General features: G+C 45.4%; 2 protein-coding genes across 5 annotated transcripts; one reads left to right on the forward strand and one right to left on the reverse strand.

The window, feature by feature from the left end:
* Positions 1 to 12,359: 12,359 nt before the first annotated feature.
* On the reverse strand, positions 12,360 to 225,388 carry LOC142765256 (4-pyridoxate dehydrogenase-like). 4 transcript variants are annotated; one of them, XM_075865959.1, is made up of 11 exons: positions 225,140 to 225,387; positions 191,967 to 192,169; positions 154,766 to 154,955; positions 124,847 to 124,978; positions 95,674 to 95,798; positions 68,655 to 68,828; positions 57,009 to 57,153; positions 41,441 to 41,598; positions 36,679 to 36,856; positions 19,020 to 19,236; positions 12,360 to 13,692 (listed from the first exon to the last, which is right to left on the reverse strand). In XM_075865959.1, exons 1-11 carry the CDS (start codon positions 225,288 to 225,290, stop codon positions 13,557 to 13,559), a joined length of 1,809 nt encoding a protein of 602 aa, XP_075722074.1. In that variant the 5' UTR covers positions 225,291 to 225,387; the 3' UTR covers positions 12,360 to 13,556. The 4 variants fall into 4 exon arrangements, with proteins under 4 accessions (XP_075722074.1, XP_075722077.1, XP_075722076.1 ...); XM_075865962.1 differs by lacking the exon at positions 191,967 to 192,169 and having other exon boundaries at positions 225,140 to 225,199; XM_075865961.1 differs by lacking the exons at positions 191,967 to 192,169; positions 225,140 to 225,387 and adding an exon at positions 157,581 to 157,646.
* An 8,245-nt stretch (positions 225,389 to 233,633) lies between these two features.
* On the forward strand, positions 233,634 to 235,431 carry LOC119177857 (uncharacterized). Its single transcript, XM_037429044.2, has 2 exons — positions 233,634 to 233,860; positions 234,558 to 235,431. The coding sequence occupies exons 1-2, from the start codon at positions 233,634 to 233,636 to the stop codon at positions 235,429 to 235,431; spliced, it is 1,101 nt and encodes a 366-aa protein (XP_037284941.2).
* Positions 235,432 to 288,358: the final 52,927 nt, after the last annotated feature.

Here is a 288,358-nt window from a genome sequence, read left to right on the forward strand (position 1 = left end):
ATCGGTGTAAACGTGTATGCGGTTGAAGTAGCTTTCGTCCAACAGACGCAAAGTCAATTGCTTTAGGGCTAGCAGTGACATGCGTGCCTTCTTAACGATTCCAGGAACTGATAAGCGCACGTAAGGTTGACGGAAACTTCATAACACAGCTGCTGGATTAATCGCAAGTTTGAAGCCAGGCGGTAATATGTCCCGATGTTTTGTCACAGTACCGCAGAACAAAGAATGGGGCTTCTACGCTGTAAAACACGCTAAATAATGTGAAGAAAGCCGTTTTAAATGCCGAATGTGTGCTCTCAGTGTCTCGACGGAAACTCCATAACGCAGCTGCTGGATGCATCCGAAGTTTGAAGCCAGGCGGTGATATGTCCTGATGTGTTGTCTCGGTACCGCAGAACGAAGAATGGGGCCTGCACGCTGTCAAACACGCTAAATGATGTGACGGAAGCCGTTATAAATGCCGAATGTGTGCTCTCAGTGTCTCAACAGTAATATGCGTTGTTACCGGCTGTTATTGTGTGATAACAATGGTTGCCACTGTCGATGAGCACCTTGGAAGGCCAAGACATGTCCGAAGTGCTTGGGCTTGTACGCTCTGTAGTGCACGGATGTTAGTCTTGCACGTGTTGGACAGGGCAAGAAGGCTGTACCGGAGAATTCCGAGAAAGAGGGCTGTATAAAGATGCAGCATGGAGTGCATGGATGGGCCCCATGATTTTCCGGCGACGAGCTTGAATACATTCTCAAAGCCAATGACCTTTATCTTCAGGAATTGGACATGCGGGCCACAGGTTAGGGTACGATATACAATGACACCTAATAATGTATGACTGCTTTTATATGCGATTGATCTGCCATCGATGCACAATGCGTACATAGACATCAGTTTACGTGTAAACGCCCCCACTGTGCATTTTTCTGTGGCGATAGTCAAACCTTGCTGGCGAAAGTATGCCGTTGTCGTCTTTGCCGCTTTCTGTATCTTTGGGCGCACTTGAGGCCGTGTCAGGCCGGACGCCCAAATGCAGATATTATCAGCATAGAGAGATACATAAGTCGTCTGTAGCAGCATGTCGGTGAGTCCCACCAAAACCAGGTCGAAAAGAGTTGGACCCAAAACACCACCTTGTGGCACCCCACGACTTGTGCAATGCTTATTCGTAGGCCCATCTTCAGTTAAAGCGAACATGAATCTATATGTGTGGTAGCTTCTTACCCATCGAAAGACACCACCTCCAAGTTCAGCTACTTCGAGAGCGTTGAGAATAGCCTCATGAGTCACGTTGTCATAGGCACCTTTCACGTCTAAGAAGAGAGCTACCGACAGCTGCTTCTTAGCTTTCTGTTGCTGAACAGAGGTCACTAAGTCAATGACGCTATCAATTGAAGACCGACCTCGTTGAAAGCCAGCCATAGCATCAGGATAGATGTTATAATGTTCCAGGTACCATTCCATGCGTGTACGCAGCATCCTCTCCATGACATTGCCTACGCAGCTTGCTAGTGCTATAGGCTGGCATGATGCCAATTCCAATGGAGACTTTTCGGGCTTCAAAAGGCACCAGGTGACTGCACTTCCACTCATCAGGCTCCATTACATCATGACAAGACCTATTGAAAATGTCCAGGAGACAGCGCTGTGCTTTCGGGCCTAGTTGACGTAGGGCAGTATAGGTCACTCCATCTGGACCTGGGGACGATGGGCGTCTGCATGTGTTCAATGCTGCACGAAGCTCTTCCACAATGAATGCAACCTGCATTTGCTGATCTCGTGCGACTGGAACGACCTGTAGTAATAGATCGATTGTTATAGAGATGTGGCCGGCAATCTTTGCACAAAATTCACCAGAAACATCAAGCTGTGAGCGACGTTGATGTATCGGCGGAGCATCGAAGTAATGACGCTGTTGCGGATGTAAGTGAATACCTCGAAGAGTCCTCAATACGGGAGACAAAGGCTTTCAAGGGCCTAGCGAGTCACAAAAACTCTTCCATCGTTGTTCCTGGAGTTTATGAATTCGACGCTGGATTTTATTCTGAATGCGTCTGGATTCTCTGAGGTCATAGATAGATTTCGTGCGTTTGTATCGTCTTTCGGCACGTCGGTGGACTGCTCGAAGTTGTTCCAACTCTTGGTCGAGTGCGGTACGTCTCCATTCTTTCGATCATATCTTTGTGGAAGTCTCCATCGCACAACAAGTCACTTCTTCAATGAATTCCAGCGGTTCGTTCATGCACTTTCTCCCCCCGCATATCTGATACTCTTCCCAGTCAATGAGGCTTGAGTGTCCAGGGGAAGGAGATTCGTCTAGATATCTGACTGTCACGTACGTGGGTATGGTCGCTGCCATGGGTTTCACTATCTGTGAACCACTGGACTTTCCTGACAATGCTATGCAACACTAATGTGAAGTCCAGGCAACTGCTATAGGTTACTCCTCGGAGATAAGCACGGCCATCGTCGTTCAGCGCCTGAAGCCCGTGCTCTGATGCCAGATCAACTAGGTTCGTGCCTTTTAGACTTGTCCTGATGCTTCCCCACAGTGGATGATGGGCGTTGAAGTCACCCATCAATATCCAAGATGCTGGGGTCGTTGAAATTATATCATTCAATATCTGTTGGTCTAGTCAACGTGACGGCGCTATACACGCGCCTAACAGCGTAAACGACGAATTCTTTTTTTTACATATAGACAAACGTAGTGATTCCCATTGTGAGAATGTACTCTTTGGCGAGCATAAGTGAGTTCTTTGCGGGTGTACACAGCAGCTTGACTTCGCTCAGTGCACGATAAAGAAACGAATGATTCATCGCCCGATAGTCGAGGTATTTTTGAAAAATGCGGTTCACAAATGACGATAATGGGAAACTGATTCTCGAAAATGAACTGACTAAACTCAGGAATTCTTGACTGTAGACATCTGGCGTTCCACTCAATTATGGAAGCACGCTTGACGTTTTCTTGAAAAGGCTGATGTGGTCTATGGTGCGCCATCTTGTTAGGTAAGTCCGGCAAGAATTGGTTCAAGTGTGTCCAAGACCTCAGCACGCATTTAGTGGCAGGGATCTTTAGACTAGACAAAAGAGTGCGAATAACACTCATGAACGACCTCAATGCAAAGAAAACTTGTACCTCTTGGGTGGATAGACTGCCTGTTGGGGGCACATGCATTGTTGACTGTCGATGTTGTGGTTCCTTAGACACGTGTACGCATGGTAAAGCGGGCCAGTCAGAGCCACATGTTCTCTGCTGCGCGGCAGTGTCTATCAGCATATCTGGACGTACCCCACCTGGTGCCGGGGGTGGGGGAGGTCGCTGTGGTCGTGATGGTGGTGGTGGTGGCGATGGTGGCGTAAGTGAAGGCACGTCCGGCACAGGACTGCTTTTTTTTCTTCGAGCCCCGCCGTCGATGGAAACGAAGTTGTTGAACAACCGTCACCGCTTCTTTTCGTGAGGATCCGTCTTTCACCATTTGGTTCAGAATGCTCCAGTTCTTCTTGAGTACTGGGCAGTCTTTCGATGAAGTCTCATGGTTTCCGTCAGTTGCTGCATTTTAGGAGAGTTGCTTGGCAAGCCTCTGCTTTGTGCGGTTCGGCGCAACGTGGGAATGCTTGCTTGTTGTTGCACACAGTTCTAACATGACCCAGTTTTAGATAGTTGTGGCAAAGTAGTGGCCTTGGGAAGTATGGTCGAGCAACGTGACGAAAGTGACCAACCTTTACATGCGGTGGCATGTAATCACCTCTGAAGGTCACCTCAATCGATGCAACGGGATTTGCAAAGCCGGCATACTTGTAATTTGTCCGTTGCATCAGTACCTGGCTTTATTAGCACAGGAAGGTCTGCGTTCAGTATGGAAACATCAACGTCAAAAATGACGCCCGTCGTCGTGTCACTATCCTGCGGAATATAAGCACTGAGATTGAAGTCTCCAAGCTCCGTGACAATTTGCAAGGTATGTAGCGCAGCCTGTTGCTGCGTCTAGGGCTGAGATATTCTTCCGTGGGTTGAGTTTGATATCCTTTATCTCATTAGGCGCGATAGCTTCGAGACGCGCTGACATCACTTTCTTGTTCATGTTCTTCAGGTTGATCAAAGAGTCGACAGGAACAACAAGTGTTATATGGCGTTTACTGTGCGCTGTAGAGAAGCTAGCTGGCGAAGACGCGCCGGCCATTCTCCTTTCAGCTTTACGCTTTATTGCAGGGATAAAATCGTCGTCACTGTCTTCACTACTCGCCATGTACAGTTCAGTGCTGTAACTGGTGCTGTAGTTCTTCCGGCTGTTGCGCTTCCTTGATGTTAACGTCGATAGCGACGCCAAGTCCGGATTGCGTACTGTGTTGTCTGGATCCATCGCTGCCCGCAGGATAGCGATGATCTTCAGAATACGTGAATTCACAAAAACAACACCAAACGAAATGAGCAGTGTTCGGCAGAAAAACACTTCGTCGTCGTCTCACAAGACAGAGACCAAGAAAAGACTGCATTCATAACACCAGACGACCTTTTCAAGTTCAAGATTATGCCCTTTGGTCTCTCCACAGCACCTGCAATTTTCCAGCGTGCTATGGATTGCGTGCTCACTGAATTGATGTAGCAGACCTAACTTGGGCACTTGGACGATGTGCTTTTCTCAAGCATTGAATTATCTCTAGTGCCTTGATGCTGTACTTCAAGCAATCAAAAATTCTTGACTAACTAAGAAGCCAGAAAAGTACCGCTTCGCATACGTGCAGCTCTTTTTCTTGAGGCGCGTGATAAGCAAGTCCTGGGTACGACCCAACCCCCAGAACACAACAGCCATCACTCCGTTCCCGTCGCCTACCGAAAAGAAGGGCGCGCATCGATTTTTCAGCCTCTGCACTATTATTGGAGTTTTGTCAAATATTTTGCCCACGTCACCGAGTTACTCACTCAATAACCTTACAAATACTGACGTCAAGTTCACATGGGAAATCCCACAGGAGAGATGATTTCACGAACTAAAATGATGCCTGCAGACGCTGCCGATACTTTCTCATTTGAACGGAAATGCGGACACAGAATACCACACCGACACAAGCAGTGTAGGGCTTGCAGCTATTATGGTGCAGAAGACTGACGAACTTGATAGGGTCATCAGTTATGCGAGTCGGCCGCTATCAATTTCGCAACAGAAAGAAGTGTCTTGCCATCATCTCGGTCACCTTCCAGTTTCGCCCCTACCTCTACGGCAGGCCTTTCAAAGTTGTCAGCGACAACCAAGCCCTCTCTTGGCTGGCTGACTTGAAGGACCCTTAAGGTTAGGGAGTGTTTTTATTGCCCTATTCATTCCTATCATGGAACCATTGACGTAGTGTCTCTGCATGTTAGGATAGTCGCCTTTCCAATTTCGCATTTCTGCGGACACTTGGTTTCCGAAATCGGCTAATATCTGACTAAAGCTCTTAGACAATCACACTATACTACTCTGTGTGTCGTGCACTTGGCTTTCTAATGGTTGCATTGGTAGGTCGCAAACTTGAGGTGACTTTGGGAGGGTGACTGCGCCATTCATGCCAGTACTTAAGGTGTTGTTGCCCACTGCTACAGGACATTAGGTCACTTGTGTTACGACTGCACTAGATATACTGGCTGATCCTGTTTCCGAAGCTTGCAGCATAGATTCGTGTTTCACTGCTATAGCTGACATAGCCTTTTTCAAATTCTGCGTTGCGCGAGAGTTTGACTTCTAAGTTCCTCGTTCTCCTGAGCTAACTACGTATTCTCTTCTGTGATTTTCCGGTAGTCGGGATTATCCTTTGTTGAAGCAGTAGTGGCTGTACGCTCTCAAGTAGTAATGTTTCGTAAATTTATTATATGTCGAGTGCGCATCCCTTCATAGATTATCGAATACAGCAGCATCAAAGCCATATGAAAAAGCGGCCTGGTCTATCAGTTCTAAGGCAATGCTATTCAGTTGGATTCATACAAATGTCATCGAGTGAGCCAAGGTGCTCTGGGAACCAATATATGTAATTTGCATCAATGATCTGTTCACTATTAATAATTCAAACTGCTTGTGGTGCGATCCTACCTCTGCGGAAAGCTCTGATGGCTGGTTTTGATTCACAGTATATCTTGGTGTAAGTTTATAGATGGGCAGAGAGTTTCCGCAATGTAGTATGAAACACAGCAAAAGGTTCATAGACTCTGCTATGGGCGTTGTTTACACGACTCTTTTTAGCTGTGGTAAAGTGTGCATAGCTCAGTCGGAAAGATGCATCAATGTTCGTCATCGAAAGCATGATTCTTTTTTGAGGTCCTGAGGGGCATCGCATCTCGCTGTTCATTGCAGAGAGTGCGGCTGCTATACTCTTTTGTAGGATACTGAACTGTTTTTTATATCTTACCATTAATTAACTCATTAGTTGACGGAAGCTTTTCCCATAAGAAACAGAAGAGAACAATGCGTCAGCCAGCCTTTGGTTTTGCTGCACATTAAAGAGTTTGCTATTCCAGATTAGGTTCTGGATAGTCTTTCTGCTTTTACTTTGTGTTATCTAGTGTCCACTTTGTACTTTGCCTGCACACGTATGCGTTGTTTTTGATTGCCTGCTTTTATATTCGTTTCGTTCCAATAAATCGTTTAGTTGCGAGAAAGCGCTCTTCCTCCCTTCCTTTGTGTTTATACGTGGCCTTTAACGATAGTTATACCGTGCATATCCAACTAGCCTAACATTAGATTCTGTTGCGATTCATTTCTAGTACCGGGGACACTAATTATGTTCCTCACCTTAATCTATCTCGCCCAGCCACGCAGGCTTCAATAATTGCCATATGTGTTTGCAAGGCAAGGGTGACTTCTTGGAACATTCGCTATGGAACCTGTCCACCTCATCTTCAAGCCTTGTCCGGATGGCTTCAACCCTTCGTTAGACATTCAAATAGAATGCACCGGATTCTGCAGCCCAAATCGCTCTGGCAAGTAAGAAACATCAAGGACTGGCTGAAGGTGTCGTGCAGCACGATGCGTGATACACGCTAGCAGCTGTTCTACAGGGACTGGTGCCACACTGGCAATGACATGGCCGAGTATCTCTGGCGACAAGTTCTTTCGCAACTTCCAAAGAGAAGAAATTGCATGCGCAAGCTCGAAAAGTGTTGAACCTCAGTGACACAACACTTTATCAGAAGCACCTTGATGTTCTCAACATGGGCCCCAAGCTTCGCTTTGAGCCATCACTCAAGGGGGTGGACACGTTGGTGTTAGCACTCTAGCATTTCCAGGCAAGTGGTGGAAAAGGATCGACCCAAGTGCATTTCGGAATATCTTGATACCATTGCGAAAACTGAGATGAATGTACAGGGTAGGGACACAATTTGCCCAATTTGTAAACTTTTAGCATCTAAGAAACTACAACTTCTTGTAGCTGCGAAAGAAGGTTTCTGTGTTGTTATGAATTAGGGCACCTATTCGGAGAGGGCCTTGGAAGCGCTCGACAAGAATTTTGTGCCTTCAAATCGCAAAAGTTGAAAAGTAGAGAAAAATGCTTGTTCTTTGCTTTCAGATATGAATGTTGAGCGGTTAGCTACTGCGGTCAAATCTGCTAAGCGATCTGAACTTGATATATTTTTTGGCCTAGGCACACAAGCCAGATATGCCATTCAGAGCGATTGTGTCTGAGCAATACACGTAACAAAGCGTTGTTTCGAGATACCTGCAAAACACTTTAGAAAGCCTTTTTATCATGAATCCATTTCGTGTCACTCATTCCGAAGCGGTGCTTTAGTTTCTGAGCACTGATAGCTCTAGCTAGTGTAGCGCTTTTAGCATAGACATTGAGGACTTGTACTATCCGATACATCAAGAAGAGCTGATGCTAAGCGCTCAAAGCGCGCATAGCGCAGGATAATGTGAACTGTCTTTGTGCCAGAAGTGAAAATCTCCTGTATCTAGTTTTCTAGAGTTACTTACCTTCTACTTGATGTCAACTTTTGTGGCTTGAGGAGGTAATCTATACGTCAAGAGATCAGCAATATGCTTAGGTTCTTCAGTAACTCCACTATTTAGGCGAACCTTTTCTAGAAAAGCTTGACGTGGCACTTCAAAACAGTTTTTCAGGACTCGCAGTTCACGTATTCAGATACGTTGATGATTTTCTCGTGTTCACAACGTCATTATATTTTATGCAAGATGTTGTTATTAAATTCAAGGTTCTTGAAGAAACAGACAAGAGACTGAACTTTTCTTTTGAGTTGCCACGTCTAAAGAAACTGCAATTTCTAGATTGTAAGTTGGTCTTCGAACCTCAGCATTATTGCTGATATTGTTGTCCTAGATCTGTTAAATAGGTAGAGCCAATCAAAGCTGGTGGAGAGAAGCATCGTTACCACGAGCTTGGGTTATTCTCTGAGAAAACCGTGCCAACACAGAATTAAAATGAGCTTTGACAATCAAGTAAGAAAACGAGAACAAGAAGGGTATCCTAATTATGCCATCACGTTACTGTGTAACAACAAGATTAAAAAACTAAAATTTGAATGGAACCACTCAGTGTGTCGTGATGAGAGTAGGAAAGGTAGGAAAATAGCAGTAACGTTTTATCTTCAGAAGACATCGCATGAACCTAAGCAACTCGGTAATAGATATAAAGTTGATGTGCTTTTCTCAGCCAAAAGCAAATCGCAGTCCATTTGTTCACGCATGCACAGAGAGTTTCCGCAATGTCGTAAGCAAAAAAGCAAAGGATTCGTGGACTGTGCGATGGGTGTTGTTTACATGACTCCTTTTAGCTGTGGTAAACTGTACATAGATCAGTCGGAAAGGTGCATGAATGTTCGTTTTAGAGAGCACAATTTTTCTTCGAAATCCTCAGGGGTATCGCATCTCGCTGTTGATTGCAAAGAGTGCGGCTGATATCCTCTCTTTTATGATACTGAACAAGTTTTTATATCTAACCATTATTAACTCATGAGTTGATGGAAGCTTTTCACGTAAGTAAAAGAGGACAACAATGTGTCAGCCAGCCTTAAATTTTGCTGCACGATAAAGAGCTTGACTTTCTAGATTATGTTTCTGGATAATTTTTCTGTTTTTACTGTGTTCTCGAGTTTCCACGGTTGTACTTTTCCCCTGTACACGCATGCGTTCTTTTTGTTTGCCTGCTTTTATATTTTTCTCTCTCTAATAAATGCTTTAGTTGCGAGAAAGCGCTTGTCCTTTCTTACTTTCTGTTTATTCGTGCACTTGGACGACAATTACACGATCGAACTCCGGTTGAGAGGCACCTCGGTATTCCGATCGTGGAAATTGTTCTTGCTCTTTAGCGACAGGTAGGTATTTGTCTATGAGTTGTTTAATAACAATTTTATTGTCTTGATTTTTAGGGTCTGTGCGTGTGGCCTGCGCAAGGCAGTGTCTCTGGTTGGACTTGATGTCTTGCTCGTCTACGGGGTACTTAATGAGTTTCAATGCCTTGCCGTTCCTGATCTGCCCATCGATTGTTTCAGAGAATTCATTCCACTGCTGATTACTTAGGTTGTTGCAGTGCTGTTCTCTTTGTTTATTCAGTTCTGCTATTTTCTTCCTTAGCTAACATTGAGTCTTTGAATCTATCATTTCATAGTAATTGTCTGCTTTGCTTCTTTTACGTGGGCTAGCTTAGAGTCCATGGCCTCTGCATTAGCCTCAGTTAGGAGCTGTCTGGTGGCCGCCTCTATATTATTCCTGATGAATTCGCACCACTCTTTGAGGCTTAATGAGGCAGTATTTGGTCTGTTTTGCGCTTGAATTCTGCGAAAGTCGCCCAGCTTCTCTTATTTGGTGCCTGCCGAGGGTTGGCGTCTCCCTCTAGCAACAGGGCAACGTCTGTACGCGACAATCCGCTCTTCTTCTTGCAGTCGCACGCCGCTCACACGTAGGAACCTGAAGGCAATGGCCCTCCGCCCTTTCGCAGGCCCTCTGGACAGCCCGAAGTTGAACTGAGAAGTCACCGCTGCTTAAGGCTTCCTCCCAGGCCTCTTATTTATTAAACTTAGCGTCACGTAACTACGTGCCGTCAAGCGTTTTTATGCACAAAGAACTTTTAGCAGGTTGATATTATGTAAGGTGATTTATCTGCTCGCACGACGGCTTCAAGCAGACGTAACAACTGATGTTTTGGGCACAGGCCTGAGCGCTGTCTTACAGCAGCAAGCTGGAGACGAGCTGAAAGCAATTTCGCTTGCATCGAGGTCACTTTCAGCCACAGAAAGAAAGTACTCCGCTGGAAAGAAAAAGGCACTGGCGTGTTTATTTGCCTGTGAACGCTGGCACGTGTACTTCTGGAGAATATGATTTCCTCGCAAGACTTATCATCAAGCACTAGTGACCCTGCTTTTGTGAAGAGTAAATGGCGAAAAGCCATTGCTGACTCCCAGATAATCAGCCAGCGCCAGGTTACTTTATAACACTTTCGGCATTGACTACAAAAGGGATCGCGACAATGTTGTGGCAGACATTTTGTCTAGGCTATCCATAGTATAAGACACGTCATCTGATGTTGAAAAGAAAGTTATTTTCTTTATTTTTTTCTGCACTACCAAGAAACAGGTGCAAACTGAGACAGCAGCAGATGAGACGCTACAATTGATCGCCAAATACACCAGAACAGGATGGCCAGCTAAAAAGATGTTGCCACAGAAGTTGATGCCATTTTACCTGTTGCGAGAACAACTTTCCGTTGTCGATGGCAAACTTCTAAGGGAGGGCAGAATAGTGGTGCCAGAGGTGTTTACGGCTCTGGTACTGGTAGCCGAGAATGGACAGGCAAGTTCCAACCTGCTATGTGTGTCATTCAGCAGACAAGTCGGAAAAGACTTTCATTGCTCTACTGAATTTGGTTACCTAAGCAAACCCTGAAAAAATGGCATTATTTACATTGTTGGACCCCTAAATATGTCTGGAGCAACGAGTCCAATGTTTATCATACCGTTTGTAGATTATTACATGAAATGACTTGAAGTTTGCCTCTCAAATGCTGTTACGTCACAGGCTGCCATGAAATTTAAAAGGGCAGTTTTTAACCAAGAGGGCTACCCAGGAGAGGTCGTAACTGACAACGAACCCCATATTAAGTCCGAGCTGCTCGAGAGCTTTTTGAAAGGAAGGGGCGTCAAGCACTAAGTTTCGTCGGTTTATTATCCTCAGGCTAATAGGTTACCCGAACTCTATTACATGAGCCTGAAGGACTTTATTAAACTGTCAGTTTTAAAGCAACGGCCTCTCAATCAAGACATCCTAGATTACGTGGCAGTTAATAGAGCTACGCCATACGTTACAACAGGCATTTCACCTGCAAACATTTAAGTGGGCGCCAGCCGAGAATTCGACTTGATGCCATTGGCGTGCCGTCAAAATATGTCACACAATAGCTTTCTATAGTGATGCCAGAGCTTCGCAAGTTCGTACAAGAGAATCAGCGCTGCATGAAGTAATACACAGATGACAAGAGAAGTGCAAACGTGCCAGAAATTTAGGAGGGAGATATGGTGTATGTAGGAAAGCCGGGAACTTATGCTAAGAGAGATTCGGCATAATCTCGTCCATTGACAGTCATCAAGACGCTTCTAGAGGGAGCTCTGAGGCTTCAAGATGGACGAGTTTGAAATGCCTCAAATTTACACGCGTACCGAAAGAACATCAAGTTACAGATAGTCAGATACATCAGCCACCAGCACCAACTGGTCAGGCAACCTCTCAAAGACCGATGGATCTGCCTCCAGTTCCAACGGAACCAATCGATGTTCCTACTGTCTCATTAGGACCTGGGTCTCCAGCCGGCAAGCTGTGCCTCAGAATTCGCATCCTTAGGCTTCAGTCATGAGAAATGTTCTGTGTCTGTGATGCCCTCATTCCCGAGGAGGACTACTTCGGTGCCGACTCCAGCCATGGAGAATGTGATGTGTCTGTAGTGCCGTCGGTTCCCGAGCTAGAGGACAACTTTCCTTAAAAGGAAACTGAGGATGCTATGGTTCAAAGAGAACCGTCAGCAAAAGTTTGGAGAAACCTAGAATGTTTCCGAGACTTGATGATCACCATTGTGTTCAAAGGGTTCATTCAGAGGGCCTCTGTGTTTCTTTTTCCGAAGGTGACGATGTTTTAATGTGCTAGCTGAAGTCATCAGCTAGCACACCACATTGGCGGTTGGCCATATCTAAAATGCTCCTTTATGTGAGAAATACTTTATATATTCTATTATTCGTTTGATAATTGAAGTTCCGTGGGGTTCTTTGACATGTGCAGCTCGGCGTCTGTCTCTTCCTGGCTCGCGCTCATTGCTATGCGGCACGATACAACAGTGGCCATGAAGGAGAACACTAAAAAAATAAAATAAATAATGCTTCGCCTAGCCATGCATGTCCATCATTGCAGTTTATTGTGAAAGTATTTATGGTCTCTAAACATGTAAAATACATAGTCAAGAACACCAAGATAACACAATTTATGTCGGCACTAAGTTTTAAGACAATATCATCGTGAGTGAATGAAGCATAAAGAGTCAGTGTTTCGGAACAGAGAGCCGTACCGATGCACCATATATGCTTTTTGCAACTTCATAAGTGATTGCAATATGAGTGTCGCATGACCGTGGCAGAATTGTTTCACACAATGTCTCTTTCTGTAGTAAAACCTACTAAAGGTGGTTTTAATGACGCTGGCAGTTGATGACCTGGCTTTTCACACAATGTCCTTTTCTGTAGGAAAACTACTAAACGTGGTTCTAATGACGCTGATAATTGATGACCTGGAATAATCGTGGCATAAATAACCTGAAAATATCGAATTTATTGCCGTGTAATTTCAGACTGGCTTTTTTTTATTTAGAACATATTTTGTCGAGAAACTGAATGAAGCCTCGTGCTGTAAAACTGGCGTTGGAAAATTCTGATATGACTTCACGCCAACGAAAATACCGGTCGTTGTACTTGGGGCCTAAGACTATTGTCTCCAATTTAGACTATCATCAATTTAGACTGTTGCAGCATAGGCCATTATTTTGCTGCGCTTCATTATATCACAGTACCCAGTAGAACATCGACACAATCGGAACAAGTAAACAATTCATTATTGTGTCTGAGCTGCTTCGATATATAACTACCTATGTATTATGTATTTGTTCTAAGGGTCATGGTACTACAAGCATGAATCAATGAAAGTGTGTGAGTAGCCAAACAACTTCTTATCAGTGCAAGTCTAACTGAACAACAATAGTGCTTGATTATAAAAAGTGTCTTAAATTTTTACTTGTGGCTTCATGGAAAATTTCTTGTTTTATAGGGCCCAGCATCTGACAAGTTTTCTCTTCATCACTTCTTGCATTTCTTAGTTTTTTTCGAAATTCGAGATCACCTTACTTCCCTGCACTTTTTTTTTAAGAGTATTTCTGTGTATTTGAAAGGCGAAAAACTACGTAAAATCAAACTACGGCATCTATTCAGCGTAGTGGTGGGTATAGTTAAAAACAAGCGTTTACCACATACTGCCACGCATAACACCATGGGTTTTCAGCGGCCATTTGGTGGTCTATTCAGCGTTTTGAGAAGCTGAATTTACCGGTTGTCTTCAATAATCATGTCTGCCGCTTTTTCTGCTATCATATACACTGCTGCGTTAAGGTTTGCTGACACTATGTAGGGCATAACTGACGCGTCGACCACTCTCAGTCCCTTCACGCCTCCACGCACCCTGCGAGAAACACGAGAACAGGCATGAGACACACATAAGCAACCATATAATTTATCAACACGGGCTAACTGGTTGAATCATTCAACCCAGTCAATAGCATTAGCACAATACGAGTACAAAAAGAGAGGACATTTATCAAATAATGGTTTTTGGCATTGCTTTATTTTCTCCCAAATTTCTGTTTATTTGTCGGATGGGCAAATATTACAACGTCATCATTATGCAGGATCGTGTAACGTTGCGAATCAGCTTTGCCATGTCGAAAGGCAGACAGAAGTAACAATAAACAACATAAAAAAAACTTTTGAAGTTTTTGTGAGTGGGAGTGTACAATGACTCAGTTCACAGCATATTTGTGCGTGTCCAATTTATGGGATGATCAGTTCCTATTAAAGATTGTGCTAATTTCTTAGCAGTCACGATGAACAGTAACCAAAGAGACAGATCAATCGCTTCTCGAATTTTGAAGGATGGTACACACTGCTTTCACAAAGAATACGGCAACATTTTTTATTTATTTATTTATTTATTTATTTATTTATAATTTAAATCATACCGCGGTCACGAAGGACATTGCACGTTGTTCACTACAAGGCTGAAAATTTGCACGCACAAATACAGCCGTAAGGTACAAAAGCTCACAAAAGAGGGAAACAAAGCAAACCTTTCGGATGTCTGGAAGTATTACATGAACTCAGCGCAACCTTTCTAACTACCAAAATATTACAGGGAACCGGCTAGCATATTGCGCAGTGTAAATAAAGCTGTGAAAAGAATGGTTGCAAGGCAAACTATATATTCGGTCTACTTCAATGTCTGTTCTTTTTTATCTATGTTTATTTGCTCTGCTGAAACGTGGTAGTCTGGGGCAGTGCCAAGTAGACAATGGCCGAATAATTTTAAACAACTCAGATGGCAGATAAGAAAGCCGCAGTGAATTGAGATTGCAGTCATTAAAACTACCTAAAATATTACGTACTTTTTGCCAGTAAACGCTTCTTGCCGATGTGACACAATCAGAAACCGAAAATATGCTATTGAGATATCACCGCATATTCGAAGCCTCGCCGCGGTAGTACAGTGGCCAAGGTACTCGGCTGCTGACCCGCAGGTCGTGCGATGGAATCCCGGCTGCGGGGGCCGCATTTTCGATGGAGGCGAAAAAGCTGCTGGCCGGTGTGCTCAGATTTAGGTGCACATTAAAGAGCCCCAGGTGGTCTATATTTCCGGAGCCCTCCACTATGGCGCCTCTCATAGTCATATGATGGTTTTGGGGCGTTGAACCCCACATCTCCAACAATCAAGTCAAGCGTATATTCAATAAAACACAATGAATCAATATTATCAGTGTTTTTATGAGCGCGATAAGAACACGGTTTTCTCATGAAGAAATTCATGGCTTTATTACTTTAGTATCACACGCCATAGTCCCTACAATGTGTACAAAAAGACGCCTCGCTAAATTTTGCCACTGTGCATATAAGACACACATAACGTTTTCGGTGCTATGCAGGTATACATGCACATTATGGTAAACAAATTATGCATTAAAGCCTTAAGTTCGCCGCTTACAAAACGAAGTAGAAATGCAGCAGAAGAATGACCATCCCTTTCGGTTTTTTTTTTCCACTCTGAAAATATACCAATGCCTTTAGTTGATTCGTAATGTTGGTATAGTTTCCTCGTAGCAAATGCAAAAAAAGTGCTTGGGGTTGATTGAAAAAGAGACCTACATAACAAATACTGAAAGGGTGGGAATTGACATTTCCGAGTTCTATATCTGTGTGATTTATTTATTTATTTATTTATTTATTTATTTATTTATTTATGTATGTATTACAGTGCTGCCGGTCCGACCTTCAGACCTTAGGCAGGAGTGGGTACAAGTGAGTACAAAAAAAAAAAGGTTACAGTAAACACATATGAAGCAATGCGGCGATAATAACAGCAAAAGAAGAAGAGTACAACGAGTGCATACAAGCACAGCAGCAAGATATTTAAAAAGTAGTGAAAACATGAAAACGTAAACATATGGAAGAAAAAAAAGCGTCAGGGTTCATGTCAAACTATGTCAGAGCTATGTCCCATGGACTGAAGGGCCTGTAGATAGGATGATAGTGACGGGCATTCCACCACAGCTGAAAGGAGGGAATTCTAATTGGTTGCAGTTCTTGGAAAAAAAATACTGAAAAATGTTGGTATGACTAGAGAACTCGCTTACTTTTTTATCATGAAGGGACCAAGTAGGCCGCCGGTGGGAGTCTTTTAGATATGTATCCTTTTTGATACCTAAGTGTCCATGATAAAGAAGGTAGAATAGTTTCGTTTGTTCGCGGTATTGGCGATTTGCTAATTTTTCTAGCTCAGCCGTTTCTAGAAGAGATGTTACTGATGCCTCCCAGCTGTAATGATTAAAGATAAACCTTACTGAATTCCTCTGTATTTTTTTCAATAAATAAAATGTTTCTTTTTGTGTATGGATCCCAAACATCGGCGCAATATTCCAGGAGTGGCCGAATAAAAGTATTATGGGCTAATATTTTAGCTTCTGGACAGGACTTACTCAAGCACCTGCGTAAGTATCCGAGTTTTTTTCATTGTCTTTCTATGTATGTAGTCAATGTGGTCATTCCATTGAAGATCGTGAGAAATGATAAGTCCCAGATACTTATAGTTAGTTACTACTTCCAGAGGTTCATTATCAGAACAGTAACAAAACGTTATAGGGTGATTTTTGTGACTAATTGTCATTGCGACACTTTTGTTTTTGTTGATGGTCATTTGCCAGTCTGTGCACCATGTTGGATTTTGGTCCAAAGATTTATTTAATGTTATTTTGTCGTGGGGTGTGGCAATTTTACGGTATATAATACAATCATCAGCAAAGAGCCCTACTTTAACGGGTATGTCCCGAACGATGTCATTGATGTACACAAGAAAAAATAAAGGACCAAGAACAGAGCCTTGCGTGATTCCCAAAAAAACTGGAATGGCACGCGAAGTTTTATTATCAATGGCCACGACTTGTCGTCTACATGAGAGGTAGGCTTCTATCCAAGCTAGTAATTTGGTGTTCTTGAGTATTGGTTCTAACTTCAATAATAATTTTCGATGTGAGACTCGGTCGAATGCCTTTTCAAAGTCGAGAAATATAATGTCGACCTGGTTATGTCGGTCTAGGGCTGCTGCTAAGTCGTGGATAGTTTTGATGAGCTGGGTGACTGTAGAGTAACCACGGCGAAAGCCATGCTGGAAGGAGCCAATTAAGCCTTTGTTTTCAAGGAAGCTGGCTACATGTTCAGAAGTTATGTGCTCTAGTACCTTCGCGCATGTGCATAATAAGTAAATTGGTCTATATGATGGTGCAGTTGATGACGCGTTTGTTTTAGGGATTGGCGTGATTTTCGGGTACTACCAGTCGCTAGAAGATCCGCATTAGACAGGGGTTTCTTGAACAACAGACATAGATATTTAGAGCACCTTTCAGTATATCGCTTTAAAAATGCATTTGGTATACTGTGTATGCCTGGCGATTTCTTGTCATCTAATTTTAACAGTAGTGCCAGTATGCCTTCTTCAGATATAGACACAATATTCATAGGTTGGCTATGATCAAATTCGCTGAATTCCGGTGCACGGCCGTCGTCAACGAGAAATACAGAACCGAAATAAGCATTAAGAGCTTCAGCAACTACTGCGTTATCTGTCACAGGGACTCCATCGATTGATAGAGTAGGAGGATCATTATTCTTTTGCGAAATTTGTCGCCAAAATTTTTCTGGCAAAGTTTTAAGAAAGTTTTTAAGACGAACGTGTTCGTAAATATGCTTGGCCTTTTAATACTGTTCTTCAGTTGTTCGCGGAACTCCGGTATCTTATCTGAACCCCTTGAGCATGCATACCGCCTGTACTGCCTTTTCGCTACGTTTAACTTACGTTCGTTTAACTTTGTTTACCTTCCTCTTTATTTCTTCTATGTGTTTCAGTTTTTTGAAGTTTTTTTTCTATTTGAATTTTATACAAGCTGATCAAATGTTGATAGTTTGAGTGAAACCTTCATTGCTGGGCGTTTTCTCACCAACGTGTTTGTCTTGGAGTGGTTGTGGTGAAACTCACAGAATACATCCTACTTATGGCCACGTTTGTGGGCTGATTTTGATAAAGGTTTCTACTTCGCATGCACGCCTGTTATGTAGGCGCTGCAGAAGCGACGGCAACATTAACCTAAATGTTCTATGAGTGAGTGAGTGAGTGAGTGAGTGCAACGTTATTGAGGTCTGCATTGGTAAGTAAAAAAACAAATTTTCATTCTTTTCTAAAAACTATAATGATTTTAATGGTTATTCTTAGCTAAATTTTATCACTCTTTTACAAGCATGTTACTATTGCGAACTGTTTTGGTTCCATGCTTTGGTTGTGTCGTTTTTACCCTCGCCCAATTTACTCTAAAAAACTGATGATATACTTTGAAACAAATAAATGAATAAAACACTTAGGCATGATCACTTGAATGTGTTAGCAGTGATTGATCTATAACAATGGATTGCTCTTTCTGGTTCCTATTATGAGAAAACTTGATATGTGTTTCTTTTATTCGTCGTGCTACTAAGCTTTAACTAGAAGGTGCCTACTACATCTATTACACTGCTTTTTTTATTATTTTGTACATCCTCATCCAATCATCTTGCTATAGGAGCAGTGCGTGAAAACAAACATGCAAGCAAGAAAGCCGCATAGACGTTATACGTCAATATAAAGCCCTTTCTAGACATTTTTCCTGGGGCATCTGGCCAACAATTGATCAAATTACCATGATTTGGTTCAAGTTTCGTATTTAATGGTAACGTACCAACGTAACAGAAGTCATATGCTGTGAGCAGTCTTCTTTTTTCGCATGCCATGGGGCGCGGCTCTTGAGTACATTTCTGAATGCACTGAAGCACATGTTCACGCTCACCGCCACATTATTTGGAAGCTTGGAATGTAAACTATTCATGTCAAACGATGAAAATCTATGTTTCATTGTTCTACATTTGTTATCCTCCTCGGAGACATGAAGAACCAGTAACATCGAAGTACTTGCCTTATTGTGTCGTTCTCGGACGCTCTCCAACGCACCCGGTTTTCAATTAGTGAGCAATTGAATGTAAAGCGCTCAGCGGAATTTTGTTAGGTTGCTTCCAGACATGGTAGAAAAAATAGGGCCCTAATTAGTTCGATACTGTGCATTAGAAAGGCCCCATAATTATTCGTTCGTCGTTGAAAAAGGTATGCTTTATGTCTGATAATTACTACGAACTTCGCTGCAAGTAAGTGTGCGCACTCACCTCAGCCGTGGATCGACGACAGCCCTGTGGTCTGAACCCATCGGATTGGTGCAACACTGGTGCCATCCGGTATGCGATAGGTGCCTGGCCATGCATTTCAGGTAATCCCTGCTCCATGTTGTGTAATGTTGGCACGGCGGGAAGGGAATTCCCCAAAGCTTTGTGCCGATCTCGGCAAAGGGCTTTGTACTTAAGATTCGAATGCACTGGAGCATCGCTGCAATTGGTAGAAAGACCAGATTTTAGGAACTCTTTGGACGCTTTGAATAGAAGCATAATATCGGTGTCACGTTACATATGCAGTTTTTATTGGTTGAATTCAGGCAGGTGCAGAAGTAGAAAGCGTGGTGAAATAGATTATCACGTAATGAAAATCTACTTTTCTTCTTTTTTATTTCAAAAGCTATGCTCATCATATCGGTGAATTATTTATTAAAATGCTTGGTCACAAAACTTCTATCTAAACAAAGATTAGTCAGACCGTCAGCTCGTATCAACTCTTTGCCAAAACAAGACGGCAGTGATCTTTCTTTGCCAGTTTTACCATTGTCCTTGTTTTTTAACATTTACTTGGCTGTATAACGAGCTATCTTTATGGCTGCTCTATGTTTTGTTGTTTCAAGGTGGTACACTTGATATAAATGGCGAGGGAAACGACAGCGGTGAAAGGCGCTCCTAGAGAAAGATGTTCTTATATAATGCATCGCATGAACATAGCACTGTATTTTATTTCTCTAGGGCTAATAACTATCAGCTTCTGTTTATTTCTACTCTAGTTACAAAGTAACCTTAATTAAAAATCAACTCTAGAAGAGTACTATGGGGGCGTAGTTGGTAAGACATTTAGGAAAATTATAACTGCGCAAAAAACGAGACACGAGAACGAGGTGCGCGGGGCGATTTCAGACTAAAAACTGGTTTATTGGAAAAGTGTCCCCCTTTTCTTGAATAGTAATCGGCTGCTTACCCGCAGGTCACGGGATCGAATCCCGGCTGCCGCGACTGTATTTTCGATAAATTTGACAATGATGTAGGCCCTTGTGCTCAGATTTTGGGGCACGTTAAAGAACTCTAGGTGGCCGAAATTTCCGGAGCCTTTCACTGCAGCGTCTCTCATAATCATATGGTGGTTTGGGGACGGTGAACCAGACATATCATATGTTTGAAGATATGTTACATGCATGCGAAAAATTAATATGATTTCCGATCCAGTTTTGTATGTTATTATCGATTCGCCGAAATTTTACGCTTTGCCTGTAAAGCAACCATCCCCACTCCTTTTCCTACAATTCGCCATCCTGATCCCGGTGTGTTGGCTTCGCCCTATGGCTCAAAGATCGCTGACTCATGGTTTAATGAATGAAGTCCACGAAAATATGCCGTCTTCTATTGTTCCCGCGTGTAGTGAAACGTTCTCTAATTTGCTCTCTTAACAAGTATCAATGAATAGTATTGCAGATGAGACATGGAGGATCTTTAAAAGGGCTTCCTGGCGTTTCCAGTTTTTTGCTTGTCGTGCCGGCCACTACGATCGGACTGCGTGCTGCTGGTGAGATCAGCCTTATTGGCTTCACTTCACAGCCGATGAAAGTAAATATATTGAAAAGCGAACGATTTTTCATTTAGGTTTCATTGCATTGAGATGGCCTTGTAATGCACGATGTATATTTATAACAGAATGAGCCAAATATGAATGTTGAATATGGTTTTTACAGAAAAAACGTGCCATTTTTTCTTGAATACCAGATACACTAATTTACCTACGTTTTAACATCGATGCATGTTCGACGTGTTTTGTTGACATGATACGGTGACAAAAATTATTAACGCTGGCTCGAACATATCGTGAGTAGCGAACAAGTGAAGTTTTCCTATTTTCTAAATACTATCAATTTTTCTCGATATATAAAGCGAATTCGGCGTTAGAAATAAGGTGCTCGAGTTATTTTAGGCCACAGCTTTGCGAAAATAGAATAAAATTTTTGGTTCCTCAGCCAAAAAGCAATCTTAGTTTGTATGCATCATGTACAGAGCAGACATATAGTACAGGACGCAAGTGTGCCTTGCGAGCGCAAACCACGCAAAAATGTAGCACTGTTTGATGCTCAACAAAAATCAGAAGCCAATACACTCGGCATTTACTTTTATGCACTTATATACGAGTGCTTTTTTGATGTGATATATTCCACATACTTCTATGACAAATATTTTGTAAACTTGCATATTTACGTTTTTACAGAGCTTTACAAGTTTAAAAGTCGCACCTCATTTAATCCTTATTTGTACTTGTTGATGTGGTGACATTGTGCATGAACTTTCATTTGTCTTCTGGCTCGAAGTCATCTGTACTCCCCATTCACTCAGCAGTACAGGTTTATAAAGCTCAACAGTGCCTCTAAATGAATGTATGAAAGTAAAGTGCAGGCAAAGTGCAACATAATGTGGTATTCGCTAAGAAACGAAGTTACGACAAACATGCTAATCAAGTTTCACGACACATGGCGAGTAGCTTTAGCTAGGTAGTAAATAAATGTGCATTAGGAGCGCCCAACATAGTGGGCAGAACAACCCGCCACGGTGGTCTAGTGGTTATGGAGCTCGACGGCTGACCGCACAGGTATCGAACCCTTGACCGCGGTGGTTGTAGTTTTGGTGAAGGCGAAAATGCTTGAAACATGTTTACGTTTAGGTGCGTTTTGATGAACCGCACGGGGTTGAAAGTTCTGAAGTATTTCTACTACGGAGTACCTCGTAATCATATCGTGGTTTCATGACGCTAAGCCCTATCAAATAATATTATCAGGCAGAACAAAAATGATCACTTTAAATTACGCAGTAAATGTTTATTAAAAGTTCGCACAATATAGAGCTTCAGTATCGAATATTTTACGTTGTTTTTGCGTCAATAATAATATTTTATGCACACTTTCTTTAGTAACAATTAGTCTCCTAAGATGCTTGCAACCCTCTCCATAAAAGTAGAAATTGAATTTTGTTGTCGCCTAGCAATAACTGCATAAAATGCCCTGCATAATGGCTCGGTTTCGAGAATGGTTAAATATTTCAGGTGCAGCTGAGGTCTCTGAGCCTGATTCAAAATTATAACAACATAAAAGCACACTAAAGTGGCTATAATTTAGTAAGCTACTCAAAGGACGACCCATACGACTCTCTTAAAGCTCAATCGAGAGCGTTCGTCTTCTGAAAAGAGTTTTCTTCGACTAATTGCTTCATAAGTTCTAAAGGCGGAATTCCAGCGCCAAGGAACACTCAGCCGGGCAGAAAACATGGAACTGGTGACAAATTTTTTGGCACGTTAGGGCCAGACCCGTGTTCTTTGTCTGTCCGTGTGTTGCCTTGCGTTGATTTTGTGCGATGTGTACTTCTTTTGGGTTACGGCCTATATACAGAAGCAAATACAAATAATATTATAACCCTTTCAGTCTGCTTTAGCGATCAATCATTGTTATATTAAGTCATGATTTCATATTATTATATAAACAACGTTCTGTTTTTTTTTCAAACACTTTGTAACGGACCCATGAGTGAAAACTAAGCACATCTGGCAAATTTCAGACAAGCTTAACAACACATAGGAGCAAAATTTTAAGTATTCCGTTGCCCCACAATTCGTAATTTTTTTAGTGTGCAATGCAGTATGCTTATTTTAGCACTAACATAATAATTGGTAGTGATTTCATTGTCCCTCAATTAAATGGGATATAGATTCTCCTGTACCGTCTTCAAATGCAGCAAAACCCTTAGTCAATGTTGTCCTTTTTCAATGATTTGCCTCAGTTAGTTAAGCAACCCACTCACACAGAGAATACTATTGCTACAACACTGGATCTTTTTTTTTTCGTTAGCAACAGCATACTTCATCATGTGGTGGCCACCATTGTGCTTATCTGATCACAAATTGTACATGCGCGTTATTCCTAAATAAGTTCCAAAAGGCAAGAGGGGAGAATGCGGGATGTTTGTCGTCTCACTTACAAATGGCGTAGAACTACTGGACACATCAGGCTTACAACTTTCTTGATTCACTTTACTTTCTGGATGTGATAATTGTGCTCTTAACAACTTTTAGTGTTGCATCAAAAACCTTCTATTGCAGCGCTTTAATGTTTGTGTCACGAAAGGTGAAAATAATTAGATACATAAGCCCATAGCCATTCATTCACTTGGTAAAAAAAGCTAAGGAAATAAGAAAGTGGCAACATCAGAACCTCACTCCGGTGAACATGCTTAAACTAAGCATCGTGCGCAAATAATTAAAAGACAGTATAAAAAAAGCAAAGATAGGTTGTATAACGTCACTTTATAAAACTTCTTTCCGGCGAAATCCTGGTAGCAATTAGCCCCGATAAAGAAGTGTTCTCTAATATTTGTGTAAATGACGCTATTGTTATTAACAAAGAAACTATCGCCGAATATTTTAACAAGTTTTTGTTCAGTGTTCACTCATGACTGTGGTTGGAAGCCATGCCCAAAAACAGTTATTAATATCCCACACATAATGGACATTTCAACATCTGAGGAAATATTGCTGTCTCTGCTTTTAACCAACGATCTCAGTAAGACATACGGTATTGATTGCATACCTAACGCGTTTCTTTTAAGGTAAGCCGAATAGTGCTCGGAGTTCTTGTGCATCATTTTTCAGAAATCACCGTCACAACGTGCGCTTCCAGACAACTAGATATCGGAAAAAATAACCTTATAACGAAATCACATAACGCTTCTCTCGTCCATGCCTATAGACGGACTTCTATTTTTTGCTCATGCGCGAAGACACTAGAACACATTATAATCAAGCACCTCTTGACTTTCTTCAAAGAAAACTATTTACTATTAACCACGCCTTTCGAATAGGTTCCTGAACCACCACACAACTGTTGGAAATGGTTCGAGAAATCGCATTTATTCTACATAGGCAAGGCCTTATTTACATAATTTCTCTAGACTTTTAAAAGACATTTTATGGCATGTCGCACCCAAAAGTTCCTGTGAATCTCAAACCTATGCGGGAAAACACTTCCTTTAAGTTATGAATTAAGGCCTATCTTTCTGGTCGAAATCAAATCGTTTCTATCGATAACGCCTGTAAAGGAAAACTACCGATCGGCGAAGAAATCAGACCGAACGCCGTTTCTCGTTTCCAACTTCTTCTTTTGCAGTTCTCTTCTTCTTTTGCTTGCACACGTTTATTCTTTTTCTTTTCCAACATACTCCCGCCCCCCAGTAGCGTCGCTCAATTCCAGTCTGTACAATTTCTGTACTGGTTTTCTGAAAAACTCCCCATCTTGAGCTTTCCCTCGACAAGCTCGTATTATTGCATCTTGTCCAGGGTAAATGTCTGTGATTCGCCCAAGGGGCCAAACTCCTCTGGAAATGCCAGGCTCTTCGATTGTCACCATGTCATTTACTCGGAGGCAGCTGCTGGGATGAGCTGGGTATAGGTGAAGTGCCCGTAGTTCTAACAAGTACTCTTTTTTTCCATTGCATCTACATATGATCCATCATCTTCTGTCAGTATCTCAACTTTTTGCTGATGTCTCTTTGACTAGCTTGAGCACTGATGGCATCATAGTCATTGTTGCTCTGATCCGGAGGCGCTAACAATAAACGTCCAACAAGAAAATGCGCTGGACATATTGGAGAGGGCTCTTTGCCGTTCGTATACGTGTAGGTCAGCGGTCTTGAATTAACAACCGCTACTACCTTTAGTAGCATCGTCTGAGTTTGTTCGCTGCTGAGCTTGCTCTTTCCAATCACCTTGCGCAACGATGACTTGACAGTCTGGACAAGCCTCTCCCACCAAACGCCCTACCAAGTGCACCTGGCACGATAAACTTCCACTCTAAGTGGTAGTTAGGCAGAAAAGATGCTAATGGAGAGCTCTTCATGACACTCCAGATGTTCCTGAAGTCCCGTGACACTCTCTTGAAGGCGAGAGCGTTATCCGAGTACATTGTTGTGGGTACTCCTCTGCGAGCAAGAAACCTCTGGAACGCTAGCAAGAAGGCGCTGGTCGAGATCGCATTCGTTAGTTGAAGGTGTACTGCTCTAGTCGTCACAAAGGTGAACAGCACGATATAAGCTTTTGATGTATCGCCATGTAGCTCATGTTGCTTTATATATAATGGACCTGCAAAGTCCAATCATACTACATCAAATGGCCGTGACGATAGAAGACGGTCTTCACACATTGGCGCATATTGCACGTTTCCAGGTTTCACATTGTACCTTCGGCAGAGAAAGCGTTTGTTGATGATTTGCTTGACTTCTTGTCGAGCAGGGATGATCCAATACCGCTGTCGTATTTGCATCATAGTGCTTGTCACACCACCATGCAAAGCTCTGCAGTCAGCCTCAATCACTACCAGATACGTGAAAGGATGTCTCTGTTGCAGTATGACCGGATGTTTTTCGTCATATGTGGCGTCCATTCTCTCGAGCCATCCACCAAGCCGCAGCTGTCTGTTTGTGTCTAAGAAAGGGTGAAGGTCGATCAGTTTAGACTGTTTGGGGAGTGAGTGTGCAAGCTGCAGTTCTTCGACGTCGTTCGCGACTACTTCCAGCTGAACATATCAGACCCAATACATTTCAGACTTGCTTAGCTCCTGTGCCGAAATTGCTTCGCTGAGTGAAGTTTGAAGTTCACGGCATATCCACAGAGGGAAAGACCCAGGCGGTGACGCGCAAGAGCTTCTGCAGGTTGCTATGCTTCCTTATATCGATCACCGGGTGTAAGTTCCTGAATGACGCTTGGAGAAATACATGTTGCGTCTCAATCTCTGCCTCTTTGTTTATTGGTTTGTACTGGTTAGGTTCTGAAGGACAGCTTGATTTTGGCTGGGACAACCAGCCAGGTCCACACCACCAATAGCGACATGCACCTAGAGTCCTTAGTGGTATGCCTCTAGTCAGTACGTCCGCCGGGTGGTCTTCGCCTGGGCAGTAACGCCATAACGCTGTTTTAGTAACTTGCGTTAGTTTAGTCACTCTGTGCTTTACAAATTGACTCCACTTGCTATAGTTTCCGCGGATCCAGTTCAGTATGATCATAGAGTCAGTCCATATGAAGCAATGGAAATGCTTGAAATCCCATGAGGAGCAAATGTATTTTAGCAATCTGGCTCCCACTACCGCGGCCATAAGCTCGAGCTTTGGAAGCGTTAGTGTCTAAATAGGTGCCACTCTTGACTTTGCAACTATCAGAGAGGTAGCGGAGTTTTTATATTCATCAAATACTCTCAAATAGGCACATGCTTCATAAGCCTTCAGGCTGGCGTCGACGAATATATGCAGTTCAGCCTCTTTAAGGGCTCGATGCAGTCCATCTCTCACGCAACGCGAAATCTTTATGTGGCCGAGCTGTATTACATCTGCACACCAGGCTGCCCACTGCGTCTTGATCTCCGCGGGCATTTCTTTACCCCAGGAATGACCTAAAACGCAAAGGCGTTGAAACAATTCCCTATCGGAAAAAAACGAATGGTGGGCATGGTGGAAACCACCACCCACCATTATAGTGGATTAATGTAGTGGGTGAATGGTGGGAAACACCCACCATGGCGCATGGTGGGTATGGTGGGTGCTGCAGTGCCGGCAACACTTGAGCGCAAAATGACGTCAGAATCACCGTGACGAGCTGCCACAAAAAATAAAAAAGAATTCTATAAAAACGGTATAAAAAAACACCCGTCCCGTAAAAAAAAAAACTAGGCGCCACGGAGGATCGAACGTTCAACCTGCGGATTCCCATTCGAAGACGCTAACCACTGCGCCACACCATCATGACGGTGGTTGCGTGTTAAATATTTAGTTGGCGTACAAACTTAAAGTTCAACTTAAGTTATGTTTGTCGTGTACACAACATAGACAAGATCTACACCTGCTACTAAAAATTGCACATTTATTAAACACAAGCAACTGCGCCCTGTAACGATTGCCACTATGTTATTGGCACTAGTGCTATTTTTTTTTACAATTCACAACTTAAAGGAAAAAAAAAACCAAGTGGACTGGGGAGCAGCAACAGTTTACCGGCGGGGTCTGCCAAGTTTAATATCCGTTTCGCGCTCGTTCTAAAGGGCGACATCTGCTCACGCTTTATGACGCTTCTAGGCTCATTTCATAGATACGCCCGCCTAATTTATTTGAGTGAGTATTGGGATGCTTTTCGCGCAATGTAGAGGGCGGTTGCGCCAGCGCAATGCTGTTGCTCTTTCGCTAAAGCAACAACTACATAACGGCTTGGCCAAAATGAATGCAGTGTACCGGAAACATTACGCTATCATAATGGTTCACCAAGCACACGAATTGCCACGTCTGAGTTCTCGTACAAAAGCTAGAGAAGTGCCGGCGAGTGCGACCGGCGGCTGTCGGTGAGAAGACACTAAATTACGTTCTCTGGGAGTGCTTTAATCGCGTCGCATCGATGTTTGTTGCTTCTTGAGCGAACAGCATACACAATGAAAAATGCTTCATTTAGGTTAATTGATGCCATATGGCTGCGCTGTATTGTCATACTTAATCGTCGTAATCGTGTATTCTGAAACCCGGAAGCACGGATAACACAATTGTACGGGCTCGGTCAGTAGGCCTAACCTTTGGTGGAAATCATGATGGTAGAACATGTAGCGTACAGATCCCAGCTTGGTACACTATATAATTTGCCCGCCATTATAAGCCCACCCATCATCTGCTTACTGCTTCCCAGCATTATCGCGATGGTGGGCAGAGCTTCTCAGCTTGGTACACCATGTGGTCCACCATAACAAGCAGCACCCATCATCTGCTTAGTGCTTCCCAGCATTATCGCAATGGTGGGAAGAGTTTCTCAGCTTGGTACACTATGTAGCCCACCATAATAAGCACCACCCACCATATGCTTAGGGCTTCCCAGCATTATCGCAATGGTGGGCAGAGTGTCCCATTATTGCCCACTATCTAGTCTCTGCTTTCCACCATCATTTCCACTTTACCCATCATCTGTACACCATACCACCCAGTATGTCCCGGCATAACCACCATATTTTCCACTACGTCCCACCATAGCCATCATAATTTCCACCATGCCCACTACTATTTCCACCATGCCCACTATTATTTCCACTACGCCCATCATGTTTTCCAGTATCCACCATGGCAATTTTTCCAATAGGGAAAAGCTTCGCAGTGATGGTGAATGGCGATAGAATGCCAAGCGGGTCAAAAACTCGAGAAGCCACGTTCGGTAGGGTACGTTTCGTGTCGACCTGGCCAGCCACTAAATACTGTGCAACCGACTTGGAAGAAAATTTTAAGTAATCATTTTCTCTATTCCATTGCATTTTCAAGACCGCAGCTGCTTCTCCGGATGCTCCTTCTACTTGCTCCTCCTGGTTGTCAAAAATGTTCTGCAGCTGATGGTCATTGGTCTTTCACTTTCTGAGCTTCATGCCAGCATCTTTCATAATTGCTTTCGATTGCTCATAGAGGCGCCGACCTTCATGGAATGTCTCCGCACCCACCAATAAATCGTCGACTTAAATTGCCTTCTTTAGTGTAGAAGCGAGCTCTTTGTCTTTACATGCGTTATCTAAGTGGTAGTGAATAGTTGCCATGAGCAAGAAAGGACATGACGTTGATCTAAACGGTACCCGCGTCATGCGCCATTCGACGAGCTTACGGTGTTCGCTTACGGAAACAGAGTCAATTCAGAAAAACCGGAATGCATCTCGGTCAGTTTCCTGTATCTCAATATGTAAAAATGCCTTTTCGAAGTCGGAATTGATGGCGACAGGGTACCACCGAAAGCGAAGAAGGACTTGCAGCATTCTGGATTGAGGTTCACTCCTTTATCCAAGCAGTCGTTGAGGGATGGTACACCTTTGGTGTGTGACGATGCGTCGAACACTACACGAAGTTTGGTAGTTAACGATTCTTCTCCTATTACTTCCCGATGTGACATATGTTATATGGTGCGATCTCGATCCCGAGGAGTATCCTTAGGCACCACTTCCGTGTGACCCCACTCCAGACATTGCCGGATTACTGTGTCATATCGCTGCAACATTCCTTCCACCGTCCATAGCCTCTGTGTTACTCTTTGTAGATGTGATAGCGCAATTTCCCGGTTGTTCCCTAGAAGAGGTTTCTTATCTTCTTTCAAAGGCAACGCCACAGTGTATTTGTCGCTTTTCTTGCTAATGGTTTTATGTAATCGTGCAACGGACTCATGGGAGGAAGGTTCCGTTGAATCTGCAATGCCTATTGGTTCTAGTTGCCAAAAAGACTGCAAGATCTGCGAGGTTGATTTGTCATCAACGATTGCTTGCACTTTCAGAATGCAGACCATTAGGCTTGAGCGGCGGTCAAGAAAGGCTTTTTGGTGACTGGGTCCTTGTAGCGTCCATCCAAAAGCTCTATCGATTGCTACCAGTCCTGGAACTTCTGCACTTTTGACGTAACGTCCCGACATGATTTGCCAGAGGTGGTCAGCACCGATCAACAAGCTGAGGCTTCTTTCTGTTTCCGCATCAAACTTCTTTTCGTCCGCAATGACATTGCCTTCAAGACGCAGGTTCTGAACGAAATGGCTGTCAGCTTTCGGGGAAGCAATATCGTGGCAGATAACTGGAACAACAATTGCGCGCAACGTGCAGGTGTCAGAACCGTGTTGGCTACGCAGAGGAACTTCTAGCGCTTGCCGTCTCTCCATGGTACTTGGTGATGAACAGCCAAACGTATTCAGTGCAATCTGAATTGCTCCCAGCACCTGTAGGTGTAATATCTTGGCAAAATCTTCCGTGACGAAGGATCGCAGGCCCCCTCCGTCGAGAATTCTTCGGACATACCTTGTTTTGCCGTTTTTGATGACAAAGGCGCGAAACGTTTGTAGATATACTTCACTGTGATTGGTCGTGACACCGCTCAGTGATTCCTTGTCAAACAGCATAACTGATTGTGACGACACCATTCCTACTGTGCTGCCGGAGGAGTCAACTGGACGAGATGGTGTCGCTGTTTGGTTCGATTGATAGTGCGGGTCGCACATACTTGATGCGTGCCTCCCGTGGCAACTCGAGCAGGTGAGTTTGACGCAGCACGAACGTGCCTGATGTCCTCGGGACGTGCATCGATAGCAGCGGTTCTCTTTTGCAAGCATTCCTTTCTTCGAATCGATGTTAAGGTTCGCGTCACAAGCGTGGGTGCCATGTTTCTTCGACATGCAGAAAAAACACTCACCCCAGCTGCTCGGTGTGTTTTGTAGTACAGAAGCCGTGCTGGTGCTGCCGCTTCGAGTCCTCTGTGTACGGTCATCCAGCACTCGGTCATTAAAGGGCTTGCACTGCTCCCGACTTTCTGGCTTTATACCTGTATAGGTGAGCAGCTCCTTTACTCCGCATAAGATGTAGCAGCTGCCTCGCTTGGCTCAGACATTGGCAGCATACCCGTTTTCTCTTAGTGCCTGGCTGCGCTTTGCACGTGTATGGGTCAAAATGATGTCGTACGGTAGCGCTTTCTGTAAAATGTCAAATCAGTATAGCGGAAAAGCTATGCGTAGGAACATTTAGTGCAGTTAGACAACGGATATTCAGCTGCACAGCATCGTAAATTCGCCGAAGGCCACGGACGTTGCTTCCAGACTTGATGTGAGCTAGATTGCGAAGCGCTGATAGGTGGTGTTGCTCGATCCGTTTTCGATCTCCGAAGCGTTCCTTCAATAACTTGATAGCATCTGCATAACAGGCTTCGGAAGTCGGAAATCCACATATTGCAGCTGCCGCTTCACCCGCAAGATAATGACGTAGATTAAACTTCGTCGTTGTTGACAAAGCGTTGATCAGGTTGACAGTTTGCTCAAACTGCTCCCAGAAAGCCAACCATTCATGTATATCACCTTTAATGTTGGCATGCCAAGGTTCGGCACCTTTGGGCCAATTGCGGTCGGCATGTCAGAAGGTGATTGGTTTTCGTTCTGAGGAACAGCCGCAGCTGTACTGTCTCCATGTCGCAAACCGTCTATCTTGCAGCGAATCTCAGCGAGCATGCTTATAGCTTTGTCGTTATACTCTGCTGCCGCAACATACTCAGCTTCGATCTCCTCGTCCGCTACGTGCTCCTCGAGCGCATGATTGATCTTCGAGAGCTCGTTGTTGCTCGCTGACAAACGGTCATAAATACCTGTGAGTTTGGGCTTGTCCTCGGTAGGGTCGCTTAGCAGTGACCTTGCTTCATGCAGGAGCTTGGTGTTCTGGGCTCATCGAGTGGAGCGCTTGGTCTTCAGGCAATCCATCGCATCCGGTGTTGGAGTCTAGTCTGGTCTACGCCGATCAGGAACGATCCGTTGCAGTCCTCGCCGCCCGCAAAACGAAGCGGTCGAGAAGAAGGTCCCCTCGAGTCGTGCGATGAAGGAGACGTGTCCGCACGAGGGGTTTCGGCACCACGATGTAAAGGAAATCTACCGATTGGCGAAGAAACCAGACCGAACGCCGTTTCTCGCTCCCAACTTTTTCTTCTTCTTCTTTTGCAGTACTAGCCTGCAGACGTTTATTCTTTTACTTTTCCGACAACGCCTGCTCTGATTGACGACCGGTGAAACCTAAAATCCCTCAGGGTTCAAGGCTTCGGCCACTACTCTTTTTTAATTTTATAGACGATAATACTGATGACATTCCGACAACTATACAGTTTTTTACCTATGACTGCATTCTTAATCGGGAAATACGAAGTACAGATGGCCAGGTTCTTTTAAACACAGCGTTCATGAAAATATCTTCTTAGTGTGAAGTGTGGCAGATGAAGGTTAATGAAACAAAAACGGTAGCAATGACCGAAACACGCAATCGGCTTTTTTTGTAACACTAAGATACCATCAATGGCCTGAAACAATTGTTCGTTAACACTTATAAGTATTTAGGGTTTGTTAAGTGCAGATGTTAAGTGGAATAAGCATATTGCTTACAATGAAAAAAAGCTTGACAAACATCAGCATTTCTAGGGCGTTCTTTGTGAAATTTACCCCAAAATTAAAATTGATTGCGTATAAAACTTTCATCCATCTGAACCTCGAGTACTCATATGTGGTTTGGGATCCTCACAGCAAAGTAAATAATAACACAATCAAAATGATAATTACTGCTTTGCCGCAAAGGCGAAACAATTAACGCGATAACAATTTGAAAGGTCACGCGCAGAGTAGAAAGCAAATTGAAACGTGCCACGCGTTTCTCGAACACAAATTACGCAGGAAACGTACTCACAGGTACGGACGTACACGAATAAGCGCCTCATTTATTACTTCGCAGAGTCTGAAAAGCAGTTGGTTTTCGTGAGCGGAGACTTCAATGATTGCAGGGACCTTTTTGCGCCCGGTAACTACAACAGAATCGTTCCAGGTAAAGCCCGAGGCCAGCCAAGGCGTACGACCTTCCCCTCCTCGCCGGCGCGAGATAACGGCACGCGATGGAGCGTCGCTCTCCTTCTCTAAGTTGGGCAAAGTACGCGTAAGAAATTAGAGCTGGAACCGCAGCGCGATGTGGCAATGTGCGCTCTATGCGTGATCTTTCTGGTAATGCAAAAAACACAGCAGCGGTAAGCGGTAGATATATATAGCTTGCTGTTTAAAAACCGAGATGGTTTTGCGGAGTGGCTCAGTGGTTAACATCTCGCTTTCACGACGCAGAGGTCCCACGTTCGATTCCCCGTACCAGTTTGCTTTTTTCAGCAGTTTTTTTTTCTTTTTTGTGTTTTCATATGTATAGATACGTATACATACACTCTAAGCCGAAAAGGACTAAAGTGGGGTATGCCATTGGTCCTTCAGGGGTTTAAATGCGCTGCCACAGATTTTTAACCAATTTTGGACTAACTGCGGGAGTAACTGCAAGGGTTCAACTGTTACCCCAAGCACTTACTCCACTTGGTTTAAATGTTGTGGGACTAACAATTGAACCGTCTGCACCAATGGCAAAAAAATGGCGACACTGCGTGTGTGGAGTATATTTTACGTTTATTCCATTTTAATCAGCACTGAGGAACATAGCTTGTTATTCATGCTACGCGCACACACACACACACACACATATATATATATATATATATATATATATATATATATATATATATATATATATATATATATATATATATGCGCACTATTAATTCAACTTAAAACACCGCAAGCACTGACTGCCCGTGCTATACTACGAGAACAGACTATCGGGTATATATAGCACAGTATTTTGACCTCCCATCTAGTGCCAGTGGGCGACTTTTACTCGGCTTAAAAAAAATAAACATTGATACCATAACGCGAAAATTTACATAGACTAATTCGTAGCACCAATGCGCACCGATCTTTTAATATGGATCCATCTGATCTTCAACATGCCTCCAGCCCGAGACTACGAATTATCAGCTGGCATTCGATCACGTCGGCCGAACCAGCGTTCGCAGTGCTGGCGCGCGAGTCCGCAAACATAAACGCAGGAGCGGTGCATATGCGGGAAAGCCGGCGAAGCAGCTAGGCGCCCCGCCGATGCCATACCGTGTCGCCTTGCCGACGGCGTCGTTAGGCTTACGACGAGTACGGCTAAACGACCACCGGCGATCGCAACATGCGGCTCGCGTGGAATTTTCGTCGTCGGTATTTTATTGTCACAAATGAACAATAGGTAAGTGTCCCATGTTCGCGGTGTCTTACCGGGTGATGTAGATATCTGTATACTTAGAGCGAGGAGACCGTTCGCAGGCACGGTTCTTTCATCGTGCTGGTAAGTCGCTCCCTGTGTACCGCCGGCCGCACGATTAATCGTATCCGCGATCGCCTACACGCTGGATTTCTGATAACGATTGTCGCGTGGAGAAAAGGCATAAGTTTTTCTGAGCTACATTTTCTGTGAATTTGTACGCGACGTTTCATTCGCTTGTGCCGGCAATGCACTCACACCGGCAGCCAGCTTGATACCGATGACGTACGAAGCCTACTTTTTCTATATATCGCTTTGAAGTTGTGGTCACTGTGTGGGTACACGACCGCTGATGAACAGCTTACTTTTATTAGCGTTGTTAGTGTTCATCGTAGTTCGAAATAATTCAGCACATTGAAGCGAGTTATCCGCATTGAACGCGTGTTCGGCAATTTTCACTTGGTTTCGGCCCGCCCGTACCGGCATGGTGAAAACGCGAGGGCGCTTGTTGTGTGCACTGACAGCGTGTTGTACCATCTGCCTCTCATAACATCTTCTATTCGTTTCATATTGCTTCGCTTTCACAGTGTTGTATAGCCTATATAACTTGTTTTCATGATCGCCGACCACGCCGAGCATTGCAGTGCAGCATTGACAGGAGGCGATCGCGGCGCAGTTGCCCTCCCCGTTGGTCTCTTCATTCCCGGGCGTTTGCGCACGACACGCACTGCCACGCATTTCGTCCCTGTTGGACGAATCGTTCGTCAGTTGGTTTAACGACTGCAGTTAGTCCAACTTTGCCAAATATTGGCTTAGAGTGTATACGGTGCATGACATCGACGCCAATGTCGGCGCCGGCGGCAAAATCCAGTCGAAGGTGTCCATGTAATTGCTATCACAATAAATTGAATCCGAATAGCTTAAAGTCTCTACAGCTATCTCACGTCACCCAGTGAACTGTTGAAAAGAGCTAACCTAAATACAATGCTGGCAAGACAGCAACATGATAGATTATATTATATGTTTTTAATTTACCACGATAAGCTGCGCATAAACAAAACCTCTTGTAGTTGTAGTACCTCTTCACCACCGATCAACTGGTTCAAAACATCAAAAAAATAAAAAGGGAAGGAGCATTTTTGTAAAACGAAATCCCTTTAAAATTTTTCTTTCGCAAGGTGTCATAATTTGGAATGCTCTGTTTGCAGATTTCACAAACTGCAAGAATGTTTATACGTTCAGGTCGAAACTACGACACCAGCATACCAAGTGACCTTTCATCTTTCTTTTCTCTTTGCCTTCCATTATTTCTGAAGGCATCTGACACAGGCTTCAATTTGCTTCACACTGTAGCACTTTTTCATATACTTAAAATATTATCAAGCTATGCTTGTGACAAATGCCCTGTATTCTAAAACGTTGCTGATTTTGGCCCTGTTAAATGACGGTTCCTTTTTGGGGGGGTTTTGTACTACTCAGTGTTTTTCGCAATTGCTTTTTTGCTGCTTTCTTCTTTTGCTACTTTTTTTCCCGTGCGTGTAGACGAAAATCTATAAAATTGTGTGAGGATTGACTTTGTTCTGCATGGTGTACCTAAGTGTGGCAATTCTTTTGTTGTATTTCTGTAGGTTACGTTTTAAGTATCACCTACCCCTGCCTTTTGATTTGATTTTGATTGATATGTGGGGTTTAACGTCCCAAAACCACCATATGAATATGAGAGACGCCGTAGTGGAGGGCTCCGGAAATTTCGACCACCTGGGGTTCTTTGACGCGCACCCAAATCTGAGCACACGGGCCTACAAGATTTCCGCCTCCTTAGGAAATGCAGCCGCCGCAGCCAAAATTCAAACCCGCGACCTGTGGGTCAGCAGCCGAGCACCTGAGCCACTAGACAACCGCGGCGGGGCACCTACCCCTGCCTAAGGCCATATGTGTGAGGCTGGAAGATTTTCTGAAATGAGTAGGCAGTAGAATCGAAACAACGGCAAGTCAAAGTCGAAAATTTCAGTGCTGTTTCTAGTATTACAGCCTATTGTAAATATGCTACTGTCATGGAGCAATTACTTTGATGAAGACAGCACTCGACGTATGCAAGATAAAACTCTTTATTTGGCTGGGCTTTTGGCCGGGAAAGAGAAAGTCCGATTACAGCGATCCATGCACGCTGTACACGGATATCGGCGCAGAGAGCATCGTTCGTCCATGATCTGATCCGCGTCAAGCACATCGGCGTTTATACAAGCAGCGTTGAACATTCTAGCATTATCCTAGAGGCCGTGTTCGTTCTATAGAATCAACTTAGCTGTTCGCTTTCGCCAGCTCAGTCCTAGCAAATGATTACAAAGTAATATGAAACATTCCGAGAAATTCTGGTGTGATTTGAGCAAACCATTACCTACACGTGTGATGGGCCGGCAACATGACACACAGAAAGAAAAGAGCATGTACAGTGTCAATTTTCAAGAAAGGGAACACGGCGACGCGTGGGCTGTATGCTCCAGCGGCTGCTGGCAGCGCGTTTAAGCGGGAGTGAGAGCAATCACAGTCTCTCTTCGCGTCATCTCGCGGTGAGCAAAACAACCATTCGTTGCTGATATTGAGTGGCAAGATTGCAACCCCTCCCCCTTCAAGGCAATTACCGGCTCTCGCATAAACTCCTTGAAGGGGGAGAGGGTCGCAATCTTGCCGCTTGTTCCAAATCAGGAACGAATGTTTCTTTCGCTCGTCGTGAGGTGACGCCAAAAGAGACTGTGGTTGCTCTCGCTTCAACTTGAACGCGCTGCCAGCAGCCGCCGGAGCGTGCAGGCCACGCGTCGCCGTGTTCTCTTTCATAAAAACTGACACTGTACAGCAATACTGCGCCTATTGATGCGAAGATGCACAAAGACCTTCAAGTGTTTTCAGTGATTCTCACAATATACGGTAGAGTCAAGCATATCTAATTTTTTAAATAAATACGCAAGAAAACCCACCATCGGCAGCGATTTCAATATCCGCTGGGTGTGAGTAGTACCGGGGATTGAGTATGGGGGCATCACGGTAGCTTTTGCTTCGCAGCTTGATGACGCCTCGGCTTTTGAGACGATTAAGCAGGGGAGCCAGTTGAAAAGCGTTGCGTCCACGGTATGGTTTGTAGAACGCGTTATATATCTGGAAAGATGAAATAAACCGCAACTGTAGCATTCGCCCCATACGTTTTGTAAATGTAGACGCGTATGCCACTATAGTTAGTTTTACACAAGTTAGAAGCTTGGGCAACGAGCACAATAAAAATATCAACATTTAGAGCCCATGATGTAGTCGACCACTAACTTTCACGCAACAAATACTTCACAATAGGCTGCTAATTTCAAGCTACGATTAGTATAGATACAAACATCTTATGTCAGCACGAGGACGTGATTTCTTATTATATTAACTACTCAATCATAATGTCGACCATTTTTTTCGGTGTCTTGGATGTCTCTTAAGGCAATACCGTTCGAAAGGTCACCCGTGTAACGGACATTGTGGCGCAGCCGACGTCGGTGGCTTCATAGGTGAATGAAATATAACGATGGATTTGAATAATAGAAAGCGCTACCGGAAACAAAACTGAACGCACGAATGAAATTCAAGAGATCTGATGTTTGAGCTAGTGGATTTGTAACATACATGCAAAGCACCAAAAATGCAATGATCAACGAAGAGGACAGGACGTGTGTTACTCCCAGCTGACTTGTGAGTAGGGCAAGTAGTACATGTCCTCTTCAATGGTCGTTCCGTTCCCGGTGCTTTGGCTTTATTGAGCAACATCAGTAATTCAGCCTGGAAGTCAAGTGTTCTACCGCAGAGTCATGCCAGCCTTTTCTTTTTCAGTCTCATGGGATTCGTTAGAATTCCTTTTGAAAAATATTTCTGATTGTATGCCCAACGTGGGAAAAGCTCATTGTGTGCTACTCGCGTCTCTCAAGCCCCACAATATAGTTCCACTATCTATCCATCCTAATAGTATAACGCAAAGCTACAATCGCTTAGCGCTAGTAAGTGTTTAAGTAGTACGAAGGATACACTCAACGGCCAACACAAAATACACTATGTCATGAACACTTCTCCTCGTCACTTTTTACACACAAGTGCATTAGGCTGAGGAGGCCTCAAAAATGGGATACCAGCTTTATACGAAGTCAAGTTCATTCTGAATAAACACAAGAAGGCATTCTCGGACGAGGTCGTTTTTTGGTTAGGCATAAAAAAGATTAATCCACGAAGTAATTATGGCAGGGAAAACATGGGGACCACTAAGTGGTGTTTGACTGTAGAATCGTACTATTAAAAGGCCAGTCAACAGGTTCCGACTTTTTTTATGCCTCCCCTCCCCCCAAACAAGCTCTCACATATTTCCTACGCTTGACCAACTTTCTTCCACGAGCAGTGACTTCAACTCGGTGATCGGCCACATGATGCAGCGCATACCTCGTATTCGTCTAAACCAGGTCTCACCAAACAGTAATGAAGTCAACGTCACTGATCGCCTAGATGACGTCACTGAACGTGGGAGGAGGTTGGTCAGGCGTAAGAAGGATGCATGAGCTTGGTAGGGGGTGTAAAAAGAAGTCGGAGCCGGTTAACTGGCCCTCTAACGTAAGGTAAATGAAATATATTGGGTGAAAAATAGCAGTTTCTATACATGAGATTTGAAAACCACCATTTTCAATAACGTTCGCGACGTTCTACCAATGCACTGACCACGGAAGGCACTTTCCTGTTGGTTTCGCTTGGTGTTCAGTATGTGTAATGCCTGCGAGTGATAGCCAGTGTCACTCATAGTGAAGACATCCTATGTAGATCACTCTTTTTCGACAAGCACTTGCACGTGATCTTTCCACTGGGTGGCAGCTGACCATTGAATCCTGGCATGCCATCTCAAGTCAAGAAATCTGTATGGTCGAGGCTTTCACAATGACTGAATGGGAGACGGGGATAATAATAATAATTGTTAGCGTTTAAAGTCCCAAAATCGCCATATCATTATGAGTGACGCCGTAGTGGAGGAACTCTTAAATTTCAACCACCTAGGGCTCTTTATCATGCACTTATTTATAAGTACAGGGGCTTCAGGCATTTTCGCCTCCATTGAAAGTGCCGCCACTGTGGCCGGGGTTCAATCCCGCGACCTGCAAGTGAGCAGCCGATCACCTTCGTCACTTGACCACCGTGGGGAGCCATCAAACACAGACAATTTTTCGTTAGACGCAAACAAAAAACAATCCATCAGATAATTAGGCCATTAAAAGTATAGCACCGTGAATTCTTCTGTTTCACTGTAATGAAGCAATCATGACGCTCCATAAACATATTTATAGTGAGTGAAAAAATTCATCTGTCGGAACAGTCAGTGATGCAAAAGAGGAAGAACCTCTTCTCTTTTTTTTTATTTGCTAGAGCACTGTAGACGTAAATGGAAGGTTGTGGGTTCAGATGCCACTACAAAGAAGCATCATTTCCATACAATACAGTTTAATTATTTTAACGAAGCACGCTGGGAACAGGCGAAGCCTCACGATATTCTGAGAATATACGAGGATTCAGCTGATACGAATGACGTCAGTGCCTGCCTCAAACTTGGGCTTAAACACAAGCAACATTGTGCACAGATATTCCTGTATAACGCTTACTAAATACAGAGCTGTGGCACACTCCACATCTTTTTTAACAAAGTTATTTTAGGTGTATTAACTTGGACTCTCTCGTCGTTCTGGTAGCGCCGCGTGACAATAGGAAGGGGAAGAAGTTAGAGGGAGAAGAGACAGAAAGCTGAACCAGACGCGCCTCTGGTTAGCTATTCTGCACTGGGGAAAGGTGGTTAAGAGATGAAAAGATAGAGAACTAGAAAAAAAAGAGAACAAAAATTTGCCCCGTATCTGCACGTTTCTGCGAATGTCGTCGAAATACGATAGTCTTGTGTCTGGAGAGAGTGAACAAGAGATTTATTTGATGTTCTGCGCAAGAAAATCGGTGACTGGTATTCTGGAGGCGCTGCGTAGAGTGCCTTGAGCGTGCAGCGGAGGCGAACGAGCGCATCAAGTCACGTCACACGTGAGACATGCGCGCCATCTGGCAGTTTTCTTAGAAAACAAAGCACGTGGCTCTGAGACGGGTGTGCGCACCTATCTCAGAGGTGATAAGGTGTGGAACGCAAGACGACGGGTAGGTGCCACCACCATCTTGTCTTAGCAAAGCATTGGAAACACTCCCCGTTTCGTGCAAGTGTGGCCTGGTCAGCGCAGCGTGATAAGCGCTACGGTCCTTAAAATTACTTATGTATGCCTTTTCTAGTCGAAGACGCACATGTGAATTATATACGTGTTGGTATGGTGCCCCAGACATGCGCAATAATTGCTTTTCAATTGAAAATTGCACAAGCATGAACGCTCAACCATGAGCAACATTGGTGGGCACTGTGGACGGGGCCGGCCGTTCCAAGTAACCGATGCCGTCAAGAGTGGACAAACAGACAAAAACAGAGCCAGCCGGCCAGCTAGCCAACCAGCCAGACAGACAGACACACCAAAATTTTTGTGCCGAAGGTCCCCAAGAAAGACTATCGTCGTTGAAAAATTGGCCCCGAATCTGCATGTTACACTACATATGTCGTCGAAAGACGATAGTCTTTCGTCTGGAGAGAGTGAACAAAACGTTTATTTGATGTTCTGCGCAAGAAAATTTGTGAATAGTGTTCTGGAGGCGCTGCGTTAGTGCCTAGAGCGTGTAGTGGAGACGAAGGAGCGCATCGAGGCACGTTAAACACGAGCGCCGTTGAGCAGTTTGAAAATGAAGGAAGGCGTGCGCGCTCGCAAGGAAAGATGCGCTATTGTCTCGGGGGTGATAAGGTGTAGAACGCAAAGCAACGGGCTGGTGCCACCACCGGGCCGATTGAGTTGTGGGGTTTAACGTCCCAAAACCACCATAAGATTATGAGAGACGCCGTAGTAGAGCGCTCCGAAAATTTTGACCACCTGGGGTTCTTTAACGTGCATTCAAATCTGAGCAGACGGGCCTACAACATTTCCACCTCCATCGAAAATGCAGCTGCCGCAGCCGGTATTCGAACCCGCGACCTGCGGGTCAGCAGCCGAGTACTTTAGGCATTAGACCACCGCGACGGGGCGCCACCACCGTGTCGTCTTAGCAAAACGTTGGAAGCACTTTCTTTTTTGAGCACCGCGTTGCACAGTCAGCGCCGCGGGATGAACACTACGGTCGTTATAATCACTTGTGTGTTCCTTCTCTAGTGTAAAGGCACATATACAAAATAATGACGCGTTGTTACGGGGCCTTAGATATGCGTAATAATTGATTTTTACTTGACAATCGCACAAATACGAATGCTGAAGCTTGAGCAACATTGGTGGGCACTGCGGATGGGGTTGGCCGTTTGGAGCCATTTGAGGTATCAGTAAGAGCTGGCAGAGAGACAGACAGACAGACAGACAGACAGACAGACAGACAGACAGACGGACAGATCTAAGTTTTTTCATCGAAGGTCCCCAAGAAAGACTATAGTCTATAAAAGTTGCACGCGCACTGCAGCATTTGATAGTAATAAATGCAGGATATCAGGCATATGTCGTTACACTGTGGACCGTCAAGAATAGTGCTTACTGAAGGTATGCAAGCACTGGACGTAGAACATGCAGTACCTGTTGTATGGACTTAATATATTTTACCACACCATAACAATCAGACACTTACGTCTCGGCGCATTCCTAAGTCGAGCAAGAAACGCTCTGCCTCGATGTTGGCGGCGGAAACGCTGTTCAGCACGATCTCCACATCCGGATAGTCGTAGGGAGCGAACGACGTATTCACAAATGCAATGGCCTCCATAGCGGCAGGTAGCGACAGAGCACCTGCGTTTAGCCACGTTTGTAAGCCAAGGATAAACTAGTGAAACGACTCAACACATACTGTGAATCTAACTAACATTTTGAAATGCATTATGCGATGAACAAACTCGCTTCTAGGAAAGCGTAGAGCTTTCCCCTATGTGGCACACGTATTTGTGTCATAGCTCAATGATAACCTTCTAATTATTTCAGTAATCCAAAGCAAGTCTAGCGTCTCAACTTGCCGCCTAAATCACAGCAATGTAGCCACCTATTTGAATAATATAGCTGCCATAATTTCCATAGTACAACGGTCGTAAAGTTCTTTTTCACGGCTTTTATGCTTTTTCTGAAAAAAATACATACAGCAAAATCATGAAATTCCCGTTCTTGTCTGAGATTACTGGCCTGAGTTTCTTGTTCAGGCAGCAATTAAACAAGGGCCGGATAGGGTCAGGTCATTTGAGATGCACATTGGAACTGTTGATGCTACGCAATCTGAAATGCAGGGCGAGTGCTCTTTTTCGGAAACTAGTCTAGTACGTGGCAAGCTTAACACGTCAATTGGTTTTACGTACGGTCCTTAGACAAGGGAGGCTATTTTGTAATTATGCCGGGCACTATTTTAGACTATGCCGGACACTATCTAACATTACTGGCATGTATTTCTTGTTCAGGCAGTAATTAACCAAGTTCTGGATAGGTTCATGTCATCTTCATTTGAGACGCACATTGGAACTTTTGATGCTATAGCTACGCAGTCTGAAATGAAGGGCGAGCGCTCTTTATCATAAACTGGTCTTGTACGTGGCAAGTTTAACACGTCTATTGATTTTACGTTCGGTTTTCAGACAAGGAAGGCTATTTTTAATTAAGCTGCACACTATTTTTGCAGAAAAAGCATTAACGGTCACAAAAAAGACCATTAGGGCAGCAGCACTCAGGGCAGTAGCACTTGAATTATCGGAAGTTGAGCATCATGCTTTCTATCTTTTGTTAAAACATAACCGGAAAGAGTATATCTTGCAATGTCAAACAGGCTGAATCACATAACTTTGAACTGTTTTTCTCATTAAAAACACACAAGAACGAGATTCTTCTTCGAGCAATTGTTTGAAAAAAGACTCCTGGCAATTTGCTGTTTCTACTTCACTGCAGAAGTGCCTGTCCTTTTATTAATTTTTTCAGACCCTTCTCGTTTGCTTGATTCTCAGGCACTAGTTCAATTCTTTTCAGAAGGAAACGCCAGCTGCTGTAAACGTTTTAGCATCAATATTGGATACCTTGATTACTCTTTGTCACAAGAAGACGTGTTGAGATGTGTTAATGCCTGTATTAATGAACAAGTACATGAGGTGGCTTTCACCGATAAATGTGTCATTTTGACAGCGGCTTTTTAAAGAAATTCTTGCCTTGTATTTATTGTCGACGTGGTTAGGCTGGAAGGAAGGCGTTCATATGGCGGTACGGCGAGAGAAATAGAGAGGAAAGCCAGGGAGGTTAACTAAGCTTGGCTCAGTTGGCTACCCTACTCTTGGGATGAGGAAAGAGGGAATAATAGAAAGAGACAGAAAAAGAAAAGTAAGAGCGAGATGGATAAATAGTCAGCTATGACTACGCAGCATGGTCTCACGCTGTTCTTTCTCAACCGCTCATGAAGTCCAGTGGCCCTTGAAAAGCACAAGAGAGCTTTCGTGGCTTTGCAAGTATGTGAAACAATCGGCCAGGGTGCCAGGATCTTTTATTTTTTTGTAAGTAGTTGTGAATCCAGCTGATGGAGCTTGGCTTCTGTAATACGTCATTCAGACTGGTGTGCTGGGCAATTGCATAGAATGTGCTCAAGCGCCTCCTTGCAGGCGCAAATGTTGCGTGCCCAACTGCTCGCCCTTCCGAGTATACAAGAATACACATTCGTAAAAGTCACGCTCAACCTCATTCAGCACAGCTAAGTTTCAGGCCGTCATGGCAGCCCGGATGGCAAACGAAATTGCAAGTTTTGTTCGATAGAATACAGGCGCGCTTTGGAGAAACCCTGTGTATTTCATTATAGGGGAGTTATATGGTGATTCAATGATTGTAGTCGCCTTGCAGTGTCCGTTTTCATGAGTGGTATGGGCTTCCGCAGGTCTTGGTCATGAGCCAATCGTGCAGCTTGATCGGAGTGGTCATTGCCGCTAATTTCATCATGAATAGGCAAACATTGAAATAGAATATCGTTACCTTCCTCGAGTGCTCCGCGGTAATCGAGCCCCTTCTCATATTCGGACTGTTCGTGTAATCTGTACCATAAAGTGAACCATATTGTCTCTAAGGCTGACCTCAAGTCGCAAAAGATCACCCATTGATTAGGTAGCCACTGAAGAATGTACTTGATGGCATGTTGAAGTGCTGCGAGCTCTGCTGCTGCGGACGTCGTGGTGTGAGAGAACTTGAATGTAGCAATGCATTACCCGATTAAAAAAACCACTGCTCTTGTAGAGCTGTTGGGATTAGTGAAGCCATTTGTGTGAACATGGATGAATGTGGTCAAAGTACGTTTCATCCATTTGACGCAAAGTCAACTGATTCAGGGCTGGCGGTGCATGCGCGGCTTTTTAACGTTTTCCGGAACCGATAGGCATACGTGCGGTCGATACAGACTCCGTAACGCAGATTCTGTACGCATCACAGGTAGTTTGATGTCATGCCGTAATATGTCCTGGTGTTTCATCACAATACCGCACAATGAAGCACGGGGCCTCCGCACTGTCAAACACGCTAAATGATGTGACCGAAGCCATCATAAATGCCGATTGTTTGCTATGAACTTCTCGACAATGATATACGTTGTACACGGCTGTTCTTGTGCGATAGCAATAGTTGCAACATTCGATGAGCATCTTGGAAGGCCAAGACAAGTCCGATGTGCTTGGGCTTCTACGCTCTGTAGTGCACGGATGTTAGTCTTGCACGTGTTAGACAGGGAATGAAGGCTGTTTTAGAGGAGTCCGAGAAAGAGGTCTGTAAAAGTAGTAGCATCGAGTACACGGAGTGGCTCCACGATTTCCCGGCAACGAACTTATATATATTCTCAAGGCCAATGAGCAAGCTTTATATATGCGACATGTATATATATAAACGCCACGGCGGCGCATTTTTCTGTGGCGCTAGGCAAACTTTGCTGGGGAAGGCACGCAATGTAATTGTTGCCGCCTTCTGCATTCTTGCACGCATTTGAGGTCGTGTCACGCCGAACGCCCAGATGCAGATATCAACAGCCTAGAGAGATATATGAGCCGTCTGTGCCAGCATTTCGGTGAGCCCCGCCAGAACCAGGTTGAAGAGAGTCGGACTCAAAACGTCCCCTTGTGGCACCCCACGACTTGTGAAATGCTTATTCATAGGCCCATCTCCAGTTAGGACAAACATATATCTCTTTGTGAGGTCCTCCATTTGCTGATCTCATGCAACCGGAACGTCCTTTTGCAATAGGTCCATCGGTATAGAGATGTCGCCGGGGATCGTTGCACAAAATTCATCGGGAACATGAAGCTCTGAGCTATGTTGATGTAGCGCCAGGGCAGTGAAGAGTGACTCTGCTGTGGATGTGAGTGGATGCCTCGAAGAGTCCTCCATATGCAGAAATCCATGGGCACAAATCAGGAATATGTTGGTTCTCAGCTAGCTCCTGTTCTTAGTGATTTATACTTTAGCAAGACAGACAAACGTATGGAAGGCGCCTTAGATAAATCTCCTATTAGGGTGTTTTGAACAATTATTTATCTGTAGTTGTGAGAACTTTCTAACCTTGGTCAATTTTGTGAACGAGAAATTTGAACTAAATGAAGAAGGCTGAACTTCACTGAAGAATTGCAATAGAATAGTATAACACAATTTTTATACATTTCCTTAATGCTTCAGAAGAACCACTCATGTTGGCAGTATTTTACAAATAAGAACATCGTAACCATGTATGACATATTGAAGGATGACCATGCTAGCTGGCCATGACTGCGAGCTAGCTTTCAGCAAAAGCGGAGTAAAACAGCCCCCCCCCCCGCCGCCAAATTGGTGAGACAGCGGCGTCGCAGCCGTCAAACCGGAACATGTCTCGCCCTAATTGAGACGGCTGGTCACTTTTATCATTGTGCTGCTTCAAAATCATGCAAATTATTTCTATATTTCCTAAAGACACCAGAAAGTTCGGAAAAACGAAAACTTTCAATGAAAAAAAAAACATGGCTGATATCTTTGTCATAAAAAACGGTATAACACGGAAGCGAAATTTGCCTTTACACAGGTAGTTACGTGTTTATTGTTTATTGTTTCACCAAAAAGGTAAAAGACTGGATGCATTAGCAACAATTGTGATATTAGCGGAAGAGCAGCGAACAGCTCGAAATTAGGAAAAGCAACTCGGGAAGCACCTCGAGAAAGGACGCGTGTAAAAAACATACAGCGCACGAGTGCGCTGAATATTACAGCTGGACACTTGGAGCATTCTTTAGTTTGCTAATGGTGAGGCATTTCTTAAATACACCATTTACCGCCGGCAACTTCATCATGCATTTTTTATCCCACGCGAGATGTCACGAAGGGTCCGCTGAGCTTGCTCCCAAGGTAACCACCCCGAGATTTCATGCCTCGAGAGGGTGGGTCACTCTCGCGCTCACGCTTATCTCGTGACCGTGGCCGTTTGTACTGTAGAGTTTCCCTAAAAGTGTGCATTGAAGTTTCAGTGACAACGAAGGTTCTTCGCTCGTGCAGCGGTAGCGCGTGCGAACTCAGTGGGCAGCTCACACACAGGTAACAATCACGACAGTCGTTAGAGTTCACACTCGTTTTATGTATGTCCTTTTTGTGCGTGTTTTCTGCTTCGAGAACGAGCTGTAAGTTTGCCATTCTTCACGTGACAATACAATTAGATGCTATAGCATTTATTCCTTCGGGGTTGTGACAAAACGTTGGACAACAGGTGCCTTGTTTCCCTGTTTACACACGTTTCACTTTCCTGTTGTAGCGATTTCTAAGACAGAGAGATCCTGACCGAGGCGACCAGATTTTCGATGGAGGCAAAAATGCTCGAGGCCCATGAGCTTGGATTTAGGTGCACGTTGCAGAACCCCAGGACATCTAAATTTCCGGAGCCCTCCAATACGACGTCTCTCATAATCACAAGGTGGTTTGGAACGTAAAACTCTATGATCATTATAGTACTATTATCAGTTCTGTTTTTTTTTACTTCTGTACAAGGCTTCGATGTGCAAGTGAAAACGTTCTTTTAAGTATGCCGTAGAATCACAATGTACACGTGTGCCTCCCTTCATTACTTGTCGTATAGTAAAACAAACCACTAAAGATGTTGATGAGCTCCTCACTACTCAATGCAACGTTATTAGTGACTGAAAGTGTATTCGACTCTATTCCCGGCAAATTAGGCTCACTGCATTTAGCTTGATATTTCACTCCCTAAAGAACCCAGAAATACATTCAACTCTTTCAAAACCTTTTTCTATTCCGCAACGTACTCCGGTTATTACATGTTCGTTTTCAAAAGCCAACTAGCAAAACATGGCCTTAGCTCCAGGTGGCTGAGTAGCATGTACAATTGATTTCATTGATCCATATGTAGGTTTTTTTGCTTTTGCAAAAAGGCTCCTCTTGCTTTTGTTTGATTTTTCGCAGCAATTTTCCGCATACTAAACATATGACAGATTACGAAAATCCCACTAAACGAAGTCTGTTAATCTGTTAAATATAGTGGCTGTCATTCCTAACCTCCACAATATATCTCATAGTTTGAAAAAAGTGGGCTCGATATATGGTGTGAATGTGGTATTATCAGCCTCGTACAAAGTAGGCCAGAATGCAGATTGACAGATGAAGGTCTCTGTGGAATTACCATAAAGAGTTAGACATGCACCGTAAAACACGTAAACAAGCATATATAATGCGCAGTTGGTGATGCCTACATGCTTCCTTTAATGTGCAGCCGTTGTTATAGAGATTAAGCTAGACGACGCACAAGTAAAAGGTTGGGAGAGCACAAGAACAATTCATGCAAAGGGATATGTTAACCTTGTATTTAACTGCAAAAGTTGCGGGTGCCAGCATCGATTTCAGGCTGTGAGTATGCTGGTACGTCATATGGACAAATTGATGCGTGAAATCGCTCAGGCGTATCATATTAGGAAATTTGGTGACGAATGCGTGAGCTAGCCTTCTGTGGTTTTGCATGACAAAGAGATCGCGCTTTTAGATAGAGGTTAGCCATTTTATCATTGTGCCTTCGTTTTTATCGGACACTCCCCCATAATTGTGTCACGTTGCTCATGTCTGCTTGTTGAAAGATTCTACCTGTTTGTATATATTGTGCAAAGGTAATGTCACGCGGAAAGCTTTTTCTTTTGTATCTACAGCTGGAGTTTGTTCTTTGCCAGATGCTCTTGTTAGGGGCGCTATTTAACGGCTTGTCTCGAAGAAGGTGAATTGAGGAAGAATGAGAGTCTGAACAGAAAGGGCTGCTTTCTGTCGGTCACAGTGCGCTTCGCGCCAAAGCAGGCACCACGCCGTGCTTTTGACCATACTACAGAGATTGGGTGCCTTTCTCCTTCTTCTAACCACTGCGCCCCCAACGCTTCAAACAAACGAGCCGCCGCTTAGGTCCTCGGGGGCAAAAGGGGACCAAAATAGAGCACTTATTAGCGCGTCAAGGCCGTTTTAGAGAGTGTGCCCGTTTCCAGAAGCTGCCACAGTTTTGTTGCAACACAGGCTTCACGCGACCATAAAAACTCTTGTTGGATTGGTTATCCTCAGCTTGCCTGATTGGTCCACGCACCCGTGAATGCTGGAAAACTCTATTTAAGCAGTGACTCGGGCTCTTTTTGGGGTGAGCGGACTTGGGGTCAACAGCGCATCTCACAACCTGAGACTAGTCATGCAAGCCGAGGGGCATGCCACCATTTTTCATGTTTTGTATATGTGACCTAGTACATTGTGTAAATTTAAGTTGTATTAGATAAATAACCCCCTCCCCCCCAATGAGTGCTCATCGAAGTCATCGCGTCGACTTGTCATCACTTGCCTGTGCGAAATTGCTCCCACGCTTGCTTGTCCGGATGGTCATCAGATGTGTATAGCTTAAACAACCCCGAAGTTTCGCTACAATATGAACATGTGTGCTGCGAAAAATAAATTCAATTTGTAGTCAGCGCTCAGTTAGCCCTCTTCGCCTTCCATTTTCGCCTTTCGTTTGCCTTTCTTCTATTCTTCTGTGCTTGTGCTGCAACCCTTATACTGGCGATTTGGCCACAGCATGAAATGTTGGCGATTCGGCCACAGCATGAAAGGATGCAAATCACAGGCTAGATGTCGTCTGTGCGGAGAGAGTCATGACAGCTGCGATTACAAATCCGATGACCTGAAGTGCTGCTTGTGTAATGGAGCGCACCCTGCAGACTCTGCTGAATGTGGTGCAAAAGAAAGAGAAATGGGTGTTCTAGAAATCATAGAACGCAGGCGTTGCTCTAGGAGGGAGGCGGTAGCAGAAATGCAAGAAAGATCGAAAGGTTACGCAGGCATAACATCCCGACACAGAGCGGCAATGGATGCATCGTTCGCAAAGTCGATAACTGAGGCTATTGAAAAGTCTACTGAAAAGGCAATGCAGCGTCTGGCAGCTACTCTTTTTGAAGCCTTGGCTGATATGTTAACGCAACAGCTGACACAAATCATTGGTACAGTTTCTGTGCAAAATCGGGATTCGCACGCTCTGTTGATTTCAAGGGGTACATAGGAGGAAACTCTGACAGTTAATCATAGATCTATCTCTCTGAAAGCAGGACCTTCAAAAAATAGAGTTCGGGCTGAGTGAGAACCTGTGACAGATGATTCAGGAGACTTTACAGATATGGACACAGAATCTCAAAGAACTTTGAAACGTAACAGATCTTCCCCTTCTAAAAAGTCTTCTCAGAATCCCAAATCCAAGAAATACTTGTCAAAAAAGACTTCTTTGAGAACCTTTCAAAAATTGATTTCTTGAAAAAAGATATTCTGGATCAGGCAGTTTCTTCTGCGAGTACAGCATCAAAATAGGTTTCCTAAAAATTCTGCAGTGGAATTGCTGGTCTATTTGGTCGGCAACTACAGATTTACAATATATTTCTTCGCAAATTTATCCCGACATAATTGCCATTCAGGAAACCTGGCTTGCTAACGGTAAAAAAAATTTACATGAAAAATTATCGATTAATCCGGCTGGATTGGCCGAGTAGAGGTGGCGGTCTGGCTTTCTTAATATCAACAGAATTTAGTCACAGAGCCAAGATATCGTATCAGTGTATGGATACGAATTACGAAATTCTGGTGTTAGACATAACACTACCAGACTGCTCGCCTTTCTCTTTTGCAAATGTATACATTCCTGCAGGAGTTCAAGACACGAGATGCCTCGATATTATGGTAGCTTCATGCAGAAAAGAAATAGTACTGTGTGGAGATTTCAATTCACACCATGTGTCTTGGGGCTTCAAATCTGATGTATGCGGAAGACGTTTGTGGGAATGGACGCTTGATAATAACTTTTCCTGCTTGAACTCACACGTTGCTACATTTGTAAGAGGTAACTCTAAATCGACTATTGATTTAACATTTTTCAGCTCCACTTTAAGCATATCCAGGTGGAATATATTAGATTGTGCTACAAACAGCGACCACCTTCCCATTACTTTTGAAATTAAGTTCCCGAGGTATAGTTTGGCAGAGAAAGTTGGCTCATTCATAAATTATGCTAAATTATAAAAATACTTAAAATCTACGTTAATTTTTTGCGAGGAAACGCAGGAAGACCTTAGGGCTATGTGTCTATGTGCGGTGTTGAAAAAATAAATAAAACATTCAACGTTTACTGTAAACTCCAACACAGCGGGGTCTCTTAGCCCGTGGTGGAATCTAGATTGTGTCAGCGGGTATAGAAAGCGAAAAGCGGCTTGGAAAAACCTGTTAATTAACCAATGCCCTGAAAATTGGAGTGATTATAAATTCATGGCCGCTGATATTGAGCGTCTAGTGCGCAAAGCAAAAGAAGACTATGATATGAATAAATTTAATTATCTGTCTAAATCTAAAAATAAGAAAGTGCTTTTCAGGTTTTTGCGTGCGATAAAAACAATTCCATAGGCAGAAAGCATTCATTCCACCATTATGTCTCCTCGCGAATTCTTTGATTTCTTAGAAAATATTGCCAAAGGCTTGCAAACCAGGTTTACGACAATTATGCCAAAGTCCCTGGGGAAATAAAGGGTGAATTGTGATTTCCAGGAGGTATCTTTAGCTGAAGTGGCGGATGTAATGAAGAGGTTAGCACCCGCTGCTCCTGGACCTGATGGGGTGACCTCTACTGTGATTAAAGTGCTATACAAAATATCCCCACACGAAATCTGTATTATAGTTAATTATACACTGAAAAATTCTTGGATTCCGGGAGATTGGAAGCTTTCCAAAATAATTCTGATACTTAAGAAACAGGGAATGGAGTTTACTCTGGATAACATAAGGCCTATTTCTTTGACATCTAACCTGGTCAAGCTTGTATAGAGAGTCTTAAAAGCCCGTATAATAAACTGTATCAATGAACATACAATATTAAACCACAGACAAATTGGCTTTAGATCGGGATACTCCATTTGGTGCGCACATGAGGATTAGGAAAGTCGCATACAGCTGGCTCGGCATCGCCGCGAATACTGTGCACTAGTCACTCTAGAATTAGCTAAAGCGTAGGACAAAGTGGAGTATCCTATCCTAATCCAGCAGATGCAAGACTATCGCTTTCCAATTAATATAGCAGCATAGATTACAGAGTTTGTGAAAGACCAAGAATTTTATTGCTTCTTGGATAGATGCTCTTCTAAAGGATATAAACAAACACGAGGTGTACCTCAGGGCTCAGTATTATCCCTGGTGTTATTCGACATATTACTGAGTTCCATTCCAACTCAACAGGATATCCAAATTTACGTGTAAGCAGATGATATTGCTTTTTTAGCAACAGTGATCTGCACTCATCATATCAGGCATTACAGAATTACATGAACATGCTAGAAGGATGGCCTGACAATATCCATGTGTCATTAAACGTCAAAAAAGTGCGCTTCTGCCATTCTCTTTTAAGGATCGTGTCAACATTTCTGCAATGTATCGTACCGAGCTCATTCTCCAGGTTGATTTCCTGAAATACCGAGGCATCGCATATAATAGGACGCTAAATTGGAAAAGCCATATAGACGAGGTTGGTTGTAAAGCATCACGTGCCTTGGGGTAGTTACGTGAATTGGGAAACAGAAAAATAGGATTGCGTAGGAGTTCATTGATAATGATTTACAAGATGTATATGCGGCCTAATATGGAATTCGGGTGCGTATAATTTTCAGGCAGCGCGGCTTACAAGATGAGACAATTATATTATTAGAAAGAGAAGCATTGCGCTTCTGTCTTGGACTCTTCAAATTTGTGGCAAATAATGTTTTGTATGTGGAAGCGCGTCTTCCACCTTTGTTAACTCGGTTTAGAATACTTACAGTTCACACTTTCTTAAATATGTACTATTTGCCTCTGCGACAAGCGTCTTACGTTTTTATTCAAAAACCAACCACATTCTTTGGAACACAATGGTCTAGACTACACTCCCCTCAGATTAGGTTCGTCCAAGCGCTGCTAGACCCTCTTAATTAAAATATTTATCAGATTGCCATAACGAAGATGCCTAATTCAAAACTTGAAATTAAATTTGATGATATTTTCCCTTCTAATGCGAAACAACTGCCCCTTCGATATTTAAATAATCGGTTACAAGATTACTTGAATCATCGTCTATAAACAACATTATTGCGACGAATGCATCCGTATTGAACGAAAAGGCTGGAGTAGGCATCTTCTGTACTTCTCTCAACTGGTCTTTCTCAGTTCGATTACCAGATTACACGCCTATATTCATCGCTGAATTATTTGCTATAATTCTAGCACTTCGTAAACTTCCTGCAAGCGAATCACAAGCGGTCATACTTACCGATTCTCTGTCAGTATGCACTGCACTAACTACAGCAAAAAATTGACATTATTGGGTATGATTAGCACTTTATTACCAGCAAACATGAAAAAATTTCACTTGCTATGAATACCTGGCGACTGCGGGATTTATCAAAATGAGATGGCAGACTCGTTAGCCAAAGCATCTTTAAGCGGACCACTCTCACCTATTTTACCTGATTTCGCCTACGTAACAGCACTCAGATATGGAAATGCTTGTTTGCGCAAGAAATTAGAAAAATTATCATTGGATAAAGTCAGAGACTCCGTACACCTAAGATTTTGCTGGAACAAACAGTGGTGTGTATTTCGGCAGTTAGAAATAACAATCACCAGATTACGATGCAGAATTCCGCGTCTTAATTACTACCTACATAAAGCCGGACTAACAGCATCTCCATTGTGTTTATTTCGCAAGGAATCAAAATCAATAGATCATTTCTTTTTATCCTGCCAACGATATTCTTATCAAAGGAAAATATACCTGGTCGAACCAATTGAGAAGCTAGGTTTAAAATAAACGTGGAAGTAATTTTATCCTTCGGAGGGATTACATTAGGTTATAGCCACAGAAAGGTTTCCTCTGCTGTGTGTGAGTACATAATGGCAACAAAAAGGTTACCTTGTTTGTCTATTGTTATTATTTGCGGCTACGAGACTACCTGAATGCCGGACTTAGCACACTTGATGATCCTGCCGCCCGGTTCTTGGCCAATCCCCCTATGTGGGCGAGTGCCAGGAAAGCTGAAGGTTCATCATCATCATCATCATCGTTCTACGGCAGTTCTGGTAAGTGGGTTACAATAGCACAGTTTTCACCTAATGGCACAATCTCAGAATCATTGTGAATGCTTGGTGGCTGGTGCGGGGAAGTTCATTAACAACTTGACTGAATATCAGTCTTTATGACAGCGAATTTGTCGCGATAAGAGGAGTTGACTTTATGCGTACACATTTGTGTGCATTGTGCCGCTACCAATACAACACTACATTTCTTGCCATTTCGCTAGTGGTGCTGCAGAAGTGCTCAAAAAGGCTATTATTTTGCTTTTTCATACTTCGAGCTGGCGGACCATGCAAAGAATCGAATGAGAATAAAAAATAAAGCAGCTGAAAATCTACTAATTAGAAATTCGGATGGGAATACGTCAGACATCAGTTCGACGGACGACGAGGAAGGCGACCATCAGCCGACTTATACTGTAAGCAGTTATTTCATTTTCTTCGTGCTTGCAAATCAATTTTTGTGATAATGAAGAATATAGGTAAAACGCAGGACAACCAACCAGACGTCGCGACCGGGCCTTCATCACCAGTGGACGAAAACGACAACGATGGAGAGTTCACTGCGAAAACAAGAGTTTCATGGACCGCAAAGAACTTCGTGCACCCAGACACCACATTCTATGGTGAGTACGATGACCCTGTTGCAGTCGCCAAACCCATTGAGTACTTTCTGAAGTACATTTCTGATTGATTGATTGATATGGGGGGTTTAACGTCCCAAAGCCACTACATGATTATGAGAGACGCCGTAGTGAAGGGCTACGGGAATTTCGACCACCCGGGGTTCTTTAACGTGCACCCAAATTTGAGCACACGGGCCTACAACATTTTCGCCTCTATCGGAAATGCGGCCGCCGCAACCGGGATTCGAACCCGCACCTTGCGGGTCAGCAGCCGAGTACCTTAGCCACTAGACCACCGCGGCGGGGCCTGAAGTACATTTCTGGGGAAGTGTTTGAAGAAATGGCAAGATGCACAAACATATATGTCATGGAAACGACCAGGACGATTCTCGCAACCACTCCAGATGAGATAAAAAGATTTCTTGGTGTACTGATTAATGGGAACCCTGAAATTTTCGCGCATGCGCATGCATTGGCAACCAGCGACACAGATTACTTCGATTTGTGAAACAATGAGCGTGGATAAATTTTTCAGGTTCTGGTCTGCTCTACAAGTCACTGAGTCAACAACACCGCACTCACCAGCTGGCAAATTTTGGAAAGTGCGGCCACTCCTCAACGTCGTCAAAGAACGTGTTTTACAGTTGCCCCCTTCGGAGCACAACAGCTAGCATTGATGAGCAAATCATCCCGTTTACAGGCAGGGTAGCGGCGAAATAGTTCATCAGGAACAAACCCAACCAGAGAGAGTAAAGGTGTTCCTTTGTTGTAGTGCAGTGGGCATGGCTCAATGCTTTGAACTGTACCAAGGAAAAGGCACGGGTGTGTCCGAGGAGCACAAGAGGCTTGGCTTGGGTGGCTCAATCGTCATGAGGCTTGTTAAAGGGCCACTCACCAGGCCTTGTACCAAATTTCATTCAGACCATGGAATTTGTTGGGTGTCGGATGAGGAACATTTTGCCACAAACATTTTTTGAATCGGTTCATTACGAGCTGAGAAAACTGTTTTTTAGAAGCGGTGCAAAACAAGGATGAAAGGAGGTGAGCTTGAAACCCTTGCCGCTGCTCCGCGTAGGCTTCGCAAGCCAAATTTCTTCCTTTCCCTCTCCGGCATCGGACCAAGAGGTCACGTGCGCATGACGTGCCCGAACAAGCCCAACCCTCGTGCACGCGAGCGGTGTTATTTTTTTTTTTTTCACCAGCGTTGTTTTGAGGTCTACTGCCTGTTTCTGCGGGATCGTTTGCAAACGCTGACCTAGGCGCAGTAGAATTGATGAGCACAATTAATTGCTAAACACGTAGGAGCGTTTCACGGCTGTCGTCTGCTGGAAGCGCTGACCACGGCCGTGAGGACACGAAGGCATGCGAAACGCCGGCACATGAGCCCCGCATCTCGTTGCAATTCACGGGGAAATAACGAAGAAAAAAAACTCGCTCACATTTCCTTATTGCGTCTCATTATTTATTTAGAGATTTATTAATCTATTCATGCAACGAATATACAAACTACGCGTGTTGTGTTGAATAATTTTCGCCATGTCACGTGCCACTGTTGGCGATCGGAGCATAATCGTCTACGTAGAGGACCAACGTCACTACATCGCCGTGTACGTAGGGCCATTCATACGCACACGTCATACCCTCATTCTCTGGGCGCGCGCCTGCAAAAGGAAGAAGAAGCAGCGTTCATCTTGTAATTTGACCCGTTCCCGCGGCGCGTAGCGTGGGAAATTTTGGTAGACGTTATCATGAACGCCTCATCTACGTGTTGCGTTTGTCAGATCAAAATTGTCAATCCTGGTGAGTGGCCCTTTAAAGACTTCCCTTGTATCGAAATTTCAAATGTTATTTCGATAACTATGTTACATTCGTAGGTCTTCTGCAAGAACTGAAGTACATAGTGATCTGGGCAGTCGGAACAATCCGCGCCAATCGACTGCAAGGCTGCGTCTCGAAGACTGAGAAGCAGCTGAGACGTGAATGCAGAAGAAGCTACGACTAGAAAGTCCCAAAAAAAACGGGGACGTCATTCTGCTACGGTGGCAAGACAACTGAGTTGTAAACGTCGCATCAAGCTACGTGAGTGTGGATGACCTGTCCACTGCAAGGAAGTAGAGCAAGGCCACAAAACAGGACGTCGACATCCCATGCCCTGCTCTCATAAAGACTACACCTTTATGGGAGGCGTGGACAAAATCGATTTTCTCCTCTCGTTGTACCCTCTCCGCCAAAGAACCAAGGAATGGCCAGTGCGAGTCATATGCCACTTTTTCTCTTTTGCCATAGTTAACAGGTGGCTCGAATACGTGAAACATGCGGAAGCGAACCGAATGCAGCGTAAGAACTCTCTGGATTTGTTGGCATTCCAGAATGAAGTTGCCATGGCACTCATAATGTGCAGCAAAAACGTTGCGAAGAAACGGGGCCGCCCAAGCCTCCAGGAGCTGGCTGGACCCCCCCCCCCCCCCCGCAAAGTACACAACGTGGAGCCAAGGCCAGTCAACGCTGTTCACTATGATGGCCTAAACCACTGGCCAGCCCACTCCGCACAACATTTTGCTCAGCGTTGCAAGATCGAACGCGCATCCCCTGCCCAAACTGCAATGTGTTCCTTTGTCTTTCTGCCATCAAGAATTGTTTTTTACGCTTTTCATAAGAAATGAATGATCGAAAGCACAGTTTGCATGAGAAACACAGTATGTACAATGTCAGCATAACGTTGGCTTGTGTGTAAATCAACCTTTTCGTATTTTGCTATTACCAGCCAATCTGGTGTGTTTGTATTAGGTGGGGCACGATGTACACAATTGTGCAGGTGACCTAAAACTGAAACAGAGGTATGTAGAATTTTTTCGATGTGTATAATTTATTCTCTAGAGTCATAGATGATAGAAACGAAAGAAAAAAAATCCTTCACAAGATTTATTGGTGTCTGATGGGGATATACCGTGATCTTACCTGCTTTTGTTCGTGCATACTCTTTGACTACATCTATATTTTGTGGATGTAGTCCGGCATCAACGTCGGTCGTGGCAGCCATACCACCCATGAACATGTGATCCTGAAGATTCTCGCCCACGGGAAGGTTCGCGACCACGGAAATCTGCAGTTAAAAAAAAGTGCTACAATTCATCGGAGGTAAACGCGGAGCACAGTTGTATAGCATGCTCGAACGATCATCTATTTCTTACAAAAATTCGCTCCAAGTTAAATTTGCAAAAGTGGTTAATGGGGCAGCTGGTGATTCATTATGGCTTGAAATACGATCGTGACACGTGGACAAGAGCGGCTAAGTCTTAGCTGTTCGTGTATACGTGTCGCACTCGGTTTTCAAACCATCCAAATACACTGGAAAAGTGGTATGAAAATTGCTACAGGATACAATGCTCGCCAGTGTTCGAATCGGCAGCTTGGAAGACGCTGAAAAATGGTAGCGTGAGCAACATGTTTTTTTAATAAAGTTTGATCTAATGGAGAGGGCATATTACGATATTCCTTCGTTCAATAAATTAGTTCCTAATAGCAAACTACTTAAACTTTTTTCTTATTGTGCGAAGTATTAAAAACAAAGAGGACAAACTGAATTGCCTGTTTGAGACAATAACACACAATTTTTACATCTTATTGCAATGTGAAACATGGCTCACAATGAATGATGACCCCCCCTATTGTGAAACTTATGATGACCATCCATATTGTGAAACTATGGTCTAGTAAGAACAAGCAGCAAAGGTGGTGGTGTGGCAGTTTATGTTAAACAATGCCTTGCAGATGAGCTAGTTCAACAATTCTTTCGTGTAACGAGCAACGTAGAAAGCATAACGATACGCTTAGAATATGTCGCAATCGTGCTTATATATCGGCCTCCGTTTTTCACTTTCTTAGAACAACTTTTGAATTTCCTCAGTCATTCGTCTTCCCCCTTTGTCCTAATGGGTGACCTAAACATAAATATGTTGGCTGATGACATGTCATCTAAAGAGCTTTCTCGTTTAATTATTCCGTTCATGCATGCAAACGTAATAACGGAACCTACCAGGTTCACGGTAACAACGTGTACACCACTTGATATATGTATAACTAACATACACCCAACTGACTGCGTCATGCGATTGCAATCATCTGAGAGAACTGATCATCTGCATTCTTTCTGCTTCATTCGTTGCAATTGTAAGCGAGGAAAAGGGAGAAAGAAAATTTTGGCGCGTAGTTTTCATGCCACAGCATTGTCCATTTCCTGTTCCTTGATACTGTCAACAGATAGGTGATGTGTGTTTAATTAGCAAGACGCAAATTCGGCGAATAATGTTTTTAAATTTGATCCACTGTTATAACCAAGCGTTTCCTTTAAAGCCACACAACCGCAAGAACCAGAAAATACGCATACATTGGAGAAATGCTCACTTGTTAAAAATGATAACAAAAAAGAACAAACTTCATCACTAGTTTGTAAAATGCAAAAGTGCTGATTTGTTTAGTGACTTTAGGAAATTCAGATATAAAGTGAATGCTGTACTCAAGCAGGCAAAAATTAGGTACTACGCAAAATTATTTGATAAAATGAAGAATGACCCTAGTAAACTTTAGATTGAAGTCAGAGACCTTAATGCCATGAAGACAAAAAGCACTGACATCAACACAGAAAAATCGCAGAATATCCACAAAATGAATGATGACAAGTGGGGTGACGCGTCCATCAATCCATCCGTTGTTCCATCCGAGCGTCTGTCCATCCGTTCGTGCACTTGTTCATGCATCCATCCGTGCGTCCGTCCGTCAGTCCATCTATACGTGTGCCCGTTCGTGCGTCCGTCCACGCGTCCGTCTTTGCGTGCGTCCGTGCATTCGTTCGTCCATCTGTCCATCAGTGTGTCTGTCTGCCTGTCCATCTGTATGTCAGTCCGTCCGTCTGTCTGTCCGTCCGTCCGTCCGTGCGTTCATGCGCCCATCTAGTGAAGACTTGAAGTACCACCATCTCACTTTTTTAATCATATATTCGTCATATACAAGTACCGCCATCCAGCGTACAATCCAAGACTTAACGACATCATGTACCACATTACTGCTGTCAGCGCTTTGTTAACACCGAGAGCGTGATAGCGACGCCATGCTACGTGTTTCCTAACACGTGGACATGCGGATATGTGTCAGAGGGCGGATATGTGCCACTGCAATGCGGGTATGTGCCACAGGTTACTCACTATGAGTCTGGACAAGCGACGCATTATGGAGCTTCGCCCCTGAAAACCCACAGGTGTGTTGACACGTACGAAGGCAGCAGCTGCTTTAAATGAATGTTTTGTTTATAGCACCCAGTATTCTGACAAGAAGGAACAGTATTTCGAACAGTTCAAGCATTTCTAACTCTATCATACTTACACTTGTTACACCTGCTGAAGTTACTTAACTGCTCCTCAATGTCGAAAACAAAGTATCTGCTAGCCATGATGGCGTTAAATCAGCACCAATTGAATATATTGCGCATATTATCGCATCCCTTTCAGTTTGCATGATAAACAGCATGTTCGAAAGGGGTTTACTTCTCGATCTACGTTAAATAACACGAGTGTGACCTATTGACTAATTTGGGGGTAAACATCTTATGACAAATTACCAGCCCATTTTTGTCTTACCTGTCTTATCAAAAGTCTTTGAGAGTTTCTTGAACGTTAGGCTACAGAAATTTTTCAATAAATACAATGTAATCACTGACGTGCAGTACGGTTTTCAGAAACGGAAGTCATGCGGAGGAGCTCTTCTTATATTAAACATTAAATTATATCATATATTGAAAATTGAACGTGTACATCAGGTCTATTTATTGATCTCAGAAGAGCATTTGACTCAGTTTGCCACAACGTATGAATTGATAAACTTGAAAAGTATGGTGTTCGGGGTAACCTAACGCACTCAAACTATTACGCCTAGAGTTTCATAAAATATTGACTAGAGGAGAATCTGGCGCTAGTGTCTACGCGTAATTCTTCAGTGGTGCTTGTACCCCCCGGGGGAATTATGGAAATGTCGTGGGTTCAAATCCTGGCTGCGGCGGTTGCATTTTCGATGGAGGCGGAAATGTTGTAGGCCCGTGTACTCAGATTTGGGTGCACGTTAAAGAACCCCAGGTGGTCGAAATTTTCAGAGCCCTCTACTACGGCGTCTCTCATAATCATATGGTGGTTTTGGGACGTTAAACCCCACATATCAATTATGGAAAGTACAGGTTTCGGTTGTACTTCGGTTGAATTATGTTCTTGAGATTCGAGACGCTTCTTTTCCGAGTGTAAGACAAAGGGATATGAACTTGTATTTATTTGAAACTTGCTTTATTTGTTTGTACGTAAACTTTGTTGGGAAAAGCTTTTGTAATGAGGCGGCAAAAATGAAACCAGAGCAAATTTAATCATCAGGGTATGCATTGCTCTGCCATCGCGTTCCAGATTTGGCGTCAAGATTTAGTAAATATTTTTACTACGCTCCATGAGGCTCTGCGGAGCCCCACTCCTTACGACCAAACCTTGCCGACCCAGCACGCCCGGGAGGCAACGTCGAGGCAAGCCTTTGACGTCCTTTCATGGGAGGCTTAGGCCCGGACACCTAAACCTGCTGGTTTCTTATAATAAAGTTTATTCATCTCCTTTATTCAAAACAAACATGCTTGTTTTCTCTCGAAAGTACTAACTATATATTTATTTAAATAACAGTACACTATTAAGTGAGAAACAACGTATCGTCTGCGGCGATGCCAGGTGCGACTCTCCAAGTGATGTGCCCCACACGCACTTCTGGTTTTGTTGCGAGGTAGAGTTAGCGGAGTGGGACGGTGCGTGTACTTAGCTTCGTCATCGTATTGAAGTCATTTTAAAAAAAGTTTAGGCAAAATGCACTCGTGAAAAACTGTACACTCGACGCAATATCCTGCCCTGGCATGAGACGCTACATCCATACGCAGCGGTGAGTAAATGAAACTTCGTTTAAACTGCCAAATACGACACGTAAAGCTCCAACGTCGCAGCAAACTTGAGACCTAGTGGTCTTCAGTCTTTTTTAACAACAGAGGCACTGCTTCAGTGCTTTTTACCACACGCCACTATCCCCGCTGCGCGAAGAATGAAACTGAAACTGTAGAAAAAAAAAGTCTGTACACAGTTCACTAGCTAACCCTATCCAATGCGAAGCCTGTACTTCTCATAATGCCCACGGAGATACACGATTGCAGCACCAGATTTTGCTCTAGGTATAATTGTATGAAACTCTATGCTATTACGTTGTTAACTAACAAGGCGATTTCAGTGCGTAGCATAAATATTGATAATTCGTCTTACACGGAAATCAATACGGGTGTCCCAAAAGGCTCAATACTTAGACCCTGATGTCTATTACGTATATCGATGACTTGTGTGATACCCCTGAGTGACGACAATTAGTTATGTACGCAAACAGTACTATCAGTTTCTTTAGAGCTGCCACTATATCAGATCTCGAGTTAAAAGTGAACTACTATATGAAGCAACACTCTTCTTGGTTACGACAAAACAAATTACAAATGAACTCTTGCAAAATAAATTATATAATATTTGGCGCAGCTATTAAACCGGGAAACTGCAACGTAACTATTGTTTTTGATGACAGAATAATCGAGAAGGTTAAATGTCAAAAATTTCTCGGAGTTTGGTTTCAGAAAGATCTGACCTGGAACATATATGCGGACAAAACTGTAACAGCATCAAGATGAACTGTTGGTTCTTTATATGGATTAGGTACTCTGCTTCCTCCTTCCTGAAAACTTCATTGTATTACGCACTATTTCAATCTCGACTAACTTATTCATAATTATTTGAGGCACAACCACACGGAAAAAATTATATAAAGCAGACTGTACTACAAAAAAAAAAGTTCCACGGGCACTCGAGGGTTATCGTGGATCTCTACTGAACATTAGAACGCAGCTTGTTTTCAAGTTAATGCAACATATCGAAAAAATAAGGACAAATTACATCACGGATACACCCACCAACCTGTGCTACAGATTTCGACAACACTATTTGAGAACACCAAGAATAAGAAGGAATTACGGGAAACATTTACAAAGTTACAAAAGCCACTTTACTACTCAATAGAATACACGAATTTTATGGCGAATTTATGGAAGCTTCAGATGAAATATTCAAAACGTTGTTCTTTACACACAATACTGACTTCGTCTGACAAAGCTGCTGTGTGTAATAAATGCGAAGCATTTTTTAGCGAACTTCAACGACTTTGAGCATATCTATCTATCTATCTATCTATCTATCTATCTATCTATCTATCTATCTATCTATCTATCTATCTATCTATCTATCTATCTATCTCTATCTATCTATCTATCTATATATCTATCTATCTATCTATCTATTTATCTATCTATCTATCTATCTGTCTATCTGTCTATCTATCTATTTTTCTATCTATCTATCTAGCCGCCTACGACTTTGAGCTCTCCTGGCCATTTCGAAAATGGTATCAATACCAAGTTTGCTATGGCATAACATGACGGCATGAAGAACTCATTTGGCTAGTCATAACATGAAAATAATGACACGTATGTCATGAATATCATGATTTACGTTTCATGGTCCTGCAGCTCTTGCGGGGGTTTCGTTCACATGGCATGTTGTAAAGCTGGTATGGTATGCCATGATTGCATGGCGAACACAAGCGACACACACTAACATGAAAATCATGATATGTGTGTAATTTAACAACATGACTACGTTCCACGCTCATGATGCGCTCGTGGCCGTTTCGCGAGCGTCACACATACCAAATTTGGTATTATAGTACGTGAATGGATGACGAAGCAATGTGACTAGTACAAACATGATAATGATGAGGTGCGTGTCATGTAACAACATGACTACATGCCACGCTCATGATGCGCTGGCGGCCGTTTAGCTAGCTTCACTTATACCCAATTTGGTATTACGGGACATGAATGAATGACGAAGGGGTGATACTGTTGCAAACAAAATAAACATCAGATACGTGTCGTGTAACAACATGACTACATGCCGCGCTCATGATGCGCTCGCGGCCGTTTCGCTAGCCTCACATGTACCAAACTCGGTATTACGCTACGCCAATGGATGACGAAGGTATGTGACTGGTGCAAACTATATGGTTTAACGTGGTTAAATTATGATATAAGCGATGAAGAAGTTACACCACCCGGCTACAAGATTTATCGAAAAGATAGAGACACGCGTGGTGGTGGCGTTGCTATTATGGTAAAACAATCATTGCAAGTGATAAGGCAAACCGATATACCGGGCGTTGAATGTGTTATTATCAAACTCTATTTACACGACCTAAATTTGTCTGTAGGCGCATTCTATCGCCCCCCAAATAGTGATCACACATTCTTCGAAAAACTGAATGAGTTCCTGTGTTCTAGCAGATGTGACACAAGCAATGTGTTGTTAGCTGGAGACTTTAATGTTCCGTCCATCGACTGGTCCGGTGATTTTCCGCAGCCACTCGTCTGTGCGGCGGAACCCATTGTAGACCTTATGCTCTTACATAATTTAACGCAATTAGTCAAACAGCCCACGCGCATTCGGAAAGACAAGAGCTCTCTTGGATCTCTTTATTGTTAGCCAGAGTATTGCAAGTCGAAACGTTGATGTACAAGTAATGGAAGGAATTTCAGATCATAAAATGGTTTTCTTGTCGATCCCTGAAAATTGTATCACCAAAACAGAAAAATACCGACGGTCGGTTCCAGTTTTTTCACGTGCTCAAGATGTGGACATTATTGATGCTCTAGACATGTCGTTTCCAACATTCTGTTCTCTTTCCGAGTCAAATGATTGCTCTGTCGAAGACTTGTGGCACTTTTTTAAATCACTTGTTTTGTCGTGCATTGAACGATTTGTGCCCTTCAGAGAAATTTTAAGCCATAGGGTTAATCCATGGATTACAAGGGAAATAGTGCGCATGGGACGAAAGACAAAAAAATTAAGAAAACAGCATCGCAAGTCTCCATCACCAGCTAACAGTGAAAAACTTGTGTCAATGCGCAAACGCCTTCAAGAAAGCATTAAAAAGGCTAAAGAATTTTACCACAAAGTAACTATGAAAAATTTTTTTCTCTCGTCTCCTGAAAAGTTTTGGCGCTATTTTTCCTCAAATAAAAAGTCAACTTCTAACATTGTAGTTAGCGGAGAAACCGTCACTGACCGACTCACCATTGCAACGTCTTTTAACGACTTCTTTTGTTCAGTATTCACGAAAGATGACACTATTACACCTTCAGTCAATCAGTTCGAGAACATTCCCCCAATAAGCAACATTTCGATATCTCAGGACGGTGTCCTTTCTCTTTTGCTTCAAATTGATCGTAAGAAAACACCCGGAATAGACTGTATTGATAACCACTTCTTGGTGAGGTACGCTGAATGGAGCTCACATTATCTGCATCTTATATTTAACAAATCCTTATCCCAATCTAAGATCCAAGAGGACTGGAAATACGGTAAAATTACGCCTATACCGAAATCGAACACTCCACATTTGGTTACTTCATATAGACCCATCACCTTCTTGTGTACATGCGCAAAAATATTGGAACATATTATGTTTAAGCACTTATCAACATTTCTAGATGAAAACAAACTTATTGACCCCAGGCAACATGGCTTCCGAAAAGGTCTATCTACCGTAACACAACTATTAGAAACAGTACATGAACTCGCCAAAACCCTTGACAGGCAAGGTCAAACTGATATTATTTTTCTAGATTTTGATAAAGTGTACGATCGCGTGTCGCACCAAAAGCTGCTCTTAAAACTTCAACCCATACTGAAGAACGATACACTTCTGTCATGGATAAAATATTACTTAAATTTAAGACGACAATGTGTAACAATTGATGGTACGTGCTCTCCAGCAGAGACAGTTATATCCGGTATACCTCAAGGTTCGGTGCTTGGGCCACTTTTCTTTCTTGTGTTCATTAATGACATAGTACAGGATATATACCAGTTAAAATTAGACTATTCGCAGATGACTGCATCCTCTATCATGAAGTTCAAAGCCGCTGCGACCAAGTTCTTTTGAATTCTTCTTTAGCGAAAATACAAACTTGGTGTTCAACGTGGCAAATGAGTGTTAACAAGACTAAAACGGTAGCCATGCCAATAACGCGTAAACAGCATCCCCTAAGCTTTCCATATTCCATAGATAATCACACTCTCTCCGTTGTAGAAAGGTACAAATATTTAGGCGTAATTATTACCTCGGACCTTAGATGGAATGAACACATTTCGTATATTACAAATAAAGCCATGCGTAAACTTGGATACCCTCGAAGGTCATTGCGAAAATCAACCAAAGAAATAAAGTTACTGGCTTACAAAACTTTCATTAGGCCCTCCCTCGAATATGCATCAGTTATATGGGATCCGTACACAAAAAACAACATCGTTAAACTAGAACTCGTTCAAAGGAAGGGCATCAGGTTTGTTCATAATTGCTATCGCTGGCAAGTATCTGTAACTTCAATCTTGGCAGAATAAGAGCTGGATACATTGCAAAAGAGACGTCAGCGTGAACGGATCAAGTTTTTGTACTCCCTTTACCATGATAAGCTGGCAATAGACAAGAGTAATTTTATCGACCGGGTTGGTAAGTGCTCGACGCGATCACACCACACGAAAAAGATAAAGGATTTTAGCTGTAAAACACACACATTCAAAAACTCTTTTTTTCCGAGAACAACGCGTGAATGGAATCGACTTCCATCCAATGTAATTGATTGTAATACACTAAATTCTTTTGTTAAAGCATTGTCAGATTATCTGTAATTTTTTCGGTATCTTTGGCGTCACTCCGCTTTCCTAGTATCTCGACATCTGCAACTGATATGTGATTGTGAAACAATAATGTCGTTCTGATGTTTTTTTTGTTGTTGTTGAGTGTGTCACATTGTAACTCTGCTTTGTTTTAGCGGTGCACCTCGGTGGTGTTACTAATTACAGTGCCCTCTTGTACAATCCAGATTTCTCCTGCTCTTTCCAGTCATGTCTTGTGTATTATTAATTGTTTCTATCAGTGTAGGTCTGGCTTGGTACCAAACAAGTTGCTGATAGTACCTGCTGTCACTTTGTTGATTGCGTAATTGTATATTTTTATTTTTATTTTGTTCCCGCTCATTGTTGCGGTTGCTTTGTGGGCGTATTTGCGTATGTTCTCGCATTCTTTTATTTGTTCTGCCCGCTCCTGCCAAAGGCCTTTTTCAAAGGCTGGCAGTAAATCTGAAAATAAATAAATAAAAATAAATAAAATATAATCACGAAGTGCGTGTCATGTGAGAACATTACTATACGCCATAGTCGGCACCAATACATTTCGACCTGACGCAGTGCGCCTGCTCGCCGGCCTGGCGCGTCACGCTGCCGTTGCCACGCCAGGAGCCGGTCCTGCCATAACTCTCAGGCGCGTGCCGTGCTGTGTTGCTTTGACGCATGCACGTTTCAGCGCGTCTGGCATCCCTCCATCACTAAAAGAGGGAGACGCGGTGTTGTATGGTGTGATGAGTGAAGAAAATGACGACAACGACGGAAGTGCGCGGCAAGGCGCGTGTGGTTCTGAGCCAATAGTGAGCGTGAGGTCAGCCAATCAGCTGATGACCTGTGGTGGCCCATAGAGGTGGCGTGCCACGATTGGGCCACGTGTGACCATTACGTGGCGGTAAGCTTTGTGGCTGGGGATGAGCCGAAGCATCGGCAGACGGAAGACAGCGGGCCAAAGCGTCGGACGCAGGCGATCCAGGTTCCGGCCAGGGAGTGCGGCTGTCCACGCTACTGCAGTCCAACTACCAGCTGGGGTGGTGTTGCCGACACGAGTACTGCATCTCGGAGCGCGGCCTCGCCTGCTGTTTTCTTCCTTGCTGAGGGCATCGCGGATCTCGGCGAGGCGTCTCCGTGCTCAGACGTTCGGCACAGCGACGTACGTGGCCTGCCTAATGGTCACGGTTGCGCCGAGCATCGCGTCTCGACGCAAGCGGTTCGCTGGACGGGCTGGCCATTTACACGCATGGAGCATCGCGTCTCCGATGCGCGTTCACTGCTCCGTAATCGCACTCATGCCATCAAGCGCCGGTATCACCAGGGCGTCGCACATCGGCAAGTGAGCGCATTTTATAGCGTTTTTCCGCCACCTCCTGCCCTGCACCTCATCGGTGTCGGTCGTACCGCCGATCTGGCCCTCAGGATTTAGAACGCTTTTACTTGAAGTCTAATTGGTCATTTGTTAATCAAGCTTAGTTCTCTCTGTCCCATTGTATGTATTTTTTCTGCCTCAGTGTTTTCTATGTTTAGTTTCCGTGTTCTGTCATAAAAGTCGTGTGTGTTGTTACCGCGTCGTCTCAAAGTCCATTTCTCCTCGCACGACACGCAAAACAAGCGTTGACAAACCTTGGCACCGATAAAGAATATTTTTCATTACATATGGGTAATGCATCGTCGCGAAATGCGGCATGTCGCATTTCATGCCAGTTGCAGTCAGGCCGCGCCGACGGACGCGGGTCGTGCCTGGCGTCAGACTCTAAGCGTTCGCTTTTCGCTAACGTAGCGTCGCTGTGCCCAGCGTGCGCGAGCGTTAACGCTCCTTTGGAGTATGTTGGACCCTTCATGGTGCACTCGCCAACGTTTCGCTAGCTCTATATATACCAAGTTTAGTGTTACGTGACGTCAATGAATGACGAAATATGTGATTGGTGCAAAAATGATAATCCTGACAGGCGTGTCATGTAAAAGCATGACAACATTCCACGCTCATAGCGTGCTCGCGGCCGTTGTGCAAGCTCCACACATACTAAATTTGGTATCACGTGACGTGATAGATGACGAACGTAAACTACACATTCAAACATGATAATCATGACACAGAAATCATGTACGGCATCATTTACCTCTACCTCGTAACGTTGTGCTGATTTTAAAGTGACATATCAACATTTCTCATTAGTGCTTCGCGTATCATCGATTCCCACTGTACGTGGGATCTGCCCATTTTTTTTTCGACTTCATTGTCTTGACTGCAAATTTAGGTTGATGACTGGGGCGAAATATCCTAACAGTGTATTATGTAGAATTTTTTCCCTTGCAGACATAACGTTTTCTTCTTGCTTTTCTATATTCATAACTATTCAGTTTATTATGTAGATACAGTATAGTTTGTATAAACTTCAGCTATGCACGGCCTGCTTGCCGAACTCTCGTAGGAGCAGAAGCCTTTGTCAGGCCATATCACCTTTAGTTTCTGCTTCCCTTATGTTGTAAACAAAAGAAGTAATGCCCATACAATTCAATGCATCAAAATAAATTATGTGTACAGGTCTAGACTGATTCGACATACTTAATGCCGTCCACTTAGCAGTGAAATCTACCTTACAGAGAGCTATTTCATCCCGCTAGGATTGAACTATCGGGGCTGCGTCTAGCCAACTGTTACGCCGTATAATGTGTGGCCTGTAATTAAAGGCACGCTTTGCATATTAGTGTTCACAATACATGAAACTAAAATTTTCTTGTGTGGAGAAACAAAAGACGTTGTGCTTACGCCCAGCTCCTCTAGATCTCTCGCAGGTCCTACTCCTGAGAGAAGCAGCAGCTGTGTTGAACCGATTGTGCCTCCCGACAAAATGATTTCCCGCCGGGCTCGCACTTTTCGGTGGATAAGGGTTCCCTGCTTCTTGAATTGGACTCCTACAGCTCGCTGGTTTTCGAAGAGTATCTATGAAGTGAAGCACAATGAATATAAGCACGTAAATATTAGAGGTGCACTGTCCACTCATTAGACCGTAAAATGCATCAATTTAAACTGAAGAATGAAGGCAAACGAATAGAGTTGATCGAGAGTGTAGACAGAACTTTTTTTTTGGGGGGGGGGGCAATATACTTTATACTCATTTCTATCTGAGCACGTATATATGCGTATACGCAAGCTAAATGGAAGAACTTGCGGGGAAGGAGGTTAAACTATCCCCAACTTCACCGCGGTTAGACCGGTAGGGTATAGCTTGTAGGTGTCCGTTATAAATGTGAAGCAGCCCCTGCACACAGGCATAACCAATGGCACCAAGTGTGTCACTCTTTCTTCCTTTTCCTTCTGTTTGTGGCTTAGCATTTGTCATCTCCTTAGGCGCAACTATTCAAAATATAAACAAACAAATATCAACCAAAAAATCTCGAACAAGCACCCCCCGTCCGCCCCTCACAGTGAAAGGCGACCCGACATGCTTTGGACGGTACCCTTGTTACGTAATGAAGAGAAGTTAAATATTAAAAATAAATATGCACAGCTGTGGTACTCATGAAATTCTTTGAGTGCACATGCATTCACCGTTTCCAACATAGTCAATGAAAGAGTGGAAAAGACCACACAGAATGGTGGAAAGTGCTTGTATGTCACTGGCAGTTATTGCAAAGGGGAGACAGGGGGAAATTGATGAAAAGAAAACGCAAAAAGTCAACCTGGGACAAGTATAATGCCACGTTCCTTTTCTGTTGTGGAATAATTAGTTTCTGCTTTGGATAGTGACCAGCTGGTGTAACTAATAACCATTTCCAGTCCATCAGCCCTCTGCACAAGAACGGCGCCGAGACCTACGCTGCTTGCGTCTGTGTGTATTTCTGTTTTGGCGAATTCGTTGAAATGGGCAAGCAACGGAGGCTTCTGGAGGTGATCTTCAAGCTCTTGGAAAGCGCGTTCCTGTGGCGTTTCTTACTTGAACCCCACGTCGGCCTTGGTAAGATTAGTGAGTTGATCGATGGCCGACGCTGCATGCGCCAGTATCAGTGCAAGTGTGCTACCGTAACCCGACTATCGGTTTAACGGGCGCAAGTTCGCACAAATAAACAGTTTGATCTGACCATTCCGTCTCCTGCCTTCAACCACGTCACGACCCCGTAACATTTGGTGCTGGTGCTGCTTCGTTTATGTACCGGACGCTCCCAGCGTGGCCGCCCTCAACCACTGGGACACTGAAGAAAAGCTCCGTCGTGTGTACTTCTACCTGGAAGACATCGCAAGGACCTGGCTCGAAAATTGGGAGTCTGTGCTTCAAACGTAGGATATCTTCTGCAGCGCATTCGTGCAAACGTTCGCGAGCGTCGCTCGCAAGGAGAGGGCTGCTGCTTTTCTAGAGACCCGGGTTCAGCTAACAAATGAAAATGTCACCATTTTCACAGAAGAAATGGCCTGCTTATTCTGTCACAGTGACCCGGACGTGCCTTAGGAGGTTTTCTCATGCGAAGGGTCAAACAAGATCTCTTCGCGGGACTGACAAGGAATCTACCGAACACCGTCCGATAATTCATATCTAAGGCGACCACTATTGAAAAGACCCTGGACATGCGCAGCAGACGGTACAATCGTGGCCTGACTCCCGACTGCGCTGCTGCTCAAGCGATTGACTTCCGAAGGCATGCCTTAAACGATCCGAGAGATTGTGCGCAAAGAGCTGCGCTAGCTGTTGCCTTCGGAGCAGCCTCAAGTGGATTCGATCGCCGTTATTGCGCGAGAAGAAGTTCGGCAATCGCTTCTAATTCCCCATGCACCGCTGCCCGAGCCAGAAGCTATGAGCTACGCCGCTTCAGTGTACCACAACGCTCCTCCCCGCCCACGCCAAAACGCAACCCCGTTGCACTTCCGTCGCGACCCCGCGACCATATGCTTTGCCACCAAGCACAGGGGTGGATGGCTAGGATATTTTGACGATGACAAAAAGAGGAACATATACAATAAAACAAGAAAATCACAGCATATTAAGGGGGTGAATGATGAAGAGTTTGGAACAAAGCTCGGGAAGCAGTCATAGTTACAGCTTAAAATCTTCAGTGGCTTCGCCCAGCAGTACTCATGAAATTTCATTCAAACTTCAATGACCGGTTGTCTTTCGGACTTCATGATTAATGATTACCGTCTGATGATTGGTGAAATGGGGTGATAGGGAATATTACATGGGCGTGACTTTAGGGTTTGCAAAGACAATGCCTGTGCCCGTTGTCCTCTGTGTGGCGGGATTTGGCCGGCAAGCACGAGCCACAGGGGCCTTCAGCCCCCGGTGCTCTTCATCGTCAATGGTCCGCCTAGCTGCACGATCCAGCAAGTGCACTCGTACGGCGACGATCCGGGGAGTAGAGAGATTTATTCACGACTCCGAAGCAGCCGTGCGGACGCAGCCTGCTAGCTATTTTTAATGGCAGCCTCTGTCCGTACGGCTGCTGTGGAGGCGCAACTAAATCTGCCTAGTGATGACAGCTCACCACCCGGTGTGACTCCACACAGCCCGCAACAGCCAATTAGAGAGCAGCTGCACCGCCAACGCCACCAAACGTACCTTCACCCAACCGCCATATTGTATGTATGTATATGGGCCAAAGTCTTCTCGGGAACGAGGCGAGAAACGTAGAGGATGACACAGAATGCGTACAGCGCCACGTTATTCTATCATCACCCAACTGCACGTGTGCATGTATCCCTATGAGACAGCGCCTTCTATTTTACGATAAGGATACGTTGGATTGATCGACGCGGTACGCCGGATGGATCGACGATCGACAACAAGCAAGGTGTTGCTATAAAGAGCTTCACTCCAGAAAGAACACGCAAACATCAACACACCCTCAACATTCAAATCAAAGCGGTTTTGAAAGACCATTGAGCGGAATGAGCACAGAAGCGCCCACACTGCCTTCTTTTGAGACGTTAGGCCCTATCTACCGTGCAGTTTTTTGGTGTGTTATGATTTGGCATCACATTTAGGCATCCGCACGCATTCTGCATAAAGATAGCTTGTGTGACCACTATGGTTGTGATAGAACTACACAACATATTTTGTGTGAGTGCACATAGTACGGTTTCAGAGGCAACGCTCAATAAACTGGACGACTGCAAATTGCAAATCTCTTGAAAAATTAAGGTGGCGCTTCCTCGGAATTTTACGGTACATAGCTGGTTGCAGAAAACATGCAGTGAATGCATCTGTGAAGTTATTTCTTTTCCTTAAAGAGCGAAATCTGGAAACCACAATTGGGGCGATTTGAAAACAGCGCAAAAAGCACACAAGTATACATCTTGAATTCGAAGCATTTCATTGCACACTGAACGCACTTCGAGCTTTTATTTCTATCTATCTATCTATCTATCTATCTATCTATCTATCTATCTATTTATCTACTATCTATCTATCTATCTATCTATCTATCTATCTATCTATCTATCTATCTATCTATTTATCTATCTATCTTGTTATGCCTGGGTGCTCTTGCGATCATCTTGTTTTCTTTACACCAAAAAATTTGCAATAATGGGCATTAGTGTATGACAAACACAATGCACAGGTGATTAGTTAAGTGTGGCACATACCCGTATACAACGGCCGAAGAAATATGGGTGTGAGCCACAGGTGATTGACAGTATGTATAGAACCCCAAACGGCGTTAACACATTTTCAAGAAGATTTATGCCTACACCTTATGGATCACGTGTTGTAGGCGGGTTAGGAGTCCGCAGGATGCAGACTCCTAACCCACGTACAACACCAACCATAAATCGCACACACACACACGCGCGCGCACGCACACACACACACACACACACACACACACACACACACACACACACACACACACACACACACACATATATATACACATATAAATATATATATATATATATATATATATATATATATACATATATAGATAGATAGATAGATAGATAGATAGATAGATAGATAGATAGATAGATAGATAGATAGATAGATAGATAGATAGATAGATAGATAGATAGATAGATAGATAGATAGATAGATAGATAGATAGATAGATAGATAGATAGGCAGTTTAGCATGGTAATTGCTTTGTTTCAATAAGGTAGTCAAATGCCGCAGAGCAGACGTCCCTGTGGCTATAATCAAATTTTATGCTGTCAAACGATAAAATTACTGCCACATTTAATTGTAATCCTAATTTTTCAAGTGGAGCTACCAGGTATCTTTTCCGCTGATAAGAATATCGTCGACAGAGCAAAAATAAATAATGTATCGTTTTCATTTCCTCACAAATCTGACATAAAGGTGACGCCTTTAGACCAACTTTATGCAAATAATAATTTAGTTGTGGAATTCTGCAACGCAATCTTGTATAAGTAACTTCCCATTAGCGTGTTGTGCACCATTGTATATTCCAGAAGCATCATAGATGTGCGAAATCTCGAAATTTATCCAATAAGTAGCAGTTCGATACATGCAAACAGAGGTTTCTAAACCTTATTGCTGTCGCGTAAGACGTATCAGGCGAAATCGGGAATAGGGGACCGCTAAGAGATACTATGGCTAGTGCATACGCCATCTCATTGAGATATATGCCGCGATGGCCTGGTACCCATAAGAGCTGCAGTTTTTGCAAGTTTGTCGGTATGAGTTGTCGAAGCACGTGCATAAGTGTAAAGTTAGCTCCTAAAGACAGGGCAGCACATACTGAAAAAGAATCTGTAATTACGACTGCTTCCGACTCGCCCAAAGGAAGTTTCTGTAGTGCCAGTACAATAGCAAATAATTCTGCTATGAATATTGGTGTGTAATCTGGGAGTATATCTAAAAAGGACCAGTCAAGGAAAGGTGAGAAGATACCTGCCCCAGCCTTTTCAATTGATACGGATGCATCAGTCGCAATTATGTTGTTCATGTTCACGTGTGCCAAGTAATCTTGAAGCCGATCATTTAAATATTGCAATGGCATTTGCTTGGTGTTAAAGGGATAATTATTCTCAAATTTTTTCTGAAGATTTATATAACGTAACTTGTTGAGAAAATACGTTTGATTTTGACGTTCAGTGGTTCTAGCAGCGATTGAACGAACATGATCTGTGGGCAGTGGAATCGTGACCACCAAGCTAAAAAAAATGAGCTTGGCTCTTTAATAAAAGCATAAAACGATTCTCTCCGAGGCAAAGTGTGTAGTTTCTAAAATGTTTGGATAGTAAGCGTTGTGAATCTATTCACCAATGACGGTAGACGCGCTTCCACGTATAGCACACTGTTAGCAACAAATTTGGACAGTCTAAGGCACAGTCGTAAAGCTTCCCTTTCGAATAGTATTAGCAGTCTCATTTTATAAGTCGCACTACAGAAACTAACACACAGCCTAATTTCATGATAGGGCGCATGTACATTTTATAGACCATTACCAATGTATTTCTTTGCAACCCCGTTTTTCTGGTGCTGAGCTTGCCTAACCACCACATGGCTCGTGTTGATTTGGACCCAATGTGATCAATGTGACTTTTTCAATTTAACTAGCTGTTATATATGATGCCTAAGTATTTGAGTGAATCCACCTGGGGAATCTGCTCTGTGCCATACATCAGGAAGATAATGACAGGATTCCTTAACGAGAACGCTAGAAGTGGGCTTTTGTTTACGTTTAGAGACATTCGAATTTTTTCAAGCCATTCCTCTATCCTGTTCAGGTAATTCTGTAATGTCTGATAAAGTCGTTGCAGATCACTGTTTGTCGCAAAGAAAGCAATGCCATCTGCATACACATATAAATGAATATTGCTATGTGTTGGAATTGAACTGAGGAAGATGTTAAACAAAACCGGAGAGAGCATTGCCCCCTGTAATATGCCACGGTATTGTCGATATCTGTTAGAAAAACAACCGCTTTGAAAGCAATAAAACTCTCTCTCCCTTAAAACTCTGCTACCCATGCTGTCATGTAGTTTGGTAAGTGATACACTTCCATCTGCTCTATTAGTGTTCTATGCTCCACTTTGTAATACGCCTTGGCCAAATCTAGAGTAACTAATGCACAATACTCTCTTCTACGCCTAGCCAACTGTACAAGACTCTCCAAATCCACGTGCGCACTCCATAAGGAACATCCCGATTTAAAGCCAATTTGGCCAGAGTTCAGTATAGGTTTCTCCTCAATGTATTTTATTACACGTGCATTCGAAACTCTTTCAGTTAGTTTAACCAAATTAGATGTAAGAAAATTTGGCCTGACATTGTCAAGTGTATACCCAAGCCCTGTTTTTTAGGTATCGGAATAATGTTGGAAAGTTTACCATCCGCCGGTATCACAGAACTTTTCAAAGAGTAATTAACCATAATACAGAGTTCATGTGGGGAAATGTCGTATAGTACTTTCATCATTGCTGAGGTTACTCCATCTGGTCCAGATGCTGTAGGAGGTAAGGGCCTCACTACATCCGCTAGTTCCGCTAAAGTCGCTTCATTGAACTTCTCCCCTGCAATTGGCTTTACTAAGTTTTTTGGCGTTATTGATCTGAATCTTTCTTCTAATCCTTTAGCAACGTTTTCTAATATTTTAGTGAGTTCGCGAGGCGATAGAATTGAAGCATCCATATTGTGTGATGGCGGTATCATTTTTCTGGAACGCAAAAACCTAAAAAGTGCTTTTTTGTTGTTTGACCTTGAAAGATAGCTGAATTTGTTATTGTCATCTTTTGCTTTGCGTACTATACGTTCAAAATGTGCTGCCACGTATATATAGTCACGCCAGTTTTTAGGGCTTTGGTTGTGGATAAGTTGTTTCCACGCCGCTTTTCGTTTTCTATACCCCCTCATACAATCACCGTTCCACTACGGGCTAAACAATCCACCTGTGCCAGAGGTTATTGTAAAAGTTGCCTATTCATTGCTCTTCTCAACACTGCACACAGACTCATAGTCCGAATATCTTCATACACGTCATTGCGAAGAATCAATGTAGACTTTAAGTCTTTTTATAAACGCTCATGATTTACAAACGCGCCAATTTTATCAGTTAAAAATATCCTGGGAAAAATAACATCGAAGCTAATAGGAAGGTGGTCACTGTTTGTTGCGCAATCTAATGTTTTCCACGATGAAATGCTTAGTGAGGAGCTGGAGAAGGTCAGATATATCGCCAACTTTGATTGTCTCCTAATTAACGTAACAGTGGGGAAATTTACTCAAGATAAGTGATTATCAACAGTCTCACACGCACCTTCTATTTACATCAGTCTTGAAACCCCAAGGCACGTGGTGTGAATTGAAGTCACCAATTACTATTACATCCTTCCTTCAGGAAGTTAACATTGCATCAAGCATCTTGTGTCCTGCACTCTTACCAGAAAGTATGCTGTAACAAAAGAAAAGGGGGAACAGCCTGGCAGAGTTATGTCTAATACCATAATTTCATAGTTGGTATCCATGCACAGGTAGTTAATCTTCGCTCTATGACTAAATTTAGTTGATATAAAAATGGCAAGCCCACCACCTCTGCTAGGTCTGTCTAAACGAAATAAGCGATAATTTTTAAGTAAAATTTTTTTTCAGTTGTAAGCCAAGTTTCTTGTAAAGTAATGTTATCTGGGAAAATTTGAGAAGAAATATACAATAAATCTGTGGTAGCCGACCCTATTGATCGACAATTCCACTGTAATACTTTTAGGGAGCCTATTTTGACACTATAAACCCGCCGCAGAGACTTCTTGATCCAAAAAATCTTTCTTCAAAAAGTCTTTTTCGAGAGGTTCTCCACAAAGTCTTTTTTCGACAGGTACTTTTTAGGTTTTGATTTCTGTGAAGATTTTTTTGATAGGTGAGATCTGGCACGCTTCGAGAAATTTTGAGATTCCGCATCCATACCTGTGACTTCATCGGAATCATCGGATATAGGTTCTGGATCTGCCTACAGTATCTTATTGGTGGGTCCTGCTTGAGGAGATGCGCATCGTGTAGGAGCTATCGGACTTTCTATCCCTGCCCACCCTGAAACCTCCAAATCCGGTGAAGTCTGATTTTTCATAGACACTGAAGCAATGATTTGGGTCAACTGAGATGTTAACGATTCAGCCACGACTCTAATAATACTGCTGGCAAGACGCTTCGTCGCCTTTTCCGTTGCCTTCTCTATGGTCTCTGCAATAGATTTTGCTAACGATGCATCCGTAGCAATGGTATGTCGTGTTGTTACGCTTTCGTAACCTTTCGAGCGCTCTTGTAATTCATTCACAGCTTCACTCCGCGAGCAACGCCTGCGTTATACAATTTTCAGCAGCCTAACTTCTCGTTCTTTCGCCTCAGAATCTGAAGAGTCTGCAGGATGCGCTTCATGACATAAACAGCACTTCTCTTCCGTCGAGTTGCACTTACGGCTGTCATAATTTTCTCCGCATATTCGACATATGGTAGTTGATCTGCACCCTTTTGCGCTGTGGCCATATCTCTAACAAATCAAGCACCGCAGTGGCATAGGGGATAGAGGCTCTACCTTATAGATAAGAGGCCAAGCCTTAATTTCAGATGGCCTTATCGATGTCGCAAAGGTTACTAGCAGCGATTAGGTAGGTGATTTTTTATTGTAAACCAAACGCGTGCACCTGTATACTGACACTGCACCTGCTACCGAAAATAACTCCGGAATTTCTGCAGGGGTCAGGCTCGTATCTACACCGCGCACCGCGGACTATGCCTTTCGAACATGCAAGATGCGCTGGAATAAACAGGCTCACCAGCTGTGCTGCAAATTCGGAAGATTTGATAAGCTCTCGGATGCACTCCTAATCGGCAGAGCAGCACAAAATACCACCACGACCAAAATGCCGGACCTCAGTCATCTTTTTAAAGCGTGCTGTGGTTTTCCGAAGCTCCATTTGAATCATCTTCGGATTTTTCATAGGTATCGTACCTTCATTGGTCGGTACCAGAGCCACGGGGACGTTGTTTTTTTTCCGTGTTTTTACACAATTATTTATTTATCGTGAATACATTGAAAGGCTGACGACAAAAGCTGCATACAAGCAGCTTGACAGGCCCGTCAGCCCTATTCAAACGTCAGCAGCAGACGGCAGATATGCATGCTGTAGAAATTTACAGTAATAGACACAACACACCAAAGTATCGCAATTCTATTGCGATAACAAAAATATGCAAGTAAAAAATATATGCACGCTAACAACTAAACAAAGAAACGATATTGTATTCGAAAAACATGGGAACGCTACAAACAAGAAAAAGAGAAACGACGAGGCAATACTGAAACATACAAAAGTGCAAATAGTGTCAATTTACAAAAAAAGATGCACCGGTAAAAGAAAGACTGATAATAAAAAGTATACATATGAGCTACTGCACACAACAGATCAGGAATGAGCGCTTCAAAAAAAAAATGGTTACACCAATCAGGGTATCACCCACACTGAGATGCATTTGCACTAAAATGTTACACATAGGAAAACCAACGGCTAGTAATTGAAGGCCCGAAAAATTGGATGCATAGTGCATTAAAACGGTACACACAGGAAAAAAAGTAATGTTTGTTGTTGAAGGCGCGAAAAATTTGAGTAGCAAAGAGAAGGAGTAAAAAGAAGGTCTGTAACGAAGGTCGGCAAGGCAGAATCGATAGACACTTGGCGATAACAAAATGGGCGACGTAAAAAAAAAAAAGAGAAAAACCTTACCAGGATGACGCTATAAATCTACGCACTTCCTTTTTGGAAGTACGCGTCATATCTATGTTTCTTGCTTCCAGTTTGTTCAGTAAGCGCGGCAAAGTATTAGATAATGTTTGCAGACCGTATGATGTACGAAAGATGGGCACGTGCCATCGTTCAGTGTTTCTGCAAGTGTATACAGGCGCATTCGGGCGAAGGCAGGCCAGCTCAGATAAATTTTTGCAATTTTTCGCTAGTTATTTCTTGAAGCTAAGAGCTAATCTTACATTATAAAGATCGAAAATTTTGGTAATGCAGTATTTCTGAAATAAATGACCAGTGTGGGCCGAGAAGCTCAAATTCCAAATGGAACGCAAGGATTTTTTTGCAGTAAATTGAGTCTATTTTTATTAGCAAGCGTAGTAGTTCCCCAAACTAGGTGAGCGTAATTTAGATAAGATTCAAACAAAGATTTATAAAGCAGTAACTTAACTTGGAATTAATTGGAAAAGTGGAATTAAGTGGCGGTGTTTGCTAAGAATTCCTGCAATGCGAGACAATTTTATCATTACAGAATTAACGTGGTCATCCCAAGTAAGGTGACTACTGAAGTGCACTCCTAATACCTTCAGGCATTCCACGATTTCTATTGAGTCAGAACCAAATTTAACATACTGCGGAACAATGATTTGTTTATTTCGGGGTCGAGACAGTATAGCTTTAGACTTGTTTGCGTTTATTTTTAATCGATTAGTAATTGACCAGCATTGAATAGACTGCAAGACAGCGTTAGTTTCCCTTCCGATCTGGTCATACGAGTCCAACGAAAAAAGTATGGTCATATCATCGGCATACAAAATGCACTTAGCTTGTTGACATAAGCTTAAAATATCATTAATATATAAATTAAACAACAAAGGTCCTAATATACTCCCCTGTGGAACTCCAGCTATTATACGCCTAACAGATGATTTGTGGGTATCAATACAAACACACTGTGTGTGACTGGCTAAGTAAGAGGCGAGTAAAGAGTGAACACAACCGCGGAAGCCATACCTATCAAGTTTCGATAAAAGTATGTTGTGATTAATGCAATCGAATGCCTGAGAAAAATCTATGAACACGCCTAGAACAACTTTCTTTTCTTCAAAGGAGCGTAATACGTATTCTTTTTGTTGAAGTAGTGCTAATTCCGTAGATTTGTGTGTTACAAAGCCGTATTGATCGTCAGAAACTAATTTATGAGTTTTACAAAATGATGACATCCGAATCTGAATTATTTTTTTAAGCCCTTTAGAAAATACCGGCAATATTGACACGGGTCGATAGTTTGACGCACATCTCCCGTCTCCCTTTTTAAAGAGGGCGGACACTTTTGCCTTTTGCATTTCGGTGGGAAAGACGCCTGAATTAAGGCAGAGGTTAAAGATGTCTGTAAGTATTGGGGTTAATATATCAGGACGTATTTCACCGGCTTTATCTGGACGTCATCTGCATCCCGGCTTTGAGAATTTTTCATATTCATAAAAACTGAGTAAACTTCTGAGCATGTCACTGGGTTCATAAACATGCAATTACTGTTATAAAAATAGGAATTTTCATTTGGCGGTGCAGCACATTCAGTCCTGCGGCTAACAAAATGATCGTTAAAGGCATCACACATGTTTTTGCCCGTGACGCTAGCTCCATCAACAACGATCTCAACGGGAGCTATGACATTGTTCGACTGCAAAACTACCGTATTTATTTGTGTCCATATTTTTTTCACATCATCTTGACAGGATTCAAACAGAGCGTAATAGTACGCATCTCTTGCCTGTTGTAATTCTTTGTTGAGTTTATTTCTGTATAGTTTAAACTGCGAAAATAGTTCTTGATTACGCTGTTCAACAAATTTTTTGTACATTTGATTTCTTCGCATTGGTTAACACCAATGCGAAGAAAAGAACCAATCGGCCAGTCCTTGGCCGGTATAGATGCTAGCCAAGGAGAAGGCCCTTGGCCAGGCGAAGAAACCGACATCTGGGTGGCCTGAGTCACTTGAACTCAGAAAATCAAATGGCACAAACTACAAACAACTGCCAAAATAGCACTAAAAACCACAAAGAAGCAAACGTTAAACTCAAGTGCCATCCTGCCGCCCGTCGTTCCAGCCGTTCTAACCCGTGAGCAGCAGCGCAGAACAGACAAAAACAGCCAACCCTCAGACAGAAGAGGCTGACTGTGCGCCGGGTCGACTGGGTTGGCCAAGTCCTCCACGCTTTCGTCGTCGCTTGAGCTCGTGGCGATGGGGTCAAAATCTAAATGCGCAGCGTGTACGACGTTGTCGCTGCTCCTGCTGCTAGCGGACCCACTGCCTGATTCGCTTGATGGTGTCGACAACATGGTACCACAGTATCACGCCGCAACACAGCTATCACTCGCAACCCACGAACAACGTGTGGACTACGCGGCAAGTAACACAGCAACACACAGACCGCGTATGGTAGAGGGCTGTTTGGTGTTAGACGACAGCATTGCTCCGCGCCTATCTTGATGTCATGCAAGCCATGGCAAGACGGCGGTCGCTGGCGGTAGATTGAGTTTATGGCCGACGACTTTTACGGCTTATCTTACACTGAAATATTCTTTTGAAGTCCAGTTTCGCGCGTGTCTAGGCATATTTCATTCTCTACCATAGTTAATAGGGAAACAAAAACAATCTTTTGTAATGGGTTGGAGTATTGGACGGCCCACTCGTTGCGCTATTCGCATTGTGCGAATGTTTGATCTTCCGCTGTTGTAAAACGCTTCAAAATCGTACTAACGTGATTGCATTCCCGACATCAAGGCTGCCTAAGGCAAGTTTGGCAACAAGTCACAAGGACCGGTGTAGCTCAGACGTAGAATACTGGGCTGGCTGCCAGCCCCACTTTGTCATGGTGCAAGTTTTTTTTTTTTTTTTACTAATGTCATGGGATGTGATTACGGGCACCGCCAAACGGCAGCTAGCGGTGGCGGCGGCGGACAACATGCAACTGCGAGTGACCTGAAAAGTGATCTCAAAACAGCATTCACTCTAAAAAAAAAAAACCCTTGCACCGCATGCAAGCCTTTACCTTAGCCAGGCTCCGTTCACAATAATGGGACTGCCACCCAACTACACTGAACGCAATGCTTCTAAAAAAACACACACTAACGACTCCACTCGCACACCACAGTATCTCGCGGAACGTTCTCAAATCTTGTTTTTTCCAAATTTTTCATTTCTTTCTTTCTTTTTTTACCGTCGATATTTCCCTGTCAATTTTCACTCAAAATTCTATAAATGTGAGCACGAACACAATGAACCCTCATTCCTGACGAAGGCCAGACTCTCGTCAAAACTGTTAAAAATTACTCCTGTGTTGTTACCCTTCTAACGGAGGATCTACGCGACTTGAATATATATATATATATATATATATATATATATATATATATATATATATATATATATATATATATATATATATATATATATATATGACTTCAAAAAGCTTTTTATTTGTGACGTTTCGAAAGAAGACTGATGAAGATCGGTGGGAGAGTGACCGTGGCGTTGCAAGTAGTCCAGCAGATCCTCCGTGATAGAGACGATGAAACTTTCACGAAAGCGTCTTTACTTAAACGTTAAGTAAAGACGCTTCCCTGAGAGTTTCGTCGTCTCTTTCTTGTCACAACGTGGTTCATTTCGACATTGAAGCGAGAATCTGGCCTTCATCAGGGATGATGGCCTGATAAACGCCTGACTCTGGCTGACCCGTCATAATGCTCACGGAGGATCTACTTGACTATATATATATATATATATATATATATATATATATATATATATATATATATATATATATATATATATATATATATTTGAACAAAGGGCGCGTCGAGTCCTTGCGTAGTTTACATTAAACGATGTTTTGCTACGTTACAACGAAATTTGTACATGCATACACTACAGAAATATAATCTATGCTAAATAAGGTAAAATATGCTGCGCATATGGACAAAATAGTTTCAGCAGCCTGAGCCGCCCCTTAGTGCCGTTTTGGGAAAGCTGTACCACTGCGCTGGTATAGTTACCCGAGTGGGTTCGTGCGTATGAAAAAGCACTCGTCATTTTGACGGAGTTCCGGATTTATGCAAAAAAAAAAAACCATCGAAGGATGTACTCAGACATAGAGAGATTAAAAGGACATTTCTAGAAATAAGAGATCCCTGCACTATCCTCCGTTGAGATTCAACAAAGAATACGTAGTGAACAGTGTACCTATCAGTTATCATTTCTCTTTTCAAATGACGTAGCATGCTAAAAACATACTGAGACATGCAAGTTTGTCTGTAATTTGCGGCTATTTCGAGAGCGGAGCTGTTTAAGCTTTTTGTTGTGCCGGGTAGTGCAAACTCGAATTATGATGAACAACGACCGGTACACACTTGTTTCGTCCTTTTCCGCTTCTGCTTCGCTCCGACAACACGGAGCAAAGCAGAAGCGGAAAAGCGGCTTCTGCTTCACTCCGACAACATATTTGTCTGGCGCCGAATACAAGAACCATTCTTGACAAGTGTATTATGTCACTGACATCTCTAAACGTCACGTAAATACCGAAGGGAATTAAGTTATGTAACACCTCGCATCAGCGATTGATTCGACTAAATATGACGTAATGTCACGCAATAATTTAGTCGTGTGACATGTTCCCGTAAAGAAGTCATGTGACAGCTAGCCACGCGACGAATATCGCAACTCGTAGCGGGTAGTAATATGACATGTCTAGCCAAGTCTCGCCATATTCAGTACTACCAGCAAAGACTTAGCATCTCTAATTACGTTATTTCTTCCAATTTTTTATTTGTTGCTTGGGATTGTGACACACCCAAGAGTGTCGTTGGTCCATGAACCTACCGAGGGGCTGTCCTGCTTTCAGGATCACATTGTATGACTGAAGAACGATGATGTCAATGTTGAATGTTTCGCGAAGTATACACTTTCTGTACTTTATTTTGACGCACCTATACGGCTACCAAGCTCTGAACGGGGAAAAAGAAAAAAAAGCCACTTTATTTGGTCAGAAGTAGCAGTTGTGCAATTTCTATTTCGAAATATTTGAAAGGCCCTTTGTCAGACTCTCAATTATGTATTTTACATTCGCTCTTTTATCCATTCTTGTGAGGAAATGAAGAGGGAAATAAAGCACTATGAAAAAAAAAGAAAAGGAACATGTTTATTGCAAAAAGCAGCGCGACTGGTTACCAGCGTCCAGCGCTATGCCTGATTGTGGGCCCAGTATGGCGCAGGTAGCACCGCCTCGCAGCGCTGGTACTGGGACGCTGGAGCAGCACTGTCCCAGTACTCTGCGCAAAATGAGGAGGAGGAGGTAAGTTTATTTACAGAAAGGCAGAGAGGTTGGCCTGAGCGATAGCTTGCTCTAGCCTGCTACTCTACACTGGGGGAAGGGAAAGTGGAAAAGAAAGATTAATGGATGACGATGGTGAGATAGAGAGGCGAGTATGTAGTGTTCTTTCTAGCTGAGACACATTTCATAGCCGCGCACATAGTCCAGTTGTTTCCAAAAAGGTTATAACTGCTCTTGTGACCGCAGTTGCACTGTTGGTGTCTGGCCAAGGGCCCAACATGGTCTCATCAGTTAATGACCTACTGCGATATAGTTCAGTAGAAGAAATCAGTGTTTGTCGTTCACGTACGTATGCTGGGCAGACACAAAATATGTGCTCAGGTGTTTCTGGCACATCACAGTGTTCACAATTAGGACTGATGTCACTGCGACCGATGATATGTGCGTAACGTCTGGTGTACGCTACAGCAAGACGAATGCGGTGGATCATACTTGTGAGCTGCCGTTTCAATTTAGGGGGCATGCGGAACCTCATTTCCGGGTCCCATTTGTGAAGTCGCTAGAGTCGCCGTCCCGGTTTGGTCCAGTGCTGAAGTATGTAGCTGCGCATCACGCAGCGAAGCAGGGCGTTCGTGTCAACTCGTCAAAACGCAATGCGTACTTCAGGGGCACTGTTTAAGGCATTTTTAGCTTCAGCGTCTGCCTCTTCGTTTCCCATCACGCCGCAATGAGCGGGAATCCACTGGAAAGTTATAAAATGACCATTTGTTGAAGCTACCTGAATAAGTTCTGTGATTTCTATTGACAAGCTGTAATACGGACCTTGCTTCATGATGCAATTAATGGTTTTTAAAGCGGGTTTGGCATCACAGAAAATCGTCCAGGCTCGAGGTCGCCCTCCGGAAATAAATCTTATTGCCTCCCGGATAGCGACAAGCTCTGTGGCAGTTGATGTGGTTTTATGATCCACTTTGAATCGTCGAGCGATATCCGTGTCTGGGATGACAAAGGCTGCGGCGGAGGTTTTTAGCGTGGTGGATCCATCGGTGTACACGTGCTGAGAATCACTGTACGTTGTATAAATGTGATATAGGGTCACTTGCCTGAGGCCAACAGAACAAATGAGCGACTTCTTCGTGATTCCAGGTATCGTAAAAGAAACAGGTGGTTTAGGCAGGACCCATGGAGGCACTGAAGGTGCATTTGGCGGAGAAAACCTTAATGGTATAATATTTTCATGCCGCGATATTACTCTTGAGAAACTGCAATCTGGGTGAGTGGCGGGGAGTACTGACAGTGCGGGCTGTCTGTATCTGCTCAGCAATCGGAGGTGAACTCTAAATGGCTCGCAGAGCATGTGTACACTGATGGGACAAGCCCGAGCCTCTGCGATTGTCCCATTTTTTGAAGTACAGCGCGGTAGACCCAAGCATCTTCGTAAGCATTGAGCTTCAACACTCTCTAACGTGTTCACACAACTAGGTCTCATATTGGAGAGCACCGGCATGCTGTATCGATTGTTTCCCACAAATAAAGCATTGTACAATTGAAGTAGCGATGATTCTGACGGGCCCCATCTTGCTCCTGCTACGTGGCGAAGAACGAGAGCAAAGCTCTTCAATTTAGATTTAAGTACTGCGACATGCCTCGTCCACGATAGATTTCTGTGTACGACAACCCCAAGGAACTTGTGGTGCGTTACAGCAGGTATCGCTGTCCAATTAATAAATATCGGTAATTCGACATATGCTTGCGCGTGAACGCAAGCACTGCGCATTTATCGATTGAAAGAGTGAGCCCCTGACGTCGTAGATATTTGTATGTGATCGTCACTGCACGCTGTAGGTGAGCTCGTAATTGCGGACGAGTAGTTCCGGATGCCCATATGCATATGTCATCAGCGTATGCACTGATCTTCACCGTGCTGGGAAGTTCTGCTGCTGGGCCGATCATTGTGACATTGAATAGGATTGGGCTGAGAACTCCTCTTTGGGGAACACCGCGATGAACCTTATATCGATCGGTGTCTCCATAATTTTTCGTCATGTAAATGGTGCGGTCCCTAAGGCAGCTAAAAATCCAAGCGTACAGTCGTCCACCGATGTCGAAATCTTCCAGTGCGTCAAGGATTGCATAATGCAGCACATTATCGTAAGCACCCTTAATGTCTAAGAAGACCGCCGCCACTAGTCTGCGTCGGCTTCTTTCCTCTTCAACGCTGGTGATCAAGTCGACCACACCATCAATCGCAGATTGGCCTCTTCTGAAGCCGTTCATAAATGCAGGAAAGGAGTTGTTGCTCTCTAGAAGCCACTCTAATCTTGACAGTACCATTCTTTCCATCACTTTTCTGACGCAGCTGGCTAAGGCGATTGGTCTGAAGGAGGAAAGTGCATAAGGACACTTCCCCAGCTTAAGCAATGCAATAATTCGACTGCATTTCCAATGAGCTGGGACTTCTCCTGACTATCATGAGGTGTTATAATGAGATAACAGGATACGTCGTGCTTCTGTATCAAGATGGTTGAGTGCAGCATACGTGATACCATCAGGTCCCGGCGCCGATGATCAGCGCGAGGCAGAAATCACAGCGTCAAGCTCATGCATTGTAAAACGTACGTCAAGGCGCTCGTCAGACGATGGAGGCGCAACGGTAGTAAAAGGCTCATTAGTGGCAAGACCATCAGTGGTGTGCACGATGAGGCTACAGTATTCACTGGCTATCTCAACTTCTGTCCATCCCTGACGTAAAGCAACAGCTTGAAATGGTTGACGTTGTTGGGGAGTTGTCTGCAAACTTCGTACCACCCGCCAGATCTTAGATAGATGTTGCCTGGGGTCCAAAGATCCACAGAAATTTCTTCAACGTTGCCTGTCAATCTTGTCAAGATGCCGAAGAACATGTCGTTGAGCTCGACGGCAGGCGGAAAGGTCTGAAGGAGACTTCGTTCGTCTGTATCGGCGTTCGGCACGGCGACGGATTGCACGAAGGGCCTCGTATTGGGAGTCAACTGCTGATCTCTGCATCGGTAGGTTAACCTGTTTGGTTGTGTCACGCAGTGAAGAAGCAATGATGTTCTCTACCTCGGATGGATCAGTCGTGTGCTCACAGCCAGACTTGACAGATGCCTTGAACAGTGTCCAGTCGGTTTGACGGATGTAACGTGTATGCGTGCGGCGAAACCACCTGAACTGAACATAGGTTGGAAGGTGGTCACTGCCGCGAGTGTCCAAATCTGGGCACCAACATGCGGAAGACAGAAGGCTTCTGGAAACGAAACAGAGGTCGAGGCAGCTGCTGTAGGACATGCCACGAACAAATGTAGGTGATCCGTCGTTGAGCACGCTTAGTTCATAGTTGCATATAAAATTCGCCAAATCCCTTCCGCTATAATTCGTTGTAGTGCTACCCCAGAGAGGATGATGTGCATTAAAATCGCCGATCACAAGGTGTTGCCTTTGTGCTGCTTGTAGAATGGTCCCCAGGTGGAAGCAGTCCATCTGTGCGCATCGGTGTATTTATCCTCCTATTACTGAGAATGTCCGCTTTTTATGTGTTATAGTCAGGCTCACGTAATCATTGCTGGCATGCGACGCGACTTCATGTCTCAAGAACGTCAAATCACGGCGTATACAAGCGAGAACTTCGCTCGTACGTTGATCACTACGGGACCGAATCTGGATAAATCCAGATATACGAAAAGTTGAAACCATATTCGGTTCACATATAACGATAACAGGAAATTGATGTTTAAAAACCCATTGTCTGAAGTCTTACGGACGGCCGCGTAGGCCACGAGCATTCCATTGCATAACAAGCGACTGGCGCATGCGTTCTTCGAACATCAGTGCCATGTTCACTTACTGAAGAACCAGTAGAAGAGGCTCCAAAACCTCAAGCAGCTGCACAGCCGCCTTAGCAGCGGGAGTGTTTAGGCTGCTGAGAATCTTACGCATCGAACCCATCAAATTTTTAAGCATAGCCTTGACATCTGTGTTGTCCATCTTCTTGTTTTCTTCATTGGGGGCAGGGGCACTATGTGATGATGGCGCTATCCTAGCTCTTGATGGTAGTGAAGGCCACTGAGTCTCCGACGTGGAGAGAGCCAATGACTGGTTACATTGTACTTGCGTGGACTGTATTGGCATTTGAGCATCTGTATTCTTCTTTCTGGCCGACCAAAGTAGGCTAGTTGGTGGTGAGGGCATGGTTTTGTGTGTCGAATTCGATAAGCTATGAGCACTGCTGCTTCGTTTACGTCGGTGTCGCGAACAATGTTTACGGCGTCGTACAGCCCTTGCAGCTTCTCTGTGAGTGGAGTGGTCTCGAACCGCGAACATCTTCTTCAGGATACTAATTTCATTCCTCATTTTGGGACATTTCTTTGATGTTGCGTCGTGGGCGCCTCAGCAGTTTGGGCATTTGGCCACAGCATTGGAGTTATCACCATCATGAAGGCCACCACAACGCTTGCAGGTTACTGCACCCTTGCAAACTGCACTAACATGCCCAAATTTCATGCATTTATGACATTGCAGAGGTTTTGGTACGTAAAGACGTACCATGTGCCTCACGTACCCAACTTTTACATGTGTGGGTTACGTCTTCGACTGAAACACTACTTTACCTCATCGCGTGCGTCCAAAGCGGTGGAAACCAAGCACGGGAGCCGACGATGACAGCAGTTTCTCAAGACTCGAGTCTGTTATCTCCTCATCCACATCGCATATATCTCCTGTTGTCGTTTCTTCGTCATACGCGGATAATGCGCGAACCGGAATGTTTCCTAATCGAATAATCGCTTTCAGCATGTCCAATAAAGCCTTCGTAGTGCCCTCCACGACAGTATGTTCTTTCGAGCATTTATGCGTATTTCTACGACTTTCCCTGGAGCGATGAGCTCAAAATACTCGGACAGGCTCTGCCTATTTAGAGAGTTCAAGATGTCTGTCTTCGATGTCGGCACATACGAAATGGTGTACGACCGCATGCTACTCGCCTTTGTCTGTGCTTGCCGGCCAGTCGGCGATGTCCGGCTGATTTTTCTCTTCAGGTGTCGGCTTGGTACGACCACGTAGTCGCTGTCCGAAGCCATATCTTCAACGGAGGAGTCATCAGAATTCTCAACGTGGACCACGCTTGGGCCGGGTTGAGAACTTGTGTCAGACGCACTAGGATGTGGTCGGCCCGGTCCCGGTTGCTGGATGGGGTTTTGATCCCCCATTCTAAGGGGGAACGCCCCTCCGAGGTGTGTCGATTATTGAAAAGTCTAGACAAAATAATTAGAAAACTCACAGAGCTCGAAGCAGAGGCTGATGCTGATGCTGATGACCGCTGGTGGATGGCGCTTACCCACAAAGGGGGATGGGCCAAGAACCGGGCGGCAGGATATTTGAATAAAACTAAATTGAAAATGAAGCCAATCTGAAAAAGTAGCTTAAAATAATACTACCAAAAAGCAAAAATGTTTGCTGAGCAAGCGGTCACACAATCTTTTGTTTTGAAAGACATAACTACGAATTATAAACTAAAGATCTGAAAAGGTAGGGGTTCACTAGCATGGTAATCTTTTAGTTGCGTTCATGTGTTCAAACACAGCGGAGCATACATCCCTGTGGCAGTAAACAAATGAAGTTCCGCCAAGTGATAAAATTACTGGTAGATTTACTTGTATTCCTAGCTTTTGTAATGGGGCTACTAAAAATCATTTCTCTGATAAGAATAACGATGAGAGAATAAAAATAAATGTTCAATTGTTTCAATTTCGTTGCACCAAATGCATAGCAGTGACGCCTTGAGCCGAGGTTTATTAAAGTAATAATTTAGTTGTGGAACTGCACAGCGCAATCTGGTATAAGTGACCTCTAACTGGCGAGATACACACCACTGTTTATTCCAGCAATAGCTCAAATGTTCTAAATCTTTGAATTTATCCAAATTACCTTTTCCCCAGTGCAGGCAAGCATTTCGGAACGTTAGCGCGGTTACGTAAGCCGTATCTGGCAAAACTGGGATGGTGGGCCCACCCAGGGATACTGCTGCTAAAGAGTCCACCATTTCGTTCAAATATAATCCACGGTGGCCTGGTACCCATAGCAAGGGCAGTTTTTTTACGTTTTTCGGTACTAAATGCTGAAACGTATTCATCAGCTCTGAATTTACTGCCGCAGAAAGTGCATTACAAACTGATAACGAATCTGTAATGATAACTGCTAATGATTCGCTTGAGGGTAATTTGCGTAGGGCAAGAACAATGGCCAATAATTCTGCAATGAATACCGGGGTATAATCTGGGAGTCGAATCAAAAACGACCAGTCCAAAGCAGAGGCTGTTCTCTGTGACAACTTCTTCTCCCTCTCCCCTGCGCAAAATGGTTTCACAGGGTGAAAACGGTGGTGCCCATTCACCATAAATGAATGAATATTGAAGTAAACTAGCACGCATTCAAAGTAAAAAATAAAAAAACAAGAAAAATAAAATGCCACCTGTTGAAAGTCGTAATCACCACCTCCCTAATTTGAACCAAGCACAATACCCACTACGCTACGCCAGAATGTGCCTATTAGGCTGTAAAATGACTATTTACTTGGAGAACGCGCCGTTAGACTTCATGTTTAAAAAACCCACAGTCAAGACTGACGCGATATTTCTTACCAAATAACAATTGCCTCTTGATTCGACAGTGACGAATGGCTTCCGGGCACAGGATGACGTGCGGATATTAGCAAGAGCGCACCGGTTTTTTTTTTTTTGTGAAGTATCGACATCTTAATTGAGAAAAATCTCAAATTGACTAAAGGAGCAGCCACAGATTGTCGGCTGTCGCTGCTGATAGTTTTCTTTTTTTTCATTTAATAGTCGGTTCTCCCACTTGCTAGTGGTCAACATGTACAGATGTTTTAAAATGACTTGTCCGGTAGATATGCGCGCACACAAGTGAATATTGAGTTTTTTCTTCTTTTTTTGCGCAAGCGACTTTATAGCAATATACATCTGGCGTGCCAGATTACATATTAGCAGTTATATCGTTACCTGCAACTAAGAAACTGGCGATGAAATTACTAATGCAATCCACTGAAAAATTATGCCAGTGTGTTCCAAATTACCAAATCAAAATTGCGTGTTCTCACATACGAGTCACAGAAGTACCGGCTACTGCACTCAGAGGAAAGCTTTGGGTGACAGCCTACGTTGCTGAAAGCACGACACATCTATCGTCGTCAATCCTTTAGCGGGCACTGCACACGTGGTGAAATGGTCGATTTAAGCTCAAGGATGTCTAAACTGCACTTTACAGTCGTTCTTAAGCTTGAGAATTGTGCCAATTTAAAGTAAAAACCGCCGGCAGCATGTACACTGACGCCACCGGCACGATAGGCATTGCTGGGACGGGGCACAGGGTAAGGCCGCTCTTGAAGCAGCTGAGTTGCGATGCTTGAAGTTGCTGCATTTAAGCTTCGCCACATTTCTAACTGTTTCCTGAAGTAATGGAAGTATAAGCATGGCCAGACATCCACTTACGCGGTTTGGCGAAACGACAGCTTTTTCTGTTGTCTCCGCTTGGAGACCTTGCGAAGCGATCGATTGAGTGAGCTAATTCACGTTTCGTCAACTTGGCGGCGAAAATAATTTCCTGTTTCTGTAAGAAGCAGCGTCCAGCTCCAGGCTTTTCAACACGACTGATGTGAATATGGCCGGTATACGCGGGGGCATATGCGAAAGAGGTGCATTATAATTGCTGCGATACGTACGTGCGCCACAAAATTTACGTTTGCTCGGTATCTGGTAGGGTAGCATCTCTCCGTGCCGTCGAATCAAGCGTTTTATATTCAGCGACACCGAAACACACCACGGCACGCGCTGCAATAACGTACACGCTGCACTGGTGGAAACAGTGCGTGCTCCAGTATTCACCAGTGCTTGCCAGTGAAAATTCGAGCGCTTTTAGCGTTTCGCAGTGTTCAACAGCATCACAGTGGTTAACCTAGCGCTATACCAGTGCGACACAGCTATTTACCTGTGCGCCCAGAGAACTGCCAGTAAATACCAGCATGTACCAGTGTCTTCAGCGTGTACCAGTGCAAAAAAACGTACTGACGTGACGCTGGGGACGCTGTTTTTTGTAATAGGAAAGAAAGTGAAAAAATCACAGCTCATTCATGGAGTGAATGACGATGAGTGTGGTCAAGTGTCCATCAGTCCGTCCGTCCGTCCGTCGGTGTGTTCATTCATTCGTGAGTCCGGACGGACGAAGTTACCGAGGCACGTAAAGACGGACGAACTCATGGACGGATAGATGGAATCACGGTTAGACGGACGCATGAATGGACTTAAGCACGTGCAAACAGACGGACGGACGGAATCACGTACAGATGGACGGACGCACGAATGGACGAAAGGAAGCACGGACGGACAGACAGACGAACGGAGGGAAGCACAGACGTGTGGACGGACAGACTGACGGAGAATGGACTGATGGATGGATGAACAGAATAATGGACGCACAGACGGACAAAAGTATGAATGAGAGAACGAATGGACGCATGAATGGATGGATTCACGAACGGACAGGCAGACAGAGAGACGGTCGAAAGCGCGGATGAACAGACAAACGGACGGACGCATAAACGAATGGAGAGTTGGACAGACGGACGGACGGCTGGACGCTTCGCCCCACTCATCATAACTCACTCAATGGACATGCTCTGAAAACCACTAACGCCGTATAGTTATGAAATTACCAAGGATGCATGGATGTTATGAGCGTCCCCTTTATACTGGGCAGTGGCATGTGTGCCTCCAAGCTCTCAAGAAAAAAATGAAAACTTTCTTATTATGTTGGCCTATTGCCGGATGTGCTTCGATTAAGTTGATCTTCTTATAACAAAGAAACATATAAATTTATGCTCCATCTCTCTGTGTCTTCAGGCAGAGGGACCTTATTTTTCCTCTATTTCTGTCTTTAACTCTACTTTTTTGCCACCAATACTTTAACCGTCTACTTGCTGCTATCACGGACGTGCTCAGCTTTCCATTTTTGTCCCTGAAACCCAAAGCCTCATGTGGGCTTGTACGAACTCAAAAACCTGGGTGGATAACACCGCATTCAATCAGAACATTGTTTCTTTATCTCCCCCCCACCACTCGCGATGTAAATTGTTCGTTTTTTTATTGAATGTCGCTTTATGACAACGCGTTGCATGGCAACCCGACCTCCCTTCCAACAGTAAAAATTTAAAGCGTTTCTTTTTGAATTGTCATAAAACATCTCCCACCCTATTTAATGCTTGCCCTTGCGGTAGTCAGTGAGAGCCCACTGCTTTTTTATCGCTGTCATTGAATAAATCATCTCCTCCTCTCTCACTTTTTACTTAATGCTCCTTATTGCTATATCACCCACCCTGCCAGCCGTATATTTGATGATGATGATGATGATAATAATAATTATGACGATGAAGATGATGGTGATGGTCCCCTTGCATTGCTGGCACTCGCCTACGAGAAGGGGGTGGGGGGGGGGGGTCAGCCGAGCACCGAGCAGCAGGATTTTTGGGTTTGTTATGTATTTAAAAGCCTCCGATGAAGTTTCAGTAAAACGTAAAAACGAATCGCAAATATTGTAAGAAAATGCTGCACGAGTTAGCGGTCAGACAATGAGATAGTCATGAAACCCAAAATAATAACAGCAGATTAACAAGCTAATCTTTTTCTTTCCATTATTCAAGCACACACAGCAGAGCAAACCTCCCCGTGGCTGTACACTAATGCAATCCATCCAAAGGATATAATTACTCTCACGTTTATTTCTAAACCTGGCTTCTCAATGAAGTCGACAAGATATCTTTACCTTTGAGAAAAATATCCGTGACAAAATAAAAAATTATCTATTGTTTCAATATCTTTGCAAAAGAGACGGAGAGGCTGTGAGTCCATCTTTATGTAAGTAATAATTCAGGAAAGGAATTCTACAGCGTATTCTGGTGATTGTATTATCTAAGTGCCGAGATACGCACCACTGTTTGTTCCAGCAAAATCTTACTTGCTCGAAGTCTCTAACTTTTTTCAATGATAATTTATCTATTTCTTTGTGCAAACAACCATTACTATATCTCACTGTTGTTACGTAAGCGAAATTAGGTAAAATAGGGAAGAGTGGTCCGCTTACAGATGCTTTTGCTAACGAGTCTGCCATCTCATTCAGATAAATTTTGTAGTGGCCATGTACCCACAGCAAATGGAATTTTCTCAGGTTCGCTTAAAAACTGCTAATCACAATGATTAATGTTAAATGTTTTGGTGCAAAGAGTGCAGTACATACTGAGAGAGAATAGGTAATTATGACCGCTTCTGGTTCGCTTGTGGGAAGTTTGCAAAGTGTTAAATTTATAGCAAATAATTCAGCAATGAATATAAGAGTATATTTTAGTAAGTCAATCGATAAAGGCCAGTCGAGCGAATGACAGAAGATTCCTACTCCACTATTTTCGTTTAATACGGATGCATCTGTCGCAGTAATGTTGTTTATGGACTGATGAGTCAAGTATCAGTTTAACTAATTATTAAAATATTGAAAGGCCATTCGTTTTGCATCACCAGAGAGAATAGCAACAATTTCTCTGTTAAGTTTTTAATTAAGTATTCTTGTTGAGGTATTCTGAAAGATATTTACATTCAGAGGTTCTAGCAGCGCTTGAACAAACCTTATCTGAGGGGATTGTATAGTTTTTACCGTTGTGTTCTGAAGAATGCACTTGGTTCTTGAATAAAAACGTAAGAAGCGTGTGTCAGAGGTGAATGTATATTTTTAAGAAAGATTGAGCTCCATTTTAAACTATGTTGACAAAAGTTGAAGACGTGCATCGACATACCAAACATTATTTGCAACAAGCTTGGGGAGTCCAAGACATTAGCGCAAAGCTTCTCTTTCTAATAGTATAAACTGTCTCATTTTATTTGCCACGCTTCCAGAAATTAATAAGAACCTGAATTGCATAATAGGTCACACATAGCTCGTGTAAATTATTAAAATGTATATCTTCTCCATCATGTTTTCTTGTTTCCGAACTTTATATACTGGTGAGACTACTCGTTCTTTTTCACCACTTTGCATCCACGCTCTTCCTATGCAAATACCTGAACACTTTCCCTGCCCATCTACTCTTCTTCAGTTTTCTAAGCCTTTCTTCAAATCTCGTTTTGGTCTGAGCTCTCCTTACTCTAAAGCCTCTAAATTGCACATCCGCCTTTAAAGCCTCATTCGTTGTCTTTTCGTGAATGCCCAACGTGATGATGATGATGATGACGATGATCAAAACTTTATTTCTTCCAAAAGAGACAAATCGCCCAGAAGTCGGTTACGCTGCTTAGAAAAAGTCAGTGGGGATCCCTTGGGACACCACTGCCTCCAATACAAGTGAGCCCAATGCAAGGTCCTTTGATTTACACCCATTTTTTATTTCACCTTGACTTTATGCCCACCACTTAATTACCAAATGTAAGCCCTGGAACCATTGCACCTTTGCGCAAACCTCGAAGCACTTGGTACCTATCGTACCAAGGACACATATACGCAGCAAGATCTATTGAGCAAGTCATAAACTAGAGGTGGCTACGCACCAGTACTACTGTGACTGCAGAGGAGAGAACAACCCTCGGCTTAAGCAGCTATGTCTCTAAAAAATATGAGATCTTGTCCGCCCTCTGTTTTCAACTCCAATTGTTTTGGAAATTGCAAATTTGATACTTGCATACTCTTAGTATTCTCACCTTAACAGCATGGCTCCGCAGCGAAAGGTGTAAGTTTGCACGTTTCTTCACAATGGGTCTCAGGTAGCTCTTTGCGGCACTGTAGCGTCTGCCTTGAAAAATAGTAGATTGCGTTCGTGCAAAACCTATAGCAAGGAAATAACAAGAAACAGTCATGAAAAAACGCCACGCCCACACGGTACACTCAGCACAGTCATAGCGAAAGTTGAACGAGCGGCCTATTCGGAACCCGGCATAAACTTTCTTTAAAAAGTCATAAAAGTACATTTACTGGGTGTAAACTACCCCATCAAAGATCACAACTTTTGTTATGTATGCACGACTTCAGCGATTCATGCGGCACCACCAGCAATATAGCAAAGTTGCGTACTGAGGTCCAAACAGTCCAAGCGCCAGTCGTACTCGGTAGGAGCACGGTAGGATGCTGCCGCCGGGGAAGAAAAAACGAACAGCCAAGCATATTTCTTATTTCCAGGTGAGTTACCAGTGTTAGCTTGTTTACTCGAGCCTATTAAATGACCATTGTATCCAGTGACTACATGTCGCTTCGGCGCACGAAGTATGTAAACGAATTTCGCAGAGAGGCGGTGCGCTAGGTGCATCACACACACAACGCGACCACTTCAAGAACACCGCTCGCGCTTGCAGGACCACTGTTGCCTACTAAAATAAAATGCCCTGAGTCAGCAACCCACTCCCCTTCCACAAAGCAGCGCGAACTGCAATCACACTGCAGAAAACTCGGCATTTGTGTTAGCGACAGTGGACGCATTGACCTCTGTGAATCCGCGCAGCTGCAAATCCGCAGTGCCCTCTCATGTTTATTTGAGTTGCGAATACCATCTATGCCAATATTGGGTCCGGCAGCACGCTAACGATGGCCCGTGCTAACGTTCCTCGCTTCTTCCTGGTGCAGCTTCTCGGACTCTGGAGTTTGCAGCTACTGGAGCCTTCCGGCCCCCGTACCCCGTTCCCACCATCTGCTGTTAGGCCATGGCCGGACGCGACGCCTCTGCTGCCCGAGGATCATGCGGTGGGACTGTTCTGGTCCTCAAATCAACCTGTCTTCGGAGCATCCCGGTCTGCTCACTTCGTGCCCGGCCGTCGACTGTATCAACAAGCATCGTTGCTTTCAGTCGGCCATTTGAACACCGGAACTTCCCCTGCACATTCCACGCATGCGTGGGATTTGGTTAAAAAGCAAGCTCAGAGCAACACTCCTTTCAGTGGGTCCGGCAGCACGCTAACGATGGCCCGTGCTAACGTTCCTCGCTTCTTCCTGGTGCAGGTAATGAACTTTTATTGCCTTTACGCAAAACCAACTAGTCACCGAGCACTCCTGGTGCTGCCGGGCCCACGGCGTTTTTGTTCCATTGTGAGTGATTGTTCTCATATATTACTAAGCCTTGTCTTGCTAGCTGGTGATGTTGAATCTAATCCCGGCCCCGACAAAGAAATTCTGAAAGTTTTGAATGAACTGCAATTCGGGCAGACGGTGATGCTGGTGCAGCTAAAGTCGATCGAAAATAAATTGACTGATCATGATAAAACTTTCAGTGAAATTAAAGCACGGCTCGACAAAATGGAGACATCTTGTGCTAGTATCGACGGCATGCAGGCTGAATTAGTTAAAGTGAATGAGACATGTACCGAAAATACGGCACACATAAATGCACTGTCTACCCGGATGAATGAGGCTGAAAATAGATCTAGAAGAAATAACCTTGTTTTTTATGGCATAGAAGATAAACCTAAGAAAACATGGCTTGATTCCGAAAAAATTGTCATTGAGCATTGTAAACAAATCCTAGACCTACAGGTAAAACCGCGCGATATCAAGCTTGCACACCGCATCGGGTCTTACCAAACTGGAAAACGCAGGCCTATAATCGTGAAATTCGCTCACTTTGAGGATAAAAAGCGCATCTTGTTTTCGGGGCGCAAATTCAAAGATACAGGCTATGCCGTCGCGCAAGACCTCTCCCCCAGCACACGCCTTGCCCATAAACGCCTCTCCCAGTTTGGAAGGGCCCAGAACATGCGATACAGGTTACGTCATGAAAAGCTTATCACGAATGATAAAACCTACTATTACGACCACATTACTAACAGGGCAGTTGAAGAACGCCAATAGCCATCATTGAGATCTCGAAATAAACCTTCTTCACGGAATCAGCCCCTCTCATTCTTACTGGCCAACACTCGTAGTGTAATCCCCAAACGCGATGCACTGTGCAGCTTAATAGGCTCATCTTCATGCGATGTCTTACTATTAACAGAAACGTGGCTTAACACATCCGTCGATAATTCCGAGATTCTCCCCTTTCTTTCACACTTTGACATTTTCCGGAAAGACAGAGCCGATTACTCGCGCGGTGGCGGTATATTAATCGCCACTAACCGGAATCTGCATTGTTCACTTGTAAACCTTCCTTCACCATTGGAAATGGTTTGGCTTCGATGCACAGCCACACACCCGCACATTCTCATTGGTGTCTGCTATCGGCCCCCTAATTCCGACAGTTCATTCACGCCTTTATTTCATGAAGGTCTGAACACATTATTAAACAAGTACCCTAATAGTCCTGTACTTTTGTTCGGCGATTTTAATTTTCCCTCCATTGACTGGTCTGATCCCGCTTCTTCGCTATCTAACAGCAGCTCGACAAGCGATTTCCTAAACACATGCATAACATTCGGCTTAACGCAGCTCGTCACTGATCCCACGCGCATCACTGATCACTCGCCCAACATTTTGGACCTTGTGTTAACAACGCATCCTGATAACTTCACGCCTATCACCCTTTTGCGCGGCTTGAGTGATCATCTAACAGTGCATGCCTCGTTTTATTGCAACGTACTAAAGAAACAAAAAATCGAAAAACACTTACCCTCTACGATAAAAGAGACTACGTTAGCATAAACCGAGAATTAACAGAATACTTTGACACTTTTTCCGCTAATTTGCCGGTAAATTCTCTCGAGTCGAATTGGTTGCTTTTCAAAGCAGAGATGCATCGTCTTGTACGTATTTATATTCCTACTATCACAATAACAGAGAAAATGAATTCCCCATGGTTCAATGTATCCCTCAAACGACTAAATAATAAGAAAAAACGCCTATTTCGAGCTGCCAAACGAGCTAACTGTGCTTCCACATGGCAGAATTATTACGCAGTGGAGAAAGAATATTATAAACTAACCATCGAAACTAAGCACAAGATCTATTCTAACACCCTACCAGCTATGCTGCAAAATAACCCGAAGCGATTTTGGAAAACAATTAATTCCTCTCAATGTAGTGAGATTCCACTTAATAACAGCTTTGGCTTTCCTATTCCTGAGAATGAAATTGCTGATTCTCTTAACACAGTATTTAGTTCTGTTTTTAATAATAAGCCACCCGACAGTTTACCCGATCTTCCATTTTCCGCATATCCGCTGATGCAAAACATCACATTTGATTCATGCGGCATAGTCAAAGTCATTGAATCATTGAATAACTCATCATCCACGGCAGTAGACGGCATCAATGATAAAGTGCTAAAAAATACTAAGCATGTGTGTAGCCTGTTTTTGTCGCTCATATTTCAGAAATCACTGGACAGCGGTTCAGTTCCACATGACTGGCAGGTGGGCAAGGTCATCCCAGTCTTCAAGAAAGGAAGCCGAGCATCGCCGAGTAACTACCATCCGATCTCTATAACAAGCGTCTCTTGTAAAGTAATGGAGCATATCATATACTCGCATACTGCTAACTTCTGAACATCTGTAAATTTCTTTCACCCAAGTCAGCATGGTTTTCGCAAACATTACTCCTGTGACACTCAACTTGCTCTTTTTCTGCATGATTTACACGTAAACCTAGACCGTAACATTCCGACTGACACAATATTCTTAGACTTCGAAAAGGCATTCGACAAGGTCCCCCATGGTCATGTTTTATTAAAATTATCCCGTGCTAACATCCACCCCTGTGTTTTAAACTGGATACGAGGATTTTTAACCAACCGTCAGCAATTTGTTTATGCTAACTCACGCTCTCCATCTCTAACACCCCTTCTTTTAGGCGTACTGCAAGGTACCGTACTTGGTCCCCTTCTCTTCTTGATATACATTAATGACCTCCCCTGTAATATTTCTTCTCACATTCGTCTATTCGAAGATGCCCCGCTGCGGTGGTCTAGTGGTTAGGGTACTCGGCTGCTGACCCGCAGGTCGTGGGTTCGAATCCCGGCTGCGACGGCTGCATTTCTGATGGAGGCGGGAATGTTGTAGGCCCGTGTGCTCAGATTTGGGTGCACGTTAAAGAACCCCAGGTGGTCTAAATTTCCGGAGCTCTCCACTACGGCGTCTCTCATAATCATAAACTGGTTTTGGGACGATAAACTCCTCATATCAATCAATCTATTCGCAGATGATTGTGTTGTTTACCGCGCAACTAATAACCCCTCTGATCATTCCAAACTACAATATGACCTCACCCGCATACAAAACTGGTGTAACACTTGGCTCATATCCTTGAATGTAACTAAAACTGTGTTAATGTCTATTCACCGTCGTCAACATCACGTTGTTTATAAGTACAGCATCAATAACAACCAGATTACTACAGTCGATTCATTTAAATATCTTCGTGTGTACATCTCACGTGACCTAACTTGGACCTGTCATATTAACCACATAATCAATTATGCTAATCGTACTCTAGGGTATATACGCCGTAACCTTTCGCTCGCTCCTCCTTCTATTAAAAAAGTTGCCTTCGAAACCTTTATCCGGCCAAAGCTAGAATATGCTAACGCGATTTTTGACCCTCACCACATTAACCTCACTTACGCCCTCGAATCTGTCCAGAACCGTGTGGCACGGTTTATACTGTCTAACTATTCATACAGAGCAAGCATCTCGGTACTAAAAGCAGAGATTAACTTATCCGATCTGGCTAAGCGCCGCAAAATCGCACGTCTTAACCTTTATCATAAATTCTTCCATTCTTTGCCTTTAGATAACCCATACATCAGAAGAGCCCGACGCCTTTCCCGCAAGAGTCGCTGTAACGCAGTATATCCACCACAAGCCCATACTGTGACCTTTCATCAATCGTTTTTCCTGCACACAGCCCAAGACTGGAATGACCTGCCCACCGAAGTCACCACCATCATCGACACCCAAGCATTTAAACGGCTCATCGAAACTATCCCATAATAACTACCATTATATTGTTAGCCTTTGTAATTGTCACAGAACGAGCGCTAAAAAAAAGAGCGCATCGCCAAATCCTTGCGACAACGGGCGGCAGAAACGCCGCGAGGTAAAAAAGAAAAAAAAAGAAAGCAAACATCCAGGGCTCCCGGGCGCGCGCTCTCCCCGCAGAAGCACGGCTTCGCATACGATCCTCCTCACCCCACATCGGCGGCCCAGCAAGGCCGCGATTTTTCTAGAACGAAGGAGGCGGGGTCAGACCGAGTGAATCATCCTCCGGAGAGGGCAGTCGAACCGTCTCGTGCCTCTCCCCAGCCTTCGTTGCGTATCGCGCCGACGAAATGACGAGAAATTTCTGGAAGGTGGCGCGGAATGTATTTAATCGAGCGGCCGAGACGAGAAAGCAGGAGAAGACGGAAGGTTAGCGCCGGAGCGCGTAGGAATTCCGCCGTGTAGTCGGCGAAGGTTCTGCCCGTAGTGACAGAACAGGAGGAGACGGAAGTGAGCGCCAGAGTGCGTAGAGATTCCGCCGTGTAGTCGGCGAAGTTTTTAGTCCGTAGGGACGGCTCGAGCTACAGGCAAGAGCGTGGGTTTACCGCTATCGAGCGAAGACGCGGGCAACAGCTGCGTGTGTGAAGCCGACGGATTTCCGGCGAAGACGTTGAAGTTTGAAGAGTGGCCAATTGAAGACGGGAGGTTTCCTGGAAGAGAAACTTCGAGGGCTGCGGAACGACAACAACGCTGGACTTTGAGTGAGTGATTCTCGGAAGAGTATCATCTCGACTTTGGTTCCAAGAACTTTGGACTGAATAGGTTTTCTACCTCTCTAGTCTTCAAGTGTCTTGGTTGTTCAATGCATGCGACTGCATTGTAGTGCGTATTGTTGTCCGTGTCCGCTGTTTCAAGTGTGGCTGATTGTATTGTGTAGTACGTTGATTGATTGGTTTGATTGGTGACATATTGTATGCAACTATTGTGGAGTGTGCATTTTTGCGTATTGTTTTCGATCTGCCATTATTGAGAATATAATTTGTTTGTTTATCAACTCTCGGCTCTGACTTGTTCTTTGGGCCACAGCCGGCGTCCGCTGGCGCGCCAAAAAGGACCACTTCTAAATTGTCCACGCTTTCGTGGTGCGGTTCGGGGGGCCGATAGTTCGGCTCTTGGAATTAGCCCGGCGATCGCCTCCCTAATAAACGGGACAGGTGTGACAATTAATCTGGCGTCCGCGATACAGGACCTTTTGGTGCACAGTGTGTCCAAAGTAGTGAGAAAGAGCCTCGAGTTGTTGATAGTGCTATCGGAACGATTTTGTGTGTTGTTCAGTGTTCTCGTTAACGAGTGTAGGGGAGTGTTCCGATAGACTGATTTAGGCAGATACTTTTTGCACGCGGCAAGGTTTTATTTGAGAGTTGCGAGACACCATGGATCTCGAAAAGTTAGTTGCGCTTGGTGAAAAGATGGGTCTTTCTGGCGCCGAACTACGGAAGTGGGTCACCCAGAAGGAAAAAGAAGAAAAAGAGAGAGCCAAAGAAGAAAAAGCAGCCGAGCTGGAAAGAGAGAGGTTGGCGGCTGAGAGGGCCAAGGAAGAAAAAGCAGCTGAGTTGGAGAGAGAAAGGCTGGCCGCTGAAATGGCGAGAGAAGAAAGAGAAGCAAAGGAGCGACAGCTGAAAGAAGAAAGAGAGGCAAAGGAGCGACAGCTGAAAGAAGAAAGAGAGCAGCAATTGAAGTTGGAGTTGGAGAGAGAAAAGTTGGCAGCCGAAAGGGCGAGAGAAGAAAGAGAGCAGCAATTGAAGTTGGAGCTGGAGAGAGAAAGACTGGCAGCTGAGAGGGCGAAAGAAGAAAGAGAGGAAAGGGAACGGCAGCGACAGCACGAGATAGAACTCGAGCGGCTCCGTTTGCAACAGCGAAGCGAAACTCCCGTCCAACCTAGAGTTGAAAGCAGCGAACGGGAAGATCATGGCTTCCGCTTGAACCCAAGCAAGCTGCTCGTAGCGTTTGATGAAAGGAAGGACGACCTAGACGCGTACCTCCACCGATTTGAGACGATTGCGAAGAGCCAGAATTGGCCGGAACATCAATGGGCAACTGCTTTGAGTACTTGCTTGAGTGGTGAAGCGCTCAGTGTGTACGGTAGGCTGACGCCGACCGATGCAGCCAACTATGCAAAGGTGAAAGCTGCTTTGTTGAAGCGATTTAGATTCACTGTGGAAGGATTCCGGGACAGATTTCGGACAGGAAAGCCAGCTGATGGTGAGACGGCTACGCAGTATGCCGCCCGACTTTGCCATTATTTCGACAGATGGATTGAACTTTCAGGGACAGCACAGGAGTACGATGAGCTTAGAGAGCTGCTAATTAAAGAACAATTTCTTACTAGTTGCCACCCAAGCCTGTCGCTGTATTTGAAAGAGAGGAAGGCGGAGTCATTTGAAGGAATGCTTGAATTGGCTGATCAATTCTTAGAAGCGCAAGGAGGAACTAATTTGGCCAAGGTCAAGAAGGATTGTCCCGATGATTCGAAGAAATTGGCTCCTGAAGAAAAGAAGCGTGCACCAGAGAGCATGCAGCGATGTTTTCTGTGTAACCGAGTGGGTCATCGCGCGAAAAACTGTCGAACGATCTTTACGAGCCCTACGGTAGTGAAATGTTTTAAGTGTGGTCAGACTGGGCACAAAGCAGATGCATGTCGGAACGGAGTGAGTCAAACTCACCAGGTATCCTGTGTGCAAGCAGCACCGAAATCTGATAATAATGCCGTCACTGATGGATTCGTAGAGTTGAAGAATGGGGAGAAAATTCCTATTGTGGGGGCTGTAATGTCAAAACAGCCAACCCGTGTTACGAAGGGAATGCCAACGCTTCCTGGAAAGATTGCAGGCAAGAAGATTACGGTTCTAAGAGACACCGGTAGCTCCACGGTTATCGTGAGGAGAAATTTGGTACGGGAAAGAGAGTTGACAGGCAGAACGAAACCGGTTTGCCTAATTGACCGTACGGTCCGGATGCTTCCCGAAGCAGAAATTGAGGTTGAAACCCCGTACTTCAGCGGGAAGGTTACTGCGTTATGCATGACGACCCCCCTGTATGACCTTGTCATCGGAAACATCGACGGGGCGCGAGGGCCAAGTGATCCAGAATGTTTGGGAGAAGACCCGAAGATAGAGCCCTCGCCAACACAGCGGCCGCGAGATACAGTGGAGGAGCATCCCGTGACGGGTCTCACTAGAGCCCAAGGTGAAGCTGCGGCGCAAGAGACAGCGAAGGAGAAGACGATCGTGTCGAATAAGTTCACAGGCCGAGCAACTGGACGTACGTCGGCACGACCTCAACCGACTGACAGTGTAAAGGAGACGGAGTTGGCCAGCCGGGCAAAATGTAGAGGCATGATCAAGCGGGTAAATAAACAGACAGGACCCGTCGAATGTAATGACGCATTAACGGTGTCGGAAGAGACAACGATGGCTGAGACGACGCCTCAGATATCGTCGTGGGAAAGGGCTCGCCGAAAAGGAACGTGGAAGCACAAGAAGAGATCGAGCGAGCACCGCAAAAAGGGGCGCAAGCGCTGTTCCAAGTACTCAAGATAGGTGCTGAGGTGGAATCAGAATGTGTTTGGCAGGGCTGAGTGACATATGTTGTGTTAATGTTCTTGTTATCCTGTGTCTCAAGTGTATGTCGAGTGAGTCAGTGTTCTGTGCGATGGTGTGATGTATAGTGTTGTATAATTGTTGTATAAACAGAACATTGTACGTTTGTATTGTTTGGAATGTGTGATGAAGTGTTGTAATCATGTGCCTGTGGTTATATTTCAAGTGCTGTGGAATTGAACTACAATGTACGATTGTATTGAGTGATATATTGTGAATGTGAAGTGTCATGAGCGACGGATTGTGTTACAGTCTGTGAGAATGTGTGGTGACTGTTCGCGCTCGTTTGTGTGGTTTTGAATATTATGAGATAATATTCTTAAAGTGGGGGGCAGTGTCACAGAACGAGCGCTAAAAAAAAGAGCGCATCGCCAAATCCTTGCGACAACGGGCGGCAGAAACGCCGCGAGGTAAAAAAGAAAAAAAAGAAAGCAAACATCCAGGGCTCCCGGGCGCGCGCTCTCCCCGCAGAAGCACGGCTTCGCAGACGATCCTCCTCACCCCACATCGGCGGCCCAGCAAGGCCGCGATTTTTCTAGAACGAAGGAGGCGGGGTCAGACCGAGTGAATCATCCTCCGGAGAGGGCAGTCGAACCGTCTCGTGCCTCTCCCCTGCCTTCGTTGCGTATCGCGCCGACGAAATGACGAGAAATTTCTGGAAGGTGGCGCGGAATGTATTTAATCGAGCGGCCGAGACGAGAAAGCAGGAGAAGACGGAAGGTTAGCGCCGGAGCGCGTAGGAATTCCGCCGTGTAGTCGGCGAAGGTTCTGCCCGTAGTGACAGAACAGGAGGAGACGGAAGTGAGCGCCAGAGTGCGTAGAGATTCCGCCGTGTAGTCGGCGAAGTTTTTGGTCCGTAGGGACGGCTCGAGCTACAGGCAAGAGCGTGGGTTTACCGCTATCGAGCGAAGACGCGGGCAACAGCTGCGTGTGTGAAGCCGACGGATTTCCGGCGAAGACGTTGAAGTTTGAAGAGTGGCCAATTGAAGACGGGAGGTTTCCTGGAAGAGAAACTTCGAGGGCTGCGGAACGACAACAACGCTGGACTTTGAGTGAGTGATTCTCGGAAGAGTATCATCTCGACTTTGGTTCCAAGAACTTTGGACTGAATAGGTTTTCTACCTCTCTAGTCTTCAAGTGTCTTGGTTGTTCAATGCATGCGACTGCATTGTAGTGCGTATTGTTGTCCGTGTCCGCTGTTTCAAGTGTGGCTGATTGTATTGTGTAGTACGTTGATTGATTGGTTTGATTGGTGACATATTGTATGCAACTATTGTGGAGTGTGCATTTTTGCGTATTGTTTTCGATCTGCCATTATTGAGAATATAATTTGTTTGTTTATCAACTCTCGGCTCTGACTTGTTCTTTGGGCCACAGCCGGCGTCCGCTGGCGCGCCAAAAAGGACCACTTCTAAATTGTCCACGCTTTTGTGGTGCGGTTCGGGGGGCCGATAGTTCGGCTCTTGGAATTAGCCCGGCGATCGCCTCCCTAATAAACGGGACAGGTGTGACAGTAATACCCACTTCCTCATGTAATATCCCAACCGGGACCTTTGAGGTAATAAAATGAATGAATGAATGAATTTCTTATTCTGCGGAGAACCCAGATACCCAAACTTGGTTTCAAAAAAATTTCAAAATCTTTTCAAAAAAAAACAGTATGAAAATGTTATGTAGTGTTAGCATTGTTTTTAACACGTGTACTCTTGCGTGGCAGAAACGTAGAACAACACGAAGTCAAAATATGTGACCTGGGCGAATATGGCCGGTATAGGTGGTTGGTCAACTGTTGTCCTTTAAACCAACAGTGGTTGGTTTAAAGGACAGTAGTTACAATGTACACAGGCATAGCTGAAGGGAGCAACAGCTGATTTTTTTTTCTATCAAGTGATTTTTCTTTTCTAGCGTGACAGAAAGCTTACTCTTCGTAGTGTTCGTAGCTGCAGTAATTAAACTCAAAAGCGCATAGTCATTTTATGAGCAGTATTTTTCGATTTGAAAGGCTCTGAACACGAACATGCCCCTTTATTGGCAACAACGCTGAGATTTGATAGCGATGCCAGTAGTCCTAGCGACCTGTGCACGCTGCCGTCGTTCTACTTTCGCAGAATTTCTTGTAACTATGCCTTACCCCATTTATTCTAGGTCTTACAACTATTTTTGAAAATAACTAGCTATTACAATGGGACGATGTGGCTTTATAGAACTTCTCTGAATTTGTACCTCATTGCGTGCGCCCTATGCGCTGGCACTCATGGTCGTTGCGCATGTGTCGCGGATGACTTGTCCCGACGCAGTTACTCTATCGATACCAAAGCCAAGCCCATTCAGCCACTGAAAACGTCAATGCGCAAATGCGCGGCTGTGCCAACTACCAGTGCAGGTCATTTCTGAGACAAATTGTAAATATAAAAACCGTTTCGCTGAGCGTTGGTTGAAAGGGTACTAATTGATGGTTTATATGTGGTGTTTAACGTCCTACAACCATCATTTGAATATTAGAGACGCCGTAGTGGTTGACTCTGGAATTTTCGATCACCTGCACTCTAAAAACTAAGAGATGGCTGGGCACTCTTTTCGTGAGAGTACTTTCTTGTCCGATATTTCACTGTCTTTTCCAGAATAAATCACCTCTTCTTGAGTCAGGCTACAGTAATTCCACCGAACAATTCAAAGTACTCCCCGTGAACAGACTAACACAACGTTGCCCGAAGCATGACACCACCGCAAGTAACAGTACACCTTACGAAAAAGTAAATAGCAGAACTTGAGCCAAAATCGGCCTTTTTAATTGTTTTTGATGGATCTCCGCGCACGCTAATCGTAAGGAAAGTTAAATACGAACACTACAAAAAATTAAGATGAAAAAACACTACTGAATGGGACTCAAACCTTCAACCTCTAGACGCTGGATTGCTAGCTTGCCACGCTAACCACTACACAATTCTGACAGATGGCTAGCGTGCGTTCATTGCTTTATGTCATAAGTATTGTTGGTGACATGTCTGCATTTTTCGATTGGACGCATAGATTTGAGTGTTTCCGCACTTCTCAAAGCTAGCTGGACTCAAGCTACTGCGTTTGTTTGGCGCTTCGTGAGATTACGACGTCTATCCGACACATTCTTTTACAGTAGAAAGAAGATTAGCGCAAACAATTATACGAACGTCATTTGTACTGACTTGCTAAGTGGTTAAACATTTGTTCGTATAAAACATCGCGCCTATGAAGTGTACCCTAAAAAATTTAGTTTTTTTTCACCCCATCTGTCATATTTTGATTGGTTATTCTTGTTCACCTTCTACGACTAAAGCCTATCAAACGCTGTCAAAACCAGATAATTTCCTTAGTTCAAGCTAATAGAGTTATTTCCCGAATAATGAATTAATCACTAGCTTTCTCACTGTAACATTTGCTTTTGAGTCAAAAAAGATAATTTATATTCATTCAATAATTCACTGACAACCAGGCAAATGCACATAAAGATGACGTATGTGCTTCAGAACAGTTCTTTCTATATGACACTTTTTTGGTCTGTAGAACGCGCCAGTTGCTTACCTAATTCTTCTTGATAGAGAAGTATATGATGCGGTTCATCCACACACACAAAAATGCATATAACTACCGAACACGCTTTAGGCTAGAACGAAGCCGAAGACAGTGTTTGTTTTTTTCACGCGATATAGGCAAAAGATGACTTTTGTACGCGGCTAAGTGCAAAGTTGAAATGGTTGAAAAAAGAGTGGTACACTAACGTTTTAAAAAGTACAAGTTATGTAAAAACGTTGTGAACGGCTTTCATCGTAAACTTTCTTCATGGCCACACTGGCACATGTCAGCACTGGAACATGTACTGCTTTCAACAGTTTGAGCACCAGAACAAATCGGTTACACCCCCACAAACTCCGCCATCGAAACACGTTGGCAGCTCCCACAAAAACTTGACGAACATACTCCTGCTTGTTGTCAAAAAGATCTGCGGAGGTGCAAAGGTTTACACTGAGGTATTGCTATTAATGTAATGTATGAATGCTTTCACTGTCGGGAAGCTGAACCTTGAAGATCTCCTCCACTCCCGAACACTGCAATATGGCCAATTTTTGGCATTGAAGTGCAAGCCCAGCCGCTTCTGGTGCTCGGCCGCCAGTGTCGCCAGACTTTGAACATCACTAGTGCACTCTGCCAGTAGTACAAGATCATCTTCGAACACCAAGCCGGACAGCGTCCATGTCTTCGATACCAATCATGAGTCAGTACGCGAAGCCAAATCCCTATTCCACGATTGCCTCCTCGATCCCCGCAACATAGAGCATGTACAGCAGCGGAAAAAAAGGGCAGCCCTACCAGAATCCTCTTGTCACCTTCACAGGCTGCGCTTGGTGTCCCTGAAACATGCCACCATCAAGCTATCCGCATAGAACCGCCGGAGGAAGCTTGTCCAGACACTCGGCATTTGTTGTTTTTTTCTAACTGACGGAACAACTCTGCATGTGGCACACTGTCGTAAGCCTTGGCTACATTCAGAAAGCATCCGAGCAAGCCGCTACTTTCACTACATGCCACCTCGATGATCTGGGTCAGAGCGAAAAGGTTGTTCTCCAATCGCTGGTGTCGTCGGAAGCAATTCTGGAGTTCAGGCAGTATGCCATTTTGCTCCGCCCAGCCACTCATACAAACTTTCAAGACACGTGCGAAGAGTCCAAAGAGGACACTCGTCACCGTGGTTGGTCAATAGTCACCGAGCAGTCCAGTTCCGCCTCCTCTCTGGCACACCAGGCCTACTCAGCCGCATTTCCAGTCAGATGGGATTGGGCCGTCCTTCAGAATGGTAGCGAAGATTTCCGGGAGGTGTTTAAGAGCAGACTTCCCCAGGCATTTCACGAGGCCCGCCGGTACACCGTTCATTCCGGTAGCAGTGCTTGCACTGATACGCAGGAGAGCATGTTCAATAGCGATCCTCGTCACTTTCGAACGGTCCTGTTCACTTGGTTGGTGTGGCTCGTCATTGGGGTTGCAGTTTACAGCTGCGATTGGTTCGTCATGTGCGGGGCTAAAGAGCTCTTGGATGTGATCCGTGAGGTGTGCCGCGAAATCATTGACCGGCTGGTTGCTAGGGTAATGTCGAATTTCGGGTGCGGGGTATTACGAACTAACGAGGACACACATTTCCAAAATTTGTTAGCGACATTACGCCCTGCTTCCGTAATAGCTCGCAATTGTTCCCTCTTTTGCTGAGCTATTTTAGTTTGTACGAGGATCCACATCTCTTGTTTGAAGCGGGGGTGTTTTTCCCATGTACGAATGCACTCCTCTCCTGGGGATGATCCAGCAGCCGCTCTGTGTATAGCATTCCCCATTCGTCTTCCATAAAGGGCCCTCTGTACCTCTTTCTCCCACTAACTTTTGCGGCGCAATGCACAACAAAAATACACGCAAATTTTGTGCCTCCTCATTATGCGTTTCAGTCCTAGCACAAACTTATCGTAGGTTGGCGATTCCATCGGTTGAAAGATCTCTTCGACTGCCTTGGTGACTGAAGCCTACGCTAACTGTGGGAGGCGCTTCACAGCCGGGTTCCGACGTTCTTTCTCAGTGGATCCCCACGAGGATCGAGAAAACGTCAATTTTATTCGGTTGTGGTCTCTTCCTAGGCTGAATCAGCCATTCCCATCTATGTTCATGTGAGTCAGACGTCGTGGTAGAACAGGTGTCGCGAGCGTGTAGTTAATACAGCTGCGACTGTTCTTGGCGCACCAGATGTACTGGCCACCACACTCTGGATGAAGATTCAGTACATTTTTAGTAGGCCAATGCGCCAGTGTCCACAGTCGTTTCCCATTCGCAACTTAGAAACCATCCAGAGCTTGCAGGTGGCCTTTGAAATGATCCATTATGAGGACCTGTCACTGGTTTGCCCATCTTGTCACGTCTGCTCGGATGCATTGCACTATCCTTAAGTTTACAGCGTCTGTTCCAGTGGATACAGTAAAATCGACCACTCCTACAAAAGCTAGTAGCCACTGCAAGTCGCCCTCTATCTACATGTGCTCAGCACACAAGCTGTCTAGTCTTCTCCAAGATGATCCAGTTTTCCACAGCAAACCGACTCCAACCCGCTTTTCTCGATTCACCTGAACGGTTCAGCCCGGCCCCCTGCCAACCTTTATGTACTCGCGGCTCTTCCATTATTCGAAGGTGTGTTTCATCCACAGCACATATCTCTATGTCTTTGTCAACTATCATCCGATACGTTTGTTCCCATTTGCTCGTAGTTCTCGCAACATGTAAGCAAAAAAGATCCTACCTGGATGTCTTTATTTTTTTGCAGATGCTATGACGGTGGGCAGTCCTCTTTTTTACGACATGTGCCAGAAGTGTTTCTGCCACCTCTGTGGATTGGCCATTTGCAGGATCGCCTGTTCTAGGGCAGGCATCATGTTTGTCGTTGGGTTCGCGCCCCATGTTGTGTAGTTGTGAGCGTCTGATGAGCGAAGACCTAAAAAGCCTAAATTCTGCGTCCCAATCGTTTCCCTAGTTGTTCACCGACGTACTCACTGTAGGAGGTTCCGCTCATCTTATCCTGCAGGGTCTTTTGTGACACACACGAACTCCTCACGTGTTACGCGTTCCAATGTACCAGCAAATCTGACGTAAGTTTTTGTTCCACTACTCACACTTGGTCCGCATGGCATCGTCCTTGGGCCCTACTTCAGGGACGCCACAGAACACAAAGAAGTGGCCTTTCGCTATTGCAGTCCAGGAAGTTATTTGGGACTTGCGCTTCTCTGTCAAGTTCTGAGATGCGTCGTTGTTTTGGATGTCACTGAGGCCGGCGTGCAGTACCACGATGGCCTCCGTCGATTTCCAGATGTCTGCCGCTGTCTCAATCACCACCATTGTTTCTACCAAAGTAGCAGTTTTCTTCGTACGGCAGTGTACACTGCTGAGCCATGCGGTGGCTCGGAGGATTGCATGTTTCATTCTACGCGCATTACCACCCAATAGACAAAAGCATAGTAAAGTTCAGTTGGCAGATCTGAAGAGCGCACTTTCTTGCCCATAAATGCTGCGGAGGCTTGGCTATCATCTGTCCTTTCCTTGCGCAGTCACTTCCGCGCCTGCTTACCGAGTTCAATTTGCCAGCCTACGTCGTCGCCAGAAGAGCAACCCCCTAGCCCCTGATCATTGTTGGGCTTGTTCTGTGATTGGTCTATCAAACAGCCAGCATCGACGGTCGCCGTTTTGACCAACACCGCGTCATCGCTTGCTCCTTGTAACTCTTTGCATTCATTCTTGGGCAGAGGTGACGTCCCTTTTTCAGCCATAGCATGATCCGAATTTTATCGCTTTTTGATCTTAAATCCTCTCTTCTCGGTATTCAGGTCATCCAACTGCCTCTGCAGCTGAGAAAGCCACACCTGGAGTTCTTCGCTCAGCTCCGGCCGAGCTGAGAGAGAGCGTCATTTAGTCTCGCCTCTGCAATCCGAAGCTGCAACATACTCTCTACTGTATGTTGCCGCAGTGACAGCGCCAACTCCTCACGCACGACGTTCAGCCGCACGCACTGTTTCCATTCAAAAAGTACTGCCACTTATGCCTCTTTTACCGATTCGAAAGGCATAGACTCGATGTCTATCCACACATCACAGCTTGTACACGCCACCCAGCATTCTCTCTTTCTTTTGGTTTCAGCGGACCAGCTGCGTTTGGTGCGCGTTCGGCCCATGTGGTTTCTCACTTCCTGGGCACTTATGCTTCCAGATGTCTCGCCTACGCGCACTACAATCCGAGCCACGTAGGAAGCACCACCTCTTATCTACTTTGGTACGTAGCCAGTTACCGATGGGGGTTGGTTAAGCCGATGAGGTGTTGGTTAAGCCTTCCTCTCTAGCCAGCATGGTAAACTGCGCCCTAGACGACGGACCAGCATTAGCTCTAGAACTCAAAGAGGAGTGTCATTCGAAAAAAAAACTTACAGCATGTCCACGAAGTGAATGATGATGAGTGTGGCGAAGCATCCGTGAATCCGGATGGACGGACAGAGGCATGGAAGGGTGCACGCACGGACAGATGAAAGGATAAGTGAATGGACGAACGCACGGACAGACAAACAAACAAAAAAACACGGAAAGATGACAGAAGAATGGACACGTGGAGGCACGGGCAGACGGATGGACACACTAAAGCACGGACGGTTAGATAGAAGCATGAACGGACAGACAGACGGACGGACAAAAGTACGAATGAACAGACAGACGAACGGACGAATGTACTGACGGACTCTTGGACGGACGGACGGAAATAAGCTGGGACGCACGAACGGACGAACGGCAGCATGAACTAATGAACACACGGCCGGAAGGTCAGATGCTTCGCCCCACTCAGCATCATTCACTCTGTGGATATACGGTGAAAACCACTAATCCCCCCTAGTTATATTATTGCCAGGGATGGATGGATAGATAGATGTATCCGGCAGTGCCCTTTAGATCGGGCGGTGGCTCACGCCACCTAGCCATAAATTTAAGTACTGTCACTGTGTGTTTTGGGATTGAATTTCACTCGCGCCTGGATTGTAGTCACCAATCATATAGCCTCCTCCTGGTTAATTCTATCCGTTTAAAGTCCATTTTGCCTTCAGTGTCCCTAAACCCCAATGCTTTGAAAAATTCGGCTCCATTATCTTCGACTATGGGGTGGACTTTTTTACACAACATTATCAAATGTTCAGCCGTTTCCTCCTCCTCTCAACACGCAATACATATCGTGTCTGTGCCTCCGTATTTTGCTCGGTACGTCTTGGTCCGCAATACTCCCGTTCTAGCTTCAATGAGCAGAGAACTACCCCGAGAAATATTGTACATCTTTTCCCTTGCGATTTCCTGCTTAAAAGTTTGGTAGGTATTCAGTGGTGATTTCGTAAGCATTCTCATCTTCCACATGTCTCTCTCTCTTTCCTTCACGTTCTTAATCGATGTCTCCTTTTGCCTTGGTATTCTCCTGTTGTCTAGATACTTGCTTGACAACTTTCGAGTTCGTTTTTTCTATTTAGAATCGACAATCTTCATGTACAAGTAACTGAAAACTTTCCTACCCCAACGCCTCTCTCCAATTTTTCTTAATCGCTTCTCAAATCCTATCTTACTGCTAGCTTCCCTTCATTCAAACGATGTCCATCCCATGTCTCCTTGTACCGCCTGATTTGGGGTATTCTCGTGTGCTCCCAAAGCGAGCCTACCTATGCCACGTTGTTTAATTTCCAATCTCGCTCCAACTTCTGATTTCATGCACAAGACCACATTGCCGAACGTGGAACCAGGGACATGACACCTTTCCAAATCCCTCGCACAATGTCATACCTATTGTAGTTCTACAGTGCGCCATTTTTCATTACAGCTGCATTCTTGGTGCCCTTAGGCATTAGGTATCTATCGTGCTCCCTCAGATACTCAGCCCCGTTATTTATCCATATGCCCAAGTATTTGTATTTCTCTACTATTTATAGCATGACGTCATGTATTTATGTTAACCGCCTTTGTTATCATTAAAAATTGTGATGGCCGATTTTTCCCTGCTGAACTTCAAGTTTAACCTATCTCCCTTTTTACCACACATGTTTCTCAATCCCTGCAGAACTTCCTTGTTGTCAGCTATCAATAGTATATCATCTGCATACAATGACTGTAATGGTAATGACTGTTCGATGTGTTTTCCTTGCTTGGCAAAAGAGAGGCTGTATACGAGTCGACTCCCCTCTAATTTGGCGTCAAGGCACTGCAGATACAGCATAAATAACAAAGGTGACAAGGGACATCCCTGTCGAAGCCCGTGTTGTGTCTTTATAGGTTGAGATACCTGTTCTTCTCATTTGATTACTACTTTGTCACTTCTATAGATATCCTTTAGAAGGTTCGTTATTCCATCTTCTACATCTAGTGCGTCCAGTATTCCACACAAGTATTCTTGAATCACACTATTGTAAGCTGCCTTGATATACAGAAATGCCAGCCACAGGGGCCTGTGTTGCTATTCCGCTATTTCATTACATTGCATCAATGAAAAGATATTGTCCTACAACGTCCTTCACATACGAAACCCATTTTGTAGTTCTCCCAGCACCTCCTAGTTCTCCACCCATGTCTGTAGTCTTTCCTTTACTATCTGCATGACCAGCCTGTAAACTACTGATGTTGCTGTTATAGGGCGGTAGTTGTTCGTATCGGCTTTGTCCCCCTTTTCCTTATAGATCGCGCTCATCCTGCTTAGTTTCCACCCATTGGGAGCTTCACCATTCATCAGTGCTTTGCTCGCTGCCTCTCTCAATGTTTGCTTGGAGTTTGGTCCTAGTTTCTTTATTAGCATGATTGGGATGCCATCAGGGCCTGTTTATGTGCTACTTGGAACCCTGTTCTCGGCCCTTTCCCACTCTCATTGTCTCAGTGGAGCCACTGAGATAATTGGTCTATCCTCATCTAATACGGTGCATGCAGCACTTTCTTGGTGTTTAAATGTTTCTGTCATCATTGTTCTTATATATTCCATGTCCTCATCTCCTTCTAGCCGGACCTCATCAACTGTAGTTGTAGACCTCTGTTTCATGTTTGTCTTCTTACTCAGAGAATTGAGATGGTTTCAAAACTTTGCAGCTGCCTTTCTATTGAGTTTGTTTACTACCGCCATTCATTGGGCCCGCTTTCTTCTAATCTTTTCACTGATCAAATTAGACGCTTGCCTTCTGCAGCGCAAAAAGTTATCCCATTTTCTTTTGACATCAACTTCCGCTTCACCCCTCTGTTTATAGTACCTGTGTTCCCTAGAGGCTTCCTGGCGTCTTACTATGGCTCCCTTAAGTTCCTCATCCCGCCAGCTCTTGGGTTTGTGTCTGCTTTTCCCGGTTGATTTTACTCGCACCTTAGCAAGCTGTTACTCAAACAATCGAGTTAGATTTCTGTACTTCCACTCTGTTTTAGTATCCTTGGTGATTACTATTTCAATCTCTTTAGTTGCTATTCAATCTCTTTAGTTGCTACTTCCTAGAAAGGCAAGCAGAACTTTCTGAATAAATACTACTGTGTGGTTTCTCTCAATGCCGCCTTTACAATTTTATTTTTTCCCCAAAACTCAGCTTGCTACGTTTGTGATCACTACCTAAGCTTCTGGATTCATTTTAATTTATGTTCATCACCCTTAGCCGATCATACATCCTATGTGACATTATTGCGTAATCTATCGTCGACTGCAGCCATCCCACCTCCCATGTTATCTGCTTTTCGCATTTCTCGGTGCTATTGCAAATGTTTAAATCATGCCTTTCACACATATTCATTTGCATTCTGCCTGTTGGGTCAGTATATCCATCCATATCTTCTATGTGCGCATTCATATTTCTAATATAATTACTTCGCACTCTTGTCTTAGTTCGTCAATGTCCTTTCCTATGCACTGCACTATTTGTTGATTTTCCTCTCGGGCTTTTGCCCCTGTTCGCAAGTATACAAACCCCAGGAGCGTCATTTGCCCTGCCACTTTTCCTTTCAGCCATAAATGATTCTTGAACTCCTACTTGACCCTTTGCCAGTCTGTACTTTTATGAATGAATGCCCCAAGGATATATACACACTACGCCATCTATTGAGCTACTGATACACTAGAGGTGGCTACATTCTACTACTGCTACAGAGGAGAGAACGAACTACGGAATAAAAAAGTTTCGTTCCTAAATATTTTTGGCTGCGTGCCTGCACCGAGGTAGTTAAGCCACACCTTAAGAACATGCTAATGAAGGCTTGTAAAGCCAGGACCGGGCTAACTAAAGCATGCAAGTTTATGAACATGCTAGTTGACGAACGACTATAGCACTTGCGCCATTGAGCTGTCTCGGCAGGGCCCCAAAGATAGTGGTGGCTTTACGATGAACACGTCTTGCTATCGGCCACAAAAACGATAACAGCTGTGACTGCTTATTGCTGTCATGAACTTGTGCGAGGGAAGTGTGTCGTTAGGGAGCACTAGAATCATCATGCGCACTGACGAGCGAGCAGGTTTTTCACGTGGTATTTTTTCGTATTTCACGGGCATTTGCAATTAGCAGAAAACGCTAATACTTAACAGATATAAAGATCAAAACTATCTATTTAGGCGTTTTGCAAACCAATCTACAACTTTCTCATCGAAATTTTTTATCCGCCTTCGTTGCTTCAAAATATACATAATCAAAAAGACCTAATTAAAGAATATTTGTGAGCACAAAAAATAGTCTGACTTACTCCCGGAAATGATTAACAACGTTCATTTGGTCGCGTCCTAATTATGTGTCCCGGCATATTTTTGAACTCTGGCTAAATTTACGTGAGACACGCTGTACACATTGCGTAGGTTGCTTCTTTTGCTGAACGAAAGGTCGCCCAATAAGTTCTTTCATTTTTACCATCAGCGCTTAGCTTCTATAGGTTATATTTTGTTACATAAATGGAAGAGAAGCCTATACCCTCATGCATGGAGATGACATATGCGTGTAAATCGTTCAGGAGAAGTGCCATCTGGGGACGCTCTCTGCAAGCACAACAAGTGCAATTCGAATAGATCAAATCTTGTAAGGTGGACATGACGAAAGTTTAAAATAAAGCCGTTCACGACGTTTTTAGATCACGTACTTTTTTAAATGTGAGTGTACCACTCTGTTCTCAACCCTTTAACTTTGCGCTTAGCCGCGTACAAAAGCCATCTTTTGCTTTCATCGTGTGAAAGAAACAAACACTGTCATAAGCTGCGTTCTATTCTTAAGCGCGTTCGGTAGTTATATGCGTTTGTGTGTCTGTGTTTGGGTGAACCGCATTATATTGTTACACGACAACGGCAACGAAAGAGCATCATAGACGACGAAGACGATGAAAGCGACCATGCTCGTGTTGTTGTTGCTGCTGTTCTTTCATCTTGGCTGCAGCTCCCTCCAACTCTCCCTGTATATTTTGTAAATATATTTATTTCATTCATGCTCTCACCCCTGTGACATTTGGTGGTAGTGCGGGGTACAACACGATATAACGAAGCTCCGCAGTGGCCGACGCTTGAATTTTTCGACCATGGCAAACCAGGGACCGGCTCCCGCCGAGGCGACTACAACAACAACTGTTGTCCTTCCGCAGCTAAAAGATTCTGGCACGTTCTGTGGCACGGATGATGTCGACATCGAAGAATGGTTGTCGTTGTACGAACGTACAAGTAAGAATTACCGCTGGGATGAAACTCTTAAGTTAGCCAACATCCTGTTCTACTTGAAAGGAACAGCAAAAGTGTGGTTCGAGAACCACGAAGATGAAATTGGAAGCTGGGATGCATGCAAAGAAAAGATGCGCGCCCTTTTCGGCAAGTCTGTGGGTAGAAAGGCAGCGGCCAAGAAGGAGTTGGCATCTCGTGCGCAAACGTCATCAGAGTCCTACCTGACTTACATACAGGACGTGCTTGCCCTTTGCCGAAAAAGATACAACGATATGGAAGAAACCGAAAAAGTAGCTCACATATTGAAAGGCATTACAGATGATGCATTCAACCTTCCCATGTGCAAGGACTGCAACACGGTCGATGTCATCATCAAGGAGTGCCAGCGTTTTGAGGCCGCGAAAAGTCGATGTATCGCCCATAGTTTCACCCGACTACCAAACACAGCAGCAACCTGGTCGTGTGAAGACAGGCCTGCGCTACAGACGCCGTTAACTGCAGAGCACGTGACCAAGATCATCAGACGTGAACTTGAAGCTATGTCTCCTGCGTCCACGTGCTCCCATACCTGTGACTCTAGCCCTCAGATGGTGCCACTGGTACATGCCATTGTGCGACAAGAGCTTTCCAATGCTGGACTGGCCTCCGAGTGCACTACAGCTCCCTCTCAGCCGATCAACCGTCGTTGACCCCCTTTTTCTTATGCCCAAATCCAAAACCTTCCGGCGCGCCCTCGCAATCCAGCCGAGTAGAGAACTGCTGACGATCGCCCGATTTGTTTCAACTGCCACCGTATCGGACACGTGGCCCGCCATTGTAACACTCGGTGGTATTGGCATCAGGCATCCTATGGGTACCCCCATCGGCCAGAAAGGGATCATGGACGTTTTCAATTTACGGGGAGTCACCTCAGGCCACCAGTGAAGACGTTCCTTCTATGCCGCCATATCGTCGTCACTCTCCATCTCCACATACTCACCAGTCCCGTTCACCGCTCTGCCGTCGCCCATCGTCTCGCTCGCCCCAATTTCGCCGACCAACGTCACCGACTGACCACCTGCCGCGGGAAAACTAGATGATGCAGCTCCCAGAGCTGCATCATCCATGATGCTGCATCGACCACTTGCCCGCCGAATTCTCTGACCATGCTGCCGACTCGACGCAACCTTATTGACGTTGAAGTAGATGACACACCCGTTGTTGCACTTGTGGACACAGGGGCTCACATATCAGTGATGAATTCAGAACTTCGTTGCTGCCTTAGGAAAGCCTTAACGCCACCCACAGTGCCACTCATCCAGGTCGCCGGATGCGGCACGTTTCCCGTGCTTGGAATGTGCTCCGCGCGTATAAGTGTGGCTGATCGCTCCCCGACAGTGCTATTTGCTGTGCTGGAGAAATGTTCCCATGAACTTATCCTCGGCATGGACTTTTTATCCGCCCACTCTGCCCTTATTGATTGTGGAAGCGGCATGCTTCAACTTGATTTACCGTGTTACCATGACGACCCAACACCAGCTCAACCCCGTCTGTGTTCTTCAGCTCAGGTTCGCCTAGCACCTCAAGCCCTTACTTACGTGAATCTGAGATCTGTCCCTCCTGTTCCCGATGGTGACTACATGTTGACACCTATTGCTGACGTTCTGCTGGCCAAAAATGTTGCCGTACCTCGCACACTTTTGACAGTCACGGGAAATACAGCGTCTCTTCCGATCTTAAACTTCAGCTGGTGCGCTCAAGTTATCCCAGATGGTATGGCTTTGGCAAAGTTTTTTCTATAGATGCTGCCATTTCGGCTTTCGTTGCCCAATCTTCTTCGTCCTCTGCTCCGTTTTCATCCTCGAAGAGTGCAGCGGATGCCACCATCGACAAGATGATCGCCCCAGACCTTCTTCCAGCACAGACAGCTGACATCCGGCACCTGCTGAAATGCTACCGCGACATCTTTGATTTTGATGACCGCGCTTTGGGTCAGACATCCTTTGTAACTCATAGGATTAACACTGGAGACGCCAGCCCCATCCAACAACGTTCTTATCGCGTGTCTAATGCTGAGCGACAAGTTATCCAGCACAAAGTTGAAGAAATGCTCACAAAAGACGTCATCGAACTTTCCTGCAGTCTATGGGCATCGCCGGTCATGCTAGTCAAGAAGAGGGATGGCAGCTGGCGCTTCTGCGTAGACTACTGTCACTTAAACAAAGTAACACGTAAGGACGTGTATCCACTGCCGCGGATTGACGATGCTCTCGACTGCCTACATGTTTCTGCCTACTTTTTATCTATCGACTTGCGATCAGTATACTGGCAGATTTCTGTCGAGCATCGAGACCATGAGAAAACCGCATTCATCACACCGGATGAACTTTTCCAGTTCAAGGTTATGCCATTCGGATTGTGTAATGCGCCAGCTACATTTGAAAGGATGATGGACTCTCTCCTGCGTGGATACAAATGAACCACGTGCCTCTGCTATCTCGATGACGTCATCATATTCTCACCTACATTCCAAAGACACCTTAGCCGCCTAACGGCTGTTCTTGAGGTTTTCCGGAAAGCAGGACTTCAGCTCAACTCTTCCAAATGTCGCTTTGGCCGTCGGGAAATCACTGTACTGGGCCACCTTGTCAGTGCCCGAGGCGGGCAACCTGATCCTGACAAAATTCGAGTTGTCAAAGATTTTCCCATACCACGTTCCGCAAAAGACGTACGGAGTTTTATCGGCCTTTGTTCTTACTTTCGACGTTTCGTGAAGAATTTTGCTGACATTGCCTGACCACTTACGGAGCTACTGAAGAAGGAAATGCCTTTTTATAGGGGTACTGACCAAGCAACTGCCTTCAGCACCCTTACAACATTACTTACTTCCCCACCCATCTTGGCCCATTTCGACCTGTCAGCCCATACTGAAGTTCGTACCGATGCCAGCGGACATGGAATTGGTGCTGTTCTCGCCCAGCGGCAACAAGGACAGGATCGCGTCATTGCTTATGCCAGTCGCCTCCTTTCTCCTTCGGAGAGCAAGTTTTCCATAACAGAGCGTGAGGGCCTCGCACTAGTCTGGGCAGTTGGAAAATTTCGACCATACTTGTATGACCGCACCTTTTCGGTAATTACAGATCACCATGCCTTGTGCTGGCTGTCATCCCTTAAAGATCCAACAGGACGACTTGGCCATTGGGCCTTGAAACTACAAGAATACAGCTTCGACGTGGCATACAAATCTGGCCGAATGCACCAGGATACCGACTGTCTATCCCGTCACCCCGTGGACCCACCTGACCTTTCAGCACATGATTCTGACCCTTGTATCTTCGCCATGTCGGCTTTCACCGACATACGCAAGGAGCAGCTCCGCGATGTCCACTTGCGGTCTATCATGCCGTGTCTACGCTTGCCCCACGTAGACCCGTCGCTACACTTGTTCGTTCTACGCGATGGCATTCTTTACCGACGCAACACGAGCGCCGAAGGACCGGAGCTACTACTCGTATTTCCTGCGACACTCCGTTCCGTTGTACTTGAACAGCTTCACGACGCCCCAACCGCGGGACATCTCGGGGTCACGCACACGTACGATCGCGTGCGGCGTAGATTCATCTGGCTAGACCTTCACCGTTCTGTGCGCCGATACGTTGCTGCATGTGAGTCCTGCCAGTGCTCCAAACATTCCACGTTGCCAGCAGCTGGTCTGCTCCAACCAATCGACATACCCACCGTTCCCTGCTACCGCGTCGGTCTTGATCTCGTTGGACCATTTCCTACTTCTCTCACTGGAAACAAGTGGATAGCCGTAGCCACTGATTACGCCACAAGATACGCTATCACACGAGCGCTACCGACAAGCTGTGCCACTGACGTCGCGGACTTCTTGCTTCATGACGTAATTCTTCACCATGGCGCTCCTCGACAGCTGCTGACTGATCGTGGTCGCTTATTTCTTTCAAAAGTAGTAAGTGACATCTTTCGCTCGTGTTCGACGCGTCACAAACTCGCTACGGCCTATCACCCACAAACAAATGGTCTTACCGAGCGCTTAAATCGAACATTGACATCAATGCTCTTTATGTACGTTTCCAAGGATCACCTTGATTGCGATAGTACTTTGCCTTATTCGTACAATTCGTCACGCCACGACACTGCTGGCTTCTCCCCTTCTATTTATTGTTCGGCCGCCATCCAGCGTTACCCTTCGAGGCTCTTCTCCCATCAACTACGCAAACGGATACAGAGTACGCCCGGGATGCCACTGCTCGGACTCAAATGGCCCGCCAAATCGTACGGGAACGTCCTCTTGGCTCACAGCTCTCTCAGAAGGCCCGCTACGATAGCCATCACAGAGTAGTTTCCTACTCTCCAGGTTCGTTGGTTCTTCTCTGGACACCATGCCGCCACGTTGGCCTCTCTTCGAAGCTCCTGTCTCGTTACTCGGGGCCTTACAAGGTTTTACGCTGGCTTACCGATGTCACATACGAGATTGCTCCGTTGGACAGTCGGTCATCGTCGTCCGCACCCGCTACTGACGTCGTCCACGTGAGCCGCCTCAAACCGTACATATCCGCATATGATCCTACTCTCCTTTAGACGCCGAGACGGTGCTGCCAGTAGCAGGGGGTTATGTGTTACACGACATCGGCAACGAAAGAGCATCATAGACGACAAAGACGATGAAAGCGACCGTGCTGTGTTGTTCCTGCTGTTCTTTCATCTTGGATGCAGCCGCCTCTAACTCTCCCTGTATATTTTGTAAAGATATTCATTTCATTGAATTTCCAATGGAGGCGGAAATGTTGTAGGCCCGTGTACTCAGATTTGGGTGCACAATAAAGAACCCTAGGTGGTCAAAATTTCCTGAGCCCTCCACTACGGCGTCTCTCATAATCAAATAGTGATTTTCGGACGTTAAACCCCACAAATCAATCAATTAATTTCATTCATTTTCTCACCCCCGTGACAATATACTTCTTAGGCAAGAAAAAATAGGTGAGTAACTAGCGCGTTTTATGGACCAAAAAAGTGTCATATAAAAAGAACTGTTCTGAAGCACGCACGTCATCTTTACGTGCAATTGCTCGGTGCTTCAGTGAAATATTATATGACTATAAATTCTCTTTTTGAACTCAAAAACAAGTGTTATAGTGAGAAATCTAGTGATCAATTCAGTATTTGGGCAATAACTCTACTAGCTTGAACAAGAAAATTATCTGGCTTTGACATATTTCAATATTTGTAATAAATCGGTGAACGTCGATTGTTTGGGCACAGCGCCATCTCTGACGAAGGCTGGCTCAATTATGAAGTACACAACACTGTATTTCTTCTATGACATTGGTATAAACAAGAAGCCACCACAGATAGACAAGCGTCACAGGTGCGCCCAGTTTCCACTCAAATAAATTTTGCACGTTGATTGTAATTAGTTATATTGGCCTTCTTTTTTTTCAACAAGACGTCCACTGCAAATCACGGAATACAACTTAATCTGCCTCAGAAGCGTACACAGCTACTGGTTATAAGATGGTATCATTTTACTCACTCTTTTGGCAGTTCCAGGAGGCATTAGTTTTCCGCCACAGACAGAACATTTCGTCAAATTAAATTAGTTTTGTGAAGACGTGGGCTCAATAACTGCAAATTTCACACTTTTTAACAAAAAAGCCCACAACAAAACCTTACACATGCTGTTTTGCTCATTTCGATCCCCTTTACCAATTGCAATAATGATGCTTCACAATGTTCCAGTGTTCAACTATCTGGGATCATTACGCGAATATCATGTTATACATATCGTGCACTACATTGTAGGACATTGTAGTCGGGCTTACACTCTGTTAAGATTGACACCATATGAGTATTGTAGTGCGAGAAATTACTCAAAGGTAACATTTTTTGTCCTACTTTGTCTAAATTTATAATGCAAGCGTTGTTGGTTTTGTATGCCTAAAAGGACGCGAACGGGATAGAATGAATTGGTTTATATTGATAAATTGTGCACGGAGAACTCTAACGCCGTTGAATTACCTCTTGCATGTTTATTAACATAAAAAAGAATCCAATCAGTTTCATTCTTGATTTCAGACCAAAATTTCTGCTCGCGCCGTCACGGTTTTGAAGGTGTATTTTTTGTATTTTGGCGACGTTGGCTTGTGGTGAACTAAACGTGCGAGACGGTGCAACAGGTGGTGCTGCCAGCGTGTGGCAAACCAACATTTATTTCCCTTCCTCTGCGGCGCCAACAAAAACGTGAAGAGGGAGGGAAACGGTAACCGGTCCCGGAATATTCAGAGTCGAATGAGCAATACAGTTAGTTGGTATCGAGACACTCAGCAACACGTTTCGTCTCTGCGTCACTCACGTGTACCAACAGGCGCAACGAAATTTCTCAAAATCTGATATCTCAAAATCTTAAGTGTATGACTCCCCAAAGGAAAACGTGTGCCATTTTTACTGATTACACAGAACGGAGGGCGTACTTGATAGAGTCAATCTTTCTGACTTCTTTACATTTGACGAGAAAATTTCAAAGATCTTTATTTGCACGCTTACTGGCTTACCAAGAGTCTTGTCGCTGCAAGCGTGGTTATTTCGCATTGTAAAGGTGTAATGAACTAACACGAGAAGAAACGTTCTTCTGTTCAGTTTCGCTTTAAGAACATTGACTGCTATATGACATGTAATGGTCATTAAATATTTTTGTTTCCTAATAGAATGATACGTTCTAATATTAACATATCATTAAGGTGTGATTGGCAAATCCCCTTTAGAACGCTCTTATACGTGTTAACGTGACGTTCGAGCAACCTAAATAATTTCAAGGCACGCAAATGCCATCATCTATCGTCGCGCTCTCCGCCAATGACAACGTAGTTGTGTTGTCTTGCGGAGCTGGAGAGGAGTTTCTGTATCTCCAGTTATATGAATTTTTTGGAGCTGAGTCATTTTACAGTTTATTTATGGCTGCTTACGGAAAGGAGGGTGCAGTTTTGTTCAAATAAACATTCATGAGGTAGTTCAGCGTTGTTTCTTTATTGACACTGTGAGAAATGCTGCTTTTCTAGATCCGCGTGTCCTAAAAAGAAAAGTGCAGAACATGCGCTTACCTATTTGTTCGGGGCCATTGTAGTCGGTCACTGGATAGCCGAGCCATTGGCCAGCTTTCAAAAAAATAGAGACAAGCTTTGTTTGCGTGACGGAAAGTGTCACTGGCACTTTTCCTTTGGTGCCTCGGAATCCTGGAATGAAAAAAAAAACACTATCAAGCTTACAAAACCTATATTTCAAGGTCAGAGTTATGTTGCTTAGGGCTTAGTGAGATGTAATAAGACGAACCGCTGCATTCGTATTTCGTGGATCTCTTTTACTGCTGCTGCTGTGTTCCGGAGTTTTTGACTACAGATAAGCGCACGTACTTACCACGTACAGGTGCGTGAAACTGGACTACTATCTGGACTACTACTACTACTACTACTACTACTACTACTACTACTACAGTAGGGCTGACAGGCGGGCTAAATACAAATTCATAATGGAATAATTGGAAGCGCAAACCAACGGGACACATGAGAAGAGACAAACAAGCGCAGGCTGAAACTCAGTTTATTTACAGAAGTAGATAAGAAAGATAAGAAAGGGAAACAACTGGGGAGAAGGTTCCACCTTGATCAGGTGGCGTCCAGAAACTATATTTCACATTCTAACAGTGATATAGATGGTGAACTAACACAACTATCAATATTCTTTTTAATTAAAAAGGCTTCCGCAATCTCTCTAGTTTTCGTGTCATGATGGCTGTACAAGATAGACGCGCGCGGAAAATCAGGTACGCAGCCACACTTTTTGCAATGGGTGGATAAATGTAAACCCGACGCTGATTTCAGCGCGTTGTAGTGTTCTCGCAGGCGATTATTCAAGCAGCGCCCAGTCTGCCCAATGTATAACCTGCCGCAAGACAGAGAGATACAATAAACGACATTAGATCGACATTTGTTGAAGGAATTGACATGCTTGACACCACAACCTTTCTTCACAAGACCGGCTTTCATTCTGCTTTGTAATTCAATTCTACAACACATTTGCTGCAGTTTTCCACGTGCGCAAAACACAACGTCGAGGTTGAATTTTTTTTTTCACAATTTTTTATCTTATGCGAAAATTCGTGCACATATGGGACTACCGCAAACTTACGGCGTTTATCTGCCTCATTTAAGGGGCATCCTTTCCCTTTCTTCATACGCAGTACCTTCTGAGCGGCGAAAATGAGGACATTGGACGGAAAGCCTGCCTCTCGCAACCTCGTTATTTGATTAGAAAAAACACGCGCCATTTTGTGGAAACATGATTTCGTTACAGCTGAATTGAGAAGGTTAATTGCAATACCCGATTTTACTACTTTAGAATGCGAAGAAAAGTAGTCCAAGATTGGTTTCTTTGAACGGGGAGAGTAGGACCAGCATAGATGATCTGCGCGAAAAGATAACTCAAGATCTAGAAACTGCATTATCTTATCATGGGGAACCTCGTGCGTGAAACGTAAACCATGCCAATTTTTTTCGAAGGTTTTAATAATCTTGTCCCGGTTTTTATCCAAGGAAGGTGAATGAACGAGCACAAGGTAATCGTCCACATATCTGAAGACAATAATTACGAGGCTTCTTAGTGCCGTTTGCAAAGCCCTATCAAAATAACTTAAGAATATGTCGCACAGGACCGGTGCTACACGAGAGCTGATACAAGTGCCAGACTTTTGCACGTAATACTTATTGCCCCATAATACAAGAGTAGAATTCACATTAAAAAAAAGTAGTTTCATGAAGCTCTCAACCAACATCCTACATTTGTTTTTGAATGAAAGTTTGTCATTTTCCTGCGTGACGCATTTTTTTACACACTTCATGAATTCAGGGTGAGGAACCGAATAAAACAAATCGACAACGTCGATACTAAAACCACTGCAGTTAGGCAATCTTTTGGTTGCTAAGGAGTCAACAACCTGGTCAGAACTCTTTACAAGAAAAGGGTCCTGAAAATTCAAGGCGGACAAGTGACACTGGAGGAACGTCGAGACTTCATGCTGCCATGTACTTCGTTCCGTAATAATTGTTCGAAAGGGGACGTCTAGTTTATGGGTTTTTGCTGAAAAAAATGGTTGTAATGCGATTTTTTTCGCTTTCATTACTGAAGATGCGAGTCGGCACAAGTCGTTAGCTTCCAGCAAAGTGATGGCTCGCTTCTTAACTTCAACTGGTTATCAGAAACTTCTTTAAAGTTTTTCCTAATGGCTGCAGACGCCTTAGAGAAGTATTGTTCTTGAGAGAGAACAACAAAACATCCTTCCTTACCAGCGGTAACAAGCCTCATGCTATTAGACACAAAGAACGAAATAATCGGGCCCAGTCTACAGTGTACACCCACCCTCGCATTCTTTTTGGACACCGCTGAAACACATTCCTTAACACAATGCAAACTGTCCGCTTCCTGAACTCTCTGTGCTACTGACCGTGTGAAGGCAAGCTTCTCAAATCCGTCAAGGGTAGATGCTGGGCAAAACTTGGGTCCCATTTGAAGAACTCGAGGGTGCTCTTCGGGTACCTGGCAGTCGCCTAGTACCAGGATGTCCCGCTTTTTACTAGGCAACTTCCTCCTTGTTATCGCGTAGGCCTAGCCGCATTCCACAGTACCTCAGTGCAGGTTACGACCCGGTTGTTCCACGAAGACAGTCTTTCACCACGGGCACAACATTGCACTCGCCGGCAGTTTTTAAACACATTGGCCTGGTGATACCACTCGGAGCGAATAATCCTGGAGAGACCACGAGCGTGAGAGGGAGAAGGAAGCAGCCATCCACACAAGGCCTGAAGTTCCATCGGGCACATTCGCTGCCTGGAACGCCAGGAAGCACATCTCGTGCGGCATACGCACATCGCTATCAGAGCCGTCAACATTGAGGGATTAGAGAGATCAAAATTAGAACAAATAAAAGAGCCCGTGTTCGAAGTGATGAATTGCAGTAGGGTTGACAGGCGGGCTAGTTTGTACAAATTCACAATGGAATAATTGGAAGCACAAACCAACGGGACACAAGAGAAGAGACAAACAAGCTTCCTCAATCTCTCTAGTTTTCGTGTCATGATGGCTGTACAAGATAGACGTGCGCGAGAAATTAGGTACGCAGCCACACTTTTTGCAATGGGCGGATAAATGTGAACCCGGGGCTGATTTCAGCGCGTTGTACTGTTCTCGCAGGCGAATATTCAAGCAGCGCCCAGTCTGCCCAATGTATAACCTGCCGCAAGACAGACAGGTTGGTTTGCGCTTCCAATTATTCCATTATGAATTTGTATTTAGCCCGCCTGTCAACCCTACTGTAGTAGTAGTAGTAGTAGTAGTAGTAGTAGTAGTCCAGATAGTAGTCCAGTTCTACGTACAGATACCTGTACGTGGAAAGTACGTGCGCTTATCTGTAGTCAAAAACTCCGGAACACAGCAGCAGCAGTAAAAGAGATCCACAAAATACGAATGCAGCGGTTCGTCTTATTACATCTCACTAAGCCCTAAGCAACATAACTCTGACCTTGAAATATAGGTTTTGTAAGCTTTGTAAGCTACTACTACTACAAGTGAAGAGAAGAGTGTAAATTTAAGGGCTGATTTTCGTTGTGTGACGCAATATTAACACCGAATTGCCTGTTAGTTTGTCTGTTAGCCCTTAATAATAGTACTACAGACGTGCTTTTTACAACGTGTGCTTTTACGGAGTTACTGATATGACCGGAACAGTGCTTTGGAAATTCACATTGTTCCGTATATATCTTGTTTAAAAATCTTCATTCCTTGAAAATGTTCGCAACCTCAATGTAGTTAACACCACTTTTTTCAAGGTCAAGAGTCTTTTTTTTAATCTTTGTTTACTTCTTGTACGGTGATTTCATGTGAAACATTTGCATTCATTTATTGTGATAGCAAGTCTATTGCCTATGCCCATGCCTTTGTACCGTCACATTTCTGTACATGTACACGGATGTATCTATCCATATTTCCGTCTATGTATTTATATGCCGTAAGGTAAGGAAGTATAGGTCGGAGGAAATTTTGAGAAGCAAATCACTGAGTATCAGAACCTGCGGCCCCTCTCTACAAAGCACGACGCGTTTAGCATTCGGCCACAAACGCATACATATTGTGGCACAGTGAAGGCGAGCTAAAAATTTGCCCCACTTAGCGATAGTGGTAAACAGGTGTTTTTTTTTTGGTTCTTCAGCGTAATCGAGGTTGGCGTGAAAGGCCACAGAAGGTGCTTAAGGGGCATTGCCTCGCCCATGTTTTGTCTCCCTGCATGAATATAGGAACCGGACGCCATCCGTACCAAGAAATATAGGGTGCGATGGCCTGTGCTTGTTGCGCTTATCTTCGAAAACTGATTCAACCCATGGGTCATAAAATTATTCTTGTACTAAGATCGTAAATGTTGGCGTTGAACCCATACTAAGCTTCGTTCATCAGGCGCATCGCTAGTTCCGGTAGCCGCGTTTCCTGAAGAAATGAGCCGCTAACCTTCCTTCGTGTAAGAGAGCAATACCGTGTTACCGCATTTATTCCTTCGTTTTTGCAGCAACGCATTTTTTTCTGACAGTTTGAGAAGCTTGTATGTTTTAAGGACCTGACGGAGACCATCAATAAATTATTTCTGTACGTCTTCTAGGTAAAAAAAATGGCATATTTTTCTAATCTGATTGTTAAGCTTACCAAGTAGTCAACCATGCTATAAAGTTTCATATAACCCATTATTTACAGCTGCGTAAGAATGTCAACAGCAACATGAAAATTAGCAACTCAATTAGCGGTAAGCTCATATGAAGCTCTGGTGCTTGCGAGGGTGGCAGTCCTGGGCAGTGCTACGTAGGTAGACGGCGCTTAATTACCATGAACAATGAGTTGAGGTGATGGACGTATGAAAATAGTAGCACGTAATGGTTATAAAATTGAATAGTCAGCAGTGCAACCATGATTGAAGTTTCCCCAACATTATGCCGGCGTAGGATCTTTTTCCAAAGCAGTTCTGGAACCTGCTATGGCTCTGGGGTCAAATACTATATTACCACGCAGAATGCCTGAGTTCGATTCATACTGGGACCCTGATATTCATTCTTTGAATTCAACATTGTCCATGTCAGTTTTTACTAACGTTCTCGCGTTTAAATTACCAATGTCTGTTCTTGTCGTTCCTGGGCACATATAAACTGTCAATCACTTGTGGCGCATACCCGCATATCGCCGCCTTTTGCACATGATTGTGTGGCACTCGTGTCTGTAAAAGAGAGTTCGACAGCGTATGCAATGAGATTTTCCCGTTATTCACGTTATGACCAGCCGGACATACTTTTCTTGTCTTCTCACCTTCCCTTACCAGTTTTTGTCTACCGCAATAAACCACTAGTTTGGCTTAGTTGGTATAAGTTGGTAGAAGTTGCTGCAAGTGCCAGCATATATGAAGTCTACACCAAGTTAAGAAGGCGATCGCGAGACAACCCAGACGTACATGCATGCATGGATGGATGAATGGACGAATACAAGCAATACAAGCACCAGCACTTCGCTAAGAAATGTTTCGCCTTTAAGATTCACGCTGACCTTCTTTAACACGGTTTCACAAACGCGGGCTATCTACATCTTTATTTAACATAGCACAGAATGTACTGCTGGGCTCAAGCAATTGCATGAACCCCAGATACAGTGTGTAGCAACACCACCAATCCGCCCACTTTCTAGAGCAGCTTGGTGATACCTTGTTACGACAACGTGATGTTGCTTACAAACTTCTCTTCTGTTGTTTTTTTTTATGGAACTGGCATCGCGATTTTTATATACGGGACATCACTACCAGCGACGATTCCAGTCAGAACGCGTTTCTTCAAAGTGATCTGTTGATCTGAGCACACTCATTAGGATGGAGAAATAAGCAATCTGGTCTTGATTTATGGGAAGTATAAAAAATAGCGCAAATAAAATTACGACTAACGAATTGTAAACACAGTTATCGTCTTAATCTCGCTGTTTGTAATCGCCATATTGCAAGTAGCTCTGAAGAAAAAAACTAATTGAAAGCACTTCATTGTTCTTTGTGCAGAATAATTTATTGATTTATATGTGGGGTTTAACATCGCCAGGCAACCGTATGATTACAAGAGACGCCGTAGTGGAGGGCTCCGTAAATTTCGGCCACGTGGGGTTCTTTAACGTGCACCCGAATCTGAGCACACGGGCCTTTGTGCACAAGATGCGGCACCTTCCATCTTGAATCGTCAACCCTTGACACCAGAGAACAATAGCGTTGTGGTACAATGCGTCTGAAGCTATATATACGAGTCACTGAACAGACACGCGCAGGTGTTCTAAGTTCGCACACAAACACAGACTCGTGCAGTCATTTTTTTTTCAGAAAACACGTCATCTTAACCCATTTATTTACAGAGACGGGCAAGGTTGTCGTCTGTGATCGTAATCAATGGTAGACTTCTGGCTTAGTAATTTTCTTAAGCGGGCGATAGCCGGCGCAGAACCCCCAGGTCATGTCTTTTCTCCTTACAAGTACCGCAATAAACCAATTTACTAAATACACCGTATCAGTTTACTAAATACCACGTTTGTAATTGCAAGCTATTTCTGCGCGGTACTTACAAGTACCGTTAAGTCAGAATGCGGGTTCATTCATACTGCTTGCACTGAGACAGGTGGATATAATTATGATAAGATACTTCGTTTTGTTCTGGCATTCTTCAGGTGAAGTGAAGATAATGTTACAAGAAAAACGTATGCTTGGGTTTCTTAATTTATTCATTTATTTATTTCCAATACTGCTGATCCCATCTGAGGGTGTAGCAGAAGAGCAATCCAAAAATAGGTGCAATATAAAAAAAATTCAGGAACTTGTATAGAGACATGCAGACTCAATGAAAAAGATTACACTCCAGCCTGCCCCTTTATGGCTTTATCGTTATCGGTCTATGTCTTCCTCACAAATTTCGCCCATCTGAGAACTTGTGGCACTACCCTGCGGCGTATAAGCTCTTACCTGTTCCTTCTGACTGAACTACAGCTGTGTATGACATATTTTGTAAACCTACTCCTGTCTGAACCAACCTGCCCTGCAATCTTGTGAAATAAATAAATAAAATAAATAAATATGACTTCAGTCTAGCTTAGAAGTGTGGAAGCTTGGACTAGTTGGTATGAAATGACTGGTGATAGCCCGAGAACAGAACAACGACAAAGAGACACGACGGACATGAAGGACACGAGCGCTACGTGTTTTAGCGCTTGTGTCCTTTGTGTCCGTCTTGTCTCTTTGTCGTCGTTCTGTTCTTGCGCTATACCCATCTTCAGTCTAGTAACGAGCTCAATATTACATGGTGGTAGCGTGGAGTGCGCTGCATCATCGACCCGCTGGATTTCATATGACAGGTCAGTGATCTGGCGTAAGACCTGACGTGTCTCTCGTATTGGTAAAACAACTTTTGGGAGAGTCCCAGTCTAATAATACTTTAAGCATCACAATAGTATAAGCGAACCAGATCAATACGAGAAGTCTTGCGGCGGCAATCAGACAAGTATTTTTGAAAGGTTGGCGATCTGTAGTGCTGCGTGAGCTCGTACTATGACATCGCCAGCGTAAGTGACAGGTGAGCTTGATTATTTATTTTAATAATTGAAAAATGCCTTACAGGCCCGAAGGAATTGAGTAAGTGTGGTACAGTGAATGCGGAAGTAAACTTGTAACGACTGGCTGAGCGGTGACGAGCCGCCCTTCTCAGCCCACGTGCAGTGGACAGTCTGGGCTGTCCTGCGAGCAGGGCTATCGCCGCAGACATCGCGCAATGCTCCGTGGACGACAGCTCCTGGAGGCTTAGCCCGGGCCAGTAATTCTTCGTTGGATCCTTAATATAGATTATTACCTACCTACCAACAACTGAATGCAGGTTAATACCGACAGCATAATGAGGTGTAACAAAAACTAACGATTTCGCAGGTCAGAAGCACTTAAACAAGAGATTACAACTTGCTGACGAAATAAAGGCTCACAATTCACAACATAACATAGCTCGAATGTTAAACAAGTCAAACAATTTCACGATGCTACATTAGAAAAATGCATCTCAAGTTTTTGCGGAAACGTGTTAGGGCAACTATCAGAGCCGATATTGTCGGGAAGATTATTCCACATGCAGATGGCTTGCGGTAGTGCAGATGTGTTAAACGTGTCTGTGTTACCAAACATGTGCGTGAAGCTGATATATTATGTAACCTGCGTGACGTGCGTTGAAGGTGCAATGACGATGTTTTGTTAATGTACACATACTTATGAAATAGGCATAACAAGGACACGTGACGACGAACATGCAATGCTTAAAGGCAATGATCAAGTTTAAGCTGAGTCACACTAGAGTCAATGTCGTAGTTCCCAGAAATGTAACAGGCGGCTCTGTTCTGAATTGCTTCCAGCATGTTAATTTTACACTGAGCGGAAGGGAATGAAACAGATAATGCATATTCAAGCTGCGGGCGGACGAAAGTAAGGTAAGACAGTTTGCAAACGTTAGATGGACAATGATGGAGGTTCCTGCGTAAATACCATAATGTTTCGGAGGCGTTAGTGCAAACAGAAGTGATGTTTTCTAGCCATGAAAGTCCTGGTGTAAGGTGGATGCCGAAATATTTGTAGGATGATGACCGCGAAAGTATGTCATCTTTTCTGTGGCATAAAAAGTCGGAGATGGTATGTTTTCGTCTATATTAAAGAACTTTGCATTTATTAGTATTTGCAGTCGTAAGCCAAGTGTTACACAAGCTAGAGATACACTAGCTAGATATGTGGGGTTTACCGTCTCAAAAGCACCATATACCTATGAGAGACGCTGTAGTGGAGGGCTCCTGAAGTTTTTTACCACCTGGGGTTTAACGTGCACTCAAATCTGAGCACACGGTCATACATCATTTTCGCCTGCATCGAAGGTGACCTTTAACAAGTGGGAAAGAGTGCGTCATGAGGCATTTATGGCTAATTTTACAAAGAATATTGAAAGTTAAAGGTTGTTTGGGCTTTGTCCGAAAGGGTTGACCATGGTAGAGTAATCCAAGCCTGCTCGCATTACCTTTTTTCTTAACCTCGCTCCGCTACTCAGAGGACTCCTAAACTAAGCCGCGAGGAAAGAAGCAACTAACTGTGGGCATCCCAATGGCCATGGCTATTCAAGAATTCTTACTGAATGTAATGTTGCGAAGTGCCCCCCGTGCCATAATTCTTCCTATTTGCGAATCGGTGGTATACCGTTTACGTGTCCGTAAGACAGCACGCGTGCCGGTACGCTTTCTTAAACCCACGTGTTTGCAGACCTGATGCGAATATGCGCTTTTGCCACGGAATATTACATGCGCTAAGGAGACTCTTTGCTCTGCATACCATTCGCATAGTGCGCGTTTTTTTTTCTTTTCTTCAACTCAATCTAATACAGTGGCTTGGCTGCATGTTTCACTACCTACTCACCACACATGTGGCCCGGGTTTAATTCTCGCTCGAAGCGCAACATATTGGTAGTTTACTGATGATTCACCCATCTAGAAATTTTGTGCATGGGCAACGTGAATTTCCCGCTCAAAACCAACGATACCGACGCCGGTACTTCTGCGAAACCTCGCCACTTTAAATGGAGATGTCTTGCTGGAAGAGCTCTTGGCAAATCACACGTAGATGTCGCGTCTCAGTTCATGGTTCGCAGAGACGCATATCAAAAACATATTGGTGAAGTTCGGTTCCGGAATTAGTCAAGTTCATCAATCTATGGGCGTTATGACATTGTGAATTTCTGGCTTAGAAGGGGAAGGGGAGGAGGAATGTAAATGACTTGAGTGGCGCGAGACAAAATTATCACCCGTTATAAATGAGGCGCTATCTGAGAAACACCATGATACAATATGATACAATATGATACAATATGAAAATAACCCCCAAAAGTTCTGGCAAATAATTTCACCCTACAACAAGTCTCCTAGTCACATTACTGTACACGATAGTGAACTAACGCTGCTTTCTGATGAAGCTTCCGCTATTGCTTTCAATGAGTACTTCGCTTCTGTTTTTACACAGGAAGATTGTTCCAATGTGCCATTTGTTCCAGATCACCCTTTCGCTTTATTGGCCCCAATCATTGTCACTGCCAAAGGTATAGCCCAACTCATCACGAATCTTAAGGTTTCTACTTCATCAGGAATTGATAACATTAACTCTAAAATACGGAAGAACACCACAGATAATTCCAGCCACTTCCTCAGTTTCCTATTTAACCAGTCGCTATCATCAGGCGAACTGCCCAAGGATTGGAAGATTGGTAAGGTGTTTCCCGTATTTAAGTCCGGTGACAGGCACTTGCCCCGTAATTATCAACCCAATTCACTTACATGCATCTCTTGCAAGCTACTTGAACACATCGTGGCTTCTCATATCTACGATCACCTTGAATCACACAACTTCTTCTTCACCCATCAGCATGGCTTTAGAAAAGGCTACTCATGTGACACCCAGTTATTCGAATTCACGTCTGACCTTCACTTTATTATGGACGCTAACGAAGAAACCGATTGCCTGTTCCTTGATTTCGCAAAGGCATTCGATACTGTCCCTCATTGTCGTTTAAACTCTGGATTGGCCGCACTCCGTATTGATTCATTAATCCTGTCTTGGCTACGAAGCTTCCTCTCTTCGCGTGAGCAACTTACGGTGATTAACGACATTTCATCTAACCTTTGCGACGTCACATCGGGTGTTCCCCAAGGCAGCGTAATAGGTCCGTTACTTTTTCTAATATACATTAATGATTTGCCCGAGAACCTTTCATCCAGAGTTAGGTTGTTCGCTGACAATTGCGCCATATACCGCAACAATAAATGTTTTAATGATCATTCCGCTCTCCAAAATAACCTTGACCTAACCTTCCTGTGGTGCGAAACTTGGCAGATGTCCCTTAACGCCTCTAAATGCAAGTTCACTCGAAATCATAACAATTCAGCATTTCACTATAAGATTAATAACGCCGTTGTGTCAGCTACACCATCTTACAAATATTTAGGCGTTCACCTTACATCGGATCTCTCCTGGACTACGCATATAGCAGCTGTCTCATCGAAAGCATCTCAATCTCTCGGATATCTCCGCAGAAACTTGCGCAACGCTCCTTCTAACGTACGCGCATTATCATATATTACTTATGTTCGCCCACAGCTAGAGTATGCATCATCCACATGGTCACCATATCAAGATTACTTGGTACGTATGTTGGAAGCCGTTCAGAATAGGGCAGCGAGATTCATCTCCGGAAACTACGACTATCATTCAAGTGTTATACCTGTGTCACACGGGCGCGCAAAAAGTCTTTTAAGTAAGCGGTCTCTTACGAAGTTGAAAGACTTTTAACAAAGAGGTGTTTGCGGCGCAGACACACGGCAGCAACGATCTCCTTTTAGTGTTTTCGTTCGAAGACGCTAGCGAAAGCGTGGCGCTAGCAGTTAAAAGAGAAGCAATGAAAATTAAACGATGTATCACGATGTACAAATTAAAGACTTGTTGCACTGCTCGTTTCTTCAAATAAATTTAAGAATAAGAGATGAAGAAACACCAATGTGAATGTTTTTTGCACTAAATAAGGAAGCATTCCCATGACTAGCGACGTGCACAAGTCTGTCTGGCACCACTGTGCTTTTATTTACCGTATTTGTTTTTCGCTGCTCTCGACTGCTCTCGACACGTTATGGGCGACCGTACGGGAGAAAAAGCGAGGATCGCAAGCCTCACGGCCTGCCTTCTCGCTCTGGAAACCGAGGCAGACGCTGCAAAAGCCGCCAAGGAAAGGATAAAGCAGCGCAAGACCGCGCGTCACCACGTGATATTGCCGACGCGTTGTAGCTGCTTACGAGAGTAGAAAAGGAAATAACCATTAAATGAGTTCATTACACCTTCTGCAGGATATGAAATTTGTTTTTACAAAGATTTTGGTGACAGAAAAATAAGCATTCGCTCTTTTTTTCCCACCACTCGAAAATCGCTGGCGCCCACTGGTTTCGAGGCTACTCATTCGGAGCCGTAAAAGAGATCGACGAACGCAGTTTACGAAAAAGACCGCTTCTGAAAAGGAGTTCGCTCTGTGCCGTGTGTCTGCTGTCAGGAACTCCTTTTCGGAAAAAGACCGCTTACTTAAAAGACTTTTAAGTGCCCGTGTGACAGGGGTATTACCCTGATAAAACAAGACTTTGCATTTCAGTCACTAGAAATACGCCGCAACATTGCTCTTTTATGTCGGTTTCATAGGTGCATTTATAGTAAAGAAGTTCACTGTTTGCCACTTTATTCTCCTGCGCACACTTCCCAGTGCATTCACAATGCACGTAGCTTTATGCGCATTCATGGTCACACGCGGGCATTTACCTTATCATCACTACCTCGAGCCATTGCATATTGGAACGGTCTTCCGAATCATGTTGTATCCATTTGTAGCCGTGAAGTTTTTCGTGACAACCTGATTTCGTTGTACACTAGTATTGTATAACGCTGCTGCACCTTGATTTTTGTAATCTTATATATATATATATATATATATATATATATATATATATATATATATATATGGGTAAGAAGTGTATACCTAAGGGCTCGTTTTTCCGTGTTTTAACACAATATTAATGAGATCTAACAGACAGTATTGCCAACGAATGTAAAGGGGAAGTTATTAGAACCAATGGAATGTAAATAAGAAGAAAGAAAAGCGGATGAAAAAATAACCAGCCGTGGGCAGGAATCGAACCTACGACCTTCAAATAACGCGTTCGATGCTCTAACCACTGGGCTACCACCGCGGCCTTCCCTCCATCCACTTTTTTGGGTCTATATGTGAATTTAGAAGTAGGAGTGACAATCAGCGCCATCTATAAGCCAAACGACGAGTGTGAAAACACTCTATGCGCATGTTTGGCGTCACGTAGCACGTGAAATTATGAGCGGGCAGCTGATTAATTGTCCCTCTTATACAACCTAAACACACCAAGTCTGCCAGTAAGAGACCCTCGTTCAATGAAATAAGGGAAAGAAGTGTATACCTAAGGGCTCGTTTTTCCGTGTTTTAACACAATATTAATGAGATCTAACAGACAGTAATGCCAAGGAATGTACAGGGGAAGTTATTAGAACCAATGGAATGTAAATAAGAAGAAAGAAGAAAGAAAAGAGGATGAGAAAATAACCAGTTGTGAGCAGGAATCGAACCTACGACCTTCGAATAACGCGTTCGCTGCTCTAACCACTGAGCTATCACAGCGGCCTTCCCTCCATCCACTTTTTGGAGTTTTTATATGTGAATTTAGAAGTAGGAGTGACAATCAGCGCCATCTATAAGCCAAACGACGAGTGTGAAAACACTCTTATGCGCACGTTTGGCGTCACGTAGCACGTGAACCTATTATGAGCGGGCAGCTGATTAATTGTCCCTCTTATACAACCTAAACACACCAAGTCTGCCATTGCGAGACCCTCGTTCAATGAAATAAGGGAAAGAAGTGTATACCTAAGGGCTCGTTTTTCCGTGTTTTAACACAATAATAAAGAGATCTAACAGACAGTAATGCCAAGGAATGTACAGGGGAAGTTATTATAACCAATGGAATGTAAAAAATAACAAAGAAAAGTGGATGAAAAAATAACCAGCCGTGGGCAGGAACCAAATCTACGACCTTCGAATAACGCGTTCGATGCTCTATCCACTGAGCTATCACAGCGGCCTTCCCTCCATCCACTTTTTGGGGTTTTCATATGTGAATTGAGAAGTAGGAGTGACAATCAGCGCCATCTATAAGCCAAACGACGAGTGTGAAAACACTCTTATGCGCACGTTTGGCATCACGTAGCACGTGAACTTATTATGAGCGGGCAGCTGATTAATTGTCCCTCTTATACAACCTAAACACACCAAGTCTGCCATTACGAGACCCTCGTTCAATGAAATAAGGAAAAGAAGTGTATACCTAAGGGCTCGTTTTTCCGTGTTTTAACACAATATTAATGAGATCTAACAGACAGTAATGCCAATGAATGTACAGGGGAAGTTATTAGAATCAATGAAATGTAAATAAGAAGAAAGAAAAGCGGATGAAAATATAACCAGCCGTGGGCAGGAATCGAACCTACGACCTTCGATTAACGCGTTCGATGCTCTAACCACTGAGCTACCACAGCGGCCTTCCCTCCATCCACTTTTTTTGGGTTTTTATATGTGAATTTAGAAATAGGAGTGACAATCAGCGCCATCTATAAGCCAAACGAGGAGTGTGAAAACACTCTATGCGCATGTTTGGCGTCACGTAGCACGTGAACTTATTATGAGCGGGCAGCTGATTAATTGCCCCTCTTATACAACCTAAACACACCAAGTCTGCCATTACGAGACCCTCGTTCAATGAAATAAGGGAAAGAAGTGTATACCGAATGGCTCGTTTTTCCGTGATTTAACACAATAATATTGAGATCTAACAGACAGTAATGCCAAGGAATGTACAGGGGAAGTTATTATAACCAATGGAATGTAAATAAGAAGAAAGAAAAGTGGATGAACAAATAACCAGCCGTGGGCAGGAATCGAATCTACGACCTTCGAATAACGCGTTCATTGCTCTAACCACTGAGCTACCACAGCGGCCTTCCCTTCATCCACTTTTTCATGCTCGCTTTTTCGTTGCATCGACTCAGCCGCGGCGTGCGGGTTGCCCAAGCCCGCGGCCCTGTCGGTGGATCGGCCGGAACTAGCAAGGGAGCCGAGACGGCAAAGCCGCCAGACGACGGGTCACGCCCGCGTCTTCGGCGCTTTCACAACTGAATCGCCCGAGGACGACACGGAACACACCTCGATATCGTGGAAAAACGGCACCGTTCGACAACCAGCCCCTAACGCATCAAGCGCATGAGGCTGCAGACGACCGCCATGGATTCCCCTGGAGCAGACCCGAGGACACACTTGACGAGGCCGAAGCCCGCCGCATATGGGACACCCGGTCGCTTTCGCGTACGCCGCTCACGAGAACCCCCATTTTTTCATCCACTTTTCTTTCTTCTTATTTACATTCCATTGCTTCTAATAACTTCCCCTGTACATTCCTTGGCATTACTGTCTGGTCTGTTAGATCTCTCTCTCTCTATATATATATATATATATATATATATATATATATATATATATATATATATATATATATATATATATATATATATATATATATATATATAGATATATAGATATAGATATATATATATATACATATATATATATAATTTTTTGTCAGCTTTTCTCCTTTATTGTTATTTCGTTTGTATACTGATGCCCCCCCTTACTCAAAGCCCTTCAGTGGGCCTGTAATGTATTTTGAATAAATAAATAAATAAATCAGTGAGCAACATCGCTAGCGAAGCTAGTGAGAAGAGCACAGGTAGTCATGTGGCGTGTCGTTTGGTCGGTCTCACCAGCGACTCAATTATTCCTCGATTCTGCAGTGACGAATCTCCCCAAAAGATTCAGCCCTACTCCGTATAGAATGGTTCGCCCGATTTGTCGATAGTGTAGAGGAAGAGGCCAGCTGAAATCTGACCTCTTCTTGTGTATTTGTTTGTCGTTGTTGAAGTTTACGTAGCTTATAGCTTGCAACGTAACTTTGCGTAGAGTGATAGAGGCCTGACCAGACAAAACGCAACCACACGCGATCATAAGCGCGTCCGATTCTGAAATTACCCATAGTAGCTTCATCGCGAAAATAACAAATAATCATCATCGTCATCATCAGCCTGTCTACGTCCACTGCAGGACAAATTCCTCTCCCATGTTCCGCCACTCAACTCGGTCCTGTGCTTGCTTCTGCCAGTTTATACCCGCAAACTTCTCAATCTCATCTGCCCCACTTACTTTCTGTCTCCACCTAACCCACTTCCCTTCTCTGGGAATCCAGTCAGTTACCCTTAAAGATAAGCGGTTATCCTGCCTACGCGCTACATGCCCGGCCCATGTTCATTTCCTCTTCTTGATTTCAACTAAGCTGCGGTGGCTGCATTTCCAATGGAGGCGGAAATATTGTAGGCCCGTGTGCTCATATTTGGATGCACGTTAAAGAAACACAGGTGGTCGAAATTTTCGGAGCCCTCCACTATGGCGTCTCTCATAATCATAAGGTGGTTTTGGTACGTTAAACCCCACATATCAATCAATCAATGATTTCAGCTATGATATCCTTAACCCCGGTTTGTTCCCTTATCCACTCTCCTCTCTTCTTATCTCTTAAGGTTACGCCTACCATTTTCCTTTCCCTTTCTCGCCGCGTCGCCATCAATTTAGCTGAACCCTCTTTGTAAGTCTCCAGGTCTCTGCCCCGTAGCTAAGTACCGGCAAAATGCAGCTGTTATATACCTTCCTCTTGAGGGATAGTGGCAATCTACCTGTCCTGATTTGAGAGTGCTTGCCAAATGTGCTCCACCCCATTTTTATTATTCTATTACTTCAGTCTCAAGGTTCGCTTCGCGGTTATTACCTGTCCTAAGTAGACATAGTCTTTCACAACTTCCAGTGTGCTACTACCCATCTCGGAACGCTGTTCTCTTCCGAGGTTGTTCTACATAACTTTCGATTTCTGCAGATTAATTTTAACACCTACTTTTGTGCTCTCCTTGTCTAACTCCGTAATCGTGAACTGCAATTCGTCCCCTGAGTTACTCAGAAATGCAATATCATCGGCGAAACGCAGGTTGCTAAGGTACTCTCCATTAACTCCTGTTCCTAACTCTTTACATTCTAGGCCTCTGAAAACCACCTATAAGCACGCGGTAAATAGCATTGAAAGATTGTATCCCCCTGCCTTACACTGTTCTTGATTGCTATTCTGTTGCTTTTTTTATGAAGCACTATGGTAGCGAATGATTCCTTGTAGATTTCTTCGAGAAAGTTTACATATGCTTCGTAGATGCCCTGATTTTGCAGTGTCGCATGACTGCTGATATTTATACTAAATCAAACGCCTTCTCACAATCTATGAAAGCTATGTATAGGGATTGGCTGTATTGTGAGCATATCTCTATTACCTGATTGATAGTATGAATGTCGTCAATTGTTCAGTAGCCTACAGTGTTCGAAATTCTGCTTGTTCCTTAGGTTGATTCAATTATAATGTTACCTTAATTTTGTTAACAATTACCTTTGTAAATAGCTTGTATACGACAGAGAGCAAGCTGATCCGATTGTAAATTTGCAAGTACTTGTCATCTCCTTTCTTATGTATTAGGATGATGTTAGCATTTTTCCGATATTCTGGTACTCTTCCCGTCAAGATACACCTCTCAAACAGGGTGGCTAGTTTTTCTAACACGATCGATCCTCAATCTTTCAGCAGATCTGATGTTACCTGATCCTCACCAGCAGATTTGCCTCTTTGCATGCTCTCTAAGGCTTTTCTGACTTCTTCTATTGTTACTGGTGAGGTGCTATTTGGGTTACTGCTAGTTCTTATAATAAGGCCATGGTTGTCCCAGCTACTATACAGATCTCTGTAAAACTCCTCCGATATTGTAACTATCGTATCTATATTGTTAGTTATTTTGCCTTCCCAGTCTCTTAGTCTTAGTGCATACGCATCTTAGGTTCCTCTTGACTGCTTTGACACTCTTTCCGTTTTTCAGAGCGTGTTAAATTCTCTCCACGTTATACCTTCTTACGTCGAATACCTTACGTTTATTAATCAACTGCGAAAGCTCTGCCAACACTATTTTGTCTGTTGTACTTGAGACTTTCATGCTTTGGCGCTTCATAATGAGGTTCTTCGTTTCCTGGGACAGCTTGCCAGTGTCTTGTCTAACTACCGTTTTTTCAACTTCTACTGCACATTCCCTAATGATACTCACCAGATTATCATTCATTGCGTCAACGCTAGGGCTAGTTTTCTCGATGAGAGCCGAGTACCTATTCTGAAAGGAGACTCTGAATTCCGGTACTTTCCCTCTCAGTACTAGGTCACTGATTGGCTTCTTGTGTATCAGTTTCTGTCGTTCTTTCTTCTAGTCTATACGAATTCGATACCGTACCATTGTATGGTCACTGCATCATATCTTGCCTAGCGCTTCCAAATCCTGCACGATGCCTGGGTGTGCACTCAGTGTAAAGTCTATTTCGTTCTTACTTTCACCATTAGAGCTCCTCCATGTCCACTTACGGTTCCCCCCTTTTCGGCCGAAGGTATTCAAGATCCGTAAATTATCGCATTCTGCGAGTTCTACTAATAGCTTTCCTCTAATACCCATGCCACAATCTCCTACTGCATGGTGTTCAGCCTGCTTCTTCCCTACTTTGGCATTAGTCATTCATAGCTACAGTGTACTGTGTTTTTATCTTACTAGAGAATATCGGCCCACGAGTGGAAATGTATGACAAAAAGGTGGTCAGAACCATAAGGCTGCATATTGTAGCTGTATGGAATCCCTTGATGAGGCACCACAAGATCACGCAAGAGCGTTGAGTTGCTGAACTCAGACTTGAAGAAGTTTGGCGGAGTAACGGTCTTGTTGATAGCCAATATCAAGTGTGCCGACTAAAAACAAAATCCAGGCCCCAGTGTACGCCTTCAGCTCATTTCTACTGCGTGTTTACAGAATGTTGTATGACCTTTTTGACAATATTTCTCTGCTGCGAGGGTGTAGTAGTTATGGTGGTTGACTACTGACCTGAAGGTGAATGATTCAATCATCACCACGGTGGCCCCATTTCAACGGAGGGGACAAGCTAGAAGCGACATGCTAGAGGTTACATTTCGTAGGAAGCGACATTGAGATGTAAGATGTTATTTCCCCTTAGAGAATACGAGATGGCCGATATTTCCGGAGCTCTCCACCATGACATCTTCTGTAATCATATCGTCGTTTCGGGGCGTAAGACCCAAATAATTATTGATACCTCATGACAACACTTCAGCATCCAGAGCTGCCACAACAAAAGGATGACGCGAAAGACAACATGGATCCCCTGTTTCTGTTGTCTTTTATGCCGTCCTTGCGCTGTCTTGAGCGTTCTAGAAGTAAAAAAAAACAGCATTAACAAATTTACTTGGTAACGAGGTAGTTCTATTGCGATAGCTACTATATGCACACTCTTGGCTGGATTCTGCCGGTGGCATCGGCATAGCCGTCAGTCACACTATATGTATACGTGTCTATATAAATGAAAACGCAAGAAAAAATATAATCTGGAAAAAGACTTCAACGTGCGGAATCGAACTTGGCACCTCTGAAGCGCGAGTGCGAGGCGGTAACCGCTGATCCATAGTGATGCACATTTTATAACTTTTAAACGGTAAGCTATTTATATCTACCACTTATGGCTGTTGAGGGTATTGCGGGGAAACTATCGTGTTTTTAGCATTACCAGTGAGATGGCGCAATGAGTGCGCGTCTACACATTGTCACGACGTGGTGGCGCACGCTCTAATTTTCCACGCGTACTTTCGCCGGCGGAAAGGAGGAGTTGGACGCTCTCTCACATGCCCTTATCGTATGGTGGGGAGGATCGTACGTCTTGGCTGGTCTCGGAGTTTCACCGGCAGAATTCTGTTGTAGATACCCGGTGCACAAAGTTCCCTGCAATCGTTGTACAATATTTGTTTGCCAAAAGAAACCGTTTTTCAGACACAGCGAATTGAAAACTGAAACGCTTATTAGCATTAATCTGTACCTGTGAGTACGCTTCATGCGTCATTTTCGCGTGAGAAACAGGGGGCACGTTCCGATATGCTTGCTTCCAGTTTCAATCTGCTGCTTCCAATTTGCTGCTATTGCGTTCATATCAGCAAAGTTGTGACTTTTTTAAACACTATTCGAAAGAATATTACAATATTTATTCAGCCCTTCAGACAAAGCAGCTCACTAGTAAACGAGAACTCGTACTCTCCTCCGTTCGCATGATAAGTGCATGACAATGATACCACCATAAGTGAGCTGGGCTTTGGATTGACGCCCCTTTACTATGAAGACTCGCTTCCGCAGTCACCTTAACCATTCACAGAACAATGCATATGCACGGAATGAGTGAGGATGAGTGCGGCGAAGCATCCGTGAATGCGTCCGTGCTTCCTTCCGTACGGTCGTCTGTGCGCACGTGTGCCCACTCGTGCGTCCGTCCGTCTATCCACAGAACACTTCAAGTACCACTATGTCGCTTATTTTCATCACATATTCGTCATATACAAGTACCGCCATCCAGCGAACAATGGAAGGACTATACGAAAGCATGTACTTACCACATTTTTGCTGTCGGCGCTTTGTTAACACCGAGAACATGTGGACATGCGGATATGTCCTGAGAGCGGGTGTGTGCCAGTGGTATGCGGGTATGTGTCACAGGTTACGCACTATGACAACCGAGTACGCACATTCCACGAAATAAGTAGCTTCACCCTTAAAAATACCGGCTGATCACACCCATTTTAGGAATTGACTTCATGAGAAGCGCTCAAAGAGTAGTCACCTATATATGCCGCGGAAATGCTAGAATATTCGGAGAATTTCTTAGCGAAACAAAGGCCCTACCCCATTTTCATCAACATATTTGCCTTTCTAGCCACCTACATCTAGTCGCCTACTTTCTCGTAGTCATCTCCCTAAATTACTATAAACCAAGTTTGGCACAGGAAGACATGACTATATGACTAACCATATAAACATAAAATACATGTTGCGTACATCATGAAACACATTCACTCAGTCGTGTGCGGCTCACATCCACCTACCACCGTCGGTAGAAAGCAGGTATGTGCCACGTGTGATTCACATTATAAGACATTGCACTTCAATCATCCCTGTAGTCCGAGGTATACAAAGCCAGAACGATTAAAAGTACTAGGTTGGGATGTCTTTGACAAAAAAAGAAGGTTTATGTACTTCCTAAATTCAGTTACCTTCATACCGCAGTTGCTATATTAGTTTTTAAAAGCCGGCAAATACCACGCATAGTGACACTCGAAGCAATGTGAAACAGCCAGCAAAAATAAATTATGCTGTACTTAACGTGCTTGTCATCATTTTCATGCTAGGACCAGTTATTTAAGCTTTCATACAACTAGTTCAAGGAATACCAATTTCAGTGTGTATCAAGTTAGCGAAACGGCCGCAAGCACACCGTCAGCATGGAATGTAAATCATGTAGTACATGACACTGATGCCATGATATACATGTTTGGACTTGTCATTTGTGTCCGTGAAACATACAAGTCATGCAATACCTAATTTGGTGTACATGACAAAAGTGAACTGAGCGCCAACGCACCGTGTGAGTGGCATGCAAATCATGCTGACATGACGCCTTATTATTTGCATATTACCACTTTTTATTTAGGTTTGACATACATTCACGTCACGAAATACTAAGTTTGGTTTATATGAAGGTACTGAAAGAGCCCGGAGAGCATCATGAGCGTGGCATGTAAATAGTGACGCAGACAAAATACTTATCGTAAGTTTCGTTTTATGATATATCGTTTGCGAAAGCGAAAGTTGGACGCAAACCCATCTGGTCATGAATCCGCATCATGTGTTTTCTTGTCCCTTACTATTTCTGGTCCCGTACCCTTGTTAAAATGAGAGGGCCCGTCAGCGAAGTATAATAGTGATCACGGGGACGGGACCTGTCCCCGTGAATTCGTAGTCGTTTTAGCCGCCCTCGCCTAGCTGTTTTGTTGACACAGTGAGCTGACGCACAGTTGGGGAAGCGGTCTTGCCACAGGGCGTCAGTTGTAAATCAGTTTTGTTCATATTTATATTTTGTTTTTATTTTAATGGGTCAATATTGACTTTACTGCTTTCAAGGAGTCGTCATTTTGCTTTTTTGCAAGAAAATCACGTCGCTGCAACATGATGCGTTGTTGGTGTGGGACTTCAGTACGGGTCGCGCTGACCAACTGATCTTCTCTGTGTCTTTTCTTCTTCCAATATCGTTTCGAGTGATGTTGCCTATTTTAAAGGCAGCATCGTACATCGGAGCAATGGGAGGAGCCGCTGGCCAACGAGAACCTGGGCGTTCAGCTGAGTCGAGGTTCTCACTGACGGGCCAGGCTCGCTGAGTGGCAGCTGCCGCAGAGCTCCCTAAACAGCGATATATACTGAAATACTGCAAGTGTAGCGAGTTTTCACCGCCACATTAGCGCGTGCGCAGACACCACCACATCGACGCAGCACCGTAACCATATGAATATACGATGGCCTGTTTTAACAAATACAGAGTGCTTCTGTTTGTGCTCTTACAGAAGTGATTGGAGAAGTTTTTATCTGTTTTTTTTTCTTTACTGCTGCGCGAGCTGACTGCGTTTGAGCTCCCTACGGCTACCTTCCCTCGTCGTAGGATACATCAACGCTGCTAGAGTCACGTTCGATTTAGCGCATTTGTTTCATCGACTCGGTCACACCTTGTGGTTTACCCAAGCACGCAGCCGCATCAGCCAGCCCTTGCAAGTTAAAGCATCCAGACGACCGCTCACACCCATGATTTTGGCGCGCTCACATTTTAATTGCCAAGAACGATGCAGAACACGTTTCGCTCCCGCAGGACAAGCGTCGTCTTAGGATGGGAAAAACAGCTGCAGAAAGCACACCACCGTGCGAGTATCTACTGCACTGTCAAAAGCTTAAATGCTTATCTGTGTTTGCATGTAGCAGTAGCACGCATTCATAAGACTAAAGTGACGGACATATATTCTTGTTTGAAAGACACGATTAGATCACATGAATAAGTCTGTGTGTGCTATTTCTGGCGAAGTAGACCTGAAGTATTGTAGCAATATTTATCGATGCTTTGAGACTAACTGAGACATACTGTCGAACTACACAGCCCTCAAGGTTGGAGCACGTTTCATGTTGACCTGCACAACGTTTGGTATTAGCCCATACGTTGCCTTTCTACAGCGACATGAAAAATACGTAGACCGGACTCATTTGAGAACATCCAATTATGCGTAGCATATCATTAGTTGAGGCTACGGTATCGATTCAAAGCTGTGGGCTCGGTGGCTGTGCTTCAGCGCAGACCACAAATCCGCAGTGCTTCGTCATGCAGGTACATGGTTTCTTGAGCGGAATTCCGCTGTCCGCAATCCTGGCATTTCCTCAAGGCACCGCCACCCAAGAATCTACCATAGTCAGCCCGGCGCAAGCCCCTTACCCCCACCTGTCCCAACTGATTCATCGTGTTCAACAGCGCCACCACTACCTACTCTGGATATGCATTTTCGATGGAAAGTGCCATCGTCTGCAATATCGTCGTCCACGTCAGCTATAAAACCACCCCTGTCGTCCCCCGCCATCTGTGGGCTCGGTGGCTGCGCTTCAGCGCAGACCGCTAATTCGCTGTGCTTCGCCATGCGGTTTAGTGGACCGTATCATTCCTTCTGGAAGAAATCAAGCAACTACTTTCTGATACAGCTGCCAAGCCCCCGGTGTGGCGCTACAATTTTTGTTGAATGCACTCATGTCCTAAAAGTTGTGTTGCTCTTGTTGATTTATATAGAAACTAACCCTCGCCCTCCCGATATGAAAGACGTAATGACGGAGTTAGGAAAGCTAACTCTGACCAGTCAAAGCTGATCAACGAAGTGTTAGGCTTAAAAAGCAAGCTACAAGCAACAGACCAAACCATATCTGACCTATGTAAGCTAATGATCGATTTAGAAGAGCATTACAAAGCCATCCTAACCTTACGAACCGACTAAGATATAGTAAGATCAGACACCGCTCTAATAACAGGCCAGTTCGATTGCCTTGATTCACAAGTGGAAGATGTCGAGAACAGGTCACGTCGGAACAATCTTATATTTTATAACATCCCTGATCCGAATCCGAGAAAAACATTTGGCGAATCGGTGGAAATCGTCATTCGCCACTGCAATGAGCATTTGAACATAATCGTTGATCGCAATCACGCTCAACGAGCACATCCTCTTGGACGACAATTCAGAACGCTATTCTCGGCCACTCATTGCAAAATTCAACTCTTTCAAAACCAAGGAAACCCTCCTTTACAATGGCTCTAAATTAAAAGGAAGCCAATACAGCGTCGGTGAGGATTTCTCGCAGTCCATCAGATCTGATCGAAAACACCTTTTCGCTTTCGCCAAATTGAAATCCTCGTCCTATTTTCTGCGCTTAAAAACATTGCACATTGGAACTAAACGATACGTGTTTCACCATTCTCTTGAACAGAATCTGTTGAAGAAATATTAGAGCCGTTGCCCAGTCATTAAAATGCGCCCTCCCGCCCACTGCATTCTCCGAAATCAAACTTCTCGCTTTCAGCTATCGTCACTAACATACGCAGCTTTTTTCCGCAACGTGATATCATTTCTGATCTGGTTTCGTCATCTCGCAGCAATCTTTTAGTATTAACTTAAACGTGGTTTACAGGAGACCAAACGGACAGTGAATTTTCGGCTCACTTACCAAACTTTCAACTTTTTCGAAACGATTGCAGGGGCACGAGGGGTGGGGGGGGGGAGGGGTACCTGTTGCCGTGAGTCAAAGCATATCCTGTACTTCTGTAAACTTTGTATCTGATCTAGAAATCGTATAGCTTAACTGTCATGTCTAACCTTATTCGATTTCACTAGGCGTTTGCTATGGGCCCCCTCAAAGTGTTCCCGACTTCTCTTTCATTTTGCACAACCTACTTATTGAGATAACAACGAAACACCCTAATATGCATTTGATTCTGTTTGGAGACTTTAATTTTCCTAATATTGTAAGGTCAAACGTACACGCTCCAGTGGCTACCTCAATGGAATCGAACGAATTTCTTGAACCGTGCCTAAACTTTAATTTTTCCCAAGTGGTCACACAACCGACTCGTGTCACAGGCAACTGCCATAACATTCTAGACGTTGTCCTAACAAATTACCCTGAAGGCGTCTCATCCGTTACGTATCTTCCCGAAATCAGTGACTACAAGGTTATTCATGTAGACTCGGTGGTAAAACCTCTCTTCACTCTATATTCGTTTATATGATAAAAAAAATTATGAAGCAATTAACCATGACTTAGGGCAGTTTTCTCGATTGCGGGATCGAATCCCAGCTGCAGCAGCTGTATTTTTGATGGGGGCGGAAATGTTGTAGGCCCGTGTGCTCAGATTTGGGCGCACGTTAAAGAACCTCAGGGGGTCGAAATTTCCGGAGCCCTCCACTACGGCGTCTCTCATAATCATACAGAGTTTTTGGGACGTTAAACCTCGCATATCAATCAATCAATCAATCAAGGCAGTTTTATCCCAAATTTGAAAGCACCTTTCCTTTTCATACTATAAACGAAAACTGGCGCATTTTCAATGATGAACAAAACAATTTAGTAGACAAATACATTCCTCTGATTACAATCTCCACACATTGAACCGAACCTTGGTTCTATAATGCACTGAAGCGATTAGAAAATAAAAAGAAACGGCGTTTCCGCGCAACCAAGTCCCGTAACACACCTGATACATAAAATGCGCACAAAGACGCTGAAAGTGCTTACCTCGAAGCTATCCGTCATGCTAAACGCTATTTGTTTTCACTCTGACTTACCCAACATGCTTGAGGACAAGCCGAAAAAATTCTGGCAAGTTATAAGCCCCCAGGACACGTGCTCTGTTACCTTATCAAAAGAGCCAGGTGATGCCCTAACAGACGCTGAATGCCCCCATGTCCTAAACACGGCCCTTGCATCAGTGTTTACACATGAAACTGAAGTGTTATTCTCTGTTCTCCATGCCGCTTTTGAATCTACCATGCCACCAATTACCTTTTTTTCTTCTGGTGTTTCATCCTAATAGACAATAATAAACTCTCGTCATCGGCTGGTGTGGATGATATTACAGCAAAAGTTCTCAAGAGCACCAAACATATTTGTGCCGAATATCTATGTTTATTGTTTTCACAGTCACTTTCAACAAGCATTCTACTCCTTGAATGGAAACATAGAATGGTCATTCCAGTTTACAAATCCGATAATAAACAGTACTTATTAAATATTGTCCCAACTCATTAACCAATGTCCCATGAAAAAGGCTTGAATATATCATCCATACATATATAATGAACTTTCTCGATTCTAAGCACTTTTTTCATACATCACAGCATGGCTTTAAGAAAGAATTTTAGTGCGAAACGTAGCTAGCCATGTTTTTTCACGACCTGCATGTAAATCTGGACTCTAACGTACAGACCGACACCATATTTTTAGATTATTCAAAAGAATTCGACAAAGTTCCTCATGATCGCCTACTACTAAAATTTTATGCGTTATATATAAATCCCAATATTTTAGCATGGATTAAAGAATTCTTAAGTAATCGCTATTCATCTTTGTTATTAACCATATATCTAGTGCTACCCCAGTAACTTCAGGTGTTCCTCAACGGAGGGTACTTGGTCCACTGTTGTTCTTAATTTACATCAATGATCTACCATTGCATGTCTCATCTAATATTCATATGTTTACAGATGATTGCGTAATTTATCGTACCATTACTAACATTTCCGTTAGCCCATATCTTCAAAATGACATGCAAAGTGTGCAAGAATAGTGTATCCTAAGGTTAATAGAGCTAAACCCTAATAAATGCAAAACTGTCTCTTTTCATCGCCGTAAAAATCCATCTATTTTATCTTAACCGAATTGCTTGCGCTAACCTTACTACTTCCTTCCTACAAATGCCTTGGAGTAACCCTTTGCAGTAATTTAACCTGGGCGACTCACATTAAGAACATCATTTTATCTGCAATAAAACACTAGGGTTTTTAAAACGCCATTTGTGCCATGTCCCTCAAGATATAAAGCTACTCACCTATTAGTCTCTCATTAGGTCAAAATTAGAATATGGATCCCCCATATGGAACCTTCATCAGCATTATCTCCTCAAATGAACTCGAGTCACTTCAAAATCAAGCGACAAGGTTTATTCACCCTCAGTACCCATATGACATCAGCGTATCAGCACTAAAAACGGAATCCAGTTTATCAATACTCGCATCTCGTCGCCGGACTGCTAGCATATGTTTTTTTTCACAAGTTCTTTCACAGCTCCCTCGGTAAGCCACCGTAAATTCCCCTCCGTCTCCAGTCGCACCGGTCACCCGCAACAAGTTGCTTGCCCAAGTGCCCGCACAATCACTCTTTCGTCTTCATTTTTTTTCGTGCAGCAACCGACTGGAATGGCCTCTCCCGTGGCATCACAGCCATAACCTGTCCTTCAACACTTTTGACCAATGTATAAAAACATAGATTTTGATTTTATGTATGCACTCACCCCTTACGTAATACCCCTTCAATGGGGTGTTTAAAAATAAAAATGAAATTAAAATGAAATATTATTAGTTCAAGCAACGGCATCAGTTCAAAAAAAATGGAAACCCCACCGTGGGTGGTTATTCAATGCGATAATAAGGTTATTTCGCACGAATACAATAGAATCTGCCCACGCAGAAGAGTATCAATCAGAAATAATTGGGAAATTTCTTCATTCCCCATTGTACGTAAAGGAAGGTTGATAGTTAAGTCCTCGATAAGTGAACACGATTATCAATTGAAAACAGGTAACAATACTTGAAACAATACTAAGAGAAGAAAATAACTAAAAGCGCGATTCACACCAAAGTCGGTCGCCCACAACAATGTGCCACAAAATCTACGTGGAAGGGCTGTACAACAAGCTCCAGAGACCGCGAAATAATTTTCTTATCGCATTACCTTGAAAACAAAAGTTTAAAAAGTGAAACATTTGAAATAGGGAGTACGAATTCACGACCTGTGGGATGACAGCTTTCCCGACTACGCGTCAAGCCACTACGCCACCAGAACACCTAGGCGGTGGCGTAAAACTACAGATTTATGGCGACCGGCCCCCTCATTTTTACCATTGCACTACGGTGATGGGCCCCCTCACCGTAGTCGTTGCTTTACACTGACGGCGCCGTCACTATAGCTGCATAGCTATTATGACGAGCCCCATTACTGTTACGATTTTACTATGGTGATGGGCCCCCTCACTTTATTGATAGTACTGCGTTGACCGGCCCCATCACTGTAGTCACGATTACGTTACGCTGACGGGCGCCCTTACTCTAACGATTGTTCTGCGTCGACGGGCTCCATCACTGTAGTCATGATTGCGCTACGCAGACGGACCCCTTCACTCTAACGATAGTACTGCGTTGATGGGCCCTGTCACTGTAGTCAAAATCACGCTACGCTGATGGGCCTGTTAACTCTAACGGTAGTACTGCGTTCCCAGGCCCCGTCACTGTAGTCACGATTACGCTACGCTGACGGGCGCCCTCACTCGTAAGAATAGTACTGCATTGGCAGGCTCCATCCCCACAGTCACTGCATATTGCAAACGCTGTTTTCTGACGAATTTGTTATACAATACTGTCGTTTTCGGCAGATTCATTCTAAGACCTACCTTTCTGCTCTCCTTCTTCAAATCCTTGATCATATATTGCAATCCGTTCCCTGAGTTACTCAGCAATAGAATGTCATCGGCGGAGCGCAGGTTACTAAGGTACTTTCTAATAACTCTTATCTCTAACTATTCCGACTCTAAGCTTCTAAAATCCTCGTGTAAGCACGTGGTAGATAACATTGTGGAGATCATATTCTCTCGTCTTACACCCTTCTTTACTCGTACTTTGTGGCTTTCTTCACGAAGCACTATGGTGGCAGTTGATCCGCTGCAGATAGCTTCCTTGAGGTTTATATATGCTGCGTCAACGCCTTGGTTGCGCAGTGTCTCCGTGAATGCTCACATGTATACTGAGTCAAATGCCTAATTATAACCTATGAAGGACATGCATTGTGATTGGGTGTATTCTGAGGATTTCTCTGTCACCTTATTGTTAGTATGATTGTGGTCAAATGTTCAGTAGCCTGTACGAAATCTTTCTTGACCGTGTTATCTTTCTGTTACTTCGATGCGTGCCTTCATAAAGGCCTTGCATTAGAAGTAGTTAATCAATTGTCAATTCAACGTTGTGTCACATTTTAAAGTGTCTTATGATTTCATTTTCAGTAGGTATAAAATTAACAAAACGGCCACCAGAGCATATAGGCAACAGTATGCAATGCATTCCGTTCTTGATAAGTCATGATTTTCATATGACCAGTCATTATGTTCTTCAAGTGGCCACGTTACGACATTCCACTATTGGCATAAGTTCCGTTAACGGAACGGTCAGGAGAGCATGAAGTCGCAGCCCGGTTAGATGGATAGATGAATGGTCGGATGAATTGGTGGACGGATGGATGGATAGATGGATGGATTGACTCGAAACACCTTTTCCTCCCAAATAAGATATCGCACATAGAAGCTGACTTTACACCGTTTGTAAACAAACTAGTTAGTGCAGCCAGTCGTTAAGCAACAAATTTAATTTTGCAAGTAGCAGCAAAAGCCAATAGGCAGAGGCAAGCATCCTATTCACTTCGACCTTATTGGCCTAGATTCCGTTCGGGCATTCGTGAAATGCCACTGGGATTCTTATACTATAAGAATAGAGAGCAGTACGTAGATTGTATATTATAGGTGTTCATTCTTTTCTCAACGTGTGTTCTCCACGCTTTTTCCGCCAAAAAAACGCTGCTAAAGGGACTCGTAATACCTAGAGTATTACTACTACTAATAATATTACCTGGATTTTTGCGTCCACAAACCACGACATCAATATGAGAGACGCCGTCGTGAAGAACTCGGGAATTTTCTACGATACAATGGTCTTTACCGTGCAATGACATCACATAGCACACGGACGTTTACCATCTCACCTCCAACGAAATGTGACCACTGCTGTCAGAATCGAACCTCCGACCTTCAGGTCAGCAGCCGAGCACTATAACCACTGTTTCAATGCGGCAGACACGTAATTATACTGGCGATGATAATACCATTACTCACGCCTATCTGGATGTGGGCCCATGTAATTCTCGTATTTCTTGAAGTAGGGGAGCACATTTGCGTACGACCAGTTGAAGGCACCATACTCTTGCTGCCAATAGTCGAAATCTCTTCGATTGCCCCGAACGTGCATTTGAAAGTTGATCACGCTGGAACCACCGAGCACCTTGCCACGGGCCCAGTTGCACCTCTGCGAATAAAATATATATGTGTGCACGTTCTTAAACCAGATTACATATTTAAACAGGTGAACCTCTACGCGAGTTCAGAAGTCTTGAGGAAAAATTTTGTGTCTTTGTGGCACTGTCCATGCAAAATCCTAGTATTATTGTGTTTGCTTTGCTTTATACTGTACCATTAAGTTTTGATATTGCGCTTTTTCTAGACTTCCCTCAATATGAGCTATCTATGTATTGTATATTATAAGGGATGCACTCCTGTACTCGAACAAACATAAAAAAAGCATGAGTAGAGAATCGTATTCACATTTACGGCCAACAGCAATATAGGACCAGGACCAGCTCTGGCATTCATGCAACAGCACTTGTGACCCTTGCATATTCCACTATCTCGATTTTTTTTCAAACTCGACTGGGATAAGCTACAGCTTTGACCGTGTAATCAATAGATGCACGTGTACCCTGGTAGTTCTTTCTTGCCTCTTCCTCTTTTTCCTTAACCCCTCACCCCCCCCCCCACAAGCGTAGGGCAGCAAATCTCAAGAGCTTCGGGTTTACCTCTCTGCCTTTTGTTCCTTTTCTTTTTCCTGGTCCTCCACCACCTCTACCGGAGACGTTTACATGCTAAAGCTACATAAGCTGGCCCAACGCCATCAATTACACGCCTCTCCGACTTCTGTCACAAGCCCAATTTTTTGCCGAATCCATGAACGCAATATGAAGACGTTAGCAAAATGACCTCTTGACCCGCGACCACGCTTATAAATGGGTGCTAGTCATGGGTCATGTCCATATACAATAACATGGCGTGCACTAGAGACAGCACAAAAAGGCCGCACAAAAACAAGAAAACTATTGAAATGTATTGCAGAATTACAGATAGATGGATGAGTTGGTTTGAGTTTGTATTGATGTATCACTACACAGCCCTGCTCCCCTCGCTGTTACTATCTTCATGTAGTGTATTCGGCACATTCTGGGGCAATTTTTCAATGATGTAGTTGGTCTTAAGTGAAGGGGTTTTTTTCAACAAAAACTTTAAGTGAGAGAACAGAGAATGTCCTGTCTTTATCTCATTATTTGTATGCGTTAGCACTGCTGTAATACATACACATAAAGATTCTCGAGCTTCGAACTTGTGCGCCAAAAGCAGAACGTGACAGCGTAATAAAGCTCGATGCGCACAACCCTCAAGTCAACATGCTAGGAAAGGGGCATTTTTGCGCGCTAAATTTGTGGTTTCAACTATCCTAGAATACCCGTTGCACGTTTAGTCTTCGGGAAAGAAAAGGTTAAAACCGGACACTCGGCGAAATCTGGCCTCGAGAAGTACGTCACAACTATGCAACAAACTAGTGCTCTCACCAAACGTTAGAGAACCCAAATCCGAAAAAAAACTGATCATCAACCCATTGGAACATTTTGTTTCACAAAATATTAATTTTATTTCGGCATGTCCTTTTACTTCAGAATTTTACTTTGGCTTGTTTATTTCGGCATGTTCTTTATATATAAAACAATTTATTATACACACCTTACACGGTTATTTTTGTTAAGCCACACTGCCATAAACAGCATCTATGATTCGCGCTGATTCGAGCCGCCATACCAGCATGCGACAAGCCCAGACATGACAGCGGGAAGGTTTTGTCGACATCGCTTCCTTCGTTGTTTTTCTTTGGGAGATAGCAGGTGAAGCACGTTTTCAAGCGAAGCTTGTTGAATGGCATGTTGCTGGGCAAGTTGGGTCACTGATTCAGAAAAAGAATACAACTGAACATATTTCTGAAGCTTAAGATTAAGCAAGTGTCGATAAGCGGCCAGTAAGCGAAGTACCAAAATTGACGGTTAATAACGATGAGAGAAACAGTGTAGTCGTTGAAGGCGCTGTTGAAGTGAATGGTAAATGCGCTGTTTGGGGCGTCGGTTTCGTTTTCGCTTGCTAAATTGGCCAGAACTCCTCCCTTCACGGCGATTACCAATGATCACCTTTCCAAAATTTTAAAACAGCTGTGCATTACTCGTAGGAAGTACTTTATTTTGCCCATTGTACTCGATCAGCTATTTTCACTGGTTAAAACGGTAATTGTCTTATTTATGTAATTACTCTCGTAATTAATGTTTGTACACAATTGAAAACGCCTTCTATCAAAATAAAGAGAACACTTGTGGTAGCCCGCAGGGGCCTCTTTTCAGAGAGTGTATAAATATTATGTGAGTTATAAAATTAACACATTTCTTGAGACACCCTGTATACCACGCACAGTGCCACAAAGATTATGTGAAAATCTTCAGTGAATGCTCACTTAAGAACGGCAACAGGTTTCGCTTATGAATTTATGGTAAGCAGCGAGCTAGGTGGGGGCTTGTCTTGATAAGTGAACAGCGTATATGTGTACAGTGCGTACACCAACCCAATAAAGCTGTAGTCTCAGAAGTCTGGCGCTGCTAAGCTGCGCGCATGAGACACGCTAACATGAGGCGATTCGGTGGCCGCGTCGTAGTCTCCCTATTTAGGGGCTTCGTGGAAGATTTTGGACCGGCAGCTAACCTGGTTAAGTCGCCGATGCTTGTAGCCTGCGTGCAATGAGTGGCTGAAGTACTGCTGAGGCGCTGAATTACGGTTGCAAGCTTACCTAAAGGTGGAGCGTAGGGCGAATGGCAAAAGTCGCTGTCAGCTACGTGCTTGCTGTACCACGGCCATTTGGATCGGGTGCCCGCGGTTGTGTTCCTGCTGCGGTCTCATTCGGACGAAAGCGGCGTAATTGAAAAAGGGGGCGTGGCCACTCCGTTCACCGCATGGCGGCGCGCGCCTACTACCCCCCCTTTTTTTGCTGTCTACGCGAGATAGTTTTCGGAGTTTGAAGATGACCTACGAACAGCCTTCAGCTGCACACACCAACAGCTGTCCTTAGAAAACGGGTACCCTTTTGGCATCATCAGGAATGGGTGGCAGAGCAGATGGCCCACATGTGCAATGAACACATCACACTCCACGAGCTCGAGAGCGCACTGGCACGCACAAGACGACGAAGTGCACCAGGGGCTGATGGCATCACCGGGCAAATGCTGCGCAACTTCACCAAACCCCAACGTGAGAGGCTGCTGCAGTCATTCAACTCAATCTTGCATACCGGCGTACTGCCAGACACTTGGTAGACAGCTATTGCCATCCCGCTACTCAAACCATGAAAGACAGCAACAAGCATCAGCTCCTACAGAACTTTATCGTTGACCTCATCAGCCTGCAAGCTGATAGAGAGGGTTGCCCTTCAACGTCTATAGTGGATCACAATCCGCATGCAGTTCTTCGCTGCATCCAGATTGTGATCCCAAAACATCGCAGCCCAGGGGACTCTATCGCAAATGTGGTCACCTCCCTGGAAGATGCCCGGTGAAATAAAGAAGTTGCCGCTGCTTCTATTATAGGTGCAGAGCGCTTTCGGCCTGTTAACGCACGCGACAGTGGAGGTTGTCCTGGACAGCATCAGTATCAAGGGCTGACTGCAATCCTTTGTGATGGCATTCCTGAGCGATCAAATCTTCTGGGTTCGAGAGGGCAAGATTCACAGCAACCCCAGAAAAAATCACCACGGGAGTCCCACAGGGATCAGTCCTGTTTAACATGGCCCTAGCGGGATTAGCAGTAGCACTACCTGCACACAGCCGGTTTCCAGTCTGCTGCTCCATCTACGCAGACGATGTGGCGCTATGGGAACGTGGACCAAGAAAATTCTTGGCGGCTGTCCGAAGCTCCCTGCAACAGTCCCTGGATGTGGTCATTGCTTTCCTAAGCGACATCGAACTGAGCGTCTCTCCTAAAAAGACTGTGGCGCTCCTCGTCCACCCCTGAGCAGCGACACGCTTTTGGGCCCAACAGCTCCACAAAGGCACTACCAAGATTCCTTGGCAAAAAGGAAGTGTAGTGCCATCATCACTATCATCATTTCTTGATCACCACACCGTGCTTCTCACGCAGCTGATGCTAGCTCGGGCTGCGCGAGGACAGAAGGAGCTGATGCACCTGGCGCTTCGGACGCTGGCAGCCACAGCGGCTCTGCTTCAGGCCTGAAATAAAGTGGCGAGATCGGCACGGCCCCATCGGCCACCTTCAACATCGTCTCACTTCTTTGCTCTCGCTCGCTACAGTGGCTAGATGCAGCCATCAATTAGGCAGACCTGCACGCCAACTCTCATGCGCGGAATACCGCATGTCATAACACGAGCACAGGTGTGCCGTCCAACCCTCCGGCCGAGCCCACGCTGTCTTGGTTCCACCACCACCATTCCCCGGAGCCTTTGATGCCCCATGGCAACAACCAAACGCGTGTCCGAAACGCCGGCTCGTGTGTCACAACCGTGACGACGCCCATACCTCGTACATGCCTACCACCCGTGACCCTACGTTCACGACGAGCACGTGCTTGGCGTCATACATTACGGCACCTTATGGACCGCCCTACTACGCAGCCACGAGTTGTAGTCACGGCCATGAAGACGGTGCACGTGCCTACTTGGTCTGTCCGACGCAATGGCCCACTACTTGTCGTGTACCCGACTACCCACCGTGCACGTGGCGCCGTTGTTCGGACACGTTCCCGCGCCCGTCAGCACATCTATCAACACCGGCACGCCGTACGCCGCCCGACTTTGAGGTCTGTGTTGCGTCGACCCCGACGTCGAAATCGCACTGCCCACCCTCTGCCAACGTTGGCGGCATAACCTCGCAACACACGGTCCACTTTCGGTCTGTCCGACCATGTCATCGTGAGACCCACTTGTGTGCGACCACAGCGACCAGGCGCTTCCTTCTTCGTCCATTGCGCTTCTCCCAGAGTCGCCCGTTGGAGACCCGCTGCTTTCCCATGACCCACCCTTGTTGACAACCTGAACTTCCCAAATGTACATTATATAGCTTGTCATTCATGTATATAGCATTCGTCGCTTTCTTTCTTTTTTCATTTGCCTCCAAACCATGCAAAGCGCCAGGAGGGGCTGTAGTGCCATCATCACCATCATCACTTCTTGATCACCACGCTGTGCCTCTCACGCACCTGATGCTGGCTCGAGCTGCTCGAGGACAGAAGGAGCTAACGCACCAGGAGTGTGGGACGCTGGGAGCCGCTGCGGCTCCGCTTCAGGCCTGAAATAAAATGGCGAGATCGGCACGACCCCATCGACAACCTTCGACGTCGTCTCACGTCTTTGCTCTCGCTCGCTACAGAAGTGACCCAACTGAGTCTCATAGTAGACCTCCGTCTTACCTGGATCCCTGCAGCCAAGGCCATCTCCACCAAGGTCCGCCGAGTCCAGAGAGCAGTAGCTTGAATCCAGCAATGGGGCCAAGGCTGCATGGTCGATTTGGCCCACCGATTGAACCTGGCGGCAGCAACCTCCATATTGCTGTAAGCCCTGCCTCTAGCCTAGTGGCCCTAGCCCACCAGCGTCTGTTCGAGGATTCCACTGGCAGGCAGTGAGGAACATCCTAATACTTCCCAGGGCATCACCAGTCGCTGCTACAGTGGCGGAAGCAGGTGAATGGCCACTCCAGCTTCTCATGCTGCACCGTGCCCGAGGCCACATAAAGCATCTCCATTGAGCCCCGGATGGTGAGGCCCTGCTGAGCTGACTGCGCAACCAGTGTCAATTCCGCATGGGGGCCATACGCTAGCTGTGCGAGGAAGTCATCAAGGAAAGACCCAGACCAGTCCCAACTCCTTCACCACACCAATCCCCACACCAAAAATACGCACCTCCTTCTACGGGACATCCAAGCGCCACTCACCAGGGGCGGCACTCCAGCAAGCAGCCGCCAGTGAAATGGACGAAGAGCTACATGGCAAGCTGCACGCCTTCACTAATGGTTCAGTTCTCTCGAATGGGTTAGCGGCAGCGCCTTGCACTATCCCAGCCACCGGAATCAGCCGTCAGTGCAGAATACCGTTCAAGGCGAGCTTCACTGCAGCTGAGCTAGCGGGCCTAAACCTGGCTGCGGACATCATAGCAGAACACCCCCCAGTGTCCCCGGTGGCAATATTCTGCAACTCCAATCCTGCTCTTCAGTCTCTGGCTGACGCCCAACCCCCAAGGCTCACAGCCTGCCTCCTGAGGACCACATTTGCAGCCCTCAATTTCGCAGGAGTCCCTGTCTCCCTCCATGGGCTTCCCTCACATGTGGGAACCACCGGTAATGAGGAAGCAGACACCCTTCCAAAGAAGCCTATAACCCAGCAGTCCCATTCACCAGCGCAGTAGCTGTATCGGACTACACCAGGCAGCGACTCAAGATGCTGCTGACTTCCGTTCGTGCGGATGGAAGAGTGGCGACCAACCACCCACCCAAGCTCCTTCCACAGAGAGGTCTCTCACGCTGAGACCACTCCACGCTTCTCCGAATGCGCACAGGTTTCGTATGGGCAGCCGCCAGACTAAATGCAAACGTCGCATCTCCTGGCCTTCCTACAATAGTTTTAGAGATGTCAAGACTTTGGACCACCGGATGTGCTCCTGCCCAGCCCTGGCTCAAGAGCAAGCTACAGTCACTGCCACGCACAGACACTGTGGTCTCCCGTGCACCACCACCAGTGAACTTCTCTACCCAGAGCACCATCACGTTTCTGCCCTCAACAGCCTTCTGGAGTTCGTGAATTCTAGTGGACTGATCATAAACCAGAACCCATCAGTCTGATGCGAGCCTCTTGCCTTCACCTTTGGACACTTACAGCCTCGGGCGTAGCCTTCAACTGCTGACTGCTTCAGACCCTACCTTCTACTTTTTTTGTCTTTATTCACCTTCCCCATTCCCCTACAAGAAGCTGCGCCATGCTCCCTTAAGGGCTTCAGAAATAAGAGTCTTTTTTCTTTGCTTCACTGAACCACTACCAACAGCTTGAAGATGTCGCTTTTTAGAAACCGCAGACCACGGGTTGGCTGTGCACCTTATCTTTCCTTTCCCCCCAAACGCCTCAAATAAATCAAATAGAAGAATTGATAGCGGCTGGCGCTATATCCTTTTTTTCTTGCCCCAGCTGCTGTCATGATGATAGTGACCGAAGCGAACACATCCGTGAGCCAGTTTTCAATAAAATTTTGGTGCCCTCCTGTGCGGCACATGAGAAGAAAGTACACAGGAGAGTTAACTCACCCGATTGATTTATTTAAAAAAAATTCTCAACCGCTTCCAGAAGAGGTAAACGATTCGAAGGGTAGCTGAGCTGCATCGAGGAAGTTGACAGAGATACCTTGACGTACTGAGGCCTTCATTGCGCAAGCTTAACAACTTTACTCGCAGTCAACTTGTTTCGGCAATAAAGGACAAGCTACGAAAGTGGAGCTTCCTGCAAATGTGCTCCTACGCAAAGCAGTCCGGTTTGGCACACGTGTCCCTTATGACAATGAATGTTGATTTTCCATTCTTGGACTGTGATCTAATAATTAACTCTACTGATCATCAATGGTTTCGCAATAATCATCCACTTTCTTCAATACTTCGTCGACAATATTTCTGTTCGGCATATTTTAATGAAAATGTCATTGACTTGTTTTAATTGCAATGCCATTGAGGAAGTTTTCGTAAACAATATTTCAGTTTAGCACTTAGAAATAAAAACTTTGTTGTATCATTTCTATCAAAAACCATGGACGAAATATTTCGTAAACAATATTTCTAATGAGCACTTTCCCATAAAATTTTATTGTCTCATTATCAAAAACCACAGATGAAATATTTCATAAGCAATATTTTTTTAAGAAAAAATGAGACGCGTGCCCACTCATGTTCTCCTGCGCACCCGCGTGAAGCAAGGGAAAAAAACAGAGGGCAGAACCGCGGAAGCTGAGAAGTTTCATGTTCTCGGCGCGGCCGCTCTATAGTGCACGCATGACAGTACTGAAACACTCGCCTATATGTCGATGCTCGTGTTATACAAAACAAATTGAACTGATTATTTTAGGAAAGCGTGGCAAAAAAAACGTAAAGCAGTGAGATAGAGAAAGGTGAAAATTGACAATCGATCGGTAGATGTTTGATTAGTGATTGCGTAATTTGATGATGAACATTAAGTACAGAAGCCAGAATTCAAGTGCAGAAGTCAGCAGGAGAGCGTATGCCACTGACATTTGCCCACACTTTTGAATCTCAAGTACAGTTCTCATATTCCAGCATGGATTTGTAACAGTGAACCACGACCAAGACAACCAGTGTACTGCTGTGGAGATAATGTACCAGCTATAACAATCCCCATTTGCTAAAAAGCAACTAAATGCAGTAAAAATAAAGATGTTTAGATTTGTTCTGCATGATTTCTTGACCCCATCGGCACGCGGACGTTCACAAAAGAGATGTGCAGAAGCATTGTTTATTTGGAGGGAGACCTACCTGTCCGTCGCCAAATTGTGTACGTCATAATTGACGGCGCGCGTTTCGGAATTCACTTGAACAGTGGTGTGATGCTGAATAAAGGTAAGAGTAGCCACTCTCTTTATAAGATCCGTTAAAGACTGAAAATAGGTAAAAACCCCTCTCTATCGCAAACTAATGCACATAAATTTCAATTGTGGAAATAAGTAATCATCAAAATCCTAAAAAGGCGCTGCTGCCCCAGCGTGCAGCTCGCGGCAGTTAGCGCGTACCAAATTCAAATGTTAGAGTGGGAACGCTATAATACCTATGCAACGTTAACGTGGGAAAGCGCATTGTCTTCAAACAGCTGTGAATAGGCTGCTATCACTGACACGCGTGTACCTCACGACACAAATAAGCGAAATTGCTTACAACACACGCATGAGTCAGAAACATACGTAGGTTTCGACAGCCGAACACAGCCTCGCCGCACTGGTATTCGCGAATGTCGGTGAGCAAAATACCCGCGGTTCACGGGGAAGAAATAAAACGACGCACGAACACATGTTAATCGTTCTTGCAGAACAGTGCACCACGAACTGATGTCGGAGCCGAAAGCGCTCACCATTGTTGCCTCGATTTCATGAGGCCCTACAAACTATTTGATGATCAAATTCATGCGCAAGCAAAGGCATATGGCACAAAAAAAGTTCTAAATTCCGCCAATGGTTCGCAAAAAGCTACTATATATGTATACCTATATACATATATATACATATATATATATATATATATATATATATATATATATATATATACATACATATATATATATATATATATATATATATATATATATATATATATATATATATATATATATATATATGAGTCTAACACACAATGATGCCAAGGAATGTAAAGGGAAGGTATTTAAAGCAATCTAAAGTAAATCAGAAGAAAGAAAAGTGAGTGAAAAAATAACTTGTCGTGAGCATAAATCGAACCTACCCCCTTAGAATAACGCTTTCGATGCTCTAACCACTGATCTATCACGGTAGCTGCTCCCCCAACCACTTTATTGGGTTTATCTGTGAATTTAAACGTAGGAGTGTCAGTCAGCACCACCTGTAGCCATGGCTACAGGTGGTGCTGAAAACATTTGGACCCGTTCTATGGCCTAGTTGAACTAGATATGAACTAGGCCATAGAACGGGTCCAAATTTTCTTAAACTTAGAAAAGTGGTTGACAAAAGAATACGGCACGAACTTCACGTGCAAAGCCTCGAGCAATATGTACTGGCGGGTACGGCTCCGAAGGGGCTGCGCTTGTCGCTAACACCATCGATGCATAACTTTGCCGAAGGGGAAATTAAACGGTGGAACGAAATTCTCGATCACGCCACACAGGAGCTGCCGAAGGTCACCATCGAACACTGTAGAAAGACTCTAAACGCACTGACAGACGAGGAGCGGTATTTAAGAAATAACTTTTCTCTTTCGAAGTGGGAAACTAAAGAACTAGACGTATTTGAGCACAAAAAAAACGGAGGAAATTGAAAAACTTAAGAGGAAGAAATTTGTGCGGGACAGTGTGTCACAAGCTATACCCACTGCTGCTTACAGAAAAAATACCAAATCATCTCACGTTCAAAAAAATTTGCCACCACACCCCAAAGAGCCAAACGTTATTAACCTTTCCGACAAAGAACTTAGCAAAGAAGAATTGAGTATACTATCACGCGGACTTACATTCTGCCCTGGCAACGGAAGGTATGATGAATTCACGCTCCTAAAAGACCTAGACAACTTCGCACGAAATTTACGATTGGAGGAATATTTCTTTGATAAACCCAAAAAAGATAACGCACTTTTTCGTGGGGTAATCGGACGGCAATGGACCCCAGACGCCAACAGAGATCGACATCTGGATCTCTATATAGACGCGGTTCAAAAAGATGTTATACATGCGTACAAAGTGCACAAACCAAGCATGAATAACATATCAAAAAGAGAAAAAGAGGCACTACTCACGTTGAGCAACTGCGAAGATCTCGTCATCAAACCAGCAGACAAAGGAGGCGCGATTGCTGTTCTGAATAGATCGGACTACATTGAGGAAGGCAAGCGACAACTAAATAACAAACAATTCTACAAACACCTCGACTTTGACCCTACCACGGAGCACAAAAAAAAATCATTGTAACAACCCTAGAGAATCTCACACGTGAAGGCGCCATTAATTCAAAGCTTAAAAAGGCCTTTATTACGGTACATTCGGCACCTGGTCGTTTTTACATGCTGCCGAAGATTCATAAAGAGAATAACCCTGGCAGACCCATTATATCAGGCACGGGAACGTTAACGGAACCCATTTCCAGTTATATTGATTCTTTAATCAAAGACATACCACCCACACATGAGTCCTTCTTGCGTGGCACAAACCACTTCCTTCGGGAAATAGCAGACGTGAAAATTCCAGACGGTGCATTTCTCGTAACATTGGATGTTAGCTCACTCTACACAAATATCCCACATGACGATGGTGTAAGGGCACTTGTTGAATCGTATGGCACACACAACCCTGTCGCTTATCCAAGCAAAAAAGTAATTGAAATCTTCACAAGACTTGTACTCGATTTGAACAGCTTTGAATTTAACAACCAGTACTATCTTCAAATCAGCGGTACGGCAATGGGTACAAGAATGACCCAAACTACGCTAACATATTCATGCACCACATAGAGTCCAATTTTCTTTCATCTTGTAATATCAAACCATTACTCTATAGACGATACCTAGATGATATATTCATAATTTGGACACATTCGGAAAACGAGCTCCTCAAATTCATACAGGCATTCAACCAGGTACACCCCAGCATTTATTTTACACACACCTACTCTAACACTGAAATAAACTTTCTTGATGTACTCATTCGAGTTGACAATGGCGCGTTGGTAACTAACGTATACAGAAAACCTACAGACAGGCAACAATACCTGCACTTCAAAAGCTGCCACCCGCGACATTGCAAGACCAGCATTCCCTATTCCCAAGCACACAGATTTCGACGAATCTGCTCCCGCACCGAGGACTTCCACAAAAACAGCACACATATGCGCGAAGTACTCCTTAATCAAGAATACCCGCCAGCTATCATCGATGATGCCATCAAAAAAGCTGAAAATCTGGACCGCCAGATTCTTCTCAACCACCAGAGAAACGCCGACCAACACCGCAACAAAAACTTGCTATTAACTTTCACGAGCAACCCACCGAACATAAACAAGGTCCTAAGAAAACGCTTTAACATATTGGAACAGAGCGTGCGACTATCCAAAATTTTCACTTCTCCTCCTTGTGTTGTATACAGAAGGCCGAAAAATATAAAGGATCATTTAATAAATTCAAAGATAGGTGTGAAACCTCAAATTAGGTGTCACCCTTGCGGAAAAAGCAGATGTAGGGTATGGAAACACATGCAGACAACGACATTGGCGAAAAGCACCCACTCGGATTTTAAGCACAGGATAAGAGGTGCACTAGACTGTGACTCAGACAACGTCATATACCTCCTGGAATGTGGGGTATGTAACAAGCAATACGTGGGCCAGACGGACACTCCGTTTAGAATTAGATTCAACAACCATCGGGCACATGTACGATCTCTGCCAGGCCTTCCACTTTCAAAACACTGCACATTAAAAGACCACAGCTTTGATGACATCAGGGTTACACTACTAGAAAACAACTTTCGAACAATCAGAGAACGGGAACAACGGGAATCTTATTCTATCTACAAATTTAACACGATAAATTACGGAATAAATGAACACCCAGGCACTCTGTCTGCGTTACGACCGCTAAAAGACGCAAACGCTTCTCTCTAATCAGTCCGGGTTCATTACGACAATAATATTACCCGCTAACAAAGCTTTTGGCCTATGCATCTGACAACATAGAAATGATTTGCCTCATCAAGCACAGCCGGAACGCACAGATAAGTGGTCCCGGATGTCGTACGGTCGCCCCCCCCCTTCTTTTTTTTTCTTTCTCTTCTTTAAGTTGCAACGCACATTCTGTTCCTTCACTGACAAGGAGCTGACGGCTAGGTGGTTTCGTTAACTTTTTCGTGCATGCGCGCATGTCTTCCCAGTGAGCCGCAACTGTGTGGTGACTGTCTCGGATGTCGTAAAGTCTCCCCCCTCCCCCCTGGTTTTTTTTCTCCTTCTTTAATTTTTAACGCACATTCTGTTCCTTCACTGACAAGGAGCCAATGCATATAATGAATATCGATGGCCGTGCCTCATTCACCGGCTTTTTCGCTCCTCCCGACGCCACCAGCATGCACTTAAAGCGCTTAAGCCCTCCCCATTAACTTGTCATACACTTCAAAGAGGAACGAGCCGCCAACGGACTACACGGAAAGGTGAAATACAAAAACGGCGGCTCCCTGCCCACTTGGGGAAGTGTGGGTGCGGGGGAGGTATTGTTGACAATGATGACATTCCTCATCTACCTCTGCCCTACTTTGTTGAAATGCTGCCCCTTTCTAATTACGCCGTGTCGGTCTTGCTTCTTCTCCTAGATTTTCTATATTTTATTTAATGTTTGTCCTGCCGTTTCGCTGTTTCTTCTTTTTTTCTCTCTCTATCTCTCTCTCAATTGACCCCTCCCCTCCTGTCTCGACAGGATATAAAAAGGCACGGAACATGTGTAAATAGTATTATGCCTTGAAAAAGACAGGGTTCCTGTCGAAACGTCGGCACAATAAACAGTTGTTATGTGAAAGCGCATCTACTTTCATATTTATAACCTTGCGGCAACCGAAGTTATTCTTCTGCATATAAGCCTTATATATATATATATTATGTAAATGCAAGGTAAACAGCGGTAGCAGCGTCTGTACAGAAACAGTAAGAGCAGGCCGAGTATACGGGCAGCGTCGCAGCAGCAACTAGGCAGCCTTAGCTCGCGCCTCGCGCCAACGTGTCGATGTTGCTGCAGTAGTGGGCATTCCTCTTCACTACATTTCGTCCCCCGCCGGAAAAGGAGCCATCCTGGCGACTCATGGACGACAGAGTACGAGCGTATTGTAATAAGGTTTCAACCGCTGTACGTGAACGGCTTCACGACCCCGAATGCACTGGTCTGTGGATGACGTAACGGGTTCGACGATGTAGTTAACAGGTGAAGTCTGCGAGGTAGGGTACTTAGTATTTTAAAACAAGTTTCGAGGAAATGCCTGTAGGGACAGCGGGAACCCAAAGCCACACAAGAGTGTCCAAAACAAAGTTAGGGTACGGCTGGTTATCGTCACGTCGAGATTTTCGTCTCCATTGGTCGATGGTTGTAAATGACTGAGCAAGCTTACGGCATTCCTCGTCGCGGCGGGCAGCTTCAGAGATAGGCGTAGACTCGGAGGAATTGGGGTGGTAGGGTAGAATGGTATCTAGTCTGGTGGAAGGGTCTCGGCCATATAACAGCAAAAATGGCGAAAAGCCCGTAGTCAACTGTGGAGCAGTGTTATATGCGTACGCAACAAAAGGCAGAATGAGGTCCCAATCGGAGTGGTCAGAGGGAACATACTTAGATAGCATATCCCCTAGGGTACGGTAGAACTTTTTGGTCAATCCATTCATCTGCGGATGGTAGGTGGTGGTAGTCCGGTGAATGATACTGCATTCGGCAAGGAGTGCGTTGACGACTTCAGAGAGGAATACACGTCCTCTGTCGCTGAGAAGTTCACGTGGTGCGCCGTGACGGAGAATCAAGTTCTGCAGGATGAAAGATGATACGTCGTGTGCTGTGGCAGCAGGCAAAGCGGCTGTTCCTGCGTATCGCGTCAAGTAGTCGACAGCGACAACAATCTAATGGTTTCCGGAAGCCGAGAATGAAACATGCCCATACAGATTGATTCCAACGCAGTCGAAAGGCCGGGCTGGGCAAAGGATTGGCTGGGTCGCACCAGAGGCGGGATGAGGGAGAGCTTTGCGTCATCGGCACTGCGGGCATGATTGGATGTATTTGCGCACAAAGGTGTACATGCCTCGCCAATAAAACCGGGAGGAATGCAGAGCGTATGTTTTGAAAACGCCCGCATGTGCGCACTGAAGGTCAGCGTGGAAAGCTGAACATATCTCAGCACGAAGATGGTGAGGTTTTGACGAGTAACCACTTTCGGCCGTCGGACTTGTAGTTCCTGCGATAAAGAAGGCCATCGTGAACCTCAAAGTGAGCCGCTTGACTGCGCAACGTTCGAGAAGATGCAGAAGTCGATGGGCCTGAAAGGAATCGCAGAAGAGTGCTGATCTAGTCATCCTAACAATGCTCAGACGCCATGTCACAGTTTTCTGGGAACGCAACCATTTCATCCACGGCAGATAGACATTCAGAGCTTTCTTAGGACACAAGTGAACGTTATAGGGCGTCAGCATCAGTGTGACGTCGGCCAGACCTGTAGACAACACGCATGTCAAACTCTTGCAATCGCAAAGCCCAGCGAGCTAAATGGCCGGAGGAGACTTTCAATGTGGATAACCAGCAAAGCGCATGGCCATCGCTACTACGTCGAAGAGGTGACCATATAGATACGGTCTTAATTTTCCTAGAGCCCATATAATTGCCAGACACTCCTTCTCTGTCACAGAATAACTCTTCTCCGCTTTGGTGAGGGTACGGCTTTCGTATGCGACTACGTACTTCTGGAATCCCGATTTGCACTGCGCGAGCACCGCGCTGAGTCCAACACCACTGGCGTCGGTGTGTACCTCAGTCGGAGCAGTCGGGTCAAAGTGACGCAAGATTGGCGGTGACGTTAACAGGCGGCGCAACTTTTCGAAGGCATCGTCACAGGCGGGTGACCAAGCCTAGCTTTTGGAGTCACTGCGCAGAAGTTCAGTCAAGGGGCGGTGATAATCGGAAAATTTCGTATAAAACGGCGCGAATACGAGCAGAAGCCAAGAAAGCTGCGCAGATCCTTCAGAGACGCAGGTTTAGGGAACTCTGCAACTGCCTGAAGCTTGGCGGTGTCAGGAAGAATACCGTCTTTAAAGACAACATGGCCGAGGATGGTGAGCTGACTTGCGCCGAAGCGGCATTTCTTCAGGTTGAGCTGAAGGCCGGCGTCAGTTAGGCACTGCAGTACTTCATCTAGCCTGCGGAGATGCGTTGGAAAGTCTGGTGAAAATATAACTATGTCATATAAGTAGCAAAGGCACGTTTCATTTCTGGCCACGCAAAAGATTGTCCATCATCCGCACGAATGTTGCGGGTGGGTTGCAAAGATTAAAAGGCATGACACAGAATTCGTGAAGGCTATCAGGTGTGACAAAGGCCGTTTTAGGTTGATGTTCAGGTGCCAGAGGGACTTGCCAGTAGCATCTCCGTAGGTAAATAGAAGAGAAGTACTCCGCACCTTGGAGGCAGTCAATGGCATCGTCAATTCTCGGTAAGGGGTAAACACCTTTCGAGTTATTTTGTTAAGACGACAGTAGTCCACACAGAAGCGAATTGACCCGTCCGTCTTCCTAACGAGAACGACTGGAGATGCCCAGAGGCTATTCGAAGGCTGGATGACGCCACGCTTGAGCATGTCAGCTACTTGGTCATCGATAACCTGGCACTCGGCTGCGGACACGCGATAGGGTCTTTGACGCAATGGCGCATTGTAACCGTATTGATGCGGTGACACACAGCGGATGTGCGGCCGAGGGGTGTATCATCATCATCAGCAGCCTGACTGCGTCCACTGCAGGACAAAGGCCTCTCCCATGTTCCGCCAGTTAACCCGGTCCTGTGCTTGCTGCTGCCAATTTATACCCGCAAACTTCTTAATCTCATCTGCCCACCTAACCTTCTGTCTCCCCCTAACCCGCTTCCCTTCTCTGGGAATCCAGTTAGTTACCCTTGTTGACCAGCGGTTATCCTGTCTACGTGCTACATGCCCGGCCCATGTCCATTTCCTCTTCTTTATTTCAACTATGATATCCTTAACCCCCGTATGTCCCCTAATCCACTCTGCTCTCTTCTTGTCTCTTGAGGTTACACCTACCATTTTTCTTTCCATTGCTCGCTGTGTCGTCCTCAATTTAAGCTTAACCCTCTTTGTAAGTCTCCAGGTTTCTGCTCCGTAGCTAACTACCGGCAAGATACAGCTGTTATATACCTTCCTTTTGAGAGACAGTGGCAATCTACCTGTCATAATTTGAGAGTGCTTGCCGAATGTGCTCCAGCCCATTCTTATTCTTCTAGTTACTTCAATCTCGTGGTTAGGCTCAGCGGTTATTACCTGCCCTAAGTAGACATAGTCTTTTACAACTTCAAGTGCACTATTACCTATCTCGAAGAGCTGCTCCTTTCCGAGGTTGTTGTACATTACTTTCGTTTTCTGCAGATTAATTTTAAGACCCACCTTTCTGCTCTCCTTGTCTAACTCCGTAATCATGAGTTGCAATTCGTCCCCTGAGTTACTCAGCAATGCAATGTCATCGGCGAAGCGCAGGTTACTAAGGTATTCTCCATTAACTCTTATCCCTAACTGTTACTAGGCTTCTGAAAACCTCCTGTAAGCATGCGGTAAATAGCATTGAGGAGATTGTGTCCCCCTGCCTTACACCCTTCTTGATTGGTATTCTGTTGCTTTCTTTATGAAGCACTATGGTAGCAGTTGATCCCCTGTAGATTTCTTCCAGAATGTTTATATATACTTCATCTACGCCCTGATTCCGCAGTGTCTGCATGACACTGCGGAATCAAAGGAAGAACAGAACTTGTGCAGCAGTCGTAGAAGCTGAGAACTTTGCGAAACGGTTAACGTGTCGGCGATGGAGCTGCTCAGTACGTCAGGCCTAGTAGTCTTTGGTGAAGAGGCACAGGTCACTCCGGCGACTTCGTGTTTGGCGGAAGGACCAGTCGGCATGTCGACTATTGCAGAAGGGTCGAGACTGTAAACCCACCCGACGCACTCACCCCGAAGTAGTGTTACAGGACATGACAAGAGGTTCGAGATGAGCAGTCTGTTGACGCCGTCATGAAGTTCTAGAAGGGCATAAGATAGCAGCGAACACTTGCGGTGAACGAAAAGGGCAGAGGGCGTGAAAAAGCCACTCGACTCGGCAAGCGAGTTGCAAGACACCATGGTAAGGGCGAAAGAGTGCGGCGGTATGATGACGTCTTCAGCAACAAATATTTGGTCCCCGGTTTGAACAGCACCATTTAACGGAGTGTCGGCAAACACTTCAAATTCCACCTCAGCGCGAGAGCAGTCGATGACGGCCTTATTAGAGGAGAGAAAGTCCCAACCCAAATTGAGGTCATGGGAGCAGGAATCCAACACTAGTAACTCGACGACATAGATGAGGCCATCAATCGCGATGCGAGCAATATAGGCAGTGGCCGGCGTGACGTGATCTGCGCTAGCTGTACGAAGTGGTACACTTGCTATTGGCATCATAAATTTTTTGAGCAAGCGGCAGAGGTTGGCACTTATCACTGAAACTGCGGCACCAGCGTCGACAAGAGCGAGCCCAGCGACGCCGTCCACATTTACGTCAGGAACATTCGTTGGGGAAGAGAGAGGCCTTGGTCTTTTCGCGGGCAACGCAGTTCCTGCCTCTGGAACTGCGGCAATCAGTTTTCCTGCTCTGGCGATGAACGACGACGACACATCGGCAATGGCGAGCGGCGTCGAGGCGATGGCGAGCGGTGGTTAACAGGAGGGCGGTAGTCGGCGTAAGATGACATCTGGTCAGGGGGCTGAGAGCCTGTGAACGAAGGGCGCGGTGGCACCTAAGGGGCAGGTTCGAAGCTCTGGTGGTAGACAGAGTCGCGTAGACGACAGTATTGCGCTATGAGGCTAGGTAGACTACAGGCAAAGCATATTGGCTGATTGTCGAGTGTACGTCATGGTCCACTACTCTGGAGGAACCTTGGCTGAGCGAACCGAGGAATAGGTCGCGGTGGCACGGCTGATGGCAGTGACGTAAAAGTCTGAAGAGGTGGTCGAGCGGCCACTTCGGCATAGCTAAGAGGTGCATTCACCTCGGCACACGCAACAGGGGTCGGCAACGGTGAAGTGTCACGGGCAAATGGCAGAGCCGCGCAAACTTGCTTCTGGATGGCCTGGCGAATGTCTGCTGGCAGAGGTGACGGTGGTTGGCCAGCTGTAGATAGCAGTGATTGCTGACGAGGGACTTCAGCACGAACAAACTCCTTGATCTGAGATAGCAGGGACTCAAGGTCAGAGGTGGTGGTTAGGCTTGAAAGTGTGTCATCCGGGACGTTAGTGCGTCGCATGAGAAGACGCCGTCGTCGAAGCTCGTCGAAACTCTGGCACAACTCGATGAGCTCAGAGACAGTGACAGGGTACTTCAAGAGTAGCATTTGAAAGGCGTCGTCAGAAATGCCTTTCATAATATGTCATACCTTGTCAGCTTCCGCCATCGTCGGGTCGACACGCCGGCACAGGTGGAGGACGTCCTCGATGTAGCTAGTGAATGTCTCACCAGTTTGTTGGGACCGGCTTCGTAGATGTTGTTCCGAGCGAAGTTTGCGCACACCAGGGCGTCCAAAAATATCTTCGATGCAGGCTTTGAAGGTCATCCAAGTGGGGATATCGGCCTCATGGTTTCTGTTCCATAGCTTGGCAACATCCGTTAAATAAAACATCATGGTACCAAGCTTGGTGGGATCGTCCCATTTGTTAGTAGCACTGGCTCGTTCATAAGATTCCAGCCAATCCTCAACTTCTTTTTCGTCAGTGCCTCTGAAAATGCCTGGTTCTCGCAAGAGCTGGACACCGGGACAGACCTTGTGTGGTGAAGCCGGTGGGGGTGTGAAGACAGCGTCGTCAAGCATGACGGACGGCAGCTTTCGGCTACGCAGTTCCAGGACTGGGGAAGACCGCAGCACTCACCACCAAAATATAACGTAAATGCAAGGTCAAAAGCGGTAGAAGCGTCGGTACAGAAGCAGCAAGAGCAGGCCTAGTGTACGGGAAGCGTCAGCAGCAACCAGGAAGCCCTAGCTCACGCCTCGCGCCAACGTGTCGATGTCGCTGCAGTAGTGGGCATTTCTCTTCACAAGAAAGTATATATACTATATATATAAATATATATATATATATATATATATATATATATATATATATATATATATATATATATATATTTATATATGCATACAGTCCCACTTTCACTCGGTGGCGCACTGTGGTGCATAGGGTAAGACATCTGCTTCACACGTTCATGAGGTCCCGAGTTCGATTCCAGCGCTGGGGTGGTATGCACATGTAGGTGATTGGGGTACTAATGGTATTATATTTACCTATGGTCCTAATATCATCGGCATTATTCGCGAGAAGCCGCTTTCGAGTGCGTAAAATAATAATTTTCGTCGCATTGATAAACGATTGATGGCTTTCAAATGAAAGTTGTGAGCAAATATTCAATGGTTGTCAACATTTGCTTTTTTAATATTTCAATTCATCCACAACGTATTTTCTATCGCCATTTTTTTCTCTCTCAATGATAAATCTATATAGAGCACATTGATGGCTTTCCATTGAAAGTCATGGGCCAATTTTCAATACTGGTCACCAATTTCCTCAACGGTATTTTAATTGAAACTTCATGCATTTTCAACTCCATCTGTTGTCATTGCTCAATAACTTGTCTTCTTTTTTTCAATAAGAATTTTTGTAAGGACTCGTAACTCTGTGGAAAGTGATAGCTGAGCACAACCGGCGTTAATTTGCGCACAGACACAAACGACGCTTAGCGTTTGAGGTACACATAGAAGGAAGGTTTTTTTTTCACGCATGGAAAAACGCAGTGACACAAGAATACGCCCAAAAAACACGCACAACAACAAACGCAAACCACCACACGCACACAGACATACGAGTGTGTTTTAATGCACACACATTCGCACACGCTCACTAACAAAAGAGCGCACACAGACACACATTCGTACGCACAAAAGAACACACAAGCGCTAGCACGTGCTCTTGCCCACACACACACATCTGCACGCACTCACGCACAAAAGAACGCACACACAAGTGTGCACTCGACATCACACATAAGTGCGCGCAACCAGGTAGACGAGCGTGCGCTTTCACATACACACGCATTCATACACGCTCACGCGTGGAAGAACACACACACACAGCGCGTGCGCATTAGACCCAAAACAAAAGCGCACGCGCACACACACGCACATACCATATGCACTCACGCATGGAAGAACACACTCACAATCGCATTCCCAATCGCTAGTACGAAGCCCTCACTTCTCGTCGGAGACGTATACTGTTTACCGTAAGGAACAGCGAAGTGCAAACTCCATCTTCATTGCATCTATCTCGAATGTTCGCTCACAGCCAACGCAGCCTTTCCGCTCACACACGCACATGACATAATGTCTGCGAGACAAGCTTTTTAACCGTGTCGCGCTTTAAAACGACAAGATTCACCTAAGCGAAAGAAAGTATTTGGTAACGGGGTTACCGATCCATGGCACTCTATAATTCGCAGACGACTAGCATCGCCCATAATTTTCACGTTCACGATCGCCTAAATGCGGCCGGCGCATAGAACAGAAAGTCACATTCGCAACGGTGTCGTACCGTGTGAGCTTAAATATTTCAAGTTTCGTGCCCACAACAAAAATTCGCCGATCATCGTGCAGGTCAAAACGATTGTAGCATTACCAGCACTACGTTTTATTTTCCAGCAATGTGATGCTGTGATGACCGAGCTGGACTGCGTAACATGGCTATATATGCAGGGTCGACAACGACAAAATGTATTCCTTGCAGAACAAGGCCACTCAAACTGAGACGCACCGATTCAGATGGCAGTGGGAGAAACAATCGCTAAAACAAAGCATGAAAAGCGCGCCAGATCACGTAGTCACCCAGCTTAATACATCTGTCATGGAGGCGAAAGTTACGAACAAGCTGCGCCATGCGCAGTCGCCTCACGCTGCTTAGCTCTCTTTCGACCATAGCATGCTACAGAGAACAACACTCACTGTGGTAAGCCCGATTATGAATACATATTAGCGCTTCGTTATTCTAGTCACCACGTGAACGACGTCCATTGTGCATTTCTCCAAGCATGTCTGCGGCGCGGCGCTTTCGGCGTCGTCAGCAGGGAGGACGGATGGATGGAGATGGATGTATTCGGCTGTGCCCTTTAGATCGGGTGGTGGCCCTTACCACCTAGCCATAAAGTAAAGTACTATACCTGTGCGTTTAAGGATTGAAGTTCACTCGCGCCTCGATTATAGCCAGCAATCAGTTAGCCTCCTCTGGGTTATTCCTACCCGTTTGAAGTCCATCTTGCTTTCACTGCCCCTAAAGCCTAATGCTTTGAAAAATTCAGCGCCATTATTTTCGGCTATAGAGTGGAGGCCTTTACCGAACATTATCAAATATTAAGCCGTTTCCTCCTCCTCTCCACACGCAACACATACCATGGAGGTGCCTTCGTATTTTGCGCCCGTTCTAGCCTCGAAGAGCAAAGAACTACCCCAACAATTATCGTAGATCTTTTCTCTTGCAATTTCCTGCTTAAAAGTTCGGTAGGTCTCCAGCGACGATTTCGTAAGCATTCCCATCTTCCACATGTCCCTGTATGTTTCCCTCCCCTTCTTCTTAACCGATGTTTCCTTTTGGCTTGATATTCTGTTGTTCTCTAAATACTTGCTTGACAATTTTCGAGTTCACTTCCTCCATCCAGTGTCAACATTCTTCATGTAAGAGTAGCTGCAATTTTTCCTAGCCAAATGCTCCTGTCCCATTTTTCTTAGTCGCTCATCAAATTTTATCTTGCTGCTAGCTTCCCTGCACTCAAACGATGTCCATCCTATGTCTCGCTGTACCCCCATTATTTGAGGTATTCCCATGTGCTCCCAAAGCAAGTCTACCTATGACATGTTGTTTATTTCCAATCTTGCTTGAACTTCTGATTTCATGCCAAGACCGCACTGCCGAACGTCAAACCCGGGACCATGACCTTTCCAAATCCCTCTCACAACGTCCTACCTACCGTAGCTCCACAGTGCCCAATTTTCATTACAGCTGCGTTCCTGGTGCCCTTGGTCATTACGTATCTTTTGTGCTCTCTTAGATACTCAGCCCCGTTATTTATCCATATGCAAAAGCATTTGTATTTATTCACTACTTCTAGCGTAACTTCCTGTATCTTATGATCACTGCATTTGTCATCAATAAAAATCACGATTGCCGACTTTTTCCTGCTGAACTTCAACTTTAACCTATCTCCCTCATTACCACAGATGTCTATCAATCCCTGCGAATCTTCCTCGTTGTCGGCTATTCATACTATATCACCTTCATACATCAATGCTGGTAATTACTGTTCATTATGTTTTCCTTGTTTGGCAAAAAAGAGGCTGAAACCGAGTCGACTCTCCTCTAATTTGGCTTCTAAACCCTGGAGGTACAGCATAAATAACAAAGGTGACAAAGGCCATCCCTGTAGAAGCCCGCGTTGTATGTCTATAGGTTCAGATACCTGTTCTTCCCATTTGATAACCAACTTGTTACTTTTATAGATATCCTTTAAAAGATTAGTTATTCCATCTTCCACATCTAGTGTGTCCAGTATTCCCCATAAGCCTTCTTAAATCACACTATCGTAAGCTCCCTTGATATCTAGAAATGCCAGCCACAGGGGCCTGTGTTCTTTTCCCGCTATTTCGATACACTGCATCAATGAAAACATATTCTCCTCCAACCTCCTTCGTTTACGGAACATATGTTGTAGTTCTCCGGACACCCCCTCCTTCTCCACCCATGTCTGTAGTCTTTCTTTTACTACCTGCATGAGCAGCCTGTAAACTACTGATGTCAATGTTATAGGACGGTAGTTGTTTATATCGATTTTGTCCCCCTTTCCTCTATAGACCATGCTCTTCCTGTTTAGTTTCCACGCATTGGGAGCTTCACCATTCATTATTGCTTTGCTCGCTGCCTCTCTTAATCTTTGCTTAGAGTTTGGTCTTAGTTTCTGTATTAGGATGATTGGGATGCCATCAGGGCCTGTTGATGTGCTATTAGGAACTCGATTCTCTGCCCTTTCCCCCTCTCGTCCCAGTGGAGCCACTGCAGCTAATTCATCTATCCTCATCTGGTACGGTGCATGCAGCGCTTTCTTGGTGCCTAAATGTTTCTGTCACCGTTGTTTTTATATATTCCGTAAGAGAATAGCGTCGCGACGTGTGGCGGAACTTCGCCAAAATACATTTTTTCAATGGGGCGCGCGCAAAATGGAACGGCCGGAGAAACACCACCGCACGTGCGCCCGATCCAGGTGGCCGTGGCTGTACTTGTACTACCGATGGATACAGGCGGCGCTTTCTCTCTTTGAGTTTGACTATCCAGTTCTTCCTCAGTTTCCGGTTCTTAGGATTGTTGTGAAAGCTAACGCCCTTTTCACGAGTGGGTGATCATATAGAGGCCCAGTGCAGTACTCCATCATTGCGCAGCTCTCGTAGCGGAGACAAGCGTCTGAAGTTTTAAAAAAGAAAACGCTCTGCTTTTAAAATGACCGTTGAAAGTAGACTTCCAGGGTTGTTAGAACAGCGTCGGTGGCCACTACACGAGAGACAACTAATTGAACTACGCCTTCACAGAGTTTTACCACGTCGGTGGTTTCTATACGGCGCAGCGTCTCGAAAGTGCTTGAATCATCCAACTGACGTCGTACAAGCGTGATTCACAGCGTCTTCATCGGTCTCACACCAGATCATATTGAACGTCGATTGCGCACAGTACTCCAAATTTCGCGCCATTGAAACTGAAACGGGAAGAGCAGGCCCGTTGCTTTCACCAACCAGCAGGTGCACTAGGGTCGACTGGGCCACCGAGTTCTATGGGAGTGTTCACTCTTAACTTGTTTTTTTTATTTCTCTGTGGTTTAGTTGTGAAGTGTCCACTACATTATAAATCTTTCTTTCCTGAACTGGCGAAGAACCCACAACACGTCCGTATTGTGCCACGCGCACCTGCGCAGTAACCCACTTTGTTATGAGTGGGCTGCTCTAGACCACCCACTTGTTGCGCAGTTCACGTGTGTTGAAGCCTGGCACAATTTTACGATTTGACAATACTGCATGCGGGAAGACTGTCCCATTACATGACATTGTTTTATTATATTTCATTTCGTGCTGCAGTTTCAAACCATGTGGTGGCTCTGTGATAAAACACCTGCTTGACGTCAAGATGGTAGTGAAGCAGGTACTCTTGTTTTTTTTTTTCATTTCCAGTTGTCTCGTTCTCGCTCGCGAAAACGATATTTCTCTCGCAATCAACGACGCCGACGCCCACACAGGAATTCGCTTAATGCTTCGATGTCATGCGAAGCAGTGAGCATTATGTGCCACATTTTCTTTTCTTTTTTGTTTTTTTTTTCATTGATGCAAGCATGGCGACGTAGATCATTTTATTTTCATTGATATGTGGGGTTTGACGTCCCAAAACCACCATATGAATGTGAGAGACGCCGTAGAGTAGGGCTGCGGAAATTTTGACCACCTGGGTTTCTTCAACGTGGTTGCGACGTAGGTGCACGTTTCTCTGCACTTTGATTACTTGCGTGCATATCATGTACCAACGCCTTCTCTACTTTATCAATACCAGCTGAATGCACCCTATCCAGCCATCCACCACACTCTCATCTACCCTTTACTGCTCTCACCTATCCCGTAACCTTCGTGTATACTTTGTGGTCATAGGGAAGGAACCCCTCATGCATTGCCTCACGACGGAAATCATACGAAGTAATTTTTTGTTCAGTTATGTGCAGATCCGTGGGGCGAAGTGTTGCATTCTTGTGCTCAAAATATTTGTGGTCACGTTGGCTCTTTAAAAGGCACAGCGTTTTGAGATAGCCTGTCGCCGTTTGTGGCGCTATGTGGGTCACTTAGGGGGAGGCATCGCTGCCACGCTACACGTGCTACGTTGAGACGTGGAGGTTGCATTCCTTCGAGCAACAAAGGAGGTGCCTGAAGGAGCGGATCTGACAGGCGCATGAATTAGAGTTGGTAACAAGTCTATCATATCTCCTGGGGATATCACTCAGAAGCATGGGTGACCAAGCAGTTCTATCCATCATGCAGCGTCACATCACGCACTCTTCCAGAACTAAGGAGGACTGACGGCTCCCGTTGAGAAAAACGCGCTTACGCTGACATTGAAAGAAATAACGGAGGTGTTGGTACACTTACCAACTCGGCGCCTACGCTGAGTTGGTAAGTCTACTAACACCTCCTATGTAACACCTCCTATGTCATATGTAAAGTCGTCTTTTACGTTAGAGCACACACGCCAGTTCTACAGAAATGTAGTTTGTGACAGCGTGTGGTAATGTGCATATTACGAGCAGTGTTCATGTGCGTATTCCTTCGTGGCCGAGCGACAGTGCAACGATGTCTTCGAGAGATTGTGAGCCAGCGATCCATGCGGATCTCGAAACGTCATTCTCTAGTTTTGACGTTGGTCTGTGACCTGTTTTTCTCAACGGAGCAATAGGAGTACACGTGTAATATTTATTACATTGTTGGGAAAGCAGCAAACAACACTGTAACCATGAATGACATTGTCTTTACGAGACTAGTGTACACGATTGCAAGCTCTGTCACGCCTGTGTGGTAGAGTACAAGGCTGCCGCGCAAAGTGCCTGGGTCTAACTCCAGGTCTACCTGTAGAGAATTTATTTCCACCTGAATTTTCTTTCTAAGACAACGCGACTGACGAGTAGATAGATAGATATATAGATAGATAGATATATAGATAGATAGATAGATAGATAGATAGATAGATAGATAGACGGAGAGATAGATAGATAGATAGATAGATAGATAGATAGACAGAGACACAGACAGATAGATAGATAGATAGATAGATAGATAGATAGATAGATAGATAGATAGATAGATAGATAGATAGATAGATAGATAGATAGATAGATAGATAGATAGATAGATAGATACACAGACAGATAGATAGATAGATAGATAGATAGATAGATAGATAGATGGACAGACAGACAGACAGGCAGATAAATAGATATATAGATAGATAGATAGATAGATTGATAGATAGATAGATAGATAGATAGACACATAGATAGGTGGATAGATAGATAGATAGATAGATAGACAAATGGATAGATAGATAGATAGATAGATAGATAGATAGATAGATAGATAGACATACAGACAGACAGATAGATACATAGATAGATAGATAGACAGATAGATAGATAGATAGATAGATAGATTGATAGATAGATAGATAGATTGATAGATAGATAGATAGATAGATAGATAGATTGATAGATAGATAGATAGATAGATAGATAGATAGATAGATAGATAGATAGATAGTCTCACAGACAGACAGACAGATAGAAAGATAGATAGGTAGATAGATAGATAGATAGATAGATAGAGAGAGAGACAGACAGAGAGACAGATAGATAGATACAGAGATAGATATATAGATAGACAGATAGATAGATAGATAGATAGATAGATAGATAGATAGACAGATAGATAGATAGATAGATAGATAGATAGACAGACAGACAGACAGATAGATAGATAGATAGATAGCTAGATAGATAGATAGATAGATAGATAGATAGATAGATAGATAGATAGATAGATAGACAGACAGATAGATAGATAAATAGATAGATAGATAGACAGATAGATAGATAGATAAATAGATAGATAGATAGACAGATAGATAGATAGACAGATAGATAGATAGATAGATAGATAGATAGATAGATAGATAGATAGATAGATAGATAGATAGATAGATAGATAGATAGATAGATAGATAGATAGACAAACAGACAGATAGATAGATAGATAGATAGATAGATAGATAGATAGATAGATAGATAGATAGATAGATAGATAGATAGATAGATAGATAGATGGTGTGCAACGGAATGGGCATGAAAGGGAAAGCGTGCATGCCATCAAAAAAATCACAGCACATCCACGGACTGAATGATGATGAGTGTGCGAAGCTCCGGAAGTATATTGAGAAACATTGAATTCTCCATACAACTTGCCCAGTCAGTCATCATGCAAAGACGGCGAGCACGCGCTGCAGCCGTTTTGCTAACCCTAAACTCCACCACCTTCGTGGCTCATATTCGAAGCACACAGACTGCCGGCGAAAGAGGAAGCACGCCATAAGCGAACGCATTTTTAACGCAAGAGCGAACGCGATTTACTATTAAATGCGAGCCTGTATCGAAGCGGAGAGAGCGCCGCAGCACTATCTAGTGAAATATCCCAGTACTAGCGCTACAAGCGCCACAGCGCCATCTCCTTCTAGTGAGCGCTCCGAGAACTTGAGGTGGCTGCGAGAACGTAGGACTTGGCCACGCCTAAAGGAGCTTTGAACCTAAAATGCGGCTGGTCACATGCGCCTATGTGTTTTGAACAGGCTACAGTTGTTGGTGTTGGGGATAATCGAACACGTACCCTCCACCACTGGGGAAATACGGTATGAAACCCACAACCCATGCGGGCACCTGTACATGAACGACAGCGGTAAACCCTCGCACACATTGCGTTATATTGGGATCAAAGCCCCACGAAATCATCTATTCCCTTTGGAGACATCTTGAAGGAACTGTGGCAACCAGCTGTCGTTGTTTGACCATATCCGATTGGCCGCAATGGCCAGTAGAGCTATATACTGACGTTGAAAGCCACCTGGCCAGAGGCCCTACAATCAATATATTTTCAAGAAGACAGCTTGTTCCCGTGTCGGTATTGGGTAAGGTCCACATCGACCTGCGATGGATGCTTTTTTAAAGGTGATACTGAAGTTTAGGTTACATATGTTTACTTACGAGGTTAATTTCATAGACTCGATTGGCTTTTTATTCATGTTTTATGTGTTTTATTATACTTTTACGTTGCTTAATGTAAGGCTATAGTGATTTGTAGAGAGATCGGGGCTGTTTGAGGCTTATTCATAAGTTCTGCCATATTTACTATGTACGAAACTCTGGAAAAAGCATGGCAGGAAGTAACGTTAAGGTTCAGTGTCTGCGTTTTTTTTCATTATGCTTTCTGCGTTTGTAAGTCCTCATCATCATAATTATCATCTTTTTGATCGTCGTCATCATGATCAGCCTGACTTTGCCCACTGTAGGGTAAAGGCATTTCCCTTGATCCGCCAATCAACCCGTTCTCGTGTTTTCCGTTCACACATTACACCTGCGAACTTTTCAACATCATCGGTACTCCTAACGTTCTGTCTCTCCTTCGTGTGTTTGCCTTCTTTGAGAATCCAGTCGGTTATCCTAAATGATTTGTGGGGTTTAACGTCCCAAAACCACCATATGATTATGAGAGACGCCGTAGTGGAGGGCTCCGTAAATTTTGACCACCTGGGGTTCTTTAACGTGCACCCATATCTGAGTACACGGGCCTACAACATTTCCATCTCTATCGGAAATGCAGCTGCCACAGCCGGGATTATCCTAAATGACCAGCGGTTATCCTTCCCACGTGCTATATGCCCAGCACATGTCCATTTTTTCTTCTTGATTTCAACAGTGGTATTCTTAACCCCCGTTTGTTCCCTGACACATACTGCTTTCTTCTTGTCGCCAAAGATTAAGCCTATCATTTTCCTCTCCATCGCTCGCTGCATCGTCCTCTATTCAGACTGAACGCTCTTCATAAGCCGCCGGGGTTTTCCTCCATAGGTAAGTAATGGCAAGATGCAGCCATTATATACCTTTTTCTTGAGGGTTAGTGGCCGGCTACCATTCAGGAATTTATAATGCTTGCTGAATGTATTCTACCCTTTACTTATTCATGTACTATTTCATTAACATGGTATGGCTCCCCGGCTACTACCTCTCCTAAGCAGACATATTTTTCTTTACTCTCCAACTATCACAAAGTGCTGTTTTCTGCCGGGACCTTTGCACCCTAGTTTTCTTCACGTTTTCACACCTATTTTTCTGCTTTCTTGTCCAGTTCATTTCTCATGCGCTGAATTTCGTCCCCTTAGTTAGTCGTGTAGGCGTCATCAGCGAATCGTGCGCTATTAATGTACCCTCCATTAGCTCTCATCTCTAAACATTTTTATTCTAGGGCCCTGAAAACCTTCTATAAAAACACTGTCACCCTGCCTTACATTCTTTTTTATTGGAATTCTGTCACTTTCTTCATGAGAACTATGGTGGCTGTGGAATCACTTCAGATTCCTTCCAGTATGTTTATGGGGGGGGGGGGGGGTCGTCAATTCCCTGACTCATTATTGCCTGCATGCCATAGGTTAGGTTATGTTCTATATTTGAGATTTGGAATTTATATGCTTTCACGACCTTAGCATCAATTTTACTAAAGAGCTACTATATAACAGTTTTTTTTCCTTTTTTCTTTTGAATTCAGAGTGATATCGTGGTTTCGATTTCGAAAGCGTCCTTTAGAATTTCTACTTCATAAAAAATGACGCCATTTCTCGCTAAAGGGAATTATTAGGCGACGCAAAGCCGCGGGGGTGGGGGGGGGAGGGCACACCACGTTTGCATCGCTTTGACAAAATGTTTTCATGAACGTTTCTACTAATGCTGCATTGTCGCATATTTTGTGTTACCCTTTCAATTGTGCTTATGCTATTATGTTATTCTTAACGTAGACCGCTAGTCAAACCGATGCACACGCGATAAAAAACCCCAGTGCAGCTTCGCATCGCCTGATGCGGAAAGTTTCTTATAGTTACAGTAGAGGAAACTCTGGCGTAAGTGTCTATTGGAGATCGAACGCACGACGCTTCACCGAGCATGAAAATGATGAGTACTAGATGGATTTGTCTAATCTTCATATTGTCACAAGAGTGAGAATAGCCGAAGTAAAGAAACAAGGAAAGAAATATATTTACAATGTCCACTGGGAGACCTTCAACCAAGATGGCAGCACACGAACAACAAGAACGCGAGAGCTATTACAGCCCTCGTGTTCATCATCTCAATGAAGCATTCCCACTTGTTTGTCACAGCGTGTGAAATACAGCCCGCGCCGCTGGCAGCGCCGTGTCTGCACTTAGGAGAGAGAATGATCGTGCCCGGTGAAGTACGGCTTCAGACAAGACACGTGCACAATGTCAGTTGAGGGGGTTGCCGATGACGATATAGTGTCCCTGGCGGCAATATCATTCGTGAGGTAAGATAGGGTAAAACGCAGGTGTCTGGATCATGCGCTCACAGGACAAGGGGATCTACAGGATGTCGAGATAGACAGGCAGCATCCTGGTGCAGTCGGCCAGATTTGTAAGTTACGTCAATTGCGTATTCTTGAAGCTTCAACGCCCAACTACTAAGTCATTCAGTAGGATTTGTTAGGGAAGACAACCAGCAAACGTTAGAGTGATTACAGAAAATGGGTGACCAAATAAGTGTGGTCGGATTTTTTTGGCTGCCGAAACAAGTGCGAGACACTCACGCTCAGTGATCAAAAACTTGCATTCGGACGGGGAAAGTAATCGAGTGGCGTAGGAAATGAGCCTATTTTTTCCTTGTTGCCACTGGGCGAGAACTACACCAATGCCATAACCACTGACGTCGGTGCGAATTTCAGTGGGTGCTGATGGGTCACAATGGGCTAAAATGGGGGGGGAGAGGTGACCAAAGCAGTGTGTTTACGGAAAGCATCAGCTTCATGGGGACCCCAAGAAAATGCCATATCCTTCCACAGTAGTTCTTTCAAAGGTCGGGAAATGTCGGCGAAGTTCTTGACCATAATTTTCGTTTTTTTTTTGGCTTCGCGTAGCTTGAAGCTTTGTCACGAAACAGCAATCAGCGATAGTAGGCTTCGCCATCATAATTCTTTATGCCCACCAACTCAGATCCGTTCAAGAAGTTCAGAACGGTTTGTTCTTTCATTCGAAACAATACGGAAGCCCAGTAATCAACAAATCCAGAAGTGCGATTCAAGCACCGGAAGTACAAAGGGTAGGCAAATGCATGCTCCCATACTTGCTGAACGATCGCAGTGCCTAAGTCTGCCCTGGTTAATTTTAGAAAGGTTATGGGATCATTGTCCCCTTTAGCTGGAGGTACCGTATATTTAGTGGAGTTTTCACCGTCGAAGTGCGGACATTGAAGCTGTCTAGCGAGCCGTTCTGCATGGACGTTGGACCCGACTTGTCTGTCCGCAGGCGACGTGTTGGCTGGAGGCTGACGCTTGTCTTTGACGTCTGCGTTGCGTATGGCTGGGGTTGCTTGCCAACGCTGCCGTTGCGTTTGGGCACGTAGAGCCAGCGTTTCATTCGAAGTAGTTTCCCGCCGGCGCTGCCATGTGGTCTGAATGCGTGGTTTAGAAGAAAGGGGCTAGTTTCAGTCTGCCTAGTCTGGCGACACGGCTAAGCTACTTGTAGGAGGCGGGAGAAGGGGATCAAAAGAATAGCAGAAAGATATAGAAAAGAACGCACTCACGGCACATGAGTGACAGAAAGAAGAGATAGTAAAGATGTGGGACATGTTCGAAGGAGTCCGAGGACGGGGCACTGATTGGCGAGAGCAACACGACGTCAGAAGATCGCGGAGGACACAACAATTTAGCAAGGAATCCACCAAGTGGAGGCAGCGCTCAAACCACCCCCTCCGCCCCACCTCCTCGCGTCACGCACGTGAGGAGAGGGTCCTTCCACTTTTTCGTGCTCACGGAAGAATGGAGAGATCTTGCGCGTGCACAGTAAGAGTAGTTTTACCATGAGCTGCACTAGATTCGCTATTAGCTGCTTCGCATCTAATTATGCTTCACAAAATACCTACAACGATATCTGAAAACTCCGCTGTGCTGATAATCATCGTCACTCCTAACGTTTTTTTTTTTTTGTTAAATATCAAAGCACGAAACGCCGAGATAAGACAAAGGTAGATGAAGGCACACACACGTGCACGAAATGCATGAAAACCAACCAGCCCATCAGCATTTCAATAAGGTTTTCTTGTTGTTTTTTTTTTTGTTACATGAATTTGTTCGAGTGAACACGTTGGTATTCATATGGTTACTGTAAGAGTACCACAACTTTTATTTGTTTTTGCTCTCCTTTCAAGTTGCCGCGCTATATGGGTTATGAAATCAGTAGTAGGAGTAATTAGAAAAACTAAAAGCCATAAAGGTAATTGGCCGACCTTGCAATGCCTTAAAGGTAACGCTTTCATCTGTCGATGGCAATTGCTCTGAAGTGCAAGTGCCTAAGCGTAGATATCCGTGTAGATTCGAACACATAGCTGACGTCAATAATCATCCTCGTGCGCCCCTCTTTTCGTGACGCCTCACGGTGGCCGAAAAGCACCCGTTGACAATTAAGTGATAAATTATTCATTGCGAGTTTGTTACCACCCTATATGCTTCATTGGCTACGTAGTAAACACCACCAAGCATTATTTTTTTTTTCATGTTCTGGCTTCGTTGGCTTTAGGCATGCTCCGAGGACATATACGACGGCTGGCTTCAGATACCGCTAAAGCTCCAGTTTAGATTTGGATTGAATTCGATATTCAGCTCAAAGCACAAACTGCCTCTTCTATGACGCATTAACCTGACATCTGTGGAACCGTGAGCAATGCCCGATAGAGTCCATCTAAGTTACGCACACGTTCACGTAACGGCATAATGTTGTATGAGATAATTTTGTGTAGCCAGAATTCTAGGATCATGCTCATGTTCTTTGTGTGACGATGAACTTCTTATCTTTGCTGAGTGAAGAATAGGTGGTCATTTGGTCGTTTTTTGTCTCTGTTTCTTGCTTGTGTCTTTGCTTTGCGTGCTAGCTGCTCATTTTCACAGTCATCATTAACAAGTACGCGTGCCTCGAAGCAACAGAAGATCACGAACGCGAACTTAGGGTTTGTGTGACCTCCTATTGGACTCGAGTGGTCGCCTCTCGCGTGTAACGTCAGTTTGTAGATTCCGCTCTCAACCACGCCGCAGCAGCCGCTGCTCCTGTTCGTGGATCCTCTGCTTCGGGCGGGAACTTTGTCGAACGAACTGCTTCATGAGTGTCAACTAACACCCACAACGAATGTTTTTGAATGAAATTACGAATTCGTTTTAGTTGCAGCCCAATCGACAGGACCAGGAAACCTACTAGATGGCCGATGAGCACGCCGATGCCTACGACCACAAGTTGGTCAGACAGTGAAACTATGCGTGAGTGTTCTCGCTCCTAATCTACAGTTTCCGCCGTGCAATACTAATTAGTGCGGGTGTTTCAAAATTTCAATAAGCGTGCCTTTGTGCAGCATTCATAAGCATTTCGATACTGCTAGAGTAACGTCGCTGCGCCCAATCGACGGCACCGTAGTGTGCGACGCGTAATCTACGTTGTTGAATGTGGGCAGCCAATGCCGTTAATGAAGATCGCATCACCACCGCAGCTTCACTTCTGCAAACACGTGGACTTGCGAACTCGCCACACAATGTCCCGTGGTGATCAAGAGCTGCGAAGGCACTGCTCCATCCTTCGGTGTGATTTGTCCACCCCTGAAAAAGGCGTTAGATTTCGCAGGAATCCTAAAGAGAAGGGAACGCCTGCCCTTTTCCTTGGGACATTTGTTCTGCAGTGCAACAATAGTGACAGTGAACTCGAGGATATGCGTGAGAACAGCTGATTTCTGACACTCTGGCATTTGCAATCAACACATAAGATAATTACTGCAGAGCATCTGTTTAAGTTGCAGTTTCAGAAGTCAGTCGAACGTTAATGGCATACACTATAAATGCAAAGCAGCTTCGCACTACCAAATTTCAGATATAACTACTTGGAATGCCGTTATGGACATAAGCAGGGCACAAGCTTGCGCTGTATTGCAGTAAGAGAAGTCTTAAAGTGTAGGTGCTGGTGAAACTCGGGGCTAGTTCAACCTTAATGCACCCCCTGGCCAATGCAAATGACTGCAATTTGTCTCACTAATGCTTGTTCATTGAGATCGACATTATGCAGTAGTTTATGTTAACACCACACAGGGCCGTCACTCGGGTAACAGAATAAAACGAATAGCTGTCGCTGATTGTAGATACACGCACAAGGCCCCAAAGATTATGTGACAATCTATAGTTAATGTGCACTGAACAGGGACAGCAGGTTTCACTTATGAACTTATGGTAAGCATACGCTATAGACACGCGCTTTTCTTGACCAATAAACTACGTATATATGTGCGTACACCAACGAAATGAAGCTCTAGTCTCAAATGTCCGGCGCCGCTCAGGTGCGCTCACGAGGCGCGCTTACCCTAGACGATTCGGAGGCCACGTCGTCGGCTCCCTGTAGGGGCATCCGCGGTATTTTTTGGGACGGCACCTCACCTGGTGTAAGTCGCCTATACGCCTCTAGTCTGCGTTCAATGACTGGCTGAAGTACTGGCGAGGCGTTGAAACACGGTTGCAAGTTACCCAAAAGTAGAGCTTGCTGCCCACGGTCGATGAAGCGCTTTTCCTATCTCAGTTGGACTATCCGCTTTTTTGTCAGCTTTGGGTCCTTGGCATAGTTGTGAAAACTAACGCCCTTTTCACGGATGGGTGATCACATAGAGGCAAAGAGCACTACTTTACCATTGCGCAGTACTCGCAGCGGAGACAAACGGCCGTAGGTATAAAAACAAAGCGTTGTGCTTTTAAAATGAGCCTTGAAAGTGGACACCCACGTTGGCTAGAACAGCGTCGGTAGCCATAACACACAAGCTAACCATGTGAACTAAGCAATTGAAATAAAAAACTGTGTTTTTGCCGAGTTTTACTCTGACGGTAGCTTCGTGGAAAGCGCGCGAAACCTCGAACTGATGTCATACAAGCGCGGTTTGCATTGATTGTACACCAGGCCAATATACTTAATGTGCTACTCCAACTGCGTTTGTGATCCCGTTCATATCGGATGTCAAGCATCTCATGGTCGACCTCAATCCGGTGTGTGGCGTGACCACCGTTAGTGTGCGTGCATGTCTTCTCTCCTCTATCTCTTATCCTACGCTCCCCCTCTCTGTCCTCTAGGCATAGATTCATGCGGCGCTTCCACCCCCCTTGCGCATGCATACCCTCTCATCCTCCTTTTCAACGCTTCTCTCTCGCCTCGCAACGCTGACGCAGGCGGCACTTTCTAGTGAGTTTCTCGGTAAGAAAAAACCGGGTACTCGCGCTGCGCAACCGTTCACTGGTCACCTCGTATATGAAGGCACTGAATATTGACCACCAAGGTAGGGTCGGGGGATATTTCTAGAGTGCGTTGTTGAACAATAAAAATAGTAGCGTGCACGTTAACTAAAATCAGACAGTCAGTCTCATATCTCATAGGAGTCTTTTGTCTCTCATTGCCCATTATCAGCGATTGGCATTCTTTAGTAGGAAACACCAGTATATCACTTCGTGCTTTGCGCCCCCGCAGGGTTCTCTCGTGCGCGACGCCGCGATGACCACCAGTGTCAATGCCGCTACCTGTGTAGGCGTTAGCGCCCGCTGCTTCGCATCTATACTTGATTTCCTTAAGCCGGAGATGGTATAGCAATAGAGAGCTCGTGTCGCAGAAATTCTGCCATGGGCATCGACACCGTTGGTTGTGAGCGAAAAATTGTGCGTAGGCGAAAAATGAAGAAACAGGCAAATAAAATGAAGAATGAAATTTTTGGTCCCATTGAGATATGAACCCGGGCTGTTCGCGTTGCAAATAAGTGTCCTACCAGAAAGCCACAATATTGTCTGCAGCTGCTCTGTAAAAAAACACTATATAAATGTTATGTAGTGGCAGAAGTCTAACGCATTTCGTTCGACAAATGTCACTACGAAAATGAGCTCATTCAGCAATTTGTAGGCGCATTTAGGAGGCCATCAAACTACGTCAAAAAGGCCGGGACAGTGTAGCCATCACCGCTAAAAGCAAATAAGAACTTTCAAAGATCTCTAAAAATGAACAACTATGTCCATCTAGCGGAAACATATCATGCCTTTCCAGAGGCGTTGATCAAGCAAACGACAAACACGGATAATGTGCTGCCATCTGTGAGGCATTGTGAGACTCTTTATAGCCTCCGACATGGTGAGCGTATGGCGTGTATCTTGGAGGCCATGCGACTCTTGCTTTAGATCAAAAACCTGTATGTATCATATCTGCGCGCGCTGGTTCAATCTACTGTGTGCGTGCGTGCGTGCGTGCGTGCGTGTGTGTGTGTGTGTGTGTGTGTGTGTGTGTGCGTGTGTGCGTGTGTGTGTGTGCGTGTGTGTGTGTGTGTGTGTGTGTGTGCGTGTGTGTGTGTGTGTGTGTGTGCGTGCGCGTGTGTGTGTGTGTGCGTGCGCGCGCGTGTGTGTGTGTGTGTGTGTGTGTGTGTGTGTGTGTGTGTGTGTGTGTGTGACAAAACATATTAAGTATGCACTTAGCGGTTTAAGGGCGCACTAGGGGCAGGTTTTCGCTTTCGCGTTCAATTCTTAAAGGCGAAGCTTAAGGGTCCCCCAATTTTTTCTCCCTTTTTGCCCATTTACTTCTTCTCTCCTCCAGGACACGGAACAAACTAGACATGTGTCTGGTTAAGCTACCTGCTTTTTCTTACTTCTCTCTTTCTTTTCCTCTCTGTCCCTCTCTCTCTCATAACAAATCGTGCTGACTTACGTTTTCATCCATGCCAAGGCAAGCGTGCTTCTGCGGCACAGTTCGGTAGTCCCAGTCAAAAGGACCATGGAAATGTGTTATGGCAAGCAGCGGAATATCAGTGGCGGCATTTTCGACACCCCCTGCCTCGATAAGCAGCACTGTTCGCCGTGGATCGGCTGAAAGCCTGCTGGCCAGTACACATCCGGCTGATCCCCCACCAACTGCAAAATTAAAAGGATCGGTGTATTCCTGTCAGTTAGAATATTTCGAACCATACATCTATCTATAAATGTCTCCGCAAAACATACGCCGTGCTTTGAAATGCTCTCAGAGACATGTAGGGATGGTTTTTAAAACTGCAGATTCCTCTGCTCAGAAAAACAGCTGTAATGTCCCAGTTCATTGTCAGGTCAGCGATGTAAAAAAAAAAACAAGCGCTACGTTTTGGGAAATTTCCTGCACTATAACGAAATATGTTAAGTCATGTGGCGTGATTCTGTTGTTTCCCTATTGCCTGGCAGCGATTCAGAGACTTCTGTTGTAGCCCGTACGATGGTTCCTTGTTTGCAGAACTTTGAACAATACATTCACTTTTTGCCTGGTAGGAAATCATGCATAATTTCTTTTGTTTCAACTAACCTACATGTGGTATGCTTTAAAGATGTTTGTGCACCTGAGTATAATAATTAGTGCCATTGAAATGTTCCCTACGTCGCAGTGGTTATACTAATGAAATACATTTTAGATACCAGAAACAGCACTTCAGTTGTTGTTGTTTTTTCACCCTTTTTTACATTGTTGACAACTACTTCCCACTGCTTTCACTGATTCAACTATTCGTTAATATTACTGACGTTTTAAGTATCACGAATTATGTTTTTGTGGCTCATTATACTGCTGTGCAGTGTGATCACAAGACATTTTAAGTAAAGTGTAAAAAACCAGCCACATTACACTTTGGCTATGAGAGTTTTACATCGAAAAGATTTTCAACATAACAAGTAGTCTTAACAAGTAACACACACTGGGAACCTGACTAAAAACATTCTATATAATGTAGCAAATATTGTGACATGGTCGTCATATTGAAGAAGGGAGCATCTGGCAGGTTTCGAACGAAACTCTATTCGGGCGAAACTTTGCCCAGATAAATTAAACGTGAAACAATAACCAATGCATGCTGTACACTGACAGAAAAAGAGCGTCGGCCGTCGGTAATCTGATGATCGCTGCAACCAAACCGTCATATCCCAAAACCACCATATGACTATGAGAGACGCCGTAGTAGAGGTCTCCGGAAATTTTCACCACCGCGAGGCTCTTTAACGTGCATCCAAATCTGAACGCACAGGCCTACAGCATTTTCGCCTCCATTGAAAATTTGATCCCGTGACCTGCGGGTCAGCAGTTGAGTGCCTTAGTCACTAAATCATTGTGGTGGGGACATGGTCAATGATCAGTGAGATTCCATGCATGTATGCATGTAGCTTTCAGTTTTCCTCATAAACACACTCCTCTACAGACAAGCGGCCTTCTAATTTGGATGCGCCAGCATTTTCTGCTCGCGCCAGTGTCCGTTTTGCGGCGTTCACACCCATACTGCGAATGCGCAGCTCTCGCTCAATCTCCTCTTCTACACAGGTGTACGCTGTCTTCCTCCTTCACCGCATAGGTGCACGCAGCAAATCATTGCACTTGTCTCTCTCTCACTTTATTCCTATGGATACGTTGGTTTGTGGTGCAAGTGTTGCGGCGCACCATAAAGTGCGCGTTCCCTGTGCGTCCGTCCTTCTCCCTCTGTGACACGGTGTGCCAACGCCATGAAAAACATCAACATCGGTGCTATTTGCAGAAACAGCGCCCCCTCCACGGAGCAGAGGAAAGGTCGGGAAGCCGATCGTAAACGTCAGCGTCGGAAAGTGGACTCGAAACTGCAGGCCAGGAAAGCCAAACATAAACATCAACGTCGGCACGTAACTGCCACGAATGCAACATGGGCTCAGCATGCCGAACTGGAACGTCAGTTTTATCAAACCGACATCAAATACCAGACTAGAAAAGGCAAAGCACTTTTCTAGTTAAACGGCAGCGCCGAGCGGCAGCTTCCGATCCCGAAGCGACGAGGCAACGCGAGTCATCACCCGCCGCCATTGTCGAACAAAGACCCCCCCCCCCCCCTCCCGTAATGCTTTCGCATCCCACCTTGGTTGCTGGTGGAGGGAGATGTGTGTGTATTTTTTAAGGCACTTTCGTGCCATGCGCTCTCTTTTCCTTTGTTCGCGTAGTCTACACCGAATCATACAAGCGCTACGCTTGTTACTTTTTTTGTCGATATCCCTGTTGCTTTGGTGATTATCGAAGTGCTCACACAAGAAATAAATACTTTCGTACTGTCGCCTCACGCAAAGATACTGGTGACGAGAGCCCTAAAAAGCATTATGTGACCAAAAAGTGCGTCACGCATACCATGAATGCTGCTACTTCAAAAAAAAAAACATCGGCTTCGGTGGTATCGAGGCAGCGGCTTCTCAGTTATATGTCATAGCAGTGTGACTTCTCGGGGAGACGCCCCGCCGCGGTTGTCTAGTGGCTAAGGTACTCGGCTGCTGACTGGCAGGTGGCGGGATCGAATCTCGGCTGCGACGGCTGCATTTCCAATGGAGGCGCAAATGCTGTAGGCCCGTGTGCTCAGATTTGGATGCACGTTAGAGAACCCAAGGTGGTCGCAATTTCCGGAGCCCTCCACTACGGCGTCTCTCATAACCATATTGTCACAAGGTCATGACAACGTCGAAGGGAGCAGACAGTAGGTCGAAAATTAAACTGCTTATTAAGCCGAACTTGTGACCACGTAAAAGGAAATTGAGATTACAGCAAGACACCGGAACTGATATTGGCGAACTGATCGTCGCTCATCGGTCAACGGACAAGTGCCGAAGCGTGTCGGCATTTATACACCTGCCATCGAACATTCTATAGTGTTATTGCTAGCGACGACGTAGGTTCCAGAATAATTGGAAATGCTCCCGAAGTGAGCACCATCTCATCAAAATTATCTACTGCCATACTGAAGCTTCTCGAACACGGTAGACGTGGTTTGCGATGAGAATTGCATAGAGCGTAAAGAGTGATAAGAAAACTTGAGGAAGAAACGTGGTATTATGGTAGCTTTGGGACGAAAAACCCCACATATCAATCAATCAAATCACTTCTCGGGGAGACAGCAACTCGTGACATAAAGCGGCTGATCCTTCGTATGCTAATGGTGCACATGAGCAAAATACGAGGTAATGTTCGTCCTGCTACTCTGATTTGGTCTACATGCAGGACACAGCGTTAGCATGCTCAGTAGAAGGGGAATAAAAAAAAACCACCTGGCCTACGCAGAACGCGCAGCACGGTCCTAGCGAAAGCTGTAAAAGCGGCCTTTCAAGCACACTTGCAGTGTACCACTACGCCATTGACCATAATATTTTTTTGTGTAGTAAAATGCATTCATTTCATTTTTTTTATTTAATTTCTCAAAACTATACCAAATACCCGCTCTAGGAAATGTCAAGAAAGCTTAGCGTACTTATTTTTTGTGAGCTCTACAATAATGCTCAATAATGAGTTATACTAAAAATATTAGTTGAACAAAAATACAAATATAAATAAAGTGAGAAAAAACAGAGAAAGAAAAAGGCCGACAAGAAAAAAAATGGTTATCTGAGATTGAGCTGGGTATAGACAACGGCGTTTATTTCACCCAACCATTCCGAATATATATCTAATAAAATAATTAACACAATGGGATTTATTTGTGTGGAGATTTGCGGAAGGACACGTTTGGTAGCTTGAGTAAAATTGCAAGCCGCATTGAATGCATTCCTATGGCAGCGTCTCAAAACAGAAACACTGAAGCTTAGCACAGTTTCCACCATCAATCTAATACCTATCTTTAGAAAGAAACCTCATGAATTTTTTTTCTAAGTAGATAGTATCGCCGACTTCATAAAAAAATATTGTTCAATGAATTATATTTTTTTTTTGCAGAATACACAAAAAAGTGATATCAACTGGCCAGCTCTGTGTAAATATAAATTTAGAGGAGGGACACCGCATCAAAATTTCAGCAATCATAACTTCAAGCTTTCTGAAATGACTCCACTGAGCTCACCATGAAAACTTGAAGTGGTTATATTTTGTCAATGTAATTGTTTGTCATATCTGTGCCAATTTTCTATTTCAGATATCTGATGGCCGTTATTCATTCTACTTCTGGCAGTACGCTTATTACGGGGCCATCAAGCGATTCTCGTGCTACGTAACCCTTTCTAATTTTCCATAAGTGTGTGACGCGACATGTGACGGAGACAGATGGACCGCCACGACCGCCAATTCTTTCGCTCGTTGTCGTCGCTTGTCGCTGCCGCTCGCAAATCGTGTGAGTGCGGAAGGGCCTTTGCTTTATTCGCAGTAGTCTGAATGGCCAAAGATTTAACGTGCAATCGTGAAACAGCTTTTTTTTCGTGGCAATGATGCAAGTATTATCTCAGTTGATACCGTGTCCAGTATGAGCAACAGGCCATGCGAGAAAAATTGAAGCCGTTTACTTGTTCTTGGCGTGAATAAAAGCGTTTTATGCCGGGTCCACCAGGACTTCACTGACATACTTTCGTCACGGATATGACGTTCTTAAAATATACATCAGCAGCATGCACAGAAATGAACCAGAAGAGAAATTTCTACAATCCTAGAAACCCGGGCATTGAGCCCACAAAGTCTCGATCAGGAAGAATAGCAAGCGCGCGTTAGCTAACTGGGGCAACGGCGCATACTGGAGGGGCGCTTCGGAGGCGCCTTGTATGTATCGCACTCCTTTGCCGTGTACCCGCGCTCTTCGTTTGGCGGGGTGGTGCCACTGCCTAACAGGTGGGAAGTATTGCATGAAGAAACCAACTAGCAACGGTATAGAACATTGCGATGGTCTCAGCCCTTTCGCGCCTCGAGGGCTACACTCAAACGGACGCTGTGGCATCAGTAATCAGTAAAGTGGTCAGAGCATATACATACTCCGCCTAGGTAGTGCTTCCACAGTGAGCTCCGAGAAGGTTTCTAGTTTCGAAGAGCTGTCTGTAATTGGGAGGCGCTCTACGAGTTTATTTGGCTCGGTGACGACGCAGTTACGTGCTTCGTCTTTCGCGTTGTGTTTGCGTGTGCAGTGCAGTGCAGCATCGATATGCCAAAATGGTTATCTCTGCCATCTACTGATACGAGTGCAATGGTACCGACTGGGAGAACTGTTGCATTGAAAGGGCCGCTGAAACACAATGACGTCGATAGATGAATGTCGCGCAAATGAGCTGGGTGCAGCGATAGACATGTTAAGGGGGAGCGTGAGGCCAAGGCGCATCCACAGCACTAGCTGAGAACTCTGTTTTCCGCGTTTGTGAAGCTGAGCGCATCGCGAGCCAACTGATGGCCATACAGACACCGATGCAGGACTGAAATGGTCGTATCTTCATCGAAAAAACCTATCAGCAGGATACTGCTTACGAACTCGATGCTAGATGTCAAGCACGTTTCCGCAGAGCAGTCGCCGACTCGGACGTCACGCTTATCCGCTGCAGCCGACAATCACTTCAAGAAACGGCAGGCCTGTGTGGTAGGCGCATCAAAATCACAGCGAAAGCTAGATGGGCGGTGTTTCAGAGCCTTTTCAAAACACTCATTGCATAACTACTACAAGCACACTTGCTTGGTACCCACTAGGAAATTCTTCTGAGAAGCGTGGTATCCGCTAAACACTTGCAAGGAATTGCGTGCCAATTGTCCTTGCAGTGGTTGACGACGATAAGGAATTATGGCTGTTGTGGGTATGCGCCACAATGAATAGGGAAACAAGAACAAGCTTTTGTGATGGGTTGGAGCATTGGATGGCCCACTCCTTATGCTAAACGCATAGTGTGGCGAGGTTGTTCTTTCTCGCTGTAATAAAACGCATTATAAGTCGTAATAACGCGATTGCTTTCCCGACACCAAGTCTGTCTAAGGCAGTTTCGACAACAAGTTACAAGCAGCAGTGTAACTCAGCGGTAGAATATTGGGCGGGCACCCAGCGGACCCGGGTTCAAGCCCCACTGTGTCATTGGTGCAAGGTTTTATTTTCTAATTTCCCGCTATGAGGTTACGAATACCGGCGGCGGCAGTGGCGGTGGCGGTGGCGGACAACATGCAACTGCGCGTGACCCGAAAAGTGATCTTATAACAGCTTTCGCTGTAAAATGATTGAATGAATACCCGAATGAGTACCCGTTGGGTTCTATTGCATGGCCTACGAATGCTGCGGTTTAAGCGAGTGGACTCGCTTGCTAGATTTCATGCCGACCGGTCGGGCCCCCTCGATCCCCTACAACAGCGCAGCACTGGCCGACTGGCTCGCCTTACGCCATCTACTGACGCCGACGAAAACTCTCGCTGACGGGTGCCCCGTCCTCTGACTTTTGCGACCGTGTCCACCTTTCCTACCTTCTCCTTACTTACGTATGTGGCGGTGCCTGCGCCTCTCTCTCCTCCTGCTCCCCTCTCTATCTCTATACATTTAATTCCTATCCTTTTAACCCCTCCTTACCCCCATCACTCGTGAGCTACTGTTGATGTGTCCTCCCTCTGAGAGACAGTTACGGGGCTCACTTTTGTCTTCTTTTTTCATTTAAGAATCGCTTCCCCTCCTGTGGTTCGAGTGTAATTTGCGCGATGCTAAGGTGCGTGCACTCCGAGAAGTGTATACCTGTCGCGAGTCATTGGCAACGGTCGTGGTGAAGTAATGCAACATAGTATCAACATGGGAGCGTCAACATCTAAGGATGCTGTAGCTTCTTCCCACTAATAGACAATTCATAATCAAGACCTATTTCTAGCACAAATATGCCGCTGTAAAATTTCAAAACAATATATGAGAAAAAATCGTACCGCAACAAGTCGTCGAAGCAGCGCCCTCGCGCTTCTCTGTGCGCTACCATAACCACTAAGCCACAGAACAACCCCAGGTGGTCTAAATTTCCGGAGCCCTCCACTACGGCGTCTCTCATAATCATATTGTGGTTTTGGGACGTTAAACCCCACATATCAATCAATCAATCAATCAACTCTTCATCATGTTAACGGAGAGCCCTTTATATACACCATGTACTTTCTCATGGCGTGGCCAAATATATTCTCTGGTGTGGTGACTCACTTGTACTCCCGCTTATCTCTAGATTCCGACGTTTTGCACCTCTTGTGCTTCCACCGCAAGTTCCCTTTGAAGTTACAGTAGTCAAAGAGAGCACGAATGTCCCTTTGCTCGCTGCCATGCCCACGTTTACGAAAGGAGCAAGCTGCTCACTTATGAAGTAATAATTTTGGCCGTTGTTCGCACTCCTCCTGTTTATACCTGTGCGTTCATTCCGTGCGTGTTTGCTTCTCTTTAAGCAGCGTGCTGTAAGTGCCGAGCTGTAACTGTTCTTTGTGCGCGCTCATCCTGTGTATGCCCATTTCGTGCTTGCTTTCTGCTTGAGGTGTGTTGTGCAAGTTTCGAGCGACTTGTGGTTCTTCGCGTGACACTGCAATTTGTTGCTGCAGAAATAATTTTTTCGCCTTTGTGGCGAAACACTGCAAAATAAATGCTCAACTACATCTGCGAAGACACGTTTAATTTATTCAATTCCTAAAAAGAGGAATCAACTACGTTTCTTTGTAGTTACCTCTCTCACCAGTCTATACATGTTAACAGTCCCCGCTAGGAATTCTCTACACTACACTGGAAAAATCGTGTCTGTTAAACTTATCCTCGGCATTTGTAAGACGGCCTCTGAGCTTCCTTGCCGGCATAGCCACTTGATTGCTGTATCCACGCAAAACGTGATCGCGCGTTTGATTGAAGCCTGAGACGAAAGGTACCGATACGGGTTTTCTTGTAGAGAGTGAAAATAAAGTGAGAGAAAGGTAGAAAGGTCATGATGAGTGGGGCAAAGCTTAAGAGGGTTTTGTTGATAAACGGTGAATTGTTCTTCTGCTGACCGCGTTCATCCCTCTGTCTGTCTGTCTGCCTGCCTGCCTGCCTGCCTGCCTGCCTGCCTGCCTGCCTGCCTGCCTGTTGTATGCCTCTCTGTCCATCCATCCGTCCATCTGTCCGTCCATCTGTCAATCCGTCAATGTAGTGAACCCTCCAAGTACCGCCATCTGGCATCTCTTCATCGTAAAATGAATGGATGGGTGGATATATCTGGCTGTGCCTTCTACATCAGGCAGTGGCGCACGTCACTTAGCCATAAGGTTAAGTACTGTCGCTATGTGTTTAATTCAGGATTGAATTTCACTCGAGCCGTGATCGTAGCCACGAATCGTTTAGCCCCCTCCTGACTATTTCTATCCGTTTAAAGTCTATTTTGTCTTCGAAGTCCCTAAACCACAGTGCTCTAAAAAATTTCGCACCATTATCTCTTACTACAGGGTGTGTTGCCTTTTACAGAACATTATCAAATGTTCAGCCATTTCCTCCTTTTCTCCGCACTACATACCGTGTCTGTGCCTTCGTACTTGGCTCGGTACGTCTTGGTCCGTAATACCTTGGTCTTGGTCCGCACTACATACCGTTCTGGCCTCGAACGGCCGAGAACTACCCTGAGAATTATCGTAGATCTTTTCTTTTGTAATTTCCTGCTTGAAAGTTCGGTGGTCTCCTGTGATGATTTCTAAAGCATTCCAATCTTACACATCTCCCTGCCTGTTTCATTCACCTTCTTACTAACCGACGTTTCCTTTTGGCTTGGTTTTACGGTGTTGTCTAAATACTAAATATTTGCTTGACAATTGTCCAGTTCGCTTTTTCTATTCAGTATTAACATTCTTCATGTTAGAGTAGCTAAAACCTGTCCTAGTCCAACACTCCTCGCCCTTTTTTTCTCAATCGTTCCTCAAGTTCTATTTTGCTGCTAGCTTTCCTGCACTTAAACGATTCCCACCCCATGTGACCCTGTACTCACTGATTTAGGATATTCTCCCGTGCTCCCAAAGCAATTAGGTCTACCTATTGTATGCTATTTAATGTCCAATCTTGCTTGAACCTCCAATATCATGCACAAGACCACAATGCTTAACGTCAAACCCGGGACCATGACACCTTTCCAAATCGCTCTCATAACCTCATACCTATTGTAGTTCCACAGTGCCCTATTTTTCATTGCAACTGCATTCCTGTTACCCCTAGTCATTACGTATCTTTCGAAACTCCCTTAGGTATTCAGCTCCAATATTTATTCATACACCCAAATATTTGTAGTTATCCACTATTTCAAGCATGACTTCCTGTATCTTATGCTCACTGCCTTTGTTATAAAGAACCATGATTGCCGATTTTTCTCTACTTAACTTCAAGTTTAGCCTATCTTTCTCAATACCACAGATGTGTATCAATTCCTGCTGATCTTCCCTGTTGTCGGCCATTAATACTGCATCATCTGCACACATCAAAGCTGGTAATGACTGTTCAATGTGTTTTCCTTGCTTGGCAAAAGAGAGGCTGAAGCCAAGTCAAATCTCCTCTTTTTTGCCTTCTAGTGCCTGTAGATACAGCATAAATAACAAAGGTGACAAAGGACATCCCTGTCAACGCCCACGTCGTAGCTTTATAGGTTGACATACCTGTTTTTCTCATTTTATGACTAGCTCATAGCTTTTATAGATATCCTTTAAGATATTAGTTAATCCATCGTTCACATCTAGAGTGTCCAGTATTTCCCGCAAGACTACAGAGTGTCCTCCAACCTTCTTCATTTCCGGAACCGATGTTGTAGTTCTCCGAGCACCCCCTCATTCTCCACTCATGTCTGTAGTCTTTCAACTACTATCTGCATCACCAGCCGGCAAACTGCTGATTTTACTGTTATGGGACTGTAGTTGTTTATATCGGCTTTGTCCCCTTTTACTTTATAGATCATGCTCATCCTGCTTAGTTTCCACCCGTTGGGAACTTCCCCATCTAATATTGCTTTGCTCACTGCCTCTCCTAATCCTCGCTTAGAGTTCGGTTCTAGTTTCTCCATTAGCATAATTGCGATGCTGTCAGGGCCTGTTGATGTGCTATTAGGAACCCTTTTTCTCTGCCCTTTCCAGATCTCATTGTCCCAGTGCAGCCACTCCGCTAATTGGTCCATCCTTCTCTGGTGCGGTTTCTCGGTTATATGGAGCGGTTTCTCGGTGTTTAATACTTTCTGCCATCATTGTTCTTATATATTGCTTTGCCTCATCTCCTTCAACTCTAACCTTTTGAACTTTGGTAATAAACCTCTGTTTTATGCTTCTCTTATTACTCAGAGAATCGAGAGGGTTCCAAAACTTTGCAGCTGTCTTTCTGTCATTTTTGTTTACTTCCACTATCCAATGGGCACCCTTCTAATCTTTTCACTGATCAGATTGGACGCTTCCTTTTTGCAACTCAAAAAGTTATCCCATTTTCTTTTGACATCATCTCCCGGTTTACCCCACTGTTTAGCATACCTGTGTTTCCTTGAGGCTTCTTGACGTCTTACTATGGCTCTCTTAACTTCCTTATCTCACCAGCTTTTGGGCTTGTGTCTTCTTTTCTCGGTTGATTTTACTCTTATCTCACCAAGATCTAACTCAAACAATGGAGTTAGATTTCAATACATCCACTCTGTTTTAGTATCCGTGGTGATTACTTTCTCAATCTTTTAGTTGCTATTTCTATTTGCCTTTCTGAATAAACATTACCATGTGGTTGCTCATAATGCCTTCTTTTCAGTTTTATTTCTCTTCTAAAACTCAGCTTGATACATTTGTGATCACTACATTGGCTTCTGGACCCATATTCATCCATGTTCATCACCCTTAGCCGATCGTGCATCTTATGTGACATCATTGCATAATCTATTATCGACTGCAGCCTTTCCGCCTCCCTTATTATCTGCTGTTTGCATTTCTCAGTACTGTTGAAAATGAATTAATCATGTACTTCACACATATTCATTAGCATTCTTCCTGTTGGGTCAGTATATCCATCCATATCTTTTATGCGCGCATTCATGTCTCCTAGTATAATTACCTGGCACCCTTCTCCTGGTTCGTTAATGTAATGTTTTATGCACGGCAGCATTTCTTGGTTTTCCTTTCTAGCTCTTGCCCCTGTTCACAAGTATACAAATTCCAGCAGCGTCATCTGCCCTGCCACTTTCCCTTTCAGCCATAAAAGTTCCCTGCACTCCTGTTTCACCCTTTGCCACTCAGTGCTTTTATGAATGAATTCCCTGATACTACTCCCCTTTATGCTACCTTCTGTTCTATTTCAATATTCCCATGCATTGTCCGGATTGCCAGGTGATTGTTTCACGTCCCTAAGATGTGTTTCTACAAACCCATATACCATCAGCTTCTCCTCCCTTAGCTGTGATATCTCTACCCACTTCAACCTATTCCTGCCACGACTGTATGTGTATATACCCTATGTCTGAATTGGCTCGGCCTTCGCGCTTACGTCGATTTCTTCACCGGACTCTGCGTGTCTTAGGTATTGGTGCCACTTTAGAATCGTATCTGGCATTAACACCTGTCAAAGAGTCCCCCTGGCTGTTTTCCTCGTTACCAGCTATCTTGGACCTTAATGGGCCTGCGTGCTCCCTAAAAAAGCTAGTGCGCGTCCTGCCAGACGCCAAGCCACCTCGTGACATAGCCTCTTTTCGAAGCGAATTCTGTCTCGTTGAAAACCACCCCACCTATGCACGTCATTGTTTATTTACACTATTTCAGAGCTTTTTTGTCGACTCATCTGCCATATCTCTTTGTTTGCGTAGACAACCGCTTTTTGCAGGTTGCCATCACGCACCAGTACTTCCGGTATCTTGCATATCACTACCTGTAACGGGGGGGGGGGGGGGATGACGCGCATGTCATCAACCCCTTTCGCTAGTGTTGCCGTTTGTCCTGCCGAATCTTCATTCACGACATCGTTTAGACCACCCGAAATTATCACGAGGTTTTGTCGATGAGCTTTAGTTTTGAGTTTTGCACTCACTTTCCTCATGACTGCTTCCAGCTTACGTCCTGGGAGCATCCCTACTGAAACCCTCTTGTCACCTTTTACCCTCTCTTTGATTGCTTCTGCGCATCGATTTAAACTCGAGTCTCTGGCGACTCTCCCATGCTGTGACTTTTCGGCTAGAGTGTTCCGCACCTAGAGGTTACTTGCACCTGTGAAACCGGCTGCTTTGTCTCCTCCCTCCCCCATCACTACTTCGCTAAAGCGTGGTCTTTCGACCATTGAAGCTGTTGTACCTGTTTTTTCTGAGCCTGCTGTCTCTTTCTTCTCCACCGTTCTGGGTGCCGGTGTCCTACCGTTCTCACCATCGGCCGATCTTTTTCTTCACTTTCGCTAGTGCGTCCTTGACTGACCTAAGCCTTTCTTTAGAGCCCTCGTTTTTTTCTTCCTCAGTCGCCTACGCAGTCTGCAGCTCGGTGATTTTTATGAGCACTTCGTTGTGGGCGACCATAATTTTCTCCATGTCTTCCTCGACCTTACATTGCCTACACTTGGCGTCAGCCTCCTCTGCATCCTCACCCACACTAGCCTTCATTTTCAAATCCATCCCACATCTTGAACATTTTACAGTTTTTTTAAACATGTCGTTTTTGTCCTTGTGAATTGTCCCGCTCGATAATTACCAAACACGGCGTACGACGAACCCTGCCCTAAGAAAAAAGTCTAAGTTCTACTACAAAAATTTTCATGTTTGACGCACGTGCACCTTCAGCTCCGGGGGGCAGGAGAAAACACACACACACACAGACAAGTAAATACCTGGTGACTGACCCCTCAAAAGCCGTACAATGTAATAAGTGTTCTAAATGTTTGCACTGCTGCCTTAATAATTGTAAAACAAGCTCTAAACATGCAAAAACACTTATCTGCGCAGTCGATTGGGATCTTTCGAAAAACACGTCCATTTGACGTGCCAGCCCGAACCGAACATCCGTGTTCTATTATTTACAAGTAGCGCCATTTAGCAGGAATTCCAAGAAATGAATGAGGTGACTCCTACAACTACATACTCCGAGGACGCACGACCCACGGCATATAAAGAGCTCCATCGCTAAAAATTTAATAAAGTCTTCACTGATTTTCTGGCGAATACAGACCATGACGGCTTTCTAGCCATGACTTTTCGGACAAGGGTGTGTCATCAAGCTAGCAGTTGTCTGTGCGCGCTGTAGCGAGGGCAGTGACACAGAATGTGCTCTATCGTTTCATCGCAGTGCAAAGATCAAAAGTGGTGCTCTCTTCCATGCCGATTCAGAAGACGATAAATTTCGTGAAAGCGACACCAAGCTACAGTCGGCAAAGCACCGTTGCCTCAGGTCGAGGGAGTCCGGAGGGAGGCCGAAGTCGATGAGACGGGTCCAGCCTATGCAGTCGCGTGTGCCGAGAACACGCCGTGTTCAACAGGCATTTTATATCTTCATTAGCAATCTGTTATATTTTTATGAAAGCATCAGTCATTGACAATAGAAAAGGTTTTTCTCAGTCACAGTTTTCGTGTGCCGATTGAGTAGCTGGATAAGCACGTTCGCTGCCCAATATGGCACAGTGACTTGGAAGCCACTCAAACGTGATATTGTGTATTTCGTCTAATAGGAGTGGAGGAACTCTGTAATTTCCAGCACACATTGTTCTTGAGGTATCCGGCGTAAGGCGCATAACAATTACTGCAGTGCGGCCTTGGAGTCCGTGAACACGCTCCAATTATTGGATTGTTGATGTTTGATTACCTCAAGTGCACTATGTTCAGCAGCTGTCGATGTCCTCGGGCTGAATATCGCCTAATCTTTGTGCTGGTTGCTGTTACAAGGAAGATCACCAACTCTGCAGACCCATTTACTGTACTTTGTTAAGTTTGGCCTGGAAATTCGTCTGGGCAGACGCCTTTGTGCGTAAGCCGATCCACAGTGGCGGCTCTCAATCCCTTCGGCACCCAGTCTGACAGACGCTGTCGAAGATTTGAGCAATTATCCAGACCAAGCAGCAAGCAAAGGCGAGTTCCCGTCCTTCAAATGCGGACCCTTTTGTCGTCCCTTCAAGCAGCAGCGTGCCTGATGACCTCGGTGATTCATCTGGCGATGGGGAAGCTGTTGTGACCAGAGCCAGAGCTGACAGGAGAGCGGCGCTCCCTTTTTAATCCCCAATCACCAAGCCGACCGGCCGACTGCCTATGCTCGTCAGGCATTGTACGTGCTAGCCGGAGGACGAGACGTCGTGTCGCCAAGACGCCGTTAACCGTTCGAGAGAGGCCAACAAAGACAGCAACTTCCTGGAAGAGACCGTGGTGGCCACCGCAAATCACCCCGCTAATGAAGCGAACAAATCGGCGGACCCTTTGAAGTATGCTGCCAGGATCGTGGGAACTCTCGACCAGTGGCACACACACGACGAGGAAGAGCCCTGCTGGCGCCACTTCGCAGTGCAGTGTTCACGTGGACCGTGCATGCTCGTCCCTGTCACCTGTGTGTGTGTGATTGGTGTTCCACTCGAAGAGGAGGAGCCCAACAGGGCTTAAAACGACGCCGCAGAGTGCTGGACGTCGCTCTGAACTATGTAACGTTCAACCACCACGCTAGTGGGTTGTGAAACCCCTAACCTTACTTTTCTGTAAATATGTGTAAATAGTACCATAAACTTGTTTTGTTTTTCGTATCCACCTGCGTTCCTCCTTCCGAGCCATAACAACTGGTGGCAGCGGTGGGATGCCATCACATGCGACTTCTTCCTTCCCATCCTTTACAACTTGAAGCGTCATTATATAAATGGTCATGCTCGCTCTACTTCTCCTACAACAAGAGAAGAGAAAGCTGCTTTAGCGCTGGAGACGAGAGCTAGGCTTCTGTCTGTATGCCGAGAATCGTGAGATGAACCTGTGTATGCGTCATAAATCATGGGAGAGTTCTGGCTGGAGCTGTATATCTCGTAGCTATGCTTGCACGATGTGGCAAGACTGTCTGGCAAAATGAGGCATGAGGTCGACCTTTTGGCCGTGAGACTAAATGATGGGCTAGGGTGCGAGCAAGATGCTTCACGTGTGCTATGAGCGCTTTCATTACGACATATGCGTCTTGGCCAGGTAGTTTTTTTGCAATCGCAATGGTGTCAGCTGTTGGTGAACATCGTGGTAGCCCCAGACAATCAAGCAGAACCATAGCCTGGACATTCTCGAGAGTCCAGTTTGCTACCCTGTACGTGGAACAGGAAGGGGTAGATTGAAAGAAGGAGATGAAAGAGAAAGGAAGACAGCACTCGACACTGCGCGCACAGGTCGCCATTCTTGCGTTTCGCGCGATACTTTTTGCGACAGACGTTTGTCTAACTCAGTTTTTCTCAGAACATCAGTAGGACCTTAGTCACCTTTAGCATTCATGTCTTCCGTTGACGATACGTAAGAATGGTTTCAACAGATATTTCTGTGTTCAGAAGGCGTGCTAGAACAGACACCAGTGACCGTTTACTAACAATAAATATCGGGTAGACATAGATGGTGTAGTGTAGCATCGCATATCCATGCGAAAGAATTAATACCTTGTGAATGTCACCCTATGGCCATAAACGATTAAGCAGTGTGGCTTTAGCAGCGATAAAGCAGCGACAAAGCAGTGTAGAGTCGCATTACGGAGAAATGAAAAGTGGGCCGAGAGTGGCGATTGGTTAAAAGGAGCAAATAAATCAAGACATTCGGAAGCATAAAATAGAACCACATCGCGCAGGACAGCTTCAAATCCTACAGAGCTAGGAGGTAGGCTCTACTTTGAATTCCTTGGCTGTCTTGCGATATACGAGCTCCCATATGTCGAAAGGGCGCTTGTTTTTTTTTCCAGCCATTCACTGAAACGTCGGCTAAATTTGATTTTATTTTTTCCGGTGACGAAGACAGAATGTAACAGATTGCATCTGCCTAACCAAAGGTCAATTTCAAAAAGTGGCTCAATTCGCACGTGTTTGATGTTATTCTTTAAAGAACCGACATGCTTGTGCAAACTACTTATATCCCCAGAAGTTCACGTGCAAGCCAAACCTGTCGTCTACTTGCACTGGTAGATTTTCGAAGTTTCTGCACAGTTCAGGTGAATTGGCCAACAGCAGAAAAAGAAAGACAGTAGAAACGTCCTCCGTGAATAGTCTCTTGCAATAAAAGTCTCACTCACAGAAAAAAATGTGAACTTCTTTTAAATGCAAATGCATTTATTAATCGGGCTAGGTCAGGCATTCAGCGGCGACCGTGCGCCGGCAGGTTTTATCTCTCAGCTCTCACTCCCTCTCTCATTGTAGTAAATGTGGCGCGCGCACTTATCCTCACCCCTCGCAAACGGAGCAAGTCTTGCGAGAGAGTGTAGGAGAGGATAGGTGCAGTGCTTCACCACTCTTTCTCTCGTCATTCGCTCTTTCTCCTCCCTGCTCTCCACTCTCCCGTCCCCTCCCGCCTCCCTCTTGACTGTTCGCTGGCTCGGCGTGCCTACCAAGAACATCCGGAAATGATGTGCTCGACACGTCACTGTGAAACGCCAACGCAAAGCCGAGAATGCTGGCGCACCACTCTCCCGACCACTCGCTGCTCGCTGTCGACCATACGCTGACTGGGCCCCTCTCAATGGTGTGGCAGAAGTCGGTGAAGGCGAATGTTTGACGGCTACGGTGCCCTTCCTCGGCTCCGGAAATTCATTTTCATTTCCTCACGATTATTTCGGGAGGTGGGGGCATTTTTTGTAATGAAACATGTTAAGCTTAAAAACCATAAAGTAATCATCGTGCTTAACATTCCAACTCACGAAATGATCATGAGAGACTCCGTGGCAGAAAGCTCTGGAAATTGCAGCTAAATCGAAGTACAGGGGTCCCCTACGTTTTCGCTTGAATCAATACTGCTGCCGCCGCGATTGTTAGTCAATCTTTGTGCTAGTGCATGACAGTTCTTGTGTGTGGTCACTGCATGATTAACTCGGCTGGGAAAGTTAGTCAAGCTCACAAGAGCTTTCTTGGGGGCGAAGCCCAGTGGTGTCTAATCTTGTCCGTTGTGCATTGTCCGGCACGGCACACGCAAGATACCCATCATACGTCATGACGATAGCGACAAAGAAAATATCTACACATATCTACCAAGTAAGTGATGACTACTGGGTGAACACTGGGGATCGTTCTTACACTAAATCACCCATGACATTACTCACTCGCACTTGTAAATGAGTGACAACGCGTGTGCCCCGTGTGTACAATGTTTTTTTACGGTCGAGCCACCGCTTCTTATGCCCTAAACTTCAGAGTGGCAGCTTGTAGCCGGCATTGTCATTTTGCCGCTGTTTTCTCAACTCTCACCTCCGGGGTAGCTTGCTGTTTGCATAGACGTTAAACTGCCGCACACCACGCTCTCCTTTTCGGAGTAGCAGCTTCTTGTCAGTAGCTAACGTGGTTGCTTGGGCGAGTTGGTACGACATGATTCACTTAAAAAACAGTGCCAATAACGAGGGACAAGAGAAAGAAGGAGACAGACAGCGGCGCTGACTTACAACAAGAATTTATTTGCTAGAACCGCACAATATATGCTTGGGAAGCATCTGACAAAAAAGAGAAATACGAAGCAAACAAAACAGAATCCACCTAACAACCACGTAGTCACCTACACAACGCACCATGAACAACACGTGTGCTAACGTTCCGAAAGAAATCTATTTGTTTTACTGATAGCGCAATCGAAGGGCTGCTGACACATGCACTGCCCAGCCTTTTTATTTCTGAAGCCTCGTAAATTTCACGTATCCTCTGGTCCCGATGACGCCTAATGACAGTACAAAGCTGAAAATCAGGGACACAACCGCAGTCCCGGCAATGAATGCCGAGATGGCCCGAAACTGTAGAGGAGACGTTGTAAGCGTGTTCTTTCAGCCGCTCATTTAAACACCTGCCTGTTTGGCCGATGTACCACTTTCCGCAGGACAGGGGTAGAGAGTACACCACCCCTTCAATGCATGGAACGTACTTCTTCCGATGCTTGATATTGCCGCCTCACTCACCTTTCGAACCAGGATTCACGGCCCTGGACAACCAAGCCAGTTTTTCTGGGGCAGAAAAAACCAGGTCAACGTCGCACCTGCTGGCCACTTTTTTGAGATTGTGGGTGACGCCGTGGATATAGGGAATAACGACGAAGTTTCGTTTCTCCCGTCCCTTATCCTTTGTACGGGTTTGAGCGTTATTTTCTGGGCTCGTTCTGATTTCTCGCAGTAGACACTCAGCCACGGCGGTCAAAACGTACATCGGGAAACCAGCTTCTGTAAGGCGTTTAGTTTGCTGATTAAAGCTGGACTGAACTGTGTGACAGCAGGACTTTCGCAAAGCGTTTGTGTAGCTAGTCTTAGCAATAGCGCGCTTCACCACTTTCGAATGCGCTGAACCAAAAGGGAGGATTGGCTTGTTAGCGCGTGGCTGTTGGGCCTATGAGCCACGCGTGTGTTGGGCCTATGTGTGTTGGGCCTATGAGCCACGCGATAACAAGCCAATCCTCCCTTTTGGTTCAGCGCATTCGAAAGTGGTGAAGCGCGCTATTGCTAAGACTAGCTACACAAACGCTCTGCGAAAGTCCTGCTGTCACACAGTTCAGTCCAGCTTTAATCAGCAAACTAAACGCCTTACAGAAGCTGGTTTCCCGATGTACGTTTTGACCGCCGTGGCTGAGTGTCTACTCTGAGAAATCAGAATGAGCCCAGAAAATAATGCTCAAGCCCGTACAAAGGATAAGGGACGGGAGAAACGAAACTTCGTCGTTATTCCCTATATCCACGGCGTCACCCACAATCTCAAAAAAGTGGCCAGCAGGTGCGACGTTGACCTGGTTTTTTCTGCCCCAGAAAAACTGGCTTGGTTGTGCAGAGCCGTGAATCCTGGTTCGAGGGAGGCTGCAATATCAAGCATCGGAAGAAGTACGTTCCATGCGTTGAAGGTGTGGTGTACTCTCTACCCCTGTCCTGCGGAAAGCGGTACATCGACCAAACAGGCAGGTGTTTAAATGAGCGGCTGAAAGAGCCCACTTACAACGTCTCCTCTACAGTTTCGGGCCATCTCGGCATTCATTGCCGGGACTGCGGTTGTGTCCCTGATTTTCAGCTTTGTACTGTCATTAGGCGTTATCGGGACCAGAGGATACGTGAAATTTACGAGGCTTCAGAAATAGAAAGGCTGGGCAGTGCATGTGTCAGGAGGCCTTCGATTGCGCTATCAGTAAAAGAAATAGATTTCCTTGAGAACGTTAGCACACGTGTTGTTCATGGTGCGTTGTGGAGATGACTACGTGGTTGTTAGGTGGATTCTGTTTTGTTGATTTCGTATTTCTCTTTTTTGCCAGATGCTGCCCAAGTATATATTGTGCAGTTCTAGCAAATAAATTCTTGTTGTAAGTCAGCGCCGCTGTCTGTCTCCTTCTTTCTCTTGTCCCTCGTTATTGGCGCTGTTTTTTTAAGTGATTCTTGTCAGTGTTGCTGCTTTGCCTTTCACACGTGAGAGCGCTTCTTCATTCGTCTTCTTAAGCAGAAAAAAAAACGTGTGGTCTCGAACACGCTTACTCTTTGTCACATCAGCGTCATCGTCATGGCCTGTAGTGGACGGCTTGCATGTGCTCCGCCGAACATCACACAATGCCCAAGACGGAATCACGTGCTGCAGAGACTGGCAAAGCGGCGGTTTCGGCATTATGGGTGAGGTGGTCAACGGGCACAATTATCCAGCCATTTTCAGCAAGAGTACAAGGTAGTGGACCGTAGAGATCGATGCCGATTCTATCAAACGGCTGAGCTGTACACGGTAAAGATTATAATTCTCCAGACGCATGACAAGTTTTTTTTCGTCACTGACACTGAGTACAGCAACCTATGGACAGTATCGTCCAAAGTTAAATGGAACACTCTCTTGAGCACCTGTCAAACTACAGACGTCATACCTGCAAGTACACGTTGAAACATTGTTTGTGCACAGCACTAGTTCATCAAAAAAAGACAGAACAGTCAACCAGCAGTAGCGTAATGCAAATCCAAGTCACTTAACTTTTGCCTGAAAGCGAAATTCGGACGTGGTGCACACGGAAGTGTTCCCTTTAACTGTGAACTCGCCTCTAACAGCTCTAAATGTCCATATAGCTGAAAACATATTATGCCTTTCCAGAGGCGTTGATCAAGCAAAAAGCAAACGCTAGATAATGTGCACTATTGGAAAAAAAAAACGAATGGTGGGCATAGTGTAAACCACCACCCACCATTAGAGTAGATAGATGTAGTGGGTGAATGCTGGAAAACGTTCACTATGACGCATAGTAGGATATGGTGGGTGCTGCAGTTCCGGCGACGCTTCAGCGCGGAATGGCGTCGGAATCACAGTGACGAGCTGCCACAAAAAAATAAAAAAGTATCGTATAAAAAACGATGTAAAAAAACAGCCGTCCCGTAAAAAAAAGCTGCCACAGAGGATCGAACGTGCAACCTGTCGACTTCCATTCGGAGACACTAACCAGTGCACCATACCAACTTTTTTATTATTTTTTATTTAATTTTTGCATGGTATTTCATGAAGTACTTGTGCAATAAAGACAAAATCAAGCGATCAAAAGTACAATGAAATCGCCAAAGTAAGCGCTCAAGCGTTACTCATAAACACTAAATGGCTAACACAGCGTGAGTTCCTCACATGAAGAGTTCTTCACATCGTGTTATACAAACAAAAAAGGGGTGAGGTCAAACAGTTCTCTAAGACGGAGTACCAGTCCGGTCTAAAGTACAGCGCGTCGTAAATGTTTTTTTAGGTGGATAGCCATTTGAATGAAGTGTACGCTTGAAGAGTTGGTGGGCTCTGCATTGCGGTCTTGCATTCGTGTCTTCCACAAGCTGTGCATACCCATGAGGAAAAACATATCATATGGTACTTCATCAAGCGCTGCTGGTAGAAGATAACGTATTGTGTGAGAATTAATGACGAAACGTTTTTTCAGTGCTCGCTGAAAGACATTCCAAAGCAGTATGGCATCTTTGCAGCTAACAAAGCAATGTTCAATAGTTTCCAGCACATCACATAGACGGAAGTTAACAGACGGAATGAAAATACCCTTTCTTTCTAACCATGTGTTTACCGCCAATGTTTCAGAGTGGAGTTTATAGAAGAATGTTTTTGAATTTGGTGGAATGAACATTTTGCGCACTCGCTTCAATACATCGTGGCCTGGAAGATTGGAGTACAGTGAGCGGTACAATGGAGGTGGGAAGAGTGTACTCAGTAGGTCCTTATACAGCACCTTGCGCGATACTGTCTACAGGTATTCTACAGAAAAGCGAGTTTTAAGTAACTGAACTGCGAGGTAAACTTCCTGCATGAATATCAGTCAGTACGTGCATTGGCTGATCCATTCCACAGAAATGAGTAATACACAACAGAGAACGCCGAAACAACACAACATCGATGGCGTACGTGCACGACTAGGCTGGAGCTCGTCATGCACACATGACCTTGCTTACGCATGATGTTCTATGTGCGTATGCATCATGTTATCTTCCAGCTCCAACACGAAAGACAGATGAGAAGACATTAGGGTCGCAATGGATACATGGGCGAGAGGAGAGGGATTAAAGCTTGCTTCTTTACATCATGGTTATGTGGCTCACTGCGAACGAATTTCAAAAATCGCCATGATTGAAAGCTTTTTAAGCACGCAAGAACTTCTAGGGTCAAACTACACCATTTCATGTCACCTTGAGAAGAGTGCTTAAAGACGTTGCAGATGGGTTACGATGTCAAAGAAAGCACGTCTTCATTCATATAGCATAATTGTTCTCTTTTTAAGCCATTTCTTTCAACCAAAAAACAAACAAAAACAAATGTTATAAAACTTAGATCAGATACTACATTCTAAAATATTAATTATCATTGTGCTAAGAGGACTGTTTAGGTTAATTCATTTAAGAAGCACGTTTTACCATGAAATGTTTGACAAAGGATCGTTACCGCAGTTTAATTCGACGCGATGCATAGTATTTTCATTTTAGTTCAATTGTTATTGGAGTGCCGCTGTCATTTTTCAAGTAATGGCTTAAGACAAACCTTGCAGCCCTCTTCTGTATTTTTTAATGTTTGTCACTTCAAGACATATGCCAAGAGATCTCATATGGCAAAAACGTATTCAGGCACAGGTTGAATGTATGCTAAATACGCCGTTTATTGCAAACATGCCGGCGCCTGTCTCAGGCTTCACTGTACAAAGCACATGAATTGGACGGTTTTCGCAACCACTGAATCAACATGATTATTCTATGAGTGGCCCTCCATCGTTTTTCATTCGTTTCCCACTTACCCTTGGTCGCAAAAAGAAATCTGCTGTTTCTTTCCTAGAGCAACACCCAGGTTTTAAGGGCAATTTTTCAGTTCTTTCAGGACACTGGACCGCTGTCTTTAGAAGATGGTCAGCGCGTCCTCAGCCACAAACGTTTCTCTTATTTTTTTATCCCAGCTTTAATTCTCTTTCCTCATTCCCCTGCAGACGCTGAGACGTGCTTTCACTTAGGCCTGCAAAAATAGCGTCTTTTGAACTCATGCTCCTCCTTCAAGCACTCGCAGCATGTCGACTCTGTGGCGAATGGCGGCCAGCGAGCGCCATTTCACTGCGGTTCACGGTTGTTTTACGGCTAAAACTACAGGACTTCGTTGAGCCTCGTAGTGTGGAAATATCAATGTGGCAGTTTTTTCAAGAATAACGCTTTCGAACTACGTTCAAGATCAAAATTTGGGCTTCAACAGCGCTTATATAGGTGCTGATAGAGAAAATAGTCATTTATATCCACGTAGAGGCATTTAGGCATGAACACCAAAAATAGGCATTTACAGGCGCTATACAAGCACTACAGAAGTCTTTCTTAACTTTAAATAATACTCATATATCAAAATGACAGTATAGGAACGCAACGAACAAACTAAACATTTGCATTTGCCTATAATCCGGTCTCTACTAATCATATTTCTCTACTAATCATATAACTAATCTCTACTAACATAATATAACTAATCTCTACTAATCATAATCTCTACTAATCATATAATCCGGTCTCTACTAATCATATATGCACCGTGTATGTATACGTATCTATATAAGTGAAAACGCAAGAACGGTAACAATCCTGAAAGAAGCACTCCTGCACGCGAAATCGAACGAGGGACCTCTGTGTCGTAAAAGCGAGGCGTTAACGACAGAGCCACCCCGGAGAACGTTCTCCGTTGTTCAAACGGCAAGCTATTTATATCTACCGCTTACCGCTGCCGTGTTTTCGGCATCACCAGAAAGATGGCGCAATGAGCGCACGTTGCCGCATCACACAGCGGCGCCCGCTGTAATCTCCTACGCGGGCTTTGCCCGGCTTAGAGAAAGGAATTTACGCTTTCTCGCGCACGCTTCCCTCGTGGTGGCGAGAACGGGAGGATCGTGCACTTTGGCTGGCCTCGGGCTTTACGTGAAACGATTCTGCTGCAGTTACCGGGCGCACAAAGATCACTGCAATCATTGCAGTCTCCGTTCGCGAAATGCGCGCTTTTCAGATTCAGCGAAGTAAGAAATGAGACGCTTATTCGCGTGCATTGATACGTGTGAGTAAGTTTCATGCGCACTTTGTGCGCTAGAAACTCGGTTCACGTTTCAATCTGCTTTCTATTCCGCGCGTGACCTTTCAAATTGTTGCTATCGCGTTCATTTCTTCGCCTTTGTGGCGAAGCTGTGGCTTTTTTCATAACATGTATGTCATGAAAGTCATGATTCACATTTCATGGGCTTATTGTTCTTGCAATGGTTTCGTTCATATGACGTTTTGCAAAACTGGTATGGTATGACATGACTGCATAGCGAACATAAATGACAGACCCTAACGTGGAAATCATGACATGAATATTATAATTTTCAACTTATGACTAGTCATGAATACATGCTACGTTCATGGTGGGCTTACGGTCATTTGGCTTCCCTTACGTATACCAAAGCTGGTATTATGGGACGTGAATGAATGACAAAGGTACATGACTGGCGCGAACATAATAATCATGAGATGCGTGTCGTGTAAGAGCAAGGCTACAGGCCACGTTCATGATGCACTCGCGCCGTTTTGCTAGCTTCACATATACAATGTCAACTTTGGGACAAATGCAAGCAGCGAGTGCATCTGAGAAGATAATCACAAAAGTCATGGGCTTTGTTTTGTCGTCTTGGCTTGAAAAAAATCTTTGGAAGCGGTGCTAATGCCATATTTCTATGTTCGTGCAGAACTATTCATTGTGCACTATTTGCTTCACCGTGGTGAAAGGATCGTAGTTCCAAGTAGCCTTACTCGTCGTTTGATGAAAGTCGCACATGAATGGCATCCACGGATCAGTAGTTCAAAAAGTAGACTGCGAGAGTTGTACTGGTGGCCTCGAATGGATGACCATGTAGAAGAACTGGTTAAACATGTCTTGTTTGCCAGTCATGTGACGAATCTGCACGGCCTATTGCAGCCCCTGTGCAGCTAGTAATTTTCCCTGACAAGCTTTGGGAGAAAAGTGCCATCGCTAATATTGGCTCCTTTGAGCAAGCTCCTATCAACTGCCATTATGCGGCGACACTTATTATCACAGCTAATGACCATAAGTTTTTTTTTTCGAGACAAGTTTCTACGGCGATGGTCAAGAACTTCCTGTTACAAGTGTTTGCTCGTTATGGCTACCTGAATGAAATATTTTCGAATCACGGACCACGATTCAGCTCAGCTGAATTTGAGGAGCTCATTCGGGAACGTGGCATACGCCATTGCTTTCCTTCTGTTTAACACCCGCAAGCAAACAGTCTTGTAGAAAGGTTCAACAGAGCCCTCATGTCTGTTGTCCAGATGGAAGTATACGAGCAGCGTGATATCCGTGTCGCCAGGGCTGAATATTTGGGCGTCTATTGCTGCACTCCTCAAGCCACAACGGGAGTTGCACCCACCGTTCTCCTGCACGGACGACTGCCACGAACTCACTTAAGCATTGTTGGATTGCCGGATGCTTCATTTCGCGAAAATTCAACAGAGTTGATGAAACAGCTGCGTCAGTGGGTCCAACAAAAACAAGCTTCTTCCAGACTTTACACTGACTGCCGTCGTGGAGCCCGGACCAGAAACTTTGCCATCGATGACTACGTCCATGTGAAAAAGCCGTCTGTTCACGGAAAAATATCTTCGCACTTTTCGAAACCGAGGAAAATCATTGATCAACGAGGGCCAGCCTCATTTCTTTTGGAAGATGATCGCGTATGGAACTCTTCCAAATTCCAAGATATACACCCAGAAGCCGCTGCGAAGCTGACAAGTGGTTGGCCTGGAATTTTAAATTGGAATCTTACCTGATCGGACGAGCCTTTTCAAGGCAGCACATTTGCGAGTGAACAACACGACGACTGACCACGTAGGCCACGGCAAGAGCCAGGAGCCCAAACCAACGAACCATTTTTACTGCAGTCAGAACCATCTTCACTGCCGTCAGAACGGTCTTCACTGCAGTCGGAACCATCTTCACTACAGAACAAAATGTCCGACCAGCCATCACGGAAGAGCCGTCAAGTGAAAAGAACTCCACTGAAGCACTGTGAGCTACGCAAGCGATAGTTCTTTTTTAAATAAGCCGGCGATATGATGCATATAGGAAAGAAGATGAGGACGACTGCGTGGGAACATGTAATAAAGAGGATGATGTTAAGGCATCGGATGGATCGTTTCTGTATGTTCTAAATACAACAGCACTATAGTCAACACATTTTTCTTTCTGCCACACATTAGTGTGTGTGTGTTGGGGGGGGGGGGTGGTTCTTCAGTCACCTTCAGTCAACTTCAGTCAAACGAAAAAATGGTCACAAAAGTATTCTCTTCATTATCCTCCATTGTCGCTCCTGCGAGCTACATGCCTGCCGCCATGATTGCTAGTCAGAGACTGCCAGACTTCGCTACCCTGTTCGCACCAAAGAATTCAGCCATTGGTGACTAGGCAACACGCTCTCCTGCTTCCGCTCCCTGCAAGGGATCACTCTCCGGACACCCAACACTCCCCATTTGACGGGGAGCTTTAAAGAGGCCACCAGCCCATTTGCTTCGGCGCTCTAATACACAGTTGTTCCTGAAGCACTTAGTTCGTTCTTGCTTTATTACATAACACTTTCAGTGATCAAAACGGTCAACGATGACGACGAGATAGATATCTTCCTGAAACAGCAAGGATGATGGATAACTCACTAACACAAGTGGCTCGATTTGACAGATCTATGACACTGTGGTGGTGGCGACTCAAGGAGGTAAGATGGGCCAAATAATGTTTTTTTTCGAGCGTGAAACTGTACTATACGTTGAGGAAGATCACCTGCCAAAGGGTCGACATCACAGCTTAAATTTATGTAACGCTGCCAAGCCTGGTGTATTTCTCCCTGAAGCAGCTAGAGTGCGTTTTCGTTTTTTTCATTGCATTGTGGAGCGAGTAAAGTTTGCAAGAGACTTCGTACTTTTACTGAACCGTCTTAGTTCGTAAGCAGTTTATATAGACTGTAACAATGGATGCCTGCTTTTGTTTCGTTTTATTGAAAAATTATTTTTGTACTCGTTCTTTATTATGCAAAAATAAGACTGTGCGGTTAACGCTGCATACCTGAGATAGCTAGCTATGACTCTAATTATAGTTTAAAGTGCCCTGCTATAATTTCACACAAACTTTGCGAGGAAATTTAAGCGAAAGAAGACGCAATACAAGGCAAACTCGTGACACTGAAACAAGTTCTCAAAACCCTCTACAAAATACCATGTGTGTAGCAAGTATTTTCACAGTAACCGGAGATCAAACAGTTGCTCATTTATGCTCAATGCGTAATTAAGTGACTGAAACAGGCTGAGCAGGTCCTGGTCGGCCCATTTAAGCATGGCGTTTTCGAGCGGGGTCAAGCGCAAGCCAGAAAAAGCGCCCCGTGTAGTGCTCTAGTTTTCAATCCTTCCATTAAGGGCTTATGCGGCAGAACTTAACTTGCTAGCTCGGCATCTCGAACGCACGTTTTCACTGTGCACTAGTTTCCAACAGTGTAACCTATATAAACTTGATCCTTTGTTCAAGCTACAGCTACAATAGAAAATTTTCCACTTCAACACACTTCACACTCAAAGACTGCAAACTCCACTATCACAAAGGAAAGCCATAAATTATTTGATTCAGCACTTGTTTCAAATTATAAAGGGTGAGTCTCAACTGAAAAAATATAATGAGAAAAGTAAACATATCAAATAGTAGTAATAAGACGATGCCGTAAAAAATCTACCACTTGATAAAATTGCACGGCTACAGAGAGGCCAACATCCACCAATAAGTCAGGCTGAAGCAACGTGCTGTATACTTTTGTATTCTGCATCTGCTGAAAGGTGCAGGCTTTACAAATTTCAGATTTTTTTATTGATACGAATACGAGAATGTTACATTTCCTTAGTATACAAAAGAGGGGGGATGTTGAGAATAAAACACTAAAACTCGACTTTGAAGTGGCATCATGACACTAGAAAGATGCCCAACGTCTACCTCTAAAACGTGACATTGAACAGTCACACCTCGACACATTAAAAAGTATCCTGAAATAGGGGATTCGGGCTATTGTTACTTGTGAAAAGTACTTTGCAGGATCACACAACTTTGCTGGTACAAGAAATTTTCATCCACAAATTAGTTGTATGGACACAACAAAGCACATGACGCTTTCAATCTATACGGGACATAAGCAACTTTGACGAGACACAAGGGCTGAACATGCTATCGAACGCAAACTTTGATGTCTACATTAAAACAAGCTGTAATAAGCGCGACCAATAAAAGTCTGAACGTTTACAATTAAAAGAGATCATAATGTACATTTATGATAGGGAAGTCTATTCACGTATAACGTGACAAATAAGCAGTCACGTACTTACGAAACATGCTGCCCATGGAGCCCATGACGCGACAAAAAGCCCATTTTCATGTTTTCATGGTTCTTGAATAAAGGTATGCGCTGATAAAGAAAATTAGGTTAGCTTCAGCAATGGCAGAGGCCTGTAGCTAAAAAATGCGCAGTTTCAAAGAACGGCGAATTCGCAATGTTATAGCGTCTATTTCTTTCGCTGCAAGAACCGTGCATGAACCGCTGCAGAACCGTCCCCAGTACATAGGAAACGCTGCGTAACTATGCATAACTCGGGTCCGCGTATGACAGCCACTAACACTCACCCCAGAGCATACGTCGGCAAAACATGTACAGCTCGTTCAGACTCACTCATGAAATATATTTTAAGCTTTGGATTCACTCGGATACAGACTTACGAAAATTTACTTCAGCCAGGCTGACTCGGACTCAAACTCACTGAAACATTACCCACCTGGACTCACGCAGACTCACTGCTCGATCTGAATCTGAGTGAGCCCGAGTGAGTCGACTCACGAGTGCGTCAGTCTAGAATAAGCTTCTTTGACCATGGTAATCGGTGCTTTTTTTTTTTTTTTGGTGCCATTCCACATATCTTTGAAAATGGGTTGTGAGTGCTTCCAAAGATGTAACGTCGTTTTCTTAGATTATATGACAGCACAAGATATAATGATAAGCATTCTTTTTGAAGAGTTGGTGGGGAGAGAACAAGGAACCCCCTTTCCACCTAATTACCACCTAAAATTACCCATTATATAAACGGTCTATGAACGACACCGCTTTGGAATACTCTTAGTCTGTGTGAGTGTAAACGTGAATTTATGTAAGGCAGCTAGTAAAGCAGATGACCAGATAAGACGTTAGGAGGGTCAAAATGAAGCTGAACTCACTCAGACTCACTCGATAAATATAGTTAGCTCTTTGGACACACACGCACTTAGTCTTACTAAAATTTTCCTGAGCCGAACTCAGTCAGACTCACATTCACTAAGACATTCGTCAACCTGACTCACTTAGACTCAGACTCACGAAAATATTACTCATCCGGACTTAGACTCGGACTTATGGCTTCGCCTGAGTTCAGTGAGTCGACTAGTGAGTCTCAGTGAGTCTCAGTGAGTCGTGAGTCGACTAATAGTGAGTCTCAGTGAGTCGACTAATAAGTTACTTCGCTGACCTATGCCCCAGAGGAACGTACCTGCTTGTAAGCCCACTTTTCCTAAACATGTCACGAAGTAGCTTCTTCACAGCTGCGTTCATACTTGCTGTGCATATTGGCGCTTATAGAGCACAAAATAAAGAAGAAATGAGCGCAGCAAGCGTGACCCACACGTCCAAGCTCTCTATGCTGTATAGAGTGTCCTACACTGTATCTGCACCCCGCCGTGCTGGTCTGGTGATTAAAATACTCGGGTGCTGACCCGGAGGTCGCGGAATTGAATCTCGACTGCGTTGGCTGCATTTACAATAAGGGCCAAAATGCTGAAGGCCCGTGTGCTCAGATTTGGGTGCACGTTGAAGAACCCCTGGTGGTCTAAATTTCCGGAGCCCTCCACTACGGCGTCTCTCTTAACCGTATGGTGGTATCGCGATGTTAAACCACATATATAAATCAATCGACACTGTACCCGCGCTCAACTGGCACAGTGACACAGCAACGGCAGCCCGGATGGATACACAGCAACGCTGCTAAGCCGATCAGAAAACTAGGTGATAATCTAGTTTCTAAGTTAAGTAAAGCTTGCTGTTTAATGAGCTTCACACTCTTCATGCTTGGTGACGCACTGTCCACGCCTCCCAAATTTATTCTTTTGCGCGTTGTTTTCTTTGTCACTAAAGTATGGCACGCAGGCTCCCGTTGAGGTAACTTCAGCTGCAGCAGTATTTTCATGGGGTGAACAACGCGGGTGGCGTACTTTTACCAAAAGCAGGAGTAGTAATAAAATATACACCAAGAAAACAGTCGTTTTAAACAACCTAATACGACTCCTATGCACAGATGTAAGGCTCGCGCCAACAATTATAAAGGCAGATCTTCTATTTATTCTTAGCTTGTAAGTAGAAATTCGTGTTTTCAGATAAATTCGAAAAAAAAGAACGATTAATCCCCGCCGGTGAGAAAATAGGGATTTATCAAAAAGCTCCAATTTCAGTTAAGCATTTGCAACATTCAAATGACATTTGAGATTCTGACATTCATCAATCAAAAGAAGCGCACTACCATTAGCAGCCGCAACCTCGAAAAGTATGCTTGCGTCTTTTACAAGTTATAAACTTATAATAAGAAAAAGTGCAGGTTCTTTCTATTTCATTATGTTTGGATACATGCTAAAAAAAACCCAGGTGGTCGAAATTTCTGGAGTCCTCCACTACGGCGTCTCCCATAATCATAAGGTGGTTTTGGAACGTTAAACCCCCCATAATGTAATAAATCTATTCATGTATTTGTGCGTATACGCAAATGTATTTGCACGCCAACAGCATCCAGATTTCTTGAAGACAATACGTGTGTTCCTAAGTTCTCGTTTTCAGATATAATTTCATCCAAGATTTTGGAGTAATAATGCGAAGAAGAAGGAGGAGAATAGGTTCCTCGTCTTCAATCAAAAACATGCGGGAGGCTGGGAGAAAAATCTGAGAAGCACCTTGACGAGGTGCTGTGAACTTGCTAAAGATACACTTTGGCAAGTTTACAGCAGTTCACATCAGCAGCCTGAATAAATGAGTACATGAACAATAAGTGTGAAAAAACAGAATGGTAGAAAAAGAATACTAGCAGCAACAATGCATTGCGTTTTCATTAGAAGTAAAATTAGAAAAATGACGTTGCAATGGTCAATAATTCCGAATCAAACGCCGAAATTCGGAATCTTGAAGCTTTGCGAGATTTAACTATTGATAAACGCCTAATTTCTTTCTACAAAAAAAAAACACAGAGCCCTACCGGTAATAGGTAAATAGATTGGTTGCAGCAGCTCTCTCTGCTGCTGAGGCAGTAATTTGCGGCGCTTCGTTTCATAACGAATGCGATGCGGCCTTTTTAGCAGCTTACATTGGTTGGTTGATAGTGCCTTGGTCTATAACTATATTTATCGTGTACGTACGCTACGAACAAATCTTCTATTTCACGACAGCTTTTACGCAGTGCTTTAGAGGTACAGAACATTCGAGCTACAAGTATGCTTGTCAAATTCTGGGCAGAATAGGCGTGCGCAGGTTTCACCAATAAGGACAAATGTTGGTCGTAGCACCCCCCCCCCCCCCTCCTTTTAGGGGCGAAGCTCCTTTTGGCGTGGCTTGTGCGTCCCCCATTGTTGTGTGCATAACCTGTGGCACATACCCGCATACCAGTGGCAGTGGCACAGACCCGCCCTCGGACACATATCCACATGTTCACACGTTGCGAAAAACGAAGCACGGCATCGTTATCATGCTGTCAGTGTTAACAAAGTGCTGATAGTAGAATTGTGGTACATACTCTAATTTATTCCTTGAATTGTCCGCTGGATGGTGGAACTTGTATATGATGAATATATGACAAAAAAGCGAGGTGGTGATATTTCAAGTGTTCACTAGATGGATGGACGGACACACGGACGAACGGATGAATGGACTCATGGAGGCACGCATAGAGGAACGCGCGGACGGATTGAGGCACGCTTCACCTCACTCATCATGGTTCATTTCGTGGATATGCTGTGCATTTCTTTATTAAAGGAGCATGCAACACTTTTTCAAGTAGCCATAGAATGGATTCACTAAAAGAGCTTATTGCCTCACTAACTGACCACCGCAATTTTTTTTAGAATCCGCCCAGTACGAGCGGAATTACCGAATTTGCCACACGCAGCAGTCGCATTTTCTCTTCTCTCGTCTCGACGAAAGCGCTGGCACTGAGCAGAGTTAGACGACATGGCCCACATGGGCAAAAAGAAAAAACGTGACACAAATTCCGTGACTTCAAGCGCTTTTTTTTCTTTTCTTCTTAAAATCCCGGCTTTTTCAGCGCTGTCGCGTGCACACGCGTGAACAAGTGCGGTCTCCCGTGCTGATTCATGTAGCAACCAAGTACGCCATGTTCAGTTTAGCCAATGGCTGACTGAACGGCTGTAACGAGGGATTCTTGACCTTCTTCTGTAATTTGTCGAGACATGAGAAAGCAATTTTAGCTGGCTTTGAAAGTTCATTGTGAACTCCAGACCGCGTGAGACGCTATAATACGTTGTACGCGTATTCTTGGTAGGCTATACCTCCAGCCAACAGCGTTTTCTGACAATGCTCAAAAAGTTCTGTTGGGCCCCTTTATGTCAATGCACGGGGCCGATTTTACGTCCCATTCGCTATTTTGCCGACGGTTGGGGGTGGAATTCCACCACCCCGTGCGCATGCCTTATTGTGCAAAGTTCTAGAAGACCGTAGTGACCCGGTATGGACTCACCATGGCAGGTGAGACGAATATTGTCGTGCATGTCTGTAGGTATACTGGAAGGTAAGCATTCCGCTTGCCGTTGAAGTTTATCTTATACAGGGCAACACTTCGTCGGCAGAATGACAACACCTTGCTGAAAAATCGCCGAGATATGGGGGAGCTGCATCCGTCTGGATAGCTTTTATAAATGTGCGTGTTTCGGCGTCCTCACGCTGTAATACGAGCGAGTGCGTGATGGTGAGGGCCCCAAGTAAGCTACTGTGCTCTTGTGCGTAAGAATCAGAAACTTCGTGGGTAGACAGAACAATGATTGAACACCTCGGGGTTTGTTGCCTTATTTACGTACGATGGACTATTGGGAGTTAATACTCAATAAGCGACTCACTCAGATAAATATTGTAAATTGGCTCACCAGCAAAAAGAATGATGATAGGCCACTCCTCTAAAGTGGCGACTGGTGGTCAGATTAACCGCTATGCTATCATTTTCTGAGGAGAAATATTTTACAATTATGCGTGAGAGAGCACAGCTGGCGCAGAGTGTGTCTCCAGGGGGTCAGTTGACGGGTTCTGTTCTCGATCTTTTGATATAGGATAAAAGCTATCAAGCAAAACACATATACCACAAGAACACCAAGAATAAAGCACGTGATCAAACGCTCAGGAATAGCATAGCCCCTCAACCACCTGTCTGACGGCAAACCGCAATGAACATCAACCTTAGTGTAATAAGTCATCGCTTACCTATGATGTAATCGTATTCTCTATGTAGTTTTTGGGTGTTATACTCAGAGATTCTTGGACAGCGCTCAAGATGCAGTAGAGAGAGTACACCAGCAATCAAAAGCAATGGCCATTTCGGAGCGAGAAATACCATGTAGGCTGGTTGCACCATGGTAGTAAATATGGACGCTAGGTCACTGCCAGTGTAGTTCACAAAAGAGCTATAAGGTTATGAGGTTGGTTGGTCGTACGGGCTGTACTGACTACAACGTGCTGCTTAGACGCACACAAAACCAACAAAATGCAAGCACGAAAGCGTGGTCCTCTTCGTGCACGTGCCTTCTTTTGCGGGTCTTTTTTTAGATTTCTCGGCAGAGATTTGCAGTCAGTATCAATGTGGCTGAGTGAACAATACTCAAAGCGCTATCACGCATTCAGCCTCTGAGAGGTAAACTACACGCATTGTCTACTTGCAGCTGTTAAGCGAAGACAAATAGGCATCTCAAGACTGAAAGGTGTGTCTCACACAGACTGGTGCTGTATTGAAGGCTTAACAATAACAATTGCTATATACTTGTTTGTTTTTTTCTCCAGAAAAAGCAACAACTGGGAAGCTTTAGAGCAGTGCTGTTATTGTCGAGGTTTACCGTGCATCGTAGAAAGAAAACTATGGCCATGAAGTGGCATGGACTCTCTTTGTCGTCTTCGTCGTGTTTTTTCGCTTCGGTCCCAGATCACGTGCGCCAATACATACAACGTGGGATGTAACAACACTGATGGGAGAGAGAAGGAATGCAGGAAGGGAAAAGAAGAGATGGGAAAAAAGGGAAAGGCAGAAATCGACAGAGACAAAGTAAAGGAAGAGAAAGAAGAAGAAAAAAGAGATGAAAGACAAAGAAAAGTATGCCATATTTGCTCGCTAATTTCTTGCTGCGCAAACACTGAAAAAGCGGTTTTTTTTTCTGGAATGCTCCACTCTGCATGGAAAAGTGGTGCTGCCTACCTTCGAAACAAACAGCAAATTTTAAGGGAAGTTTGGGCACTAACCAGCACTCAATTAAAATTTCTGCGTTGAAACTGTTGGAGAGAGAACGTGAAAAATAAGGAAACAGCGTTAGTCTATCAAGCGAACAAAAACCGAAGATTACGACATGGACAAGCGTCGAGTTTCAAGTTTAAAAAAAATGGCAGATCCTACGTACAGTGGGAATCGATGATATGCAAAGCACGAATGAGAATGAATATATATATATATATATATATATATATATATATATATATATATATATATATATATATATATATATATATATATATATATATATATATATATATGTGTGTGTGTGTGTGTGTGTGTGTGTGTGTGTGTGTGTGTGTGTGTGTGTGTGTGTGTGTGTGTGTGTGTGTGTAACTTTAAAATCACAACAACGTTACAAGGTGGAGGTAAATAATGTCGTACATGACTTCCATGTCATGATTATCATGTTTGAATGTGTCGTTTGGCTTTGTCATCTTTTCATGTCACGCGATACCAAATTTAGTATATGTGGAGCTAGCGAAACGGCCGCGAGAACGCCATGAGCATGGCTTCTTGTCATGTTCTTACAGGACACGCGTGTCAGGATTATAACGCATTGCACCAGTCATATATTCCGTCATCCATTGACGCCACGTAACACCAAGATTAATATATGTGGAGCTAGCAAAATGGCCACGAGCACATCTTGAAGGGCTCTGTATACTTTAATTTAGTGCTGACACGTGCGCACCCTGGGCACAGCGACGCTATGATAGCGAAACGCGAGCACTCTATAGTCTATAGGCGCTCTATAGGCGCTACCAGCGTCCATCGGCGCGGCCTGACGGCAACCGGCGAGAAATGCGATATGCTGCGTTTCGCGCGGATGCGTTACCCAGACAACCCTGCGTCTCCCTCTTTTCGTGACGGAGGGACGCCGGACGCGACGAAACGCGCATGCGTCAAAGCAACGCAGCACGGCGCGCGCCTGCGAGTTTATGGCAGGACCAGCGCCTGGCGTGGTAGCGCCGGCTAGCACGCGCACCGCGTCACGTCGAAATGTATTGGCGCCTTGACTGTGGCATATTGTCATGTTCTCACATGACACGCATCTCACGATTATCATGTTTGAACCAGTCACACACCTTCGTCATTTATTGACGCCGTGTAATACCAAATTTGGCATATGTGAAGCTAGCGAAACGGCCGTGAGCACATCATGAGTATGTATTCATGTTGTTGCATGACACGCATGTCTTGATTATCATGTTTGAATGTGTCATTTACGTACGTCGTCCGTTCGCGTCGGGTAATACCGAGTTTGGTATAAGTGAAGCCAGCAAAACGGCTGCCAGCTCATCATGAGCGTGGCATGTAGTAATGTTGTTACATGACACGCATCTTATGATTATCATCTTTGCACCACTCACATACCTTCGTCATCTATTCACGTACCGTAATACCACATTTGGTACATGTGACGCTAGCGAAACGCCGCGAGCGCATCATGAGCGTGGCATGTAGTCATGATGTTACATAACACGCATGTCATGATTTTCATGCTAGGGTCTGTCGCTTGTGTTCGCTATGCAATCACGTCATACCACATGAGTTTCCCAGCATGTCATGTGAAGAAAACCACCGCAAGAACTGCAGGACCATGAAACGTAAATCATGACATTCGTGACATTCATGTCGTAATTCTCATGTTATGACTAGTCAAACGTGTTCTTCATACAGTCATGTGATGCCATACCAAGTTTGGTATCGATACCATTATCGAAACGGCCAGGAGAGCTAAAAGTCGTAGGCGGCTAGATAGATAGATAGATAGATAGATAGATAGATAGATAGATAGATAGATAGATAGATAGATAGATAGATAGATAGATAGATAGATAGATAGATAGATAGATAGATAGATAGATAGATAGATAGATAGATAGATAGATAGATAGATAGATAGATAGATAGATAGATAGATAGATAGATAGATAGATAGGTATGCCATGTTGTGTTAGGATGTTTTTGCGAAAATTACTACTCTTAGGGGGAGACATCGAGACTAACCCGGGACCTGCGCAAGATCAAATCGCAAGCGCACTAAAAGAAATCGCCGCGGATATTAGGTTCATCAAGGAAAAGCGTCTTGTCGATATTGATAAAAAGCTAGACGCTTTATCAAAACACGAAGAGAAGGTTAGTCTCTGTCAGTATGAGCTTGTCAGCATGAAACGTGCTTATGAATTGCTGTAAAGGAAGGTCGACGACCTAGAAAACAGAAGTAGGCGATCGAACTTAATTGTTTATGGCCTACCTGAAGTTGACAGAGAGACGAGTGAAATTCTTGAACAAGCAGTGAATAAGACTATTGTTCAGGACACCCTCGGCCTTGAACGAGTTTCTATCGAACGAATACACCGCCTAGGACGAGCGGAACGGAACAAAAATAGACCAGTCATTTTCAAGTTGCTAGATTTTAGGCAGAAATCATCGATACTTATAAGTGGATACAAACTGAAAAACATCAGCTTCTCAATCGGAGAAGACTTTTCGCCTAGAATCCGAGACATCAGGCGAAAGCTATGGAACAGCGCCAAAGAAAATCGAGAAAAGAAGGAGAAGGTGTCGTTAGTGTTTCACAAATTGTTCATTAATAACCAAGCCTTTACCTGGGATGAAGAAAAGAACGACAAGGTTCTCGCCCCAAAAAAAGGACGACGTGCGATCAAGACCGCAAACTCAGCAAGCTCGTCTACACGCAAAATCGAAGCCTTGACTATATTGAATGTTAACGCAAGAAGTGTTCTAAACAAAATAGATGCTCTCGAAAATCTTCTACTAGAATACAGTCCTGATATAGTAGGTGTCACTGAAACATGGCTTTCTTCCGAGATATACGATAGTGAAGTTGTTCCTCCAAATTATTACGTTATCCGTAAGGATAGACCTTCTCGTGGCGGGGGCGTCGCTCTACTCATAAAGAAATGCCATTCATATGTATCGCTTCCAGCTGTAACAGATGCTGAGGCAATTTTCTGCCGGATTCTTTGCGATAGCACTTCTATATTCGTTGGATGCGTTTATCGAGGTCCGTCATCCGGACACGAATGCATAACTGCAGTTCATGACTTCATGCAGCATCATGTTCGCAACTCTCGTGTCCTGCTTATGGGAGATTTTAATCTCCCAGACATTGACTGGATTACGCTAAACCACACATCATCTGCCTCGGACGCTCTTATAAACATAATGTTGAACTTTTGCCTTCAGCAAATCGTGTTATCTCCAACCCGCTTACAGAACACTGCCGAGAGCATATTAGATCTGATACTGATAAGTCAGCACTTCCCGGAAGACTGTGTTCGCACTGACGTAGTTGACGGCATATCAGACCATCACATAGTCATATGCTTGCTGCCGCTTGACTCCAGTATTGCAAGTGAGCAGCGTGGATCAACTGTAATTGATTTCAAAAAAGCTGACGATAGCAGCGTATTAACCCATCTCGCACATGAGTTCGAAAACTTTTTGCAGCTAGCTTTTGACGCATCCAGTGATACTAATCTACTTTGGCTAAGTTTCAAATCTACTGTTATGTACTGTGTCACTAACTTCATACCAAAGAAACACAAGAAAGCTCCAGGGAATAATCCTTGGATAACACGTGAGGTTATCCAGGCCAAGCGTAGGTTAAAAAGGTTGCGTGTGGCTGCGAAAAACCATAAGTGGAAATCATCCATTCAACAGAAGCTGCAGTGTGCAAAATCAGAGTTTAAGCAAAAAAAGAAAACTGCCAGACAATATTATTTTAGTGTTACACTTCCAAGCTTTATTAAAAGCAATCCAAGCAAATTTTGGAGATACCTTCGCACTAGCAATAATACACAGTCGCACACGGATTCAGGGGAAAGAACGGAAAATGCTAACGAATACAACATTTTTTTTCCGATCAGTGTTCACGACTGCTAATGGTGCCACTCCTCCAGTATTATCCCTCGATTCGCCAAGCATCGATCACCTAGAAGTCACAGATACAGGAATACTGAACTTGCTTCTTAACTTAGATCCTAAAAATTCGAGTGGTACAGATGATATTCCCAACGAGTTCCTTAAAAGGTACGCGGAACGGTGTAGCAAGTTTCTTGGGTTAATCTTTCGAAAGTCGCTTACTTCATCCCAGCTGCCAGATGACTGGAAGATTGCAAAAATAATACCTATTCATAAATCAGGAGAACAGTCATTGGTTTCAAATTACCAGCCGATATCCCTCACTAGCATTTCATGTAAGCTACTAGAGCATATCATCCTCAAACACATAACTGTTTTTCTCGAGAAAATAAAATTTTTGTCTCCTAGTGAACATGGATTTCGTAGTGGCCTCTCCACTGTTACGCAGCTAACGGAGGTAGTTCATGATCTAGCTTCTACCATAAATAATCGTGGCCAAACAGACATAATTTTACTTGATTTCTCTAAAGCTTTCGATTGCGTATGTCACAGAAAGTTACTAATTAAACTGAAAAGTGCGATAGGAAAGGGGTTATTGTTTTCTTGGATAGAAAATTTCCTAACAAATCGCTCACAGTTCGTGCAGTATGAAGGTCATATATCAAACATAGTCCCCGTAACTTCTGGGGTCCCTCAAGGTTCCGTCTTGGGACCACTATTATTTTTAATTTTCATAAATGACCTCACGTCAAACATTAACTGTAATATCAAACTGTTTGCAGATGACTGCATTATTTATAAGGAGGTAACCAGCTACACAGACCACATTAATCTCAATGAATGTCTAACCAAGCTAGCAGATTGGTGCGCTAAGTGGCAAATGTCCATCAATGTGAAAAAATCCGCAGCTATGACGGTAACACGTAAGCAGAATCCATCGCAATTCATCTACACCATTCATGGTTCACCACTGACTAATGTTGTGCAGCATAAGTACTTAGGCATTACATTAACGTCTGACCTGAGATGGGATACACACATAGCTAACGTCACTGCGGCCGCACTGCATAAACTTTTCTACCTAAAAAGACGACTTAGAATTGCACCAGCGCCCGCAAAACTCTTGGCTTATACCATGTTCGTAAGACTAGTATTAGAATATGCCAACGTAGTTTGGTTTCCTTATACGCTAAGTGGTATTAGTAAATTAGAGGCAGTACAACGCAAAGCCATACGGTTTGTACACAACAAGTTCAAACGTACAGATTCTCCCACTAACCTTCTGGCTTCTTCTGGCATTGAAAAACTAGCTACTAGGGCAAAAGAGGCACGCCTGAGGTTCTTGTACGAGTTGTTACATGGCCACTACAAGGTAGATGTGTCTAAGCACGTCACATTTTCACAGTCACGCCCTACTCGTCATAAGCACAAATACAGTCTGCAAGAATATTCCTCAAACAGTGACGTCTTTGGAAAATCGTTTTTCCCACTAACAATACGCGAATGGAATAAACTGAATGCAAACGCTACTAATGCTGACACACTATCCACATTCACCGCAGTGTTAGAAACCATGCGTAATCTACATTAGTGCTTCAATACTTCACATACCTTTGCTATTTTCCTCCTTTCTTTTTCTTTTTGCACGGCGCACTGCAGCAGGCCAGAAGGTACTGGGTGAGGCTTATGTATGTCAGTTGGAATGTTATTCTTTGTTCTTCATGAATGTATACTACCTGCAATGTGCCCTCTGTAATGACTCCATCATTGGAGTCGACAGTATTGCAAATAAATAAAAAGATAGATAGATAGATAGATAGATAGATAGATAGATAGATAGATAGATAGATAGATAGATAGATAGATAGATAGATAGATAGATAGATAGATAGATAGATAGATAGATAGATAGATAGATAGATAGATAGATAGATAGATAGATAGATAGATAGATAGATAGATAGATAGATAGATACGCTCAATGTCGCCGAAGTTCGCTAAGAAATGCTTCGCATTTAAAAAATAAACAGAGAGAGCAATAAGGTCAATTGCCTCGTCTGTCACCGTTGGCAGCGCTGCGACTTGTGCTTCGATGACGCAAATGAGGGATAGAAGTTTTGCTGTGCTCTGCAAGTGACCTTCGAAACGGGAAAATGACGAAATAAGCGGAGTTCCGTTACTGCCTCTCTCAATGGAGGGCACCTCCACAGGTCTGCGCAGGGGATAGGGGTAAGAATTAAAAAGAAAAGGTAGCAATTAAAGTTATAGAGATAGAAAGCTGAACAGGGAACGCCACATACGGAAGTAAGAAGAAGATAAGAAAGATGGACACGGTCGCAGAAGTGCGAAGACGGGGCACCACTCAGTGAGAGCTCTTGTCGGTGTCAGGAGATAATGTAGGGCGAGCTAGTTGGCCAGAGCTGTGCTGTCGTCGGAGATCGCGGAAGCACAACCAGTCGGCACGAAACTAGCAAGCGAGTCCTGCTGTGTTCTAGCTAGAACACCGGCATCTTTTTCCTCGTGTTGCACGGCGCTTCTTGTCAACCAGACAGAAAAGTGAGAGAAAGAATGTAGGAAAGGTCGGGAGATTAACTAGACTATATGTCCTGTTCGCTACCCTACACATGTGGAGGGGGAGAGGGGAGTAGAAGGGAGAGAGAAAGATAGACACTTGTCACATCACACACACAATGCCGAGTTTCACAGGCGGTCCCTCAAAGAAGTTGCTGTCAAGTATCTCAGGAGGGCTCGTGTGGCTTTCTGTGCTGATGTGCTGCGCGACCAGGCTCCTAACATCTTTGCTTCATTAAATGGCCGGTCTTCGAGTCTATTCAAGGCACACTGGAGAGTCCGGCGATCTTCATCAAATTGGGCACAGTGGCACAAGAGATGTTGAATGGTCTCTATACTCCGTTTCATACATCATGTGCAACGCTGTCAAAGCTAGTGCTCTTGTTTGCGCTGTGTACTGCCGCGACCAAAAAGTAGTGCATCGCTTGGGGTGCCCGAGAATCAATAAATTCTTCTCGGGAAACTTCTAAGCAAACATATTTGTCATAAGGTAAAAAAACAAACGCCTGTGTTGTCGGATAAACAATCCAAATATGCGAGTTGGTAATTTATGTTTGTCGCTTTCGTATCAGGTTTTCGCTCTGCGCGCGACCCGCGCCGCCGTTTTTTTTTTTACTTGTTGTGGCAGCTTCGAAAACATGGCGTCCAGCTCTGCGTCCTCGACCACCTCTCCTGCGCGAATTTTTTTGAAGCTTCGCACATCAAAGCTGTCAAAGCACGCCAAGCAAGTATTTGCAAATGTCTACGCCCGTACCAGGATGCGTTTCCCGGAGAAATCTGTGCGGGAAGTGCTGAGTGTTGTGAGCGAGGACACTGGAATATCTCCCCGTACCGTGGCGAAATTGAAGGCGAAATTGTCTGCGTGGGCCTTTGGTGTCACCGAAAAAACGAGCTCGCAAGGTGAAGATTTCGAGCTCGCGAACCGTCAAACATGACAGCTTGACAATCCATGCCATCCGTCTGAAAGTGCACAGCATGTACGCCAAGAGGGAGATCCCAACTCTGGACAGTGTGATAAGGGCTGTCAACGAAGACAGCGACTTGCCGAACTTCACGAAAACCACCTTGTGGAGGCTAACGAAGGACATCGGCTTCACCTTTGCTAAGAGAAAACGGAATCTTGCGCTAATCGGGCGCAGTGACATCATTGCCTGGCGTCGCAGGTACTTGCGGGCGATCAAGAAATTCCGAGGACAAGGCAGGTGAGAACCGTTATTTTCATATTTCCTTACGCAGCACATGTAGATTGCCTTGATATAACACTTGATGTTAGCATTGCAACTTTATAATCGTAATGGAGAATATTACATCTGAATTACAACCTGGAAAAAAGAAAACGGTTAAGCAAGGTAATTGCTTGCAGGTCGCATTTCACGACTTTTGTTTTGTTGGGTGGGGGTATTTGCTTCAATCGGTGAGAGTTATTCGCTGAATCTCCGCCGTTTGGTTCGGTAAGCGCTCATTCCCATGAAAGATGCGAGTTACTGGCAGCATTGTTGGGAATTTCGGTGTGTATTTTTGTTTCTATTCGTGCAAAATGATAGCGACGGCCAATGAATTCTTACCGAATACCGCATGTGTGATATGTGAACTTGCCATGAATCAGAACTGACAGCCAAATGCCACCTACGGGCCGAATGAAAGCCCGACTAAAGAAAGCACTGACGCCGACCGTTTTTTTCCTCGATTGACGCTAAGCAGCTGTTTACGAAAGAGCAGTCAGCATATGCGTGGGTGACAAAGAAAATAAAATATGCATATGAATGCTTTTTGTACTTTTTGCTCAAGTTGTCCTTTGCAGTATTTTCGACTATGGTCATGCCAAGACTCAAGCTGCTGCTGTGGGTATGTTTACTTGTGTGCGCTAACTCGTGCGCTCGTTCGTTTTGCTTTGTACAGGTGCATCATCTACTTGGATGAAACATGGGTCAACGCAGGGCACACGAAGGAGTACGTTTGGCAGGACACGACTGTGAAGTCATCGCAAGATGCCTTCCTCAAAGGTCTGACGACAGGATTGGCTGCACCCTCGGGCAAAGGGGCCCGTTTGATCCTCGTACATGCTGGCAGTAGTGCAACTGGTTTCATCGAAGGAGCTGCTGACTATTTCCGAGCGAAAAAGGGGGGCAGCGCTGACTACCACTCTGAGATGGATGGCAGATACTTTGAGGAGTGGTTCACCGACAAGCTTTTGCCAAACATTCCTCCTAATAGCGTTATTGTCATGGACAATGCGCCATACCACAGCGTAGCTCTTGAGAAAGCACCTACCAAGTCGACGCGCAAAGCTGATATTCAGCTTTGGCTCACAAAGAAAGGTGTTCCGTGGTCAGAGGACATGGTGAGAGCTGAATTGCTGGAACTTTCCCAAAAGGTCAACACACCCAGTATTGTGTACCGCATCGACACTCTGGCGGCTACCCACGGCCATGAAGTGCTTCGTGTACCACCATACCACGGCGAGTTCAACCCAATCGAGCTTGTTTGGAGCCAGGTAAAGGGGTACATCGCAGCACGGATTACGGGTTTCACTTTGGCTGAAGTAGAGAAGCTTCTGCCAGATGCACTGGCATCTGTAAAACAGAAAAAGTGGCAAAACTGCTGCGCTCATGTAGAGCAAGTTGAAGCTGAAGCATGGGAACGGGACATGATTGTGGACAGTGAAATCAAACCACTTGTCTTCTGCATTTGTGATTCGTGCAACTCCTCCTCCGATGAGTCGGGTGCTCAGTTCAGTGATGACGAGTTGAGTGGCATTGAAGAACTTTGCTGACTTTCGAGGAATGTGCGGCCTGTCAGTGGTGGCTTTTTTCACGAGGCTTGACTGGTTGAGCTGGATTGTGGACACCTTTCTAGCGAACCTGCTTGTGCTGCTTCATGCTGAGCTCATTCCCCAAGAAGGCTGTGTTATTATGACAAAGCAAAGAGTGCTTCCTCATCGTGTGATTTTGTGTGTTGGGTTTCACGTCGCCAAGTGACCCGGGCTAGGAAGGACACTGCACTGTACTGCTCCCTAATATTTACCTTATTTATGTTTTGTTGTGAAGTGCAAACGTTCGGAATGGTCACATGACCTCTGTAAAAACTTGGTATAAAAAAGGGAAAACAAGAAGATGTCGGAACCCACCACGACATCGGCCAGAGGTGCTCTTCTGTAAATAAAGTTCGCGTTTTTTAAACCACAAAAGTCGTCATCCGTTTGGAATAATGGTCCATCGCACGCAATGAGTATTGCCCTCTGGATGTATGTATGTATGGAACAAATCTCCAACTTTTTGAACCAGTACAATCTTTGGGCACTGAAGTACCCTATACCATAAATATTTTCACAACCGAGAAAAACATGCCATATCCAGGTTTTTATAAAAAAAACGATTGACGCATAAATTAAAATTTAGAGTTTCTGCCGAATAACAGCCTAGCTGAAACTCTCTTTTGAACGATAAAAAAGGAACTCTTACTTGCGGGAAGGAGGATGGGTTGGAATTATACTGAAGAAATAAATCGCGCATAACAATTCACAAAAATGTCGCATATATTAAGACAGTAAACGGACGAATACCAAGTCTAGGAAATGTTTTATGCGTTTCTGTGCCAAAATCACTATTCCGAGCTACACAAATTTGCTTTCTTCCCTTTTCCCTGAATAACATATCATTCGTTAATCGCACGAAGTGCGTCGGGATGCCGCACAGTGCAGTGGAAGGTAGATTCCGCACTATTCTGCTAAAACTGAACAGGTTTCTCTGCCGGCAGTCCGCTATAATTAATAACCTGCTGAGTGTTTAAAGAGCGGCACAGAAAAGTGGATCATCGGGGCACTGACGAAAACAAAAGTTGAAGGTGAGCACCTGTCGTTAACCCAGCCTCATTGGAGCTGCTGTGTTACCTAATCAGTGAATTAACGTCATCTTACACGCAGTACTCGCTCACATCAACGAGGTAAACCGACAATGCGGTATAATCGTGACGAAATCGCCATGCTAGTGAAACCTCGGTGCCAGCTCAGCAGGTTCTGGCCCTCACAAGGGAACACGGTATGCTACAAATGAATAGATACGTGCAGTTCACTTCCGCGTGCAAGTAAGTTGAAGTTACTGAAAAAAAAACAAGATTTTGAATTGAACTGGCAAAAATTATAAAAAAAATGGCACCACGTAGATTCGAACCCATGCACTTCAAAACTACGGTGAACTCTCCGGAGCGACGCGTCAGACCACTCGGCTACGAAACCGCGCGGAGCAACACCTCGTGTTTTCTTTACGGACTACTTGCCTAGCCTTCACAGCGTTGCACCGGATGTATGAAACGGAGTATATACAGTTGCAGCTTTCACACATGGATGACTCCGCCGTGCCAATGCGATGGCTGAATGACTTCGTAAACGCTACCCCAGTCCACAGCCGGCAAAGCAATGTAGCGTCACGTCAAGAAATCTTGGATGGCAGTTGTTTCTGGAGTAATGACTTAAAATTCTTAGGGCAATGATTGAAGTTAAGTGGAGAATTCCAGTGCGCAAGCGTGGCATTATGCGTGATGTGATGAAGTTCTCTAGCTGCGTCTACTTTTGACAAGGGTATTAACAGTGTGGCAGCTTCATCGTGGGCACATCGGGCAGCGTCATCGGCGAGGTGGTTACCACTGATGCCACAGTGACCCGGCAACCATTGTAAAACAATGTCGTGTCCTTGATCAGCAGCGCGATGACAAATTTCATTAATACGATACACCACCTGGTGGTAGTTTCCACGTCGTAGACTTCGCACGCATTGAAGGGCTGTCTTGGAGCCGCAGAAAATGGCCCATCTACTAGGGGATTCTTGCGTAACAAACTCCACAGCGTCTCGAAGAGCGGCGAGCTCGGATCCCGTAGATGTCGTGACGTGTGATGTCTTGAATTTGACGATGATTGATCGAGATGGTATGACAAAGGCACCTGTCGAGCTTCCCGAGACCGAACCGTCCGTGTAAACATGAATTCGGTTAGCATTCGACAAATGCAAAAGGTCCAGTCAGATCTGCTTGAGGGCTGCAGATGACAGGCTTGCCTTTTTAGATATCCCCGGCACTTAAGGTGCACAGTCGGTCTTTTCATACACCACTCTGGAGATGGTGGTATGGTTGCGGGCGAGAATCTCCACGAGATGGAATTCTGGTTAGCCGCAACAACTTTGGAAAACGCCGCCTTTGATCTTTCTAGTGGCAAGCTAGCAAGGTGGTGGTTAGGCACTCTGGATATGTGACGGGTATGTGTCCGCAGTGGGTCGACAGTTATATATGTCGTGATCGGATGGTCTTTAGCAATACCAATTGTTGCTAAGGTATTAGCGCACCGAGGTAGCCCCAAGCATGTGCGGAGGACTTGGCCTTGAATGCTTCGCAGGACCCTGATGTTTTTTTTCGGCGTTGGAAAGCACGGGCGTGCTATACCGCAAATATCCCAAGAAGAGCGCTCTGTACAGATGAAGCATAGATGACACTTATGTGCCCCACGTTTCACCAGCGAGAAATCTCATCACGTGTGTGATAGAGCTGAGCCTCTTCTTCAAGTGCGATATGTGAGCACTCCACGAGAGATCTCTGTCAATAATGACGCCCAGTAATCAATGACGGTCACGTACTCGTCGTCGGAGCTGTCGACGCTCTCGGCAGTGTCAATGAGGGTAGCCTCGCTGTCACTGGAAAGGCAGTTTCGCTTCCTTGAGGCTGCCGGCGTTGTCGCCGGCAACTCAGGTGGGCTTGCAGATGAGTCCACTCTGTGTGCGAGTCGGCTTCAGGCAATGAACAACTTTATTGCCGGAACAAGAACGAGTATATATACACAACTAGTGCCGCCGCCAGGCATGCGCACTAAAGGTACAAACAGTGACGTGGCGCTTATTGAGCCTTGCTACATCTTTCCTTTTTACGGGGCAGTTAACACCTGGTTAGCGCCTCTCAGGTAGAGGGTACCGACAGGGTTCGCATCGTTGCCTTGTGCTTCGCCGTAGTTCTGTAGGGGCCGTTGAGGACGCCCCGTTTGGAGGGACAAGGCTCGCTTCTGGTTGGTTTTATTCTGGTTGCGGTTCTAGCAAGCGGAGATGCTCTCTTGTGCGCCGAAGTTCCCGGCCGTCTTCTGTTTTAACGATGGCCGAGCGGGTTTCCCCGAACGGTCTGATGAAGACTGCAGGCGCCCAGGTCCGCTGGTTTGTATCATATACGGTGACCTGCTGGCCTGGCTTCACAGGCGGTAGTGTTCTGCTACCGCGGTTGTAGTAGGTCCTGTGTCGTTGCCGTATTTCTTGAAGGCGGCCCTGTACCACTTTCGGTGGGATGGTCCTCGGTTCCAAATGGCTGGTAGGCACCGGTAGCAGAGTTCTAGTCTGGCGTCCCATCAGCCTCTGCACAGGAAAATGGAGCAAATCATCACGTGGAGTATTGCGCCACTCAAGCAAAGCCATTTGAAACACGGGCATTATCAATGAGCACTTTTTTAAAAGCTTTTTTGTCTCCTGGACCGCTCTTTCCGTCATGCCGTTTGACCGCGGGTGGTAGGGGCTTGAGGTTACGTGAGCAATGCCCAAAGTGTCCAGAAACTCCTTGAACTCATGACTGCTAAAAGGCGGGCCATTATCACTGCACAACTTTAGTGGCAAGCCATGGACGGAAAAAATTTCTGAACACCATATTTTAAGCGAGCTCGCCGTTGTCGTCCGAAACTCTCGTAGTTCAAAGAAGAACGAGTAGAATTCGACAATGACGGCGAACTGTCGGCCTTCGAAACAGAACAAATCTATGCCGACAACTTGCCATGGTAGCGAGGGTACCTCGTGACTCAAAAGTGGCATCTTAGGGTTCTGAGGTTTATGCTTTTGACATACTTTGCAAGCTTTGCAGAACTGCTCGATGTTGCCCGCCATATTCGGCCAAAACATCACGTTCCTTGCCCTAGCCTTCATTTTTTCGACTCCCACATGCGCTGAGTGAAGAGTACTCATCATTTCTGATGTCTTCGATTGTGGCACGATTACCTTGTTACTGCAGAATACGAGGCCGTCCTGTTCGTGTATCTCGTCCCGGTACTCCAAGTACGTCCGAAGTGGCTCGGGGACGTCTTGCTTGTGAAGCGGCCATGCTGTACTTGCGTATTCACGGAGCTTGCCCAGGGTTGAGTCCTCATTGGTGGCTTGAAGCAAGTCTTGCAGCGCGCGTGCAGAGGCTGAAATACATTGAAGAACATTGACCTGAAACTGCTCGTCTTCTGGCCTGCATGCTTTGCTCGGAAACCTTGACAAAGCATCAGCTAGGAATAGTTCTTTGCCCGGTTTGTAAGTCTCATGGATGGGGTAACATTGTAGAGTAAGGCGCATGCGTTGTAACCGTAGTGGGCACTGATACAACGGCTTACTGAATATCGCTACTAAGGGACGGTGGTCACTTTCCACAGTCACTGCATGCTGTCCGAATATATAGTCATAAAATTTAGTGCACCCATGTACAATAGCAAGTGTTTCCTTCTCTATCTGTGCGTATCTTGTCTGCGCTTCCGTAAGTGTCCGTGACGAAAATGCGACGGGCTGCGCATCCTGCATTATGACAGCGCCCACCCCCAGCTGGCTCGCATCCACCGATAAGGTCACCGGTTTACTGGAATCAAAATACCGGAGTACTGGCGCTTGTATCAGAGCCTCACGCAGTCTAAGAAAACTTTCTTGCTGCACCTCCCTCCAGACCCATGCAGTGTCTTTACGCAGCAAAGTACGAAGTGGTGCTGTGACCTCAGACATGTTTGGAATAAAACGCTGTACAAAGTTCATTGTGCCCAAAAAGACTTGTAGCTCCTTACAGTTCTTTGGTGTCGGCATTTCCAAAATGTCCTGTACACGTTGTGGGTCCACACGCAAGCCTTCGGCAGTGAGCACGTGCCCAAGGTAGCGAACCTCTGTCTGCAAAAAGAAACACTTCTTTAGGTTTAGTCGAAGATTCTGTTCGCGGCAGCGTGCTAGAAGGAGCTGCAAATTGTAGTCATGTTCTTGCTTTGTTTTGCCCCAGACTAGAATGTCATCCATTACTACCGCTACATTTGCGAGACCTTCTAGGACACGATGCATCGCTGCTTGGAATATTTCTGGTGCTGAGGCAATACCGAAGGGCATGCGGAGAAAGTGGTAGCGTCCGTTCGGTGTACTCATTGTGCAATGTTTGGAGCTATAGTCATTCAGCTTTATCTGCCAAAACCCTGAAGCTCCGTCTAATGTCGAAAAAAATTTGGCTCCAGCAAGCTTTGGCACAACGTCTTCCAGTGTAGGCATAGGATAGTTCTCCCGCAAAAGTGCTTTGTTGAGCTCGATGGGATCTAGGCAGATGGGTACTTTATCTTTCTTAACGACGGTGACCATGTGACTTGACCATTCCGTTGGACCCCTTACCTTAGTTATCACGCCTTGTTCTTCCATACGCTTGAGCTCTTCCTTGACTCTTTCCTGAAGGGCCACGGGAACTCGCCTGGCTGGCATGACGATTCCAATGGCTCCGGGCTTGAACTTCATTGCGTACTCTTCGCTTTTCAGCTGTCCCAGTCCACTGAAGACTTCTGCGAAAGGTTGAGCCGCTGGGTACAACTGTTGGACGTGAACATTTTGCACGCGGCAAATAAATCCTAGGCGTTCCGCCACTAATCCACTTAGAGTCACAAGCACATTTTGTTCGACCACAAAAAAAGTTTCTTCGTGCTCTTTGCTGTTAGCACGTAGGCGCAGCCGAATGTTTCCTGTCGCTGGGGTCTTATGGCCGAAGAAGGCGGTCAGGGTCGCGTGGCAGGTTTGCAGGGGCCCATTTCTAAGCTTTTTTGAGTCTTTGCTTGAAATTACGCAGCAGTTAGCACCCGTGTCTAGCTTGCACGTTAATTGGCAGCCTTTGATGTCAACTGCTGCAGTCCAGTTATCTCCCGCTGCGACTGCGCATACGGTCAAAGCTTCCAAGAAAAAATTTTCTTCATCCATTTGTAGTTCGTACAGCTCTTTTTTCACGCCTCTGTTTTGTCGCCGCACCGACGATCTACATGCTTGAGCGAAATGATTACGCCCCCCGCAATTTTTGCAGGTTTTTCCTGTAGCCGGGCACCTTGCGTTACCGTGCGCGCTATAACCACACCGACTACAGTGATGCTTTTAGGTGCTGACTGCCTGAATAACTGCGGCGCTTGCTGCTTCTGTGCCTTCAATTATTTCTATAAACTGCTCCTTCCCAATTTCTTGGGCGCGACACATTTCGACGGTCCTGCTGTACGACGGATTCTCGGCGATAAGCTTTTCTTGCAAGCGTTTATCTCTCAATCGCAGAATAATCCGGCTGCGAAGCAAACGGTCTTCTAGGTCCCCGAACTCGCAGTTCTTCGCTAAAAGCCGGAGATCGGTTAGCCAGTCATTGAAACACTCCCCTGGCCTTTGGTTCCTTGATCCGAAGCGGAATTCATTAAACGTCAGGTTAGTCACTGGCTTGTAGAATTCCTCAAACTTTTCGAGCAACGTCTCGACGTTGTTTTTGTCTGCATCATCTTTGAATTTGAAGGTGTTGTAAGCCTTCCTACCTTCTTCGCAGAATGTTACGAGTAACGTTGCTGCTTGTACTTCTTTAGGCTGCTTTCTCAACTGGGTAGCGGTGGAGAACAAAGTGAACTCACTTTTCCATGTCTTCCATGCAAGCCATGGGTCTGTCGACGGGTCCAGTGGCTTGGGTGGGGGAAGCAGGGTTGACGGACCCGACATAGTGACGGGAATCCGCTGCCACCATGTGTGCGAGTCGGCTTCAGGCAATGAACAACTTTATTGCCGGAACAAGAACGAGTATATATACACAACTAGTGCCGCCGCCAGGCATGCGCACTAAAGGTACAAACAGTGACGTGGCGCTTATTGAGCCTTGATACACACTCCATCGCCACCGAAAAGGGAACTATGTTCTCCGTATAACAGAAAAAATAAGTGAAAAGTCTGAAGATGAATGGCAAACACTCAGCTACAGCAACACTTCGTCTTCGTCTTCCTCGCCTTGTCAACCAACTGTATTTTGTGCTAGGAATAACTAATAGATGGCTTCCAGTATAAAACGTGGGTAAGAAATGTTTACATTTGACTTATCTTCTATAAACCGAGGGGAAAACAGCGACGCACGTGATCTGGGAGTGAAGCAGGAAAGGAGGTGGACGAAGAGAGTGCATGCCTGATCATGGTCTACTTTTCTCTCTACCTCACATGGTAAACCTCGAGCACAGCAGCACTGCTCTAAAGCTTCACAGCAATTGTTCTTTTTTATTTGCTAAAAAAAAGCTGTCTAGCAACAGCTATTGTGAAGCGTTAAGTACAGCATCAGTTTACGATATACAGAGTCCCTTTTTTGCGCTGGTTCTTCCTCAGTATCATGCGCCAGCTGGCTCTTCAGGACACCCTTCTGCAATGGTATATGCCTATTGCCATCGCAGTTCCCATTTGGTGGCGTAACCAAGTGTGCCAAATGGCCTTCTTCGCGCTTCCAGATGCCCCCCCCCCCCGCTATTTGAACTGCCACGCACTCTCATGGTCGCGGCGGCAGTAATACGGTATTACGTGGACGCTAAGAAGTCCACGGATAAACTAAAATTCACTAATAAAGATACCTGCGTGTTACTTGTTAGCCATATCTGTCTATTTGCTACTTCATTTTGATAGCTTGTGATCGCGTAGGCGTGTAACAGGCTTGTAATGTATTTAGAGATAGTTCCGAAAGGGGCCCTTCAACACTTTTTGAGAATGGTCAGAAAATGGTGCCGATCGGCAGTAGAAGCTCTCGACGACACGCGACCCAAATATTATAGCGCCGCACGCGGCCTGGAATTCACAATAAATTATTCAAGTCAGCTAAAAATAGCTTTCTGTTCTCTCGACAAATCACGGAATCATGGCCGATTTGAACATGACGCACTCGGTTGTTACAAAGGTCACCGCGAGAGGCCGTTACTTGTCCACGCGTTCGCGCACGATCGCACTGAGAAGCCGCGTATTCGAAGCAAGAAAGAAAAAAATGCTCAAAGTCACGAAGGAGAGGGACGTTTTTTATTTTGCCCCTCCCATCCCTGCCTGGTCAGCTTCTAGCGCTTTCGTCGGAATAAGAGAAGAAAGAATCTGATTACAGCGTATCAGAAATGTTTGTAACTCCGCTCGTACTGGACGAATTCTTAAAACTTTGCGGTGTTCAAATTGAGAGGTAATACGCTTTTCCAGTGAATTAGTTCCAAGGTTACTCAAAAAAGTATTTCAGGGCATCTTTAAGTGGTTCCTAAAACAGATAAAAGAAAAAAAATAGAGCTCCTTAACTGTCTGCATCATATTGTGACACCTCAACAGTAGCTTACGAGGTATGAAGGTAAGGAGGGATTAAAATGATAGGGAGGATTAAAAGCGACGGAGATAGAGACAGGTGCAGGGACAGGCAGACCACATTCGGAAATAAGAATAATATAGGAAAGATGGACACGGTCGCAGGAGTCTGAGTACGGCGTCAGGAGATAGCATAAGCCAGGCCAGTCGGCCAGAGCTGTGCTGTAATCGGAGATCAAGGGGGCACAACCAGTTGGCAATAAATCGAGTGAACGAGTTCCACGTAATGCAAAGACACCCTCATTGCGCTTTTTAAAGGGGAAGCTTCTTAAAGCGGCACCCGTTCGACCCTCGTCATAGTACGTAACATGTCATAGGCTTTGTCCTGCAAGGTGGTGCCGGCGGGAGATTTTTCTTGTGCGTTGATGAACGATAAAAAGTTCGCAGCGTACGCGGTAACTAAAAGCCGAATTCTCCTGTTTCTCATTCCTAATTAGCAGCCATTGGCATGTACATTGAGCACAATCTGACATGAAAGGGGTTCTGGGTTATACTCGCTGGGCGTAACCTCCTTGGTTTTAGTAAGGTTTAGCGAGCGTTGGACCGCAGTGCCATGAATACAGTAAACTAGTATATAGCATGAACTCGAGGTGGTTAAAGGTGGGAAGTAGACAAGAAGTGCAAGCCGTAAAAAAGTGTTCGTGAGCCACCTCTTGTTTAGTCCTTGGAATGTCCACTGGGTGGCGGTGCTTCTATATGCGGAATAGGGAGCCTTCATGTGCGCGCGTCTCCGTGTTTTAGGGTAATGACAACTCTGATCATGGTTGCTTACAACTGGCTAAAACGGCCCCCATACTTGACGAGCCACCATGTTGGTTCTGAGTGGTCGCTTATTTATATTGACGGCAGCGTTGGTTTGAACGAGAAGAGGTTTTTTTTGTATAGCAAGTGCTGAGCGCTGAAGGGTTGTTTTCTGAAGTTAGCCTTGGTTTGGTAGAACAGGAAAGACTTCTTCGTGACTCGAGTTTGTATAAAATACTGTTAAAACAGTTCGTTTCTCCCACTTGGTTGACCCACTGCATTGGCGGAGTGAGGTTATTTGGGGAGCCTATATTTGCGAGGGGGAGAACCTCGATGTCAATATGAATGGACTTCAATGTCTGCGCACCATTCGTGAAGCATATTCACCTTGGCACTGCAAATACTTCAAAGGCCTCTTAGTGCAAGGCTCGAAACCATGCTCTTTATATGATGGGACTAATAAGGATTGGGAAGGCAGAACAAACAGCCGGGTAGCTTGCGATGTTTTCTGTAAACCGAATAGCTCATTGTAGTGAACGAGTGACGTGACTCGCACTCACGGGTAGCAGTTGCATACTCTCCTTTTTATTAGACGTTCCACAAATATATATAATCACAAAGACCCAGTGTTGCCAACTCAAACACAGAAACCGAAACTACAGGTACTATATACAGTATACAACATTTTCCCTCCCTCGTTTATTTTTTTGATTTTGGGAAGGTGTTAGGACGTTAGTATAAGTTAATCGCGCACAGTTTATATGTGGAACGAGAAATACACAACAAGAAATACACATCAATATATACACACAAAATTATCTATACACATGCCAAAAATATTGAATACATTAGGTAACAGGTACGCCAACTAAGGAATATTTACACATTCACACTTTATAACCATATCTGTCCGGTCGCCGTCTCTCTCGGTGCGGCTGAATGCGACGACCAGGTGGGCACGACACCGCAGGTTCTTCTGTAGTGCTCACGAGCGAGCGTGAAACAGTTTCTGAAGCAGGAAACTGTCCGACGGCTGGTCTCGTTGGCGAGCTGGAATCGTAGTCTGCCCTAGGCACAGGTTTCGCTGCGGGAGCACTTACCTCGGTGGACGCTGGCTGCCATGTTGCAGCGAGAAGTGTCGCGTCAACGGGATCGTGATGGAACGAATATTCACGCCCTGCGGAACGTTGCTGAAGGCCATTGTCGCCAGGGCGCCGAGCAGACACCTTGCACAGCTTTGCCACGTTCCATGTTTTGCCGTCGTCGAGAATGAAGGATGCTGGGCCGCATTGCTCAATGACTTTCCTTGGCTTCGAGAAAGAGATGTCACCTTTCAATGAAACCGATGGTTTCTTCACCCGCACCATGTCTTCTACTGCCACTGTTATCGGTATTGCCGCTCGCCTCCTGTCGGAGTAGGCTTTGCTGTACACTTGCCTGCGCTTGACACGTTGCCGCAGCCTGGCCAGCTCCTGGTAGGGTGCCTTTGTGAAGGACTCGGGCGATAAGCCGAAGATGTCAAGCTTTGTTCTTGGCAGCCTTCTATGTAAATGTACCACAGGGGCCACTCCTGTTGTAGCGCGTGGTGTACACCTGTATGCGGCGAGGTAATCCCGTACAGCAGTCCCCAGCGGACGTTGTTCTAGACGGGCCAGTTGTAGGTAAGTCTTGAACGTGTGGTTGAACCGCTCTATCTGTCCGTTTGCCTGCGGGTAATAAACAGATGAGTGCGACAGGCGGATCGCTCGTTCTTGTAGGAAGTTGACAAATTCTTTTGACGTGAATCGGGGCCCATTATCACAGACTATCGCTTCAGGATAGCCTTCCCGTGCAAATACGTTGAGCAGGAACTAGGTCATGGTTCATGTAGAAATTTTCCTTGAAAACTGTACTTCTGGCCATTTTAAGAAGTAATCTACGAGTGTCAGCACAAACCTGCAATCAGGAGGCGCCCTCTCCAGGAGACCAATGATATCCATTGCAAGTTTCTGCCATGATCTCTCTGGTAGCTCGACATGTTGCAGCGGGGCAGGCGACGTCTTTGCCGATTTATCTGCTGCTTGACAGATGCTACAATTGTGGACTGCTTCTTCCACGTGACTGTCCATGCGGGGCCACCAAAATTGCTCCTTAAGTCTGGCTTTGGTGCGTCCGATACCCTGGTGAGTTTCATGTGCTGTTGCCACAAGTTGAGCCACGAGAGATGATGGAACTACAAGCCTCTCTGCACGCAACAACATATCGCTCACCACTGACAATTCGTCTCGAACTCTGTAATATGGTTCCAGACCTTCCGGCAAGTCTCTGTGTGACGGCCAAGACCCATTTACAAACACCTTCACCTTTTGAAGAGCGGCGTCATCAAGAACCGCTTGTTCAAACTGCTCTTTGGTCAGGCAACTTGGTTGACCCAAGGAAACAATTTCCTCCTCAAAAGTCAGCTCTCCATCTGCCATATGAACCGGTAACCACGAAAGAGCATCGGCTACTCTGTTAGGTGAGCCTTTCTGGTACTCCACGGTGAAATTGTAACGTAGTAGCCTTGTACACCAACGTGCAATTCTAAGTGGGCGTCGGCCTGAGCCCTGCGAAGACAGAAGCGAAACGAGGGCCTGGTGGTCTGTTCGGAGAGTGAAGCTCCGTCCCCACAGGTATGCATGCCAATGCTCGCATGCCCAAATGCATGCAAGTGCTTCCTTCTCGCCAACTGCGTACTTTCTTTCAGCGTGCGTGATGCAAAAGCAACAGTACAAAGCCTATTATCGGCGTGCTGCTGAAGGATTGCTCCAAGACCACATTCGGAGGCATCAGTGGAAATGATAATTGGAAGCGCAGGATCAAACATGCGCAAGACATGATCTGACGATAATACCTCCTTTACCGCGCAGAAACTGTTATCCACCTCAACAGACCAGGTGAAAGATTCGCCTTTCCTAAAAAGAGCCCTCATTGGTTCTACCATCTGGGCCAAGTGTGGTACAAACTTGGCGTAGCATTCCACCAACCCAAGAAAGGAGCGTAGTTCAGCGGCATTTCTCGGAACTGGGGTTTCCACAATTGTGTTCACTTTCCCTGACAGTGGCGAAATACCGCAAGGTGTCACCTTGTGGCCCAGGAACTCGAGCTCCTGAGCTCCAAACACGCATTTGCTGTTGTGCTTCAGACCTGCGTCTTTGATACGCTGCAAAACTGCCTCCAAGTTCTTGAGGTGCTCCTCAGCTGATTTACAAAAAATAATTACATCGTCGATGTAAAAGAGGACACCCGCACAATTACGAAGAATTCGAGACATCATACTCTGAAAAGCAGCAGGTGCTGAGGCTAGCCCAAAACAAACGCGTTTGAACCGGTACAGCCCTTCATGTGTTATAAAAGCTGTCAAGTCCCTACTCTCAGAATCCAGCGGAACTTGGTGGTAGGCAGACGCTAAGTCGAGTTTGGAAAAGTGCGTGGCACCCACCAAGGCTTGAAGCAACTCATCCTTGTGAGGCAGCGGAAAGCTGCCCGGAACGATGACCTTGTTAGGTTACGTAAATCTACACAAAGCCTAATACTTCCATCTTTCTTCTGAATGACTACAATAGGGGACACCCATTCTGACGACGCGATACGTTCAATGATGTCCAAGCTTTCCAGGCACTGCAGTTCGAAAGAGACGCGTGGTCGTAACATGAAATGAAGCCGGCGAAGTTTTGATGCTACTGTCTGAACACCCGCACGTGTCTTAATTCTGTGGAGAAAACATTTTGCAAGGCCCAGCTAATTTGTGAAGAGCGAGCAAAACTTTTGCTGAAGTGCTGACGGCAGCTGCATGAATGGCTCTATTGGAGATGTCCGAGCTACTTCGGCGTTCGATACCGTGCAGGTTTGAAAGCACTGCAGCTGAAAGCCTTCAATACACAGCTTCAAGGCCTTAATACCATCGAAGCCAACGAGAGAAGTACCCTGTTCGACGACATAAAACAAAAGCGGTGCGCTGCGATTCTCGAAAAAAACCTCAGAAACAAAGCAGCCTCGAACCGAAATTGGTCTTTTGGAATAATCCAGAAGCGTCACACTAGGAACAGGAAGAAGCGGCACACCAGAGAAATGTTGGTCAAACACCTTGCCTGAAAGAATGGAAACAGAAGAGCCAGAATCGACTAACAGCTTAATAGCGGCCTGCCTGATTTGAATATTAGTGTGAGTTCTGGATGCAAGAGGCTGTTGAACTACAAGAACCTCGACGGTTTCATCCTGCAACGGGCTATGTACTGAAACCCCGTGGACAGCTGCTTACGACCGCTTCTGGTTGCAAACGTTTTCAAAATGTCCGACACGACCACAAAAGAAGCATTTTTTTCCTTTAGCAGGGCAGCGTTTCCAAGAAGCGCGATGCTGTTTAGAACCACACCTGAAGCAATACGAAGAATTCGCGTGTTGCTGCGAGTTCAATGGAGAGCGCTGTCGAGATGGGGGCGGTTCCCCGATGTGGCTGCCTCATCGCGTTGACTGAAAGTGCGAGCACGCGGCAGTGATTTCGGTGACTGCAACGATGAACCGGCTTTTGTGCCAGAATGCGCAGATACTGGTTGCACAGAGACGGAAAATTCCTTCATTTTCACTGCTGCCTGCTCGATTCGACACGCGAGAGCAACTGCCTTGTTGAACAAAAGCGAAGACCCTTCTAACAGAAGACGTTCCCGAATACGATGAGAAGACACACCGGCAACAAACTGGTCACGTAGTGACTTTTTTTGCGACATAAATGAGCACATCGCGGTACGCTCTGTTAGCGCGGTCACGTGTTCTTGAATAGACTCGCCTGAGAACTGAATTCGACGGTGAAATCGGTGGCGCTCGACGACCAGGTTGCAGGTGGCATCGAAGTGCTTAGCCAGTGCCGCTACCACGGAGTCATACACGTCGGGCGTAGCTCCGGTCCCTTCCTCCTCAGTCTTTTCGGTCACCTGCGAAATAGACAGAGTATTGAAGATGCGTTGAGCTTCGGGTCCAAAGGAATGTAATAGAAGAGCCTTGCGTCGCTCTGGGGAGAACTCTGAAGCACCAAACGCCAGCAGATTGACCTTGAACATGTTGTGCCATTGGAACCATGGCTGCACGGGACGACCCAGTGTCGGAAGGAACGGATCCGGCGGGGCGATGCCAGCGAAAGCCATCTGGGGGCGTGGCTGGTTATCCCCCGGGAACTATCTCAGACGGGGTTCAAACACTCGTCGCCATTGTAGTGAACGAGTGACGTGCCTCGCACTCACGGGTAGCGGTTGCATGCTCTCCCTTTTCATTAGACGTTCCACAAATATATACAATCACAAGGACCCAGTGCTGCCAACTGAAACACAGAAACCGAAACTACAGGTACCATATACAGGATACACCACTCATCTACCCTGTTTCTCATACCCTAAACATTGCGTTTCTCCGTAATATAGTTTCCTACAGCAAGTTTAGTTCCTGCGAACGAATCTGTACAATGACCGCTTAAAAACCTTACAAGCTGTAAGCATTGCCCGAAAAGGTAGGGCATTCAATCACATTACACCGCCCTCCTCCTATGCCCCCAAGCCTGTATATTAGGCTAGAAGAAAAGCAAAGGGGAGCAACGAGGGACAAATCAAGTTTTTTCAGGTCAGATTTTATTGCAAACAGCATCCAAACGGCATCTGGCTTTATGTCTTCAAACTATCCTGCCTCCTTTGCTGGAAGCTTGTGTCCTCGCAGTGGGCCTAGAGTAAAGCAGTAAGACAAAAGTCATACACGACTCCGACCACACATATGGAGTCCATACACATTTTCTCTACAAGCACTAAATAAAAGCGGAGTTTACGATATCAAATCATGTGTGTGGTTATGAAACAAAAGGACGACACAAATAACAATGCACCACATAGGGCATATTAGAGTTATGGGCTGACAACCGACTTGCTTAGTGCACATATACTGCTCCGTTGAGAACCGACAGATAGACAGAAGGATGGATGGACACGAACAGTAAATCTGTCGCATTCTATCTTAATAAAGAGAAGTCCTGTTTGCAATTATTGAGCGAGTTTCGGTGTGGTTGGGCGTGTCAATGAAGCGAAGAACGAATACCTGATGGAAAGCCGCACAAAAAGTTAGTTGCGTTGCAAGTGTGCAAAACAAGCGCCTACAGGGAACGCGTTCATCGGCTCGTCTGTCTACCTCTCTAAATGCCCTTCCTCAGTGACCGAGGTAAAATTGCAGGAATGCGAACATCTGCCAGAAAAGGAAGACGCGAACGGGAGCGTCTGTAGGTGGTTTACGGGCCTGGCGTTTTCCGTGACGAATGCAGAGACGGCTTCGGAAACCGACAAAAAGGAGATAGTGAATGCATGCAGGAGCACACATTCGACTAGTCATATCATTCAATTGAGGAACTGCGCTTCGACTACAAGGATAAACAAGCATACTCAACCATCTTCCGCTCGTACAGCGTAGCCGAACAAAGCCTAATTCATTATTATACTGTGCACGTTGTCGTGCTTACTTTGCTCAACTGCTTTTCGTTGCATGGCTAAGTCAGCCATTTTACGAAATGTGCGGTAATATACTCAACCCACTCGCAATACAACGGGTACGCACCTCACAAACACGGCGAGAAGTAGTCGCCTTCAAGCAATCTCACTTCACTTTTGTAGCCCAGCGTTTCCGTTGGTTAGAGCAAGTCGGGAAGCGGGAAGGTCTCCAGATGGTTTTGCATTATGGCACGCAGCCCCCTGGCATTTACACTTCAAAGTTCTTGTAGGTGCGCTTAGTGCGAGGTTGATGTCGTAGCGGAAGCTACGTCTATGGGGTAATCAAACGCAGCTCATACCGCAGCTCGCACACCCGCGCCAACATGTATCTGGTGCAGTACGACGGAGCAGGAACGCCTGGCCGCAAGAACCAACATGGCGCCTGTTGTCATGGAAACCGGAACTGGCAACATTGTGTTTTAGCGGGTGGCGGCAAGTGGTGAGTCAAAGCAAAGTCGGCCTTGGTCAAAGGCTGACACAACCCTAAAACATGGAGACGCACGCACGTGAAGGCTCCCTAATGCGGAATACATGATGAAAAGATGCGAGATGGTGGTACTTGGAGGGCTGACTAGATCGACCAACGGACACACAGGCAGGTGCATGGACGGGCGCACGGATGACTGCACGGACGAGTGGACGCATGGACGAACGCAGGGGCGGATGCATGGACGAACGCAGAGACCGACGCACGGATTGACGTGTGGATGCACGAACAGACGCACACACGTACGGGTGGATGGACGCACAGAGGGTCACACAGACGGACGCATGGACGGACAGAAGCGAAAACGAATGGACTGACGGATGCTTCGCCCCACTGTCATCATTCACACCATGGATATGCTGCCATTTTTTTTAATGCGAAGCATTTCTTGAAGACCTTCGGTGACTTTGAGCGTATCTATCTATCTATCTATCTATCTATCTATCTATCTATCTATCTATCTATCTATCTATCTATCTATCTATCTATCTGTCCAGCTACCTACGACTTTTAGCTCTCCTGGCCGTTTTGATATTGGTATAGATACCAAACTTGGTATGGCATAACATGACTGTATGAAGCACGTATTTGACTAGTCGTATCATGAAAATCTTGACATGCACGTCAGGAATGTAATGATTTACATTTCGTACGCCTGCAGCTGTTGCGGTGGTTTCGTTTAAATGGCATGTTGCAAAACTGGTACGGTATGACATGGTTGCATGGCAAACATAAGCGACAGACTCTAACATGAAAATCATGACATGCGTGTCATGTAACACCATGACTACATGCCAAGCTCTTGATGCGCTCACGCGAGTTTCGCTAGCGTCACATATAGCACATTTGGTATTGCGGTACGTGAAATAATGACAAAGATATGTGACTGGTGCAAACGTAATGATAATGAGATGCATGTCATGCCACAACATGACTACAAAGCACACTCATGATGCACTGGCGGCCATTTTGCTAATTTCGCTTATGCCAAATTTGGTACTATGGGACATGCATGGATGGCAAGATACGATACTGGTGCAAACATAATAAACGTGAGATCCGTGTCATGTAACATGCTACGCTCTTGATGCGCTCGCGACCGTTTCGATAGCTTCTCATGCACCAAACTGGGTATGACGCGAACGGACGACATATGTAAGTGACACATACAAACATGATGAACACGACATGCGTGTCATGTAACAACATGACTACATACCACACTCATGGTGCACTCGCGGCTGTTTCGCTAGCTTTACATACGCCAAATTTGGTATTACATGCAGCCAATGGATGACGAAGGTGTGTTATTGGGTCAAATATGATAATCATGAGATGCGTTTCATATGAGAACATGACTACATGCCACAGTCAAGGAGCCAATACATTTCGACGTGACGTGGTGCGCGTGCTTACCGGCGTTCATTTCGTCGGGTCACGCCAGCGTTGTCATGCCAGGCACTGGTCCTGCCATGTACTCGCCGGTGCGCGCCGCGCTGCGTTGCTTTGACGCATGCGCGTTTCAGCGTGTCCGGCGTCCCTCCGTCACGTAAAGACGGAGATGCACTGCTGTCTGGGTAAGGTACTTGTGCGAAATGCAATACGTCGCATTTCGCGCCGCTTGCCATTGGGCCACGCCGACGGACGCTGGTCGCACCGGTGGTACCTGGCGTCAGGCTATAGAATGCTCGCGTTTTACTAACGTAGCGTCTCTGTGCCCAGCGTGCACACGCGTCAACGCTACATTAGAGTATATTTGGCTCTTCATGATGCGCTCGCGGCCGTTTTGCTAGCTCCACATATACCAAATTTGGTGTTACGTGGCGTCAAGGAATGACGAAAGTATATGACTGGTGCAAACTTGATAATCCTAACACGCGTGTCATGTAAAACATGACAACATACTACGCTTATAGCATGCTCGCGGTTATTTCGCTAGCTCCACATATACTAAATTTGGTATCACGTGACGTGAACAGATGTCGAATGTAAATGACACATCAAACATGATAATCATTACGCGAAGTCACGTACAGCATCGTTTACCTCCACCTAGTAACGTCGTGCTAATTTTGAAGTGACATATCAAACTTTCTTATTATTATAATTATATTATTGATTCCCACTGTACGTGGAATCTGCCATTTTTTTAGCTCTTTGAACCGTACGGCTGCCACTCACAACGGTTCGCCAGCATGGTGACTAACGAGCACACATTGAATTATGTTCTTATCCTTCGCCAATTTTTTACGAGTGCTTTGCGTCTTGGTAATTTCACCATATATTTCAAAACTGTGCGACGAAGACCAGATATGACGAGTGAGTGTGTTTGGAGGCTTTGGCATCAGTCAGCTTTACGTTAAGAACACTCGTATTGTACACGTCATGTGTGGATCAAAGTGGACGATTGGGCCAGTTGGGGATACATGATCTAATTGTGAAGGTAAGTGTAAGTGTCAAATGTCCCGTGATTATAAAAAAGTTGCTCTCTTAGATAAGGAGCTTCAATTTCTGGCAAGTGGCGCATGCGTGTAATTCATCTGATATTCTGCCTCGTGCTTCGCGTATATGAATTCTGACGTTTTTTTTTCAAATGCTGCTTTTTCTTTATTTATTTCTTCTCCTTTTTCCTGGTTGTCATATATATATGCAATGCGGGATGAATAAACATTCAGTTTATTGTCTGGGCTTGTCGTTCTGTTTTTACCGTCCGTGTTTTCTACCACGTAGTACACTTAGATCAAGTACTTGTGGAATGTATCACACCGACCATGTAGCACTGGTGTCGACGTTACAGCGGCACTCCAATTTACATTAACCTCTCGTACACTGTTTGCCGTCGAGATAAAATAACTTCCACTCGACAGACGAGATTCAAATTTGGCCGGGAGGACCTACTCACACCAGAGCAACTCAGCCGTTGTTACTAACACAGTGGAACTGCAGAGGTCTCAAGAACCACAAGAAGCGGGCTCATTTCCGCCTCTATCTTGAGACCTTTGAGTTCCTCGTTGCCGTGGTTGCCCTTCATGAACCCGGCACGGACGTCAAACTCACAAATTACACTACATTTCAACACAACCCGGAGACATGTATACTTGTTCACAAGCAATATACCGCCCAGGAAGTCACACTCCCCACAACACCGCCTTTTCCATACACGATGGTGTCGGTGCTGCCTATAAGGCGATCTGACCAACCTGTTTATATTTTAAACATTTACTGTCCCCCAAAGCTTAAGAACGTCACGTTCAGAGCAACTTTCACACAAGCTATGCAGGTGGCAGGAAGGGACCCCCTCCTGATCGTCGGCGACTTCAATGCCCCAAGCAGGTTATGGGGTTACCCACGAGAGGACACGCGTGGAAGGAAGCTTGCGGAACTTCTTTCTACTCTTGGACTCACCCTCCACACTGATCCCGCCAGCCCAACACGTGTAGGCAACTCTGTTCAACGAGATACTTGCCCGGACCTCACAATTACACGCAACATACGCCATGCCGACTGGCTGAACACACAGGACACTCTCGGTAGTGATCACTGTGTATTAAAAACAACCGTGTACATGCGTTCCTTAAAACGCCCACTTACACAAGCTCATATCCCAGACTTGACAACTTTCCGCACCACTCTACCTATTGTAGACCCTCTCCAGTCGGGATACGACACCTGGTCTAAATCGCTGACGTCTACACTGAAACAACACGAACGGCTGATACAGCTCACGGAAACTCAAACGGACGTGGACAACTACCTCCTCCATCTTTGGCAGGCCCACCGCAGCCTCACCAAACGATGGAAAATACAGAAACATAACAGATGCCTCAAGAAACGCATCTTAGAACTCACGGAGCAAGCTGCGGAATATGCTGCTCAGCTAGCCGACACTAACTGGGTGGACAGGTGCAACATGGCTGCACGCCAGATGTCTGGTCGCAACACGTGGCGCCTGTTTCGCACTCTCATCGATCCAACACAAACACGCACGGAAACTCAACGTCACTTACATAAGGTCATGCACAACTTTACAGGAACGACAACACAGCTGGCAAACACGCTCAGGGACCGATACCTGTGCACCACCAAGGACCCCCGGACGGCCGCATTTTCTTACGCAGCAAAAAGAACACGCAGTTGGACACCCCGTTCCAGCTCCATGACCTCCAGGCGGCCATACGCAAGATGAAGCGTGGCACTGCACCAGGGCGTGACCAGGTTACAGTCAAACTGTTGGCCAATCTTCCCGACGCAGCCTACGCTACGCTCCTCAAATACATCAATAGCATTTGGGACGGAAAAACTCCTCTCCCTCTTGAATGGAAATCAGCTCTCGTGACCTTCATCCCGAAGGCAGGTAAACCTATTGACGCGGAGAACCTTGGCCCCATCTCCCTCACGTCTTGTGTCGGCAAGCTGATAGAAACGATGGTGCACGACAGACTCTCCGAGTTTCTAGAAACACAGCACACTTTTGCGGACACCATGTTTGGATTCCGCCCTCAGAAGTCAGCCCAGAATATACTTCTACAGCTCCACCATGACATATATTAGATCCTGTTGAATGCCCCCACAATGACAAGGTAGTCCTCGCTTTGGATCTTAAAGGGGCATTCGACAACGTGAAGCATGAGGTAATCCTTGACCACCTCAGTCAGACCAACTGTGTTTATAAAACATTCAATTACGTTAGACAGTTTCTTACAGACCGTCAAGCCTACATACGCATACAAGATGAGGAACATGGGCCTTACGTCATCGGCTCGAGGGGAACTCCTCAAGGCGCGGTCCTCTCTCCCCTCCTATTTAATATAGCCATGCTTCATCTTCCCCCCAAATTGGCTTTTCTACCAAGGATACATCACGCTCTTTACGCGGATGATATCACGATCTGGGCCACGCAAAGTAACCTGGGTCACATGGAGTCATGCCTGCAAGCAGCAGCGACTGTAGTGGATGACTACGCAACCTACTGCGGACTCCAGTGTGCCCCGGCTAAGTAAGAATTTGTGCACGTACGTCCCTCCCCTCAGGACACAACTCAGCTCCATATCAGTCTTCCCTCGGGACCAATCCGTGAGGCCAAAGAGATCCTCGTCCTTGGCCTCTTCATACACCACCAACGCAAAGCCGACACCACAATAGCCAAACTTCGCACGGTGGGAGACCAGGTGGGCCGTAGGGTCCGCCGGGTCTCCAACAAGCGGGGCGGATTACTAAGCAGGGATGCAATGCGGCTTGCCCATGCTTTCGTAACGAGTAGAATACTCTACTCGACTCCCTACTTGCACCTACGCAAACACGAGGATGATGAACTCGAGGTCATCCACCATAAAGTTATCAAGCGGGCTCTCGACCTCCCTATCACCACGTCCAACCAGAGACTTCTGTCCCTAGGCGTGGTGAATACCTACCGGGAACTTCGAGAAGCCCACCTCGTTAACCAATACACGCGCCTTGCACAGACCCATTCCGCTCGCTGCCTCTTGGACCGAATACACATCAAACACGATTACTATATTGAGGAAAGGGTGAGAGTGCCAGAACCTTGGAGACGCGCCCTCCGGGTCTGACCCTTTCCCCGCAACATGTCCGAAGAAAACCACAGTGGTCGCCGCCAGGCGCGCGCGGAAGCGTTGCAGCGACACTTTGGTCAAGAGGAACACGTGTGCTACGTGGACGTTGCCGGCCCGCATCATGGGGTGTGGTATACGGCCGCAGTCAAACACAACGCAAACACCGTAAACGGGCTCACTTTCAAAGCCTACAGCACAACACACGCGGAGGAGATTGCCATCGCTCTGGCTCTCACCTATCCCTCTTCTAAACATATCATCACCGACTCACGAGGGGCCTGTCGGAACTATCAGCTAGGGTGGGCTTCACCGCTTTTCAGCGCATACTGGAACCTAGCTGCCGATACGTTAATCCAACTCCGCGAAATCTGGTTTGGGCACCTGTTCACCAAGGACTCAGGGGTAATGAACAGGCCGATCAGGCCGCCCGCGCACTCTCTTCCCGGGCTATCTCCCTGTCTTTGGAAGCCTACTCGCAATCAGACAATTCGGCTCTTTCATTCAAAGATATTACCAATTACTACAAGGAGGAGCACCGGAGCTATCCAGACCCTTGTAAGGGACTGCATCGCGCTGATGAGCGCCTCCTTTTAAAACTTTTTACCAATACTGTACTGTGCCCGGCAGTGCTAAAACATTTCAATTCATCCTTTGATGGCACGTGCCAGTTCTGTGGTGAGGTGGCTGACACATTCCACATCGTCTGGGCCTGCCAGTCTAATCCATCTATCCCCCCCAAGCCCAATCCCATGAGAGAGGACTGGGAGGCGGCTCTGCTTGGCTGTCAAGACCTGAAGGCCCAAGAGGCTCTGGTTCAACGGGCGCGGGCGGCGTTGCTTGCCAATGGAGCCCCGGAATACGGGTACCACCTAGTGCTGTGAGGGTAGGAGGCCAATAAGGCCCCAACCCAATCGCCTCTCTGTAACCATTTAATGGTTATTAAATGTTTTCACCACCACCACCTACTCACACCAACAATAAAATAAAGGTCACATCTCGATTTTGAAATTTGATTTCAGTTCTATTCTAAGTGTTGTTGTGAAAGCACGAACGTCTCGTCAAACGAGCTAGTGAGAGTCTACCCTAAGCGCCATCAAATTTCATGGTTTTTCTCAAAAGTTTGCTTTGTTTACACAGAGTTAAATTTAATGGGAAATCACGCTTTACTAGCAAGTGTAGTGATGTGAAAATATGTAGATATACGTTTTCTGGTGAAATAAAACTGATCAGTTCGCGTTCCAGCGGGTTAATGCCAACAACTAGCGTGAATTCGGCCAGTTGGCACCGCATATTAAAACTTAGTGCACGTGATTCAGCCCCGGCAGTTGCGCACGTGGCAAAGTTCGCGAAGATAGTTTACACTCAAGCGGTTTGTTCTCGTGACCAATCTTTACGCTTTCGACCGCGCAGCGCTTTCTAATCGGGTCTGCAGGCCTGTCTATGGTGATGACAGGTCGACGTGCACAATACAATTTGTAATGCTTGGGCAATGCACTCCGCTGTTTGTATTTCATTTAACGCCAACACTACAGCTTGGCGAACAGTAGCAAAAATTGACGACGGTGGCCAGAAAGAGGAGAAGCAGCGCTCTTTCACATCATTTCTTTGGTCCCTTTGGCTGATGATTACTGTTGAATACCGCGCAGTAAACAGAGTGAATATATTATAGCAAAAGCTTTAGATTGCTCAAAAAACGAGAAAATTTACTGTCCGCGTCCCGCGTCTGCGTCGTCAACACGAGTGATGCAAAATGCCATTACCCCTTGATGATGCCATAATGACATCATTATCACTGTATGATGCCATCAAACCTTGTGACATCACAATATGACGCCATCACATCACATCATCGCTCGACATGGTCTCCGTGACTGGCTAACCAATCACGGGGCCGCAGTGCAACACCAGCTGGGGTTGCAATGCAAGAAGCCACCCTGCAATGCAATACAAAGGTTTATTTCAAATATGTTTTTCTGACAAAGGTGGAGCCCTCAGTCCAGGACCTCTGTGGAATTTGCCATTTAGCAAGCTCTGTCATTCAGCTTGAGCTGTTCTTCAGGCTTAGAGTGGGACAGCGCAGCCACCTAGTGCTTCTCTGTTGGTGTACAGGTTCTTGGCAACACCTGTGTGTGTTGCCCGACCCATGTCATGTGGTAAAGTGGGGGGTGTTGTCCACATAGCGGGCATTTGGTGGGATCAAGGAGGATTAAGGAAAAATTGCTGGAGTGGAAGCTCCCGCAATGCCTTACCAGTAGAAGTGAAGCCACCTTTTGCCACTGCCAAGATGGCGGAAACATGCTCTTTTCTGATAGTGCCCACTTGAAGATCAAGTGGCTTTGATATGTTATGTAAAGTCTACGTTAGTGTTATATTGAAAGAAAGTTATTCCCGACGAAACAACACACAGAAACGAGCATGGGTGACTGAATCTTCAAAGAACTTTGCCTCCGATTAGAGGCTCACTAAGGAAAAGTAGTAAATGTAAGACGCACTTGGAGCACTATGTGACCCGACGAAGTTCGCACAATAAACTCGTTGGGCGTGCGAGGGAAACGCTTCGTTTTTAATCGCTCAACGATGATTTATCATGCCCCTAGTATTATGGCCGCCACAGCCGCCATCTTACCAGAGGAAGGACTTCCCTTCTGCGCGATCATTTCCAATCCAGCAACTTTTTTTAATCCTCCTTTGTTGGGATCCGCCCTGTGAGGGACAGTCAACGGCGAGCCCTCCTAACGAAGTTCGCATCTGGAAGATACGCGAGAGGTGTCCGTGTGCGCCAAATGGAACGCGCATTCGCGTCGCTGAGACGCGCAGTTGGCGTCCGACGAGATGCGCGTGCACGGGTGGGGGAATATAAAACGGCGCTCAGTGCCCTCTCTCTCTCTGTGGCTGTCGTTACGGCCGGTCGTGCCTAGTGTAAAGGAGCGTCTCTACGCCAAGTGCGCTTAACCTGTGTGAATATGTAAATACATCGTGTGTTATTTGTGTGACCAATGAGCCTCGCAAGAGCTCCTCCCCTGCACCTGGGTTGCCACCTGTGGTCTGCTCCTTGATCACAAAAAAATGTTGGCAGCGGCGTGATTCGGTTCGATTCGGTCGTGTTCTTTCCTGGTACCGATGCTGGTGAGTTCTTGCCTTTCGTAGAAATTCTACATGGTGTTTTGGATTGACGGTGATGTTTATTCAAAAGGTTAGACTGGTCGCAGCTTCGTGAAGGCTTGTGTATTAGAGCTACCTTCACAACAACTTCAGCAACGAAAGTCTGAAGGGGGTAACCATGGATTGGAATAGGTTAAGAGCACTGGATTTATTTCTTTTGTGCGAGGAGCTGGGTATTGACGTGGCAATGATATAGAGGAAGCCACATTTCATACAGACGGTTAGGGATATTGGCACGGATGAGGAAAGGACTTGCGACTGTTAGGGGCTCGTACAAGCCAGGCGTAAGAAAGCCAAAGAACAAGAGTGCTTTGCGCTTGAGAGAAAGACCACTAGGCTGAAAGAGGATGCTGCAGCTCATAAACTGTAAATGAAACGAGTGAAGCTTGAGCTTCAGATTTTCCGGGCAAAACGTGCCGGTAGTCAGGCCACAGTAAATGCACAGATTCATCATAGACCAGACACAATAAACAAAAAATGCATGGCTGAGCAAGCTGGTGAGTGCAGCGTTTCCTCGCCAGTCGAAGGTTACAGGTTTCCCAAGCATGCCTGAATGCCAGGATGACTGACTCGGCAAGACATGGTTTTTCTCGGCTTGGCGCAGATGTGGTATCTTCGGCAATGCAGGAAGAATGTGTAGACGCACTCGTTAAACCAGAAAGCATGCAGCCGGAGGTCCTATCGTCAGTTGATCAGAACTGTCGGTTCCGTAGCACTAACTGATAAATCTGGAGAAAAAGACAGGGAGTTAAGACTGCCAATGCAATGCTTCTTCAGTGGCGAGAAGGCTGAAGCATTGTCGGCCACTTCTGCGCTAACAGAGAACAATTTTTCAAGGATAATTAGTCTTAGATTTTGAGCCAAACAAAAGCGTGTGCATGCAGGTCCGAGTCGTTGAGGCGCTGCCGCCTTCGGGCATCGGGAAAAAAATTATTTGGTTTGAACACCCACTTTGCTCTAACGTGGAGGAAAAACTCTTGGGACGTCCGGGTGGTTTAGCGTTGGATTTGCGACAAGTGTTGCAAAAAATCTGCTCAAAAGCGTTTTATTTAGGGTCTGTTGAACACGGAAAAGATCTGTCTTGCATGGTTAGGGACGAAATCACTTAAGCGTCAAAATGACTGCTCACAACCCGAGTGTACACTTCTGTTGCAAAAAACAATGGCTGCATATCCACGGAGTGGATAATGGAGAGTGGGGCGAAGCATTCATCCGTCCTTTTGTTCTTGCTTCCGTCCGTGCATGCGTCCGTCTGTGTGACCGTCCATGCGTCCAGCCGCCCGTCCGTGCGTGCATCTGTTCGTGCGTCCATGGCTGCGTTCGTCCATGCATCCGCTTCTGCATTCGTTCATGTGTCCATCCGTGCATCTGTCTGTGTGTCCGTTCGTCCATCTATTCAACACTCCAAGCACCACTATCTCCCATCTTTTCATCATATATTCCCCGTATAGAAGCACCGCCATCCAGCGGACATTCCAAGGACTAAATGAGAGGTGGCACACGGACACTTTTTATGGCTTGCGCTTCGAATCTACTTCCCACCTTTAACCACCTCGAGTTCATGGTATGTACTAATTCACTGTATTCGTGGCACTGTGGTCCAACGTTCGCTAAACCTTTCTAAAACCAAGGAGTTTACGCCCAGCGAGTATAACGTAGAAACCTTTTCCTGTCAGAGAGTGCTCAATGTACGTGCCAATGGCTGTTAATGTGAAATGAGAGACAGGAGAATTCGGCTTTTACTTTCTTGCGGCTTGCGCTTCGTATCTTCTTCCCACCTTTAACCACCTCGAATTCATTCATGATATATACTAGTTCATTGCATTCATGGCACTGCGCCTCAACGCTCGCTAAACCTTTCTAAAACTAAATAGGTTACACCCAGCGAGTATAAGGTAGGAACCCTTTCTTGTCAGATAGAGCTCATTGTACATGCCTATGGCTGCTAATGGGGAATGAGAGACAGGAGCATTCGGCTTTTAGTTAACGCACACGCCGTGAACATTTTATTCTTCAACAAAGCACAGGAGAAATATCCCACCTACATGGTGTTTTGGATTGCAGGTCAAAATGTAACACTGGTTACACACTACGACTACGACTACGACGGACGAACGGGTGCCGCTTTCAAGGAGCTTCGCCCCTGAAAGTTGTGAATCCCCGAAATAGGTGGACATCTGGTGATTCGCGGCAGAGCTGAGGGTTGCGAGCATTGATATAAGGTTGAGTGATTCGCTTCACGCCATGGCCGACCAGGAGACAAACAATCCGTGGTGCCTTTGGACAGCGCCTGCTGTGACGAAGCGTTTGTTGTGCGCTATGAGTGTTTCCCGCACTATGGTGTGCCTACCGTGAAACCTGCTGTGTGATGTGCGTCTCTGGGTCGTGGCGGACAGTGAGTGTGACTTTCAAGGCGACGACAATGGCTTCTACAGGGACAGTTACATTGCAGCCCTTACATTAGCTCTTCGGGCAATGGAGGGGCTGGGATAACTGTCAATGCAAGTATCCGCCCTGCAAGAGATAGTCGTCGGCAAGCCCTCTTAACGTGGTCCGCGTCCAGAAGGAACGCGAGAGATGTCCGTGTGTGCCACACGAAACGCGCATCGGCGTCGCTGAGACGCTCAGTCGGCGTTGGACATGATGCGCGTTCACGGACGGGGGAATATACAACTAGCGCGGCTTGTGCGCTGGGTGCTCTCTCTCTCTCTCTGGCCGTCGTAAGAGAAAGAGAAGGAGAAAGAAAGCTTCATTTTATTTATATACAGGAAGCATGTGGGAGGTGGCCTGGTGCAAGCTGCCCCTCATAAACACTAGGTGGGCTCTTTACTGCAGAAGCCCATTGACGTTCAATGCGACTTGGCTCGGTTGACCAGGGCCTTCGGACTCGCCAGGTCAGAGCAGCTGAGCAGGGCCGCCTCCAAGTTCTCCCGGGTGGGGTTCGGTTTCGGGGTGAGGCGAGAAGTTAACTGCCATGTACACATCATGTGGAAGATGTCCGAAGACATCTCCACACAGTGCGGGCATTTTCCTGTACAGGCAGGATCCAGATATTGAAAAACTGCCGGTCACAGCAGTGTTTTTGTGCAAAGGCGGAGGAATAAACGCTTCTCCACCTTTGTAAGACCCTTAGAGGGTTTAGGATAAATTTAATGGCGGAATCAGTAGAATTCAGTAATTTCTCAAAGTTCAAAGTTCAGTAATTACTCAAAGTCTCAAAGGCCAGATTAGGTTCGAGATCCATTTCGGAAATTTCTCAAGACGTTACCCAGACAGTGAGCATGCGGGTGGTGGCGTCAGCCTTTTTATTGACATCGAGGCTCGAATGAGCTGGAGCATGTATGATCCTTTGGGATGCGGGGGCCCCGACGTAATTGCTGTTTTGTAAGATGCGATACGTCTTGTGCGAGGCAAACCCAGTTTGAATATTTCTGCAGGCCCCTCTCGAGTCTGTAATGATGACGTGCGAGTCAAGGTCTGTGGCAGTTAGTGCGATGGTGACTTCCTCCGCAAATGTTTCGTCTTTTGCTTTGAATGTGAGGCTATTCACCCCGACATATTGGTGCACAACTGCAGCTGTGTACCATTCCCCATGGTGAGGGCCGGAGGTGCCGTCCTCCTGAAAGACGCAGTGCTTGTTCCCATAGTGGCGGGTCAGTGCCTCCACTTGCGCAAGGCGCCTGCCACTGTGGTTGTCACGTGTCATGTTGGCCGGAAGAGGGCGCACGCGCAGGGCATATCTCCAGACTACTGGAATGCGTACGCACTATTCCTTCTATGTTGGATGGTGGATATGTAGCCGGGCTCATAGGTGGCGACCCAACGGAGTCGAAAGCCTCGTGTATTGATTTGTCAAGTGTGTCTTCCGGAGCTCTGCAGAAGTGTTTACCATCCCAGGGCTTTTAAGGCACTGGTTGAAGGTGATTATTGAGAGATCGAGGGCACGCTCTTCCTGAGAAACACCTCAAGGGCGTTCTTGTCGAACTCGAGCATGTGGAGGTAAGAAGCCGGGTAGGGAACTCACCTGGTTACGAATGCATGCGCCAGCCGCAAGGCGTCTCTGCAACGTAACCCCCCGCGCTTGTTGAAAAGCCGGTGGACCGTACGGCCCACCTGGGGTCCTACCTTACGCAGTTTGTTAATGTTCTATTCAGGCGGCGAGGTTTGTGAATAAACAGACCCAGTATTGTGATCTCATCGTGTTCTCAGATGGGTCCACTTTGCGAGAGCACTTCAATTTTGTTAGTGCACTTTGGTGAGGACGGAATGCGCACAAATTCTGATTTGGTCAGGGAGCATTGATGGCCACACTGACGGGCGTGGGTATCCACGATATCCACCGCTTGTGGCAGGTTGGCTTCTATGTCTCCTACCGATCTGTGTTTAGCCCACATAGTAATGTCCTTCGCATTATCGGTGTTGTATGCCTTCAAGATTTTTTAGCTGAGCTGGTTGGTTCATCATAGCCAGAATAAACAGTAGGGGTGAGAGGAGCGCGCCCTCTCGTTCGGGGTACCTCTCGAACGAGAGGGGTACCTCTCATTCGTAACTGGTAGGGGCCGTGTTCTTCATTTTGTATTCGGATGTATGACTGTCGGTCAGAGGGGAATTGTCTAATGTATCGAAACGTATGGTGTCCACAGTTGGTTTGGGAAAGATGCGCAAGAATGATGCCATGCGCGACGTTGTCGAAAGCTCTATTAAGGTCGATGGCGAGTACTGCCTTCTCATTAATGGGGTAATCAATGGGATTTCGAATTCCATGGTCTAACTGAAGCAAGACGTCCTGTGCGTACCAGTGCGAGCGGAACACGAACATGGTGTCTGCAAATGAGTGTTGGTTCTGCAAAAAACTCGGATAGCCAATTTCGCACCATAGTGCCGCACTCAACCTGCAGAGAAGAGCTGGCGCAGCAAGAAGAGAAGACGAAGTTCTTGCCCCATCGTCTTTACGAGCGTTTTTTGTGTAGTTAAAGTGAGCTCTCCTATATCCGAGCTCTGCTATGTCTACGTCGTGACACTGGTGGAGGAGCTGGGTACATGTCCAGGACGCCTTCCAACAGCCAGTCCACAAAGACTTCCACTCGTCGAAACACCCGTTCACCGTGCCAGCCGCTGCCTGTTAGTCCTGAGCCCAGAGTTCGGTCCTTGGCCGGTAAACATGACCGTGCCCAGATGCAGTAGTTCCGCCATGAACAGCCCAAGGACGACACAGGTGACTGTTTTCACCCCTAAAATTTCTGTGGATGTCCACAGCAACACACATGAGGGCGCAGATGACTGGCTTGAGGAGTTCGAGCGCACAGCCAACGTTAACGGGTGGAACACCGCACAGAAGTTAGGGTACGTGTATTTCCCTTTTCAGGACGGGGCTAGCACATGGTTCACAAATCGCGTGTGGTCAGCGTGGGAAGAGTGCCGGTGGAAGTTCCTGGACACCTTCACAAACACTGAAAGGAGGTAGCATGCACAACGACTTCTCGAATCACGGATTCAAAAGCAAAACAAATCTGTTGCAATGTTAGTTCAGGACATGCCTCGTCTCTTCCATCAAGCCGATCCTGATATGTCCAAAAGCAGAAAGATCAGCCACCTCATGTGCGGTGTTAAAGAGCAGCTCTTTGCTGGTCTCGTGCGGAACCCACCTTCAAGCGTCGACGAATTTTCGAATGAGGCGACCACCATCGAACGCGCACTACAGCTACGCTACCGCCAGTACGACCACCCAAACAACAGCGGATAAATCAGCGCAACCGCCGTGACCACTGCGACACCTGACGAGCGTTCTTTGCGGGACCTGATACGTGAAATCGTGCAAGAAGAGGTGAAGAAGCTTACTGCCACACCAAACGACTGTGCGATTGCGTCGGTCACAGAAGTCGTGCGCCAACAGATAAGGCAAGCGCTTTCCCTTCCTCGGCCGAACACTGACACGGTTAGGCCAACTAATGCAGAAATTTTCCGTCGACAGCCATCTAAGGTGCCTCCACCACAGCAGTACCACAAGCAACAGCGCAAGCGCATGTGCGTCATTGACGACGTGACCATGCCACCGTTAACATGTCGCCTCATCGCTGTCACGTGTGACATGCAGCATACTGGAGAAGGTGTCGCGGAACAAGTGTCTACGCTTTTACTCTCTCGAGGAATCTCCAATGCCAGAAGTCTTGTCAGTGAAGATGTAGTGTCTGGGCAAGCAGAGGTCCTGTTAATGAACTTCAGCAACCAGCATCGACACATTACAGAGGGTACCACAGTTGCATACTTCAAATAAATTGTAGAAATCCGCGAGTACTTCGCAGTGCAACAGGCAGAGACACCAGCTGCTTCCACACCACCACCACCTGTCTACGTGAGCACAGATTTATCGCTAGCGCAGAGGCAGAGTCTTCCAGATTTTCTCGGCCAGTTCAAAAATTGTTTTTCATCGACCTCGAGGCTAAATCAAATGCCACTGACAAAGCACAAAATTATAACAGAAGAGACGGTCAGACCAATTCGACAAAACCCATACCACGTGGCACCGAAAGAGCGCGAAGAAATCCAACAACAAGCGCAGAAAATGCTTGACGATGACATCATTCAGCCGTCAAAAAGCCCTTGGGCGTCACCGGTAGTGCTGGTTAAGAAGAAAGACGGCAGCTTACGCGTCTGTGTGGACTACCGCAAGCTGAACCGCGGGACAAAGAAAGACGTAAACCCAATACCGCGTATTGACGATTGGCTTGACAGGCTGAGACATGCACGCTTCTTTTCATCGATGGACCTGAGAAGCGGATATTGGCAAATCGAGGTCGATGAGCGAGACAGAGAAAAGACTGCTTTTGTTACGCCTGACGGGCTTCGCGGGTTTAAGGTCCTGCCCTTTGGATTGTGCTCAGCTCCAGCAACATTTCAGAGACTGATGGATACCGTCCTATCAGGCCTTAAGTGTCTGGCATACCTCGACGACGTCATTGTTTTCTCAGCAACATTCGAGGAACATCTAAGACGGCTACTATTAGTATTTCAAGCAATATGGTCCGCCAACCTAACGCTGAAACCTAAGAATTGTCATTTCGGTTTCAAGGAACTCCAATTCTTAGGACATATGGTGAGCCATAAAGGTGTTTGTCCGGACCCCGACAAGATAAATGCCGTCTGAAAATTTCTGGTGCCTACGGATAAGGAGGCCGTGAGACGTTTTTTTTTGGCATCTGTGCCTACTACCGCAGATTTATTACAAATTTATCGCACACAGCGTCGCCCTTAACACACATAACGAGAGACGATGTTCCATTTTTATAGGGCGATAAGGAACAAGCAGCATTTGACGATCTGAGACAGCGCCTGCACAAACCACCTGTGCTTGCTCACTTTGACGAGGACGCTCCTACTATGAACCACACCGATGCTAGCAACGTAGGTTCAGGCGCTGTACTCATCCCGTGGCAAGACTCAGCCGAGCGAGTGATCGCATATGCAAGTAGGACACTTTCCCGCGCTGAGTGCCATTATTTCACAACGGAAAAGAAATGTCTTGTAGTATGGGCAGTTATGAAGTTTCGCCTGTATCTCTACGGCCGTCCCTTCTACGTAGCCAGCGACCACCACTCCCTTTGCTGGCTGACCAACTTGAAGGACCCATCTGGTCGTCTAGCGCGTTGGAGCTTACGCCTTCAAGAATTCGATATGACGGTCGTATATAAGTCGGGCTGGCAGCACTCTGATGCAGATTGCTTATCCAGGTCACCTATAAAGTAAGACGATGTCCCAGAAGAGCATGACATGACGTTTTTAGGAGTGGTCGACACGGTCACCGTTTCGTCTAAGCGGAAAGAAGGCAGCGAGTTGCTTCCTCTTATGAATTTTCTTAACGGCCAGTCTACAACAGTTCCCAAGATATTTCCAAGGAGCCTGCCATCATTCTCAGAAGCTCGCGCAGTGGTGTCCTATATAAGAACTTTTCCTCCAGCGAAAGTGCCCACTTACTTGTCGTCCCAACATCCATTTGCGATGAGATCCTGAGCACTTGCCATGATGAGCCAACCTCCAGCCACCTCGGATACAGCGAACATTGGCCAGAATTCAACAGAAGTACTACTCTCCGAAGCTTCCAGGCACTGTAAAGTGTTACGTCTTCACATGCCTCGATTGTGAACGACGAAAATCGCCAGCTTTAAAAACCAGCTGGATTGTGGCAGCCAGTTCAGGTGCCCACCATGCCGTTTGCGCAAATCGGAATGGACCTCCTTGGACCGTTTCAGACTTCGCATACTAGACACAAGTGTCGCTTCCGACTATCTTACTCGCTACGCAGAAAGAAAGGCTTTATCGAGCGGAACCGCAGAAGAAGTGGCATGATTTGTCATTAAAAATATCGTTCTGAGGCATGGTACTCCTAGGACTATAATAACGAACAGAGGTACCGCTTTCGCGGCCATGCTCCTTAAGTCAGTGCTTGAGCTCAGTGGAACAGCGCATCAAAAAACGACCTCCTACCACCCATAAACCAACATATTTACAGAACGCCTAAAATTGCCGATATGCTGAGTATGTACATCGTCGTGGATCACAAAAATTGGGACGACGTTCTATGATACGTGACTTTTGCTTATAGTACAGTGCAGCAGGGCACTACCTGAAGCACGCCAATTAGTCTTCTTTATATCCGTGAAGTGACGACAATGCTTGATGCCATGTTGCTCTACGACTGCGATGATACAGACCCCGATGCTCAAGCCTTTACCCAACGAGCTGAAGATGCGTGGTAGCTTGCACGCGTGCGAATCGCCCGGCAGCAGAGTTACGACGCACAACTTTATAACCTGCGACATCGATACGTCACTTATCAACCAGGCGAGAAAGTGTGGGTCTGGAGCTATCCGTCGACGCGGTCTTTCTGAAAAGTTACTCGAGAAGTACGTTGCTCCCTACAATGTTGTACGGCGCCTACGTGACGTGAACTCTGAGGTCATCCCTGACAGCTCTTCGCGAACACGCCAGCAAAAATCTGAAATCGTACACGTTGTGCGGATGAAGCCATACTGCAGTAAGCTAGTCGCGTAATAGGTCAGCTACACACACCGCGTATTTTGTCGCAGAGCATCGGGACAATGCTCTTCCTGGAGGGAGGCAAATGCCGCATTCAACCTGCAGAGAAGAGCTCGCGCACCAAGAAGAGAAGACGAAGTTCTTGCCCCATCCTCTTTACGAGCGCCTTGCGTGTAATTAAAGTGAGCTCTCCTATATCCCACTTCTTCTGTGTCTGCGTCGTGGCAGTATTCTCCATCACCTTTCCCGCACAAGACGTGAGAGAGATGGGGCGAAGGCTATCCATGTTTATGGCTTTGCCGACTTTTAGAATAAAAGTCACCAGGTGGTCTTCCATTCGATTAGGAAGGGTGTACCACCAAGCCAGACAGTGTTTATGTACGCGAGGAATGCGCCGTACGCCGGGTTGGAAAGATTGGCAAGTGTTTTCACAGTTACCTTGTCTCTCTCTCACCGGAACAGTTCCTCGCTTCATTTTAGTCAGGGCCGCCTTCAAGTCATGGAGCCGGAATGGTTGATATAGCTCCGCGTTCTCAGAACCTGCATACGAGTATGCTGGCCCTTGTATGCCCCGTCGGACACAAACGTAATGATCGCAGAGTTTGCATGCTCCATCGAAGGCATGGGAGATGTTCTTGTGACTCGGCTCTGGTTTGGGTCGGATCATTCAAGGCGCGAAAGTGACGCCAAGTGTTCCGCCTGGACATTTGTCTAGCAGCCGTGTTGCATCGGTCCACACAAGTCGAGTTGTCGAGCTGGGCCGCGTACTCAGCCGCTCGTTGGGTGAGCTTGGCGATGCAAATTTTGAGCTTCCGATTGTGCTTTTGACAGTGTCATCTGCGAACAAGGCTGTGCCGCGCCTCCCAGAGGGGAAGGAGTTGGTTGTCCGCCTCTGGCGTAGCCTGTGAGATACTAACTTGAGTTTCCATCGAGCGAAAGTGAGTTACTAACTCTTGTGACCACGCGTGGTAACCTTTTTCGTGAATCGTGGCCAGATTGCTGAAGTTTTTCCGGAACTTTGTTCAGTCGAGTAGGCGAACTTGAGCGTGGGGTCTTGCCAGTGGTGTGGTTGAGACGGTTGCACCGAGTATGCAGTGGTCGCTGCCGAGGGTTTTTTCGGTGTTAGCCTGATCTGTGTGTCTAATGTTCTTGGTGATAGTAAGGTCCGGACACGTGTCCCGAATCACGGAGTTACCAACTCGCGTTGGATATGCAGAGTCAGTGTGAAGAGTGAGACTTGCGCCCATGCTTCTCATACAGCACGTACCTCCAGTGTGTGCTGTGAGCTTTGCAACCACCCACGATCACAAAAAGATTCCTGGCCACAGCCTTCAGGACACGACTGAAGAGTGTTGCGACAGAAACATTTTTAAGTTTTGGAGCACAGTAGATATTGAGTATGTGTAATAGTGCGTCTCGTTTCTTAAGCGGAAGGAGGGTGACCATTACTTACGAATATTCAGTATTAAGTTTCAAATCCACTTGGTTGGCTGTATAATATTAAATGCGAAGCATTTCTTAGCGATCTTTGGCAACTTTTAGCGCGTCTATCTATCTATCTATCTATTTATCTATCTATCTATCTATCTATCTATCTATCTAGCCGTATACGATTTTTAAGCTCTCCTGGTCGTTTTGATTATGGTATAAATACTAAACTTGGTATCGCATAACATGACTGTATGAAGAACATATTTGACTAGTCATAACATGAAAATTATGACATGTATTTCATGAATGTCATGATTTACTTTCATGGTCTTGCAGCTCCTGTGGTGGTTCAGTTCACAAGGCATGCTGCAACACTGGTATGCTTTGACATGACTGCATGGCGTACACAAGCGACAGACCATAACATGAATATCATGATATGTGTGTCATGTAACAACATGACTACATGCTTAGCTCATGACGCACTCGCGGTCGTTTTGATAGCTCCACATGTACCAAACTCGGTATTAAGCGACGCGAATGGACGACATAGGTACATCCAAACATGATAATCACGACACGCGTGCCATGTAACAACATTACCGCATGCACACTCACGATGCGCTCGTGGCCGTTTCGCTAGCTTCACATATGCGAATTTCTGTATTACGAGACGCCAATGGAAGTCGAAGGTATGTAAGTGCTGCAAACAGTAATCATGAGATGCATGTCATGTGAAAATATCACTACATGCCACAGTCAAGGCACCAATACATTTCGACATGACATGGTGCGCATGCTCGCTGGCGTTAATTTCGTCGCGTCACAGCGGCGTTGGCATGCCAGGGGCGCCGGTTCTGCCATATACTCGCAGGCGTGCACCGCGCTGCGTTGCTTTGACGCCTGCGCGTTTCAGCGTGTCCGGCGTCCCTCCGTCGCGAAAAAAGGGAGACGCAGTGCTGTTTGGGTAACGCATTGGCACAAAATGCAGCATGTCGCATTTAGCTTCGGTTGCCGTCGGGCCGCGCTGACGGATGCTCGTCGTGCTGGCCGCGCCTGGCGCCAGACTATGGAGTGCTCGCGTTGCGCTAACGTACCATCATTGTCCCCAGCGTGCGCGCGCATTAATGCTACATTGCAGTATATTGGACCCTTCATGATGCGCTCGCGGTCGTTTTGCTAGCTCCACATATACCAAATTTGGTGTTGCGTGACGTGAATAAATGACGATATATATGACTGGTGCAAACGTGATAATCCTGACACGCGTGTCATGTAAGAACATGAATACTTACCACGCTTATAGCGTGCTCGCGGCCGTTTCGCTAGCTGCACATATACTAAATTTGGTATCACGGGACGGAAATCAGCGTCTCCTACATCTTTTTTTCTGCTGCGTGAGCGTCGCCGCTCCCGCCGTGCCCTCTCTTTACTCTCTCATTACTGCCCTTCGACGCCACTTGGGGGCTCTGTGCTATCACCCCACGTGATAGCACAGCAGGATGAAACTTAGCAGGATGAATCAGCACGTGAAACTTAGCAGGATGAGCATGATCTATAAAGGAAAGGGGGACAAAGCTGACATAAACAACTACCCTCCTATAACAGTGACATCAGTGGTCTACAGGCTGGCGATGCAAATTTTAAAGGAAAGACTGCAGGCGTGGATAGAGGATGAGGGGGTGCTGGGGGAACTGCAGAATGGCTTTCGGAAACACAGGAGGTTGGAAGACAATCTGTTCTCACTGACGCAGTGCATTGAACTAGCAGAAAAGGAACACAGGCCCCTGTGGCTAGCATTTTTGGATATCAAGGGAGCGTACGATAGCGTGGTTCAAGAGGAATATTGGGGAATACTGCACACACTAGGCGTGGAACATGTAGTCACTAATCTTTTAAAGGGTATCTATAAAGGTAACAAGGTAGTTATAAAGTGGGAAAAACAGGTATCCAAGCCTGCAGAGGTAAAACGGGGGCTTAGGCAGGGGTGCCCCCTGTCACCCTTATTATTCATGATGTACCTACAAGGATTAGAGGCAAAATTAGAGGGAAGTGGACTGGATACAACCTCTCTTTTGTCAAAAAAGGAAAACTTATTGATCAGGCACTACCAGGATTAATGTAAGCAGATGATATAGTGCTAATGGCCAACAACAAGGAAGATTTGCAGAGATTGATGGACATCTGCGGTAGTGAGGGAGATAGGTTAGATTTTAGGTTCAGTAAGGAAAAATCAGCAGTCATGATTTTCAATGACCACGAAGGTAGTGAGCTTAGAATACAGGAGGTCACGCTAGAGATAACAGATAAATATAAATATCTGGGCGTATAGATAAGCATAGGGACCGAGTATCTGAGGGAACACGAAATATACGTGACGACTAAAGGTAACAGGAATGCAGCAGTCATGAAAAATAGGGCACTGTGGAATTACAATAGGTATGATGTTGTAAGAGGAATATGGAAAGGGGTCATGGTTCCTGAGCTGACGTTCGGCAATGCGGTCTTGTGCATGAGATCAGAAGTTCAAGCAAGATTAGAAATTAAGCAACGTGGAATAGGTAGGCTTGCTTTAGGAGCTCACGGGAATACACCAAATCAGGGAGTACAAGGTGATATGGGATGGACATCATTTGAGGGCAGTGAAGCTAGCAGCAAGATTAAATTTGAGAAGCGATTGAGAGAAATGGGGGAAGAGCATTGGGCTAGGAAGGTTTTCAGCTACTTGTACATGAAGAATGTTGATACAAACTGGAGGAAACGAACCAGAAAGTTGACTGGTAAATACTTAGAAAACAGCAGATGGCAAACCAAAAAGAACTATTGGTTAAGAAGAAAGTGAAGGAAACGGAGACTGACATGTGGAGAATGGGCATGAATAAGAAGTCCGCACTAGAGATCTATCGAACTTTTAAGCAGGAAATTGCCAAAGAAAGGATCTATGATAATACTCGGGGTAGTTCTCTACTGTTTGAGGCCAGGACGGGAGTACTGCGAACCAAGACATATCGGGCCAAATACGAAGGGGTAGACACAGTATGCAGTGCGTGTGGAGAGGAAGAAGAAACTGCCGAACACTTGATAATGTTCTGTAAAGGGCTTCACCCTATAGTTCAGGATGATGGCGCAGAGTTTTTCAAAGCCCTGGGGTTTAGGGACCGGGAGGGCAAAATAAACTTTAAGCGGGTAGACTTAACTAGAAGGAGGCTATCTGATTGGTGGCTAAAGTCAAGGCACGAGTGAAAATTAAACTCTTCACTGCAAAGTACGAATCCTCAAACTCACTTTTTAAGGGAAAAAATATAGTTTTTGGTTAATTAGGTATTACGGCTTGGTGGCGCTAGCCACCGCCCGAGCTAAAGGGTACAGCCATATCCATCCATCCATTCATCCACGTTACTAGATTCTTCTTCAGTTTGCAAACTCCACTGGGACAAGGTGGCGAAACGCGGCCCCTTTTGTTTTCCGCTCCCTAGGTGGCGCTTCCGATCCTATTTGACCGGTCGCCACGACGCCTATTCCACAGTCAAGCTCCAAACAAAGTTCTTGCGGTTAATTTGGCGTTGCGGGAGTTATTTTCCGTGATAGTGCACTACAGATATTAGGAGTGGGCAAATAAAGCACCAGTTGTGCGGCTAATGCAGTGCCACATGGCGGACAGGCGAGTGCAATGCCTGAATCTTCTGGGCATTGTGTTAATTTAGCCGTATTGCGTTCTTCTTCTTTAAAATTCCACCGTATATATTTAAAACCGTTGCAGTGGGCTTAAGGGTAAATGCGGGAGGACTACGCACTCGAATTCAGGTGCATGTTAGAGAAACCACAGGTGGCCATATTTTTCAAAGCTCTTCAACAGGACGTGCCTCGTAATCGGATAACCTTAGATATCGTTATATGATGAGGCACACACCACATTGATCTTACACTGCCTGACATACTGGAAGTGTAAAACATAGAACAACTTATTCGTTCCAGATAACTCAAATTAGGACTTGAACGTTATGTTTTTTTTCAAGGGAAAATAACACATGAATTTAATAAATGCATGTCCGTTTCAAGGTTATAAAATGCAAAATACAATGGGTTCAGCAAAGTCTTATTGACCTCAGTTTATTGAACGCTACAACAAACAAACTGGAAGTCACTTTTGTTTGCATGCCCCGCCGCGGTGGTCTAGTGGCTAAGGTACTCGGCTGCTGACCCGCAGGTCGCGGGTTCGATTCCCGGCTGCGGCGGCTGCATTTCCGATGGAGGCGGAAATGTTGTAGGCCCGTGTATTCAGATTTGGGTGCACGTTAAAGAACCCCAGGTGGTCGAAATTTCCGGAGCCCTCCACTACGGCGTCTCTCATAATCAAATGGTGGTTTTGGGACGTTAAACCCCACAAATCAAATCAACTTTTGTTTGCATGGTATCAAAACTACTTCACCTCGCGCTGTCAAAACTTCTTCACCGTGAACATTGTGCTCGTAGTCAAGATATTGTCTTCCTGGAAGTGGAAGTCGCACACGGAGCAAGATCTTGATAGTTCCTTATCCAATCTCAGCATTGCTTTTGGCCACCGTTGAAGACCCACCACATCAACGGGTGGCTTGAAAAAATGCCTTTTTTCAGACGCAGATTTTATTGAGTCGTAGCCGCTTCGGACAGCAGTGACAAAGCAGCGAGGCATGAAACATGCCTCGCTACTTTGTTTTATAACATGAAAAAACCATCACACCACGCATGCGTGTTATGCAGCTAACGCCCGGCACGATAACACAACAGAGCTGACAGCAAGTGAGACACAACATCAATTGTCACCATGATATCGCTGTAAGCAGCAGTGGGAGCCACAAACTGTGCGAGTGTTGTCGATTTCGCTGAGACATACAATGATAGCGATTGCCACGAAACACAATTGCACTATACTTGCAGGCTACGAAGAAGCACCTGCTGTTTTGCTTCGCCGGCGTAGTCGGTGGCGTGCGCCTAACCATGTGATTCTCGGAAGACCGGTAAAAGAAATGACGAGCGTGCCCCTCGTGGTGATGCATGGAAGGGTGACACCTGCGGCGGCGCCGTTTGCAAACTGAAAGAACAATCTAATAACATTGGCCATTATCTTCTAGCAGGCTACTCTCGCCGCCGCTCACGCACCGGTTTTCTGCGCTGTTTGTGTCGTCTGCTTAGTGTAATCGCGAACCCTGCTCGGAGTTGTTGCCATCATAATAAAAGAAGTAGTATTCACGCATAATAAATAATAAGGGGAAATAAACTATCAATGTGCCTCCTACAGGAGTGACAATTCACTTCCCAGTCACCTTGCATACGACACGTTTAACCCGTCGTTTGGTCGCAGTGGCAGTTGTAGGTCAGTCTGTTTGCTTCAGCGATGATGTCATCCTGCTTTTTCATCGGTCACCATGCGCTACTGTGGCATTCCGTTCTGCACTTCTAGCCAGCGAAAAAAAGTTTGCAAACTGCGGCAGCGCAGTTCTTAAACTGAAAGAAGAATCTGGTAACGTTGGCTGACTGATGGACGGACGAATGGACGGACGGATGGACGGACGGACGGATGGATGGATGGATGGATGGATGGATGGATGGATGGATGGATGGATGGATGGATGGATGGATGGATGGATGGATGGATGGATGGAAGGATGGATGGAAGGATGGATGGATGGATGGATGGATGGATGGATGGATGGATGGATGGATGGATGGATGGATGGATGGATCCGGCTGTGCCCTTTAGATCAGGCGGTGGCTCACGTTACCTAGCGAAAAGATTAAGCGCCATCACTGTGTCTTTAAGTATTGAATTTCACTCGCACCTCGGTTGTAGCCACCAGTCATTTAGCCTTCTCCTGGTTATTTCAAACCATATAAAGTCTATTTGGCCTTCACTGTCCCTAAACCCAAAAGCTTTGAAGAAATCGGTGCCATTATCTTCGACAACGGGGTGGAGCTCTTTACAGAACAATATCAAATGTTCAGCCGTTTCCTTCTCCTCTCCACACGCACTACACACCGTGTCTGTACCTTTGTATTTTGCTCGGTACCTCTTGTTCCACGATACTCGTGTTCTAGCCTCGAAGATCAGAGAACTACCCCGAGAATTATCGTAGATCTTTTCATTAACACTTTCCTGCCTAAATGTTCAGTAGGTCTCCAGTGATAATTTCGTAAGCATTCCCGTCTTCCACATGCCCCTCTCGGTTTCCTTTACCTCCTTCTTAACCAATGTTTCTTTTTTGCTTGGTATTCTCCTGTTGTTTGAATACTTGCTTGACAAATTTCGAGTTCGTTTCCTCCACTTAGTATCGACAGTCTTCATGTACATGTAGGTGAAAATTTTCCAAGCCCAACGCTCCTCTCCCATTTTCTCAATCGCTCCTCGAATTCTATCTCGCTGCTAGCTTCCCTGGACCCAAACGATGTATATCTCATGTCTCCTTGTACCCCCTGATTTGGAATATTCCCTTGTGCTCCCAAAGCAAGTCTACCTATTCCACGTTGTATAATTTACAATGTTGCTTCATTTTCTGATTTCATGCACAAGACTGCATTGCCGAACGTCTAAGCCGGGACCATGACACCTTTCCAAACCCCTCTCACAACATCATAACTATTGTAGTCCCACAGTGCCCTATTTTTTTATTACAGCTCCATTTCTGGTGCCCTTAGTCATTACGTATCTTTCGTGCTCCCTTGGATACTCAGCCCCGTTATTTATCCATAAGCCCAAGCATTTGTATTTATCCACTACTTCTAGTGTGACTTCCTGTAACTTATGCTCACTGTATTTATTATCATTAAAAAACGTGATTGCCGATTTTTTCCTGCTGAACTCCAAGTTTAACTTATCTCCCTCATTACCACAGATGTCTTTAAATCCCTGCAGATCTTCCTTGTTGTTGGCAATGAATGCTATATCATCTGCATACATCACTGCTGGTAATAACTGTTCAATGTGTTTTTCTTGCTTGGCAAAAGAGAGGCTGAGCCCGAGTCGACACCCCTATAGTTTTGCTTCTAGTTCCTGGAGATACAGCATAAATAACAAAGGCGACAAGGGACATCCCTGTCAAAGCCCGCATTGTAGCTCTATAGGTTCAGATACATGTTCTTCCCATTTGATAACTGCCTTGTAACTTTTGTAGATATCGTTTAGAAGATTCGTTATTCCATCTTCCACATCTAGTGTGTCCAGTATTCCCCACAAGTCTTCAGAAATCACACTATTGTACGCTCCCTTGATGTCCAAAAATGCCATCCACAGGAGCCTGTGTGCTTTTTTCGCTATTTCAATACACTGCATCAATGAAAAACAGATTGTCCTCTAGCCTTCTTCCTTCACGGAACCCATTTTGTAGTTTTCTCGGTACCCCCTCATTCTCTACCCATGTATATAGTCTTTTCTTTACTATCTGCATCACCAGCCTGTAAACTACTGATGTCACTCTTATAGGATGGTAGTTGTTTATATCGGCTTTGTCGACATTTTAGTTATATTTCATGCTCATCCTGCTTAGTTTCCACCCATTGGGAGCTTCACTGTCCATTATTGCTTTGCTAGCTGCTTCTCTTAATGTTTGCTTAGAGTTTGATCCTAGCTTCTATATTAGCATGATTGCGATGCCGTCAGGGCCTGTTGACGTGCTATTAGGAACTCTTCTTCCCGCTCCTGTTGTCCCAGTAAAGCCACTGAACTTATTGGTTTATCCTCAATTGGTACGGTGCGTGCAGCGCTTTCTTGATGTCTAAATATTTCTGTCATCATTGTTTTTTCTATATTCCAACGCCTCATCGCCTTCTAGTCTGAGAGGGTAATAAGCTGACGCCACCACGTGTTCACTCGGAGAAATTTAGCGCTAATTGTAGAGAAATGGGAACGGGTGCGACGCAACAGGCACAGAAAAAATAGAGGAGGCTCTGTGTGACTTGATGATAAAAGTAAATAACACATCCAAACAGGATAATCATGACGCGGACGGCATGTACGGTATCATTTACCTCCACCTCGTAACGTTGTGCTGATTTTCAAGTGACATATCAACATTTCTCATTCATGCTTCGCATATCATTGATTTTCGCTGTACGTGAGATCTGCCAAATTAGTGCACGAATATTCAGCAAGATGGGTCCTGCTGAAACATGGAATAATTTGGAAGGCTAGCGCCACTCCCAGGCTCCTGGAGCAACCACTGCGGGAAGTAAGCGAGATTCAATAGGAGTTGAGTTGAATAAACTTTAATTGCCCAACGGTTGTTGCTGTGCCCGGAGCTAGGCTGCCAGGGACACATCGTTCGAAGAACATCTTCTGAGGTCCTCGGCTACGGCCCTGGTCCGCTGGGCGGCCCACACCTGGTCTTCGAGCGCCTTGCTGAGAAGGGCGGCTTGCCATCGCTCAGCAAGGCGCCCCATTTTGGTGGGTACTTCAGTAGACGTCATCCTCCCTCGTGGCCCATCTTCATCTCTTTCGCATTACGAAAATATATGTATTATATCGGCCCGTTCGTGCACGCACACGGGAAGCCAGGTGATGGGTACAGCGTGGGCTATAGGTGGTGAAGATGGTAGGGGTTGTTGAACGTGCCCGTCTGCAGCCTTCTGAGATCCACCACCTGCGACCTGACCAGGCGCACGTGGGGTAGCGGATATTTCTTCCAGTCTTTCCTATAGTGCTGAAGCACGTCGTGGTACGTCACAGGAAATTCTTCTTCGTAGCAGTCGGCGCACATCTGTTGCCTCGCCTCTTCTGCACCAACTTCAGTTACCGCAGCAACGGACGTGGTGGGGGTGGTAATTGCGGCAATGCCGGTGCCTGTGGCCACCACCGTGCCTCGGCCCTCCCAACCGCGGTGGCGGCTGCTCGCTGGGTGGCTGCGTCACGGCGTTTAAGTTGCCTCTTGACGAGGTAGGCGTGATCGTTATGGTTGGGCGAGATGCCGCATAGTCTTTGGTTATTGGCGTTGTTGCTGCTAGTTTTACGGGTATTGTTGATGATAGTTGCAATGTCCCTCATGTGAGCGGGAAACTACTTGAGGGCCTTGTCAGTAATCTTGCCTGACGCGAAGTCCCCAGCTCTGGCGTTAAGCATGCATGCCACCTTCTCGGACACCCAGCCTTTATTATAGCACCGAATCGCTTATTTAGAATCGCTAATAATCAGGCTGTCATCCGCACCACTGTGGAGTACTGCTAAAGCTATGGCCATCTCTTCTGCAGCTTCGGATGATGGCAGCCGTGCTGATGCCGTGACCCAAACCTTTCCTGTTGTATCCAGGACCACCATATAAAAAGCAGGTCCCGCCACCGCTGACCGGACTTGCTGTTGATGTTGCCGCTGTCGCTGCAGTTGTTGCTGTCGTAGCAGTAGCAGTGGTGGTAGTGTTAGCGCCTCGACTTTGCCTCGCTCGTTCACGGGTAGCAGTGGTGGTTCTGAGCGTCCGCCATCGCCACCGCTGGCTGACAGTGGATACCTGGGCGCATCGACGAAGAGGACACCCTCCTGGCTTCCATGCGCCTTCAGGATTGCTGCAGCTCTGCATTTGCGTCGTTGCAAGTCGTGAACGGGGTGCATGTTCCTGGGGATGCTTTCTATCAGTATGGAGTCCCTGACTTCTGGTAGCAATGGTTTCTTTAGTCCACGCGCCTCGTGATATCGAATCCCGAGCAGGACGAGAACGCGTCTTCCCGTTCTTGAGCCAGACAACCTCTCGAGCTGCGTGATCCTCTGCACTTCTGCTATCATGTCGAGGGTGTTAAGCACACCCAGCTCCAGAAGCCTATGGGTTTCCGTGTACTGGGGCACACCCAGGGTTACCTTGAACGTTCGACAAATCGCCGCGTTCAGCCTCGGTTTCAGTTCTGTCCAGTCAGCATACACGGCGACATACGCTATGTGGCTCAGCGCGTACGCATGTAGTAACTTCGTCACGTTGTGTTCGTTTAGCCCTTTTCTTTTTTCGCTGCTCGACGCACAAGGTGCGTTGCGGCGACCATTTTCTTTTGCAGTCGCGCTACCAGCTCGTGGTTCACACCGTTCTCTTCCAGCCACAGGCCGAGAGCTTGTATTTTGAACGCCTTTGGTATTTGGTTTCCTCCTTCATCGTGACGTGGATGCCCAAGCGATGGGCGTTCAGTACAGCCTGCGGGTGAGGTCCTTTCTTGCGTGGTATATGCAGAAGGATTTCCGATTTATCGGGAGAGCAGACGAGTCCCGTGCTTTAGAGGTGCCGCTCCATGCCCGGACGGCCTGCTGCCTTATCACTTGCATTTCACTAACGCTCGTATTCGCTGTGGTCCACACGGTCACGTCGTCTGCGTAGATCATGTGATTGATGCCCTCTATTGCGTCGAGACGCTCCGGTAGTCCGATCATGAAGAGGTTTAAAAGCATGGCAGAGAGCACCAAGTCATGCGGGGTACCCGCAACCCCCATATCAACTGTTCGTGGTGGGGCACCGTCGACCTTCACCATCGCCTAGCGTCCGGTGAGGAAGCTGCTGACGTACCGGTGGAACCTTGAACCAAGACCTAGTTGGCTATTCTTGTCCAAAATGGCAGCATGCTTTACTGTATCGAAGGCGCTTGTGAGGTCTAACGCCAGCAGGGTGCGCGCGTGTGTGCTTGGTGCGTTAACGACCTGTTCCTTGATTTGCAGCATAGCATCCTGCGTCGAATGTCCTCTACGGAACCGATGATGTGAGTGTCGAAGACATCCCGCTTCTCGTGGATCATCGTCAACCTGTTTAGGCAGGCGTGCTCCATGACTTTCCCGACGCAGGACGTCAGAGATATTGGCCTCATATTTCGAACCTCAAGTGGTTTACCTGGATTGGGTATTAGTATAACATTCTCTGTCTTCCATTCTTGTGAAATACGACCTTCCTTCCAGGATGCGTTGATACACTGACGTAGCTTCTTTATGGCGTCATCGTTCAGGTTCCTCAGAATTCGGTTGGTGATGTTGTCAGGACCAGGCGCCAATTCAGTCTTCAGTAGCTGGAGGACTGCTCTAATTTTGTACATAGAAAATTCCATGTCTACTTCCTCGTTAGGAGCCCCACAAAATTCCATGTGACTCTCGCCTGCCGGGCGAGTGAGGTGCGTCTAAATTATCTCCTCCACGAAGGCCTGCAGGTTGTCGTACTTGTGTCGCAGCTTGGCCATCTAAACACGAGTCGCTGTTCTCGTGCTTGTTGGGTCCAGCAGGTTCCTGAAAATCTTCCATGTGCACCCTTCACTGATGTTTCCGCCCATCGTATCGCACAGCTGCTGCCATTCCTGTTCGCACATTCGAACGCGATGGGCCTCAATCTCTCGATTGATCTCGGCAACCTTCTTGCGTATCTTCCTGTTCAGTTTCTGCTGACTCGCTCTTCGCTGCATAGACTTCTTGGCCTCTACAAGATGCACAAGGTGGCTGTCCGCCCTGGACAGCTCGGTAACGCTGTCTTCGACGCTTCCACAGGGCCTGTCGTCACCTTTGGGTTTTTTTCGCCTGCCTGGCCATTCTATTTCTTTTGTAGCTTTTTCTACGTCCGCGAGTAGTTCCCTGCTTCATTTCCCGATATCCTCGATCGGCCCTTCCTGCTTTCTTGTTCTCTGCGCTCTCGAAACTCGTCCCAGTTCACGACTGTAGCTTTTTAGCAGTCATCCATCTTGCCCTTATCCTCTCCCATTGTCACGCGGAGGACTCTGATCGCTCCCCAAATCCTCAAAGGTGTTCGACCAGGTGATCGCGCCTGCGTGTGACCACATATAGAGATATCAAGGCACGTGTCGTTGCATGCCCTCTGTCCGATCAGGGTGGGCAATGCCGGTTCATTGAGTAGAACCAAGCCAAGCTCGTCCATCAGTTTGGCTAGCCTCTCCCTATGGGCGAGTCGGCTCCATATCCCCACTGCGTGTGCGGTGCAATAAAGGCTCCTCAGATTAGGAGGGGACTGGAGGCGGCCTTCGCCATCGCTTCGCGAAAAGGGGTGCCAAAGTTTAGCGTGAGGCCCCTTTTTCAGGGGGACTGTACCCGTTAAGCACGAATAAACCAGTCTTCCTGTTTACAATGCAGGGCAAGACCTCAATCAGGTTATGGTCTATGTTCGACTCCTCGCTAATATCAAGTGAATGGTAGATAAAGGCCGTCCCTCTCCTAACCAGGTTACACACATTTGTGTCCTTCCCCGTGCATTCGCACGGAGAGCCACATGCCACATATCCCGGTAGCTGAGCCCGGTCGGAAGGGTCTTGCAAAGCAATCACGTCGGAAAACCTGCTTTTCAAGAGAGTTTTCATATATTGCACCATTGTAGCTTTTTTGCTTTTGAAGCCCCTACAGTTGCATTGCCATACGGTGCGTCTGCCGACAAACTTGCGAGACGCAGCCATGGTTGCTGTTCAAAGGCGTTGGGGGAACGCGACTGTACGTGCGTGCCTCCTTTTTCAGTGTGGTTGGCGTTGATATTGCTGCTTGTGTTGAGAATGGTTGATTCGTCCCATCCCAATTTGTCGTGGCTTTGTCCTTGCTGCTGCGACTGCGCCGTTACGCGTTACAGATATTCGATGCACTTATTCACGGCCGCAGGTTGGTTATTGACCGCGGCATACTGTGCATTCCTTTCGGCGTCAGACTCGTTCAGCCGAATGAGGAGCGTCTCAAACAGTCGCCTTGTCTTGTTGGTTAGTTTGTCTACCATTTCTTCGATCACGTCTAGTTTTCAGCCTGCCAGTCGCGCCCACTTCGGTTCTTGCGTGTGATTTTCAGAGCCTTCAAAATGTTCAGAACCGCTTGGGCTCTTACGCTTAAAGTTCACCGCCACCAACGCTTCATATTCACCGCCACGGCACATGTCCGTGTCCGCGTCTCCTACTACTGAAGTTGTGTCGCGTTCATCGGCAGCGTCATGAAACTAGGAGGCGCCAGAGGATGCGTTCTCTGCGGGGTGTCCTCCCATTCGCTTGAGGATTTTGTTCAGTGTCTGTTGTAGCTCTTCAATATCGCGCGTTGATTTTTCATTCTGCTTTCTGGCTTTTGTCAACTCTTGTCTAAGTTCCCTATTCTCTTTCTCTGTGTTCTCCGTGTTCTACATCCTCGCTGGCAGGCCGGGATCGGCGGCTACCCACAAGTGGCTGGAGAGATGGTGCCCCTGTGTGGAGTGCGCCTTTGTTCCCGGGGCTTGTCGCGCCAGGTGATTTTGCGCGGCCCTTTCTGTTTTCCGCCAGGTGTGGCCCCTCCTATGCCTTGTTGGGGATGGTGTTGGTTCTCTCTGCAGCTTCCGCTCAAACTCCGACTGCTACTCATACTACGACTTTTGCTCCGTCTTTTCACCGGCGAGGGAGATCCGGATCTGGTTGAATGACCCATGACCTGTTGGGAGCGGGTTCTGGATCTCCAGCGACTAGGGCGGCATCCTTCCACCGCACCAGAATTGCTATCTATGGTAATGGGGTTCGCTCTTGAAAGTCTCTGAACTTGGCCTCCTACCTTTTCTGCTTCACTATGAGCGGCACCGTGTATTTGGCCTTGCACATCCGGTCAGCTGTGGGGTGCGCCTCACCACATATTCGGCACTGGGGCGTACACTCGTGTCCATTGGTGGGGTTCTTGGATCCACGTATTGGCCACAGTTTGATACCTGGTCTTGGGTACACGTCGGGTCTGTGGCCTAGCTTGCCACATTCTTTGCAGAAGTCTATCTGTTTCCGGTACAGAGATGCTCTTATCATAATGCTGTTGAAGTAAAATCACGTAGTAACTCGGTTTCCTTCATACAGCAGTATCACGTTGGTCGTACTACTTCTAAGTGGTTTTTAAGAGTGAAAGGAAGAGATAAGTGCGCCCCGTAACTGTCTGCTTCAGCGATCGACGCGTCCACAGTAGCTCACAAGGGATTGGGGTGAGGAGGAATTAAAAGGGTAGGAGTAAAGGTGCAGAAAAGAGGAAGAGGCGTGAGGTGGTAAGCCAAAGAGAGCGACGCCAAATCGAGGGGTCAGGAGAGATTGCAAAGATGCATACACGGTCACAGGAGTCCGAGGACGGAGCACCACTAGCGAAACCTCTTGTCGGCGTCAGTAGATGGCGTAGAGCAAGTTCAGTCTGTCAGAGCTACACTGTCGTCGAAGGTCGTCGGCATCAGGAGATGACGTAGGGCGAGCCCAGTCGGCCAGAGCTACGCTGACGCCGGTGATCGCGAGGGCACAACCGGTCGGCACGGAATCCAGCAAGCGAGTGTGGTCATACTACCGTGCCTTTTAGCATACGTTAGAGAGGGGTTTGTTGTGTTCAGCAGTGCTTCCACGAGCTGATCTTGATTATATTTAAGAGGTGCATTGCGTATAATTTCTTTTTTACATATTCTCAGGCGCCGAAACAGAAGCGTCAATTTCGAACCCTTTCTGTTTATAGTCACACACATTCATCTTTGTGATTTTCGTCACTGCGCTTTCCTCCGGTGTGCTTATCACCAAAATGTTTTGCGTGGGGTTGGGGCAGATTGTTATCATCTCGTCGTCACCTACTCCTGCTCCGTTGCTTATCGCCTCATCAAGACTCACACCACACGTGCTCCTTATATTCAGCCCATCCCTCGGTCGAACAATTACCTTGATATCGTTCCTGGGCCGTGCATCTTGCTCGCTCGTAGAGCCTTGCTGACAATATTTCAGCGGCCTTGGCGCATCGGGCTTGGTGAACCGGCGTCTTCTTGTCTCACCACCTTGTTTGGGCTCGCGCGTCCTCTTTTTTTATGTGTAACTTCAATCCAGCCATCTACAACGCCTTCAGCGTCTTCGTCTTCACTCGTGGAAACGCTTCTTAAACGCTTCTTGTTTGTTCAGCTCTGAGGTCCGTGGCCAGAGTCCAGTCGGTCAGAGTCGGTCAATCTCGGCTGTTCTTTCAGTCTTCCAGTTCGACGCGGTATGCGCCAGGCCCAACCACAGTTAGGCTTACACACTCACTGGTATAGTTCTTGCAGTTTACGAGCCTTAAAGCTCGTAACGCTCATGCTCACCCAAAAAGCTGGTATCCATGGGTTCGCGATGATGTGCCACTTTTAAGGGTAGAATTCTAAAACCAGTGGAAACATTCACAAACCGACGGAGCTGATGTGACCTTCGTTTGCTCCCACTGGCGACCGTAGCACCTCCCCCTTCAATAGGAAAAGCCGCAGGTGGGCCTGCTTAGCACGCGAACGGAATCCCCGGCAGTTTCATTGAGTAACTTGAGTGGGAATGGCCGAATCGTAACATGAAAAGCGTCTAACTTGTGGGCTGCGTGACATAACCATTGAATTTAAAAAGCGGTTGTAGGGACGCAGCTGCGGAGCCAGCACTCGCGAAGTCCTCCATTCCTGTAAGCGCGCAGCTGTTATCGTCATCTATATCATTTTATATGGCGCGACGCAAAGTTTTGGGATAGTGGCCAGACACGTCTTTAATCAGACCGCTGGATAGTCGGTCGCTACGCGGCGACTGTGCCAAGTGATGGGCTATGATTGTGGGGATTGCTTCAGTCGTTTCGGTGAAAGCAGAGGTCGTGGACGCGGAAATTCGATTTTTTGAGGTATTAAAACGAGCGTCCGTGCGGGCCTCTAGACGAGCCTCAAGTGCATCTTACACGCTCTTTGCTACTGTCGTGTCCATGGGCTCACTCTCCATAGCCTCAGTTGCGGGTGAGGAGGAATTGGTTGCCTCTTTCGATTTGGATTCTAGGTGCGCTATTTTTAGCAACATCTCACCTTTGCCCTCGAAAGCTACTATCCTTGTTTGCTCGGTACTGCCTCCCGCACGAAGATGAAGGGGGGGGGGGAGGCGGGAGCGGTGCTGCCCGTACCGCTCACCTGCGTTCCATGTTTTGCAACGTTGGCCCAGGTCCTGGTCTCACCACGTTCGGACGCCGTCAACTGTTTTCCATTGTCGCCTTGTGCGGGTGGCTGCATCGGCGGCCACTTGCCGTCGTTGCCAACAGATGATGCCATATATGCAGTGTTGTCGTCCCGCCTCGGTGGTTTAGCGAAGAGGTGGGATGGTGGCTCTTCTTCTTAGCTACCGATTTCTTTTTCGTCCCACCCTTCAAGGAGATAAACTTGTGGGTACGAATTTTTGCCGCGCACTCTCGCGAGTTTATTCCATGTTCACCCCCACATACTCAGCACCGCAGAACACACTCCTGAGGGGTCAGCACCCCCTCCACAAGAGGAGCTTCTTGGTCGCAAAGTCCGCACGTATCGGGCTGCGTGTTGGGCCATGCTTCTGCTTGATGACAGATGAACCCACACAGTCCGCAGGCTGGAATATTCCGGGAATAATTTTGCACGGGAATAAGCATGTTCTCGTAATGCATGAAACGCGGTTTCACCTTCCCGGCAAAGGTGACCCGAGCCTTGTTAGAGGATTCGAATGTCCTCACCTCGACAATGGTGCCTACTCGCCATTGCACCTGCTCTCGAGGCGATTCAGGAGTGTCTGAGTTGCTGACGACGATGACGCCATGGCACACACCGCCGCCGTCTTGTCGGAGGTATCCATGGAGCGGAATCGCCCCACGCTCAGTGTTGACCAGGAATTCCCCGAGAAGCAGATCCGCCACCGTCAGGTTCGGGGTGTGGATCAATACAACTTTTTGTTCACGAGACTGCACAACCGTGACCGACTTTGCCAACTTGGGTCCGAGGTTGGCCGCAAAGGTGGCTTCGTATAGGTTTTCGGGGAAAGCATGGTGCAGCGGCACATGTTCGCATGCCTTGAGCATGACTACGGAGTCGTCTGGGCCTGGTTAAGGGCGCGGCCTCCAGTTTAAAATAGCTTTGCCTTTGCTTCCTGCAGCACGTGACACTGGAGGCTGCGTCTTGCCGGCCGGCGTTCCGGAAGCCGGGATGGCGTTGGACGCCGCTGTTTGCTTGAACAGACGCGCTACGCGTGACCGCTTCATTCAGCGATTGGTGCCGAAAACTCGGAACAGCGGAATTCTCGTCTCGGTATGATGGAACCGTAGTCCAGGCCATGCCTTCGGAATCGTAACCCCGCAGGTGAGACGCAGTAGCTGCCATTATACCTCGGGTGGCCAGTGCGACGCCATTGCTGTTCCACGCCACCAGGTTGCGGCGTCACCTTGGGCGTAACGGCGTCGTCCCCATGGCCAGTTTAACTTCGGCCATAAAAACATGAAAAGCGGACCCACTCGGTCAAACGTGACTCCAGTGGGGTCCGAATGATTTGCTGCGTCGATGGACGTCAAGCTTGGCGGAGTGCAGATGATTTAGGCACGACTCCAGCGAGAAATCGACGGAGCCTATGCGCCACACGTCTTGCTTTGTCGCTCGCTCGCAACGCCTCCCTCCTGGCCGTCCGTACGGCC

This window comes from Rhipicephalus microplus, chromosome 6 (assembly GCF_043290135.1).
Source record: "Rhipicephalus microplus isolate Deutch F79 chromosome 6, USDA_Rmic, whole genome shotgun sequence".
Taxonomy (NCBI): domain Eukaryota; kingdom Metazoa; phylum Arthropoda; class Arachnida; order Ixodida; family Ixodidae; genus Rhipicephalus; species Rhipicephalus microplus.

What these genes read in the sequence shown, in the direction of transcription:
- LOC142765256 (XM_075865959.1), bottom strand. Translation starts at nt 225,290, where the DNA reads ATGGTGCAACCAGCCTACATGGTATTTCTCGCTCCGAAATGGCCATTG. An exon ending in GGGCCCACATCCAGATAGGC is followed by an intron (nt 124,979 to 154,765) that starts GTGAGTAATGGT and finishes TTTTCATTCCAG; the next exon opens with GATTCCGAGGCACCAAAGGA. An exon ending in TGCGGAGCCATGCTGTTAAG is followed by an intron (nt 68,829 to 95,673) that starts GTGAGAATACTA and finishes TTCACTTCATAG; the next exon opens with ATACTCTTCGAAAACCAGCG.
- LOC119177857 (XM_037429044.2), top strand. Translation starts at nt 233,634, where the DNA reads ATGTACGCCAAGAGGGAGATCCCAACTCTGGACAGTGTGATAAGGGCT. An exon ending in AAATTCCGAGGACAAGGCAG is followed by an intron (nt 233,861 to 234,557) that starts GTGAGAACCGTT and finishes TGCTTTGTACAG; the next exon opens with GTGCATCATCTACTTGGATG.